The sequence below is a fragment of the Narcine bancroftii genome, chromosome 13 (assembly GCF_036971445.1).
Source record: "Narcine bancroftii isolate sNarBan1 chromosome 13, sNarBan1.hap1, whole genome shotgun sequence".
Lineage (NCBI taxonomy): Eukaryota > Metazoa > Chordata > Chondrichthyes > Torpediniformes > Narcinidae > Narcine > Narcine bancroftii.
Genome location: NC_091481.1, coordinates 45,601,843 through 45,890,200, shown reverse-complemented (window position 1 = coordinate 45,890,200; position 288,358 = coordinate 45,601,843). Strand labels below are relative to the sequence as shown.

General features: G+C 44.6%; 4 protein-coding genes and 1 long non-coding RNA gene across 9 annotated transcripts; 2 read left to right on the top strand and 3 right to left on the bottom strand.

Annotated features, from left to right (window-relative positions):
* Positions 1-40,822: 40,822 nt before the first annotated feature.
* Positions 40,823-45,497, bottom strand: LOC138748895 (uncharacterized). Of its 2 annotated transcripts, none has more exons than XM_069909778.1 (2): positions 45,260-45,497; positions 40,823-44,680 (listed from the first exon to the last, which is right to left on the bottom strand). In XM_069909778.1, exon 2 carries the CDS (start codon positions 42,126-42,128, stop codon positions 41,169-41,171), a length of 960 nt encoding a protein of 319 aa, XP_069765879.1. In that variant the 5' UTR covers positions 42,129-44,680; positions 45,260-45,497; the 3' UTR covers positions 40,823-41,168. The 2 variants fall into 2 exon arrangements, with proteins under 2 accessions (XP_069765879.1, XP_069765878.1); XM_069909777.1 differs by having other exon boundaries at positions 40,823-44,677.
* snrpf (small nuclear ribonucleoprotein polypeptide F) lies at positions 45,364-55,544 on the top strand. The gene is made up of 4 exons (XM_069909779.1): positions 45,364-45,473; positions 45,727-45,852; positions 48,060-48,124; positions 55,265-55,544. Exons 1-4 carry the CDS (start codon positions 45,471-45,473, stop codon positions 55,329-55,331), a joined length of 261 nt encoding a protein of 86 aa, XP_069765880.1. The 5' UTR covers positions 45,364-45,470; the 3' UTR covers positions 55,332-55,544.
* A 5,567-nt stretch (positions 55,545-61,111) lies between these two features.
* amdhd1 (amidohydrolase domain containing 1) lies at positions 61,112-94,272 on the top strand. The gene is made up of 9 exons (XM_069909460.1): positions 61,112-61,373; positions 61,597-61,703; positions 61,785-61,849; positions 71,904-72,181; positions 74,660-74,885; positions 75,528-75,652; positions 84,488-84,581; positions 92,136-92,296; positions 93,673-94,272. The coding sequence occupies exons 1-9, from the start codon at positions 61,189-61,191 to the stop codon at positions 93,758-93,760; spliced, it is 1,329 nt and encodes a 442-aa protein (XP_069765561.1). The 5' UTR covers positions 61,112-61,188; the 3' UTR covers positions 93,761-94,272.
* LOC138748765 (uncharacterized) lies at positions 62,375-72,575 on the bottom strand. Its single transcript, XR_011348241.1, has 3 exons — positions 69,589-72,575; positions 64,445-64,601; positions 62,375-62,839 (listed from the first exon to the last, which is right to left on the bottom strand). It is a non-coding gene; the product is annotated as an uncharacterized lncRNA (long non-coding RNA).
* Positions 94,273-99,949: 5,677 nt separating the features above from the next.
* Positions 99,950-271,279, bottom strand: hal (histidine ammonia-lyase). 4 transcript variants are annotated; one of them, XM_069909066.1, is made up of 20 exons: positions 271,260-271,279; positions 270,680-270,737; positions 269,755-269,782; positions 266,996-267,070; positions 266,843-266,915; positions 266,034-266,100; positions 263,048-263,085; positions 262,838-262,963; positions 259,329-259,468; positions 256,693-256,740; positions 241,228-241,375; positions 239,155-239,250; positions 238,006-238,064; positions 232,536-232,616; positions 146,966-147,031; positions 143,320-143,485; positions 122,323-122,457; positions 113,147-113,255; positions 111,604-111,673; positions 99,950-100,357 (listed from the first exon to the last, which is right to left on the bottom strand). In XM_069909066.1, the coding sequence occupies exons 8-20, from the start codon at positions 262,926-262,928 to the stop codon at positions 100,253-100,255; spliced, it is 1,314 nt and encodes a 437-aa protein (XP_069765167.1). In that variant the 5' UTR covers positions 262,929-262,963; positions 263,048-263,085; positions 266,034-266,100; positions 266,843-266,915; positions 266,996-267,070; positions 269,755-269,782; positions 270,680-270,737; positions 271,260-271,279; the 3' UTR covers positions 99,950-100,252. The 4 variants fall into 4 exon arrangements, with proteins under 4 accessions (XP_069765167.1, XP_069765165.1, XP_069765168.1 ...); XM_069909064.1 differs by lacking the exon at positions 271,260-271,279 and adding an exon at positions 270,817-271,124; XM_069909067.1 differs by lacking the exon at positions 271,260-271,279 and adding an exon at positions 271,040-271,058.
* Positions 271,280-288,358: the final 17,079 nt, after the last annotated feature.

The window sequence follows — 288,358 nt, the reverse complement described above, 5'->3', positions numbered from 1 at the left end:
AAAAAATTAGTTCTGTTTGCAACGATGGAAAGTCACCGGACTAAGTATGTCGGGGGTTTCAGGACATTAAAATGTTGTAACCAGGACCCCAGCACGGAAAACCAATCCCAAATTCTCTTTACCCAGAATAAAATGTGTAAGAAGATTTTAAAAAATGGATCAAACCTCATCAGTCAGTGGGAGATTAAATTTCTTCTCCCAGATGCCCAGTGAAGAATGTCAGGACAAGAAAGAAAAGCTCCAAAGGGCTGTTAATTCATCCTGTGACATAAAAAGAACAAGGGTCATATCAGTGGGAAGAATCCTGATTAGCGACCTGCAGGAGTGGTCTCCAGTACCGTGACTGTATGTTTTAACCAAACCAATATTCCAGCTGTTGGGATGAACTTTGAAATTGGGTTGAAAATAATGCACAAGGACCCACCAAAACAGAGGAGGAATGTGAAGTGCGAGCAGTCTCCGAGGTGTCAAAGTTCCCTGATGTGCCTACCCCGACCTTGGCCAAAAATATTATTTGCCGAAATCGATTGAAAATACTAAGAGTTCAACTAATTTATTGAAACAAATTCTGCTTCTTTCCAGATTGTTGTGCACCAACATTCACTTTCTTTTTTTTTGTTGATTTACCTTATCACGGAAGCTTATGGAACTCTAACTGCTGCTAAATAGCTCAAACCCTCCTCCGTAAAAGGACCAGTGACCAGAAGGAACTGTTGAAAATCAGATCACAATATATATGTGTATTCTCCAATTGTAATGAGGACCCTGATGTCTCTTTGTTGAAATGATGATAGTTGTGCCCCACACAGCCTGAGAACAGACAGCTGGATCCTCATACCGAAGAACCGTGCTGTGCTCCACTCAGACCGCTACATGGTAGCTACAATAGGCAGTGGGCCAGTATTAAGCATTGGACTCCCAACTACGTTAAGAAACACGATATCCCAGACCAATGTCTCTTTAATTCTCCTCCAAAATTGGCTGATACAAATTTGCATGTTTTTCTACCCTCACTAGGTAATCAGGGTCTTGAAGGTCTACTTCAAATCATCATGGCCAAGGTTGCAGGAATAGTTCTCAGTTCACCAGGGTAAGACGAGGACATGTGAGGAAATTAAGTGTTAATAGCACAGGGATATTAATGCACGTCTCACTCCTTGGTGGACAGAGAATGATGCATGTTGCTGCAAGTATGGGGCTATTCGGGAAGCGATACGAACTTTCCACAAGCCAAGCGAATAGATGCAATATATTCTGTGAAAGTGGAAAAGCAAATGGGACAAATATGCAGGTGTTCACTTGGCAGATGTGAAGTCATTGGATCTCCTGGATTTGAATTTCATGCTCCCCAATGATATTCAAACTTGTAAAAGAAGCATTTCATTATTTGAAAAAATAACATTTTGCTAAATAGTATAAAAGAAAAATAACATATATGAAATGAACCCCTATTCCCCCTAATCCCGACCCTCCGACCCCCTACCCCAGACCGCTTACTATCCCTCCCTCTCCACGGAGCTGAACATTGAAAAAGTATTGAAAAATATAAATACATTGGGTTGAATTTCAATGAAAACAAGAATGGTGTTTACATAACATTTAACTTCATACATTTCAAATATGGAGTCCACATATTTTCAAAAAAATTATACATATTTCTAAAATTATATGTAATTTTTTCTAAATACAAACATGATTGAATTTCATTATGCCAACTCTGCATACTTAATTCCACATCACTTTCCCAAGTTACCGCTACGCACTTCGTAGCAACTGAAAGACTGAAATGAATAGATGCAATCTGAAATTTTTCTAAACGTGTTTTTAATGCGTCATCCATCAGGTCCTCCATCAGCCAGCTCCCCACCATGACTACAGTCTCATAATCACATAAAATATTTTGGAGATTTATCCAATAATCTATCCAGGCAGCAATTAAAATTCCCACCTACCATTATATTCTCATTTGACTAACTCAAATTCAGAAATACACCCGTTACAAATTGTACATCATTTTCATTCGGAGCGTATAAATTCAATAAAGTCCATATTTCACAAAACAATTTAAAATCCACCTTCAGAACTCTTCCAGCACTTAAAAAATCCCGATTATAGCATATGTATCGAAATCGCCATTCCCATGGCTTTAGAATTAAAAGACGATGCCAAAACATGTCCAACCCATTCTCACTTCAATTTTAGATTATCTTTTACCTCAAATGCGTCCCTTGCAAGGAATCAATATCCACTTTCATCTTCGTGATGTAATCCAAAATTCGCTTTCACTTTATTGGATGATTCATCCCTTTAACATTAAAAGTTGCAAAATTCAATTTACACATATTATCTTAAAAATTAACTCTTAACAACCAACCACTAACAGACTCAAGCTCCGATAAAAAAAAGGAAAATAATGTCCTCTCCCCCTTAATTTCCTCTGAAAAACCCTTCCCTCTAAAAATCAAGGACAAAATGAATGAAAAATCACACAAGTGGTAACCCCCTTTTTGCTCAGGTATGGTCTAATCCACTAGTGGCAGGTGACTTTAGAAGTTTTAGTGGCATTCACCATCCCCAGCCGATACACATACCTGAACTTTTCACTTTAACAATCAATCTCAATTCAATTTACCGCCCCTACAGCTCCACCAGGTTACCCCTGAACATCAACCTAGCAACAGATGAATCCTCCTTTGCCTTTCGATTCAAACGTTGATTCCGACCTTTCTTGTTAACTATTCCCGATTCCAGCACCATTACGTTTCGGAGAATCCTTTAATTCTGATTTCTGTAACTCAGAACTACGAGAATTGATCGGCAAAGTATTAGCAAAATATTAACAAAATATTAGCTTCATCATCAAAAACTCAGTCTCATAATCACCGTAAAACACCTTCAACAGAGCTGGATATCTGAAAGCAAATGATAACCCTTCTTCAATAGCACAGCTTTTGCTAGATTGAATTCCTTCCTATGACGTATCATTGAGTCAAATCTGGATAAAAAAAATAACCATTTGTCCCTGAACTGTCATAGCTCTTGATTCTGTCGAGCTTTCTGGATTGCCAGTCACAAATTTAACTCACGATCTTGATATATTAAACAACGTATAAGAACTGCCCAGGGTATTGAGCAGAAAAATGCTTTCTTCGTAACGCTCTATGTGCTCTATCCAATTCCAATCCCGCAGGGAAAGCATCTTTTCCCAGCACTTTCAGTATCCAAATCTGAAAAATCTTCACCGGATCCATTCCTTCAATATCTTCTGGCAGACCCACTATTTTAGTATTGTTACATCTGCTTTGATTTTCTAACGAGTCAATATTCTGCATAAACTCACGCTTTTGAACCTCCCAATCTGTTAAACAATGTTCTAAACAATCAATTCATTCTGTTTATCAATCAACAGTATCAGTGCGATCACGAAATGCTCGTTTCATATCCCTAAACTCTCCCTGGACCACATCCACTCGTCTTAAACATTTAACCACATCTTGCTTTATCGACGCCACTTCACCTCGTAATCAGTAAATTGTAGCTTACCTTCTTGAAAACCTTGAATAACCCGAATAGTCATATTATCCATGAGCCGCATAAACTCTTCTGAGAGAGTGTCGTATCCTCTTTTTCCTGTACTGTTTTAAAAGTCTGTAAAGTTGGAGATTTACTTCGAGAATTTTCTTTCAAATTTTTGAAGCTTTTGAGGCTTACTTTTAATGAGTCCAGCAGCTTTCAATATTAAATAAAACTCTTCATCTGGATAGTCAGGGAAATCCTCCATCTCTTCCTTTTCTTCTTCTACCATGGATGAAACTGATGTCGATTTATATTGTGTTGCCGCTGCTGCCCGGGACCCTCAACCCCGGGTTAACATCCCCTGCCAAACTGACCCAACATGTTCGGGCCGTCGGGGGAGCGCCGATATCAGCGTTGGAGTTCGCTCCGATGCAGGGCTCCTGAATTTCATGCTGCCGAGTGATGTTCAGACATGTAAAAGGAGCATTTCTGATTGGGAAAGACGTAGCTGAAAGTCAGTTAAGTCTCTATGGGTTACTATGGGGAAAAATAATATTTATCCCGTAAATGAGAAAAAGACGATAAAGACAAGTCAGTTCTATCAAGGGAACAAATATGCAAAATGTGTCGATGAGGGGGACGAGAAATGGAGCGTTTAGTTTGAAATAGGTGCGGGCGAACCCGGGATCCGTCACCTGTTGACGGCGGCTGATGTGCTCAGAAAGGGCGTTATGTATTATAGGTGTTCCCAAACTGGTGTACATGTACCCCCAGAAGTATATTTGCACATTTCAGGGGGTTCATTGGGTCTAAGAGAATAACCAATACTGTACAATACATCGTGTTGAAATTTGCAGTCAGCTTCCACAAAGTCGTGCTTCTTTTATCCTTAATTTTTTCGGTGTACACGGGAGCATATAAAAATGCCCAAGGGGTACAGATGAACAAAAGGATTGGGAACCCCTGGTATAGAAGATTGACGGACAGATGAGAATCGCTCATCTCTGGCTACCTTATTATGTAAAACACGATTGCAGGCGTTGGAGACAGCAAAGACGCATTTCAAAGCTTAGAGAGGAATGGTGTTACAGTTTCGAAGAACAAATGGAGAAATGGCAGATTGGATAAATGGGAGTATATTGAGGAATGTGTAGAACAGAGTGATCTGGGATTTCCCTGAATGCATCGTAAACATTTGATGGGGTTATAAATAAAGCTTTTGCCATATTGGCCTTCAGGGATCAAAGTATTGAGTATAAGTTTTTGGACCTTATGGCAAAATTGTATAAGATATTGGTGAGTCACAATTTGGAGTATTGTGTGCAGGTTTGTTCAGCGAACGCTAGCAAAGATATCAATAAGAATTAAAGAGTCCAGAGAAGGTTTTATCTGATATTGCCCACATCGCGAACTGAGTTAAAGGCAAAGTTTAAACAAATTTTGGCTTGGTCCCGAGAACTCTGTGTGTGTGTGTGTGTGTGTGTGGGTGTGTGTGGGTGTGTGTGTGTGTGTGTGGGTGTGTGTGTGTGGGTGTGGGGTGGGGGGGTGGGGGGGTTCTTCACACAGAGAAGATGAAAGGCAAGAGAAGATGGAAGGTCTTCAGTCTGGGGCTCGGGGACCAGTAGGTTCCAGGGGAATCTGTTCCTGGACCTCAGGTCTTTGTGTTTATTTTAAATCAATATCTGGCACTAAAGAGTGGAGGTGTGCAATTTTCAGATGATGAAAATGTCGGGGTATGTAGTGGACGGAGTCTTCTTCAAACTCACGAAAATAGTGATCTTGGAGTCCACGTCCATGGATCTCACATGCGAGCTCCCTAAATTGATGGGATGTTTTAAGAAGGATGTGGCCTTCATTTAGGTTGGTGGATTTAAACTTCCACGTTGCCATGTTACAGCTCGGTTACACTGTGGGCAGAAAACACTCAAACCATCTGACAAACCCTCGGTGCCTGACTACTGAAAGGTTGTGGAAGGATTAAATATGGATAAGAGAAGAGTTACGTGGTCGGGTCCGGATTGGGCAACTTGTCTGATGAAGGTAGCGTTCTCTTGTGGCCGTTAAATACGAGAAATGATAATAGAGGTAAATTAGATTATATACCGTTTAATCAGACAGGACAGAGAACCTCTATCATGTGCGTTAAAGTTGATTCTCTTTCGAACTGCGTGGAGCAGAATTCAGGGAGACAAGTAGGATGCGTTTTGTTGCATAGAGAGAATTAAGTGAGAGTGGTAGTAGAGCATCGTGCAATAGGAACATTTAAAGGTCCCTTAAATGGGCACATACGTGTATGGAAATTGGAACAATGTATTTTATCAAAGTTGAAAGTGACAGATTGATTGTGGAATAGGTGTATTCATGACTGAAAAATATCATGTGCAGACAAGCCAGGATTGTACTGCACAATGGGAGTAGTGATCAACACAATGTCTTCAGAGCGGCAACGATAGAATTCCACGCTGTAAGTAATTTGTACGATCTTCATATGTCTGTTTGGGTTTTTCTCCGGCGGGCCTGGTTTCCTCCGACTTTCAAAATGTACCAGGATTGTAGGTTAAATTAGGCAGCAGGGACTCGTGGGCCAAAATGTCCTGTTATCTCCTGGTATGTCTAAATTTAAAATTGAATTTAATTCAGCCCGAAAAGCAGAAAAGATGCACAATCCTACTGTTTTAACTCTGGGCTTGACTTACACGGTGAGATTTGTGAAAAGGTCACTAACGTACTGGTGTGAAAAATGAAATAAATCATTATATTTTTTCCAGAATAGATTAATCTACAACAGTTGTTTACAAACTGCCCCATTGTATCAACATCCACTTTAAGCAATCGCTATGCCATACAGGTTCTATCATTAGTAAAGTATTGCTTAGGCGGAATGTTAAAGGAACATTTTCGGAAATCTCTATTTTAGTCGTCTCTCTTTGAAGCATAATGCACACGGTTTCATAACCCCAAAGGAAATGGGCCAATGACAATTTTTCAAAATTAGTAACAGTTGTGTATAGAGCAGGATTTCTCAACCTAGCATTCCCAATCACAAACCAATTTAATTGATCCCTTACCGATCACAGAGCACTTATGGCATCGAGATTGTTAAAGGTTCATTGTGAGTTTAGGGGCAGTGTGAAAACCAGTGATATGGAACTACAGACAGCAGACATCATCTGACAATGGAGAAAAAGTAAATGAATCCGGAAAACCAAGGAGATGATGTGGACTTCAGAAGGAATCTCGGGGAACACGAGGTCTCAGTAGTGGTCAGTGTGTCTGGAACTTCGGGGTCCTGATTGTTATCATCACCAAGGAACTGTCCTGGACCTTCCTCGTTGATACAGTCACAAAGAAGGCTTGCCAGCAGCTAAATCACCGATGTGTCTCAGAAGGTTCGATATGTCACTGACGACTTTCGTAAACTTCCACAGATATACCATTATGGCTGGTTGCATCATTGCCTGGTGCAGAGGTACCAACTCTGAGGACAAGAATATACTCCAAAGGGTCGTTAACTCTGTCTGCTACATCACATGAACCGGGTCTCCCTCATTTATATGTATGATGTCTTAAAAATCAACCTCAAATATCTACATCACCTTTTCACCCGCTACCATTAGGGGAAAAGGTACAGGAGCCTAAAGACAAGGATTCACCGGCACGAGGACTGTTTCATCCCCGTTGCTATCATATTCCTGAATAATCAATGAACCCATCACACTTTTCGAGCACTTGTATTGTTATTATTCTATAGTAATGTCGTAAGATGATTACACGATAATGCTACTGCAAAACACCGAATATCATTACTGGTTCATGACATTAAATTCTGATTCGGATTCCGAAAGTCTGCAGGCACCAGTGGTGAAATTAAAAAAAACATAACTCTGGAGAAACTCAGCAACTCACCGAGTGAACGTTATATTGCAAGGATTAAAATACATGTTCAACATTTCTTCATCAGGTCTGAAAGAAATGTGACCGTCAACCAAATAAAATGATGGGAAGAAGGATCTGGGGAACAGCATAGTCCCAAAGGCAGGCATTAATAGGCGGATAATGGTGGGAGAACATACCAAGCAGGTGCAGCGGGAGGAATGGCCCTGCAAAGAGAGAGCAAAGAGGGCTAAGAACTGGAGAAAAGTAGAGATGGGGAAAGAGAAGACAAGAGGAAATTGGAGAGGTTGATGTTAATGTCATCCTGTTGGAGAGTGACCATCAGAATGATTAAACCTTGCTCCTCCAATTTATGGGTAATCTTGGCAGGAAGATTCTTGACATGAAGCCAGGGACAGACATGGGAGTGGACACCGAATTGAAATGGTTGGCCACTGTTAAATCCTCGTCACTGATGTTGACAGTGTTCGGTGAACCGATTTTCCATTCTTCCTCCTGTGTCTCCTATAGATAGAAGTTCATAATGGAAGGACCAATGCTGTCGATAAATCCCGCGGATACACCAGTCAACTTTTGTCTCATTTGTAATGTCTGTTTCGCGACCTATTTGGTGGTGAGGGATGCCGTATGGGCTGCAGGTAAATGTGCCAAAGGGGTGATTGGTGGGAAGGGCGCAGTGGATAAAACCATTATAGTATGCAAGCGATTGTAACGTTCAAAAGACAGACATTGAAGTTCATGGAGTTTTGGAGGGACATTGGTTAAATGCATGAAATTGTAACTGGCTCGTCAGTATTTTCAACGTGCGCCAGAGCATCTTTCACCTCTATGGAGAGTTGTATGTCTATATAAGACGTTGTCAGTTTTGCCTGAATTGAAGACAATGTGGAATTGTACCGGTCAACATAATCAGTGTAAAACCAAGTGCGATGGTAAACGTTGAATGGAAAATACACATCTCATTAACAGAGAGATTCATATCCTGAAGAACATAGAAAAATGTTTCCATTCAGAAGGAAAGGATTGGATGTCTAGCTGATCAGGACATATAGAGAGTTTCCTGGCAACTGTCTCAATTACTAAACAGAACTATTCTTGTTTGTAGAAAGAGAAAAAAAACACTTTCCTACAACAATATAATATAAGCATATAACAATTATAGCAGAAAGGCAGACCAGTTCGACCCTTTCACTGCATGCCCAACACCTATTCCCACTGAAATACATCTGGCCCACAACCCTCCAAACCTCTCTTGTCCAGAATCTAATCATTATGCTTTTTCATTTTTATATATCCGAACTGTTATCAATGCGTGTAAATGAATCAGGTCCGTTTTTTTTCCACTGAAAAACGGCAACGCAACAGGCTGAGAAATTTTAAATTCAAGGAACACTCGGCTGATAATGTGCACATCAACATGTGTAGAATATGACGTGGCAATAAGCATACTATAAACACGGAGTCACACGACGGAAATTTCGGGCATCTCTTAACTTTAAATTTGTTTTCAATTAATGTCTTCTCAATATAATTTTGTAAACTTCAATACGGGATAACATGGTTTTCATTTTATTTACAGAACTGACCGTTTAATGTGATCCGATATTTCAATTCCCTCTTCAGTTGCTCCCTGTATTGCCGCTGTGTCAGGACATAGATACACGTGTTGGTGCAGGTACTGAGCATTCGTAACATGAATCTGAGTTAAATTTGCAATATTCAATGATGAAAATGTGAGAAAGTAGGATTCTCCTTTTACGTATTTAGAAATAAAGGATGTTATTCAACAAAACCCTAATGTGAAGTCACCAGGAGATGATGGGTTCACTCATCAATTTTATATATTTTTTAAAATGATGATCTGTCCTTTGTATTCATGGATTTCTTAATCAGGTAACTCGGGAACAAGCTTTACCACACTCGTGCTGGTAAATAATACTGCAATAATTACAGATATACCAAAAAGAGACAGAGACTCTTTGAAGCTTTCTTCTTATCGACCAATTTCTTTATTAAATGTGGATTATTAAAAATAGCGAAATTATTAGCAAATAGATTAACAAAGTATTTACCACAATTATTAGATTCTGTCCAGGCTGATTTTATTAAAGATAGGTATGCTTCAGATAATATTCTTAGAGAAGTTTCATTGATCAATACTTCACGTCGGCAACCCAACCTACCAATTGTAGTAACATTAGATGCAGAAAAAAAACTTCTGATAGGGTCGAATGGATGTTTTTATTTAAAGTTTTGGAGAAATACGAATTTGGATCCTTATTTCTTGTTTTATAATAATCCTGTTGTGAGTAATCCTGTTGTGAGTAATGGTCAAACTTCTTCCTTTTTTAAATTAACTCATTCAACTCATCAAAGTGGTTCTCTGTCACCAGCCCTATTTCCATTGGTCATTGAACCGTTAGCTCAGGCTATCATGCAGAATGAGAATATTACAGGTATAAGTATTGAACAGGATGAATATAAGATGAAATTATTTGCTGATGATGTTTTGATATATTTAACTAATTCGGATCAGTCTAATTTATTTGAAAAATTGTTTAGAATTATATGGTAAATTATCGGGTATACATTGAATTGGGATAAAAAGTGAAATACCACCAATTTCTGAAGGAAATTACGATCAACCTAGACAAATTAGTAAATTTCGATGGTCTGATAAAATTAAGTACTTAGGGATAATGATTGATGTAAATTTTCAAACATTGTATAATTTAAATTATGTACCATTAATGAGAAAGATTAAAGCACATTTGTTTAAATAGAAAGATAGGTCTTTAAATATGTCGAATAAACTGTATAAAGATGAATATTTTCCGTGAAATCAATATTTGTTTCAATCGAATCCTTGTTCTCTTCCGATATTCTTTTTTTCAAGATTTAAATAAAGTGGTTCAAGAATTTTTATTGAAAGGAAAATTAGCAAGAGTAGTGATGCATAAATTGACCTGGCAGTATTCTGTGGAAGGTTTGCAATTTCCTAATTTTAAAATTTATTAGAAATTTGGACTAAAAGGAATTTATTAATAGGATCAAAATATAGTTTATCAGTTCAATCCCTAATATATCAAAATAAATTGATTCATTTTTCATTGAATAATATTGTTTAAGAAGATTGGTGGATAAAAGGAATAAATAATATTGCATGATTGTTTTGAAGATGGGACATATATATCTTTAAATCAGCTTAAAGAGAAATTTGTGATTTTATAGAATTCTCTGTTTGATTATTATCAAAGGGCATTAGTGAATGATAATTTTGGAAGAGAAATGAAAATTTATAAGTGAACTAAATTTGAATTTATGGCTTTATATTTTCAGATAAATGTTTTATATCAGAAATTTATGCATTATTACAAGATACAATGGATAAAATAATTAAGATATATCAAGGATTAAATGGAAGCATAATTTAAGTTGTGAGATTATTCAGGTGGATTGGGAAAACATGTGTTATGATGTGTTGACTAAATTAATTAATGTAAGATATAGTATGGTTAATAATAATTTTTTGAATCAGTTATAAATAAAACCTGAATATTGAAAAAAAATATGGATTTAGTAATTCAGATCTGTGTTTTATGTGTGGATTATCTGTTGGAACATTTTTACATTCTGCTTGGTTTTGTGACAAACTTCATCCTTTCTGGTTTAAAATTAGGAATTTTCTTCAAACTTTGTTTAAAATTCAATTTCCGTCGATGCCCAAAAATTTTGTCAGGTTATTTACTCCTTTGTGGACTTTTGGTTGGATACATTTTATTCATCTAACATTGACAGTTACTCGTAAATGTATTGCTATGTCTTGGAAAGATGAAGCAGAGTTAAATGTATTTCGATGGCATAAGGAGTTGAAGTCGTGAATCTATATGGAGAAAATAACATAATGTACGTAATATTTATGATTTTTTGGTTAAGATGTGGACACTATATATGAAGTATATGAATTTAGTAATATGGTAAATTACTGAATGTTTTTGTTTATTTTTAATGCTTCCCTTTTGTGATCTATTGTGGGTGGGGGTGGTGATGGGTTTGGTTTACTGTTGTATTATGAGACGACTTATTCTGTAAAAGTCTGTTTATTCTTATTGAAAAAAAAATCTAAATAAAGTAAAATAAATAAAAAAAATAAAATGAAGAATTAAAACAGAATTTTGCTAAACTGGAGTTTGATATTTCAACAATATAATCAGCAAGTTATTCCTACCAGAGATTCAAATAATTTTAGAATAGATTATCAATACAGGGATCCCTCGTCACTTCCACAGCAAGAGGTGAACGGTCTCAAAGGAAAGGTGACGTGGTTCTTGACCAGAATAAGGGCGGGTGATGTTGGGAGATGTTATTTAGCAGTACAGGACTGGTTGAGCGGCAACCAAACACGACACTCCCAAAGCGGCGGCCAAACTCAGGTGCCGGTGGTCGAGACGGGCTTCACGCTCCCATGTCGACACTCTACTCAGCAGCACGTGGCTGCAGCACCCCGCTCCAATAGGCTGGACAGCAGCATCCAATCAGGTGGAGGTCGGGAGAGAGCCAAACCCGTGGATGAGAAAGACTCACTGATTGGCCGCTCCCATCATAGCACTGAATGACCAATGCCAGGAAGCGGATCGTAATGGCACCAGATGCAGCGCTCCAATGTTGACCACTGACTGGTCCAACCGGCATCGTGGACCTGAAGAATTATCAACCAGCCTAAAGTGAATGCAGTCTTGTTGAAGCTGTCCAGCTCCTGAACATAGCGGGTAAAGACACCATCCTCTAATATGTTGTCGGCGCCCTCGAGTTGGATAGGACAGCTCACATTACCGACTTCCTCTAGAAACCCTCGGAACAAAGGAAGTATTAAGGATTTTCGGGCGTTCAGCGCACAAGTGGTCTGCTCGTCTGCTCCACATTGAACATTTGGACAACAGAACCTCATCCCGCGTCATGACTGTCTTGATAATGAATATGTATGAGATGTACCGGAAGTCACGTGGTATGAGGGAGAGATAAGAACACAAGCAAGAGAACAACGGAAACGGGAGAATAAAGACACTCAGACGTTTACCTGATAAAACTAGTGTCTAATGTTTCATTAACTTCACATTTCGGGCCACAAATGTGACATTGGCGACGAGGATGAAAGACGCTTGAAGAAAATTAAAGACTAAACAAGATTACAGAGGATTACAGACAACTTCAAGGTGATAAGAATTTTCTCTGTGACTCAGTACTTTGGGGCTGGAATATTTCCTCATGGCTGGTGCAGACAGTGACTTTCTAACACATAGTGGAATTGCTCATTTTGACCCGACTGGTGATACAAGCACTGTAAGTGTAAAGTGGAAGGCATGGCTGGAAGAATTTGAATCCTACGCCGACAGTCGTGGCCTATTTCTAGATACCGGTACAGTTGAACAAAAAGCGCAGAGAAGGGCGTTACTTCTTTTCACTGCCGGACCCTCAGTTCGGGAAACATTTAAAACACTTTTGAATACTGGAAGAAAGGATGAGTACCAGAAAGCGGTAGATGCATTAAATGCACACTATGTAGTGACACTGAATGCTACATTTCAACGCCATTTGTTTTGGAGAACGAGACAAGAAGATGGCCAGACAATTGCTCAGTACGTGATGAGACTACGCCAGCTAGCTGTTGGATGCAATTACATGCCAGCTGATTTGGACAACCAATTATTGGATCAAGTTGTACAGCACTGCAAATCAGATAAACTCAGAAGACGTCTACTGGAAAGAGGGAGTGAGTTGGAACTCACCAATGCTTTAGCTATTGCTGCTGCATTAGAGGCTGTTGAAGGGCAATTTCATACCATGACCCTGAAAGACAACTCAAACCAGCAAATTAAGAGGCTGTCACATTGCCATAATCAGCCAAGATATATGTTGACACAGGACGTGGAGTGTTATCGATGTGGAAACCGAGGTCACTTTGGAAAAGACCCATATTGCCCGGCCAAAGGCAAAGTTTGCAGAAAGTGTGGAGGTAAGGACCACTTTGCAAAGAAGTGCAAAAGCAAGTCCAATGCAGACCAGAAGAGGAAGAGTACAACTTCCAAAGGCAAAGCCTGGGGGAAAGGAAAGTATCCTGGAAATAAAGATACCATTCGCCAGATAGACGGTGACGATGATGATACCCAGGAGGAACAGAGTTGTTACCAATTTACGTTGAATGAAGTACATCATGAGAAGGTCCCAGTGATCATTGGTGGAGTGACAGTTCAGGTCATTGTAGACTCAGGCAGTGACAGTAATGTGATTGATCGACATTTATGGGAGAAGTTGAAAAGGAAAAAGTTCATCTGTACCTCAAAGAAGTGTTCCAAGAAACTGTATCCATACACAGCAACCAAGCCATTGCAGACCATTGGATGTTTTACTGCAACTGTTGAAGCTGGAGATAAGTGCACCGAAGCAGAGTTTATGGTCATAGAAGAGAGGGGAGAACCATTGTTGAGTAGAAGTACAGCGCAAGACCTGGCAATACTTCATATTGGAGCTTGTGTCAATTCAATTCTGTCATACTAGGATATGAAGCAAGAATTCCCCACAGTCTTCCAAGGAGTAGGAAAGCTGAAAGGTCGACAATTGAAGCTAGCGGTAGATGAAACGGTCAAACCTAAGGCACAACCAATGCGCCGAACTCCGTTTGGACTTCGTGGGAAAGTCAAAGCCAAAATTAAAGAATTGATCGAACAAGACATTATTGAACCAGTGGAACATTCGACACAATGGGTCAGTCCCGTAGTGATTGTGCCCAAACCAAAGGGTGACATAAGACTATGTGTTGACATGAGAATGGCCAATGAAGCTATAATTAGAGAACGACACCCTATACCAACGGTGGAGGAAATACTTCAAGAACTAACTACCAGCAAGGTATTCTCAAAAATTGATCTGAAATGGGGCTATCATCAATTAGAGCTGGATCCAGGTTCCCGAGATGTGACAACATTTGTGACTCACTGTGGATTGTATCGTTACAAGAGACTATCATTTGGAATTAATGCAGCTTTGGAGATCTACCAGTATGAAATCCATCGAGTGATTCAAGGCATTCCTGGAGTTGCTAACATTTCTGACGACATCATAGTCCATGCACCAACGAAGGAAGAGCATGACAAACGGTTGAGGCGTGTACTATCTAGACTACAGGAGGCAGGCCTTACCGTGAATGGAAACAAGTGCCAGTTCGGTGTGTCAGAAATGGACTTCATGTGACACAGACTTACACGGAAAGGACTAAACCCTGCAGAGGCCAAGGTGAAAGCTATTGCAGAGGCACGTGCACCTCAGAACGCAACAGAGGTGAGGAGTTTCCTGGGATTGGTCAATGTTTGTGCAAAGTTCATCCCTAATTTCACTACAGTGGCAGAACCACTAAGGAAACTAACCAGGAAAGGTGTACCATTTCATTTTGGATCTGAGCAGAAGAAAGCATTCACAGCGCTGAAGCAAAGCCTGACAGATGCAAAAACTCTTGGATATTATGATCCGGCGGAATCAACCAAAGTCATAGCGGATGCCAGCCCAGTTGGTTTAGGAGCCGTGTTGGTCCAGATGCATGATGGAGGACCAAGAATCATTGCCTATGCCAGCAGATCGTTATCTGACGTGGAAAGAAGATACTCTCAGACAGAGAAAGAAGCACTCGGACTTGTATGGGCCTGTGAGAGGTTCCATGCATATTTATACGGCATTGAATTTGAACTCATCACAGATCATAAGCCATTAGAGGTGATCTATGCCCCTAGATCCAAACCATGTGCCAGAATAGAGAGGTGGGTACTCAGACTACAACCCTACAAATATAAAGTAATCCACATTGCAGGGAAAGCAAACATTGCAGATCCGCTGTCCAGATTGGTGAAGGATGGAGGTCCACAATCCAAGTCAGAATTGGGAACAGAAACAAAGAGCTTTGTACGCTTCGTAGCTATTCAGGTGACACCGAAAGCTGTGACTACGAAGGAAGTCGAGAGAGAATCCGAACGTGATCCAGAACACATGGAAGTAGGAGAATGCATACAGAGTGGACAATGGGACAAGTGTACTCACAAGGCTTACATTCCCATTAGAGACCAACTTTGTTGCATCGGACAGTGTGTATTGAGAGGTTGCAGATTGGTGATACCGCAAAGATTGAGACTTAACGCATGAAGGACACCTAGGTATTGTTGGTACCAAGCAAAACCTCAGGACCAAGGTATGGTGGCCAGGTTGTGATAAAGACGCAGAGAAATTTGTTAAAACTTGTCATGGATGTCAAATCACAAGTAGGAGTAATCCGCCAGAACCGATCCGGAGTACGCAACTTCCGACAGGACCATGGATCGACGTAGCTGTTGATTTTCTTGGACCTTTACCGACGGATGAATCAATTATGGTAGTGATAGATTACTACAGCAGATACTATGAGTACGTGGTGTTGAAGTCCACAACCACTGAAAAAACAATACAAGCGTTAGCAGAGATATTTGCAAGATATGGATTACCTGTTACATTATACTCTGACAATGGTCCACAATTCATTTCAGAGACATTTGCGGAATACATGAGGACCACAGGTATCCACCATCATAAAGTAACTCTGAAATGGCCGCAAGCCAATGGAGAAGTAGAGAGACAAAATCAGTCCATTGAAAAACGATTGAGGATTGCACACGCAGAAGGACAAAATTGGCGAGAAGCATTGCTATCTTATGTGGCTGTCTATCGAGCAACGCCTCATGGAACCACTGGAAAAAGTCCTGCAGAAGCATTTTTTGGGAGAAAATTCCGCACAAAAATGCCAGAAATAAAGGAAATCTGTGACGACCAGGAGATCAGGGACCACGATGCTGAAAAGAAAGGTGCAGCAAAGCTGTACACAGATTCGAAATGTGGAGCCAAGTACTCAGACATCATGCCAGGAGATAATGTTCTAGTGAGGCATGAAACTGGTGGTAAGCTAGATACACCTTATTACCATCCACCCTATACTGTCGTATCCAGAAGTGGCAGTATGTTGACAGTCAAGTCTCCGACTGGAGTCCTGTATAAGAGAAATGTCTCAGGTGTAAAAAGGTACCAGTCCAGAGATACATCGAGCGAAGAGGTTGAAAGGCCAATATGAGATGTTGAAACTGAAAGACCTGATGATGTTCCAGAGGCAGTTACCAGCACTCCTGATGAAGTGACTAGAGCGCCAGAAACACCTGAAGCTGTGGCGAGCAGTATGTCCGACGCCGAGAGTGAACAACTGAGAAGTGACGACAACATCGCAGGCAGGCCGAAACGAAACCGGAAAGCGCCCAAACGATACGAAGACTTTGTGCCATAGTTTTAATAAGAACTTTGGGACAGTATTTAATCTTATATCATAAAGTGCATGTATGAGTGCAGTAGGAAGTAAATTTTATGTAGTTGAGTTATAGTATTACCATTAGTTACGATGTTTGTAAGTTTCCGAGGGATATTGGTAAGTGAAGGTAAAGTTTATTTCTGATTAAAGGAGGGATGTCATGGTAATGAATATGTATGAGATGTACCGGAAATCACGTGGTATGAGGGAGAGATAAGAACACAAGCAGGAGAACAAAGGAAACGGGAGAATAAAGACACTCAGACGTTTACCTGATAAAACTAGTGTTTAATGTTTCATTAACTTCACATTTCGGGCCACAAATGTGACAATGATCACATGGTCATGACCCACAGATTGTTCGTTCATATTGTTGACGTTGAGAGCAAAATTGGCGTCTGGTAGATTCCAGCATGTTCCCCAATGCTATCGTTCATTCTAAATCTTCACACGTCATTTCCTGTATTTTGACCAAAATCGTTGCTTGTCAGCAGACTTTCGTAGGAAATGAACATGGCAAAGAAAAAAGTAGGACAGGACCCTCGCAGGGATCCTAAGAGAGAATGCAAGGTACTATTCAGTATTCCTCAACTCTAATTATCATCTGGGGAAATAATGGATACACAAAGAGTCAAACAGGGCTCTGAATTGTTGAGGTTCAGGAGTTGGATGGTGTATTTCATATGTTTGCCGTTTCTATATTTACTATCGAGAAGATTCTGGTCACTGGGCAATTTAAAGCAATGCCCTGACAAATAAACTCGGATCCAGAAACGTGGTGGCTGGAGGCACAATACTGTCCATAATTATTTCAGGGGCATCCAAGAACGACCAGTGGCCATCGGGAAGGAATCTCAAGAGGATACCTTGGCAATAACATTTAATACGAATGATGTACAATTAAATTCATACCATTGCACCCGGCTGCACACATATCAAATGTTGGTATTTATGTGATCCATGCACGAACTTCACCCCCAGTGTTCGCATGAGCTTCAATTTTCAGTCGTCAATCATTACATTTCTTTCCATATCTCCCTCACTGATATGTTTGAACAAACCCTAGTCAATGACGAAGTTCGGGATAAACATTAACCTGGGGAACAACGTTGCATTTTTCTCCACAAATTCCACGAACACAACGGCCTGAGAATCTATGTTTCTCATGTGTGGTAAAACACTAAAACCCAACCCTTAATGTTTACTCTGCTTCCATTTAAATTCCCTTTTTATGTTCTTACTTTCCTCTCACATCACACCCTAATTTCTTTTGTTGCATCCCCTCTCCGACCCTCTGTCAATGCTCTATCCCATTTCCCCTTCACCGGAGGACACATTTCGTATACTTCGCAAACGTACTGATTTTGACCTTGCTCAAAACATTGCCTGGCGATTTATGCCAATAAATGTGCCTGACGTTCTAAACTCCTACATTGGGCCTTAATTCCCTGAGCCGTGAAATGAGGCATTTCTGCTTACACGTGGCTTCTTGCGTTTGCATATGAACGACTTTGCTAATTTATTTGTTACTGGATAAACTCACATCTTGTGATTTATAGGACAGTGAAGATTACGATAAGATTATCTGGATTACGATAAGATCGATTAGTAATGGAAACGTGGAACAAATAATGGCACATGAAAGTGGCATATATTTCACTTCAGCAGGTTAAATGTAGACAGCAGCCACGGGGTCCATCGTGGAAACCTGCAAGTATCGTAGTTCAGTCAACATGATTATCCAACTGCACGAAAACCAACAAGGTCGGGTCAGATACAGCAATGAGCTCTCTGAACCCTTCTCCATTAACAATGGCGTGAAGCAAGGCTGTGTTCTCGCACCAACCCTCTTTTCAATCTTCTTCAGCATGATGCTGAACCAAGCCATGAAAGACCTCAACAATGAAGACACTGTTTACATCCGGTACCGCACGGATGGCAGTCTCTTCAATCTGAGGCGCCTGCAAGCTCACACCAAGACACAAGAGAAACTTGTCCGTGAACTACTCTTTGCAGATGATGTCGCTTTAGTTCCCCATTCAGAGCCAGCTCTTCAGCGCTTGACGTCCTGTTTTGTGGAAACTGCCAAAATGTTTGGCCTGGAAGTCAGCCTGAAGAAAACTGAGATCCTCCATCAGCCAGCTCCCCACCATGACTACCAGCCCCCACCCCCCACATCTCCATCGGGCACACAAAACTCAAAGGGGTCAACCAGTTTACCTATCTCGGCTGCACCATTTCATCAGATGCAAGGATCGACAATGAGAAAGACAACAGACTCGCCAAGGCAAATAGCGCCTTTGGAAGACTACACAAAAGAGTCTGGAAAAACAGCCAACTGAAAAACCTCACAAAGATAAGCATATACAGAGCCGTTGTCATACCCACACTCCTGTTCGGCTCCGAATCATGGGTCCTCTACCGGCATCACCTACGGCTCCTAGAATGCTTCCACCAGCGTTGTCTCCGCTCCATCCTCAACATTAATTGGAGCACTTTCATCCCTAATGTCGAAGTACTCGAGATGGCAGAGGTCGACAGCATCGAGTCCACGCTGGGTCACGTCTCCAGAAGGGAGGACCATTGCCTTCCCAAGATCGTGTTATATGGCGAGCTCTCCACTGGCCACCGTGACAGAGGTGCAACAAAGAAAAGGTACAAAGACTGCCTAAAGAAATCTCTTGGTGCCTGCCACATTGACCACCGCCAGTGGGCTGATATCGCCTCAAACCGTGCATCTTGGTGCCTCACAGTTTGGCGGGCAGCAACCTCCTTTGAAGAAGACCACAGAGCCCACCTCACTGACAAAAGTCAAAGGAGGAAAAACCCAACACCCAACCCCAACCAACCAATTATCCCCTGCAACCGCTGCAACAGTGTCTTCCTGTCCCGCGTCAGACTTCTCAGCCACAAACGAACCTGCAGCTGACGTGGACATTTACCCCCTCCATAAAACTTCGTCCGCGAAGCCAAGCCAAAGAAGAAAAAAAGAAGATAAACAGAGTGCTGAAGACAGTCCACAGTTTTCCTCCATCAGTCATTGCCTTGAGCACAGGAACAAAATGGTGATCATGCAAATGTAACGCGCAGTCTGCGGGCGAAATTTGGATCTTTGCGCACTGGTTTTACCCGACCATTACGGAAACACATCATGGATTTTGAAATGGTGCAGACATGTTCACCATCATATTGGCAGGACAATGGCATTGAAGAAAGGTGGAGAGGGGGGTAATGACGGGGCCATAATCAAAGTTTACCAAAGTAGCTAAATCTAAGAGAACAGTTCTCAGACATAAATGTAAAAGCGATAGATGGAAAGGATTAACGTTTTCCCACAGGGGGTAGTGGTTGTAGTCAACATACCGCCATAGGAAGGACAGGTACCGAGAAAAAAAAACTGGAATATTCACAAGGCTTGTATTTAAATAGATGGGAAGGAAAGTTCCAGACCAATCGGTCTGGATTGTCGGCGTGCTCAACATTGCAAAGGGGCTTGTCGATTTTCTATAGAAGTTGGTATCGTGTGATGTGTTCGAGGATTCGCTGTAGGCAACAGAGAATAACCGAGAAATGAAGTTTTACATGGTCAGTTATTAGTTAATGAGTTTGAAAAACGTCTAAAAGGGATTAAACTGCCATTAACGGGGGGATGAACGTCGTGGGGCTGAACCGTTATCAGCGATATGTGTGGCCAGAGGGACTGTTTACTTCAAAGTATAATTAGTGCGGGAACTCATGGAGGAAAATGGGTCTTTCGTCAGGTCAGTATTGACATGCTTGTGTTTTCAAAAGGCCCTACTTTTTCCTGAGAGCACTACAAAGTATTAGGAAGAGACATTGCAAAACAAAGTCACTCTCGTATCACATTAACCAAGGGAGATAGGTGGAAATTCAACGAGTGGTGAAATCACAAATAAAATTAAAATTTAAATGGAGTGAACCGCAAACAGCCCGGACACAGGACTTTTCTCCCCACGGAACGAGCGTCCAAATTACAGCCAATGTACATCCATCGACGGTATATTTAGAATGGTGGGTGGAAATGGGAGAAGCTGGAGATGACGGTATAACCTCCGGGTATCACCCGCTGGTATCTAACGACGGTCGCAGTCACTGGCGTTAGGACAGGGTGGCAACAACTGCTCAGTTATCCGTGTACTCCTGACCAAATGTAGTTGCTTTATTTTGAGGGAGATAATCGTTAATGTATTTTAATCATGAACATATATGACTGGGACTTCGCTGTAACATGAGATCTGAGGCTTCGATGTTGTGGAAGGTCCTTCTGGGAAACAGCAAAGAGAAACCTCGTTTAAATTATGAGAACGACCAAGGTGGGGATGAGATCGGGTCCTGTCAGCAATATCCAGGCGTATCATCTGCCCTTTTCATTGACCACCACTATATCATGGACGCAATTGTCTAGGACTGTAGCAGCCGAGAACTGAGAATCAGGCCACAACGTAAACTATGCGACTTCTCGGCCTCAGCTGGTCAACGCCACACTGCTGGGCTCCGGGATGGACAGGGCGGAATTTTTGGAAGGCATCCGACTGATTGTGTTCAGCGTATTTATCCATATATTATACTTGATGCATAATAAAAACATTGTATGTTCGTGTTCTGAAATGTATAACAAATTTAAAATGTAAAATTAGAAATGGGACATCTATTGCTGTTCACTGGCCATCTCTCTTATTCTCCACCAAATTAAACACAAATTGCAATCAACCCAAACCTCATCAATCCTTGAATTTAACTATCCACTGGTGAGTGTGTATATGTGTGTGTGTGTGTGTGTGTGTGTGTGTGTGTGTGTGTGTGTGTGTGTTTGTATGTATGCGTGTATGTAAACTAGATATAAGACATCTATCTTCAATAAGAAAACAATGTTGCACATTTTCATTGGGCGACTGCGCCTTTCACATGACTTTCCCCCTTTTTATATTGGGCCCCACCAGTCCATGCTGCCCATTTTCTTTCCCATTACTTCGCACCTCGGTCTGTGTTTGAACTCGAAGCAATGTGAGAACTTACTGCGATGTTTACGTACCCAGTTAGTTGCTAATTTCTACCGTTAGCAAAGGAGTAATTATTGGCCTTTTCCCTGTAAAACCGGTCCCCTGGAAAAGTGGGCCACTGGAAATCCGGGCCACTGAAACTCACATCCAGTGCAGAAGGAAAATCGGAATATGATGAGATCTTGTGCAGCGGCAAAAGTAGCGACGAATCTCTTCAGGCCAGCTAACATATATAGAAAGTAAAATGCAGTGAACCTTTTTGCCTGAGTCACTCTTCACAACTAATAATGGGGTCACATGTCGGCAGGTAATGTACAGTTAATGGTGCATAACTCGGTCCTCTCAGACCAGAACGGACAAGGATAACAATTTCATGGTGTCTGGAAAGTCGCATCACAGGGAGATGTCTAAATGTTTTGAATTCAATTACTGTAAAAGGATGGGATTTAGCAGGTCATATTGAAACTATACACGACATTGGCGAGGGTCATTCGGGACATTATGGTCAACCGTGGTCACCATGCTGCGGGAGCGATGTTTCCACTAGAGGACAGTGCCTAGAGTCGGGAAACTGAAATATTGAGAGGGTTGACCTGATAAAGACATCATTATTCATACTGAAGGCGGTCGAAGGGATGTGAATGAAAAGTCAAATGGTGAAGAAATTATTGATACTTTTTGTACTGCTCTGTGAAAAAAAGTTCGTGCTGACAGGTTTGACATTTACATAGTTGGCAAACGGCCATTGTTAAGGCCCTCGCACATCTTTCCATAAACTTATTGTTTGGAACCTAAGTTGAAGCTTTAGTTATCGTCAATGTCGTTGATAGTATAAGGGACAAGTTCTGCTTTTAATGAATGTGATTAAAAATTTAAATACACAAATCAAATAAAGGTCGGAATGAAAATTTCAATTTAACTATGTATTCACCTCTATCTTCAACATTCACTCCGACAGGGCGTAGTATGCACCTGTTTGACAACTTCGTTAATAATATCACTGAACAAGAAGTCTGGCAAGCTACAGTCCAATGGCGCTGACATCTAAGGCGAAAGGCGGATCTTGAAGCATATCAGCTTCCTATTGAAGGCGACAAGCATACGTTTCAGTGAGCCTACAGTGACAACAGGACTACGGAAGGTGGCGTAACACTGGCTCTACTATGTGCAATTCTGCACAAATGTCAGGATGATCTTTACCGACAACATTTTGCTTTCAACACCCTCATACCCTCCAACGTCACCACCAAACTCCAAAACCTAGGACTTCACACCACTGTGTAATTGGATGCTGCATTTACTCTCCTCCACAATACAATCCTTAAGGATGAGTAGGACCATCTCCTCCCAATATCTGTCACCATAGGGAAACAAAAGGACAGAGCTCTTCGCCCATTAATTTATTCTCTGTACACATAGGACTCAGTGACAACAACACCATCTACAAATTCGCCAACTATACTACAGCAGTGGATTAGATAAAATGGGCGAAGTGTCAGCATTCATGAGGGAGTTGGAAAACTTGGCTGAACCGTGAAGCTGCATCCTCTGAAATCTCAATATCACCTAAACCCAGGTGGTGACTGATGACATAATGGTGAGAAAACCAGAGGTTTTCATCCAGTGATTATTGGCGGATAAAAGGTGGAAAAATATGCGAAAATGTAACTTCATCAGAATAATTTTTTCAGAGAGGTTCCCGGACCCAGCACACTATTGGCATTGCCAAAAAAAGCATTTCATCACCTGAACGAGCTCAGGAGTTATCTAAGGTTTGGTATGACATCAGAAACCGTGCAAAATTCTCCAGCTACTTCAGTGTTTGGTGACAAACATCGTGACGCCTCAGAAATGTTCTTGTGGACAATCGAGAACATCACAGGCCTCTGCACAATCAACGACTGCGACATGATTTGCTGCTGATTGCGAGCGGTAGCAACCATGAAGGGCCCACATTATCTAGTACATGCGATGTTCTCGCTGCTCCGTTAGAAAAGAGGTATCACAATCCTCGCCCAACCGAGCCTTGGAACAGCGATGTCGAGTCCATCATCACACTCCTCAATAAAATTCTCAACCATTCATTCATTTCAGGACTCTGAACTTTGCACCTCTTTCTCTCTGCTTTGCACTGTCAGTTTGTTTACATGTGCACTTAGTGTACAGATTTTCTGCATTTGAAACCACTTGAAATTCTGTTACCCCAGCAATAATAAAGAATCTCAAGGTTTTATATGATGTCATGTATAATAAAGGGTCTGAAACAATTCTAGAGTTCTGCGATATTATAATATAATACACAGATTTGGATTTGATGGCGTCATGCTCATTGGAACAGGATAAAAATTAACAAACTCAAAAGTCTGAGATGACACCACAAATGTTAAATAAATTATTAGAAAATATATCTGGTTTTAAATTCCAACAGTGCCCAATGTTGTTTATATTGGACGATAATTAGAGGGGTTAAACCGAAATTAAATTTAAATATGGTTGAAGTGTAGGTTAATAAAATTATTTTGGCAAAAGTTTGAAAATTTATTTCAATCAACTTCGAAGTCAGATACAAATTTTCGTCGAGAACGATGACTGCATATTTTGTTCACAAAATATTCATAATTTTAGAGAAACCCCTCATATATTTTGTCAAGTCTGAAGCCCATATTTACGCAGTATTGCATAAATATTTAATCGAAACTCCAACCTTCTAATAGGTCTCCACATATTACAGGAAGTTTCTAGAATGGAGTAATTCTGTTGAGGGCCTCCTGTCTAAATATTTTTCTTCTTTTACTTTTTTTGTTGTGGATTGGAAGAGAAGATTTGCTAATAGAGGCAGTTGTTTTATTTTTTCTTGTTTTTCTTTCTTTTTATATACATATAGGACATACATATGTAATGGATTAATAATATATAATAAATGAAGGTTTGGAGGTTTTAAAATCTTCTAATAATGTTTTAAAATATGTTCCAGCAGTGCGAGCTGCCTTAGGGACTATTGCCCATTAGCACTAACCAACTATTATGGAATGATTTGAGAGGTTTGTGATGGCCAGAATGAACATATCCCTAAGCAGGGGTCTGTATCCACTGCAACTCGACGATCTTGAAAGTCTGCCAACAGCAGAACCAATATTACTAGCTCAATATTACTTTGATGCAATCACAAAGGGAGCACTCCAGCAGCTGTACTTGAATCGATTCCGTATGTTAATGAAAGCTCACGAAAACCTCGACATGTGTATTGCGTAGCGCCTTGTGGCTGACAGCAGCACTGCCTTGTATAGAGGTGCCAACGGTCAGGATATGAAGGAGAAGCTTCAGAGGGTTGTATAATATCATTTTTTATCAGCGATATCTGACACCACAGAAGTTAAATTAATTGAATTAAATAATTTTGGGTGTGGACAGGATGTCTCTAAACTGCTGCGTTCTTCTTGGCTGTGATTTGATTATATATTTTTTTAATTGGAAATTGCTAATTTATTAGAAAGTGTATCTGGTATTAAATTTGCTCAGAACCCAATGTTGTTTTAATTGTGTCATAATTAAAGGGACTAAATTAAACTAAATTAAATTTGAATGTTTCAAGTGAAAATTGTTAAAATTACTTTGACAATAGCTGGAATATTTATTGCAATAAATTTCGAAGTTAGATTTGGGTTACTAAGATGACTGCATATGTTCGAAGCTGTAAACCTCTTCACAAAATACTGTGAAGTTTAGGGAAACCTATCATATATTTTGTAAAGTCTGGAGCCCATATTTAACAGTTTGTATAAATATTAAGTTGAACTCCGACTTTCTTCTAATAGGTCTCCACATATTACAGGAAGTTTCTAGAATGGAGTAATTCTGTTGAGGGCCTCCTGTCTCTATATATGTTTTTCCTTTCACTTATTTCTTGTGTACATTAGGGAACATTTGATAATACAGAGGGATGTTTTATTTTTTCTTGATATTCTTTCTTTTTTTATACCAATACGATATAGATTTGTAATGGATTAGTAATATATAATAAATGAAAATATTGTGGTTTTAACATCTACCAGTACAATTTTAATATTATCTGCCAGCAGTGCGAGCTGCCACAGGTACTATTGCCCATTGGCACTAACATCTCGTATTTTGGAAAGATTTGAGAGGTTAGTGATGGCCAGAAGTAACATATCCCTAAGCAAGGGTCTGGATCTTCTGCAATTCGCCGACCATGACAGTCGGTCCACAGCAGACTCAATATTACTAGCACAAAATTAGGTGGATACAATCACAAAGAGCCCCCCCAACAGCTGTACCTTGTGAGGCTCTTGAGGCGATTCCGTATGTCTCTGAATACTCACTAAACCCTCGACATGTGTACGGTGTAGAACAGTGGTTCCCAACCATTTACGTTCCACGCACATACCACTTTTAGTATTCTGATGCCTTAAGTGTTCTGTGATTAATAAGGGATTTCTTAAGGTGGTATGTGGGTGGAAAGTAAAAGTTTGAAAACCACTGTTTTCATAACTCCAAATTGATTCGTTCAGTGCACAGTTTCATAACTTCAATGGAAATGGGCCAATGACAATTTTTCTCAAGCAAAATATTTCACTAATAATTGGGTCTAGAGCAGTGATTCTCAACATTCCCTTGCCACTCACATACCACCTTAAGCAATCACTTAATAATCACAGAACACTTATGACATAGGGAATACTTAAAGTGGTATGTGAGTGTAAAGTAAAAGGATGGGAACCACTCGTGTGTCAGTGGCTCGTTGCAGCACTGGCTGGAATGGAGATGCCTAGGCTCAGGACAAGAAAGAAAATCTCCAGAGGGTTGTTAATTCGGCCTGGGTCATAGAAAGCACCAGACTCCACTCCAGCGTGGACATCTACAAGAGGCTGTGTCTTCACAAAGCAGCCTTTATCCCTATGGAGCTCGCCACTCAGACTGAGCTCACTCCATACTGCTCCCATCGGGAAATGTGTATAAGAGGATGAAGGCAAGCACTCCGCGGCATGCAAAAGCTTCTGCGCTGCTGCATCAAATTCCTGAATAATGAAAGAAACTGACCGACATTTCGTCAATGATTTTCTTTAATTTATTGCTGTGAGATGGTTTATGTGAATATTTGCTCTGTGATGCTGCCAGAAAATAATGAATTTCGTGACTTGTTCATGAAAATAAATTATTATTTTATTGTAGTATATTGGATATTATATATTTCCATGTTGCACAGTATATAATATAAACATTATGTAAGAAATTAGGTCTGATTGCAACGATGGTAAATCACTGGACTAAGGAGTTTGGGGGATCCAAGACAGAACGATTTTTGAAATTATGTACCTAGGATGGAAAACCAATCCCAAATGCTGCTTCGCAGAAAAGGAAATGTGTCAGAAGATACAACGATGGATTAAACCTCGTGTGTCAGTGGGAGAGTAGATTTTTCCTGCCAGATGGCCATTGGAGAATGTCATTGGAGAAACACGTCATGATCAGTGGGAAAGTCCTGTAGGAGGGTTCTCCAGCATTGAGCGTTTAGTTTGAAATAGGTTGGGACGAATCCGGGATCCACCATAGGATGACGGCAGCTGATGTGCTCAGAAAGGGCATAGTGTGGAAGATTGTTGGCCTCAAGATTGGATGCGGTTGAACAGAAAGATTATGCCATATCGGCCTTCATGGTACAAATTGTTTAGTTTAAGTGTTTGGACCTTATGAAAAAATTGTATAAGACATTGGTGAGACCAAATTTGGTGTAGTTTGTGCAAGTTTTGTCTGCGAACTCTATAGACTATATAAATTAGAAATAAAGAGTCCAGAGAAGATTTCGTCTAATGTTGACTGGATCATGAACTGGGTCACAGAGAAAGTTGAAACAGTTTAGGACTTAATTCCCTAGTAGCGGGGAATTTCTTCTCACAGAGAATGATAGGAGCGTGGGATGTGCTTTACCGAAGAAGGTGGAGGACAGGAGAAAAAGAAAAGTCATGCGCTTGGAGCTCCAGGACTAATAGGGTTCGGTGGCATCTGTTCTTGGACATTTGGTCTTTGTGTTTTTAATCAATACCTTGCATGAAAGAATGGTGGGCTTCATTTTCAGAAGATGAGAATGTCAGGGAATGATAACAGATTAATAATTGATTATTCTCTCGGCGCCTGACTATTGGAAGTTAATGAAATGATTAAATAGGGATCAGAGAAGTCTTACAAGGACTTGTGGGGATTGCAACATTTTAATATAATTGACAGATTTGGGGTAGTCGGCGTCATTCTCATTCGAACAGGATTAGAATGAACTCACAGAAAACCCCATGCCGAGAAAAGGACAACTGATGAGAGACTTGATTAATTGTATACATTCTATATTATTCTCTGGTCAACTAGAATTCATGCAAAAGTTGATATCTATCTCTGAGAAGGACATCAGAATATCACTGAAGAGGGCGAACCCTCGCAAGGCGTCAGGTCCTGACGGCGGACCTGGAAGGGTACTGGAAATCTGCACCAACCATCTAGCCATAGTGTTCACGGAGATTTTCACCTCTCATTGCTGCAAACAATGGTTTCCACATGCTTAATAAGGGCAACAATTATTCAGCGGTGTGGCTCCAGGTCTGTTATTTCCAGTAGAAATAAGGATGAAGTTATTTTTCTGTGCTGGAAATTCAAATAAATTTGTTTAATTAATGTCTGAATTGTTATAAAGGCAAGATCGTTGAATAGGGGAACATAAATCAAGATAAAGCTGGAAAAAGGATTTGAATTACCAAATAAATTAAGGTGAGTGGACAGAATAATGTGGAGAAAATTCGCAAAGTAGAATAAATGCGAGGTATATGTTAGTACAATATAATTTTATTCACCAACGAGATTTGACACCACTAATATTAAATAAATTGAATTAAACGTTTTCGGATGTTGACAGGATGTTTGTACATTGTTCTGTTCTACATGGCTGTGTCCTAATAGTAAATAATTTTAATAGGAGATTGTTAAATTATTAGAAAATATATCTGGTTTTAAATTCCCACGGGATTCAATGCTGGCTTTTTATTCGGTGATAATTAAAGGGGTTAAACCTAAATTAAATTTGAATATGTTTCAAGGTAAATTTGTTAAAATTACTCTGGCAATAGCTCGAAATAGTATTGTGATAACTTCGAGGTCAGCAACAGATTTGTGTCTTGAAAGATGGATGCATATGTTCGAAGCTGTAAACCACATCACAAAATTCTCATGATTTTAGTGAAACCTATTATATATTTTGTCAAGTCTGGAGCCCATATTAACACAGTATTGTTATAAATATTTAATTGAAACTCGGACTTTCTTCTAATAGGTCTCCACTTATTACAAGAGTAATACAAAGGAGTACATCTGTTGAGGGCCTCCTGTCTATGTATTTTATTCTTTTACATATTTGTTGGTGATTGGAAGGGGAGAGGCGATAATGGAAGGTTTTCTTTTCTAGTTTTGCTTTCTTTTTATAAACAGATATGATATATTTTTGTAAAAGATCAGTAATATATAAAAAATGAAGATTTAATGGTTTTAAAATGTACAAATAATATAAAAAAATACCAAGCAGTTCGAACTGCCTCAAGGACTATTGCCCATTAGCACTAACATCTAGTATTTTGGAATGATATGAGAAGTTCGTGATGTCAAGAAGTAACATATCCCTAAGAAGGGGTCTGGATTCTCTGCAATATGTCGAATTTGACAGTCTTTCCACAGCAGACCCAATATTACTAGCTCCATATTAGGTCCATACTATCACAAAGAGGTCCTTCCACCTGCTGTACTTTTTAAGGCTCTTGAGGCGATTCGCAAGTCACTGGGAATTCACGAAAACCTCGACTTGTGTATCATGTAAAGCCGTTTGGCTGGTTGCACCAAAGCATGGTATGGAGGTGCCAACGCTCAGGAGAAGAAGGAAAAGCTCCAGAGGGTCTTTAATTCGGCCTGGGACATAAAAAGACCCAGACCCCACTCCATCCAGAACATTTAGAAGAGGCGGTGTTTACACATAACAGCATCTATCCCTCAGGACCTCGCCACTCAGACCGTGCCACCACCCTTAACACTGCTCCCATCGGGAGGAACCTAAAGACAAGCACTCTGCGGCACCGGGAAAGCTTCTACACTGCTGCCATAAAATACCTGAATAATCAAATAAACTGATCTATATTTAGTGAACGATTTTCTTTAATTAATTACAGTGAGCTGGTTTATATGAATATTTGCTCTGTGATGAGGCCAGGAAATAACGAATTTCATGACATGTACATGACAATAAACTATTATTCTATTGTAGTATATTGTATTTTATATATTTTCATGTTGCACAGTATGTATTATAAATGTAATGTAAATAATTAGGTCTGTTTGCAACAATGGGACGTCACCAGTCTAACGATATCCGGGTGTCAAAATTATGTAACCAGGACCCTAGGACGGAAAACAAATCCCAAATTCTCCTTCCACAGAAGGTAATAAGCCAGAAGATAAAACGATGGATCAAACCTCGTCATTCAGTGGGAAATTAGATTTGTTTTCCCACATGCCCAATGAAGGATGACAGGATAAGAATGTAAAGCTCCAGATGGTTGCTAATTCAACCTGGGTCATAAAAAGAACAATGGTCATATCAGTGGGAAGAATCCTGTCTAGCGACCTGCACAAGTGGTCTCCAGCACCGTGACCATATCTTCCAACCAAACCTAAATTCCAACTGTTGGGATGAACTTTGAAATTGGGTTGGAAATAACGAACAAGAACCCTCAAAACGGAGGAGGAATGTGAAGTGCCAGCAGACTCCCAGGTGTCCAGGTTACCTGATGCACCTACCCCGTCTTTGGCCAAAAATAACATTTTCCCACATCGATTGAAAATGCTAAGAGTTCAACCAATTTATTGAAAAAAATTCTGCTCCTTTCCAGATTGTTGTGCACCAACATTCATATTCTGCTTTTTTTTTTGTTTTACCTTATCGCGGAACCTTATGGAAATCTCTCTGCTGTTAAATAACCGAGACCCTCCTCCATAAAAAGGACCAGTGACCAGAAGGAACTGTTGAAAATCAGATCACAATATATATGTGAATTCTCTAATTCTGATCAGGACCCGATGCCTCTATGTTCAAAATGATAATAGTGTCGCCCACACAGCCGGAGAACAGACAGCTGGGTCTATCCGTCGTCTGCCACTATCAAAGTAGCGTGCTGTGCGCCCACCCGGCCCGCTACAAAGTCGCTACAAAAGGCAGTGGGCCAGGAGTAAACCTTGCACTTCAAACTAAGTTTAGAAACACGATATCCCAGACCAATGTCTCTTTAATTCTCCTCCAAAATTGGCTAAAACAAATTTATGTTTTCCTACTCTCTCTAGGAAACCAGGCTCTTGAAGTTCTCTTGCGGAGCATCATGTCCAATGTTGCAGGAATATTTCTCAGTTCACCAGGGTAAGACGAGGACAGGCAAGGAAATTAAGTGTTAATAGATCAGGGATATTAATAGATGTGTCACTCCATGGCGGACAGAGAACGATGCTAGTTCCTGCAAGGTTGTGGATACTTTGGAAGCGATAAGAACTTTCCACAAGCCAAGCGAATAGATGCTAGATATTCTGAGAATGTTGAGAAGCAAATGGGACGAATATGCGGGTGTTCACTTAGCGGATGTGAAGTCCTTCCCTCTCCCGGCGCTGCTGAATTTCATGCTCCCCAATGATGTTGATACTTGTAAAAGAAGCATTTCTTTTTGAAAAAAAATATTTACAATTTTGCCAAATAGTATAAAAAACATAACATATATGAAAAGAACCACTATTCCACCTAACCTCCATTCTCCAACCACATACCCCACACCCCTTACTATCACTCCCTCTCCACAGAGCTTATCATAGAAAACTTATTGAAAATATAAATACATCGGGTTGAACTACAATGAAAACAAGAAGGCTGTTTACATAACATTTAACGTCATACATTACAAATGTGGAGTGCACATATATTCAAAATAATTATACTTATTTCTCAAATTATATGTAATTTTCACTAAATGCAAACATGATTGAATTTCATTATGCCACCTCTGCATACTTAATTCCACATAATTTTCCAAGTTACTGTTATGCATTTCCTAGCACATGCCAGACTGAAACCAATAGAATCAATCCGAAAATTATCTAAACGTGTTATTAATGGGTTCATATATACTAAAATATATAAAGGTACAAGGACTGCCTAAAAAAATCTCTTGGTGCCTGCCACATTGACCACCGCCAGTGGGCTGATATCGCCTCAAACCGTGCATCTTGGCGCCTCACAGTTTGGCGGGCAGCAACCTCCTTTGGAGAAGACCGCAGAGCCCACCTCACTGACAAAAGGCAAAGGAGGAAAAACCCAACACCCAACCCCAACCAACCAATTTTCCCCTGCAGCCGCTGCAACCATGTCTGCCTGTCCCGCATCGGACTTGTCAGCCACAAACGAGCCTGCAGCTGACGTGGACTTTTACCCCCTCCATAAATCTTCATCCGCGAAGCCAAGCCAAAGAAAGAAGATATACTAAAAAGCACAGCCATGGATCCATAAGTAAATCTGTTCGAAATAAATCGTGCAAAAAATTAATAATCTTTTCCCAAAAAGGTTTAACCTTTGGACATTCCCATACAGAATGTATAAAAGTTCTTATCTGGACTCCACATCTAAAGCACAAATCTGAATCCGTAAACCATACCTCTTTAACATTTCTGGAGCGAATTAAAACTGATGCAGAAAATTATAAATGATAAAACTGTAACGTACATCAACTAATTTTGTAACACTCTGTAAACACAAATCAGACCATACTTCCACAGAAATTACCATAGCTAACACCTGTTCACATTTATCATTTACTCTCAACACTCCAAGCTTCTTCATTTTTGATTGTAATAACAAATACAACTCTGAAACAAACACTTTCTTTCCCTTATCCATAAGCAATATTTCAAACATCGATTGCCTTGGTGATATAAATTCTCGACCATAATTATGCATTAAAAATCACGTATTTGATAATAAGCAAACAACGTATTTCGTAAAATCCCAAACTTCTGCCTAAGTCTATCAAATGAAATAAACAAACCTGCCTCAAAACAATCTTCAATTAATACCTAACCCTTTGAGTTCCATTCCTTCAAATAAATGTTATTAATTGAAAAAGGAATCAAATGATTTTGTCATAACGGAGTTTTAAATGAATACATTAATTTCGAACTTGAACACTGATTCCACTTGATCCATATTTTAAATAAATAGACTAAAACAGGTAATGTATATGTTTTCAAAAGCATTTAATTCCAGTAACATACAAAATTATATATTGACCTTTCTTGATATATTGATCCATCTCCACAAATGCCCAAATTGGTGGGTGGTCAATATCAAACAATCTACTAACAAACTTCAATTGTGTGCCTGGTAATATTTTTGAAAATGTGACAACACGAGACCTACTAAGTCATATGACCACGTCAGCTTTGGCATCCATACTCTTGAAAATTTCCCTTTCCATAAAAAGAAGAGTAACACCTCATTCAATTATTTGAAATATTTTTCAGGTACCAAACATGTAATTGATTGGTACAAATACTGAATACGTGGATAAATATTCATTTTAACACAGATTATTCGGCCAATTAGTGTCAATGGTAAATCCTTCCATCGATTTAAATCAGATTTAATCTTATTGAATAAAGTTAAATAATTTAGACCATACATATTATTAAATTTATTATCAATAAATTTAATCTTCTCAGACCATTTAAATTTAGTAATTTGCTTACAATCCGAATAATCTTCTTCAGATATTGGTAAGATCTCACTTTTATCCCAATTTAATTTGTACCCTGCCACTGACCCATAATATTCCAATTGTTCTTGTGAAAGTTGTAATGAATTCTTTAACGTAGATTAATATATCAATATATCATTTGCAAAGAAGTTAAATTTATATTCACGCTGTCCAATCGTAATAAATTGAATAGCAATATTTTGTCTAATTACTTGAGCTAAAGGTTCTATCATTAATTCAAATAATGCTGGTGACAATGTAGAGCCCTGTCTGGTTGGTCTATACAGAGTAAATAATTGAGAGACATGACCATTTGCCATCACCAGTTCAGAAGGATTCTTATTTAACGCTTTTATAAAACATGACCCAAATTTAAATCTTTCCAGCACGACATTTTTTTTCATTCAACTAAATCAAAAGCTTTCTCAGTATCCAATTCTTCTATCATTGTTTGATAGACTTGCCATCTGGGTGTGCTAATTATTTTAAATAAATTAGTAATGTTATCAACTGAATGTATATATATATATTTATATATATATATATATAAATATATATATATTAATAGATCCTGATTGATCCTCATTTACTAATTTCGGTTAAAAAACCTGATAATCTATTAGCCAAGACTTTTGCTACAATCCTATAATCTTCATTAAGTAAAGATATAGGTCAATAAGAACCAACGTTCAATGGACATCTATCTTTATTTGTTATAACTGTTATCAATGCTCTGGAAAATGATAGGAAATAACCAAGTGGCCTGCCTCAAAACATCCATAAATACCAGAAACAACAAGTCATGCATTTTCTTAGAGAATTCGACCAGAAATCCATCTTCAACAGGCGATTTACCCGTCGGCATTACTTGTAATACTTTTAAAAATTCAAAATCCGTAAATGAATTGCTTAACAATTCCGCATCTTGCTCTTCCAACGAAGCCAAATTCAAACTAAATAAAATAGTATCAATCAGTTAGACATCCACCTTATCTTCAGACGTATATAAATCCTGATACAAAGTACGAAACTCCTCATTTATCTCCTGTGTTATGTAATACACGAATTTCCACGTATTGCATTGATTTTTCTAGAAGTTTATTCCGCTTTCAACTGCCATGCTTGAACCTTATGTTCTCTTTCTCCTAACTCATAATACCGTTGTTTTGATCTCAAAATCAATTTTTCATAATTATAAATTTGTTTTGTATTATACCAAAGTTTCAAATTATCTAGCTGTAATTCTGTTGAAATTTTTTCTCCAATTCTTCAACCATTTTCTCCAACTTAAGAAGTTCGACAGTGTATTGGATTTATTTCACTTTAGCCAGTTAACTAAAGATCTGACCTCTCAAATACGCTTTCACAGATTCCCCCAATGTAAGTGTACTCTGTCCTGATGTTTCGTTTAGCTCAAAAAAAACGTTTAATCTGGTCTTTTAAAACATAACAAACCCATGTCATCTATGTAATGTATTGTTAAACCTCCAATAGTAATTCCTCTCAACCTTGACAGCAATCTCACAAGACATCAACAATAATGAATGGACCGAAAATATTCTTCTTCTATATTCTGCCAGATTCACTCTTCCCTGTAAATGGGCAGACACTAAATATCAATCTATTCTAGAAAATGAATCATGTCAGGCATAATAATATGAATAATCTTTCTCAGTCAGGTGAATACATAGACAACTATCCACCAAATTCAATTCTCCCATTATTTCTCCCATTTTTTTTAACCATCTGAGGTTTCTTAAAATTCTTTGGAGATTTATCTAATAATGGATCCCGGCAGCAATTAAAATCCCCATCTACCATTATATTCTCATTTGACTGACTCAAATTCAAAATGGATCAGTTACAAATTGTACATAATCTTCATTCGAAGCGTATAAATTCAAAAAAGTCCATATTTCAGAAAACAAGTTGCAATTCACCTTCAAAAGTCTTCCAGCACTTTCAAAAATCCGATTCCAGCATAAAAGGTACCCTCTTATGTATCCAAATCGCCACTCCCCTGGCTTCAGAATTAAAGGATGATGCCAATACATGTACAACCGAGTCTATTTTCTATTTCAGTTCTTCTCTTTCCTCAAATATGTCTTTTGTAAGAAAACAATATTCACTTTCATCTTCCTGATGTAATGTAAAACTCGCTTCGTCTTCATTGGATGATTCATACCAATGAATTAAAAGTCGCAAAATTCAATTTACTGTTTTATCTTAAAAAATAACTCTTAAAAACCAACCCACTAAGAGACAAAAGCTCCAGTAAAAACAAAAAAAAATAAAAAAAGGGAAAAAATGTCCTCTCCCCCTTAATTCCGTCTAAAAACCCCTTCCCTCTAAAAAATGGAAAACAAAAGAATTAAAAACTGATTTGGAAAAATTGTTTGCAAGAATAACCAAAGTTAATTTAACTGTTAATCTAGTGAAGAGTAAATTTGGAAATGACACTGTGACATACTTGGGTCATGTAGCTGGTCATGGCAAAGTTACACATATTCAAGCTAAAGTGAATGCAATTTCTGAGTTTCCTATTCCCAATAGCAAGAAAGCAGTGAGAAGGAATTCTTTTTGGAATGGCAGGGTATTATAGGAGGTTTTGCAGAAATATTGCTGAAATTGCCTTTCATTACCCAACCATTTGAAGAAAGGTGACAAATTCGTTTGGACTAAAGACTGTCAGACAGCTTTCGAAAATTTAAAGGATATGCTATGTCATTATCCTGATTTTGATAAACCCTTTCTGTACAAGTGTATGCGAATGAGGCTGCAACAGGTTCCATTTTCTTGCAAAAGCATAAAGAAATTAACCACTCCAGTTGCCTACTTTTCTAACAAATTCATTGTTAATCAAAGTAACTATTCCACTATTGCAAAAGAACTGTTGTCCATTGTGTTTGCTCTGCAGATTTTTGATGTATATCTCAATGCCTCTCAAGAACCAATTGTGATATTGACTGACCACAATCCTTTGGTGTTTTTGAATACAATGAATAACAAAAACCAGTATATTGTTAAACTGGAGTTTGATATTACGAGAATATAATCTGCAAATTATTCATACAAGAGATTCAAATAATATTCTAGCAGATTGTCAAGATTTATCTTGTATAAAATGGTGTTAACGGATCTTATATGGAATATTGAACAATTCACTTTCATTACCTTATCAGAAATTATAGAGAATGCTATGCACATTTGACAAGTAGGTGCTAATTGAAATAATGTCATGAAATGAATAGACCATTGTCTTGGACTGGAGTCAGGTCAGCTGAGTTGAACATTTTAATCTGATTTCTGAACTTTCTGCAACGTACTCACTCAAAGTAAACACCTGCGATTTGTTTACCTAAAGACAACAGCTTGACCAAGAAGACTAACTGCTATTGTTTGCTGGGAAATGTCAGGGGTTTTGCAAGTGAGTGAGTCACATCGGTGTTCTGGCATTTGGAGAGTGATGGAGAGCTGAAACAAGCAGGAGAAGCTTGTTGGAACTGAAACAGACCCCAGAACTGTGAATGGCTGGAAGTCCTATCTGACTGATGATTCTCTTGGAACAGGTGGAAGAGAAAGGAACTCTGTGTTGCTTGAAAGGAAGAGGTTATCTTCTAGAGAACCCTGATGTGGCGTGTTTCATCAGCAAGAAATTGAGCTGACAAATGGTGGTACTTCAGTTTTGGAAATAAAAGAACAACTAATCTCTCCCTGCAAACCCTATGAAAACTTTCCTGAGCAGTAAACATTTAACTTTCGAGCACCAAAGCCTGGTGAACTTTATACATATTAAATTCTGTGCATAGTATAAGAATTGCCTTCACCCAGAAAACTTGGTAGAATGAGAAGTGAGATTGAATTGTGAACCAATGAACTTTTCTTACTTTTACACACACTTCACAAACACGTGCGCTTAGAATTAGAAGTGGGATTTGTTGGGTTTAGTTAAGTTAAATAAGTTGATGTTTGATTCTGTTTTAATGTTTAAAGAGAATTAAAAACAATTTTTTTAAAGAAACTACTTGTCTTGATGAATGCCTATTGCTGCTGGGTTTGGGGATCCATTGGTCTCGGAGCAGGGTTGCCTCCAGGGTAGAAGCAGAGCTGCCTGAATCGATATTGAATGTGGCCGCTGATCAATTCTATCCCATTCCCACAAACAGGGAACCCCTCGTTACTTAGACAGCAAGCGGTGGACGATCTCAAAGGAAAGAAGACGTTGTTCCTGACTAAAATAATGCAGTGTGATGTTGAGTGATGTTGTTCAGCAGACAATCGAGGGCTGATTGAACGCCCACCCAACGCGCCACACCTCAAGCAGCGGCACGCTGCAGGTGCTCGCGGTCGAGACGGTCTTCATTTCAGCGCGCCGCTCCGATAGGCAGGCAAGCAACAGCCAATCAGTTGGAGATCGGGAAACAGCCACACCCGGTGATGCGAAGGGCTCATTGATTGGACAATCGCCGTGTAGCACTGAACGACCCATCCCAGGAATCCGAACACAATGGCACCAGACCCTGCCGCTCCAATAGTGATCACTCACTGGTCCAACCGTCATCGTGGACCTGCAGAATGATTAACCAGCCTGTAGTGAATACAGTCTTGTTGAAACGGATAAAAGTCCCTGCTTGATCCCATGGAACACTACAATATATTTGGACGAGAAATTTCAAATCAAAGTCACCATCGGTCACGTTAACCAAAGGAGATGGGCGGAAATTTAATGATGGTGAAATCACAAATAAAATTTTAATTTAAATGGAGACCAACCGCACACAGCCCGGACACAGGCCCTTTCTCCCAATGGGACGGGCCGCCCAATTTCACCCACAGTACATCCGTCGAGGGTAGATATATCTTCAAAATTCAAACAATGCAGCAGATTTCCATTGCAGTTTTTCCTCACATAAAGCATTACAATGAAATTTGCTTGAAGGTATAATAAAGAAAAAAAAGACTTATGTCAACATAGGATCGAGCATAAAATAAATCGGTAACCACAACAATCCCATCATCGCGCGCCTTACCCGGAATGCCCGTCGCTGCCTGTACAGGAAAATAAATTCAGATAATTTCGTTAATCGCTGGTTATCCCATTTTCTACACGGAGCATCAACTAGTTTTACAAAACACCCCAGCGTGTACTGATTCACCAACATTTATACCCCAATGCAAACAACATTAAGGTAATGATGATTATTTTTAGTCGCATTAGCCACAAGCCGCTGAACAAATATGTTGGAACTATTTTTACCCATTATGTAACTGAATATATATTTAACGCTTCGACGGACAGGACGAGAAATTTAGTTTCCTGATTTTTCATTAACGTTTCGGGTACGACAAGGCAAGATCCATTTTGATTCGTGACGTTTGATCTGCTTGACTATTTTAACTATTTTTATTTGGTCACGTTGACCAAAACAAAGACAGATTATTGAGCGACTACGCCTGTCACATTACTTTCCACTATATTATATTCCGTCCTGCGAATCCGTGATGTCCATTTTACATCAAATTAAGCCACCCCCCGGTCCGTGTGTTGAACTTAATGACATTAACAATGGCGTGAAGCAAGGCTGTGTTCTCGCACCAACCCTCTTTTCAATCTTCTTCAGCATGATGCTGAACCAAGCCATGAAAGACCCCAACAATGAAGACGCTGTTTACATCCGGTACCGCACGGATGGCAGTCTCTTCAATCTGAGGCGCCTGCAAGCTCACACCAAGACACAAGAGAAACTAGTCCGTGAACTACTCTTTGCAGATGATGCCGCTTTAGTTGCCCATTCAGAGCCAGCTCTTCAGCGCTTGACGTCCTGCTTTGCGGAAACTGCCAAAATGTTTGGCCTGGAAGTCAGCCTGAAGAAAACTGAGGTCCTCCATCAGCCAGCTCCCCACCATGACTACCAGCCCCCCCACATCTCCATCGGGCACACAAAACTCAAAACGGTCAACCAGTTTACCTATCTCGGCTGCACCATTTCATCAGATGCAAGGATCGACAATGAGATAGACAACAGACTCGCCAAGGCAAATAGCGCCTTTGGAAGACTACACAAAAGAGTCTGGAAAAACAACCAACTGAAAAACCTCACAAAGATAAGCGTATACAGAGCCGTTGTCATACCCACACTCCTGTTCGGCTCCGAATCATGGGTCCTCTACCGGCACCACCTACGGCTCCTAGAACGCTTCCACCAGCGTTGTCTCCGCTCCATCCTCAACATCCATTGGAGCGCTCACACCCCTAACGTCGAGGTACTCGAGATGGCAGAGGTCGACAGCATCGAGTCCACGCTGCTGAAGATCCAGCTGCGCTGGATGGGTCACGTCTCCAGAATGGAGGACCATCGCCTTCCCAAGATCGTATTATATGGCGAGCTCTCCACTGGCCACCGTGACAGAGGTGCACCAAAGAAAAGGTACAAGGACTGCCTAAAGAAATCTCTTGGTGCCTGCCACATTGACCACCGCCAGTGGGCTGATATCGCCTCAAACCGTGCATCTTGGCGCCTCACAGTTTGGCGGGCAGCAACCTCCTTTGAAGAAGACCGCAGAGCCTACCTCACTGACAAAAGGCAAAGGAGGGAAAACCCAACACCCAACCCCAACCAACCAATTTTCCCTTGCATCCGCTGCAATCGTGTCTGCCTGTCCCGCATCGGACTGGTCAGCCACAAACGAGCCTGCAGCTGACGTGGACTTTTTACCCCCTCCATAAATCTTCGTCCGCGAAGCCAAGCCAAAGAAGAAGAAGGAAAAGACATTCATGCTAGGCATCGGAGTGCAGCGCTCCATTACTGACCCTTCCTCTGAGAGGGATTGCAGTCACCGCCTTGGAGCCGTCCAGGACACATTCATGGAGGCGTCTCCCAACGTAAGGCGTAGAATCTCTACCTTTACATTTGGGTTCGGGATTTTGACTGCATGAAAGGGCCAAGAGTCAAGACCTCCCCCCACCTCCCACTCTACAATCCACTCAAAAGGAGTATAAAACCCGAATTTCAAGCTCTGTGTAAAAGAAGCTAATCCACCGTGTAGATTGGGGGTGGGGGGGGAGGTTGGGGAGTGATGAATCCCCGGTCTGACTTCTGGGGGGGAATGAACCTGCTGGGCAGGGTCCGACCCCCTGGGGGGGGGAAATGAAGTGCCAGTTAATGAAATAGACAAAGACGATGTAGTCAAACAATAATCATGGCTTTTATTAGCAGAAACTAATGGTACAATAATGAAAGACAATGGGTGCATACACAGTTTTACCCAAGGGAGTGTTTTTAATGGTAGAGATAATACACGGCCAATGTCAGTAAGGCAAGGCAAGAGGGAGACTGAAAGCTCAGCAGATTTACTACAGTCTACCCCCAGCAGAAGAAGGGTTAAAATCAAAGGGACAGCTGCAAGGTAAAATTTAAGCAGGCAGGCAATTTAAAGCAAGCAATACATTGATACAATAAATGGCATTGAGAACTCACTAACAGCCAAAACAAGGCCAGTATCTCGCAGAGCAATTGGAATATAATGAGATGTTTATGAATACTGGAGCCTCTCGGGTTGTTTATGGATATGAGTAGACTTTCTAATTGGAACAGTTGCAGGTTTTGCAACCTTGGGAGCTGGCGGTGTTGATACAATTCTTGGGTCTGTAGTGTGAGAAGGTTGGACTTCTGGACCTGCTCCAGAATTGCCAACGTGAGGCAGTGGGGCCTCAGCGTGGCCATCTGAATGCTTACTGTTATAGGCTGGGGGAGGGGTGGGTGAGTCCAACCTCTCAGGATCACTCTGAGTAGGGGCGTGAGGAAGGGGCGAACCAGACAGGGCCAGATCTCTTAGGAGTACAATGTGCGTGCTCCCGTCTGGGAATTTAACATGAGCATAATTAGAGGGTTGGATTAGAGGGTCTGTTTCACAAGTCCGAGTGTGGCTCTTCAGCAGTACGGTTCCAGGCTCAGATAAACAGGCTGGCCACTCCATCACAGTTCCTGATTTCCTAGGAAAAGCAAACATACGTTCATGAGGTGTTTGATTTGTTGCAGTACACAATAAAGACCAAGTAGAATGTAGCGCCTCAGGCAGCACGTCCTGCCACCAAGTAACAGGGTAACCATGTGTCTTTAACGCAAGGTTAACAGTCTTCCAGACTGTCCCTTTCGACCTGCCCATTGCCCTGTGGGTGTAGCTCATGGTGCGGCTGGTGGCAATCCCCTTTCGTAGCATGGCTCGCCGCAGTTCAGCGCTCATGAATGCTGAGCCTCTGTCTGTATGAACGTAACTGGGAAAACCAAAAATACTGAAAATTCTGTCAAGTCCCTTAATAACAGGGCAAGGTATCGCGAAGGGAAACCTTGAATATTCATCGATTACGGTAAGGAAATATACATTTTTGTTGTTGGAAGGTAACGGCCCTTTAAAATCTAAGCTGATCGTCTCAAGAGTTCGGGTTGCCTTGTTGAGAGTGGCCTCCGGAGCTTTAAAGTATTGCGTTTGCATTCTGTGCAAACAGGACAGCTTTTAGTCAGTTTTCTGACTTCTTCCAGGGAGTAAGGAAGGTTGTTAGTCCTTGTGTAGTGGAAGAATTTTGTGACCCCTGGGTGACACAGTCTGCTGTAGATCTCCTTTAGTCCCTCAAGTTGAGCACCAGCAGCAGCTCGTGACAATGTGTCAGAGGGATCATTTAACCTGCCAGGTCTGTACAGGATCTCATAATTGTAAGTTGAGAGTTCTATTCGACAGCATGCCATCTTATTTTTTTATTTTATTTTTCTGTTTAGTACTAAATATGTAGGCTACAGATTTCTGATCAGTGATCAAAGTAAATTTTCTGCCAGCTAAAAAATGTCTCCAGTAGCGAACAGCTTCTTTTTCAATGGCAGGATCTTTAAGTTCAGGTCCATGTAACATGTGGGAGAAGAGTGCCACCGGCCTGCCTTTTGGATTAAGGGTTCCTGCCAAAGCATAATCTGAGGCATCAGTTTCAACTTGGAATGGGACATCCTTGTCAATGGACGAGAGTGCAGCTTTGGCAATATCAGCTTTAATTCTCTCAAAAGCTTCAAAGCTGTTGGAGAGGGAAAGATTTTGTGTCAGAGTAGCATAGTCACGTACCCATTTGCAGTAGTAGCAAAGAATCCCATACACCTTTTAAGGGCTTTTGCTGAGTGGTAACTTCTTAAGGAGAGCCATTCTTTCAGGATCAGGGTGGATTTCGCCCTTGCAAACAATGTAGCCTAGAATGGGTAGCTCTGTTGCATTGAAAGCACATTTGCCCTGTTGGTTGAGTTATTTAGCTGTTACTAGGAATTTTTAAGTTGCTGTCGTGTTCAGTCTGGGTCTTCCCACAGAGAGTGACATTATCCAGATAGGGAAACGTACCCTGTAGCTCATACGTTCTAACGATCTTATCCATTTCCCTCTGAAACACTCACACACCATTAGTGACTCTAAAAGGTACCCTTTTAAACTGGTATAAATCCCCATCAGCCTCAAAGGCCATATAGGGTCGTTCCCTTTTTTTAATGGGGATTTGGTAGTAAGCTGCTTTGAGGTCGATAGTCGAGTACACCTTGTATTGTGCTATCTGATTAATCACTTCATTGATGCGTGGCTGGGAGTAGTCATCCAAGTTAGTATAATGGTTGATTGTCTGGCTGTAGTCAATAGCCAGTCGTTTCTTAGTGTGATTTTTCACAACTACCACCTGAGCTCGCCATGGACTCTTACTGGGTTCAATCACTCCCTCTTTAAGCAATCTCCGGGTCTCAGCATTAATAAACTCATGATCCTCTTTGCTGTAAGAACGGCTCTTAGTGGTAATTGGCTGACCGTCGGGAGACAGATTTCTGAATAGGGAAGGAGCTTTGATCTTTAGTGTGGACAGACGCAGTAACTAGCACGGAGGATGGTGTGGGTAGTGGCCCATCGAAATTTAACACTACATATTTATCTGAGATTGAATATCCAATCCCAGTAACACAGGAGCGCAGAGATCAGGCATTACAAAAAGCCAAACATCAGCAAGACAATGTCCCTACAAGTTCAAAGTAATTTTACACTTATCCCATACTGTTTTTGTAAGTTCACTACAATCCATCGATATCTTTCGGTTTGCTGGATATCTCTGCAAATTTAAGGCTTTGGTGACCTTCTCGTGGATGTAGCTGTCAGTACTCTCTGAATCTATTAAGCAATCAAGAGTCTCACCATTCACCTCCCCCTTCATAGTTGACCATTCCAGTCCGTAATAACCCCCAAGCTTTACAGTCAATTGAGCTGACACAGGGGAACTTAGTGTTGATCTCACCTCGCCGTCACTTGAAGTTGATTCAGCCAGCTCATCTGAAAATTCCTCCTTTTCACAGTTGTCTTCCATTCCTGCAGCTCCAGGATGAATTTTCTTGGTGCTTCTCTTCTTCTTATCAGTGGGAGTATTTTTTGCCTATATGCTTTAGCGAAGTGGGCTAGTTTCCCACAATAGATGCAGGTAGCAAATCAAGCCAGGCACTTCTTATCACAGAAGTAGCATTTGCCAGGGGTTCGCCCTTTTCTTTCCTTTGGGGCTCCAGCACTCCCAGATGTTTCCCTTTTGGTTTCTAGCATTTCACTGGACCGGATGGCACTTCTCAGTGTTTTGGCTAGAATGACATAGGTTAGGGGCTTCATCTCCAGCAGTCTCTGACGGATGTAACTGGAGTTGATTCCGTTAACAAAAGCTTCAAGGCATTACGTGTTGTTGGACATTGACTGCCCTGACATTGCATTTGTTTGCCAGTGAGTCGAGGGCTAGTGCATAGGCATCATCACTTTCCTTGGGTTTCTGGTGTCTAGTCAGCAACTGGTGTCGAGCAAGCACCACGTTCTGTGACGCTGTATAGTAAGCAGACAGTGGTAGCTCCTTGCGTTACGGCAAAAGGGACCTCACCCAGCAGGGAATTCAGGTGACCCCACTGTTTTGAGCCATGTAGTAATTGAAACAAGCAATCCAGTGGTTGAAAATTTCCCTGGTCCTCAGGGCAGACTGGTCGATTATAGCTTGATAATTTCTGCTAATAAAATTGAAATGCCAGTTAATGAAGTAGACAAAGATGATAGGTCAAACAATAATCATGGCTTTTATTAGCAGACACTCATGGTACAATAATGAAAGACAATGTGTGCATGCACAGTTATACCCAAGGGGAGTATCTTTAATGGTAGAGGTAATACATGGCCAATGTCAGTGAAGCAAAGCTAGGCAAGAGGGAGACTGACAGCTCAGCACAGGGCCGGATCCGAACCTCTGGAGGGGGAATGAACCCACCAGGCCGGGTCTGACCCCCTGTGGAAGGGGAATGAACCCACCGGGTCGTGTCCGATTCCCCTTGGGGGGGGGGGGGGGGCGGGGAAATGAGCCCACCAGGCCGGGTCCGACCCCCGGTGGGAGGAAGTGAACCCACCGGGTCGTGTCCGATTCCCCTTGGGGGGGGGGGGGGGGCGGGGAAATGAACCCACCAGGCCGGGTCCGATTCCCCTGGGGGGGGGGGGAATGAACCCAGCAGGTCGGGTCCGATTCCCCTTGGGGGGGGGGCGGGGAAATGAACCCACCAAGCCGGGTCCGACTCCCGGTGGGAAGGAAATGTACCCACCGGGCCGGGACCGATCCCGGGAGGGAAATCAGGCCGCCTGGCTCCGTGTCTCCCTTGGCAACGCAGCAGTACCGTTCTGGCCAATCAGAGCGGCAAACGCGCTGAGGGGTGAAAGTTGACGGCGCTGCCCCTTCCCGGCAGCCCCTGCTCCCAGCCGTTGGCGCGTGTTTGTTCAGTGCACCGACCGGGCAGTGGCAGCGTCTTCACGGTCATGGTGAGTTGGCGCTCGGATTATCGTCTCCACCACCCCACGGACCAGCTGCCGTCGCCCGCGTCTTTCCGACCCAGGCCTAGTTTCCGGGGTTCCGGCGGCGCCGGCCCGAGTCCGCTCGCCGGCGAAGGCCCTGGCCTCCTGTCCCTGCCGCCGCACCTCTGGTCCCGGCCCCTCGCCCCTGTCTCCCACGCCCCCGGGACAGTGCCAGTGTGAGTGAGGGTGATTCAACATTGACTGATGTTTTCTCCTGCAGAGTTTACCGTTGAATCCGAAGCCTTTCCTCAATGGACTGACTGGCAAACCCGTCATGGTGAAGCTAAAGTGGGGCATGGAATACAAGGGCTACCTGGTGTCCGTTGATGGCTATATGAATATGCAGGTGTGTGATCCAGTCCCTGTCACACAGGCTAAAAGGGATGAAATAACTATGGTGATGCTGTTTTATCCCCATTTATCAATTTATGAATTATTTTGCCTTCCTGAGTTAGTCCTATCTGAAGGCCCTTTCAAACTGCTGTGTAATATGGGGTTAGTTAACTGGGCAATTTGCCTGGTTAGTGCCCCAATTACGTGGCATTTAGAAAGGGTCTGACCCGGTCAACCCTGTCGGAAACCAACTGGGTGCTTGATCTACCTCAGTGGTAGGGAATCTAAGCTGCTTTCAGGTCCTCGGACACAGATAATGCGCCAGCAGATGGGGCTGGGGGAGCGCAACTGGGACGTTTAGGTGGCCGGGGAGAAGATGCCTTTCTGTCACCTGACAACACGCTGGTTGAAGGACAGCCGAATGCCGGCTTCTGTGGACTGTGGCCGTAGTCCCACTGCTGGTTTCAGGTGCAATGAGGGATTCTCAGAGCTGGAGATTATACCTACAGGAGGAGGGCTAGGTAAGTGTTCCTCCTGGCCAGGTTCTCCACTTTCAGGTAGCCTCCCGACAGCCGCATAGGGGTGGAATATGCGGCTTTACATCAGGGTATTTTGGACACCTGAAAGTGTCTCTTGTTAAACTTACCTAGGTCACGTCTGGACAGGAAACTGGGCAACCCACTTACGCTCATGACATGCATCACTGGGCAGCCAGCAACCGTACATCCAGCAGTACTTCCAGTGTGTGCGTGATGTGTCATTGTGGGGACGGGATTCCCCAACAATTTTAAAGGTGTTTCCAGCACCTTTGCCTCAGTAATCACACTTGGGTCCCAGGAGGGCAACCCAGGTGCTGCAATTTAAAAGGGGCTTGTTTTTTTTATATCCCTCTTAACTTTCTTGATCAGTGTCTGCTAAATGTATCTTAAATGTACAACTTCCTCAGCATTTTTTTCCATTCCACCACCATCTAGATAAGCTTTTCCCTTTGATCTTCTTTAAAGATTCCCCCACAGATCCCCCTTCAAGCTTTCTCCTCTCCCCTTTTGTTTTTCTCATACTCTGGAGGAGAAAAGACAGACTATTTTATCTGCGGCCCTTATGATTTCTGTTAAATTTTAGAAGATCACACATCAGCCTTCCATGCTCCAGGGAGGAGGAATTGGTCCCAGCCTATCTTGTTTCTTTTTATCTCTTGCGTGTCCTCCAACTGTGAATCCTTGTAATTTTTTTATTACATTCTCTAGCAACCTTGCTATAGTTTAGTGACCAGAACTGCAAGCAGTGTTTTATGTTCGTGGTTCTCAACCTTTTTCTTTCCACACATACCACTTTAAGTAATCCCTATGCCATCGGTGCAATGTGGTTAGTAAGGGATTGCTTAAGGTGGGATGTGAGTGGGAAGGGAAGGTTGAGAATCACTGCCCTAGACCCAATTGTGACTGAAATATTTTGCTTGAGAAAAATTGTCATTGGCCCATTTCCTTTGGAGTTATGAAACTGTACAATTAGGTTATGATTAAAACTTGCCTAGGGCTTGTGGGAAGAGTGGTGGGGTGGGGAAGCTAAAGACAGAGCTTAGAAGCTTAGAGAACGATAATAATGAGGTTCAGGATCCCCTGGAAGGAAATAGATAAAAGAACAAGTGCTGCATCTCCTTAAACAGTTCCTTGAAGATGAAAGGGTGTTGATGAAGTTAGAAGAGCATTGGGAAAGGAATAGTCTCTTTGGGCTGCTGAAGGGGGAAGGAAAGAAGTCTGGTGGTGGCATTATGCTGAAGTTGGTGGATATTATCAACATGATTTGTTGATCTTGAAGACGAAGAGGGCAATTATATAGTTGGCAGAAATGCAGACAGTGGAACAGGCATAGTTGTTCCTGTTTTTTGATGTAGCAGTGTTATTGAGCTGAGTAGCACTGGATTATTTAGCATTATTGATGGAACAGGGTCTTAGCTCAAAATGCTGACCATTGTTTTGACTTCAGTACAACTGAATAAGCTTTTCAAATTTCTATTGGACTTGCCATTACCGAAATCTTGAATTCCAGTTTTATTTAAGTGAGCGATTTTCATTGCCCAATTGAAGTCCAAATAGCAAATTAGTGCAGGAAAAAAAAGACCTTTTTCATATCTAATACAGTTTACTTTGGGGTATTCCACTGAACGGGGTAGATTGAATGTAGTTTTTGGCAGAGAAGATTCATCATTTTTCTTTTCAGCTGGCAAACACAGAAGAATATATTGATGGGGCTCTAGCAGGTCATCTTGGAGAAGTCCTTATAAGGTAAGAATTAATTGAATATTATTTGAAATTGAAGACTTAGAACATTTCAACTAAATCTGCTCAATTTACTAACTTCATTGGGTGCTGGTCCTGCTAACATTGGATGTGTGAATTAAAGTACATGGTGTCAATGAGGCAGACTGCAGCTGCTGGAATTTGGAGCAAAAAAAATATAAACGACTGGAAGAATTTGGCAGGTAAAGCAGCATTTGTGGAGTCAAAAGGGATCGTATGCATTTCAGGTCAAGTCCCTGCTGCATCAGGACCAGCCAACCATCCATTTGCCTCCACAGAAGCTGCTGGATTTGCTGACTTGTTTGAGCATTTTATTAGTTTTGCATGAATGAATTTGCCAGTTGCAACATTTTGGAAATGCCAAAAGAGTGTTTCCACTTGATAAGTGATTTGTACTTCTGACTATTTCCATTCTAGACGATACCTGTTGTAGGAAATGGAATGTTGCTCACCTGATGAAGGAAATGCAGTACAAGAGAGCCCAAGCTTAATCAGGAGCATGAACTTTTAAATTATTGGTCTGTACTTCAACTCTTTGCTGCCTTTCGTCCATACATCTTGATTCCCTGACTTCAGTCTTTACATTGACAGATTTCCACACTTGATTGTATTAAAAATTACTGACCTGGATTTTGGTCAATTTCTGACCTCCTGCCCCCCCCCCCACCCCCAACACGCACACTATCATTTATCTTTTTATTAATATTTTATTTAATCAACATGTAAGATAATAATAACCATTAAAAAAAATCACAATGTTACAGTGTTAATGGATATATGCTGAAAATATACAAAAGAAGAAAAAAAACTAAAAATCCCTCCCCCAACCTAATCTAATCCCATAACTAAAATACATAATAACAATACTGCATTTCGATTTGGATTGCATCAGATGGCACTGAAGGATACCAAAAATATCATAAAGTTATTATTCATTCAGAGAAAACTTTACTGGTCAGGAGGATTTTAAAAAATTATAATTTTAATCTCATAATACAGACTCCAAATTTGTAGAAATAAGGAATATTTACCCTGTAGCAAGGTCACTACTGCTACAGCCAGGTAGCTCCTGGGCTGTAGTTCGAAACTTGCAGAGGAAAGAACGCGCTCATGCGAGGGTATTCGACAATGAGTTTATTCACGGGCAGCTCTGCCTTTTTTAGATGAGCTCGGATGCGTCACCACCGGGACATGGCTTGAGCGGGCCAGCCACCAATTGATCAGTTCCGATTGGCTCCTTGCAATCCGCCGGCGGTTGTTGACCAGTTTCACTGTTCCACTGGCAGCCAATGGAAACGGGCTTATCAGCCCGTTCGAGGTCTTGCCGGTTGCCGCGTTCAACGGCCATTTCTGGTATTGGCCCAAGGCGCAGGCTGCTACAATCTCTTGAGTAATTTTTAAGAGAGAAATTAGGATCTGATGTGGTTTTAAAAGATCTTTCAAATTTGGAGCAAATTATAGTTGATGGAATGACTAAAAAATTTATTTCAATAGCATATATTTTGTTACAAGAACAAACACCTAAAGTAGGTTTGATGGGAAAAGAAAGATGGAAATGTGGCAGCGCACATCCTCATGGCGAACTGGCCCCGCTTGTATCGCCACATGGTGGTGAAGCCATGGGGAAATGGCATCGTCAGAGGTTTCTCTCTGGCTCCAGCATCCCTTCCAGTGCGCACCTCGGGCAGCGATTATGATGTCACAATGCACAGGGTGACTGAACTCATGCTCCCCTTATAGGGTCGCGCTGAATTTGAATAAAAAAACTGTCATTAACGACCCTCAACGTGGTGGCTATGTTTCTCCCACTGCTCACACCCCCACAGTGGTGAGCCCAACGAGCCCAGATGTTTTTCTGGACTCAAAGCACCATGGATTCAGCAGAGGTTCATTCTGTCTCAAACAAGCTTTCCCCCCCCCCCCCCCCACCCCCTTTGGATCCAACTACTGAGAACATGGTTTGGGCAGGCAGAAGCACAATTTCAACTTCACAACATCTCAGACACCACGATGTTCTATCATGTCATGAGTGCTCTGGACCAAGACAATGACAGCAAGGTTGGACGACATAATTCACCACCCCCCCGACTACGGGCAAGTACACCGCCCTCAAAGACCTGCTGCTTGGAATTTTTGGGCTAACTCCCCAGCAACGCGCTTCCAGGCTCCTTCACCTAGATGGGCTTGGAGACCATAGTCCGTTGGCGCTGATGGACAAAATGCTGGCCCTGGTGGATATTTCTGGAACAGATGCCGGAGGACATCCAGCTGCTCCTCACAGATGAAGACTTCTCAAACCCGAGGAGAGCCTGTGCGGATGCCCTCTAGCGCACGAAGAGGGAGAACGAGGTAGCCCTCAGCCAAGTTGCACAACCAGGAGCCAGCTGCTCCCAAAACCAAGCCGGAGGAGGGCCAGTCGACCTGGTGTTTCTATCACTAGCACTGGGGAGTGCAAGCCCATAAGTGGCGCCAGCCCTGCGGGTTTCAGGGAAACGACCAGGCCAGCCGCTGTTGATGGCTGCAACGACTGGCCACACAAACAGCCTCCTTCAAGTGACAGACAGATCCACCGGCCGCCGATTCCTGGTGGAGCTGAGCTCCGAGTCCTTCCCCCCCCCCCCCCCCACAGCATTAGAGACCAGCACCTAATCTCGAGGTCCAACCCTGCGGGCAGCCAACGGCTCCACCATCAGGATCTACGGCACCCGCAGTGCACAGATCCAGATCAGGAAGAAGTTCCATTGGAGGTTTATCCTAGCCTCCTTGGGCACCGCGCTGTTAGGGGACGACTTCCTCAGAGCTCACGCCCGAACATTCCACTCCACCCGACTGGACACAGCAGAAGCCAGCAGGCCCGATGTCGCCTCGTAGCTGCTGCCAGGGACGAGTTCGATGTGATCCTCCGTGAATTCCCCGCCATCTTAAAGCCATAGTTCAATGCCGCCCTGCCCCAACATGGAGTCTTCCACCACATTGTCACACAGGGCCACCCACTGTACATTAGACCCAGACCGAGAAGCTCCAGCTAGCAAAGGAGGTAGTTCTCCAGGCTCTGGGAATCGGACAGTGCTCGGACAGCACCTGGACTTCGCCGCTCCATATGGTACTTAAATCATTTGGGGGATAGAGACCTTGCCTACAGTTGGTTGAACGATGCAACCACCCACAACAGGTACCCGGTGACCCACATACATGTCTTCTCCGCCAGACTCCACAGCGCACGGGTCTTCTCCAAAGTGGACCTCGTGTGGCGATAACATCACATCCCGGTGCATCCAGACGATGTGGGTAAGACAGCCATTATCACCCCTTTCAGCCTCATGGACGCAGTTGGAAAAGACTTGGACTTTGTGTCATTTACCTGGAAGATATTCTCATTGCCGGTCACAACCACAATGAACACAAAGCCCACCTCTGCACAATCTTTGCCCGGCTGGCAGACTTTGGTCTCACAGTCAACACGGCCAAATGCCAGTTTGGCAAGGAGTCCCTCCAGTTCCTGGGGCACACCATTTCAACGGCTGGAGTTGCACTGGCGCCAGAGAAGGTAGCAGCTGTTCGATTTCCCCAAACCTTCCACCCTGAAAGGCCTCCAAGAGTTCACGGGGATGGTGAACTTTTACCATCGTTTCATCCCCGGAGCCGTGAGCAACATGCGCCCATTATTCACGCTTATGGTCACCAAAGAAAAGACTATCGTGGTCAGAGGAGGTAGACAGGGCTTTCATCACGACAAAGAAGGCTCTAGCCAGCACCACGCTGCTGGTGCACCCGCAGACAGAGGCGCACATGGCGCTCTCCGTGGACGCCTCAGCTACAGCAGTGTTGGGGGTTCTGGAAAAGTAGCTCGATGTACAATGGCGCCTCCTGGCCTTTTTCAGCAAGCAGCTATGCCCTTTGGAGCTCAAATACAGCGCTTTCAGCCAGGAGCTTGCCGCTGTATTTGGCCATCCGCCATTTCCACAACTTCCTTAAGGGCAGGCTGTTCACAGCCTTCATGGATCACAAGCCCCTCACTCGTGCACTGGCGATGGCCAAGGATCCATGGTCCGCCAGACAGCAGCACCACCTCTCATACATGTCTTGAGTTCACGACTGACATCCGACACAGGGCTGGCAAGGACAATGTAGTGGCGGGTGCGCTCTCCTGTCCAGCCATCAACCCTCTCGTGCCCAGCCTGGATTACGAGCAACTGGCTCAGGCACAGAGGAACAATGCGGAGACGCAGGCCTTGCGGACCGCCATCTCAGGCCTCAAACTAAAGGATGTCCAGGGGCCCAGCATCCTGGACACATTGCTTTGCGACATCTCAACAGGTGGTTCCGCCACACTGGAGGGCGAAAGTCTTCGGTCTGATCCACAACCTTGCTCACCCAGCGGTAAGGACAACCATGCTCATGGTCACGGTGCTGTTTGTGTGGCATGGGCTGAAGAAGGAGGTGGCAGAACTGGCCAGGCACTGTACCAGGTGCCAGAGGTCCAGCGACATATGCGAGCCCCCATCCAGAACTTCAACCTGTTGGTGTGTAGATTGATACACATCCATGTTGATGTTATTGGGCCCCTGCTGGTGTCCAAGAAGGCTCGTTACCTCCTCACGGTGGTGTTTTAATTTAAAGCCGCAAGTTGGCCCGAGGCCGTCCAGATTAAGGACGCCTCTGTGGAGATGTGTGCCAGGACTCTGGTCAGCCAATGGATCGCCCGTTTCGGAGTCCTGGCGCACATCACTAGCAACAGAGGCACAGTTCACGTCTGCCCTGTGGACTCAGATGGCGAAGCTCCTGGGGGGGGGGCGTGACAAGCTCCACCACACCACCCGCAGTCCAACAGGTTGGTGGAGAGGTTCCACCGGCACCTGAAGGCATCGATTATGGCCAGACTCTCTGGACTAGACTGGGAAGATGATCTACCCTGGGTCCTCCTCTGGATTAGGACGGCACCCAAGAGCGGAGATGGTCTATTGCACGCTTCTTTCACTGCCGGGTGAGTTTTTCGGCCCAGACCCTGACTCCACGACCACCAACAAAAACCTGCTGGCAGCCCTAGCTACCCCACTCCTGGCACGACACGGCAACCGGCTGTTTAATTTCCCCAAAGAGGTCGACTCGGCCCAGTTAGTTTTCGGGTAGAGGTGCACAGCTACAGCGACCATACGAGGGCCATACAAAGCCTTGCACCAGTCCGGCAGAACCTTCACCCTAGACGTTGGGGGGGGAGAGAGTAACTTTTTATGGTGGACCACCTGAAGACGGCCCATCTGGACTTATCACAGCCAGTGCAGATGGCTGCACCCAAGCGCCATGACCGGCCGCCAAAGCAACAGGACGTGTAGCTAGTTATGGGGGGGGGGGGGGGGCGGTTGTGTGGCCGGGCACATCCTCATAGCAAACCAGCCCCGCTTGTATCTCTATGTAGCGGAGCAGCCATGGGGAAATGGAGTCTCTGACTCCAGGGTCCCTTCCAGCGCCCACCCTGGGCAGCGATTATGACGTCACAATGTACCAGGTGACTGAGCTCCTGCTGCCCTTATAGGGTCGCGCTGAATTTGAATTCAAACTGTCATTAACGACCCTCAAGGTGGTGGCTGTGTTTCTTCCACTGCTCACACCCCCACAAGAACAAGATTGAGATAAGATAATAGATCAAAAGGTAAATTTATGTCGTGTCTAATATTTTTAACAAAAGATAGATTACTTCTATCATACTATCATTTATGAAACTGAGTTTGTGCAACCTCTCGTAATAATTGAATTCCAATGAGAATACATTGCACTTTACCCCAAGGCCAGTGAATCCTTCCAAATGACTTCATATCTCTAGACGAGCTGTGCACAAGATTGACTGATTTGTTAAAATGCCATTTTTTGATTTGCCTTTTTTAATTGTTTTGTAACTGGTTAATTTTTTAATTTAAATGTACTTAAACACCTAAATCTCAAACCTCCACAGCTCCGAGTCTTTCCTCAAAACTATTGTGGAATGTACTTCTCTTGTCCAACCTCAATCTGCCATTTGTCTCTCATCAATTCTCTTTCCCAGTCAACACAGCTTGCTGCATCCCATCTCCACTTCTGAAAATGTGGATGCAGCTCTGATATTGTATGTAATGTCCTACCAGTGAGAGAACAAACCCTTCATCCTCGTTTTTTGTCCCCTCACATAAATGACTCCATCACCACAAAAAGGCCTGTCTGCACTATTGTCATGCCATTTTTTTCTTGCACTATGGTATCTGATTATCTTTTATATTTTTTGTTTTAATTTAAAGTATGCTATTGTAGCTTTTTTCCTTACAAAGTACCTATTTGTCTGCGGCAAGCAAGAATTTTGGTCTATATATAATAAACTCATTATCCTCCTTGACTAATGTAACATTCTCTTGTTCTTCTCCTTCTGTTAGTATTGGATCTGTCACTGGACTGTGTAAACAAATACACTGTTTAATAATTGTGTACACTCAGTGAAGAAATTTCTCTTATTGTCCTGAATGGCTGACTCCTCATTATGAAACCGATTCCTGGTTTGAGACATGCTAGGCAGACCTTTAGCCTTCATCTATACTGTACAGTCCTGTAAGAATTTATGTTTCATTGAAATTGCCGCATTCTAATTTCTGAAGAAAATTATCTTAGATTGTTTAAATCTCTCTTTGTAAGATCATTTCCTCTCATCCCAGGGGTTGATCTTCACTCCATTTCCTCACTCTCAAATTACAGTATGTCCTTCCTTAGGGAGACGAGACCTGTAAGAATTTTCTCTGTTTCAGTGAGATTGCTTCTCCTTCAAAATTTTCGGCAGGCCTAAGTGTGTAATTGTTTTTTTATAATGAAGCAGCCGTGCCTGGATTCAATTTAGTAAGCCTTTGTTGTATTCCTTCTGCAAGGATATTCCATGTGTAACTGCATCAGGTTCTTTCATCATGGAGCAAGGGGCCTCTATTCTTGTACTCAAATCCTTTTGCAACTTTTAAATTCTCTTAGTATAAAATTAGAAGATGAAATGAATCCATATAAGTGACTTGCATGTTTTGCTTTCAGTTTACTTGCATTTAATTTGAGGGAAGAGCATGGCTCTGCTGAGTGAATAGGTCTTTGGATACTGACAGTCTGCTTTCTTTTAAATAGGTGTAACAACGTACTGTACATCAGAGGAGTGGAAGAGGAAGAAGAAGATGGAGAAATGAGAGAGTAATTTAGCTTTTTTAAATAAACTTGTAAACAATTTTTGAATTCTTTTTATAATGAATGATTAAAAAAAATTCCACTTGAGTTTCAACTGTGTATTGTGCTACAAAATATTTTTCATTCAACTAATTTAATTGTAGATGAGGTCATTTTGGATACATGTTAAAATGTGAATTCTGCTGGGCGTTGAATCAATAAATAAAATTGTTGATATTTGTTATCAAGTGTGTGCAATCATATTCAACAGCTTTTGTGTACCTCGGCAAGAGCAAGTCCTTTCTTGGTCCTTAGCCAACTTGCTTGAAGGTATAGCATGTTTTCTCTTTTGTCATCGTCATTTTCTGGAGATCTGCTTAAACCCAGTGGTTTTTGTTGTAAGTTGGCAAGAAAATTATCATACCTGTCAATGTTTTCATTGAATTTTCTCATCAAACTCTTGTTGGCTTGCTGATGCTCTTGTGATGCTTAGCAAAGACCATGTTGTTCCACGTGTGAATGTGCTGAGCTGTTCAGCAAAATGAACAGTTGTCCTTGGTTATAAACTTCAGGGCCAGAATGTATATGCTTCAGGCTTAGTTGGAAAAGTTTGAATTTAGCTTTGGGACCAGAATTAATTGGTGTAATCTCTGGAGCATTGGTTTAAGGTAAAGGTCAGCATGGAATGCATGCTTGGAGACTGATTAGGTGAAATGAGTTTAAATTCACCAAGCTTTAATCTGCCTGGCTAGTGGGTAATGGATTTGGGCAAGGACACATTTCAAAAGGTCAGAGTGATGGAACACAAGTAGCAGAATAGCTAATGATAACCAGGCCTGAGAAACAAATGCTGGGGATACTCTGAAGAACAGGCAACAGCTATGGAGAGAAGCAGTATCAAAATTTCAGACAGTAACCATCAGAATAATGAACAGTTCTTCAGGAAGGCTCTGTCTATTCTTTCTCTTGAGAGTCAGAATGAGAAAAGTAATAAAAAGTTCTGTGAATATTTTTTATTTAGGGATTAATTAAAAGCATCAATAGAAATAAATGGATTTGATACATATAAATATGCTTCCAAAATGATCAAAGTTGAGAATGAAATTATTCCTAGATACTTATTATTTTGCATGCATCATGTTGGAAGAAACAGATAGAGAGGTGGGATCTTCGACATCCAGTGATTTTTTTTTTAATTGAGGAATTGGAAGAGGCAGAAAGCATTGGAGTTGTTTCCACACCTCAAATAGTAACAGGGCATTTTACAGATCAGATAAATAGAAATGCGTGGTACAGTTATCATGGTGGGGGGGGGGGGGGGGGGGGGAAGGAGGTGTTCAGCAATTATCATGTAGTGAATGTGTTTTTCTAGATCCGGTATTTGAGATGGTATGGTTATGAGAGAATAAGTTATTTTATCTAAAGGGCTATTTTTATGTTCTGCTTAAGGAGCCTTTAGAGGATAAAAAGTTAGCACAAGAAACAAGTCTTTTGACCCACAACCATCCAGTTGTACAAATTCCATTTTATTTACCCACCTTATAAAACTGTCCCCAGATTCTACCTACATACTCAGGGCAAATAACAGTGGCCAATTAACTCAGTGAATGTGTGAGTGGGTAGGTGTGAGTGGGTGGGTGAGAAAGCTAGCATTGGAGGAAACCCACGCAGTTACAGGGAGAACATGCAAACTCCACTCACAGATGTGAGATGCAGATTGGTTATGTTTGAGTGAGAAACTGCAATCAAATTAAAAGAAACCAGTGATAGTGACATTTACTTTGTAATTTTGGGATAATAACTCAGAAAAGGTGGAGGGGGGGGGGGGGTGGATGGAGTATGTGATCCAGATCAAGAAAAATATTGGATTGACGGGAAAGATGTTAAAAAAAAATCGATATCCTGAGATGTGGGAAAAATACCTGAATTCAGCAAAAGATCAGATATTAATCAATAAACATCAATCTGTTGTGCATTTTTGCATTCACTCTCAGTAACAACTCTTCTGGTTTGATTGCAGGAGTGGCTGGAGTTTTATAGTTTTATTCAGGGAGACATTCCAGAAATAAAAACTCCACTCTGAGAACCGAGATTACACTGCTCACTCTCATTCAAAATGTTAACCTGGTTTGGATTCCCATCAAGCCTTGTGTGACCAATGTACTGAAAAAAGTTTAAATGTTTTTGGTTTCCACACTCCTAAAAATAATCATAACATTTACATTTTAAAAAATTTAGATATATTGTACGACATCAGGCCAATTCGATCCATAAGTCCGTGCTGCCCAATTACACCCCATTAATTTGCACCCCAGGTAAGTTTTGAATGGTGGGTGGAAATTGGAGCCCCCGGGGAAAACCCACACAGACAACATACAAACTCATTACACACACTGCAGGATTCAAACCCCCATCCTGATCGCTGGTGCTGTAAATGCGTTGCACTAACCCTGTCCCGATTGCTGGCACTGTAAATGCGTTGCGCCGACCCCGTCCTGATCGCTGGTGCTTTAAGTGCGTTGCACTAACCCTGTCCCGATCACTGGCACTAAATGCGTTGCGCCGACCCAGTCCTGATCTCTGGTGCTGTAAGTGCATTGCACTGACCCCATCCCGGTCATTGGCGCTGTAAATGTGTTGCACTAACCCCGTCCCGATCGCTGGCACTGTAAATGCATTGCGCCGACCCCGTCCTGATCGCTGGTGCTGTAAGTGCGTTGCGCCAACCCCGTCCTGATCGCTGGTGCTGTAAGTGCATTGCACTGACCCCATCCCTGTCACTGGCGCTGTAAATGCATTGTGCTAACCCCGTCCCGAATGCTGGCGCTGTAAATGTGTTGTGCTAACCATGCTGCCCTATGTTTAATGGTGAGATGTGTTAGCGTCAGGAAATTTAAAAATGGTCAATGACCCTTGCCTTTAGATCCAACTGAAAGTGTATACAAGGGTCTGTTAACTCCGTTCATGGAAACGTCCTAGTTATGCCAGTGTTAGCAGCTTTGAACTAAAACATCCACAGGTCGAGGAAGTAGCCTGGCCTGCCCTGATCACAGTTACGTGAAGAGATATTTGTCATCCTTTCTTTGACTTTGCTGGTTTTCCACTTCTCCCATCTTTGTGAGGTTGGACACGGTACACCCAACTATTAAGAAATGTTCAAAAAGCCTTTTCAATAATGTTATAAATCTATAAAGAAGCTCAGACCAGGGAACAGTAATATACCCTTTGTATTAAAGGGTATAAAAATATAGATGTGGCCTGATGTCAGGCTTTAGAGCTGAGGTGCAGAGACATTTAATGAGACGGATGATGTTTTATGAGCATAAACCCAGGTACAGACAAATAACGGGAGTGCAGAAAAACGCAGCAGGCATTTCTATTTTATTGCATGAAACAAAACAGAACAGCCCATTCAGTCCTACTCCACATCAATCTAACCCCTCACTCACACCCATGAGCAACTTTCTTACATCCATGTACATAAGAATCTTTTAAAAATCCCTTCCTACACCATTTCCACCATTATTTTTAAAAAAGTGCTTTTGACATCTCCCTGAAACTTTCCTCCGATCTCCTTAACTTGCTTAATGTAAGAGCCACTTACTATAAACTTTAAAACAAAGAATTTTTGCAGAGTACGATTTTGCAAAAGGCAACAAAGTAGCAACAGGCAGCAGCTTGTCTGGAAGAGCAGAGGCAGAACAGCTTTGCTCTCAGAGAGGGAGGGAGGAAGAGAGAGACAGAAACTTCGGTTCCAGAGGGACAAGCTGGCAAACTTTGGAAGACGACTGAAGGGAATTCTACGGTGACCTGAAAGAAAGAAGATCATCTGGAGAACCCAGAAGGGGGCAGGGTCAAAAAAAGGAATCGGGTAATTAAAAATGAATCAGGTGCGGATATCCTGGAAAAGGAATTTCTGAAAACCAACAAGAACTCTCCTGTGGTAACCATTTGCCTGTTAAGTACCAAAGCCTGGTGAACAGTATTAATGTCGATTTCTGTGCACAGAACAAGAATTGCCTGCAACCAGTGACATTGGACTGTGAACTAAAGAATTTTTCTACACTCATATACACGTTAGTCAGATGTGCGCTTATAATTAGAGAGGGGAGTTAAGTAGGTTAAGTAAGTTGATAGTCATGTTAAAGTTTGATTCTTTTTCATGTTTAAAGATAATTAAAAGCAACTTTTGTTTAAGTAACCCTTTGTATTGGCGCATATCTATTGCTGCTGGGTTTGTAACAGTGGGTTTGTGTGTGTGTGTAGGGGGGTGTGAGTGGGTGTGAATGTGTGAGTGGGTAGGTGTGAGTCGATGGGTGAGTGTATGTGTGGGTGTGTGTGAGTGGGTAGGTGTGAGTGTGGGTGGATGTGTGAGTGTATGGGTAGGTGAGTGTATGGGTGGATGTGAGTATGTGTGGGTGGGTGAGTGTGTATGGGTGGGTGAGTGTATATAGGTGTGTGGGTGGGTGTGAGAATGTGTGGGCGAGTGTGAGAGTGGGTGGTGTGAGTGGGTGGGAATGTGTGGGAGGGTGGGTAGGTGTGAGTGTATGTGTGTGTGGGTAGGCGGGTGTGGGTGGGTGGGTGTGAGTGTGTGTTGGTAGGTGGGAGTGTGGGTGGTTGTGAGTGTGGATAGGAGGTTGTGTGGGAGGAGTGGGTGTGAGTGTGTGTGCATGTGGGTGGAGTGTGTAGATGGGTGTGAGTAAGTGAGTGTATGTGGTTTTGAGTGGATGTGAATGTATGAGTGGGTAGGTGTGAGTGTGTGTGTGGGTTGGTGTGTGTGTGGGTGTGAATGTGTGAGTGGGTATGTGTGTGTGGGTAGCTGTGAGTGTGGGTGGGTGTGTGGGTAGGTGTGTGTATGGGTGGAGTGGGTGTGTGTGTGAGCGTTGGTGTGATTGTGTGGGTGGGTGTGTGCGTGTGTGTGTGAAAGTGTGAGAGTGGGTGTAGTGTGTGGGTGGGTGTGAGTGGGTGTGTGAGTGTGGGTGTGAATGTGTAGGTGGGTGTGTGCATGTGTATGGGTGGGTGTGTGTGGGTGGAATATGTGTGTGGGTGTGGTTGTGAGTGGGTGAGTGTGAAAATGTGTGTGGGAAGGTGTGTGTGGGGGTGTGTGTGGGTGTGTGTGGGTGGTTGTGAGAATGTGTGTGGGTAGATGTGAGTGTGTGGGTGTGAATGGGTGAGTAGTGAGTGTGGGTGGGTGTGTGAGAGTGTGTGTATGGGTGGGTGTGAGTGTATGTGGATGGGTGTGTGAGTGTGTGGGTGGGTGTGAATGTGGTTGGGTGTGTGTGTATGGTTGGGTCAGTGTTTATGGGTGGGTGGGTGAGAGTATGGGTGTGAGTGTGTGTGTGTGGGTAGGTGTGTGTGTGGATGGGTGTGAGTGTGTGGGTGGGTAGGTGTGAGTGGGTGGAGTGTGGGTGGGTGGTAAAGTGTGAGTAGGTATGTGTGAGTGTGGGTGGGTGTGTGTGGGTGGGTGTGAATGTGTGTGAGGGTGGGTAGGCGGGTGTGTGTGGGTGGGTGAGTGTATGGCTGTGAATGTGTGACTGGGTAGGTGGATATGTGAGTGTGTATGGGTGGGTGAATGTGTGTGGGTGGAGTGGGTTTGAGTGTGTGCGGGTGGAGAGGGTGTGGGTGAGTGTAGTTGGGTGTGAGTATGCGTGGGTGTGAGTGTATGGGTGGGTGTGAATGCGTGGGTGGTGTGAGTGTGGAGTGGGTGTGAGTGTGTGGGTAGGTGTGAGTGTGTGTGTGTGGGTGGAGAGGGTGTGGGTGAGTGAGTGTGTGGGTGGGTGGAGTGGGTGTGAGTGTGTGGGTGGGTGGAGTGGGTGTGAGTGTGTGGTGTGAGTGTGGCTGAGAGTGTGTGGATAGGTGGGTGTGAGTGGGTAGGTGTGGGTGTGAGTATGTCTCGGGCAGGGGCTGCCAGAGCTGGCGTTGAGAGTCGCCTTCCCATGCAGGTTCGGAACGGGCTGCTGGTCCGGGACGCTGCCCAGCTCGTCCTGGTCTGTGAAAATGGAGCGCGGTTCCTGACCAAAGGGGCCATGCGGGACATCGCGGTAATCGCGGGCGGCAGCCTGGTGGTCGGAAGGTGAGCGGTGGAGGGGGGCAGCCTGGTGGTCGGGAGGTGAGCGGTGGGAGGGGGCAGTCTGGTGATCCCCGGCCGGTGATCCTTCTCGTCCCCGACTGGGGCTACAACCTACCGGGCTCCCCTTCCCGGCTGCTCCCGCCACTCCCTGCATCGAAGACGGAGTCAGGGGCGCTTGCTCCCCCTCCCCAATCTGACTGGGGGCCGGTGTCAAACTGCTTTGCAGGGACGGACGAATTGAGGCGGTGGGAACGGCGGCTCGGATCCAGGACCTGTACCGCGACGTGGAGTTCGACCGGGAGATCGACGCCACTGGAATGTGTGTCCTGCCAGGTGGGTAAGATTACCACCCGCCCCCCCTCCCCATCCCCAGCCAACTGCTCCCTGACCGGGGCTCTTCTTCCCTATTCGCAGGACTGGTGGACCCGCACACCCACCCAGTGTGGGCCGGCGACAGAGTGCACGAATTCGGCATGAAGGTAGATCCGATCCGCTGGGGAAAGACGATCGAGGGTCTGGGGGCGATGAGGAGGGGGTTACAGGCCATTCGGCCCACGGGTCTGTGCTGCCCAATCAGCCTACACCCCGTCAGAGCTGGGGTGGGGGGAGCAGAGTTGTTGGCTTAAATGGGTGTGGATGAACCCAAAGAACTCCTGTGTAACCAGAAAACAGCGTCTGGAGTACGTCCGAGATAATCATCCTCCCCGCCTCCGTCCACCGGGGTTTGGAGGAGAGTTTTCCAATTAGTAGCAAAATCACAGGCCTTCTCTCTATTCTAGATAGGTAGCCCTTGAACCATGGAACATTACAGCATAGGAACAGGCCCGTTCGGCCCTTCTAGTGGTTTTTTTTCTGCCCAGTCCCACTGACCTGCATTCAGTTCACAACCCTCAATAATATCCCCACCTTTTTTTTAAAACGACCTTAGTCCTGACTCCAAACTTGACTGACCATGTCTCACCCACTGAGTTCCCCCAGCTGCTCAATGTTCAAGATTCCAGCATCTCAGAATGGGAGGGGGTTGGGGTGGGTTTATTGTCATGAACAAGTCATGGCATTCAGTGTTTTGCACAACATCACAGTGCAAACATACATATTATAACCATGTTATGACATTACAATAAAAAATAAAAGTAACAGTGTACAAAAAGTAAGGCAGTGTCTTTGGTTCATTGATTATTGAGGAATCTGATGTCCTTGTGCCATTGAGTGCTTGTCTTTAGGCTCCTGTACCTTTTCCCTGATGGTAGCAGAGTGAGGAGGGCATGGACTGGGTGGTGGGGGACTTTGAGGATAGAGGCTGCTTTTTAAAGACACTGCCTCGTGTAGATGTCCTCAACAGAGTGAAGTCTGGTGCCTGTAATGTTGCATGTTGAGTTAGCAACCCTCTGGAGTTTATTCTTGTCCTGAGAGTTGGCCCCTCCATACCAGGCAGTGATGCAACCAGTCAGAATGTCTCCGCGGTACACCTGTAGAAGTTTACAAGAGTCTTTGGTGACATACTGTGAGAAACAGAAGTACCTTCACAGATTTCGCTCGAGACAAAAATTGAGAACAAAGAACATTGATTGTAGAACAGTGCAAAGTTGGGTGTTTCCCCTTACCATGGGAATACACACATATACTGGGACTCACCCAACTTTTATACAGTTAATTTCAGTGCAGAGATACCCCCCCCCCCCCTTAACATTCTTCTGCCTCCTGGATTGGTTTGGCATTTGGTAATTCTGTCTGCGTACTTGCAGTTTCTGTAAACTTGAAAGGCCATGGGGTATCCTGTCTGGATCCCAACATGTCATTGTCCTTATTCATGAATCTGCCTTTGTCCTTATTCACACATCTCAACCCCCCAGGACCTACTATACATGCAGAACTTGCTTAATTCTAATCACTATAAGACCTTTCTTCTATTGTACTTGCGTAACCCTTCCTCACACTCTTATCGGGAATTCATCCCTATTCAGCACTTAACTTCCTCTATCTAGTATTCTTTATTTTATTCATACTAACTTTACTTCCTATAATCTATTATCTCTCACAATCCCCACTTTTTCTTTAGCTACGCTTAGTAAATTCTCAACTGGAAACTTTTTCCCAGTGAGTCAGTAAACGAACTGTAATCTCAGCATCATCAGACGGAGTTTGGGAAACATACATCCTTTGGGTTGTAGCGATCTGACGAAGGATCTGTTGAATTAAACACTGCACACAAGTCATTAGGCAGGGAAGTTTCATGATGGCTAAAGTAATGAGTCCAACTGCTATAAGGGCTGTGAGTATCCACCTCCAGTCACCAGTAAAAAGTTTAACCGCCTGACCATTGTGACCGTTGTCATCAATCGATCTTCCACAAACGCTGCCCTCAGCAGCTAACAAGTAATCGAGAGCCAGGCGGTTTTGATAAGCTGTAGCTTGTATTTGTCGTTGTTCTTCAGCCAATAAATCCAAGGCCATCACTATCTGTTTGATGATAATCTTCAAAACTGCCTGGAGTCTGGTTAAACGGTTTAAATGCCAAACAGCTGTGGTAGTCTGGAGCAGCTTGAGCCATTTACAACTCGAATCGCCCTTATAGTGATTGCCTTTAGCCTTGCCTTTAGCTTTCCCTTTAGCCTTCCGAATGCATTCATGACCCAAAGGATGATTTACAAGATGCCAAGTTGGGGTGGGGGAGCATTTATTGTTACCTAACCTGTGAGTAGCAGCTTGTCTGCGAGTATTAGCATATATATCCCCTTCATCCCTACTCCAGGTATAGCCCTGAGCACTCATCTCTTTAATATCTGTAGAGGCAAGGATGCCAACCCAATCCACTCCCCTAGGGCAGGTTTGTTTCCCTGGTCCATGTTGGGATCCTAAATTAAACCATACGAAATAAGGTTCCCCACTATGATAGACTCTATACTTGTGCCCTGTCTGCATTCTAAAGGTAAACTTGTCCATTCCTCAAAGTAATTATCATCTCTGCTGCCCCTATTCCAGGAGGACTTAATACATTGTGTACAATTGGGTGGTTTCCCAAAAATTGGGAAACAGCAGAAAAACAATACAGCAAATAATAAAAATAACATTACAGCACTTTTTCCTGGTGTAGCGTAACTTTCAGACCAGAAGGATGCGAGACTGCACGCCAGGTGGAGGGTGTGTTATCAACGTCTTCAGTTCGAGGTTTAGCTTGTTTAATGCATTGTATGTGAGTCCACCCCTTTTCTTTTGATCACACTGCAGTGTCTGTAATCAGAAGTACACAATAAGGGCTGTCTCATATCGGTTTTAGTTTATGGTCTTGCCACGCTTTTACATATACCCAATCACCAGGTTTAACAGAATGAATAGGATAGTCCAGGGGTGGGTTTTGAGCTAATAAGTCCTTCTGTCAGAGAAGTAGAAAGTCCCTGTAAATATTTAGATATGTACTAGCCTCAGGGATAGGGGTATAAGTGTGGAATCCCATGTAAGGAAGACCAAACATCATTTCATATGGTGAGACAGCAAGGTCCTTATGAGGAGCTGTGCGAGTCCTAATTAAAGCTAAGGGTAAGCATTTAATCCAGGAGAGGCCAGTTTCCTCATGAAGTCGAGTGAGTTGATCTTTCAGGGTCTGATTCATCTGTTCAACATGGCCTGAACTCTGGGGGGTGTCATGGGGTATGTAACTACCAATCTATTCCCAGAATTTTACACACACCCTGGAGTACCTGAGAGGTAAAATGTGTACCTCGATCTGAGTCAATGGTTTGAATAATGCCATAACGCGGAATAACAGACTCTAGTAATATCCGGATAATAGTGCTAGCATGATCATTAGGGGTCGGGAAAGCCTCAACCCATCGAGTAAAATGATCCACCATCACTAGGAGGTATTTATAAACCGCTATCTTAGGTAATTCCGTGAAGTCAATCTGTAGTTGTTGAAACAGGCGTACGGCTATATCGCAACCTGGCGCATGACTTTCTTATTCACTCGCTGACAGATTGGGCACCCCCGAGTACTTTGCTTGGCTATGGTGTATATTCCCAAGCAATTAAAGGACCGTACAAAAGCATCAACAAGTGCCTGTGTTCCCCAATGTGTCTGCTGGTGGAGCTGATCAATAATTTGATGAGCTAAGGCTTTGTTCAGTACTTGGCATCCCTCTGCTGTCCACCATAACCCATCGGCAATTTGACGCATTCCCTGGTCTTTCATATAAACCTCCTCTTCCCGTGAAAAGATGGGAGTCTTTTGAACCTCATGTGGGGTGGGGAGTAACAGCTGCACGTCTATTTTTTCTGCCTATTTGGCAGCTTCATCTGCCCTTCTGTTCCCCTATGCTTCAGGACTGTCAATAAGTTGATGGCCCTGTACATGAACTACAGCTATCTCCTCAGGTAACATAAGAGCATCTAAGGATTGAACAATTAAGTTTTCATGGATCAACTTTTGTCCTTTCCCAGTTATCATTCCCCGCTCTTTCTAAATCTTTCCAAAGGTGTGCACTACACTAAAAGCATACTTTGAGTCGGTATAGATTGTGCCCACCTTTCCCTCTAAACCCTGGAGAGCTCTGCAGAGGGCATATAATTCACAGGATTGTGCCGACCAATGACCAGGAAGACAACCAGCTTCAATCACAACTCCTTCATTCCCATCCACTATACTATACCCGCTATAACGAATGCCATCAATGCAGCGGAAGATCCATCAATAAACTATCTTTCACCCTCCCGTAAAGGTTCATCACTTAAATCATCTCTAATTTTTGTCTGTAAATCTATCACTTCTAAATATACATGCTCTAAATCATTGGGGACAGTATCAGAATCTGGAGAAACCAAGAAGGCGGCTGGATTCTGTTCTTTGTTCATAATCAGTGTCAAATCATCCCTATCCATGAGAATCGCTTCATATTTTAAAATTCTAGAATCAGTAAGCCACCTTCCAGCACATTGTAAAAGAATGGTGTGGACTATGTGAGGGGTAGGAACTAACATCGGGGCACCAAACGTATTATTTCGTTCTTCTTCGACTAAAATAGCAGTGGCTGCAATTGCTTGCACACATTCTGGCCAACCATGACAAACGGGATCTAAAATTTTTGACAGAAAGGCAACTGGTTGTCTAAAGCCTGCCCTCTCTTGCATTAATACTCCCATGGCCACACCGTCTTTCGCATTGGTATATAGGTCAAATGTCTTATTTAGGTCGGGTAAAGCCAAAACTGGGGCACTAATAAGACGCTGTTTCAGCAAGGTAAAATCTTTAATCTCCTCCTCTGTCCAGACAACAGTTTCACCCCCTAGAGGCGCAAGTTTATTATAAAGAAATTTGACCAGGCTAGAATAGTTCTCAATCCAAATTCGACAGTATCCTACTAAACCAAGGACTTTTCTAAGTTCTCGAGGCGGGATCTGCAGAATACCGTGTGTTCTCTCTGGACTTATCTTCCTAATCCTTTGACTAACCAGATGACCTAAGTATTTAACTTCAGATTGAACAAATTGTAACTTTGCTTTGCTCACTCTAAGACCCTTATTCCCTAGGAAATTCAGAAATTCAACAGTGTATTGTTTAACCACATCATACATTTTTCCCGTGATTAATAAATCATCAACATATTGTATTAATTGACAATTCTCTCCCCGAGGGGCCTCATCTAGTACCTGTTCTAAAATTTGGCCAAACAAATTTGGGGATTCTGTAAAACCCTGGGGAAGGATCGTCCACCGGTATTGATTTTTCCGACCTGTAAAAGGATTCTCCCACTCAAATGCAAACATGTCCCTTCTGTCTATTGCCAATGGACAGGTCCAGAAGGCATCTTTGAGGTCAATTACACTAAACCACTTACTATGGGGATCAATTTTACCCATTATCGTATAGGGGTTAGGTACGACCGGATAACGGGTGAGAATGATTTTGTTTAACTCCCTTAAATCCTGCACTAATCGATAGGTACCGTCTGGTTTTTGGACAGGTAAAATTGGGGTATTAAAAGGTGACATACAAGGTTCGAGTATACTATCTTTCACCAACTGGTTAATTACTGGCTGCAGCCCCTTTCGGCCAGCCATAGGAATTGGGTACTGTTTTCATCTAATTACTTGGTCAGAGTCTTTTAAAGTAACTTGCAGGGGAGGATCATCTAACCCTCCTCTATTGCCTCTTTTTTCCCATACTCTAGGATTTATTAGTTCCTGATCCTCCTCTGTTAGTACATAAAATTGAACCCCGATACCTGATCCCTGTGATCTGGTACCGATAGCCAATTGGTCTTGTACATCTCATCCCAACAGGCAAACTCCAGCTTGGGGAACTAGTAAAATATCCTCTGTTATTATCTTTTCTCCCATTTGTATCCATACATTCTTTAGTATAGGGACCGTAAAATATCTTCCTCCCACTCCCGAAACCAGCACTGTCCCTTCTGTTTTAACACCCTCGGGCCATTGTAAAATACTAGACTGGGCTGCCCCAGAATCTACGAGAAAAGTCATCTCGTCACCGTGGGGTCTTATGCTTAAATTTACTAATGGTTGTCCGTGCAGCCCCACGGCGTGTATTGACTGAGAATCGTGACCCCCCCTATTCATAATCTGCCTCCATAAATGAATAAGATCGTGTCTCCCTGGCACGCATTGGGCATTCCCTCTTAAACTGTCCCTCCTTTTTACAATAATAGCAAATTAATGCTCCTGTTTCCCAATTTCTACCAGGGTCTCCACGGGGTCCCGGGGATGGTCGTCGTCCTCGGAATTCTCCTCTACCCCTGCCTCTGCTCTGGTCTCTACTTCCCCACTCCTGGCGCTCCTCCCAACGTCCAGGAGCTGGCACACAGCTCCTAACATTTCCCTGCTGTCCCTCCACGACTTCCTTGACTGCCTGCATCCAAATCTTAGCGTATCCTTTCTGTTTATCTTCAGACCTCTGGATGTATGCCCTTTGTGCAATCTGTAAAAGCTGTGTTATTCCCTGTTCATACCAATTCTCTGTCTTTTGTCATTTCTTCCTGATATCTGGGGCTGAATTAGTAACAAAGCCCGTCAATACCAACTGTTCACCTGCTGGGGATCCTATATCCAACACCCATATTGCTTTATGGCCGCACGTAATCTATTCAGAAATGTGGAGGGGGTCTCCTCGGGACCTTGGGGAACCTCAAATGCCTTCTTAAAGTTCTATCCTTTTGGAACAGACTCCTTTATTCCTTTAATTAGATTAACCCTGTACTCATCCATTCGCGTGCAACCATCATTAGTAGTCTTATCACAATTTGGGTTTGCTAGGGGAAATTTAGCTTCTCCAGGTATCGCCTCTGGTCCCCCTTGGTGTTCCCTATCCCAGACTCTAATCCCTGGCTGGTAAATCATTCCACACTCATCCAAAGTAAACAGAGTCTTAAAGATAGACATTAATTCATATTAGGTCCCAAAAAATGATCTAATTGTTCCGCACATCCCTTAGGGTCTTCTATCAGAGAGGTCATTTCCTTCTTAAAATTGCGCACCTCCATACTGGTCAGAGGCACATTTACGAATCCGAGACCCCACCACATCCCCTCACAAGGGAACCTCTCTTAATGGTCTCATCCAGTTCTGAATGACCCTCATAATCAAAGTCTCCTCCCTCTCGTGTCAAGTGAGGCGGTAATCTTGTACTCTGTGAGAGGGTCACCATACCACTCCTACTTTCTTTTTCTTTCTCTAACTGTGGAGGAAGAGAGAAAGGTGAAAAAGGGTAAAGCGTAACTGAGAGGGGGGAGATAGGAGCTGGCACAGGGGGAACATAAGGTGGAGGAAGGGAATGTAACACATCCCATCCTTGTGTTTCAGGGGCAGAAGGTACCTCATCCTTCTTGTTCTTGCATTCCTTTTCGCTCAAAATCATTTGATCAAACGATCCACTGAGCCAACAGGCTGCATATTCTCTGCTCTCGGTATTACCTCCTTGATTTTGGTCGAGCCAGATGTTCAATGCCAGACACATCCAGTCCTCGTCGGATCCGAACTTTGGCCAATATACCGAACTTCCTTTTATCGGATACTTAATAACCCATTCCTGATAGCAATACCTGACCATGGTCTGTTTATCCTTCCCACGGGTTTTCCCCGCACCCCAATCAGATAACATTAATCCTAACGGACTATGTTTAGGTATCTGATCTTCCCGTCCTTCTCCAGGACTGTTTCCCTTGCTACTTACTCCTCCCATACTTGCAGGTAAATAAATTCCTCTTACCGGGGTCCAGTAGCTATTCCTAGCACGCTTTCTTAACGTCCTCCTGTCTTTTGTTCTCAATGCCTCCTCTCGGATATCACTCGCTTCGTCCACTGACCATTCACCCTTCATCCGGGAGTCCAGCTGAATCAGCCGGGGTGCACCTACCCCCGTCGTCGGGCACTCTGTCAGTGGAGGGAGTGCGATCCCGGACGAGTCCCCATTTGTGAGAAACAGAAGTACCTTCACAGATTTCGCTCGAGACAAAAATTGAGAACAAAGAACATTTATTGTACAACAGTGCAAATTTGAGTGCTTCCCCTTACCATGGGAATACACACATATACTGGGGCTCACCCAACTTTTATACAGTTCATTTCAGTGAAGAGATAACACCCACCCCCCCCACCTTAACATTCTTCTGCCTCCTGGATTGGTTTGGCATTTGGTAATTCTGTCTGTGTGCAGTTTCTGTAAACTTGAAAGACCATGGTATCCTGTCTGGGTCCCATCATGTCATTGTCCTTATTCACACATCTCAACCCCCAGGACTTACTAATTCCCTATATGCAGAACTTGCTAATTTATCACTATAAGACCTTTCTTCTATTGTACTTGCGTAACCCTTCCTCACACTCTTATCGGAATTCATCCCTATTCAGCACTTACTTAACTTCCTCTAGTCTAGTCTATTATTATTTATTTTATTCATACTAACTTTACTTCCTATAATCTATTATCTCTCACAATACCAAATCTCCTCAGACACTCACAAAGTATAGAAACTGATGAGCCTTCTTCAGGATTACATCAACACACAGGGTCCAGGATCTCCACCATTGGTGTTTCTCCTGGTGAATACTGTTTCATCCGACATTGCCAGGGCCCAACTGATCCCTAACTTTTAAAGCATTCATTGGCTCACACAATTCCTACATCTCAACTTTAGTAGTTCTACAATGACTGTGAAGTGTTTTAGGAAGTGTAGAACAGAATGTGATAGGCACTATATAAATTCAAGTTTGTCTTTTGGAGCAGGGTAGCTCAGAGCAAAGTGAATGAGAGGCTGGAGTTGGTTAGGTGGGGAGAGAATGAGACTGGGTCCAGCTTTGGTGCAGGGAAATTGGGAGAGTCTGTGCTGCACATGTCGAAGAGGTGAAGTTTGAGGAAAAGAAATTGGCTACAAGAAGTTAAACAAGGAAGTCTGCATTTGCTGTGATTGTAGTTTCACGCATTCTTCACAGCAGAGATACACAACCAATGTTTCCAGCCTGAGCCCTTCGACAAGGTTACAAAGGTGATTTTAAATGTCCTCCCTCCTCTCCTTTTGCTTACTGAAGGATGACTCTCAATGAGATGAGCATCTAGGCCTGGACCAAGGTGACATGCTGGTTGGTTTGGCCCTTATTGCTGGGCCTCACCTCCATAAAGGTCACCGGCATCACCGGATTAATGTCTCTTCCTTTGCCAGTTGTCAGACCCTGAACAAACCTCTCACTAAGAAAAGAACAATATCTATGACCTCATCCTGCTCTCTGTTTTTAACTGCTGTACTATGTATGGATTGACAAGCTGTGCTTCTCAACCAAACACAACACTTCATATCAACCCATACACAGTAGAGCAGTTAAAAACACAGCACAGTCCACTTTATTACAATATACAGTTGGCACATGCACAGTGAGTTTGCATTTTGAGTTCGGTTAGTACGTGCCTGAGATGAAAGGGCTCGAATTCAAGATCATCAGGGTGCTTGTTTCTCGTGCATGTGCCAACCGAATTCCAATGCACAAACCCACCGTGCATGCACCAATTGAACTCCAACACACAAATCCACCGCGCAAACTCTCATTGAACTCCAATACATAAACCCACTGTGCATGCACCAACTGAACTCCAATACACAAACCCACTGCACGTGCACTAACCAAACTCCAATTCACAAACCCACCACGCATGCACCGACCGAACTCCAATACCCAAACCTACCATGTATGTGCCACTGAAGTCTCACGCATGTGCACAGGGATCAAGATGGCCACGACCAACCCCGAGACCCTGACTAACAAGGTAAGTATGCACATTTTGGCTGTTACACACCCTGTGTCCCTGTTGTAGTTTGTCACATACAGCATAAATCATGTAAATCTTATATCTTTTCTTTTGTATTTTTTAAAAATTTGGTCGTATGATGCAGATGGATATAGTCCTGTACCTGAATTACAGTGGAATATAATTCTAACTTAAGTGGATTTGGGAGCCACGGTTCCCTGGAGCAGAGAGGACGGAGGTAGGTTGGGGAGCCTGTGGCAAAGCTGAATTTATTCTTGCATTAGCTGGCAGGAGCGTCGTACATGGAGATCCACTATGCTGGAGGTGGGATTCACTTCACTGTGGAACATACCAGGAAGGCCTCAGAGGAGGAGCTGTTTGACAGCTTGAAGCAGCGACTGCTGTGTATGCTGAGAGCAGGGACCACTCTGGTTGAGTGCAAAAGTGGATATGGCCTGAATCTGGACACTGAGGCCAAAATGCTTCGGGTGATCGAACAAGCTCGAAGGGAGCTCTGCATCGGCATCTCCTCCACTTACTGTGGTGCTCATTCCATCCCCAGGTAACATCCCCATTTACTAGTTCACCTTATTCCCTGTGTGTGGTTAATCTGCAGGCACTTCAGAGCAGTCCCGAGTTCCCAGTGAGGAGCCTGGATGTGAGTGATAATGGGTGAATTTGCAGATGATCGTGAAGATTGATGGTGGTGAGGAGGATAATCTTTAGCTGCAGATTGATACCATTTGGCTGGTTTGATGAGTGCAGCTTTTCAGCTGTGAAGTGAGACAGGCAGGATTTCTTCGAGTTGGACGAGGCTGAGGAGGATTTATAGAGGTGTACAAAAATATGAGGATCAGGGTATTGTGGATAATGAAAACCATTTCCCATTAGTGCAGGTATTAAGCAAGGCAGGGAAGGAGACCAGAGGGTGTTTGGAAACCTACAATGTTGTGCCATCCAAGATATAACTACCCCCCCCCCCCACCCCAGAAAAGCTAGAATTCACTGCCTTAGAGAGTGCTGGAATATTTATGTCAATGAGCAGCTGAACGGCCAACACACCGGTCGGTATTGCAAGGTGGAAAGTGGGGTTGGAATTGGAGCTGATCATTCTTGATGGGTCAGCACTTCTGTGGCAGCCAACAAGCATGTCGATAACAATCTGGAGAATTCTTCCAAAGTTTCAATTAACATCACCGACAAGGATTCGCTAATCATTTATTTTGCTGGGGACATGTACGTTGACAGCTAGATCACATTTATTAAAAAAAAACAATTGCACTTCAAATTCAATTGATTGTTTTGCTTTGGTCCATCCCAACTTTGTCAAAGAGGCAATAAAGCACAACCCGTCCAAAAGAGGAACTCTTACCTCATGGTACCTCTGCTAGTGTTTTGGTTTGTCCCAATTTCTGCTGTTGCTAGAGTTTGGTAATATTTTCCCTTCAAATCCCTTTTTTGCAAGTTACTGTTAAATTTGCTTCTACTAACTCTGCTTGCCGTGTAAACAGGTTCCCTGCATCTGAAACTCGGTCTCCTCTTTCACACATAGTGAAAGCTTTCATGAATTTGAGAAAATCACCGAGCTTTCCACAAAACATCTCTTGTTTGACCTAGATATCCATTCTAAGGTGTAGTCTATCACCTGGAAGCAGCATCCCAGACCTTCTTTAAAGATAAGGATGTCCTCTTTGCTTTTGACACTCTAACTCTGTAATAACACCCTGACTTTTAGCAGCCTTCTTAACTTGGAGCCAACTTGGGGAAGCAAGCCCAACCTACCCACACCCACCAAAATGACCTACCCACATGAGTGCCACCTGCCCGCCTGCTTTTGCCTCATACCCAGCAAGCCCATCCTATCCAAGCATCTGTTCAAACGTTTCTTAAATATTGCAACAGAATTGGCCTCAACCACCTCCTCCTCCAGCAAACAGTTCTATTCACCCACCTGTGTCAACAAAAATTACCCCGCAGGTTCCTGTTAGATCTCTCCCTTCTCAACTTAAACCCATGTCTTTTGGTTACTAATTTCTGCATCATGTAATCTATTCCTCTCATTTTTAATGTCGAGGATGGAGCACAGTCGAAGGCCTTTTTGGCCCAGGAAATCCGTGCTGGCAATTACACCCAATTAACCTTCCAACCTTCCGCAGTACCCAGGGTCACAGGGAGAACATGCAAACTCCTTATAGACAATGCTAGATCCAAACTCGCAATCCGCCACAGTAACCGTGCCACCCTGATTTTGTCCTCCTATGCGAGATCATCCCTCATCCTCCTGCACTCCCAAGGAATAAAGCTCCAGCCTGCTCAGCCTCTCCCTGCAGCTCAGCCCCCCCCCCCCCCCACCCCCCGAGTCCTGGCAACATCCTCATTAATCTCATCTGCAGCCTCACCAGCTCAACAATCTTATCTGCAGCACAGTGACCAAATCTGAACACCGTTCGCCAAATGGGGCTTCACCAATGGCTTATAAAACCCCAAAATTTCCTCCCATCTTCATCTGACAGATGAAGGCCAATGGGCCAAAAGCCTTTTTGACCACCTGTGGTCTTTCACTTTCACTGCTCCAGGTGCCTGTACTCCTAGATCCCTCTGCTCTACAACACTCCCCAAATCCCTACCAGGCCTACCTGGACCTGCTACCTTCCTATAACCCCAAATAATTTGGTTCCTGACCAGCAAACATGATTGAAGCTGTCTTCCATTTTTCTTGCCCATTTTCCAATGACACTGCATCCTAATGTGCTTCTCATTTGACCAGTCTGTGTCTATCTGAAGCCAGTTTAATACTTAACACATTTCTGATTAATGTTGTCATCAGCAAGACAAATGGCATCATGAAACTTCTGCCCTTTATCCTTGATAGGCTATTAATATTTATCAAAGAGCAATTTGAGATTTTTTTGCAAATATTTATTCTTTGACAGAATTTTGAAACATCTCAAAGCTACACCTAATGGAATATTTCATAAGCAAAACCTTGAACTGCAGCATTCAGAATCAAGTTGTTTTAAAAGTTTCTTTCTTATGGCAGAGGGAAGACGATGGACGAGGCAGTGGATGGGATCATCAATGTTCAGCTACCCAAACTGAGGGCGATGATGGCAGCCGGTGAATTCCAAATTGATAATATCGATTGTTTCTGTGAAAAAGGAGTCTTTGACCTTGAGGCCACCAGAACTATTTTACAGGCCGGGAAGGAGCTAAATCTCCAGATTAATTTTCATGGTGATGAACTTTATCCCATGCATGCAGCAGAGGTAAGTTTGGGAGTCATTAATAAAGCAAATCAATACAGAGCAATGTTATTTACATTGCAAAGCCAATGACATTTTGTGAAAAAGCATTTCAATTGATTCGTTGCTGTAACAAATCAAAGCAAACCAAAAGAAGTCATGTAATGGTTCACATCAAGGGAGTGTCAAATGCCCCAGGCCATCCTGTAAGGTAAATAAAATGGAACTAAAACCCTCAAGGAAAGGCTCAGGCCTGAAACATCGGCAATATATCTTTGTATTTTTGAACGCTGACGTTCCTCCAGCATCTCTGTGCTTTTTGTCGACACTGAGCCCCTAAGGAGAAATCTGCCCCATTTGAATTCAGTCAGGGATATAAGATTTGGGGATCAACTTAATGAAGGAGAAAGTGGTGAGAAGCAGGTGTTGAGAGAAGGAGAGGGATAGGGTTTAAGGAACAATGTCATGGTGGCACTTGCAAAAATAAAAGACCGAAGGAAGATACAGATGAGCAAGTTGAAGGAGAATACTGTACATGCTGGTAGACTTTTGTTCAAATGTTGATGAGACCCTCTGATAACTTCATGGTTGGGTCATGGTGCTGTGGTTGTCAGTGTACAGCTTTATTTACATCACCTCTCACAACACATCTCTCTCATTAAATAGCTTGGGGCTGAACTTGGTGCTGTCGCTATAAGCCACCTGGAGGAAGTGAGTGATGCTGGAATTGCTGCCATGGCAACTGCAAAATCATGTGCTGTACTTCTCCCAACCACTGCGTACATTCTGAGGTATGGTATTGTATGTGGGACTGGTGTGGTACACGGGCATTTGTTGTTCATGGAACGTATGCTGTACATGGTGCTTGTACTGTACATGAAACTTGTGCTGTACATGGAGTGTGTACTGTACATGGAACCTGTGGTGTCCATGGGCTTGTACTGTACATGGAATGTGTGCTGTACATGGGGCTTGTACCTTGCATGGAACCTGTGGTGTACATGCTCGTAAAACTGCCCAGAATTTCCCTGCTGCATAACCTTCTATTTTACTCTGTTCCATGTACCAATCTAATGGTCTCTTAAAAGATCATTTTGTACATAGCTGCCTCCACCACTGTTGCCAGCAGCGCATTCCATTCACCTATCACTAGACACTTTCAAAATGCAGCACCTGGGTAGGACTCCTGGGACCTGGGTGAGATGATTGGGTCATGTGGGCCTCCTGCACCTTTCAAACAGCAGCCTAACCTACCTGTTAAATCACCAACCCAGCAATTTAAGGGAGATCTTGCCCTTATGATAACGTGGTGAGTGACATGTCATGCAGACCCAGGGAATCCCCTGTTCCTGGTGTTCTTCCTATTTAAAGTTCCAGAGTAACCGGGTGGGCCATTTCCCCTTTCAAATCAATGGAGGAGGACACCTGGGTAAGTTCCCTGGCCACCTCCTAGGTAGGTCTGGGACCTGAGTGGATTTTGACCTAGTTAACCCCATTTTACAAGGTTAAGTGAAAGGGTCTAATTCTCTCTGTGTGAAGAACCTATCTTTTGCCTCCCTCCATGCACCCTCTAGTTTTAGCCATTTCAGCCCTGCGAAATTAGGCTGAAAAAATCCAATAAGGAACCGTTTTTGTTCAATCCAAGGAGAGGATATTGAATGACTGCCAAACAGTGTAAATGCATGAAGGGAGGGTTAGATAAAGAAGTGATAGATGAAAGGCTGGTTGATTTTCAGGGTGAGTGGGCCTCATGATGAGTAGAAATGCAAGCATTCTCCTGTCTAAGGAAATAGACAAAGTCCAAGCATAACTTCTTTGCTTGTATATTCTATTAAAGAAACATTTTTTTTCTCAACTGCTGTCTCTTCCCCGCCGACTCTCTGTAAAAGGTTTTTGTGATAAGTATATGCAGGGGAAGGTGTTAAGAAAAGATTGTATCTTTTCGGGACAATGCACAGACTATACAAAGAGTTTATGAGAGAACTTTGTCCATTTGATGGATTAAGCGGCTCCCACAAACTCCTGAGCTGCTGAGATCCTGTGAGAGGAGTTGGACGTGCTCCATGGATCACTAAGATGGAGTTCACTTAACCATAACCTGGCACTATTTACACGAGACAATCATTCACTACAAGTGAATCAGTGTTGCTTTTATAAAGGCCGCATGAATTATAGGTGAACCATTTAGTCAATATTCATTCTAATGGTAAACATGTTTTGCTAACCCTGGCCATTATCAAGCTGTTGTTATTTGAATTGCTCACAGCATTTATGAGGTTAGGTTACAAAGTGCAGTCTTCTGGTCTGGGTGAAGCTCATTGACCTTCCTTCATGTATGGAAATATGTTCTAAGGCCAGTGGTAAACATTCATGGTACGTGGGGCTGTTGGGAACCTGACCCCCGGTAGATACAGGTGCCTTAAGCATGTGACCTGCTGTAGTTCAAGCTCCGGCGATGACCTGGAACCTCCCCGCTGTCGGACTCTGGCTTTACCCTACCCTCAATTTAGTCTATATGTCGTCTGAGTCCAGCGTGCTCGTTGAATGAAGTGATAGGAGAAGGTATTCAGTTCAACAATCAGTTTATCACACAGCACAAGAATAAAGCTTAACAGAGCTCAGGTTCAGTCGTTAGTTCATAGGTCACCTGCTCAGTGAGCTATTCCCCAAGATTGACTCCTACTGTCCAGTCTCTTCTGTTTATATAGATCAACATTATTACACTGAACAAAAGTTGGCTTTCTTTCCTAGATTCCTTGCATAAGATTTATCTCAAGCAATTTCCTGCTCTGCACTTATCTAGGGTGTAGACCTCCCATCTTAATCCTCAAGGCCAGAACATCCTGTTGGCTTGATCAGAAATCAATTCATACCCCATATATTTCTAATTATTTCTTTGTTCTCATCTGGCCATAGTCTTCTGTTCTACTCAACACCTCCTTATGCCTTCGCCTTGCTACTGAATTGGTTTATACATTTTATTTATCTCTGACATTCTCAGTCATGGTACTCTTTGTTCTCGTCTGGCCATAGTCTTCTGTTCTACTCAACACCTCCTTATGCCTTCGCCTTGCTACTGAATTGGTTTATACATTTTATTTATCTCTGACATTCTCAGTCATGGTACTCTGTTCTCGTCTGGCCATAGTCTTCTGTTCTACTCAACACCTCCTCATGTCTTAGCATTTCTCCTAGATTGGTTCATACATTTTCTCTCTTTTGTGTTTGGAGACAGCAAATTCTGCATGTACTATACTCAGCCAACTTTGCTACATACTGTGGCTGTTACTTAATTGCATTCCTATTTCCCTTAAACAGTATAATTGAAGTAAATAGTAAATTGTTACATAGTACTGGATTAATGAATACATAATGAATAGTACATAGTACATAGGCATATTTTCTATGATTACTTAACCCCTTGGTTCCAACACCGCCACGCCTCAGCACCGCCTGCTCCCCACTCCCAACCCAACTTCACCGGTCTACAGCAGCTCTCATGTTTTGTGCCTTGCCTTTCTCAATTACACTGGCAATTAAGTCCTATGTCAAGCAGCAGGAAGAAGGAACCCACCGCCACATTGCTCCACAGCTCTTCCCAGCCTCCCTCAATGCCCCCCTCCCCACCCCCGATCATTTAAAGTGAGAGGAGAGGCAGCACAATTGGCCTGCTAGGCTCTGAAAAATGGCTGACGTGAGTTCTTCTGCAGAGAGCACTGGAACAATGCTTGGTTATTAGCTCTGCCTGTTTATCATGAAGCTCATCTGCTTCCCCGAAGAGGGCCCTGTTACTGACTCAGTTCCTGGAATCCATTCCTTACAGATGAGCCTGCGTGGCTGGGCTTGTGCAGAGTTCATTTTCTAATCCCCATATCATGCAAAAGGCAAGATACCTCTTTCCATGATCTCTTGTTTTCAATACCATTGTTATTCTGTATAAAATACCCTTTTTTTTCTCTGTCCACAGCCCAACCATAATGTCCCACCCACAAGTCCCATCTGCCTGTAATTGGTCCATATCCCTCAAACCCCATCCATGTCTATTTTTTCTTAAACATGCCCCAATCACCTCCCCCGGCAGCTCGTTCCATACGCTCACCACCCCATTGTAATGGGCGTTCCAAACGCCCATTACAATGTAGCGAGCGGGATATGAGGGAGTGAACAGACTGGAGACTCAGACTGTCGGCTTTGAGGTCGCAGCAGGAATGTTTATTTAAACGTTGCGCATTGGCTTTTCAGCTGATGCAGCTGGACCCGTACGCTCTGCTGCAAGCACACATGCCAACTTCCATCGTGGAGCAGAAGAGATGGGAACGCATCATCATCTCTGCCGCGACTGCCCTGCTGACAGCACGTAACAAATGCCACTAGATCCTGATAAACTTCTCCCTCTCATCTTGAACTGATTTCCTTTGGTTACTGATTCCCCTACTCTGGGCAAAGGAATCTCTGCGCTCATCCGATGTGCTCCCCTTGTCACAGGCATGGGGTTCAGACACGAATCGTTTCCATAATGGCAGCCGACCACACGTTCCGGGGGGGGTTCATGCTAAGTTGGCCCTGGACCTTCCTCCACCTCAGGCACGAAGTCCATGAACCAAGTAACGTGTCGGGGGTGGGGGCATCATGACGTCATGTCCTGCTTCAGGACAGCAGGTCCGGAAGTGACACAAAATTTGGCCGGAGCAAGATTTGAACAGATTTTCCGGCTCATCTCAAGCTGAGCCAGGCGTTTCCTTCCGAAGCTCTGCCGTCAGCAGAATTGCACCTCTCCTGATTATGTCTATTTCTTCCACAATTCCCTCCTTGTGGATCCGGAGATCAACACCTTATTGAATCATAGTTTCCTTTTCCTCCTCTTTCCGTTGAGCACTTTCTGACACCTTCAGCAACCTGTACTGAACCTTTCTTGCAGTCTTCTCTACCTGCCGAATCAATCGTTTTACTCTTATCCACACGAATATGATCAGGAATAATAGTAGTAAAAAGGCGGCAAACATAAGAACAACAGGGTCCCAAACCAAATTGATCATCCGACTGGCTTTGGGGGACCAGCCCTTAAAAATATCCCACCAGCAATGGATCTGATCTGGTTGATCTGATCTGCGACCCGGATCAACTGTCCCTCCTTATAGGTTAAGTCGACTCGGGTTTGACTTATGGTTTGTCCTAATTTTCCCATCAGGTGGGTGATTTGCTCATTTTCTTTAATCAGTCTATAACGGTATCGTTAAAAAGGGGAGTGAGGAATTGCTGGCAGTGGGCAATGCGATAATCTTCTACCTGCCTCCAGGTTCCCAATACAATCCACCCCTCGGAAGTCACACCACTCGCCAATCATGAGACAGTAACTACAAGTCAAAGCATGTAAAAAAAATACTGATCAAGTGGGTCAATATATTCTCTAGTGGCGTCCAAATGCTGGATAAGGCACATAGTCAAATTCAATGACACCTCACCAGCCCCCGCATCCCTGACCAAACAGGGTTGTTGTGTTACCAATGGGGAGGGTGCTGTGGGAGCTGCTCCCCAGTGTCAGAGGGGGGGATAGAAAAAGGAATTTGTTTGGCCACCAACTCCTACGCCTGGGTTCTCTGACTTAGCTGGCAAATGCGAGCACCCTTACCACTAATGTCTGTGAGCAGGCAGTGCAAGGTCATCCATCAGGTGCCAGAACCCTCTCTTTGCTTGCTCATCTCACACCTTGGCCTCAATGCTTGGGCACTCCTCAGGCACAGAGCCCAGATGCTTGTCACCATGCTACCCCATGGTGAGGCTAGCAGGTATACATCTGGGATGTACCTGGGGCGCTTGCTGTTCTGGGCTGACGTTTGAGACCAGGATGCCGTTCCTTCTCACTTTCTCCTTCAACGGGTGCCCCAAGTGCCTGTGTTGGATCCCTGTAACGATAGTCAGGATGAGTTAGGACAGAAAATTAGCCAATTTAGTGTTTTTAAATAAAGGTTCCATAGCCCCCACCCCATGAGGTGTTTTTTCTGTTAATGGGAGTTTCTGGGTGATGCTGTCATTGCAAAACAAAATATCAAATTCAACGTTTCCTACCATGGTCTGATCATTGACTGGTCAGCTCATAAACTGTAACTTTACATCCACATTGCGATTATGTATCAAAAATTTCAGTTTCTCTGAGGGTGCTTAGAGACATTATGCATTGTAAAATCCACAGCTAAACATGCAATTTTTTAAAAGTTAAAGGCAGGGGTGTCAAACTCAAATTCACGGAGGGCCAAAATTAAAAACTTGGACTAAGTCGAGGGCCGAACTAAATATTTATTGAAAATTTTCAACAACATCTGCATGTTTTCTCTTCTTTCAACATATGTAATGTTAAACTTTTTCTTATTAAAATAAATGTTTAATAATAGTTTTGGATAAACTCTTTCCAGAAGCATTATCAAATGAGAAATAAAATATTCAATAAATAATATTTCTCTATAGAGGATTTGTCAAATGTTGCTAGTGTGCTGTCGAATTGTAAAATCTGAGGGCTATTGAGAATGAGGGAGAATAACATGATTCCTGAAACAATCAAATGGGTGACTGATTGTGGGCATGAACTCTAGCAGGGTTATTTGCCATGCCCTTTTTCCATTGGTACAGATATCCTTTGATTGACACACTTTTCAAGTTTTATGCCTAATGAGCTTGTATCCAGGTGCAGGACCATTTTTAACCAGGAATATATTTATCACTGTGACATGAAACTATTGGAAGATCGTTTTATCCTGAGATTAAAGTTCATAATCCTTACTCAGGACTGTGTGAGGGAGGGCGGGGTTTGCGGGCGATCGGGTTGGACAATGACAGTGCGGGGGCATCGGCTCTTGCTGCAGGGCGGCATCTCGGCGGATCAGCGGCCCCGTCACCGTGAGTCGCGGATTGGCCTGCGGCAGGGATGGGGAGTGGGCAACGGTCCTGGCGAGGTCAGGCCCGAGGCCTCCAGTTCCAGGTGCTGGGAAGCAGCCTTGGCTTCCCCTGACACCGGCCAGGCCGCGCTGCGGTTGGGGGGTGGGCGGGAGGACACGACAGTGCGGGGGCATCGGCTCTCGCTGCAGGGCGGCATCTCGGCGGATCAGTGGCCCCGTCAGCGTGAGTCGCGGGTCGGCCTGCGGCAGGGAGGGGGAGTGGGCAACGGTCCTGGCAAGGTCAGGCCCGAGGCCTCCGGTTCCGGGCGCTGGGAAGCGGCCTTGGCTTCCCCTGACACCGGCCAGGCCCCAAAACCAGAGTCCACGGTGAGACCCTGCAACGTAAACAGAGGAGGTGGGGGCGATTAGCGGGCTGACACCAATGCATTCTGGGATTTATAGTATTAGCTGTGCATGCTCTATACTGGCGCAGCGGCCAGCGGGCCACCTCTGATACATTTTTGAAATGATCTTGCGGGCCAAATATAATTACATCGTGGGCCAAATTTGGCCCATGGACAAGAGTTTGACATGTGTGGTTAAAGGCTTGAAAAGATAGAATGTCCAGTGATAGTTTCCAGAGCAACAGCTGTTCTCTTGCTGTTTTTTTCGTAATACACGATGAACTGTCTTGTTGGTCAGTGGTCAGTTCGTTGTCAGTACAGTTCGGTGTCAGTCATCAGTTCGGTGTCAGTACAGTTCGTAGTCAGTACAGGTGCTCACAAAATCATAAACAACCCTGAGGAAAGTGTTGGCCGATGTCCCGCTATCAAATGGGTTGTAGCGAGCAGCGGCACCAGGTGGAGATTTTCTCTGCAGAACTCTGCACCCTTAGATCTTCTGCTGGAGATTCCATTCAGCACCTGCCTTATTGGCCGAGATCTGTAATTTAAAAGGAACACCTGTCTGGTAGGGGACAAGGGGCAGTGCTTGTTCAACAGCTTGCTTTGGTGTGTCAAAAGCAGCCTGTTGTTCTGGTCCCCATAGGAATGTGGCTTTCCTATGGGAGACCCTTTAGGGTGGTTCAAAGAACACGGTAAGGTAACTTAGGAGGGTTTGGAAGTCTGTTTTATTTGAGGAGATGGCAAAATTCAAGTTTCATTCTTGGCAGTCTCAGAAATCTCTCTGGCCTGAGCACCATTGGATCCCCAGAAACAGGGTATTCTGGTTGGAGTACTAGAAACACAATTTCACTGAGGGAGATTAGCATGTCAAGGACCTCTGAAACAATGGTGTAATGGACAATTTACACCTCTGGGAGAGACTAGGTTGTACATAGTGTCTGATAAAGAGTCTGACTGTGGAATGTATCATCTCTAGGAAGAGTTCATTAGAGCGAGATATCTCAGAGAGCAGTCCCTGTAACAGCCAGGGCTCAGCTCTGAATTACACAGTTGCACAACTCGAATTTATACAGTGAAGTAAACAAGTTAGTTTGTAAAGTCAGCAGAATGAGTTACTAGAGGAAAGGGGAGGAAATTACAAGAACATAATGCAATCAGAGTGTCTCAGACATAATGCAATCAGAGTGTCTCAGAAGATAAAGAATGTTATCTGGAGCTATTCCTTTGCAAACAGCATCTGGGACCAGAGATCCTGTCTCATTCCATTCTTTTATAACATGCCATTAACCCCTGAAGAGTTACTCTGCCATCTACAGTATCCTTCCATTTTGCAAATTTCTTCCACACCTTGCTTCAGCCCTCATACTCTCCACCTTGTTGTTTTAGTGTTGGACTGAGTGACATTTGGCATCCAAGTAAGGGTCCAAAATATACAACTAGCAGAGAGTGGACAAGGTGTCAGAGGCCACGGGTCTAGAATGGGAATTAGTCAGCTGTCATTTTGCAAGTTCTCCAGATAAAACCTGCAGCTCACAAATGCACTTCAGGTACGGGAACTAGCTGCCATGCAGTGATTCCTCCAGATCTGGCTGACTCATGCCCAGTGAAGAAAGCACCATTCCAAAGGCAAGCGCTGATGAGATCCATCTCTGACACTTCGAGCCCAGGCAGAATTGGCAGCAATGGCCCCTGTCTATGAACACCTTCATTTGAAGAAAGCACGTAGCTTAACCATAATTGGCTCTTTGTTTATACAATTCCATAGGGTAAGGTATAGGTTGAAGGGTAAGTATGATTTAAACAGCCACAGATGCAGACCATAGGATCAGAAATACTTAGAGCAGGACAAAGGGGCAGAAATATTTTCTCTCTGTTGACAAAGAGACATGGTAAAGTTGAGAAAGGCTCCATGTGGATTTTAAAGTGGACTCATTAAAGGGTCACACCCTTTTGCATCAATAGATCGCATTTGTGTAGCGCCATTGGCAGATAAAGGTCATCAGACACCAAGCCCAAGGAACCCAAAGAAAGACACAGAAAGAGATGTCGGGAAACCAGAGGTGATCAATAAAATCTTCAGATGCTGAGTTCCGTTACGCAGAACTGCCGGAAGAACTTAGCAGGCCACGCAGCGCCCACAGGAAGTAACCTGCTGAGCTTCTCCCACACTTGGGGGTGCTGCTAGTGACAGCAGAGGAAGCAGGAGATAACCCCACAGCCCACAGCCTGTTGGGTGAAATGCAAGGAAGAGCAGGAGGGTGGATCAAGGTCACAGGAGCCTTGGCTGATAAATGGTTTGAAATGATTTTTGAAAATGCAATCGTGCCAACAACTATTTTAAAAACATTTTCAGGCTTAAAACACCAAGAGCTCGAGATATGCTCGATGCTGGAGTGATTGTTGCCCTCGGCAGTGACTTTAACCCTAATGCATACTGCTTCTCCATGGTAAGTGGATATTTTGATCAGTGATTGATCCATTTAGTGGATATGATTAAATTGTTCTTGTTTTATAGACCTTTGGGGGAGAGAAATAAAGAGCTTGTGGCGGTGCACTCAACTCAGGGCCAACCGCCCCCCCTTGTAACACCACGTGGTGGGGAAGCCCTGGGAAGATGGCACCGTCGAGGGTTTCTTCCCCAGTTGAATCTCCCAAGTGGTGTGTTCTCCAGGCAGCTTCTGTGACATCATCATGCACAGGGTGACTGAACCTTAAAGGGACATGTGCCAAATTCAAATAAAACAGTCGTTAAGAACCCTCAACGTGGTGGTTGTGCTCTTTTTCACTGCTCACACTGCCACAGTGGTGACCCCAATGAGCCCAGACATCTTTCTGGATTAAAAAAAAACATGGATTCAGCAGAGTTTAACACTGTCTCCATCAAGCTTCCCCCTTTTTGACCCACTGACCGAGAACGTGGTTCGGGCAGGCGGAAGCGCGATTTCAACTCCGCAACATCTCCATAGATGCCACGATGTTTTACCACGTCATGAGGGCTCTGGACCAAGATACGGCAGTGAGGGTGGACGACATCATCCACCACCCCCCAGCTACGGGCAAGTACACCATCCTTAAAGATCTGCTGCTGGGAACTTTTGGTCTCACCCCCCAGCAACGGGCTTCCAGGCTCCTACACCTGGATGGGCTTGGAGACCATAGTCCGTTGGCGCTGATGGATGAGATGCTGGCCCTGGCGGAAGATCACAAGTCTTGTTTTCTCTTCTGCCAAATATTCCTGGAGCAGAGGCCAGAGGACATTCGGCTGCACCTTATGGTTGAGGACTTATCTGACCCGAGAAAGGTAGCAGCCCGTGCGGATAACGAGGCAGCCCTCAACATGGTGGCACATCCAGGAACTAGCAAACTGCTGCCCACCCCCATGACCAAGCCAGAGGAGGGCCAGTCATCCTGGTGCTTCTACCACCAGCGCTGGGGAGCACAAGCCCATAAGTATTGTGAATCCTTCGGGTTTCACAGAAATTACCAGGCCAGTCGCCGTTAATGGCTGGGACGCCTGGCTGCATGAACAGCCTCCTTTATGTGACGGACAGATCCACCAGCCACCGATTCCTGGTGGACACGGGCTGAACTGAGCATCCTCTCCCATATTGTATTAGAGTCTCGCACCCGATCTCGAGGTCCAACCCTGCAAGCGGCCAATGGCTCCACCATCAGGACCTACGGCACCCACAGGGCACAGATCGAGATAGGGAGTGAGAAGTTCTACTGGAGATTCATCCTACCCTCTGTGGGCACCGCGCTGTTGGGGACCGACTTCCTGAGGGCTCATGGTCTCCTGGTTGACATGAAGGGCAAGAGGCTGGTCAACACCTGAACATTCTACTCCACACGACTGGACATAGCAGATGCCTGCAGGCCTGAAATAGCCGTCGCCAGAGATGAGTTCACCGACATTCTCCGCAAGTTCACTGCCATCCTAGAGCCACGGTTCAATGCCACCATGCCCCAGCATGGGGTTTACCACCACATCGCCACGCAAGGCCCCCAGCTGCATGCTAGGCCCAGACAGCTGCCACCCAAGAAGCTCTAGCAAGCAAAGGAGGAGTTCTTCAGACTCCAAGAACTCGGAATCATCTGGTGCTCGAAAAGTGCCTGGGCATCACTGCTCCATATGGTCCCAAAATTGACTGGGGGCTGGAGACCATGCGGGAACTACCGTCAGTTGAACGATGCAACCACCCCCGACAGGTACCCAGTGCCCCACATACTGGACTTCTACGGCAACCTCCACGGTGCACGGGACTTCTCCAAGGTAGACCTCATGTGGGGATACCATCAGATCCAGGTGCATCCAGACGATGTAGGTAAGATGGCCATTATCACCCCTTCTGGCCTCTTTGAGTTCATGTGTATGACCTTTAGCCTAAAGAATGCAGCCCAAACGTTCCAGCACCTCATGGACGTGGTTGGGAAGGACCTGGACTTTGTGTTCATTTACCTGGACAATATTCTAATTGCCAGTCGCAACCGTGATGAACACAAAGCCCACCTCCGCACCCTCTTTGCTTGGCTGGCAGATTTCGGCCTCATGGTCAACACGGCCAAATGCCAGTTTGGCAAGGAGACCCTCCAGTTCCTGGGGCACACCATTTCAGCGGCCGGGGCCACTCCAGCGCCGGAGAAGGTGGTGGCTGTCCAATGTTTCCCCAAACCCCCCGACCCTAATAGGCCTTCAGGAGTTCGTGGGGATGGTAAACCTTTACCATCATTTCATCCCCGGATCTGCTTCTGCTCATGGCCAGCAAAGACTTTATTGTGGTCAGAGGAGGTGAATAAGGCTTTTGTTGCGACGAAAGAGGCACTACTAGTACACCTACAGTCGGTGGACGCTTTAGCTATGGCAGTGGGGGGGGTTCTGGAACAGTGGCTTGATGGACATTGGCGCCCACTGGCCTTTTTCAGCAAGTAGTTGCAACCGCTGGAGCTCAAATACAGCACCTTCGACCGGGAGCTCCTGGCACTTTATTTGGCCATCCGCCATTTTCGCTTCTTCCTCGAGGGCAGGCCGTTCACAATCTTCATGGACCACAAGCCCCTCACCAGGCACTGGCGATGGCCAAGGATCCGTGGTCCACCAGACAACAGCGTCACCTCTCGTTCGTGTCTGAGTTCACGACCAACATCCGACACAGGGCAGGCAAGGACAATGTAGTGGCAGATGCGCTCTCCTGTCCAGCCATCAACACTCGCGCCCGGCAAATGGCCCAGGCCCAGAGAAACGATGCAGAGATGCAGGCCTTGTGGACCACCATCTCAGGCCTTGAACTCGAAGATGTCCAGTTGCCCAACAGCCTGATGTCTCAACAGGCATGCCACGTCTGGTAGTCCTGCGGCACTAGAGAGCCTAATCCACGACCTCCCTCACCCAGTGATGAAAATGATCGTGCGGATGGTCTCAGAGCAGTTCGTGTGGCATGGGCTTAAGAAGTGGTGGAGCTTACAAGGAACTGCACCAGGTGCCAGACCTCCAAGGTCCACAGACACATGCAGGCTCCGGTACAGAACTTTGACTCGGTGGCTCGCAGTTTCCAACACATCTATGTCGATATTGTTGGACCCCTGCCGGTGTCAAGGGAGGCTCGCTACCTCCTCATGACCATGCCACAAGGTGGCCTGAGGCTATCCTGATCAAGGAAGCCTCTGCAGAGACGTGCGCCAGGACTTTGGTAAACCACTGGATTGCCTGATTCAGGGGCATGCAGTTTACGTCTGCCCTGTGGACCCAGATGGCAAAACTCCTGGGGGTGAAGTGCCACCACACCACAGCATACTACCCGCAGTCCAATGGGTGGGTGGAGAGGTTCCAAAGGCACCTGAAGGTATCACTCCTGGCCAGGCTCTCCGGACCAGATTGGGTGTCAGAGAGTAGTGGTAGAAAATTGTTTGTCCAATTGGAGGCCGGTGACTAGTGGTCCTGGGTCCACTATTGTTTGATATATATATTAACGATCTGGAAGTAGGGGTGGAGAATTAGATAAGCAAGTTTGCGGATGATACAAAGATTGGTGGTGTTGTGGACAGTGAGGAAGATTACCGTAGATTAAAAGGTGAATTAGGAAGGCTGGAGGTGTGGGCTGAGAAATGGAATTTAATACAGATAAGTGTGAGGTGTTACATTTTGGAAAGGCAAATCTAAATAGGTCATATGCATTAAATGGTAGGCTATTGAGATGTGCAGAGCAACAAAGGGATTTAGGAGTGATGGTAAATAGTACCCTCAATGCTGATACTCAGGTAGATGGTGTGGTGAAGAAGTCATTTGGAATGTTGGCCTTCATAAATCGGAGTATTGAATTCAAGAGTAGGGAGGTTATGATGAAATTGTACAAGGCATTGGTGAGGCCAAATTTGGAGTACTGTGTACAGTTTTGGTCACCAAATTATAGGAAAAATATAAACAAAATAGAGAGAGTGCAGAGAAGGTTCACGAGAATGTTGACAGGATTTCAAGGTTTGAGTTACAGGGAAAGGTTGTGCAGACTAGGGCTTTTTTATCTGGTGCGTAAAAGATTGAGGGAGGACTTGATAGAGGTGTTTAAGATTTTAAAAGGGACAGACAGAGTAAATGTGGATAGGCTTTTTCAATTAACAGTGGGGGAGATTCAAACTAGAGGGCATGGTTTAAGATTGAAGGGGGAAAATTATAAGGGAAACATGAGGGGAAATTTCTTTACGCAAAGGGTGGTAGGGATATGGAATGAGCTTCTGGCAGCTGTGGTTGAGGCAGGATCATTGTTTACATTTAGGGAAAGACTGGATAGTTACATGGAGAGGAGAGGACTGGATGGGTATGGACCGGGTGCTGGTCAGTGCGATGAGGAGGGTGGGGATTTGTTACGGCATATTAGGGCCGAACTGGCCTGTTCTGTGCTGTGGTTATATGGATATAGTTATATGGGTGGAGGAGCTACCCTGGGTCATCCTCGGGATTAAGACGGTAACCAAGGAGACCTACAAGCCTCAGCGGCGGAGATGGTGTACGGCACACCACTTTCCCTACCGGGTGAGTTTTTCAGCTCAGACCCCGACTCCACGGCCACCAACACAAACCTGCTGACCGACCTCTGCAGGAAACTGGGCTCCCTGGCTCCCCCACCCCCAGCATATTACAGCATCCAGTCAATCCACCTCTCTAAAGAACTCGATTTGGCTCAGTTCGTTTTCGTGCGAAGGGGGCCGTACAAAGTCTTGCACCGCGGAACCTTCACCCTAGACATTGGGGGGATGGAGGAGAAGGCGGCCCATCTGGACTTATTTCAGCCAGTGCCGACAGCCAAGCCCAAGCGGCGGGGCCACCTTCCCAAGCGGCAGGACGCATAGCCGGTTCTGGGGAGGGGATGTGGCGGCGCACTCGCTTAGGGCGAACCAGTCCCGCTTGTAACGCCATGTGGTGGGGCAGCCCTGGAAGAGGGCGCCATCGGGGGTTTCTTCCCCAGTCAAACCTCCCACATGGCGCGCGGCCCAGCCAGCATCTGCACAGGGTGACTGAGCCAGCGCTGCCCTTAAAGGGGCATGAGCCAAATTCAAATAAAACAGTCGTTAACGACCCTCAAAGTGGTGGCTGTGTTTCTTTCACTGCTCACAGAGCCATAAGCTGACATTTTCAGTAACAAAAGTACAAAATGCCAGAAATATATATAATGTAATATCAGCTACATGGCATGGTAGGGGCCTTCCTTGCCCGTGAACCTCATGCTGCCTAATTAATGTACCAATTCCATATGCCTTGGATTGTGGGAAGAAACAGGAGGAAACCCACACACGTCCTGGGGAGAAAGTACAAACTCCTTACAGACACCAGGAGAATGGAACCTGGGTCACTGGCGCTGACCCCAAGGATAACTGTATCACCCTATTCAGCAGATGAAGCAGAATCTGTGGGAAGAGAAGGGGGTTAATGTTGAAGGTCAGGATCCCTGCAACTGAGCGAGTGGGGCAAGTGCAAAGTATCTCAGAGTAACTGTAATCACTGTTATAGTTAAAGTTCTCTGATGTCTGCACAGTTCTAATGACTAGATCCAGATGAACTGCTTTACTAACTAAATTGAGAGGGAATAATCTCCAAGATGCCATGGGATTTTACACCTCAATCTCAGGTCAACTGGGCCACAATTTTGGCTTACAGTGCCATCTACAGTGCCGCAGGGCCACGGTTTAGACCTTCAGTGTTATCCGCAGTGCCTCAGGGCCACAATTTCAACCTACAGTGCAATCTGCAGTGCCGCAGGGCCACGGTTCAGGCCTTCAGTGTCATCCGCAGTGCTGCAGGGCCACGGATTTGGCTTACAGTGCCATCTCCAATGCTGCAGGGCGACGGTTTAGCCCTTCAGTGGCATCCGTAGCACCACAGGGCCATGGTTTCGGCCTACAGTGCCATCTGCAGTGCCACAGGGCCTTTGCATTGTACAATAACTAACTGCAGGGCAGGCCCTTCACAGATGGTGCTCGACTTGCTGTGTTCATCCAGCTCTCTGTTCCAGACTCCAGTATCTGCAGTTACTTGCATCTCAGTTGTATTGAACACAGAATATTACAGTACAGCACAGGCCCTTCGGCCAACAATGTTGAACCAATTAAATTGTTACTCCTTCCCTCCCTCACACCCATCACACTCTTTTGATTATATCCATGTGCCTAAGTGTCTTGAACTTCTCTTTTGCTCCAGCCTGCATCACCAGCCCCGACTTGCAGATGGAGAAGAATTCAGGACAGAGTTGTTGCCAGATGCCAGCTGGTGTAATGTAGCATGCAGAGTCTGTGTTTAAGGTGTGAGAGGGGGTGCTTTAAAGGAGAAGAGCAAGGTTTTATTTACAGAGGTAGTGGTGGAAGGAGAGAAAATGGCAGCATTTAGAGGCAAGTGTGTCTAGATTATTTGCAGGACATTCAAGAACAGTACTTAAACGCACAAATACATTTTAGGGCAGTACACTTGGCATAGTGGTGAGTCCAATGCTGTTGCAGCACCAGCGATCGGAACCGGGGTTCGAATCCCATGTTGTCTGAAAGGAGCTTGTGTGTTCACCCCATGTGATGTGCCATCCATTACTCAAACAACTTGTTGAGAAACCAGTAAGTTTTTATCCACTGAAGAACAAAAGCATACTGCTCAACTGACCTGCACTGAGGCTGTGCAACGGTCACCTTTATCCAGCAGCCTGACGGGGGGGTGCCACAGGTACATCCGGCCAATGGGTGTGCCTGACAAGAATAATATGCAAACAGTGGTTTACCACACTGCGTCTGCGTGCATTCTCCCTGGGGGCTCTGGTTCCCCCCCACCGTTCGAAACATACTGGGGGAGGGGGGTGTAGGTCAATCAGATGTAATTGGGCGGCATGGGCTCATGGGCTGACAGGGCTGTAGGTCTAAAAAAGGGTAAGGAATGCTCCCTGAGTAACAGCAAATTCTTCATCAGAAAGTCCACGATGGAAACACTTCTGGCATGTGGAGTCCTTTTTTAGGCCTACAGGACATTATGGCCCACAAGTCTCTGCCACCCAATTTACTCCCCAATAAGCTACACCCCTGGTACATTTTGAACGATGGGAGGAAACCCACAGACAGCGCAGGATTCAAACCCCGATCCCGATCGCTGGCGCTGCAAAGGTGCGGCTGTAAAGGTTTTTTTCTAGATGCTCCAGTTTTATTCCACATTCCAAAAACCAATGGGATTAGTAGGTTGATTGGCCACACGGGTGTATTAATCATGTTATCTAGACAGAGTGGTCAAAAGGCTTTTGGAACAGTTAATGTTGAGTAGGGAAGTTGGGAGGTCAGGTTGCAGGTGCACGAGATGTTAGTGAGAATGTTAGTGTTCAGTTTTGGTCACCATGCTGCAGGATGTGGTCGAGCTGGAAAGTGTGCAGAGCAGATTTACGAGGATCTTGCCAGGACACGGAAGCCTGTATCAGCTGTGAGTGAGGGCTGACCCTGTGTTCTTGATCTCACTAAGCCGCTGGTAACCTGTTGTCTCTCTGTAGCCACTGGTGATGCACATGGCGTGTGTCACCATGAAGCTGACACTGGCCGAGGCGCTGGCTGCTGCCACCATCAATGCAGCCTATGCTCTGGGTAAATCCAAATCACACGGCTCCCTGGAGGTGGGCAAGGAGGCGAACATCCTCATCTTGAATGTGCCCAGGTAGGTCTTGTGCTGACAGTCTACCTACCGACTCTTCACGTTCAATTAGTGCTACACCTGCACTAGCACCAGCTGTCTCACCACTGTTCGGGGCCCTAAACAGCACCAACTCACCTGTGAATCTGTTGGGGTGCTTTACTGCATCTGGCTCTCCCGTTGTGGTCTCCTCTACATCAGAAAGAGTGGGCACAGAGTGGGATATCGCTTCATTTTGCACCTACCAGTGGCAGCCCATTTCAATTCCATACACTGTTCCACACCGATCTGCCTGTTCGTGGTCTTGGGCGCTGCCGAATCTCATATTCCAACCAGACACCGTCAACATGAATGTCTCCGATTTCTGTTAGCCTCCCCTGGTCTCTCTCTCTATCTCTCTCTCTCCCCATCCCTCTGTCTCCTTTCCTCCAACTCCCCACCCATTTCCCTCATACCCAAGAGCCTGTCTCAGCTCTCTCTCCTGACCCCATCACAGTCCCTTTCTCTTTTTACCCCTCCCACCTATCACCTGCCAGCCTGTGCTCGTCCCCCTTCCCCTCACTTTATTTGAATGTCTGCCTGACGTTTGTCACACCTGAAGAAGGGTTCAGGCCCGAAACATCGACTGCCTATCACTTTCGAAGGATGCTGCCTGACCTGGTGTCTAGCCTTCGCACACAGTGGCATTATAATGACTCTTCCTCCTCTCCCCACCATGTCCCACCCCCCACCACTCTCCTCATCATCAACACCCTGGGGTCACCATGGACACTTGACTGGATGAGGCAGGTCGGAGACCGGGGACCCCGCGACTCACCCATGCTTTCCCCAAAGCCTTGTCACCTGTGAGGAGGTTGACAGATTCCTCTACGTTTGGTTGGATGGGTTTCACATCCAGGATGAAACAGACCAACAGCCATTCACCATTGGAAACGTCCCTTCCCTCCATCGCCAGCAGACAGTGACTGCAACGTGTACAAAACATGTAGGTCAATTCCCAGAGAAGATCAACTGTACCAGAGTTAAAAAAGAAAGTCCGTGTGATCGCATATGCAAGATCACAGATGGCTAAATCTAGGGCATCTTTTCTGGTTTGTTTCAGAAAATATGCCAAATATTTTTTGGAGAAATGGCCTCTTTTATAAGCCCTTCTTTGACTTGTGTTGAAAGATTTAAACATTATTTGTTTCTTGAAATATTGACACAATAGATCGGTGAACTGGTAATCACTATTTTTCCTTGAATGGACGAGTGATTCATTTCGCATTTCTCAAGTTTTACTTTACTCTTTTTTTTGTAAAGTCTTCAAGATCACATAACATTCTGAAAGTGATCATATGGACACAATTACTTCATAAAATAATATGGTGATTCACACAAATGTTTTATTCTTTCTAAAGATGGGAGCATTTGATTTATCAGTTTGGGGGCCACCAGGAGCTGATCAAGTACGTCATCACCAAGGGAAAGGTTGCATATGAAAATTAAAGTTGTGTGCGCCTTGAATGGTTCAGGAGTTCAGATCTACACCTGATCACGGAACTGCTTTGAAGGACTTTGATGATGAAGTTGAACACCCATGTTTTTGGCTGCCTTGTTTCAAGTTTAAAATCGTCCATGTATGCCAGACACAGATGCCAGAAGAAGATGGTTAAATGATAACTTTTAGTATAGGAACATAGGAACATAGGAAGTAGGAACAGGAGTAGGCCAAAAATGGCCCATCGAGCCTGCTCCGCCATTCAATACGATCATGGCTGATCTAATTTATGACCTAACTCCACCTACCTGCCTTCTCCCCATATCCCCTAATTCCTCTATCATGTAAAAATGTATCTAATCAAATTTTAAATATGTTTAATGATTACCAGTTTATATATATATATATATATATATATAATCAGTTTATCTTGATGATAGTTTATTGATTCAAATTTTGCTGCATTTTTCCGAGTGTGGTTCATATAAAAATGATCTCTAAATAAATTAACTGGAATGATGGTGGTGTTTGTCTCATATTTTCCTCTTATCTGCCTCTATTTATCCCTCCATGATTGCATGCAAGTGTGGAAGATTCTGGAACACAATTGAATCTGGCTTCACCAACCCAGATTCTAGATCAATTCTAGATGATTTATGTGAGTTTATGAACGTGACACCTGGCTAATACACATGTTTACACACGTGTCCAATATGTTGACTGATGTTATGAGCCCAGAGGACCCCAAACCCAGCAGCAATAGATATTTATCAAGACAAACGGTTACTTAAACAAAAGTTGCTTTTAATTATGTTTAAACATGATCAAACTTTAACTTATCACTATTGACTTACTTAACCTAACTTAACCCCCTTCTAATTCTAAGCGCACATATACATAATGTGGGAGTAAGTTCAGAAAAGTTCTTTGGTCCACAGTTCAATCTCACTTCTCACTCTTCCAAGTTCACTGGTGGCAGTCAATTCTTATACTCTGCACAGAATTTAACATTTATAAAGTTCATCAGGCTTTGTTGCTTGAAAGGTATTACCACTCAGGAAGGTTCTTGCTGGTTTTCAGAGAGAGATCTGTTGTTCCTGGACACAAACTGATCCCTTTTAATCAACCATATCAGTGTCTTGCCAAAAAAACTTGCCACATCAGGGTTTTCCAGATGTTAACCTCTTTCTTTCATGTCAGCAGATAGTTCGTCTTTGATTCACTTATTTCAAGTAAAACATTATGCAGCAGTCCTCTCCTTTTGCATGAACCACAAGCCCTTTGACCAAGCACTCATAACCCATCTTCAAAATGGGGTTTCCTCAAGTTTGCCAGCTTGTCCTGTTCCAGTCCCAGCTGCTGCTGTTGAACGGTAGAACTGAACTCTCTCTCTCACTCAGAGAAAAGCCTGTTTGACTCCCTTTCTGCTTACAAAATCACATGACCCTCTTAGAACAGCAACCTCCACTCAAACAGACTGCGGCTCTGAACCTAATCCTCCAAGTTCTTTCACCTGTTGCTTTTCAAAACAACAATCCATTAGTGAAGTCCCTTGGGGACTCTTCAAAGATTGTGCAAAAGCTCTTGGAGCCACCCTGTCTGGCTTGAACAGAGCTCCAGTATTTTAAGTGAGATCGGTTTTGAAGTGTTTGTATGTGACCTGCACTAGAAAACCTGCACATAGAAAACCTGCGTAATCGGTCACACTGGTCGGGTCAACAGGCTGCATTTCCTGAAATGAAGACATGCAAATGATGGGAGCTGAAGCCAAATGCAAGATGTTGGAGGAATCAGCAGGTCATGCAGCATCAGTGGGAGAAACCTGTCTTAACCATATCTCCTATGGATGCTACTCGACCTGCTGATTCCTCCAACACTTTGTGTTTAGTTTTTTGAAACAAAAGTTTGACCAGTCCTGTTTATAGAGTCGGACAGCATGGAACAGACCTGACAAACTTGCTCAGGAAACCACCTCACTGAGTCCATTGGGTCGTCCTCTCTCGTTGTCTGCAGGATATTCCGAGCTGATGGCCTTGTGGTCTGGAAAAAGTTTTCCACAAAGATAAGGTGGTGTGACCAAGTCCAGCTGACTGGGACATTGTGTGACAACGGGGCCAGGTCCATCCTTCGCAGCACCTGGGACAGGTAGAACCTCAGCACTTGGTGCCCTCGTACTTTGGTTCCAAGCATAGCCACACACGAAGGTGGTCATTAGGATAGGCCCATGATGGGTATGTCCCTGCCCTCATTGACTGGTGACTTGTACATTGTGACCCTTGGGAGCCTTTCCCCTCTTGGATACTCATGTGAACCAGTAGATTGGTCTGAAGCAGGGCAGAGGTGCGGGGTATGGGCCACACCTGTACCCCATATAGCAGAACCAAAAGCACCTTGCTGCTGATGACTAGGTTAGCGAGAGGGAGCACAAATCCGATTTCTGGTGGTCCTTTGCAATCCAGCCAATTTTTGTTGCACACCCCAGCACCTTCAAGTAGTCAGATCTGACTGTGAAGGGGATGGTGGACCAGTCAGGCCAGTCACTGAAGACCATCTGCTTTACCCTGGCGTCTGATGCAGACGCAAAATGGTTGCAGATACTAATCAGTCTGCAAACCGATCACGTGTCAGAGTGGAAGACAGCAATGTTGTATATGTATGGGGGGGCTTTGACCTGAGTGTCTCTGCTACCTGGCAATGTCACTCCTCTTATATCCTCATCCTGTACCACCCAAATACCCCAATTAATACGGCCCTGTATATTTCTGAAGCACACACAAACAAGACTGGAGGCAGAGGGCAGCCTTGCCTGACTCCAGACTTGATGGGGAAGCTATCTGTCTCCCATCCATCGATCTGGACTGAACTACAGATGTCTGTGTAGAGCAGTTTAATCCAGTTCCGATTCCCTCCCCAAAGCCCATCCATCATGTGTGTGTATGATGTCCAGTCGAAAGCCTTCTGATCAAAGCTGACCAGGCAGGTGTCTGCCCCCATGTCCTACACATTGGTATCTCTGAGCAGTGTGAGGCTGTCAGGACACAGCAGCTGAAAGACCCACACAGGCTGTGGGTGTCTTGCCATCAGAGCTGCTGGAGACCACGTGTCGGAGGCAGGATTTAAGAGGATGCTGGTGGAAAAAAGGGCTCCTGAAAGGCCTTGGGCGCTAAAAGCTTCCTGATAGAGGTTTGGATCTGGATCTCGGGGAGGGGGAGCGGGGGAGCAGAAGGCAACTTCGTGTACTATTATATGTTCTGTACAATTACATGACAACAAAGGAATCCTGAATCTTACCTGTTAAACAGCAAAAGTGATCTGGCCAAGGTGAACAATCAATGAGGTTAAAGATTTGTAGTCTGGACACATTCATGATAATAGCAGCAGGAGGAGAATGTCCCAGGGACACACCCATCTCCAACGAGGATACGTTGGAGCACATGAGCAAAAGCAGACAAGGCTGAAGCATCTAAGGCCATCCTCAGACAGAAGCAATAAGCTGAAGTGCCATATCTCCTGCTGAGGTCCTCAGCACCATGGGCATCAGTCTTCATCCACGTCAACTTCTGACACATCAAACCATAGCTCAGTCAACCAGTTACAGGTCCCGGTCACAAACACATGAACTGGGCTTCACGCTGAGGGATTTTGATGCAATTACATGACTGGCATCCACTGACAACCAGGATGCCCTGTTCACGAAAAGCAAGGCCAGGGCCACCCTCAATCATCAGCTAAATAATGAATAAAACTCTCAACCATCCAACAGGACCTCCCAGTTTCTTGTCACCCTTCCCCTCATTATCTCGCTTCCCCTCTGCCTACTTCCTTCCAGCTCCCCACCCCCATCCTGTCTCCTATCACCAGTGCATCTTTCTCAGCCCTCTGCCCCCTCTCTTCCTCCTCCTACCTGTACATACCTATCACTCACAGCCCATGCTTCTCCCCCCTCCCCCTCCTTCCTCCTGATCTCCAGCCCTCGTGAAGAAGGGCTCAGGCCTGAAATATCAGCTGCCCATTCCCTTCCATGGATCCCTTCAGCTCTTTGGTTTCCTGAATTGGACCCCAGCATCGGCACACTTCTTGTTTATTAACAGAACACGCTCACCACTTATTTAATGCATTGTTCAGTTTCTATTTTCTTTACAGTTTAAAGGGGAGGTCATCACGTGATGCCGTGAGAGGTGACATGCAGTCACATGACTCCTACAGGCTTACAATATAAATGGTTTCAAAGGTTGGCAAAATTCTGAATCTACAGCACTTATCAAAGATTGTGAAGCTGATTCCATAATCTCACTCAGTTATGTCGGTAAATGGGAGGGTGTTGTAGTACAGAGGGATCTGGGAATAGATACATTCTTCCCTGAAAGTGGTGTCACAGGAAGATAGGGTCACAAAGAGAGCTTTTGGCATCTTGGCCTTCATAAATCAAAGTATTGAGTTGGAATGTTGCGGTAAAGTTGTACGAGACATTGGCGAGGCCAAATTTGGAGCATTGTGTGCCATTTTGGTCACCGAACTACAATAATATGGAAAGAGTGCAGAGAAGATTTACTAGGATGTTCCCAGGACTTCAGGAACTGAGTTACAGGGAAAGGCTAAACTGGTTGGGACTTTATTCCCTGGAGCGTTGGAGATGAGGGGACATTGGAAAGAAGTGTTGGAGCTGTGAGGGATATCAATTGAGTAAATGCTAGCAAGCTTTTTCGACCAAGCAAAGCAATTAGAGATCATGGGTTAAAGGTGAAAGGTGAGATGTTTAAAAGGAACGTCAGAGGGAACTTCATGCGGAGGGTGGTGAGTGTGTGCAATGAGCTGCCAATGGAAGTGGGGTAAGTTTCACGTTGGACACTTTAAAAACTTTGGATAGGAACATGGATGGGAAGGGTACGGAGTGAGACTGGTTGGAATAATAGTTCAGCACAGACTAGATGAGCTGAAGGGCCTGTTTCTGTGCTGTGGTGATGTATGCCACAACCCCCAAGAATCAGGTCATAGCCTGAAACAGAAACAAACATTACAAATACTGGGAGAATTAGTAAAAATAATCGAGAGGTTCAAAAGTTTGTTTTATTGTCAAGTATAGTATATAAAAATCAATATTCATGATATATTTCAACATTTTTCCGATGTAAGGTGAATGGTCGCCATGAGCATATCCTGGTGTCCTCAGTGATAAGAGAAAGAGAAGTAAAGGAGGTTCTCTTCTGAGGCAATGAGGGTCTGTGGCAGTCCACGGGCTGCCGCACGGACTCCACCTCAAACCCTCGGCAGCCCGAGCTCCATGTGCAAACCTCCCGTGCCCGAGGCCCTTCCCTCTTGGATCCTAGTTCTGATCCTGGTTCCCGTGAGCCAGTCTCCCAGCACCCCGTGGACTGTGTGAATCCTTCAGCCACTGAGCCTCTCGCTGGTCCACTGCTGTGGTGAAACACCCCCTGTAGGATGGTCTCCCACACTTCTCCTCCTCAACACAGGGTGTTTTCCCTATTTCTGGTCTCTGCTCCCTGGAGCCTGCAACCCTTTGTGGTTCGCTGCCCAGCCATCTTGGCCGCAGTTTTCTGTGTTTATAAAAACACAGTTGTCTCTTTTAATCAGCTGATAAAGCCTGTCTAATTAATAAAGGGAAGATTCTTGGCCAGTGTTGTCTTTTATCCTGTGAGCCTGTCATTCTACTTTATCACAATATCAATGTCGGGTTTTGGCCCGAAAGGTTGACCATCCGTAGAAGCAGCCAAGCATATAATGAGATGGGCAGTGGTGGCTGGGCTGAAAACCCAAAGGGAACAATCACTTTGTAATGCTGAACAGGGAGGCGGGGGAGATCTTGAGTTTTACATTTTTCTCTTCACTGCCCTCATTAATCCATCAACGTCATCAACTGCTTTAACAATCAAGATCTCACTTTGACAGAGATATTTCACTTGTCCTATCCACCACCCCTCACGCACCCCCCCCCCAACAATTTAAACCTAACTTAAATTGCATTTTCTCCCTTTCCCATTTCTGAAGCAGGATAACTGAAGTCAACCGAAACATTATCTCAGTTTCTCTTTCCTCAGATGCTGCCTGACCTGCTGAGTTTTACCAGCATTTTTGGTTCCTGTTTCAGATCTCATCACTTTTTGATTTTCGGATAAGTAACATGGAATATAATAAGTCCAAGGAGAACGGAGTACAGTAAAATAAAAGGCTGACAGGAGTATCATTTCAAGTATTTATTATGAAAGTAATGAATTATGTAGTGGTCTATTATATTCCCATTACTGTGACAAATCCTTGTGGCGCAGTTAAGCCAGGGATCTCCTGGCCACAATGCTGATCATTTCAATCATTTCAAGAGAATGATAACGCAATTCTGACAGTTTAATCATATATAAAATTAAAATGTTTGCACCCACATTAATGTCCTCTTCGAACACTGACCTGAAGCCTTGTGAAAATATATTACAGAAGGTTTCAGGCAATTCATTGGCAGGTCAGAGAGAGCTTGGGGAGGCTACTCTTTACACGCGTTCGCAGGAAGTGAAGGCCGTGGGTGATCGGGGTCTGGTCTCGGGGAGGTTAGCCAACTGGTACTTCTTGATGTAGGGGAAGGCCACGTCCCAAACCTGTGGGGAGAAGGAGCACAGTCACCGGGAGTAGGAATTGACAGCCGCAATACGAGCCGAGAGTGGCGTCCACACACTTATTTTACAAAGTGGTCTGCGCTTGGGGTCAGGGGGCAAGAGGTCAGTGCTTGATCACCCAGCTCTGATCACAGTTAACCTACGAATCATATCCAGGACCACTGCGATTTGTTTGCTTCAAAAGTCTCATCAATCACTTCAGAGGCTCACAAACGGCACCCGATTGCAATGCTTCTTGGGAAAGAGGGTTCCATACCTCCACTACCATCTGTGCAAAAAGTCTTGCCCCATGTCCTCTTGCCTGTATAGCCCCACACCGTGCCCATTTCCTTTAGCCTGCTTCCTTGTGCACATCTCTCAGCTTGAAGGGAAAGTTTCTATCCACCCCATCATCTCCTCACATCTTTACTTGTAGGGACCTGAATAAAAGTGGCAGGAAGTCCCACCTGCCCTTGAACCAGATTCTCCAAGATGAGGGTAAAATGTCCTTTTTCATGGTTGGGTCCAATGTTCCTGGAAATTGTTTTAAATGAATGATACACTCCTCACCAAGGTAACTTTTGTAAATGCAATCTGTGTAAGCAAAGTGACGATTAAAGTTTCCTGGAGGCCTTATTCTAAGCTTTAGTTGCTGGAGACCCCATTCAGCTGGTGTTGAATGCTGTGGTGGTGGTGGGGGTGGGGGACCAATCTCTTTTCCCTTCTGCCATGTGCGGGGAAGGTACTACTACAAACCATTAGAAGATTCCACTGCCTTCTATAGGACAGAATAAAGTCTGGTCAGCACAGTTTTAAATGACTGCTGCTTAATCTAGCCACTGAAGCTCCATGGTCTTCAAGTAGAAACCTCTTAGCACAGAGGCAGGTGGGGAGGATCAGTTACATTGGGATCATGGTCAGAGCACACATGGTTCTTGAACTGTTCCATGTTCTCTGCTCACATTCCCTTACGATTGGTTTCAATAAGATGAGATCATTCCTTGAAACTTGACAAATATAATTCGTTATGGCTCTCCTGGAGGACAACACTGTCATCATGGAATGAGTGCCCTGAGCCTTTGTATGGACTGTCTCCAATACTAATATATCCTTTCTTAAAGAAGGTATGAAGGACAGAGCAGATGCTCCAGTGCAACATCACCTGTTCTCTGAACAACTGGAACAATAAAATTTAATGTGCACAAGTGTGAGGTATTGCCCTTAGGAAGGACAAACCAAGGTAAGTAAATGGTTGGGCACTGAGAGTGCAGTAGAACAGAGGAATTTAGGACTACAGATACATAATTCCCTGAAAGTGGCATCATAGATAGGCAGGGTAGTAACAAGAGTTTTTGGCACATTCTGACTTTCATAAATGAAAGTATCGAGTACAGGAGTTGGGATGTTATCATGAAGTTGTATGAGACATTGATGAGGACAACATCTGGAGTACTGTGTACAGTTTTGGTCACCTAACTACTGGAATAAAATTGGAAGAGCACAGAGAAGATTTACTAGGTCTTGAGGTGAGTTACAAGGAAAAGGTTAGGACTTTATTCCTTGGAACATCAGAGAACAAGGAGATTTGATCGAGGTTATATACAATTATGAGGCAAAAGGCAGAATAAATGCAAGCAGGTGCCTTTCACTAAGGTTGGGTAAGACAAGTACATGGGGTAAGGGTGAAAGGGAACATTTGGGGAACAGAGAGTGGTGGGAGTGAGGAACAAGCTGCCACCTGAGGTGGTGAATGCGGGCTCAATTTCAACATTTAAGAAAAATTTGGATAGGTACATGGATGGGAGGGGGTGGAGCGCTGTAGTCCAGGTGTAGGTTAATGGAACTAGACAGAATAATAGTTTGGCACAGACTAGATGGGCCAAAGAGCCCGTTTCTGTGCTGTAGTATTCCATAGTTCCCTATCTCAAAATTCCAACCTTCAAACAATGAAGTCCAACACGCCATTTCCTTTTCTAACCATTCATGCCCAAGGTAACCTTGCTCGACATGATCTGGATTTATCTCCCTCTGGGACTGTGATAGTATGGATTCTATCACCGATATATATATATATATATATATATATATATATATATATTTATATATGTGTGGTATATGATGGTTGTGATTGGCTGAGACCTACTGGCAGGTCTTAAAGGGTTGCTCCTAGCCAGACCCAAATCATCTGGACTGGTCGACCTACATGTGATTCGCTCCAGTCTTTTGTTAATAAAATCAACAAGTTCGGATCAACAAGTCTTTGATTCTTTCAACATGCACGACAATTTCATTAACAAAACCTTTTCTACGGTTGGAGCGTATGCTGTGACCAGAACGCCTGAACATCGACCCACATTCAGCTACTGCCTCGAATGACTTCAAGCACTGGGTGAGGTGTTTCTGCCCCTGCCGTGGTGGAGGACGGCCACTGACTGCTAATATTGATGTCCCCGAGGGTCTACGAGAGCATCCAGGATACAGCAACTTACGCCACAGCCAAGAAGGTGCTGAAAGGACTCTACGAGAGACCGGTAAACAAGGTCTACGCCTGGTACAAGCTAGCGACTAGGAGGCAACTGCCCAATGAGTCCTGTAGAGCTTACCTCCAAGCACTAAGGTTACTGGGCAGAGCCTGTGCCTACACAGACAGAATTGCAGCTGAGACCACCGACAATTTCATTTAGGATGCTTAAGTGGCCAGAGTCCAATCGAATGAGGTGAGGTAGAGCCCGCTAGAGCACGGGGGAGAAAACCTAGAGGACACGACGCAGATCGCAGAGACGATGGAGGCTGCAGTCTTAAGTATGGACGCTTACTCCCAGGGCTGGACCCCACGCTATGAAGTGAGTAGGATGCCTGCTTTTAACCCTACTACCCCATGGCCCTCTGACGGCCTGGCTGTTGCCGCTACCCTACCTGATGCAACCTCGAAGTGCTACTTCTACAGGAAGCACAGCAGGTCCCAGTGTCCAACAGGGAAAGCCAGGTGCCAGAAGTGCATTAAAAATGGCCACTCTGCTGCAGTCTGTTGCTCTAAAATGGCAGCCGCCAAACACCGTGCCTCGTGTGAGGCCCAACCACCATCCTCTCATTCAAACTTCTCATCATCAGAGCTCTCATCCAATGAGAGCGAGGTCTCGATCACATAGCAGCGCCTGACGTCACAGTGCAGGCACTGCATGTGGAAGGGACACTCCACCATTGCTTCGATGATGTTGGCCCGCTTGGACGACTCACCTGAAGCAATGGCCGCCCAGGTCCCAGCCCCAACCCTGATAATGATCACCCCACCTCCAACTCAAGTGACGGGCACCCCAGCTCCAGCTCCACCCTCATTAACGGTCACATCAGCTTCGACTCTGGTGATGACCGCCCACACCATGGAGATAGCTGCTTCAGCCCCGCCCCCGCTTTCAGTGACTGCTGCTGCCAACCAGGTACCTGCTGCCACCACCGACCAGGTACCCGCCACCGCTACCAATGCTATCGCCGACAACTGCCCGACCGACCGTCCCACAGCAGACTACAAGCAGCGGCTCCCAGCACTTACCGTTGGCAGCCTGATGGCCCCAGCCAGCTGAAAGCAGCAGCCACAGCCATTCACCACTGACAGCTCCAGCTTGACTGCTCCAGTGATGTCACCACGCACACGTAATGCACTTAAGGCCCATCACTGCGTGACATCAACACGCAACTCCACAGTCCCCAGCATAGGTTGCTACATCAGTGACCCTGGACCAGGACTGCCTCTATCCCCTCACAAAAGCAATGGAACTGATTAAAGTGCATGGACACTGTACTAATTGCTTATTTGACTCGGGGTCTACTGAGAGTTTTATCCATCCAGACCTGGCCCAACATTGCAGACTGGTCATTCTCCCAACTAACCAGAAGATTTCATTGGCGACGAGATCACACTCGACTGGGGTAAAGGGGTATTGCGTGGTGACCCTGAAAGTCCAGGGCATCATATTTATTGATTTTAAGCTGTTAGTTCTCCCCCAACTGTGCTCTCCCGTATTGCTGGGACTAGATTTTCAGTGCCAGTTCCGAACTGTTTGCCTGCACGATGGGGATCCCCCACACCCCACTCTCTGTCTGTAACCACTCCACCCCGGAGGCCTCCTGCAGTGACAGCCCAAGCCACCCACCCCCGTGCTCTGGCACTCCACTTGTAGCCTCTTTACCCTCCAGGTTACTCCTCCAGCACTCTTTGCAAACCTCATCCCTGGCTGGAAACCAGTGGCCACCAAAAGCCGGCAGTATAGTTTTGGGAACAGGAAGTTCATCACAACGAGGTGCGCAGACTGCTGGATGAGGGCATTATCGAACCCAGCTCAAGTCCCTGGAGGGCACAGGTGGTGGTTTTTAAAAACGGAGAGAAGCTGCGGATGGTGGTTGACTACAGCCAGACAGTCAACCGCTTCACGCTTCTGGATGCATACCCCCTCCCACGGATCACAGATGTGGTGAATCAGATCACCCAATACTGTGTGTTCTCCACCATTGATTTACATTCGGCCTATCACCAGCTTCCGATCCACCAAGAAGACTGAACTTTCATGGCCTTCGAAGCGAACAGGCAGCTGTACCAATTCTTCAGCCTGTGCCTACACAGACAGAATTGCAGCTGAGACCACCGACAATTTCATTTAGGATGCTTAAGTGGCCAGAGTCCAATTGAATGAGGTGAGATTTGGGGTCACTAATGGCATCGCGGCAGGGCCCTGAGAGCCGACACTCCTCTGTCAAGAAGGAGGTCCAGGCCATAGTCGAAGAGGTACGTCGTTGGAGGCACTACCTCGCTGGCAGGCGCTTTACACTGCTAATTGACCAACACGTGGTCTTGTTCATGTTTAGCAGCACCTAACGAGGTAAGATCAACAAGATCGCTAGGTGGAGAATCGAACTCTCCACCTTCAATTACAACATACTATACTGGCCTGATAGGCTCAACGACCTGCCAGATGTGCTCTCCAGGGGAATTTAAGCCAACATACAACTGGACAGGCTGCAGAGACTCCATGAGGAGCTCTGTCATCCGGGGGTCACTAGGTTCACGCACTTCAATTAAGGCCCACAACCTCCTCTACGTAGTCGAGGAGATTCACTCCATGACCCAAGCCTGACCGATGTGCGCTGAGAGCAAACCCCACTTCTTCCGTCCGGAGAACACCCATGTCATCAAAGCCACCCGGCCATTTGAATGTCTAAGTGTGGACTTCAAGGGGCCTCTACTGTCGACCAACCATAACACTTACATTCTTATGGTGATTAATGAGTACTCTCGCTTCCTGTTCGCTGTGCCCTGCTCAGACATGACTGCCTCCTCAGTCATAGAGGCCTTGCACAGCATCTTTGCCATCTTCAGGTACCCCAGTTACATCCACAGTTACCGAGGGTCCTCGTTTATGATTGGTAAGCTGCGGCAGTACCTCCTGGAGCATAGTATTGCTTCGAGCAGGACCACCAGCTATAATCCACGTGGTAATAGGCAGGTTGAAAGAGAGCATTCCACCATCTCCAGTCCAAAGGCCTCCCCACTGCTCGCTGGGAGGACGTTCTCACAAGCACTCCCTCCTATGCACCTCAACGTATGCTACTCCCCATGTAAGGATGTTCTCTTTTCCGAGGAAATCGGAATCAGGAACATCCACACCGGCATAGCTTACCATTCCTGGACCAGTCCTCCTGCAACGCCACATCCAGTACTCAAAGAACAACCCTCTGATTGACCGGGTAATGCTACTCCATGCAAACCCGGATTATGCATACACTGAGTACCCGGGCGGGCGGGAGGACACGGTCTCAGTAAGGGACCTAGCCAAAGCCAGATCGGATTGGCACTGCTCCCAACCCAATCTCCTTCAAATCCTTCTCCCCTAGGTCACATGCCGGAACAGAGAGATCAGCACCACCCCACCAGCGGCAGTGGCAACAACTCAGGCCAGCCTGCCAACAACGCCATTGGGGAATTTAGCAAGGCGGTGTACGCACCCAATGATCCCGCCAGCGACATGACTCCAGCGGCCCCAATCCCAGCACCACGGGGGTTGCGCCAGATGATCTGGCCCCCCCGAACGCTACAGCCCCTAACCTCCCACCAGTCTTTTTCTCTCCCCCCTTTTTTTTTAACTGACCCTCCATTCACCCCGGTCACTTCTCAAAGGAGGGTTGAATGTGATAGGAGAGATTTTATCACTGATGTGTATATTGTAGTATAGAATGGCTGTGATTGGCTGAGAGTGTAGCCACACCTACTGGCAGGTCTTAAAGAGTTGCTCCTAGCCAGACCCAGATCATTCTGGACTGGTCGACCTACATGTGATTCGCTCCAGTCTTTTGTTAATAAAAGCCTTGGTTCTGATCAACAAGTCTTTGATTCTTTCAACGTGCACTACAGGGACATTACAGGAACATAGGAAGTAAGAACAGGAGTCGGCCAAAAATGGCCCATCGAGCCTGCTCCGCCATTCAATACGATCATGCTGATCTAATTTATGACCTAACTCTACCTACCTGCCTTCTCCCCATATCCCCTAATTCCTCTATCATGTAAAAATTTATCTAACCAAATTTTAAATATGTTTAATGAGGCAGCCTCAACCACTTCCCTGGTTAGAGAATTCCAAACATTCACTACTCTCTGGGAAAAACTATTTTTCCTCATCTCTGTCCTAAATCTACTCTCCCGAATCTTGAGACTGTGTCCTCTCATTTTAGTTTCCCCGGCCAGCTCAAAAAACCTTCCTACATTTATCCTATCCATACCCTTCATAATCCTATATGTTTCTATAAGATCTCCTCTCATTCTTCTGAACTCGAGCGAATAAAATCCTAGACGATTTAATCTTTCATCATAAGTCAACCCCTTCATCCCAGGGATCAACCTAGGAAACCTCCTCTGGACCGTCTCCAAAGCCAGTATATCCTTCCTCAAATATGGAGACCAGAATTGAACACAGTACTCCAGGTGTGGTCTCACCAGTACCTTATACAGTTGCAACATTACCTCCCTACTCCTGAATTCAATTCCTCTAGCGATGAAGACCAACATTCCATTTGGAATAACCGCATGCTTTCCACATCAAACTCCATTCCCCTGGTTTTCATTCATGCACGCATCCTACCTGTATTCTGCTGCACCTTCCAAGTGCCCTCATGACAACATGTCCTCCCACCTATTTATGTGCCATCGGCAAACATGTAAACCTTGTTCTCTGTCCCTCCTGCAGGTCACTCTTATAAATCACAAACTCTGATCCTCAGGGCACACCCTTACAGTTGAAAAAAGGATGCATTTATTCAGCTTATCTATTTTCCTAACAAGGGTCTCAGGCCCTAAATTGAAGAAGGCTTTTTATTTCCTCGATGCGGTGTTTCCTTCTGACTTTCTGCAGCGTGTTTGTGTATCGCACTTAACCCCACCATCTGCAGATGTCCTGTTTAACACATTTACTCTGTTTCTCTCTTGAATAACTAATCTTCAGTCTATGCTCACACACCTCCCTGAATACCATGGGCTGCTCTTTTGTGCACCAGTCTTTTACATGGCAGCTTCAGACACTCCAAATATCTTGCATGAACAGGCTCCCTGAACTTGAGCAGGTTTGTTGAACAGGATCTTTCATAGAACCATGCTGACCTGACTTGATTACAGTCTCCAGCATCTTGCTGCCACCCTTCACTTCGTTCTCTTCCCTTCCCAAACAGTTGCAATTTTCTATTGCGATGGTGCCTCCTAGAACCCCAGGAAGAACTATCTCTGCTGCGGTGCCAACTTGTCTGCCCCAAGTCTCATTGGTTTCAAGCCCTTCATTGTTGGCCTCCAATGCTCCGGCCACTCGCCAGTTTATATGTTCCAGTTATTGGGCCTGACAAAGCCCATTCATGCAATTACAAGCCTGCACTTTCCCAGCTTGGCCCCGCTGCCTTTCTTGAGTCAAGATACTGCACACGCTATTCTCCAGCTGTCTGCTCCTCACCTGTGCCCAGTGAAGATTAGGTTTAAATTTAATCATTGTCTGACAGCCTCATGTGCTGCCAAACCAAGGGCACTCTCCATCCTGACATCATCAACATCAATTTCCACAGCTTCCCAACCCCTGCCCAGCCTTCTCTCTTTCCCTACCCCTCGGTCTCCTTTCCTTCAGCTCCCCACACCCTTCCCTTCCCTCTCCAATCAAAGAATTGACTGAGGCACATCCTCCCACCCGTATTTACCTATGGCCTCATCCCCCCACCTTCCTCCCTCCTTTCCTCTCCTCCTCCCACCTTTCTATTCAGACTCCTGCCTCTTTCTTTTCTTCCAGCTGACCAAGGGCCCAGGCTCAAAATATTGGTTACAATTGACCTCGTGGATGCTGGGCGACCTACTGAGTTGCTCCAGGATGTCTGTGTATTGCACTTGACCCCAGCATCTGCAGACTTGCCTGCTTAACTGCATCTCTGCCAGCCGTCCCTTGCCTCCCACAGTATCCTGGGATGCCTCTTCAAACCCTGCTTTACACACTTTAAAACACCCAGTAGCTCCAGGTTAATCCAGGATTTTACTCTCTAAATGGAAATTTCCAGTTCGATCTTTGTCTTCACTGAATACAAGATGAGGTAGGTAAATACTTTATTGTTGTTGTAAAAGAAAACAACAAAATTAAAAACACAACCCGCGGCATTCACAAATACAACATACACGAGAGAAGAGCAGCTTTAAAAGAATACAAAATATACTAATTGGCTGAATTTACTTCTCAAATGGATCTGGGATAGAAACTGTTCTTGGTTCTGTTCATCCGTGATTTAATGGACATATCAAACAAATGATGTTCGGGTGAGTAGAGTCCTTAATGATATTGGCTGCTTTCCCGACACAGCGAGATCGAAATAAATCTTCCAAAGGGGACAAGGAAAATCCCATGATCTTCTGGGCCGTGTTAGTAACCTGCCAAAGATCCCTCTATCTGCTGCTGTATGGCTGGCAAACCACGCGGAAATGCAGTAAGACAGCACGGTTTCAACAGAGGACAGGACAGGACATCAATAGACTGTAGACTGATTTTCCAAAGTTTTCTCAGGAAATGGAGACGCTGATAAGCCTTCTTGACTGCAGCAGTGGTATTAATAGTCCAAGAAATATCCTCAGCCAAATACGTTCGCAGGAACTTTAAAAAGTCGTGACCCTTTCCACACAGTGGCCATTCACATACAGTGGAGCTGGGACCATAGTGAAATCTACCAGGCTCTTTCATCTTCAAGGAATTCTCTGACAGTCTGTGGACGTCGTCCCTTTCGGCTGACTCGTTGCCTCTTGATATGAGCCTGACCACTTATTCACTGTTCATTTAAAAACTCACCTTCATACTCTGGCTCAACTCCTTTACACCTAATCTGCCCCACTCATCCCTGGTGACCCTTTATGCCGCTAATAGACATAAAATGCCTTGGTTTCTTGTACACCTGTAATATTCTGTGGCCTCTATTTGTGCTCCTAATTTCTCCTTTGTTTTCAGATCACTATTTAAAAAATTTTAACAATGCAGAATGGCCTTCTGACTTATGAATCCATGCCCCTAAATTTCACTAATTAACCTACCAACCCCTTATATTTTGGAGGGTGGGAAGAAATGGGAGCATTCGGAGGAACCTCCGTAGTCACATGGAGATATCATTGCTTCATACCTGCAGTGGCCCGCATTATGTGTCCGCTATTTCCCCTCATGGCAGGTCCCAGTAAAGACATTCAATGGACACAGGACACGACCGAGGTTTTCCAAGCAACCAAAGATGCCCTGGCCAAAGCCATCCTCCTTGTGCATCCCAGAACAGACGCCCCAACCGCCCTCATGAAACATCTTAGGCCCCCAGAGCTCAAGTACAGTGCCTTTTTATAGGGAGCTGTTAGCATTATACCTGGCAATTCAGTATTTCCGTTACTTTCTGGAAGGAAGGAAGTTCAAAATATACACAGACCACAAACCCCTTACCTTTGCTTTCACCAGGGTGTCAGACCCGTGCCAGGCAACAGTGGCACCTGTCCTACATATCTAAATTTTCAACGGACCTTGATCATATCACTGGCAAGTCCAATGTGATAGCCAATGCCCCATTCTGTCTGGCCATCCTAGCAGTGCACAACCCCGCCCCGGGTATTGACGATGTAGCCCTGGCAGCTGCGCAGCAAGCAGACCCTGACATACGGCGTACCGGATAGCACTTATCAGCCTGCAACTGGAGGACATCCAGATTGCCCCAGTTTACCGCAAGCTGCTCTGCGAAACCCCGTCATTCTGGTTGAATGGAGGAAGCGAGTTTTCCATCACTGGTTTTGGGGGAGGGGGGGATGTGTAGCGCCCCATGGCCAACTCCATGGGCCAACACAGCAAACGGCCATTGAACACGACGATCAGGCAGACAACTCACAGGATGAGAAGCCCACTTCCACAGGCCATAGGAATAGCGGTCGAACCGGCCAACTGCAGCCAGCAGATCGCAGGGGTTCCAATCCAGGCCTGTGCATCTGGAACAGCCAAGCCCCAGTGGTAACACGGTGGCTGCCTATAAAAGGCAGAGCTGCAGCCCAATAAAGCTAGTGTCGAATATACTCCCTCGGTGTGTCATCTTTCCACCTCAAACTATAATGGCAACGACCCCTCTACAACATCACATACAATCCCGAGATTCCTTTTCTGTGGGAGAGTAGAATGACCACTAATTGCTAGTGCAAATAATAAAATGTACACAGCATGAACCTGTAAAAGATGATTGTTTTATATTTAAGCCATGTCTTTCCCCTTGAAGCAGCATCTTTGATCCCAGTAACTCTTACAATGTTAACAGGATGGTGAAAGATATTCAGTTCCCTTCTGTGTTTTCTGTCATTCATTTTTCTCTCTTGTTTTCTTGACTAAGGTAAGAGAGGTGGGCTCAGAGGGGATGACATTACATGCAACCCTGAGATTTCTTTTTCCTGTGGGCTTCAGAAGAAAACTGGGCAATGGGGGGGTGGGATTGCAACTAACTGGATTGAGGGTCGGCATGAACAAGATGGGCCCAATGGTAGGGATAATTGTGACATGGGATTCATATAAGATTTGCATGATTTCATAAGAGAAAACAAATTAAAAATACTTCTCATTCCCATTGCTTAAAACAATTTTTAGTTTAATAAATGAGAATAGTCTATATAAATGATCAAAGACACACAGTCGTTAAAAATTCTTACCCCAGGTAAACCCTGGGGAAAAGCAACTTGCCTTCTGGTCCAACAGTAACTGGTGGACAACTTCAATGTCCGGTGCCATGAAGCGGTCTTTGATCCATGGCCTGGAGGTCAGACAGTAAGAAACCATAAACACAACAGTAGTAGAACAGTCAGTGACAGTCAGTACTCGAAAGCAGGCTGAGGTCACTGAACACATCCTTGAACAAAAAATATTTGTACAAGCCTGAAATGGCAGCTACCTATCTCGACCTTTGCTGCATAAAGGACTGTCTGACCTGCTGAGCCCCTCCAAGACTGTGTGTTTTTACATCGTACACAACATGATGAGGGGTAGAGCCAATGGAAAAAATGAAAGTTATTTGTGGCATAAAGGGTCACCAGGGATGAGCGGGGCAGATTAGGTGTAAAGGAGTTGTGCCAGAGTACGAGGGTGAGTTTTTAAATGAACAGTGAATAAATGGTCAGGCTCATATCAAGAGGCAATTAGTCAGCCAAAAGGGACGACGTCCATAGACTGTCAGTGAATTTCTTGAAGATGAAAGAGCCTGGTAGATTTCACTATGGTCCCAGCTCCACTGTATGTGAATGGCCACTGTGTGGAAAGGATCATGACTTTTTAAAGTTCCTGGGAACTTATTTGGCTGAGGATCTTTCTTGGACTATTAATACCACTGCTGCAGTCAAGAAAGCTCATCAGCATCTCCATTTCCAGAGAAAACTTTGGAAAAATCAGTCTTCAGGAGAAGTTATCGATGTCCTTCTCTCGCTGCTCTGTGAAACCGTGCTGACTTACTGAGGTTATGTAAGGCAGGGCCTAGAGGACATGGGTTAAGGGTGCAAGGTGAAATATTTAAAGGTAGCATTGGCGGGAACTTATCGCAGAGCATTGCAAGACCACGGAATGATCTGCCAGCTGAAGTGGTGAAGGTGGGCGCAATTCCAGCAGTCAAGAAAAATTTCGATAGGTACATCAATCAGGGAGTGGGAGGCTGGGTGCTGTGGAAAAGGAGGGCTATTGCCTGGGTACAGACCAGTGGGATTAGCCATAAAGATAGTTCACCCTGGGTCGAAGGACTTTTTCTGTGCTCTAGTGTTCTCTGGTCACCTCATTACAGGAAGGATATGGAAGTTTTGAAGAGGGTATTTACCAGGATGTGCCTGGATTGGAAAATATATCTCATGGAGCAAGGTTAGCAGAGCTGGGACTTTTCTCTTTGGAGTACAGAAGGATGAGAGGAGACTTAGTAAGATGGTGGTCAGCCAGCACCTTTGTCCCAGGGTGACAATAGCAAATAAAAAGAAACTCTGTTTAAGGTGAGTGGAGGAAAGTTTAAGGAAAATGTTAGAGGTTAGTTTTTCTTTTACACCAAGAGTGGTGGAATGCATTGTTGGTGGAGGCTGGTACAATGGAGTCTTTCAAGTCTCTTAGACAGTCACATGATGTAAGAAAAAAACCTGAAGGTTATGGATGTGAGGGAGGGAAGGTTAGATTGTTGAGGAGCAGGTTCACTGAGGTCAGCAGAGTATTGTGGGCTGCAGGGCCTGTACCTGTGTTGGAATGTTCTGTAACATACCTCACCACTGAGCGCACCAGATCGTAGACCTTCTCCAGAGGTGTGGTTGTTCTCAGGGGCCGCAAAAACTCAATGCCTTGGCAAGCAGCAAGGAGCTCGATGCTGAGGACTAAATGAAGCAGAAATACTCAGTGTTAAATTAGCCAAACAAGCACAGACACTAGTAGCCCCTTTAACACTGACAACCCACTAAATGACCCGTGTTGTAATACTGCGTGAGCCGTTCAGACTGGATTATGAATTCCCAGGTTCCAGCACCCTTTACCTGATATCATGGATCTAAGAGGGCCCCAACCTCCAGCAGTGACATCCCGAGTGATGTATTACATATTCACAGGGCGGTGAAATCATAGTGGGAATAAACCACAAACGTGCACAATGTATAAAAGAGCATGGAAAAATCTACTGCAGTGGGCTTCAGACAGTTCAAATTGAGGACAAACCCACAGACCAGCTCCCCCACATTCTGGCAGACCTCAGGTCAAATCTAGGTCCCTGAGCGTACAGGGCTAGTTGAGTCCAATATCTCAGAGTGTCCACCTGGAAGGTTCTCACTTTCTCTTTCCACAGGACATCTAACGAGCTGTCCTTCATGGTCGTAGACTAACACTACATGAGTCATGTCATGTCAATACTACACTAATACTTACACTAAAATCCTTTCAAATATAACCACGCTGATACTAATGCAGGATCCCGTTCCATGAAAAGCTCCCAAGGAATTTACAGCTACCAGTCATTTAATCCAGCATTGTGGTCCAGCACAGGCGATCCTTCAGAATCGGGGATCCAGCATAGACCTCTACCTTCCCTGTCCCAGCCCAGCCATTGCATTTATTTTTAAGCATACAGCACAGTCGGTGGGGGGGGCATGGCAAGATGGCGTAGAGTCTAGACATGTAATCTCGACCTCTCCGGCCAGACTTTTAAGTGCCCGTTTTTTAACCCTTTGTTTTCAAGTTTAAACTTTTTAAATTTTAGTTTAAGGTATTAAGGAATTATTAATGGTAAAAAGATTAAACCTCAAGAGCAGAAGAAGTTACATTTTTGAAGTGCTGAAGATTTGGGGCCTAAACGACTTGATACAGCTTCAGGTTTAATTTCTTCAGTATCTAAACCACAAAGACTGCCTGTGGGAGCTGAAAAAAAATGTATACTACTCATCAAGTGAAGGATGGCGGTGGAATTACCCGTTCTCTGGAAGAAGAAGTGTGTTCCCAAGAAGTGGATCCCGATTCTGGAAGCCTTTTGATTTTAACGGAGGGAGCACACAGGAAGATGACTCCATTGTTTGAAGATATTGCTTTCCACCGTGATTTTGCGAAAAAACAACGAGCTGCGGGGGGGAGACCAGCGGCGACCCCCTGAGGAAGTTGGGGTGCCATCACTGGGAGTCCAGACCCACAGTAAAACTTTTAAAATGCCTTTTGTTGAGTTGCAGCAGGAGCTCCAGTTACCTGGTTCTGCCACTACATCAGAGAAAGCAGGGCTGAGCTTTTCTGAGTTACAGTGTAAGCAACTAAATGCAGTCATTCAGCCTTTAATGAATGAGATGGCTCAAATGATAAGTTCAGAATTGAATAGAGTTAAAGCACGTGTGGAGGCATCTTATGAAGAATTTTTAAAAATTCAGACTGCTTTTTTGGACTGTAAGCAGCAAGTGGTTTCTAACACAGAAAAAGTGTTGAAGATTGAAAAATCAGTCATAGAATTGGGAGAATGTGAGAAGGAATTAGAGAGGAAAATAGACTACTTGGAGAATCAAAGTAGAAGGAATAATGTGAAAATTGTTGGTTTGCCAGAAGGTATAGAAGGACAAGATCCTCTTCGCTTTTTCAAAGACTGGATCCCACAAGTATTAGGGCAAGATTTTTTTTCTGGAGGCTTGGTATTGGAAAGAGCTCATAGAGCTTTAAGAAGAACACCTTTACCTGGTCAACCACCGAGACCAATAATAATTCAATGTTTGAATAATCTGGATAAAGAAGCAATACTTCAACTAGCAGTGCAAAATACGAGACAACGACAAGCTCTACTATTGATTCAGAATTGCAGAGTTTTTTTTTATCCTGACTTGAATCAAGAGGTCATTGAACGTCAATGTCGATTTAATCCAGTTAAAGAAGCTTTGTGGCGTAAAGGTTATAAGTCTACTTTTCGCTACCCGGCAGTGTTGAAGGTGTTTTATGGAGACCATCAATTTCGGTTTTTTGAGAATGACCGTGAAGCAATGATTTTTGCTGATTCATTGCCAGATATAAGAGGACAAAGACGTAGTCCACCATTGTCTCCTAAAGAAAAATCTGCTTGTTCTGGAAACGGAAGAAATGGCAGAAATGGGAAAAACGGGAATGGAAAAGTCCAACTTTTTTTGAAATGGGATCTCCAAGATTGGAATCTCTTGGATGAATAGAAGAATTTTCTTATTCTTATTCTACTTTTTTTTTGTTATTATGATATTTTGATGTATTCATTGTTTGGCTGGGGAGGGAGAGATTTGCTCTGTTCTTTACTAGTCATCAGCCACTGGTGGGTGACCCACACCCAATTTTTGTTTAGGGATTACTACCTTTTGGTAGTTTTTTTTGGGGGCGAGTTTATTATTTTTTTAATTTTAATTTTAGTTAGCTTTTAATTTGTGATTTTTATTCTCCTACTGGAGGGCCTATATATGTTGATTTGAGTTTTCATATGAAGATATTATTAGTATTCAGTAACAAGAGTAGATATGTCAAAGTTGAGGTTTGCTACTTTTAATGTTCGAGGTTTAAACAGTCCGATCAAACGTAAGCGAGTCTTGGTGTATATTAAGAAAATGAAAATTGATGTTGCTTTTTTACAAGAAACACATTTGAATCTGAAGGAAAATATGAAATTAAAGAGGGACTGGGTTGGGCATGTATATTTTTCTTCATTTAATTCTAGGGCTATTTAAGGTGTAGCAATTTTGATATATAAAAATTTATCTTTTGAATTACAATCAATGGAGGAAAAGGCATGATGTATTCTTAAATTGAATTGTAAGATTTTTAGTGAATTTTGGACTTTACTTAATATTTATGCCCCAAATGTAGATGATGAAATATTTATTTCAGATGCATTTTTATATTTGGGTCAGGCTTATAATAATATTTTAGTTGGTGGTGATTTTAATTGTGTTTTAGAACCTTTATTAGATAAATCTCTGAAGAAAGTTAAGAAATCTAAGATGGCAGTTCAGGTTCAAGCGTTGATATATTTGGAGACATCTTAATCCGACAGAGAAAGATTTCTCATTTTATTCATTTAGACATAAATCATTTTCAAGGTTTGATTTTTTTTAGTATCGGCACATTTGCAAGGGAAGATTCAACAAGTGGAATATAAAAGTGGGTGATTTCAGATAATTCTTTGTTATATTTTACATATGCAACTTTTGAGAAAATTCAAGTGGCCTATCGTTGGAGGTTTAATACTATGTTTTTAAAAATACGGTATTTATTGATTTTTTTAAAAAATAAATTAATTTTTTTAAAAGAAAATTCTAATTCTGTTCAAAGTAAGTTTATATTATGGGATGCTATGAAAGCTTATTTGCGAGGACAAATAATTAGTTATACTAAAATAAAAAAGAATCGATTAAATCAGAGTCTGATTTGAGAAACAGAATGCTGAGTTAGAAAAGGAATTTCAGAAAGATGCTACAGAAAATAGAATTATCTAGGTTGAAATTGGAATATAATACTTTGCAATCTTATCAATTTGAATGTGTGATTAACAGGACTAAACAACGGTATTATGAATGGGGAGTGAAAGCACATAAGAAAGCATGGCAATAATAGAAAGAACAGGTTTCGAGGACTATTAATGCTGTTAGATGGAATTCTCTTATTACTTATAAACCTCATGAGATTAATGGTGAATTTTGTTCATTTTATAAAAAGTTATATACATCTGAAGAAAAAAAAGAAATTGGATCGATTGATCTTTTTCTATCACAGTTGAATTTACGGATATTAGAGGATGCAGATATACAGGAGTTAGAGGAACCATTTACTGATTTGGAAATTAAAATGGCTATGATGGAAATGCCGAACGGTAAATCGCCTGGTGATGATAGATTTTCGGTTGAATTTTATAAAATTTTTAATGATGATTTCTCTATAGTGTTTGGGGATGTATTACGTCAAGTTGGAGAACATTATGAATTACCTGAGTCTTGTTCTAGTGCTTTAATTACAGTAATCCCAAAGAAAGATAGAGATCCTTTAAAAATATCTTCATATAAACCAATTTCATTGTTAAATGTAATTATAAAATAATAGCTAAAATATTAGCAAATAGATTGGCTAAATTTTTACCAAAGTTGATTCATATGGATCAAACAGATTTTATAAAGAATAGATATGCTTCAGATAATATTCTGCATGTGATTAGTTTGATTAATAGATTTCGACAATCTTCAAATCACCCGATGGTGATATCTTTAGATGCAGAAAAAGCATTTGATAGAGTTGAGTGGAATTTTTTGTTTAAAGTTCTGGAGAAATTTAAGTTTGGTCCTTTTTTTATTGGTTGGATTAAGGCTTTTTAGAGTAAACTGGTAGCTAGAGTATTGATGAATGGCTTGATTTCAGAACCTTTTAAATTGACTCGATCAACTCATCAAGGTTGTCCTTTATCATCAGCTTTGTTTGCGTTAGTGATTGAACCTTTAGCACAGCTGATAAGGCAAAACACTCAGATACAAGGTATGAAAGTTTTAGATAAAGAGTATAAAATTAATTTATTTGTATTTAACAAATCCAGCTCGGTCACTTTTGCATTTAAAGGAGTGTTTAATACAATATGGATGTCTTTCTGGATATAAAGTTAATTGGGAAAAAAGTGAAATATTACCAGTAAGTGAAGGAGATTATTCAGTTTATAAGAATATTATTAATTTGAAATGGACTGATCGAATTAAATATTTGGGTATAATTCTGAATGTTGATTATCAATCTTTATATAAATTAAATTATGTTCCGTTAATAAAAAAAATTAAAACTGATTTTATTAAATGGAAAGATTTACCTATTAATTTATTGGGTAGGAATAATACAATTAAGATGAATACTTTTCCACATTTGCAATATTTGTTTCAATTTATTCCGTATTTATTTGATAATATTTTTTTTTCGAGATTTTAATAAAATGGTTAGGGAATTTTTATGGAGAGGTAAATTTTCGAGAGTAGCTTTGAATAAATTAACTTGGAAATATGAGTTAGGGGGATTACGTTTACCACACTTTCAAAATTATTATGAAGCAGCCCAACTTAAATTTATTAGTTCATTAATAGATTTGGAATGGCCTCCTAGTTGGGCCTAAATTGAGATGGCAAATATTTCTGAATTTGAAATACAACAATTTTTGTTTAGATGGAATATAAATTTGTTACAGCAATATAATGTGCCTATACTAAAACATTTAATGAAGCTATGGATTAAGAAACATAAAATGATAGGCTCTAGGGGTGAATTATCGGCTTTGACTCCATTGTATAATAATCAACTTTTTTTTTCAATACATAATCGGTTTATTGCATTGGAGATTTAAAGGTGTGAAAAATTTGGGAGATTGTTTTAAAGAGGGTAAATTTTTATCTTTTAATCAGATGAGGGACAGTTTTGGTATTGATAAGAATTCTTTGTTTCTCTATTACCAAATTCGATCTTTGGTAAAATGTACGTTTGGTTGAGATATGATTTTACCTGAAATTACTAAATTTGAGATGAAGTTACCGGAGAAGGGTTATATTTCATCTATGTATCAAATATTACAGGATGGTATGGATAAAAAGGGTTGGGATAGGTCTAAAAGTAAATGGGAAGTGGATACTGGTTTTATTTTTTCTGAGGATGATTAGTTAGATATTTGTTATGATAGTGTAACTAGATTGATAAATAAACGTTATGCAATGATTAACTATAATATTTTACATCAATTATACTTAACACCTGAAAAATTAAAAAGTCTGGTTTTCATGAATCAGATTTGTGTTTTAGATGTGGTAATTCTATTGGAACTTTTTTTCATGCTGTTTGGTCATGTATACATATACAATCTTTTTGGAAGAAAATTCAACTGTTTTTAGAATACCTGTATAAGATTAAAATACTTTTAGATCCAACAGTGTTTTTATTGGGTAGTTTGCTACCTTTAAAAGGTTTGGGATTAGATAAGTTTCAACTTGCTTTTGTATATTTAGCTTTATCTGTAGCGAAAAAATGTATTGCTAGTACGTGGAAAGATACAAATATATTTGATATTAATAGATGGCATAATGAGATGAAATATTGTTTAATAATGGAAAAAAATTGCATATGTTTTGCGTGATAATTAGTTTTTTTATTAATAAGTGGTTATATTCAGAATAGTTACATTTCAATTTAAATTGATTAGATCTTAATATGTATGCTTAATTTTTTTTAAATATTTTTTTCTTTCTTTATGGCTCTCCTTAGGAGAGTTGGCTGAAGGGGGGTGGGTTCATTTTTTTTTCTATATATAAAAAATAATGTTCATGTTTAGGGTTAATTGTTGTATATGTTATGTACTATTTGTTTTTTGAACGAATAAATAAAGTTTTAAAAAAAACATACAGCACATACCAAGAGCCCGTGCTGCCCAATTATACCCAATTGTCTTACAGCCCCCAGTATGGTTTGAACCCTGGGAGGAAATCAGAGCCGCCAGGGAAAACTCATGCAGACACAGGGAGAACATACAACCTCCTTACAGTCAGTGAGGGATTCAAAACCCGGTCCCATTTGCTGGAGCTGTAATTGCATTGTGCTATACTACAGTAACCATGCCACCTCAATGAGGTTTATCAATGAGTCCCATATCGCAGAGTGTCCACCTAGAAGGTTCTCACTTTCTCTTTCCACAGATGCTGCCAAACCTGCTGAGTATTCCTTGCTTTTTATTTTGAATTCACAACATCCCCATTCTTTAGAATTTCCATTTCTCCAAGATGGAGTTTCACTTCCCTTCATGTGGTTCCCAGCTGTGCAACAACTTCAGCTTTGAGCCCCATGCCACTGTCAGCCCTTAGCAATCTCCAGTTCTCCACTGGGGTCCAAACTACTGCTCTTCCAGTCAGCAATGGAAACAGGCTTTTTGGCCCATTGTGTCCATGCTAACCTTCAACCACCCATTCCCATCAACTTGGATCTGACACCTACTCACTCTCAGAGCAACTTAACCAGCTTACCCGCATGATCTTTATGACATTGGCGGTAACCAGAGCAACTGCGAGAAAGCTGAGAGGTCGGGAGACAACATGCAAACTCCGCACAGACAGCACTAGAGGTCAGGACCAAATTCGGGTGACTGGAGCTGTGAGGCAGTGACTCTCCCCATTCCAGCTATCATTCCCCACCACCTCGATCAATACTTCATGATCCTTCGTATGCATTTACAAGTCTCCTCACAGCCCCACGATAATGAGGCGAGATTTTATTGTCATACACATAAGCACATTGTTTAGATGCACTGGAATTCTGACTCGCCACAACCAGACAGATTCATAAAACACGAACAAACAATAAGTGTAACTTAAATTTGATTACATTATCACACGAGAGAGAAAAATATATATAAATATTCACAGTTGCAATTAGTGCAAAAAATGTGATGTAAACAGATCTTTGGTCTGGGACTAGTTAATGGTTCAGGCTAAGATAGGGTGGGGAGGTTCAAGAGCCTGATAGTGTTTGTTATAAACTGTTCTTGAACCTAGAGGAGCTGGACCGCAGGCTTCTGTACCTTTTGCCCAAAGTAGCAGTGAGAAGGATGATTGGGGTTATTTATGTGTTGGCTACTTTTTTGAAGTAGCACCTCACACTGATCTTCTCAATCCCAGTGAGTATAAACCTAGTTCATCCAGTCTCTCTTCATCCGTCAGTTTTCCCAGCAGTCAAAACAGACCAAAATGCTGGAGGAATTCAACTGGTCTTTTCAGTGTCCATAAAAAGAAAAGATACTTTGCTGACGTTTTGGGCCTGAGCCCTTCTTCAAGGAATAAGCAGAATGGGCCAAGTGCAGGAAATCTCAGAATCCAGTCAGTGCTGGCTGGGGGAGGAATCTGGACCAACAAAAGGTGTTAATTGGATATGATCAGGGGAGAGGTGAGAATTTATCATGTTTGTCCAAAAGGAATCAGGAGAGACAGACCTGGGGGAAGGCATTGGGGGAAGATGTGGGGTGGGGGGGAGGGTGGTGTTAACAAAAGCCAGAGAAGTCAATATGAATGTTATCCAGTTGGTGGCACCCTGTCAGAATTTGAGGTGTTGTTCATTCAAATCTGAAACCAAATTTGAAGAACACCACCACATTTTCCAACTGGATGCCCGCCAACCGAATAGCATTAATATTGACTTATCTGCCTTTTGTAAACTCCCCTCTTCTTCCCACGTTTCCTTCCCACAGCTCTGTTTCTCCCTTTTGCACAGACATGATAAATTTTCAGCTCTCCCCTTATTGAATCGAATTAACACCCTTTGTTGGTCCGGATTCCTCCCCAAGTCTAGATTCTGAGACTTTCTGCGATTTCCTGCTTCTGGCCCATTCTGCTTTTTCCCCAAAGAAGGGCTCAGGCCCAAAATGTCGGCAACATAACTTTGCTTTCTATGAACACTTTGAAAAGTCCGGCTGAGTTCCTCCAGCATTTTGGTCTGTTTTTACTATAATTACACTTTCTGCAGACTTCCATATTTCAGTCTTCCCAGCAGTGAAAGACTCAACCTTCACTGTAACCCATCAATAGCAAGAATGGCCTTCTGCTAGATTAGACCAAAACTGTCCACAATCCTCATTGCATGGCTTCACCAAGGTCCAATACACTGCAGTAAGGCCTCCCTGCTTTTCCATTCAAAATCTATCACAATCATGGCTTTTTTCACCACCAACTGGACCTGACTGATGCACCATGATACCCAGGTCTTGTTTTCTGTCTCAGTGAAATCTCCTCTCATTCGTCTAAATCCCAGTGAGTGAAATCCTTCTCTATCCAGTCTTCCTTCACCTGTGAGAACTGCCACCTCAGCAATCACAATGCAACCTCTGATCATCCACTCTGTACTCACGACCACTGCTACAATCAGGTTCCGTTGTGCTCCCAACAGCAGTTGACCACCCCCACCCACCCATACCTTGCTCAACATGCTCGATGACCCTCAATGCTTTCCTGGCAGCCCATCCGCCCATGGAGACGTGGTCCTCAGTGGCAGCGCTGGTGGACAATGAGTCAACGGATGAGGGGTGGCACAGGACTTTGTTCTCAGAGACTGCAGAGTAAACAGATCATTTCCAACATGGTCAGGAATCCAAACAGGCAACGTACAAGCCCATAATTTTTCATGGAAGACAAAAAGCAACATTCCTTTCTTCGCTGTAGAATCAGAAATCAAATCCTTGGTCAGAGCATCAAGCGTACATTTAATATCGGACACTTCTTTGCAGTAACAAGTTGCTGCTTTTGGCCACTTGTTTATGGGGGGGGGGGGGCATGAAGTGTAATGGTGTACACACCTCACACCAAAGACAGACCTGTACAGCCCACTCTGAGCTCCCAGCACTTCACAAGGCAATATGAAAAACTCATCTCTCACATACTCGAAGCTGATACCTTCACTCACAAAGGGGTTCAAATAGTTCATAAAAGAGACAATTTATTCTGATGTAATTTCTTCATCCAGAGGGTGGTGAATCTGTGGAATCCAAGTCATTGGGAATATTTAAAGCAGAGGTTGATTGGTTCCTGATGTATAAAGGTAAGGAGAGAAGGCAGGAGAATGGGGTTGAGAGGAAAATTACATCAGCAATGATTCGAAAGACAGATCAGACACAATGGGCCAAATGGCCTAAATCTTCCACTGCCTCATGGTCCATTAAATATTGTGTGTTCTTCCTCTTCACAAAACATACCTTTGCTTTCCCATCCCTCAGCATTTGCCTGTGCAGACTGGGGCTTTATTCTCTGGAGCGTAGAAAATTGAGAGGGGACTTGATAGAGGTGTTTAAGATTTTAAAAGGGACAGACCGAGTAAACGTGGATAGGTTTTTTCAATTAAGAGTGGGGGAGATTCAAACTAGAGGGCATGGTTTAAGATTGAAGGGGGAAAATTATAAGGGGAACATGAGGGGAAATTTCTTTACGCAAAGGGTAGTGGGGATGTGGAATGAGCTTCCGACAGATGTGGTCGAGGCGGCATCATTGGTTACATTTAAGGAAAGACTAGATAGTTACATGGATAGGAGAGGACTAGAGGTGCTGGTCAGTGGGACTAGGAGGGTGGGGATTTGTTACGGCATGGACTAGTAGGGCAAAACTGGCCTGTTCTGTGCTGTAAGTGGTTATATGGTTATATGGTTAATTGCTCAGTCGGATACTGTGGGGCAGCACGGTTGGTGTAGCGGTTAGTCCAACTTCTTTACAGAGCCAGGAACTGGGACAGGGGTTCGAACCCTGCGCTGTCTGTGAGGAGCTCGTATGCTCTCCCTGTGTCTAATGGGTTTTCAACAGAGGCTACGATTTCTTCCCACCATTTGAATCGTGCCATTGGGTGAAAATTTTGTGGTACAGACTCATGGGCAAAAATGGCCTGTTACTGTGCTGTATGACTAAATTTTTAAAAAAATAGATATCCCCTACTGATGGGTGATGGTGTCCATCATCATTACACACTGATGGATGATGGTGTCCATCATCATTACCCACTGATGGATGATGGTGTACATCATCATCACCCACTGACAGATGATGGTGTCCATTATCATTACCCACTGATGGATGATGATGTCCAGCATCATTACCCACTGATGGATGATGGTGTTTACCATCATTACCTATTGATGGATGATGGTGTCCATTATCATCACCCACTGATGGATGGGAATTGAGCAACTCAGGACAAGTTTACAAGCAGGTTCCCCGACCCAGTCACAGGCTTTCACCACAACAGCACATTCGAAACAACAGTGATCCACCCACATCTCACCACAGTATTGCTACAGCTCCTTCACCCAGGAGCAATGAACAGACAGACAGTGGTGTGGGTTATGGGTCAGCAGAGTCTAGGGCTCCCAGCTCCACACAGTAAATTCAGAAAATATCCTTCATAATACTGGCAGAGAATGATCACTGAACATCTCCCACCTGGTCACGAGAGATGGGCCAAAACATTTCAATACCATGGAAAACTCAGTGTTTCAGCAGATATATCAGGAAAATCCCAGCCCAGTTCAGCTTGGATGATGTCTGCCATTGTTTTTGAGTTGGCTGGCAGGGGAGAAATTTCTGTTGTGTTTGCCATAATCCAGGGTCCACATGAACATGGTGCTCTCTGTACTGGAAATGTTCAGTGCAGGCATACAGCAGTATCCATTAATGAGTAATTATTATGGACACCACTAAAAAAGAGGAAATAATTAAATGGAAAAATGTCACAACTGTGGTTGATGAGAAGTCAAAGCCAAAGTAAAAGCAAAATAGAGGGCATACAGGGAAGCAAAAATTAGTGGGCAATAGAGAACTTGGATTTTTTTTTATCTTGCAGAAGGTAACAAAAAAAAAACTCCTTAGGAATGAAAGGATGGTATGAAAGTCAGCAAGTAAATAATATCGAATTCAAAAAGCTTCTTCAAGAATGTAAAGCGTGAAGGAGGTGGGAGTAGATTTAGGACCACTAAAAAATGATTCTGGAGAAATAATAATGGGAACAAGGATATGGCAGAGGAACTAAATGAGTATTTTCCTTCCATCTTCACTGGGAAGACATTAGCTGTAAGCCAGATGTCCAAGGGTATCTGGGAAGAGAAGTGAGTGAAGTTACCGGTTCAAGGGAGAAGGTGCTGAGAAAGCTGAATAGTCCAAGGGTGGACAAGTCTTCTAGACCAGATGGATTGCACCCTCAGGTCACAAGATAAAGGAACAGATGCAGGCCACTGAGCCCATCAAGTCTGTTCCGTGACTCTACACTAAGCTGAACTATGCTCACACCTAATTCCAAATTCCAGCCTTTTCCTTATATCCCTTGATACCCTTGCTACTTAGATCCTTTCCTGTTTAAATGTTTCCAGTGATCTGGCCTCCACTGCTGTATGCAGCAGTGAGTTCCACAGATCCACGACCCTCTGACTGAAAAAGTTCTTCCTCGTCTCTGGATAACTAATTTTAAGACTGTGGCCTCTTGTCCATGATTCATCCACCAAGGGAAACATCTTATCTACATCCACTCAGTCAAAACCTTTCAGCATTCAAAGTGTCTCTATGAGATCCCCTCTCAATCTCCTATACTCCAATGAATACAATTCAAGAGCTGCCAAACACTCCTCATACATTATTCTTTGCATTCTGAGAATCATCCTAGTAAATCTCTCCAACAACGTCACATCCATTCTAAGATAGGGGGCCCAAAACTGTGCTTAGTTCTTCAAATTAGGTCTGATCAGTGCCCCATAGAGCCTCATCAACACCTCTCTACTCTTATACACTATTCTTCTTGAAATAATGCCAACATAGCATTTACTTTCTTCACTACAATTCCACCTGGTCATTAACTGTTAGATTTCCCTGCATGAGGACGCCCAGGTCCCTCTGCACTTCTGAGGTTTGAATTTTCTCCCCATCCAAAGAGTCCACTCCCTGTTTATTTCCACTGCCAAAATGTAGAGCCGAACATTTCTCAATGTTATATCTCATCTGCCAGATTTTTGGCCAGTCTCCTAATCTGTCTACAACCTTCTGCAACTTTACTTCCTGCTCCACCTCCTATCTTCGTGTCTTCTGCAAATTTGGCCACAAAACCATTCATTCCACAATCCAAATCGTTAATATAAATTGTAAACAGTAGCAGCCCCAAGTCCAACCCCTGCGGAACACCACTTGTTACAGGCAGCCATTCTGAACGGCATCCCTAAATTTCAATCCTTTGCTTCCAGTCTATCAGCCAATTTTCTATCTAGTTTAATAACTTCCCTGTAATTCTATGGGCCATCATCTTATTTAGCAGCCTAACATGCCTAACAGCCTTATAGAAAGGCTTCTGAAATCTAAATATAAAACATCCAGCGCCTCCCATTTGTCTGAAAGATGCAACGGTAGAAATTATGGAGGCTTTGGTAATGATCTTTCAGGAGTCTCTAGATTCTGGAATGGTCCGAGAGGACTGGAAAATTGCATTGTTGCCCTTTTATTTAAGAAAGAAGGGAGGCAGCAGAAAAGAAATTCTAGGGCAGGTAGCCTGATGTGAGTGCCTGGGAAGACGTTGGAGTCGATTGTCAAGGATGAACTTACAAAGTACTTGGAGGCACTTGACAAGGTAGGCCTAAACCAGCATGGTTTCCTTCAGGGAAAAGCTTGCTTGATAACATTTTGAACATTAAAAGGCATGGACAGAGTACATTTAGAAAGGTTATTTTCCATGGTGGGAGAACCTAGATCAAGGGGGCACAACATCAGGACTGAAGTGCATCCACTTAAATCAGAGCTATGGAATTTCTTTAGCCAGAGGGTGGTAAATCTGTGGAATTGGATGCCACAGGCTGTTGTGCAGGCCAAGTCATTGCATGTATTTAAGGGAGAGGTTGATAGGTTCTTGATTAGCCAAGACAACAAAGGTGATGGGGAGAGGGAACGATATGGGGTTGAGTGCGAAAATGGATCAGTTCTTGCTTAAATGGTGGGGCAGCCTCAATGGGCTGCATAGACTATTTCTGCTCATATGTCTTATCAGCCATCAGGGTAGGTAATGATGATGGACACCATCAACCATCTGTGGGTAATGACGATGGACAACATTAACCATCAGTGAGTAATGATGATGGACTCAATCAACATCAGTGTGGGGAATGATGATGGACTCCATCAACCATCTGTGGGTAATGATGATGGACTCCATCAACCATCAGTGGGTAATGATGAAGGACTCCATCAACCATCAGTGTGGGTAATGATGATCGAATCCATCAATAATCAGTGGGTAATGATGATGGACTCCATTAACCATCAGTGGGTAATGATCATGGACACAATCAACCATCTGTGGGTAATGATGAAGGGCACCATCAACCACCTGTTGATAATGATGATCGACACCATCAACCATCGGTGGGTAATGATGATGGACTCCATCAACCATCAGTGGGTAATGAAGATGGACTCCATCAACCATCTGTAGATAATGATGATGGTCTCCATCAACCATTTGTGGGTAATGATGAGGGGCACCATCAATCATCTGTGGGTAATGATGAGGGACACAATGAACCATCTGTGTGGGTAATGATGATGGAAACCATCAACCATCAGTGTGGGTAATGATGATGGACTCCATTAACCATCAGTGAGTAATGGTGATGGAGTCCATGAATCATCAGTGTGGGTAATGATGATGGACTCTATCAACCATCCAATGGGTAATGATGATGGACACCATCAACTATCTGTGTGTAATGATGATGGACTCCATCAACCATCAGTGGGCAATGATGATGGACTCCATCAACCATCTGTGTTGGTAAATATGAGGGACAACAACAACCATCTGTGTCTGTAATGATGAGGGACAACACCAACCAGCAGTGTGGGTAATGATAATGGATACCAACAACAATCTGTGGGTAATGATGATGGACTCCATCAGCCATCAGTGTGGGAAATGATGATGGACTCCATCTGCCATCAGTAGGAAATGATGATGGATTCCAGCAACCATCTGTGTGGGAAACAATGATGAACTCCATCAACCATCAGTGTGGGTAATGATGATGGACTCCATCAATCATCAATGGGTAATGATGATGGAGTGCATCAACCATGAGTGGGTAATGATGATGGACTCCATCAACCATCAGTGTGGGTAATGATGATGGACTCCATCAACCACCTGTGGGTAAGGATGAGGAACACCATCAACCATCAGTGTGGGTAATGTTGAGGAACTCTATCAACCATCCCTGGGTAATAATGATGGACTCAATCAACCATCAGGGTTGGTAATGATGATGGACTCCATCAACCATCACTGGGTAATGATGTGTATTCCATCAACAATCATTGCGGGTAATTATAATGGAGTACCTCATCAATATGTGTGGGTAATGATGATGGACTCCATCAACCATCATTGTGGGTAATGACGATGGACTCCATCAACCATCAAAGGGTAATGATGATGGATTCCATCAAGCATCAGAGGGTAATGATGATGGACTCCAACAATTCTCAGTGGGTAATGATAATGGACTCCATCAACCATCTATGGGCAATGATGATGGATTCCATCAACAATCAGAGCGTAATGATGATGGACTCCATCAACCAACAGTGGGTAATGATGATGGACTCCATCAACAATCTGTGGGTAATGATGATGGACACCAACAACCATCAGTGGGTAAGGAGGATGGACCCCATCAACTATCAGTGAGGGTAATGTTGAGAATCACCATCAACCATTTGTGGGTAATGATGAGGGATTCCATCAACCATCTGTGGCTAATGATGAGGACTCCAGCAACTATCTGTGGCTAATGATGACGGAGTATATCAACCATCTGTGGATAATGATGAGGGACCAATTCAACCATCAGTGTGGGTAATGATGAGGGACAACTTCAACCATCAGTGTGGGTAATGATGAGGGAAAACATCAAACATCAGTGTGGGAAATGATGAGGGACTCCATCAAACATCTCTGGATAATGATGATAGACTCCATCTGCCATCAGTAGATAATGATGATGGATTACAGCAATCATCTGTTTGGGAAACAATGATGAACTCCATCAACCATCAGTGTGGGTAATGATGAGGGACTCCATCAAACATCTCTGGATAATGCTGATGGACTCCATCTGCCATCAGTAGGTAATGATGATGGATTCCAGCAATCATCTGTGTGGGAAACAATGATGAACTCCATCAACCATCAGTGTGGGTAATGATGATGGACTCCATCATCATTACCTACTGATGGCAGATGGAGTCCATCAGCATTATCCAGAGCCTACCTCACTGACAAAAGGCAAAGGAGGAAAAACCCAACACCCAACCCCAACCAACCAATTTTCCCCTGCAACCGCTGCAATCGTGTCTGCCTGTCCCGCATCGGACTTGTCAGCCACAAACGAGCCTGCAGCTGACGTGGACTTTTTACCCCCTCCATAAATCTTCGTCCGCGAAGCCAAGCCAAAGAATGATGATGGACTCCATCAACCATCATTGTGGGTAATGATGATGGACTCCATCAACCACCTGTGGGTAATGATGATGGACTCCATCAACCACCTGTGGGTAAGGATGAGGAACACCATCGACCATCAGTTTGGGGAGGAGTCACGTGATGGAGTAGTGGCCGGACGGTGAACTCCAGCCCCCTCCAGAAAAGTCGGAAAAAACAAAGGAAAACACAAAGGCACAGAAATAAAAGTTAAAGAAAAGTGAGTATAAAGGTGGAAAGAAGATGGCGACAAAAAAAGAAAAATTGAAATCAACGGTAAGAAGAGAGGAAGAGAAGACAACGGAGGAAGAAGGAGAAGGCCTTACCTGTTCGAAGAGGCCCGCGGTGGAGAGAGAAACCCGCTCCCTCAGGTCGGTAGAAATTGGACTACAAAAATGGCTCGCTGAGCCGAGTAAAAGTGCGCAACCGCGCATGAAAAAAACACACCGACAGGAGGGGTGACCAGCTGGGGATTCGATCTCCACAGCCGGCAACGACAGCTGCAGAACACCTGCAGCAAGAAGAGAACACAGAAGACAATGGAAACAAGAAAGAAGAGAAGAAAAGGGCAACAAAGAAACAACAGATGGCCAACCCAGAGGAAGAAGAAGAGGAAGAGGAAGAGTACAGTGAAATAGAAGAAGAAGGGAAAGGCAAGATAAAGGATTTACTTTCTCTTATTAAAGAATACATGGAGTCATTTAAAGAATGGCAAACACAGGAATTTAATGATTTAAGAAGAAGAATAAACAACACAGAAGAGAAAATGAATAAAATAGATATGACCTTAATAGAAATGGGAAAGAAAATGGACAAGATGGAAGAGTGGGCAATAGCAGCAGAAATTGAGGTAGAGGACTTAAAAAAGAAATTAGAGGAATCTAATAAAAAAGTTATAGAGACACAAGAACTGTTAGCTCAGAAAATAGATATAATGGAAAATTATAACAGAAGAAATAACATAAAGATAGTGGGCCTTAAGGAAGATGAAGAAGGCAAGAATATGAGAGAGTTTATAAAAGATTGGATCCCTAGGATCCTAGGATGTCCAGAACTACAGCAAGAAATGGAAATAGAAAGGGCACATAGAGCATTGGCCTTTAAACCACAACCACAACAAAAACCAAGATCTATTTTAGTAAAATACCTAAGATATACTACAAGAGAAAAGGTACTGGAAGACAATGGAAAAAGTAAGAGAGGGCAACAAGCCACTGGAGTATAAAGGGCAAAAAATCTTCATTTATCCAGATATAAGTTTTGAACTCCTGAAGAAGAGAAAAGAGTTCAATACAGCAAAGGCGATTTTATGATAGAAAGGGTATAAATTTATACTAAAGCATCCAGCGGTATTGAAAATATTTATTCCAGGACAACAAAACAGACTATTCTCGGATCCAGAAGAAGCACGAAAATTTGCAGAACAATTACAAAATAGACTGAGGGATGAAGACGTGTAATGAGAGTAAAAATGATCACGATTGATATGTATGTGGGTAAAGAGGTATAAGAATGTATAGGTATAATGTGCATACGTGAATGTATCTGTATTTAGAGGAAAATATAGATAGTATTGACAAGAATTAATAAGGGAAGGTAATGGAATAGAGAGAATAAGGAGGGAATTAAAAGAGTAACCTTTGTTACATATGAAAAGTGAAATCTTTTCTGGGGGGGGGGGAGTTGCGGTCACTGCAAAATCAGTTGACGCTTGCGAATGAATTCGCAAACCCAAATGGAGAGGGGAGATGTGGTTGTCCGACAAGGGATAAAGGACAACTCAGGAGGGGAAGGGGAGATTGGGGCTAAAGAAGTTATAAATAGGAGAATAAGGAAAATGTTTGATGTTTTAGGAATGTTGTCTTATAAAGGGTTTAAAATAAAAAACAGAAATGGAAAAGGAGGAAAGGTAATGATGGAAAAACGGAAAGGGAAGATAAACAAAGTATAAAATGGCTACGTTGAACTATATGACTTTAAATATTAATGGAATACATAACCAAATTAAAAGGAATAAACTGCTAAATTTACTGAAAAAAGAAAAAATTGATATAGCATTTGTCCAAGAAACACACTTAACTGAATTGGAGCACAAGAAATTAAAGAGAGATTGGGTAGGACATGTAACAGCAGCATCGTATAATTCAAAAGCAAGAGGAGTGGCTATATTAATTAGTAAAAATGTGCCATTTAAAATAGAAGAGGAAATAATAGATCCAGCAGGGAGATATGTAATGATAAAATGTCAGATATATTCGGAGTTTTGGAATCTACTCAATGTATATTCACCTAACGAAGAAGATCAAAAGTTTATGCAAGATATCTTTTTGAAGGTAGCTAATACGCAAGGGAACATACTAATAGGAGGGGATTTCAACCTGAATTTGGATTCAAATATGGATAAAACTGGGAAAAAAATTAACAGAAAGAACAAAGTAACCAAATTTAAAATTAAATCAATGCAAGAAATGCAACTTTTGGATATATGGAGGAAACAAAACCCAAAAGAAAAGGAATATTCATATTACTCGGCTAGACATAAAACATACTCAAGAATAGACCTATTTTTGTTATCAGCTAGTATGCAAGATAGAGTAGGAAAAACAGAATATAAAGCTAGAATACTATCGGACCATTCACCCTTAATATTGACAGTAAAGCTAGAGGACATCCCTCCAAGAATGTATAGATGGAGATTAAACCCCATGCTACTTAAAAGGCAGGATTTTAGAGAATTTATTGAAAAACAATTAAAAATGTATTTTGAAATAAATATGGAATCAGTGGAAGATAAGTTTATACTATGGGATGCAATGAAAGCATTCATTAGAGGGCAAATAATAAGTTATGTAACCAAGATGAAGAAGGACTATAATCAGGAAACAGAGCAGTTGGAAAGGGAAATAGTAAATATAAAAAAAAATTAACAATGAAGGAAGATACAACTAAAAGAAGAGAATTGGCGGATAAAAAAATAAAATATGAAACATTACAAACATATAAGGTAGAGAAGAATATAATGAAGACAAATCAGAAATATTATGAACTGGGTGAAAAAACGCACAAAATCCTAGCATGGCAGCTTAAGACAGAACAAGCTAAGAAAATGGTATTGGCATCAAGGAAAAAAGACAAACAAATTACATATAATCCAAAAGAAATTAAGGAAAACTTTCTATTTCCAATAGAATTCTACAAAACATTTAAAGACTTATTAATTCCGCCCCTCCTGGATGTAATCAACCAGATTGATGAAACACAAAGCTTACCAGATTCTTGTAAAACAGCAATAATTACAGTAATACTAAAACAAGGGAAAGATCCACTCTCACCAGCGTCATATAGACCAATATCTTTACTAAACACAGATTATAAGATAATAGCTAAACTATTAGCAAACAGATTAGCAGAGCAGGTACCGAAAATGGTAAATTTAGACCAAACTGGATTTATCAAAAAAAGACGCACAACAGACAATATTTGTAAATTTATTAACTTAATTCATGCAGTAGAAGGAAATAAAGCACCTGCAGTAGCAGTTGCTTTAGACGCAGAGAAGGCCTTTGACAGTAGAATGGAATTATTTGTTCAAAGTATTGCAAAAATTCAGTTTACCGGAGAAGTATATTAATTGGATTAAAGCATTATATAAGGGACCGTTAGCGAAAGTGACAGTAAATGGACATGTATCAAAGTAATTTAACTTAAGCAGGTCAACGCGGCAGGGATGCCCACTATCACCTTTATTGTTTGCGTTAGCTATAGAACCACTAGCAGAATTGATAAGAATAGATAATAATATAAAAGGAATAAAAATAAAAGACAAGGAATATAAAATCAGTCTATTTGCGGATGATGTTATAGTGTACTTAACAGAACCAGAACTATCAATAAAAGAATTATATAAGAAATTGAAGGAATATGGAGAAGTGTCGGGTTACAAGATAAACATAAATAAAAGTGAAGCAATGCCTATGAATAATGCGGATTTCTCAAAATTTAAGAAGGAATCTCCATTTAGATGTCAAATGCAGGCAATAAGATACCTAGGTGTACAAATAAAAAAAATCTCGGCCAATTATATAAACTCAATTATTATCCACTAATGAAAAAATTACAGGACGATTTAGAGCATTGGAAAGATTTACCACTAACACTAATAGGAAGGATAAACTGTATTAAAATGAACATTTTTCCAAGGATATTATACTTATTTCAGGCATTGCCAATACAACTGACAGAAAAATTCTTCAAAGAGTTAAAGAAAATAATAAGGAAATTTTTATGGAGAGGGGGGAAACCGAGGATAGCACTAGATAAATTAACAAAATGGTATAAACAAGGAGGCTTACAATTGCCAAACTTTAAAAATTATTATAGAGCCGCACAATTAAGATACCTATCAGATTTTTATCAAACAAGGGAAAAACCAGACTGGACGAGATTAGAATTAGATAAAATAGGGGAAAAGATACCTGAACACATATTATATAAATGGGATGAAAAATTGGTACAACATAGAACTTCTCCAGTATTACATCATCTCCTCAATATTTGGAATAAGATTCATGTAGAAAGAAATAAAACAAATTATCAATTACCAAAACTAATATTGACGCAAAATAAGTTACTCCCTTTTACAATAGATAACCTTTCCTTTAGAGAATGGGAAAAAAAAGGGATTAAAAGAATAGAAAATTGTTTTTCAGAAGTAGATTCTTATCCTTTGAACAAATGAGAGATAAGTACAATATAACTGGAGATACAGCGCTGGCATATTACCAATTGAGATCCTACTTGAAGGATAAATTAGGAAGCAGTTTGAGTTTGCCAGAGGGAAGTAACCTTGAATATGTGATTACAGATACAATGTTAATCAAAAGATTTATAACAAATATGTATATTAAACTGCAAGAAAAGGAGAATGAGGAAACAAATGGTAAAACTAAACAAAAATGGGAACAAGATTTAAATATAAAGATAAAAAAGGAAACATGGGAGAAATTATGTTCTGGAACGATGAGAAATACAATAAATACGAGGCTACGTATGATACAATATAACTGGTTACACAGACTATACATTACACCTCAAAAGTTAAATAAATGGGACCCAACAGTATCTGATAAATGTTTTTGATGTAAAAAAGAAATGGGAACAACAATTCATGCAATCTGGACATGTGAGAAAGTAGAAAAATTTTGGGAAGATCTCAATCAGATATTAAATAAAATAACAGAAAACAATATACCAAAGAATCCAGAGATCTTTCTCCTAAGTAACATAAAAAACAAAGAATTTGGAATTGATTTGGAGGATGCACAAAAAAGATTTGTTAAGATAGCTCTAGCCGTAGCAAAAAAATGTATTATGTCAACCTGGAAATTTGAAGATAATCTGAAAATACAACAATGGTATATAGAAATGAATAAATGTATTCCATTAGAAAAAATTACATATAGTTTAAGAAATAATATTGAAATATTCGAACAAATATGGGAGCCTTACATTAAATACAATAGCGAAAACCTACCGGGGACAATCATTACCTAAGTTGATGGAAGGAGAAGGAAAGAAAAGAATGGACTCAGTAGAATTTCTGGTGTATTTTTGTTGAATGACAACATTATCTGACTGGTTTAATGTAACCTAGGTTGTATACCTAAAATGGATGGGAGGGGGGGTGGCTTGGGAGGAGGGAGGGGGGGGAGAAAATGTTACTGTATATGTGTGAAAAAGAAAAAAGTGTGTATCATGGCTAATGTGATTTATGGTGTGAAAAATAAAAAAATTTAAAAAAAAACCATCAGTTTGGGTAATGTTGAGGAACTCCATCAACCATCTCTGGGTAATGATGTGTACTTCATCAACAATCATTGTGGGTAATGATAATGGAGTACCTCATCAATATGTGTGGGTAATGATGATGGACTCCATCAACCATCATTGTGGGTAATGACGATGGACTCCATCAACCATCAAAGGGTAATGATGATGGATTCCATCAAGCATCAAAGGGTAATGATGATGGACTCCATCAATTATCAGTGGGTAATGATAATGGACTCCAACAACCAACTATGGGCAATGATGATGGATTCCATCAACAATCAGAGTGTAATGATGATGGACTCCATCAACCAACAGTGGGTAATGATGATAGACTCCATCAACTATCAGAGTGGGTAATGATGAGAATCACCATTAACCATTTGTGGGTAATGATGAGGGATTCCATCAACCATCTGTGGCTAATGATGAGAACTCCAGCAACCATCTGTGGATAATGATGAGGGAGTACATCAACCATCTGTGGATAATGATGAGGGAGCAATTCAACCATCAGTGTGGGTAATGATGAGGGACAACTTCAACCATCAGTGTGGGTAATGATGAGGGACTCCATCAAACATCTCTGGATAATGATGATGGACTCCATCTGCCATCAGTAGGTAATGATGATAGATTCCAGCAATCATCTGTGTGGGAAACAATGATGAACTCCATCAACCATCAGTGTAGGTAATGATGAGGGACTCCATCAAACATCTCTGGATAATGATGATGGACTCCATCTGCCATCAGTAGGTAATGATGATGGATTCCAGCAATCATCTGTGTGGGAAACAATGATGAACATCAACCATCAGTGTGGGTAATGATGATGGACTCCATCAATCATCAGTGGGTAATGATGATGGACTCCATAAATCATCAGTGGGTAATGATGATGGACTCCATCAACCATCAGTGTGGGTAATAATGAGGGAAACCATCAAACATCAGTGTGGGAAATGATGAGGGACTCCATCAAACATCTCTGGATAATGATGATGGACTCCATCTGCCATCAGTAGGTAATGATGATGGATTCCAGCAATCATCTGTGTGGGAAACAATGATGGACTCCATCAACCATCAGTGTGGGTAATGATGATGGACTCCATCAATCATCAGTGGGTAATGATTATGGACTCCATCAACCATCAGTGTGGGTAGTGATGATGGACTCCATCAAGCATCAGTGGATAATGATGAGGGTCACCATCAACCACCAGTTCGTAAAGATGAGAGACAACTTCAACCAACAGTTTGGGTAATGATGATGGACACAATCAACCATTAGTGTGGGTAATGATGTTGGACACCATCAGCCATCAGTGTGGGTAATGCTGAGGGACACAATCAACCATCAGTGTGGGTAATGATAATGGACTCCAACAAGCAACAGGGGGTAATGATGAGGGTCACGATCATCAATCTGTGGGTAATATTGATGGATTCCATCAACCATCAGTAGGTAATGATGAGGGACACCATCACCATCTGTGGATAATAATGAGGGACTCCATCCACCATCTCTGGGTAATGATGAGCGACTCCATCCTCAATCTGTGGGCAATGATGAAGGACACCATCAACCATCTGTGTAGGTAATGATGATGGACATCATCAACCATCAGTGGGTAATGATGAGGGATACCATCAACCAGTGTGGGTAATATTGGGGGACACCATAATCCAGTCTGGGTGAAGATGAGGGGCACCATCAACCATCAGTGTGCTTAATAATGAAGGACACAATCAACCATCAATGTGGGTAATGATGAAGGACACCAGCAACAATCTGTGTGGATAATGATGATGGACTCCATCATCCATCTGTGGCTAATGATGAGGGACTCCATCATCCATCTGTGGATAATGATGATGGACACAATCAACCCTCAGTGGGAAATGATGATGGACTCCATCAACTCCACTTACCACTGTATGTGTAGAGTTGATGGACCACATCAACCATCTCTTTGTAATGATGAGGGACTCCAACCACAATCAATTGGTAAAGATGATGGACACAATCAACCATCAGTGTGGGTAATGGTGATGGACACCATCAACCATCTGTGTGGGTTATGATGATGGACTCATTCAACCATCTGTGTGTCATGATGATGGACTCCATCAACCATCTGTGGCTAATGATGAGGGACGCCATCAACCATCTGTGGCTAATGATGAGGGACTACATCAACCATCTGTTGGTAATGAGGAGGGACACAATCAACCCTCAGTGGGTAATATTGAGGGGCAACACAATCCAGTCTGGTTGAAGATAAGGGGCACCATCAACCATCTGTGTGCTTAATAATGAAGGACAACATCAACCATCAATGTGGGTAATGATGGGACACCATCAACCATCTGTGGCTAATGATGAGGGACTCCATCAACCATCTGTGGCTAATGATGAGGGACTACATCAACCATCAGTTGGTAATGAGGAGGGACACCATCAACCATCTGTGGGTAATGATGATGGACTCCATCAATCATCTATTGCTAATGACGAGGGACTCCATGAACCATTTGTGGGTATTGATGAGGTAATCCATCAACTATCTATGGGTAATGATGATGGACTCCATCAATCATCAGTGGGAAATGATGATTGACTCCAACAACCATCAGTATGTGTAGAGATGATGGACATCATCAACCATCAGTGGGTAATGATGAGGGATACCATCAACCAGTGTGGGTAATATTGTGGGACACCACAATCTAGTCTGGGTGAACACGAGGGGCACCATTAACCATCCGTGTTTTAATAATGAAGGACACCATCAACCATGAATGTGGGTAATGATGAAGCACCTTATCAACCATCAGTGTGGGTAATGAGGATGCATGCCATCAACCATCTGTGGGTAATGATGATGGTCTCCATCAACCATCAGTGGATAATGATGATGGACTCTATCAACCATCAGTGGGTAATGATGATGGACTCCATCAACCATCAGTGGGTAATGATGATGGACTCCATCAACCATCAGTGTGGGTAATGAGGATGCATGCCATCAACCATCTGTGGGTAATGATGATAGACTCCATCATCCATTTGTGGGTAATGATGATGGACTCCATCAACCATCAGTGGGTAATGATGATGGACTCCATCAACCATCAGTGTGGATAATGATGATGGACTCCATTATCCATCAGTGGGTAGTGATGATGGACTCCATCAACCATCAGTGTGGGTAATGATCAGGGACACCATCAACCATCTGTGTGGGTAATGATGAAGCACCTTATCAACCATCAGTGTGAGTAATGATGATAGACTCCATTAAGCATCAGTTGGTAGTGATGAGGGATTCCATCAACCATCTGTGGATAATGATGAGGGACTCCATCCACAATCTGTGGTTAATGAAGATTGACTCCTTTAACCATCAATGTGGGTAATGATGATGTACCCCATTAAGCATCAGTGGGTAATGATGAGGGTCACCATGAACAATCTGTGGGTAATGATGAGTGATTCCATCAACCATCTGTGGATAATAATGAGGGACTCCATCCATCATCTGTGGTTAATGATGATTGACTCCTTCAAACATCAGTGTGGGTAATGATAATGGACACAATCAACTAAAAGTGTGGGTAATGATGATGGTCTCCATCAATCATCAGTGTGGGCAATGATGAGGGACACCATCAACCATCTATTTGAGTAATGATGAGGGACACCATCAACCATCTGTGGGAAATATTGATGGACTTCATCAAACATCTGTGTGGGCAATGATGAGGGACACCATCAACCATCTATTTGAGTAATGATGAGGGACTCCATCAACCATCTGTGGGAAATGATGATGGACTCCATCAACCGTCTGTGGGAAATGATGATGGACTCCATCAAACATCTGTGGGTAATGATGATGGACACCATCAACAATCAGTGTGGGTAATGATTTTGAACACCATCAACCATCTGTGTGGGTTATGATGAGGGAAACCATCAACAATCTGTGTGGGTAATGATCATGCAATCCATCAACCATCAGTCTGGGTAATGATGAGAAACATCATCAACCATCAGTGGGTAATGATGAGGGACTCCATCATTCATTTACTTCCTTTGGATTCTGGGTGACCTATTAGTTTATTGCACTGCACAATTATCAGCTGTCGCCTCCCCAGTGATAATTAAACATTCTACACCTTGGCTGATGAGGTCGGGCCTCCTAACTTCACCACCCTCTCCACTTGCTCTGCCTCCTTCAGAAGTATGGACGTACAGTGTCTATGTTCATTAACACTCCCACTGATTAGGTACACATTAGCTCATATCAGTCAGATCTGAACTTGGTCTTTCCCTCTTCCGGCCTGCTGATGGCTAAGTGATTGCACAGCATTGTGCCTTTCCACATCCCACTGATGAGTTGCAATTGGATGAACTGAGGATCATAAGGGAAGCAGAAGCAGTGATAGAGAGGAGTTACAGGGAGACAGTCACCCCTAGAAGGCATGAGTCAGGGAATTGGGTGACTGTGTGGAAAGGAGAGAGAGTGCCAGTGCAGAGTACCCCAGTGGAAGTGCCCCTCAGCTACATGTATTCGGCATTGAATACTGCTGAGGGGGAACAGCCTATCTGAGCTCCTGAGGCTCAGAAGGGAAAGAGGGGTAAGAACAGGGTAATTGTGGTTGGGGACTCACTTGTCAGAGGGACGGATAGGAGGTTTGTTGGACGAGATTGGGGATTCAGGTTGGTCTGTTGCCTCCCTGGTGCTAGGGTCTGGATGTCTCTGATTGAGTTCACAGAATTCTGCAAGGGGAAGGTGAGCAGCCAGAAGTCGTGGTCCATGTGGGGACCAATGACTTAGTTAGAAGTGGGGATGAGGTCCTGAAACAGGAATACATAGAATTAGGCAGGGTTAAAAAACAGGACCTCTAAGATAGTAACCTCTGGATTGCTGCCGGTGCCACGCGCTAGAGAGGGTAGTAATAGGAGGATGTGGAGTATGAATGCATGGCTAAAGAGGTGGTGCAGGGGGCAGGGGATAAGATTTTTGGATCATTGGGATCTCTTCTGGAGATAGTCGGATCTGTACAAAAGGGACGGACTTCACTTGAACTGGAGGGAGATCAATATCCTGGCAAGCAGATTTGCTAGAGCTGTGGAGGAGGGTTTAAACTAGTTTGGCAGGGGGGTGGTAAGCAGAGTTTGCGTGCATGGCTACCTAGTTAACAAAGATAACAAAGGAAGGATGGAGGTTAAGGTAAAAGATAGAAAAGGGAATATATGTTAGGGTCATTCTCTGAAATGCATGTACTTTAATGCAAGAAGCATAATCAACAAGGTAGATGAGCTTAGAGCATGGATTGGCACTTGGAATCATGATGTTGTGGCAATTAGTGAGACCTGGTTACAGGAGGAACAGGACTGGCAACTAAATATTCCAGAATACAAATGTTTTAGATGTGATAGGACAGGGGGTAAAAAAAGGGGGAGGAGTTGCTCTGCTTGTTAAAGAGGAAGTTACTGCCGTGAGGTGGCAGGATGGTTTGGAGGGATTGTCCAGTGAGGCTGTTTGGTGGAATTCAGGGGTGGAGGAGGCATGAGGGTAATAGGTATTATAGACCACCAATGGGCCAAGAAAATTCGAAGAACAAATTTGTAAGGAGATAGCATATATGTGTAATAAACATAAGGTAGAGATCAATGGAGATTTTAACTTCCCTCACATTGATTGGGATACCCATACAGTAAGAGGGCTGGATGGGCTAGAGTTTGTCAAATGTGTACAAGATAGTTTTCTTAATCAATACGTAGAGGAACCGACTCGGGATGGTGTAATACTAGATCTGCTGTTGGGGAACGAGATAGGTCAGGTGTCTGAGGTTAATGTTGGAGAACAAGTTGGGTCTAGTGATCACAACTCTATTAGTTTTAGGGAAGAACAAAGAAGAGCCTAAAGTTGAGGTTATGGATTGGAGAAAAGAAAATTTCGAAGGAATGAGAATGACTTTGGGGATTATTGAGTGGGACATGATTTTTTCAGGAAAGGATGTAAATGAAAAATGGAGAATATTCAAAGAAGAAATTTTGAGAGTACAGAGCAGATATGTCCCAGTGAGGATCAAAGGAAAGGCTGGGAAGTCATAGGGAGCCTTGGTTTTCGAGCAATATTAGAAATTTGGTTAGGAGAAAGAGGGAGGTATACAAGAGGTATAAACAGCAGGGTGCTGAGAAATTGAAAGAGAACTACAAGGAGTGTAGAAAAAATCTTAAGAAAGAAATTAGAAAGGCCAAAAAGAGGCACGAAGAGGCTTTGTCAGGCAGAGTAAGAATAACTCCAAAGGGTGTCTATAGGTACATTAAAACTAAAAGATTATTGAGGGATAGAATTGGACCCCTTGTAGATAGGCTATGTGAGAAGTCAGAGGAGATGGGGGAAATTTTAAATGATTTCTTTTTCCTCAGGGAAAAAAATATTGTACCAGTTGAAGTAAAGAAAAATAGTGGGGAGGTCATGAATCATTTAAGGATAACCAAGGAGGTAGTGATGGCAGTGCTAACAAAGATAACGGTGGTCAAATCTCCAGGTCCAGACAATGTATTCCCAAGACACTCAGCGAGTGTGAGATATTTAGGATGTCACTGGTCACGGGGGTTGTGCTAGAGGTTTGGAGGGTGGCTCATGTTGTTCTGCTGTTTAAGAAAGGGTCCAAATGTAAGCCTGGAAATTATAGACCTGTGAGTCTGACGTCTGTGGTGAGTAAGTTGATGGAAAGTGTTCTGAGGGATGGCATTTACAAATATTTGGAAGAACAGGGGTAGATCATGCTTAACAAACCTTATAGAGTTTTTCAAGGGGGTAACAAAAGATTGATGAAGGCTGTGGATGTTGTCTATTTAGACTTTAGAAAAGATTTTGACAAAGTTCTCCACAGGAGGTTAGGAAAAAAGGTGGAGGCATTAGGTATAAATAAGGAGGTAGTGAAATGGATTCAGCAATGGTTGGATGGGAGGTGTCAGAGAGTAGTGGTAGAAAATTGTTTGTCAAATTGGAGGCCGGTGACTAGTGGAGTTCCTCAAGGATCAGTCCTGGGTCCACTATCGTTTGTTACATATATATTAACGTAAGGGGTGGTGAATTGGATAAGTAAGTCTGCAGATGATACAAAGATTGGTGGTATTGTGGACAGTGAGGAAGATTACTGTACCTTAAAAAGAGACATAGGAAAGCTAGAGGAGTGGGCTGAGAAATGGCTGATGGAATTTAATACGGATAAGTGTGAAGTGTTGTATTTTGGAAATGCAAATCTAAATAGGTCATATACATTGAATGGTAGGCAATTGAGGAGTGAAGAGCAACAAAGGGATTTAGGAGTTAGGGTAAATAGTACCCTCAAAGTTGATACTCAGGTAGATAGAGTGGTGAAAAAGGCATTTGGAATGTTGGTGGAGTATTGAATTCAAGATTTGGGATGTTATGATGAAATTGTGCAAAGCATTGGTGAGGCCAAATTTGGAATACTGTGTGCAGTTTTGGTCATCAAATTATAGGAAGGATATAAACAAAATAGAGAGAGTGCAGAGAAGGTTCACGAGAATGTTGACACGATGTCAGGGTTTGAGTTACAGAGAAAGGTTGAGCAGCCTGGGGCTTTTTTCTTTGGAGCGTAGAAGATTGAGGGGGGATTTGATGGAGGTGTTCAAGATTTTAAAAGGGACAGAGAGAGTCAACGTGGATAGGCTTTTTCAATTAAGAGTGGGGGATATTGAAACCAGAGGCCATGGTTTGAGATTGCAGGGGGAAAATTATAAGGGGAACATGAGGAGAAATGTCTTCATGCAAAGGGTGGTTGGGATGTGGAATAAGCTTCCGGAGGAGGTGGTTGAAGCAGGGATGTTATTTACATTTAAGGAAAGACTGGATAATTACATGGAGGGGAGAGGATTGGAGGGGTATGGACCAGGTGCTGGTCAGTGGGACGAGGTGGGTGGGGATTTGTTCCGGCATGGACTAGTAGGGCCAAAATGGCCTGTTCTGTGCTGTATATGGTTATATGGATGCAGCAGCAGGCAGCTGGCAACCTCCCAGGAGCTTTCAGAGCAGGACTCACCCAAGGCAGCCGCTGAGCAATGAGCGATCATGAAGCCGGAATTCAGTCCCCCGTCGTTAACCAGGAAGGCAGGCAGCTCACTCAGGGATGGGTTACATAGCCTCTCAATGCGCCTCTCGCTGATCGCAGCCAGCTCATGCACAGCGATCGCCAGGTAGTCCAATGCCTGTGTAGACACAACCCATCCCAGTTATCACTGTGCTGCTGATGCCCATATGATATCTTCACCAGACACTGCCTTTAAATAATTTTCTTGCTGTTAAAAAAAATGGGTCCTTATCTTTTTGATAAGCAATTTCATCCACCTTAACTTTCACTTTATAAACATCTGTAGCAGTTAAAGGACAATGGGATCATAGAATACCACAGCACAGAAAAAGGCCCATCCAGTCTGTTCAGAATTATTATTTTGTTTCTGCCTAGTTCTATCAATCCACACCTGGACCCAAGCCCTCCATACCCCTCCCATCTGTGTACCTATCCAAATTTTTCTTAAATGTGAAAATGGAGCCCACATTCATCTCTTCATCAGTGTGGAGATGTTCCCCTTTTCCCCTAACCTATTTAACCTTTCCCTGGAACTAAGGGATTCCCAGCAACATCCTAGTAAATCTTCTCTACACTCTCTCAATTTTATTGATATCCTTCCTGTAGTTAGATGATCAAATCTGCACACTATCCTCCAAATTTGGCCTCACCAATGTCTTATGCAACTTCACCACAGCATTCCAACTCCTATACAAAATACTTTGATTAATGAAGGCCAACAATGGGCCAAGAACTCTCATTACAACTATAGACAAGGCTTGAGGTACCACCAAGAGGTGTCCATGATTGCTCCGGTCATAATTTATTTTTCTTTGACTAGTCAGCTTCCCCTCATATTTTCAGTCAGGATTGCCCATGATCCTGAACACCATTTGTAAACTTCTATCCTCCAGACGGGTGGCCTGGAGTTTGACACCTACTCCAACCCCAGCTCCAACACCTTCCAGTAATCCATGGTGATTATGCTGGGAAATCTGCCTGCATGCCTGGTGCCAGAATGAGATGGGTTCCAAGACTCCAACCTGTCTGGTTGCATCATTTTGTGGTAAGGTAGCACTGGACTGGAAGTCAATACAGAGGATCATCAAAACAGCTGAGAAGATCTCTGTGGTCTCCCTTTCCTCCACTGACAACATTCGCTGGGAATGTGGCTTAAATGGGGCTCAGATCATTAATGTGGACCCTTTCCACCCAGCACACAATATCTTTGACCCACTACCATCAGGTAGGATTAAAAGGTGCATCTGCCAGGTTGGAAAATAGCTTCTTCCCACAGACTTAGAGATTGATGAATTCATGAAACTGAAAAATATTTCTATATATTTATTTGAGTTTATATCTTCATGTATCGATGTGATTATGATGCACTGTGTATTGTGTGTGAATGTGTGTGTACTGTGGTCCAGAGAATCGCTGTTTTGTCAAGTTGAACATGTAGTCAGATGATAATGAACTTGAACTTAATCAGCATTAAACTGAGGAGAATGGTTGTAAGGGGGAGATGTATTTATGGTCATTTATTGATCCCCAAGAAGATCAGAGGAACTAATGAGATGGGGAAGAACTTGAACAGTTATTTACACAGGAAACTGGCATCGTGTATAAGGAAGGAAGGGAAGCAAGCAATAGTTTTCATGGAACATATAGAAATTAGAGGAGGAGTTGTTTGCTGCCTAACAGCAAATACAGGTGGATAAATCCCCCAGGTCTGACATATTATTCTCTTGGACCTTGAGGGAGATGAGTGTAGAAATTGCAGGGGCCCTGGAAGAAACATTTAAAATGTCGTCAACCACAGCTGAGGATTGGAGGGGAGCTCATGTTGTTTAAAAAAGGCTCCAAAAGTAAACCAGGAAATTGCCAGTGAGCCTGACATCAGTAGTGGGTAATTATTGGAGGGTGTTCTGAGAGATTGGAAATTCAAGGGCTGTTTAAGGATAGGCAGCATGGCTTTGTGTGTGGTAGGTCATGTTTAACGAATTTTATGTTTTTTGAGGAGTTTACCAAGAAAGTGTCTGCATGGACTTTAGTAAAGCCTTTGACAAGGCCCCACATGGGAGCTTAGTTCAGAAGGTTCAGACACTAGGTATCCATGGAGAGGTTGTAAACTGGAATCATAATTGACTGAATGGGAGAAGACAGAAAGTAGTGGTGGATGATGCTTCTCAGACTGGAGGCCTGTAACTAGTGGTGTGCCTCAGGGATCAGTGCTGGGACCATTGTTGTTTGTTGTCTATATCAATGATCTGGATGATAATGTGGTGAATTGGATTAGCAAGTTTGCTGATGACACTAAGTTTGGAGGCATGGTGGACAGTAAGGAAAGCTTTCAACGTTTGAAGAGGGATCTGGGTCAACTGGAAAATGAACCATAAAATGGCAGATGGAATTTAATGCAGACAAGTGTGAGGAGTTGCATTTTGGAGACAAACCAAGGTAGGACATGTATAGTAAATGGTTGGGCACTGAGGTGTGTGGAGGAACAAAGGGATCTAGGAATATAGATAAATAATTCCCTGAAAGTGGCAGCACAGGTAGACAGGGATGTAAAGAAAGCTTTTGGCATCTTGGCCTTCACAAATCAAAGTATTGAGTACAAGAGTTGGGATGTTATGGTGAGGTTGTATGAGACATTAGTTAGGCCAAATTTGAAATATTGTGTGCAGTTCTGGGCACCAAACTACAGGAAGGATATCCTGAAGATTGAAAGAGTGCAGAGAAGATTTATTAGGATGTTGGCGAGTCTTCAGGAGTTGAGTTACAGGGAAAGATTAAAGAGTTTGGGACTTTATCCCTTGAAGTTCAGAAGAATGAGGGGTGATTTGATAGAGTTTTACAAAATAGACAGAATAAAAGCGAGTAGGCTCATTCCACAGACTGGAGGAGATAAATATGAAAGGACATGGCTTTAGGGTGAAAGGTTTAGGAGGAACTTCTTCACTCAGAGTGGTGGGAGGTTGGAACGAGCTGCCAGCTGACATGATAAATGCAGACTCACTCTTACATTTTAAGAATAAATTGGATAGATACATGGATGGGAGAGGTCTGGAGGGTTATAGAATGGGTGCAGGTAAGTGCGACTAGCAGAATGATGGCTGGCACAGACTAGAAGGGCCAAATAGTCTGTTTTCTGTGCTGTAGTTTTTATGTTTCTATAGATGTGAGTGAGGAGTGAGGTAGAGAAGATTCAGATTTAAATACGGAGGAGGTGGTCGAGGAAGGTACCATTGAAATGTTTAAGAAGAAAAGGGACTGATTGGATGGGTTTAGATGGATATGGGCCAAATGCAGGCTGGTGGGTAGGACATTTTGGTCAGCATGAGCAGGTTGGGCCAGAGGTCCTGTTTCCATGTTGAATGGGGTTATTTGCTTGATTGCTTCTCACCAGCATTCTGTCATACCAGGAATAAATCAACACGACACTGCTACCAGGTTCCATGGGTGTGGGCCACACCAACCTTGTTTCTGTGGCCTAACGTTTTAAAAAGGACCGACCTGCCTTTGGGATTGCTTCACTTCCCAATTACTTCACCGGAGTAATCCAAATATCAACAGCTTTTAGTGACACCTTGAAACTCTTCAATAAAGAGACACTTACTTTTGCAGGATATTCTCCATGGAAATTTCCACCAGAAATAGTTTCTCCTCTCTCTGCAAACACCATCTTCACAAAATAAATCAAGGTTTCCAACCAGAGACTGTAAAGCCATCGTTGAAAATGCCTGGAACCTTTCAACAGAATTACCTTGCACCAGAGGTTTTAAGATTACTTTTCCTAATATCTGAATAAAAATTGTTCCAAAGGTTTCAGTGATTGCCCCACACCCCCCCCCCCCCACCACCCCAACCCACTTCCATGTTCATCATCACCAAGATCTCTAAACACCACAGAACCATAGAACATTACAGCACAGACTATCCTCCTCTCAGGCCATCCCTACAAACCATAAACATTCATTTTTTTTCTGAAATGTCAAAATTCAGCTTGCATTTACGAATTCAGCAGGCAGCTCATTCCAAAAACACACTCTGTGTGAAGGTTCCCTTTAAACTTTTCCCCATCACCTATTCTATAACAACCTCTATGCCTGTACGTTAAAGCCCCTATAACCTGTTCAGTAACATCCCTATTGCCTGTTCAGTAATATCCCCATCACCTGTTCAGTAACTTGCCGCATCACCTGTTCAGTAAGATACCCATGGCTTGTTCGGATATGTCCTTATCCCATCCAGTAATGTCCCAATATGCCTGCACAGTAACGTCGCCGTTTGCCTGCACAGTAACACCCCCATTGCCTATTCAATAAAGACACTCATCACCTGTTCAGTAACATTCCCATCACCTGTTCAATAACATCGCCCATCTCATGTTCAATAAAATCCCCTATTGCCAGATCAATAAAATTCCCCATCACCTGTTCAATAACGTTCCCATTGCCTACTCAGTTACTTCCCCCATCTACTGCTCAGTAACGACCCCCATCACTAGTTCAGTAACGTCCCCCATCACTAGTTCAGTAACTTACCCCATCATCTGTTCAGTAACATCCCCATCGCCTGATCCAAACGTCCCCAGCGCCTGTTCAGTAATGTCCCCATCACCTATTCAAAAACATCCCCATCACCTATTCAAAAACATCCCCATCATCGATACAGTAACATTGCCACCACTTGATCAGTTATGGACCTATGGCTTGTTCAGTTATGTCCCAATCCCATTCAGTAACGTCCCCCCTTGCCTGTACAGTAATGTCCCTCTTGACTTTACAATAATGTCCCCCATAGCCTGTTCAGTAATATCTCCATCGCATGCTCAGTGACATCTCCATCGCATGCTCAGTAAATTCCCCCATCGCCTGTTCACTAAAATCTCCATCGCCTGTTCAATAACATCACCTATCATCTGATAAATAATGTCCCTATTGCGTGTTCAGTAACGTCTCCATCACCTCTTCAGTAATGTCCCCCCTCGCCTGTTCAGTAACTTCCCCCAACGCCTGCACAGTAACACCACCATCGCCTATCCAGGAATATCCCATCACTTGTTCAGTAACGTTCCCATCACCAGTTCAGTAACATACCATTCACCAGTTCAGTAATGTCCCCACCACCTGTGCAGTAACGTTCTCATCACCTGTTCAGTAATGGACCCATGGCTTGTTCAGTTGTCCCTATCCCATTCAGTAACATCCCACTTTGCCTGTACAGTGACACTGCCATTGCCTATTCAGTAATGTCCCCCATCGCCTGTTCAATAAGATGACCCCCATCACCTATTCAATAAAATCCCCTAATGACTGTTCCATAAAATCCCCTATTGCCTGTTCAATAAAATTCCCCTTCACCAGTTTAGTAACGTCCCCATCACCTGCTCAGTAACATCCCCATCTACTGTTCAGTAACTTCCCCATAGCCTGTACAGTAATGTCCCCATCTCCTGCTCAGTAACATGCCCAGCGCCTGGTCAATAACGTCCCCATCACCTGCTCAGTGACGTCCTCCATTGCCTGTTCAGTAAAGTCCCCATCACCTGTTCAATTACATCCCACTCGCCTGTTCAGAAACATCCCCATCACCTCTTCAATAATGTCCCCCATCACCTGTTCATTAACATCCCCCATCGCCTGCACAGCAACACCATCATCACCTATTCAGTAATACCCCATCACTTGTTCAGTAAAATCCCGATCACCAGTTCAGTAACATACCCATCACCAGTTCAGTAACGTCCCCATCACCTGTTCAGTAACGGTCTCATCAGCTGTTCAATTATGACTTCCATCACTTGTTCAGTAATGGACCCATGGCTTGTTCAGTTATGTCCCTATCCCATTCAGTAACATTCCCCTTTGCCTGTAGAGTGATGCCCCCATTGCCCATTCAATAATGACACAATTGCCTGTTCAGAAATAACCCCCATTTCCTTTCATTAACATTGCCTGTTCAGTAATGTCCCTCATAGTCTGTCCAGCAACGTCCCCCATAGCCTGTTCAGTAACATGTCCATCGCCTGCTCAGTAACATCCCCCATCACCTGCTAAGTAAACTCCCCCAGGTCCTGTTCAATAATGTCCCACATCGCCTGTTCAATAAAAGCCCCATCACCTGTTCAATAACGTCCTCTATCACCTGAGCAATAACGTCCCATATCCCCTGATAAATAATGTCCCCATTGCATCTTCAGTAACGTCCCCATCACCGGTTCAGTAACATCCCCATCGCCTGCTGTGTAACTTCCCCATCACATGCTCAGAAACTTCCCCCATCGCCTGCACAGTAACTTTCCCCATCTCCTATACAGTAACGTCCCCCATCGCCTGTTCAGTAATGTCCCTATCACCTGCTCAGTAATGTCCCGATCTCCTACTCAGTAACTTCCCTATAGCCTGTACAGTAACGTCCCAAATCACCTGCTCAGTAACGTCCCCATCTCCTGCTCAGTAACATCCCCATCGCCTGATCAATAACGTCCCCCATCGCCTGCACAGTGACGTCGCCCATTGCCTATTCAGTAAAATCCCCATCACCTGTTCAATTACATCCCACTCGCCTGTTCAGAAACATCCCATCACCTGTTCAGTAATGCCCCCCATCGCCTGTTCATTAACTTCCATCATCGCCTTCACAGTAATACCACCATCACCTATTCAGTAATACCACATCACTTGTTCAGTAACGTCCCCATCACCTGTTCTGTAACGTCTCAATCACCTGCTGAGTAACTTTCCCCATCACCTGCTCAGTAAATTCCCCCATCTCCTGCTCAGTAATGTCCCCCATCACTGGTTCAGGAACATCCACCATCACTTGTTCAGTAATGTCCCCATTACCAGTTCAGTAACGTACCCATCACGAGTTCAGTAGCATCCCCATCACCTGTTCAGTAACGTCTCAATCACCTGCTGAGCAACTTTCCCCATCACCTGCTCAGTAAATTCCCCCATCTCCTGCTCAGTAATGTCCCCCATCACTGGTTCAGGAACATCCACCATCACTTGTTCAGTAATGTCCCCATTACCAGTTCAGTAACGTACCCATCACCAGTTCAGTAGCATCCCCATCACCTGTTCAGTAACGTTCTCATCACCTGTTCAGTAATGACTTCATTCACCTGTTCAGTTATGTCCCTATCCCATTCAGTAACTTCCCCCTTTGCCTGTACAGTAATGCCCATATTGCCTATTCAATAATGTCAGCAATAAACTGTTCAGTAACATCCCCATCACATTTCAGTAACATTGCCTGTTCAGTAATGTCCCCTATCACATGTTCAGTAACGTCCCCATCACCTACTCAGTAACGTCCCCATCTCCTGCTCAGTAACCTCCCCCATAGCCGGTACAGTAATGTCCCCCATCACCTGCTCAGTGACGTCCACCATTGCCTGTTCAGTAAAGTCCCCATCACCTGTTGAATTACATCCCACTCGCCTGTTCAGAAACATCCCCATCACCTCTTCAGTAATGTCCCCCCTCGCCTGTTCAGTAACTTCCCCCAATGCCTGCACAGTAACACCACTATCGCCTATTCAAGAATACCCCATCACTTGTTCTGTAACATCCCCATCACCAGCTCAGTAACGTACCAATCACCAGTTCAGTAACAGTTCAGTAGCTGTGGAAATTGAGATAAACAAATATGATTTGATTGGGATTACAGAAAATTGCTGCAGGGTGGGCAAGCCTGGGAACTTAACATCCCGGGGTATACGATATTTAGGAGGGATTGGCAAGAAAGAAAAGGGGGTGGGGTAGTATTGATGGTGAGAGAAGTGACCGACACGATTGACAGAAAGGATATCAACTCGGAAGATGTGGAATCTATATGGGTAGAACTGAGGAATAGCAAGGGGCGGAAAACGTTAGTGGGGGTGGTATATAGGCCTCTAAATAGTAGTGTAGAGGTGAGGGAAGGCATTAAAAGAGAAATTAGAAAAGCGTGCAATAAGGAAACAGCTGTCATCATGGGAGACTTTAATTTGCATATAGATTGGACTAGCCAAATTAGTAAAAATACTGAGGAGGAGGAATTCCTTGAATGTTTACGGGACAGTTATCTAGACCAATATGTCGAGGAACCAACTCGGGAGCAGGCCATTTTAGATTGGGTATTAAGCAATGATAAGTGGCTAATCAACAATATTGTTGTACGAGGCCTTTTGGGTAGGAGTGATCACAATATGATCGAATTCTCACTCGACATGGAGAATGATGAAATTAAAACCAAGACCAAGATCCTGAATTTAAATAAAGGGAATTATGATGGTATGAGACGAGAGTTGAGCAAAATTGATTGGGTGGTGTTTATGGGGGAGTTGACTGTGGATAGACAATGGAAAGCATTCACAGATCTAATGGAGAAATTGCAAAAATCGTTTATAACGGTTTGGCATAAAAATAAACCAAAAAAGGTGACTCAACCGTGGATAACAAGGGAAATTAGAGACAGCATTAGATCCAAAGAGAGAGCATATCAATTGGACAAAAAAAGTACCACAACCGAAGACTGGGAGCAGTTCAAGATGCATCAAAGGAGCAAAAATAAATTACGAAAGTAAGCTTGCGGCAAATATAAAAACTGACTGCAAAAGCTTTTATAAATATGTCAAGAGGAAAAGATTGGTGAAATCCAGAGTTGGTCCTTTGCAGTCGGAATCAGGGTAATATAAAATGGGGAATAAGGAAATGGCAGACCAATTAAATTCTTACTTTAGTTCTGTTTTTACAAGAGAGTATACAAATAACCTCCCAAGGATGTTGGGAATCATAGAGACTAATGCAAGGGAAAAACTGAAAGAAATCAGTATCTCTAAGGACATGGTCTTGGGGAAATTGATGGGATTGAAGGCAGATAAATCCCAAGGGCCTGATAACCTACATCCTAGGGTACTTAAGGAAGTGGCCATTCAGATAGCAGATGCTTTAAGAATTATTTTCCAGAATTCAATAGACTCAGGATCAGTACCCATGGATTGGAGGGTAGCTAATCTTACCCCACTATTTAAAAAGGGGGGTAGAGAAAAAGCGGGGAATTATAGGCCGGTGAGCCTTACATCAGTAGTGGGCAAAATGATGGAATCCATTATTAAGGATGTAATAGCAGAGCATATGACTAGCAGAGAAGGGATCGGACAGAGTCAACATTGATTTACAAAAGGTAAATCGTGCTTGACAAATCTATTGGAATTCTTTGAGATGGTGACAGGTAAAATAGATGGGGGAGAGCCAGTGGATGTGGTGTACCTGGATTTCCAAAAGTCCTTCGATAAGGTCCCACATAAACGACTGGCTTCCAAAATCAAGGCTCATGGGATTGGGGGCAAAGTATTGATGTGAATTGAGAACTGGCTAGCAGGTAGAAGACAGAAAGTTGGGATAAATGGCTCGTTTCTGAGTGGCAGGCGGTGACCAGTGGTGTTCCACAGGGATCTGTACTGGTACCCCAGCTGTTCACAATTTACATTAATGATCTGGATGAGGGGATTGGATGTAATATCTCCAAATATGCAGATGACACTAAGCTAGGAGGGTTGTGTGCATGGAAGAGGGGGTCAGGAAGCTCCAATGTGATTTGGATAAATTGAGGGACTGGGCAGATACATGGCAAATGCACTACAATGTGGATAAATGTGAGGTTATCCACTTTGGTAATACAAACCGGAGGGCAGATTACTATTTGAATGGCAATAGATTAAGAGATGGGGAAGTGCAGAGAGACCTAGGGGTACTTGTACACCAGTCTCTGAAGGCGAGCATGCAGGTACAGCAGGCGGTTAAAAAGGCAAATGGTATGTTGGCCTTCATATCAAGAGGGTTTGAGTATAGGAACAAGGATACCTTACTGCGCTGTACAGGGCCTTGGTGAGACCACACCTGGAGTATTGTGTGCAGTTTTGGTCACCTTATCTAAGGAAGGATGCTCAGTAACTTCCCCCATCCCCTGCACAGTAACTTCCCTCATCGCCTGTACAGTAACGTCCCCATCACCTGCTCGGTAACATTCTGATCATCTGCTCAGTAACATCCCCATCGCCTGATCAATAATGTCCCCCATCGCCTGATCAATAATGTCCCCCATCACCTGCTCAGTGATGTTCACCATTGCCTATTCAGTAAAGTCCCTATCACCTGTTCAATTACATCCCACTCACCTGTTCAGAAACATCCCCATCACCTCTTCAGTAATGTCCCCCATCACCTGTTCAGTGATTCCCCCATCGCCTGCACAGTAACACCAACATCACCTATTCAGTAATACCCCATCACTTGTTCCGTAAAGTCCCCATCGCCTGTGCAGTAACATTCTCATCACCTGTTCAATAATGACTTCCATCACCTGTTCAGTAATGGACCCATGGCTTGTTAAGTTATGTCCCTATCCCATTCAGTAACGTTCACATTTGCCTGTAGAGTAACACCCCTATTGCCTATTCAATAATGTCACCCATTACCTGTTCAGGAATATTCCCCATTTCCTTTCAGTAACATTGCATGTTCAGTAATGTCCCCCATAGTCTGTCCAGCAATGTTCCCCATAGCCTGTTTAGTAACGTGTCCATCGCCTGCTCAGTAACATCCCCCATCACCTGCTAAGTAAACTCCCCCAGGTCCTGTTCAATAATGCCCCATGTAGCCTGTTCAATAAAAGCCCCATCACCTATTCAATAACGTCCTCTATGACCTGAGCAATATCGTCCCATATCACATGATAAATAATGTCCTCATTGCATCTTCAGTAACATCCCCATCACCGGTTCAGTAACATCCCCATCGCCTGCTGAGTAACTTCCCCATCACATGCTCAGTAACTTGCCCCATTGCCTGCACAGTAACTTTCCCCATCTCCTATGCGGTAATGTCCCCCATCGCCTGTTCAGTAATGTGCCTATCACCTGCTCAGTAACATCCTGATCTCCTGCTCAGTAACTTCCCTATAGCCTGTACAGTAACGTTCCCCCATCACTTGCTCAGTAATGTCCCCATCACCTGCTCAGTAACATCCCCATCGCCTGATCAATGACGTCCCCCATCGCCTACTCAGTGACATCGCCCATTGCCTGTTCAGTAAAATCCCCATCACCTCCTCAATTACATCCCACTCGCCTGTTCAGAAACATCCCCATCTCCTGTTCAGTAATGCCCCCCATCGCCTGTTCATTAACTTCCATCATCGCCTGCACAGTAACACCACCATCACCTATTCAGTAAAACCCCATCACTTGTTCAGTAACGTCCTCATCACCAGTTCAGTAACGTACCCATCACCAGTTCAGTCACGTCCCCATCACCTGTTCAGTAACGTCCTCATCACCAGTTCAGTAATGTACCCATCACCAGTTCAGTAACGTCTCCATCGCCTGCTCAGTAACATCCCCCATCACCTACTATGTAAAGTCCCCCAGAGCCTGTTCAATAATTCCCCACATCGCCTGATCAATAAAATCCCCATCACCTGTTCAATAACTTCCACTATCACCTTAGCAATAACGTCCCATATCCCCTGATAAATAATGTTCCCATTCTATCTTCAGTAACGTCCCCATCAACAGTTCAGTAAAGTCCCCATCACGTGTTGAGTAACGGTCTCATCAGCTGTTCAATAATGACTTCCATCACTTGTTCAGTAATGCACCCATGGCTTGTTCAGTTATGTCCCTATCCCATTCAGTAATGTTCCCCTTTGCCTGTAGAGTGACGCCCCAATTGCCTATTCAATAATGTCACCAATTACCTGTTCAGGAATATCCCACATTGCATTTCAGTATCATTGCTTGTTCAGTCATGTCCTCCATATTCTGTTCAGCAACGTCCCCCAAAGCCTATTCAGTAACGTCTCCATCGTCTGCTCAGTAACATCCCCCATTACCTGCTAAGTAACATCCGCCAGGGCCTGTTCAATAATGCCCCACATCGACTGTTCAATAAAATCCCATCACCTGTTCAATAACGTCCTCTATTAACTAATCAATAAGGTCCCCTATCACCTGATCAATGACGTCGCCGTTGCATCTTCAGTAATGTCCCCATCCCCTGTTCAGTTGTGTCCCCATCGCGTGCTGAATAACTTCGCCATCACATGCTCAGTAAATTCCCTCATCACCTGCACAGTAACTTCCCCCATCACCTGTACAGTAATGTCCCCCATCACCTGTTCAGTAACGTCCCCATCACCTGCTCAATAATGACCCGATCTCCTGCTCAGTAACTTCCCCATAGCATGTACAGTAATGTCCTCCATCACCTGCTCAGTAACGTCCCATCTCCTGCTCAGTAGCATCCCCATCACCTGATCAATAACTTCCCCATCACCTGATCAATAACTTCCCCATCACCTGCTCAGTAACTTCCCCATAGCATGTACAGTAATGTCCCCCATCACCTGCTCAGTAACGTCCCATCTCCTGCACAGTAGCATCCCCATCGCCTGATCGATAGCTTCCCCATCACCTGTTCAGTAAAGTCCCAATCACCTGTTCAATTACATCCCACGCCTGCTCAGAAACAACCCCATCACCTCTTCAGTAATGTCCCCCATCGCCTGTTCAGTAATTCCCTCATCGCCTGCACAGTAACACTACCATCACCTATTCAGTAATACCCCATCACTTGTTCAGTAATGTCCCCATCACCAGTTCAGTAACGTACCCATCACCAGTTCAGTAACGTACCCATCACCAGTTCTGTAAAGTCCCCATCACCTATGCAGTGACGTTCTCGTCACCTGTTCAATAATGACTTCCATCAACTGTTAAGTAATGGACCCTGGCTTGTTCAGTTATGTCCCTATCCCATTCAGTAACATACCCCTTTGCCTGTAGAGTGATGCCCCAATTTCCTATTCAATATTGTCACCAATTACCTGTTCAGTAATGTCCCCCATAGTCTTTTCAGCAACGTCCCCCATAGCCTGTTCAGTAACATCTCCATTGCCTGCTCAGTAACATCCCCCATCACCTGCTAAGTAAAGTCTCCCAGGGCCTGTTCAATAATGCCCCACATCGCCTGATCAATAAAATCCCCATCACCTGTTCAATAACGTCCACTATCACCTTAACAATAACGTCGCATATCACCTGATAAATAATGTTCCGATTGCATTTTCAGTAACGTCCCCATGAACATTTCAGTAACATCCCCATCACCTGTTGAGTAACGGTCTCATCAGCTGTTCAATAATGACTTCCATCACTTGTTCAGTTATGGACTCATGGCTTGTTCAGTAATGTCCCTATTCCATTCGGTAACATTCCCCTTTGCCTGTAGAGTGATGCCTCCATTTCCTATTCAATAATGTCACTAATTACCTGTTCAGAAATATCCCACATTGCATTTCAGTATCATTGCTTGTTCAGCAACGTCCCCCATAGCCTGTTCAGTAACGTTCTCGCATAGCCTGTTCAGTATCTTCTCCATCGCCTGCTCAGTAACATCCCCCATCACCTGCCAAGTAACGTCCGCCAGGGCATGTTCAATAATGCCTCACATCGCCTGTTTAATAAAATCCCATCACCTGTTCAATAACGTCCTTTATCACCTAATCAATAAGGTCCCCGATCACCTGATAAATAACATCCCCATTGCATCTTCAGTAATGTCCCCATCACCTGTTCAGTTATGTCCCCATCGCGTGCTGAGTAACTTCCCCATTGCATGCTCAATAACTTCCCTCATCGCCAACACAGTAACTTCCACCATCGCCTGTACAGTAATGTCCCCCATCGCCTATTCAGTAACTTCCCCATCCCCTGCTCAGTAACGACCCGATCTCCTGCTCAGTAACTTCCCCATAGCATGTACAGTAATGTCCCCCATCATCTGCTCAGTGACGTCCCCATCTCCTGCTCAGTAACACCCACATCGCCTGATCAGTAACTTCCCCATCACCTGCTCAGTGATGTCCCCCATTGCCTGTTCAGTAAAGTCCCCATCACCTGTTCAATTACATCCCATTCGCCTCTTCAGAAACATCCCCATCACCTCTTCAGTAATGTCCCCCATCGCCTGTTCAGTAAATCCCCCATCACCTGCACATTAACACCACCATCACCTTTTCAGTAATACCCCATCGCCTGTTCGGTAATGTCCCCCATAGTCTGTTCAGCAACGTCCCCCATAGCCTGTTCAGTAACATCTCCATCGCCTGCTCAGTAACATCCCCAATCACCTGCTAAGTAAACTCCCCCAGGGCCTGTTCAATAATGCCCCACATCGCCTGATCAATAAAATCCCCATCACCTGTTCAATAACGTCCACTATCACCTTAGCAATAACGTCCCATATCACCTGATAAATAATGTTCCCATTGCACCTTCAGTAATGTCCCCATCATCTGTTGAATAACGGTCTCATCAGCTGTTCAATAATGACTTCCATCACTTGTTCAGTAATGCACCTATGGCTTGTTCAGTTATGTCCCTATCCCATTCAGTAACGTTCCCCTTTGCCTGTAGAGTGACGCCCCCATTGCCTATTCAATAATGTCACCAATTACCTGTTCAGGAATATCCCCCATTGCATTTCAGTATCATTGCTTGTTCAGTAATGTCCCCCATATTCTGTTCAGCAATGTCCCCCATACCCTATTCAGTAACGTCTCCATCGCCTGCTCTGTAACATCCCCCATCACCTATTCAGTAATATCCCATCATTTGTTCAGTAACATCCCCATCACCTGTTCAGTAACGCACCCATCACCAGTTCAGTAAAGTCCTCATCACCTGTGCAGTAACGTTCTCATCACCTGTTCAATAATGACTTCCAACACCTGTTCAGTAAGTGACCCGTGGCTTGTTCAGTTATGTCCCTATCCCATTCAGTAACATTCCCCTTTGCCTGTAGAGTGACGCTCCCATTGCCCATTCAATAATGTCATCCATTACCTGTTCAGGAATATCCCCCATTTCCTTTCAGTAACATTGCCTGTTCAGTAATATCCCCCATAGTCTGTTCAATAAAGTCTCCATCGCCTGCTCAGTAACATCCCCCATCACCTTCTAATTAAAGTCCCCCAGGGACTGTTCAATGATGCCCCACATTGCCTGTTGAATAAAATTCCCATTACCTGTTCAATAATGTCCTCTATCACCTGAGCAATAATGTCCAATATCCCCTGATAAATAATGTTCCCATTGCATCTTCAGTAACATCACCATCACTGGTTTACTAACATCCCCATCAGCTACTGAGTAAGTTCCCCATCAGCTGCTGAGTAAGTTCCCCATCACATGCTCAGTAACTTCCCCCATCGCTTGCACAGTAACGTCCCCATCACCTGCTCAGTAACGTCCCAATCTCCAGCTCAGTAATGTCCCAATCTCCTGCTCAGTAACTTCCCTACAGCCTGTACAGCAACGTTCCCCCATAACCTGCTCAGTAACATCCCCATCGCCTGATCAATAACTTCCCCCATCACCTGTTCAGTAACGTGTCCATCACCTGTTCAGTAACGTCCCCATTTCTGATTCAGTAATGTCCCTTTTGCCTGTTCAGTTATATCCCCATCATCTGTTCAGTAATGTCCTCCATCACCTCTTCAGTAATGTCGCCATCGCCTGTTCATTAACTTCCCCCAATGCCTGTACAGTAACACCACCATCACCTATTCAGTAATACCCCATCATTTGTTCAGTAACGTCCCCATCACCAGTTCAGTAACGGTCTCATCAGCTGTTCAATAATGACTTCCATCTCTTGTTCAGCAATGGACCTATGGCTTGTTCAGTTATGTCCCTATCCCATTCAGTAACGTTCCCCTTTGCCTGCAGAGTGATGCCCACATTGCCTATTCAATAATGTCACCAATTACCTTTTCAGGAATATCCCCCATTGCCTTTCAGTATCATTGCCTGTTCAGCAACGTCCCCCATAGCCTGTTCAGTAACGTCTCCATCGCCTGCTAAGTAACATCCCCCATCACCTGCTAAGTAATGACCCCCAGGGCCTGTTCAATAATGCCTCACATCGTCTGTTCAATAAAATCCCCATCACCTCTTCATAACATCCTCTATCACCTGATAAATAACATCCCTATTGCATCTTGAGTAACGTCCCCATCACCTGTTCAGTAACGTCCCCATTGCCTGCTGAGTAAATTCCCCATATCCTGCTCAGTAACGTCCCCATCGCCTGATCAATAACGTCCCCCATCACCTGCTCAATAATATCCCACTCGCCTGTTCAGAAACATCCCCATCACCTCTTCAGTAATGTCCCCCATCTCCTGTTCAGTAACTTCCCCCATCGTCTGTTCAGTAACGTCCCCATCACCTGTTCAGTAACATGTCCATCACCTGTTCAGTAACGTCCCCATTTCCAGTTCAGTAACGTCCCTATTGCCTGTTGAGTAACATTCCCATCACCTGTTCAGTAATGTCCACCATTGCCTGTTCAGCAATGTCCCCATTACCTGTTCTCAAATGCTCCCACCACTTGTTCAGTTACAGAGCAAAGGCATGTTCAGTTTTGTCCCTATCACATTCAGTAACGTCCCCATCACCTGTTCAGTAATATCCCTAACGCCTGTTAAGTAAAGTCGCCATCGACTGCTGAGTAACTTCCCCCATCGCCTGCTCAGTAACTTCCCCATCTCCGGCTGAGTTACGTCCCGATCACCTCCTCATGAATGTTCCCATCTCCTACTCAGTAATGTCACCCACTGCCTGTTCAGAAACATCCCCATCACCTGTTCAGTAATATCCCCATCGCCTGTTCAGTAACTTACACCAACGCCTGCACAGTCACATCTCCACCACCTATTCAGACATATCCTATCACTAGTTCAGTCACATCCCCATCACCAGTTCATTAACGTACCCATTACCAATTCAGTAACGTCCGCATCACCTGTTCAGTAACGTTCTCATCATCTGTTCAATAATGACTTCCATCACCTGTTCAGTAATTGACCCGTGGCATGTTCAGTTATGTCCCTATCCCATTCAGTAATGCTCCCCTTTGCCTGTAGAGCAAAGCCCCCATTGCCTATTCAATAATGTAACCCATTACCTGTTCAGGAATATCCCCCATTGCCTTTCAGTAACATTGCCTGTTCAGTAATGTCCCCATAGTCTGTTCAGCAATGTCCCCCAAAGCCTATTCAGTAACGTCTCCATCACCTGGTCAGTAACGTCCCCATCGCCTGCTGAGTAACTTCCCCATCACATCCTCAGTAACTTCCCCCATCACCTAAAGAGTAACGTCCCTCATCGCCTGTTCAGAAACATCCCCATCACCTCTTCAGTAATGTCCCCCATCCCCTGATGAGTAACTTCCCCCATTGCCTGTTCACTAACGTCCCCATCACCTGTTCAGTAACATGTCCATCACCTGTTCAGTAACGTCCCTCATCGCCTGTTCAACGCCTGCACAATAACACCACCATCACCTATTCAGTAATACCCCATCACTTGTTCAATAACGTCCCTATCACCAGTTCAGTAATGTACTCATCACGAGTTCAGTGACATCCCCATCACCTGTGCAGTAACAGTCTCATCAGCTATTCAATAATGACTACCATCACCTGTTCAGTAATGGACCCATGGCTTGTTCAGTTATGTCCCTATACCATTCAGTAACATTCCCATTTACCTGTAAAGTAATGCCTGCATTTCCTATTCAATATTGTCACCCATTACCTGTTCAGTAATATCCCCCATTGCCTCTCAGTAACATTGCCTGTTCTGCAATATCCCCCATAGCCTGTTCAGCAACATCCCCCATAGCGTGTTCAGTAACGTCTCAATCGCCTGCTCATTAACACCCCCATCATCTGCAAAGTAATGTCCGCTAGGGCCTGTACAATAATGCCCCACATCGCCTGTTCAATAAAATTCCATCAACTGTTCAATAACGTCCACTATCACCTAATCTATAAGGTCCCCTATGATCTGATCAATAACGTCCCCACTGCATCTTCAGTAGCGTCCCCATCACCTGTTCAGTTAAGTCCCCATCGCCTGCTGAGTAACTTCACCATCACATGCTCAGGAACTTCCACCATCGCCTGCACAGTAACTTCCCTCATCACCTGTACAGTAATGTCCCTCATCCCCTGTTCAGTAACGTCCCCATCACTTGCTCAGTAATGACCCGATCTCCTGCTCAGTAACTTCCCCATAGCTAGCAGTGTAATGTCCCACATCACCTGCTCAGTAACGTCCCCATCTCCTGCTCAGTAGCATCCCCATCGCCTGATCAATAACTTCCCCATCACCTGCTCAGTGACGTCCCCCATTGCCTGTTCAGTAAAGTCCCCATCACCTGCTCAATTACATCCTACTCACCTGTTCAGAAACATCCCCATCACCTCTTCAGTAATGTTCCCCATTGCCTGTTCAGTAATTCCCCCATCGCCTGCACAGTAACACCACCTTCACCTATTCAGTAATACCCCCTCACTTGTTCAGAAATGTCTCCATCACTTGTTCAGTAAAGTCCCCATCATTTGTGCAGTAACGTTCTCATCACCTGTTCAATAATGACTTCCATCACCTGTTCAGTAATGGACCCGTGGCTTGTTCAGTTATGTCCCTATCCCAATCAGTAACGTTCACATCTGCCTGTAGAGTAACGCCCCCATTACCTATTCAATAATGACACCTATCACCTGTTCAGGAATATCCCCCATTTCCTTTCAGTAACATTCCCTGTTCAGTAATGTCCCCCATAGCCTGTTAAGTAACGTCTCCATCACCTGCTCAGTAACATCCCCCAGATCCTGTTCAATCATACCCCACATCGCCTGTTCAATAAAATCCCCATCACCTGTTCAATAATGTCCTCTATCACCTGAGCAATAACATCCCATATAACCTGATAAATAATGTCCCCATTGCATCTTCAGTTAAGTCCCCATAACCTGTTCAATTACATCCCACTCACCTCTTCAGAAACATCCTCATCTCCTCTTCAGTAATGTCCCCCATCACCTGTTCATTAACTTCCATCATTGCCTGCACAGTAACACCACCATCACCTATTCAGTAATACCGCATCACTTATTCAGTAACGTCCCCATCACCAGTTCAGTAACGTACCCATCACCAATTCAGTAACGTCCCCATCACCTGTTCAGTAACGTCCCCATCACCTGTTCAGTAACGGTCTCATCAGCTGTTCAATAATGACTTCCATCACCTGTTCAGTAATGCACCCATGGCTTGTTTAGTTAAGTCCCAAGCCCATTCAGTAACGTTCCCCTTTGCCTATAGAGTGACGCCCCCATTGCCTATTCAATAATGTCACCAATTACCTGTTCAGGAATATACCCCATTGCCTTTCAGTATCATTGCCTGTTCAGTAATGTCCCCCATAGTCTGTTAAGTAACTTCCACCATCGCCTGTTCAGTAACATCCCCATCCCCTGTTCAGTAGCGTCCCACATCATCTGTTCAGTAAAATCACTCATCACCTGTTCTGTAACATTCTGATCACCAGTTAAATATCGTTCTCATCACCTGTTTAGTAATGACACCCATCACTTGTTCAGTAATGGACCCATGGCTTGTTCAGTTATTTCCCTATCCCATTCAATATCATCACCTCTTGCCTGTACTATAACATCCCCAATAGCCTGTACAGTAATGTCAGTATCATCTCCATCTGCTGCTCAGTATAGTCCCCCAACAGTGGTTCAGTAATTTCCACCATCACTGGTTCAATAACATCCCCCATTATCTGTTCAGTCACATCCCCATCGTCTCTCAGTAACGTCCCACATCGTCTGTTCAGTAACTTCAGTAACATTCCCATCACCTGTTCAGTAACATCCCCATCATTAGTTCAGTAACGTTATGTCCCTAACGCATTTGGTAAAGTCACCCATCGCATGTTCAATAACATCTCCATCATCTGCTCAGTAAAATCTCCATCACCTGCTCAGTAAATTCCCCCATTGCCTGTTCAATATCATTCCCCATCGCTTGTTCAATAAAATCCCCAAACACATGTTCAATAAAATTTCCCATCGACTGTTCAGTAACGTCCCTATCACCTGTTTAATAACGTCCCCATCTCATGTTCAATAATGTCTACCGTTGCATGTTGAATAACGTCTCCATCACTTGATCAATAACGTCCCACATCGTCTGTTCAGTAACGTCTCACATCGTCTGTTCAGTAACGTCTCAATCGCCTGTTCAGTAACGTCAGTAACATCCCCATCGCCAGTTCAGTAGCGTCTCACATCATCTATTCAGTAACATCCCCATCACCTGCTCAGTAACGTTCTCATCACCTGTTCAGTAAAGTTACCCATCACCTGTTCAGTAACATCCATTATCATGTTAAATAATATCCCAATCAACTGTTCAGTAACATCTCCATCGCCTCTTCAGTGACATCCCCATCACTTGTTCAGATATGTCTTATCCCATTCAGTAAAGTCACCCATCACCTGTTCAATAACGTCCCCCATCGCCTGTTCAGTAACATCCAACATCACCCCTTCAGTAATGTCCACCATCAGCTGTTAAATAAAATCCCCATCAACCTTTCAGTAACAACCCCATCACCTGTTTCAAAACGTCCCATCTTCTGTTAAATAACGTCTACCATTGCATGTTGAATAACATTTCCATCACTTGTTCAATAATGTGCCCCATCACCTGCTCAGTAACTTCCCCCATCACCTATTAAGTAACGTCCATCATCAGCTGTTAAATAAAATCCCCATGAACATTTCAGTAATGTCCCCATCGCCTGTTCAGTAATGTCTCCATCTGTTGCTCAGTATAGTCAATCATCACTGGTTCAGTAATGTCCCCATCACTGGTTCAATAACGTCCCCCATCGTCTGTTCAGTTACGTCCCACATTGTCTGTTCAGTAACATCCCCTACGGCATGTTCAGTAACGTGCTCATCACCTGTTCAGTAAATTTACCCATCACCTGTTCTGTACCATCCATTATCATCCTTTAAATAACATCCCCATCAACTGTTCAGTTACGTCCCCATCGCCTTTTCAGTAACATCCCCATCACTTGTTCAGGTATGTCTTACACCATTCAGTAAAGTCACCCATGACCTGTTCAATAACGTCCCCCATCGCCTGTTCAGTAACGTCCCCCATCGCCTGCTCAGTAACATCCCCCATCGCCTGTTCAGTAATGTCTCCATCTGCTGCTCAGTATAGTCCCCCTTCACTGGTTCAGTAAAATCCCCCCTCGCCTGTTCAATACCATTCCCCATTGCTTCTTTAATAAAATCCCCTAACACATGTTCCATAAAATTTCCCATTGCCTGTTCAGTAAAGACCCCATCACCTGTTTCATAATGCCCCCATCTCCTGTTCAATAACGTCTACCATTGCATGTTAAATAACGTCTCCATCAATTGTTCAATAATGTGCCCCATCGCCTGCTCAGTAAGTTGCCCCATCACCTATTAAGTAACGTCCATCATCAGCTGTTAAATAAAATCCCATCAACATTTCGGTAATGTTAAATCGCCTGTTCAGTAACGTCTCCATCTGCTGCTCAGTATCATCCCCCATCACTGGTTCAATAACATGCCCCATCGTCTGTTCAGTAATGTCCCACATCGTCTGTTCAGTAACAACCCCATCGCCTGTTCAATACCTTTCTCATCACCTGTTCAGTAAAGTTACCCATCACGTGTTCGGTAACATCCATCATCATCTGTTAAATAACATCCCAATCAACTGTTCAGTAACATTCCCATCGGCTTTTCATTAACATCCCCATCACTTGTTCAGATATGTCTTATCCCATTCAGTAAAGTCATCCATGACCTGTTCAATAACGACCCCATCGCCTGTTCAGTAACTTCCCCATCCCCTATTCAGTAGCGTCCCACATCATCTGTTCAGTAAAATCCCCCATCACCTGTTCTGTAACGTTCTGATCACCAGTTAAATATCGTTCTCATCACCTGTTTAGTAATGACACCCATCACTTGTTCAGTAATGGACCCATGGCTTGTTCAGTTATTTCCCTATCCCATTTAATATCATCACCTCTTGCCTGTACTGTAACATCCCCAATAGCCTGTCCTGTAATGTCAGTATCATCTCCATCTGCTGCTCAGTATAGTCGCCCAACAGTGGTTCAGTAATTTCCACCATCACTGGTTCAATAACATCCCCCATTATCTGTTCAGTCACATCCCCATCGTCTCTCAGTAACGTCCCACATCGTCTGTTCAGTAACTTCAGTAACATTCCCATCACCTGTTCAGTAACATCCCCATCATTAGTTCAGTAACGTTATGTCCCTAACGCATTTGGTAAAGTCACCCATCGCATGTTCAATAACATCTCCATCATCTGCTCAGTAAAATCTCCATCACCTGCTCAGTAAATTCCCCCATTGCCTGTTCAATATCATTCCCCATCGCTTGTTCAATAAAATCCCAAACACATGTTCAATAAAGTTTCCCATCGACTGTTCAGTAACGTCCCTATAATCTGTTTAATAACGTCCCCATCTCATGTTCAATAATGTCTACCGTTGCATGTTGAATAACGTCTCCATCACTTGATCAATAACGTCCCCATCGCCTGCTCAGTAACTTCCCCCATCACCTGTTCAGTAACGTCCACTATCAGCTGTTAAATAAAATCCCAATCTACTGTTCAGTAACGTCCCACATCGTCTGTTCAGTAACATCCCCATCGCCAGTTCAGTAACGTTTTCATCACTTGTTCAGTAAAGTTACCCATCACCTGTTCAGTAAAGTTACCCATCACCTGTTCAGTAACATCCATTATCATGTTAAATAATATCCCAATCAACTGTTCAGTAACATCTCCATCGCCTCTTCAGTGACATCCCCATCACTTGTTCAGATATGTCTTATCCCATTCAGTAAAGTCACCCATCACCTGTTCAATATCGTCCCCCATCGCCTGTTCAGTAACGTCCCACATCACCTCTTCAGTAATGTCCACCATCAGCTGTTAAATAAAATCCCCATCAACTTTTCAGTAACGACCCCATCACCTGTTTCAAAACGTCCCATCTTCTGTTAAATAACGTCTACCATTGCATGTTGAATAACATTTCTATCACTTGTTCAATAATGTGCCCCATCACCTGCTCAGTAACTTCCCCCATCACCTATTAAGTAATGTCCATCATCAGCTGTTAAATAAAATCCCCATCAACATTTCAGTAATGTCCCCATCGCCTGTTCAGTAACGTCTCCATCTGTTGCTCAGTATAGTCACCCATCACTGGTTCAATAACGTCCCCCATCGTCTGTTTAGTTACCTCCCACATCGTCTGTTCAGTAACATCCTCTACGGCATGTTCAGTAACGTGCTCATCACCTGTTCAGTAAATTTACCCATCAACTGTTCTGTAACATCCATTATCATCCTTTAAATAACATCCCCATCAACTGTTCAGTTACGTCCCCATCGCCTTTTCAGTAACATCCCCAACACTTGTTCAGGTATGTCTTACCCCATTCAGTAAAGTCACCCATGACCTGTTAAATAACATCCCCCATCGCCTGTTCAGTAACGTCCCCCATCGCCTGCTCAGTAACGTTCCCCCGTCGCCTGTTCAGTATTGTCTCCATCTGCTGGTCAGTATAGTCCCCCATCACTTGTTCAATAACATCCTCCATTGTCTGTTCACTAGCATCCCCATCGTCTGTTCAGTAACGTCCCACATCGTCTGTTCAGTAACGTCCCACATCGTCTGTTCAGTAACGTCCCACATCGTCTGTTCAGTAACGTCCCACATCGTCTGTTCATTAACATCCCCATCGTCTGTTCAGTAACGTCCCACATCGTCTGTTCAGTAACGTCCCACATCGTCTGTTCAGTAACTTCCACATCGTCTGTTCAGTAACGTCCCACATCGTCTGTTCAGTAACGTCCCACATCGTCTGTTGTTTAACATCCCTCATCGCCTGTTAAGTAACTTCAGTAACATCCCCATCCTCTGTTCAGTAGCGTCCCACATCGTCTGTTCAGTAACATCCCCATCGCCTGTTCTGTAACGTTCTGATAACCAGTTAAATAATGTTCTCATCACCTGTTCAGTAATGACACCCATCACCTGTTCAGTAACGGACCCATGGCTTGTTCAGTTATATTCCTATCCCATTCAATAGCATCATCTCTTGCCTGTGCTGTAACATCTCCAATAGCCTGTCCAGTAATGTTCCCCAAGGACTGTGCAGTAACGTCCACCAAGGACTGTACAGTAACATCCCCACAGCCTATTTAGTAATGGCTCCATCGCGTGTTCAGTAACGTCACCATCACCTGCTCAGTAACGTCCCCCATCGCCTATTCAATAACGTCCACCATCGTCTGTTAAATAATATCCCCATCAACTGTTCAATCCCGTTCCGTATCACCCGCTCAGTAACAGCCCAATCGCTCGTCAGAAACGTCCCTATTGCCTGTTTAATAAAGCCTCCCCCATCGCCTGTTCAGTAATATCGCCTTCACATGTTCAGTAATGGACCCATGGGTTGTTCAGTTATGTCCCTAACCCATTCAGTAAAGTCACCCATCGCATGTTCGTTCAGTGACATCTCCATCACCTGCTCAGTAAAATCCCCCATCGCCTGTTCAATATCGTTCCCCATCGCTTGTTCAATAAAATCCCCTAACACCTGTTCAATAAAATTTCCCATCGCCTGTTCAGTAACGTCCCCATCACTTGCTTAATAATGTCCCCATCTGCTGTTCAATAACATCTACCATTGCACGTTGAATAATGTCTCTATCACTTGCTCAATACCACCCCAATCGCCTGCTCAGTAACCTCCCCATCGCTGTTCAGAAATGTCTCCATAAACTGTTCAGTAACATCCCCATCACCTGTTCTGTAACATCCCCATTGCCTGTTCAGTAACTTCCCTATCACCTTTTCAGTAACATCTCCATCCCTGTTCAATAACATCCCCACCACCAGTTCAGTTACATCCACCATCACCTTTTCAGTCATATCCCCCATTGCCTGTACAGTAACATTTTCATCACCTATTCAGTAATGTTCTCATCACTAGTTCAGTAATGACTCCCATCACCTGTTCAGTAACGGATCCATGGCTTGTTCTGTTATGTCCATATCCCATTCAATAACGTCACCCCTTGCCTGCAGAGTAACATCCCCAATAGCCTGACCAGTAACGTGCACCATCATCTGTTTAATAAAACCTCTATCAACTGTTAAGTAACGTTGCTTATCACACGTTCAGAAACGTCCCTATCACCTGTTTAATAATGTCGACTATCACCTCTTCATGAACTTCCCCATCACCTGTTCAGTAATGTCCCCATCACCTGTTCAGTATGACTCCCATCATCTGTTCAGTAATGTCCCCCTTTGCCTGTAAATAACGCCCCAATTGCCTATTCAATTAAGTCACCCATCAACTGTTCAGTAACATCCCCTATAGTCTGTTCAATAAAATCACCTATCGCCTGTTCAGTAATGTCCCCAATCGCCTGTTCAGTAACATCCCCTGTCGCATGTTCACTAACATCCCCATCTGCTGCTCAGTAAAGTCCCCCATCACGGGTTCAGTAATGTCCCTATCACTGGTTCGATAACGTCCCCCATTGTTTGTTCAGTAACATCCCCATCGCTTGTTCAGTAAAGTCCCACATCGTCTGTTCAGTAACTTCAGTAACATCCCCATTGCCTGTTCAGTAATATCTCACATCGTCTGTTCAGTAACATCCCCATTGCCTGTTCAGTAACATTTTCATCACCTGTTCCGTAAAGTTACCCATCACCTGTTTAGTAACGTCCCCATCGCCTTTTCAGTAACATCCCCATCATTCGTTCTTATATGTCTTATCCCATTCAGTAAAGTCACCCATCACTTGTTCAATAACGTCCCCATCGCCTACTCAGTAACTCCCCCATACCCACTTCAGTAACATCCACCATCAGGTGTTAAATAAAATTCCCATCAACTGTTCAGTAACGTCCATATCGCCTGTTTAGTAACATCCCCATCACTTGTTCAGAAACATCCCACATCATCTGTTCAATAACGTCCCACATCGTCTGTTCAGTAACATCTCCATCGCCAGTTCAGTAACGTCTCACATCGTCTGTTCAGTAACATCCCCATCGCTTGTTCAGTAATGTTCTCATCACCTGTTCAGTAAAGTTACCCATCACCTGTTCAGTTACATCCACCATCATGTATTAAATAACATCCCAATCAACTGTCAGTAACATCCCCATCGCTTCTTCAGTGACATCCCCATCACTTGTTCAGATATGTCTTATCCCATTCAGTAAAGTCACCCATCACCTATTCAATAACGTCCCCCATTGCCTGTTCAGTAATGTTCCCCATTGCCTGCTCAGTAACATCCCACATCGCCTGTTCAGTAATGTCTCCATCTGCTGCTCAGTATAGTCCCCCATCACTGGTTCAGTAATGTCCCCCATCACTGGTTCAATAACATCCCCATCGTCTGTTCAGTAACATCTCCATCACCAGTTCAGTAACGTCTCACATCATCTGTTCAGTAACATCCCCATTGCCTGTTCAGTAACGTTCTCATCACCTGTTCAGTAAAATCCCCCATCGCCTGTTCAATATCATTCCCCATCACTAGTTCAATAAAATCCCCTAACACATATTCAATAAAATTTCCCATCGCCAGTTCAGTAGCATCCCCATCACCTGTTCTGTAACGAAGCCCAACGCCTGTTCAACAACGTCCCCTATCATCTGATCAATAATGTCTCCAACTCTTGTTCAATAATATCCACCATCACGTGTTCAGTAACATCCCGATCACCAGTTCTATAATGTCCTGCTCAGTAAAATCCCCCATCGCCTGTTCAGTAAGGTCTCCATCACCTGTTTAGTAAAATCACCATCACCTGTTCAGTAACATCCCCATCGCTGTTCAGAAACGTCTCCATCGAATGTTCAGTAACATCTCCGTCGTCTGTTCAATAATGTCCCCTATCATCTGTTCAATAAAATGTCCCCATCGCCTGTTCAATAATATCACCTATCACCTGTTCAGTAACATCCCCCGTCGCCTGTTCACTAACATCCCCATCTGCTGCTCAGTAAAGTCCCCCATCATGGGTTCAGTAATGGGTTCACTGGTTCAATATCGTCCCCCATTGTCTGTTCAGTAACATCCCCCTCGCCTGTTCAGTAAAGTCCCACATCGTCTGTTCAGTAATGTCCCCCATCGCCTGTTCAGTAACTTCAGTAACATCCCCATTGCCTGTTCAGTAATATCTCACATCATCTGTTCAGTAACATCCCCATTGCCTGTTCAGTAACATTCTCATCACCTGTTCAGTAACGTCCCCATCGTCTTTTCAGTAACATCCCCATCACTTGTTCTGATATGTCTTATCCCATTCAGTAAAGTCACCTATCACCTGTTCAATAACATCCCCTATCGCCTTTTCAGTAATGTCCCCCATCGCCTGCTCAGTAACATCCCCCATCGCCTGATCAGTAATGTCCCCAATCAATGGTTCAATAACATCCCCCATTATCTGTTCAGTCACATCCCCATCTCTGTTCAGTAACATCCCACGTCATCTGTTCAGTAACATCCCCATCTTCTTTTCAGTAACATTCCCATCACTTGTTCAGTTATGTTATGTCCCTAACCCATTCGGTAAAGTCACCCATCACCTGTTCACTAACGTCTCCATCACCTGATCAGTAAAATCTCCATCAATTGTTCAGTAACCTTCCCCATCACCTGCTCAGTAAAATCCCCCATCGCATGTTCAATATCGTCCCCCATCGCTTGTTCAAAAAAATCCCCAAACTCATGTTCAATAAACTTTCATACCGCCTGTTCAGTAACGTCCCTATCACCTGTTTCATAACGTCCCCATCTCCTGTACAATAATGTCTAGCATTGCATGTTGAATAACATCTCCATCATTTGTTCAATAATTTCCCCCATTGCCTGCTCAGTAACTTCCCTCATCACCTATTCAGTAACGTCCACCATCAGCTGTTAAATAAAATCCCCATCAACATTTCAGTAATGTCCCCATCGCCTGTTCAGTAATGTCCCCTATTGCCTGTTCAGCAATGTCCCCATCGCCTGTTCACAAACGCTCCCACCACTTGTTCAGTTACAGCACCAAGGCATGTTCAGTTTTGTCCCTATCCCATTCAGTAACGTCACCATCGCCTGTTCAGTAACACCCCAATGACTGTTAAGTAAAGTTCCCATCGACTACTGAGTAACTTCCCCCATCGCCTGCTCAGTAATGTCCCCATCTCCAGCTGAGTTACATCCCCATCACCTGATCAGTAATGTCCCCCATTGCCTGCTCAGTAACTTCCACCAACACCTGCACAGTAACATCCCCATTGTCTATTCAGTCATACCCTATCACTAGTTCAGTAACGTCCCAATCACCAGTTCAGTAACGTAACAATGACCAGTTCAGTAACGTCCCCATCACCTGTTCAGTAATGTAATAATTACCTGTTCAATAATGACTTCCAACACCTGTTCAGTAATGCACCCATGGTTTGTTCAGTTATGCCCCTATCCCATTCAGTAATGTTCTCCTTTGCATATTCAATAATGTCACCCATTACCTGTTCAGGAATATCCCCCATTGCCTTTCAGAATCATTGCCTGTCCAGTAACTTCCCCCATAGCCTGATCAGCAATGTCCCCCATAGCCTGTTCAATAACGTCTCCATCGCCTGCTCAGTAATGTCCCCATCACCTGATCAATAACATCCCCTATCACGTGATCAATAACGTCCCCATTGCATTTTCAGTAACGTCCCCATCACCTCTTCAGTAATGTACCCCATCGCCTGCTGAGTAACTTCTCCATCACATGCTCAGTCACTTCCACCATCTCCAGCACTGTAACTTCCCCCATTGCTTGTAAAGTAACGTGCCCCATCGTCAGTTCAGTAACGTCCCCATCACCACCTCAGTAACATCCCGATATCCTGCTCAGTTACATTTCCATCGCCTGTTCAATAAAATTCCCTATCACCTGTTCAATAATGTCCCCCATCGCCTACTCAGTAACTCCCCCATACCCACTTCAGGAATGTCCACCATCAGCTGTTAAATAAAATCCCCATCAACTGTTCAGTAACGTCCCCATCGCCTTTTCAGTAACATCCCCATCACTTGTTCTGATATGTCTTATCCCATTTAGTAAAGTCACCCATCACTTGTTCAATAACATCCCCTATCGCCTGTTCAGTAACGTCCCCCATAGCCTGCTCAGTAACTCCCCCATATCCACTTCAGTAACGTCCACCATCAGCTGTTAAATAAAATCCCCATCAAATGTTCAGTAACGTCCATATCGCCTGTTCATTAACGTCCCACATATTCTGTTCAGTAACATCTCCATCGCCATTTCAGTAACGTCTCACATCGTCTGTTCAGTAACATCCCCATCGCTTGTTCAGTAATGTTCTCATCACCTGTTCAGTAAAGTTACCCATCACCTGTTCAGTTAGACAACAGACTCGCCAAGGCAAATAGCGCCTTTGGAAGACTACACAAAAGAGTCTGGAAAAACAACCAACTGAAAAACCTCACAAAGATAAGCGTATACAGAGCCGTTGTCATACCCACACTCCTGTTCGGCTCCGAATCATGGGTCCTCTACCGGCACCACCTACGGCTCCTAGAACGCTTCCACCAGCGTTGTCTCCGCTCCATCCTCAACATCCATTGGAGCGCTTACATCCCTAACGTCGAAGTACTCGAGATGGCAAAGGTCGACAGCATCGAGTCCACGCTGCTGAAGATCCAGCTGCGCTGGATGGGTCACGTCTCCAGAATGGAGGACCATCGCCTTCCCAAGATCCTGTTATATGGCGAGCTCTCCACTGGCCACCGTGACAGAGGTGCACCAAAGAAAAGGTACAAGGACTGCCTAAAGAAATCTCTTGGTGCCTGCCACATTGACCACCGCCAGTGGGCTGATAACGCCTCAAACCGTGCATCTTGGCGCCTCACAGTTTGGCGGACAGCAACCTCCTTTGAAGAAGACCGCAGAGCCCACCTCACTGACAAAAGGCAAAGGAGGAAAAACCCAACACCCAACCCCAACCAACCAATTTTCCCCTGCAACCACTGCAATCGTGTCTGCCTGTCCCGCATCGGACTTGTCAGCCACAAACGAGCCTGCAGCTGACGTGGACTTTTTACCCCCTCCATAAATCTTCGTCCGCGAAGCCAAGCCAAAGAAGAACATCCACCATCATCTATTAAATAATATCCCAATCAATTGTTCAGTAACATTCCCATCGCCTCTTCAGTGACATCCCCATCACTTGTTCAGATATGTCTTATCCCATTCAGTAAAGTAACCCATCACCTGTTCAATAACATACCCCATCGCCTGTTCTGTAACGTTCCCCATTGCCTGCTCAGTAACATCCCCCGTCGCCTGTTCAGTAACGTCTCCATCTGCTGCTCAGTACAGTCTCCATTCACTGGTTCAGTAATGTCCCCCATCACTGGTTCAATAACATCCCCATCGCCTGTTCAGTAACATCCCCATCGCCTGTTCAGTAATGTCCCACATCATCTGTTTAGTAACATCCCCATTGCCTGTTCAGTAACATTCTCATCACCTGTTCAGTAAAATCCCCCATCGTCTATTCAGTCTTACCCTATCACTAGTTCAGTAACGCCCCCATCACTAGTTCAGTAATGCCCCCATCACCAGTTCAGTAACGTCCCCATCAACAGTTCAGTAATGTCCCCATCAACAGTTCAGTAACGTCCCCATCACCTGTTCAGTAACGTTCTCATCATCTGTTCAATAATGACTTCCATCACCTGTTCAGTAATGGACCCATTGTTTGTTCAGTTATGCCCCTATCCCATTCAGTAATGTTCTCCTTTGCATATTCAATAATGTCACCCATTACCTGTTCAGCAATATCCCCCATTGCTTTTCAGAATCATTGCCTGTCCAGTAATGTCCCCCATAGTCTGTTCAGCAACGACCCCCATAGCCTGTTCAGTAATGTCTCCATCGCCTGCTCAGTAACATCCCCATCACCTGATCAATAACATCCCCTATCACCCGATCAATAACGTCCCCATCGCATCTTCAGTAATATCCCCATCACCTCTTCAGTAACGTCCCCATCGCCTTTTCAGTGACATCCCCATCACTTGTTCATTTACGTCTTATCCCATTCAGTAAAGTCACCCATCACCTGTTCAATAACGTCCCCCATCGCCTGCTCAGTAATATCCCCCGTCATCTGTTCAGTAACATCCCCATCGCCTGTACAGTAACGTTCTCATCACCTGTTCAGTAAAATCACCCATTGCCTGTTTAATATCATTCCCGGTCGCTTGTTCAATAAAATCCCCTAACACATGTTCAACAAAATTTCCCATCGCCTGTTCAGTAACGTCCCCATCACCTGTTCTGTAATGATCCCCATCACCTGTTCAGTAATAACCCCATCACTTGTTCAGTAACGTCCCCACAGCCTGTTTAGTAATGTCTCCCATAGCCTGTTCAGTAACGTCTCCATCACCTGTCCAGTAACATCTCCATCACCTGTTCTGTAGTGCCCCAATCGCCTGTTCAACAACGTCCCCTATCATCTGATCAATAACGTCTCCAGCTCCTGTTCAATAACATCATCCATCGTGTGTTCAGTAACATCCCAATCACTTGTTCAATAATGTCCCCATCGCCTGGTCAGTAAGGTCTCCATCACCTGTTTAGTAAAATCGCCATCACCTGTTCAGTAACCTCCCCATCGCTGTTCAGAAACGTCTCCATCCAATGTTCAGTAACATCTCCATTGCCTGTTCAGTAACTTCCACCCTCACCTGTTCAGTAATGTCCTCATCGCCTGCTCAGTAACTTACCCTATCACCTGTTCAGTAACGTCCACCATCAGCTGTTAAATAAAATCCCCATCAACTGTTCAGTAATGTCCCCATCCCCTGTTCAGTAACTTCTCCATCTGCTGCTCAGTATAGTCCCGCATCACTGGTTCAGTAATGTCCCCCATCACTGGTTCAATAAAGTCCCCCATTGTCTGTTCAGTAACATCCCCATCTCCTGTTCAGTAATGTCCCACATCGTCTGTTCAGTAACATCCCCCATCGCCTGTTCAGCGACGTTCTCATCACCTGTTCAGTAACGTTACCCATCACCTGTATAGTAACATCCACTATCATCTGTTAAATAACATCCCCATCAACTGTTCAGTAACGTCCTGTGTTGCCTGTTCAGTAACCTCCCCATCTGATGCTCAGTAACATCCCCATCACCTGTTCAGTAACTTCAGTAACATCCCCACCGCCTGTTCAGTAATGTCTCACATCGTCTGTTCAGTAACATCCCCACCGCCTGTTCAGTAATTTCTCACATCGTCTGTTCAGTAACATCCCCACCGCCTGTTCAGTAACGATCTCATCACCTGTTGAATAATGACTTCCATCACCTGTTCAGCAATGGACCCATGGCTTGTTCAGTTACGTCCCTAGCCCATTCAGTAATGTTCCCCTTTGCCTGTAGAGTAACACCAACATTGCCTATTCAATAATGACACCCATTACCTGTTTAGGAATATCCCCATTGCCTTTCAGTAACATTGCCTGTCCAGTAATGTCCCCCATAGTCTGTTCAGCAACGACCCCCATAGCCTGTTCAGTAACGTTTCCATTGCCTGCTCAGTAACAACCCCATCACCTGATCAATAACGTCCCCTATCACCTGATCAATATCATCCCCATTGCATCTTCAGTAATATCCCCATCACCTCTTCAGTAACGTCCCCATCGCCTTTTCAGTGACATCCCCATCACTTGTTCAGATACGTCTTATCCCATTCAGTAAAGTCACCCATCACCTGTTCAATAACGTCCCCATCGACTGCCAGGTAATGTCCCCCATCGCCTGCTCAGTAATATTCCCCGTCATCTGTTCAGTAACATCCCCATCGCCTGTACAGTAACGTTCTCATCACCTGTTCAGTAAAATCCCCCATCGCCTGTTCAATATTGTTCCCAGTCGCTTGTTCAATAAAATCCCCTAACACATGTTCAACAAAATTTCCCATCGCCTGTTAAGTAACGTCCCCATCACCTGTTCTGTAACGACCCCATCACCTGTTCAGTAATAACCCCATCACTTGTTCAGTAACGTCCCCACAGCCTGTTTAGTAATGTCTCCCATAGCCTGTTCAGTAACGTCTCCATCGCCTGTCCAGTAACATCTCCATCACCTGTTCTGTAACGTCCCAATCGCCTGTTCAACAATGTCCATTATCATCTGATCAATAACGTCTCCAGCTCCTGTTCAATAACATCATCCATCGTGTGTTCAGTAACATCCCAATCACTTGTTCAATAATGTCCCCATCGCCTGGTCAGTAAGGTCTCCATCACCTGTTTAGTAAAATCGCCATCACCTGTTCAGTAATACCCCATCACCTGTTAAGTAACATCCATCATCATCTGTTAAATAACATCCCCATCAACTGTTCAGTAACGTTCCTTATCACACATTCAGTAACATCCCCATCGCTGTTCAGAATCCTCCCCATCACCTGTTTAGTAATGTCCCCATCGCCTGTTCAGTAACCTCCACATCACCTGTTCAGTAACGTCTCCATCACCTATTGAGTAATAACTCCCATCACCTGTTCAGTAATGGACCCATGGCTTGTTCAGTTATGTACCTATCCCATTCAGTAATGTCCCCCTTTGCCTGGACATAACACCCCAACTGCCCATTCAATTAATCACCCATCAACTGTTCAGTAACGTCCCCTATCGTCTGTTCAATAAAATGTCCCCCATCGCATGTTCAATAAAATCATCTATCTCCTGCTCAGTAACTTCCCCCAAAGTCTGCTCAGTAATGTTCCCCCATCGCATGTTCAATACCATCCCCTTCGCCTACTCAGTAACTTTCCCCATTGCCTGTTCAGTAATATCCCCTATCAACTGTTCAATAAAATCACCTATCGCCTGTTCAGTAACGTCCCCATCTCCTGCTCAGTAAAGTCCCCCATCACTGGTTAAGTAATGTCCCTATCACTGGTTCAATAAAGTCCCCATTTGTCTGTTCAGTAACATCCCCATCTCCTGTTCAGTAATGTCCCACATCGTCTGTTCAGTAACAACCCCCATCGCCTGTTCAGCGACGTTCTCATCACCTGTTCAGTAACGTTACCCATCACCTGTATAGTAACATCCACTATCATCTGTCAAATAACATCCCCTTCAACTGTTCAGTAACGTCCCCTGTTGCCTGTTCAGTAACCTCCCCATCTGCTGCTCAGTAAAGTGACCCATCAATGGTTCAGTAATGTCCCCCATCACTGGATCAATAACATCCCCCATGGTCTGTTCAGTAACATCCCCATCCCCTGCTCAGTCACATCTCCATCGCCTGTTAAGTAATATCCCCTATCGTCACTTCAATAAAATGACCCCCATCACTTGTTCAATAACGTCCCACATAGCCTGTTCAGTAACGTACCCCGTCGCCTGCTCAGTAACTTCCCCCATAGCCTGTTCAGTAATGTTCCCCGTCGCATGTTCAGTAATGTCCCAATCTGCTTCTCAGTAAAGTCCCCCATCACCTTTTCAGTAATGTCTCCCATCTCTGGTTCAATAACGTCCACCACTGTCTGTTCAGTAATAACCCCATCGCCTGTTCAGTAACGTCCCACATCACCTGTTCAATAACATCCCCATCGCCTGTTCAGTAACATTCTCATCACCTGTTCAGTAACATCCCACATCGTCTGTTCAGTACATCCCCCATCGCCTGTTCAGTAACTTCAGTAACAACCCCATCCTCCGTTCAGTAACGTCCCACATCGTCTGATCAGTAACGTCCCCATCTCCTGTTCTGTAATGTTCTGATCACCAGTTAAATAATGTTCTCATCACCTGTTCAGTAATGACACCCATCACCTGTTCAGCAACGGACCCATGGCTTGTTCAGGTATGTCCCTATCACATTCAATAACATCACCTCTTGCCTGTACTGTAACATCCCAAATAGCCTGTCCACTAATGTTCCCCAAGGACTATGCAGTAACGTTCACCAAGGACTGTTTAGTAACGCATCCATCACTTGTTCAGTAACGGCACCAAATCCTGCTCAGTAACGTCCCCCATCGCCTGTTCAATAACGTCCACCATAATCTGTTAAATAATATCCCCATCAACTGTTCAATAACATTCCTTATCACCCGCTCAGTAACATCCCCATCGCTGGTCTGAAACGTCCCTATTGCCTGTTTAATAAAGCCCCCCATCGCCCGTTCATTAATGACTCCCATCACCTGTTCAATAACGGACCCATGCCTTGTTCAGTTATGTCCCTATCCCATTCAGTAATGTCCCCCTTTGCCTGTACATAACGCCCCAATTGCCTGTTCAATAAAGTCACCCATCACCTGTTTAATATCGTCCTCTATCGTCTGTTCAATAAAATGTCCCCCATTGCCTGTTCAATAAAATCCCCTATCGCCTGATCAATAAAATTCCCCATCACCTGTTCAATAATGTCCCCCATTGCCTGTTCAGTAACGCCCCCCATAGCCTGCTCAGTAACATCCCCATCGCCTGCTCAGTAACTTCCCCCATTGCCTGTTCAGTAACATCCCACATGGCCTGTTCAGTAACGTCTCCATCTGCTGCTCAGTAAAGTCCCCTAGCAATGGTTCAGTAATGTCCCTCACCACTGGTTCAATAATGTCCCCCATTGTCTGTTCAGTAACATCCCCATCGCCTGTTCAGTAATGTCCCACATCGTCTGTTCAGTAACATCCCCAATCGCATGTCCAGCAAATTCAATAACATCCCCATCGCCTGTTCAGTAACATCCCCATCGCCTGTTCAGTAACGTTCTCATCACCTGTTCAGTAACGTTACCCCTCACCTGTTCAGTAACATCCACCATCATCTATTAAATAACATCACCATCGCCTGTTCAGTAATATCCCCATCACCTGTTCAGTAACATCCATCATGATCAGTTAAATAACATCCCCATCAACTGTTCAGTAACGTTCCTTATCACACATTCAGTAACATCCCCATCGCTGTTCAGAAACGACCCCATCACCTGTTTAGTAATGTCCCCACCGCCTGTTCAGTAACCTCCCCATCACCTGTTCAGTAATGTCTCCATCACCTATTGAGTAATGACTCCCATCACCTGTTCAGTAATGGACCCATGGCTTGCTCAGTTATGTACCTATCCCATTCAGTAATGTCCCCCTTTGCCTGGACATAACACCCCAATTGCCAATTCAATTAAGTCACCCATCAACTGTTTAATATCGTCCTCTATCGTCTGTTCAATAAAATGTCCCCCATTGCCTGTTCAATAAAATCCCCTATCGCCTGATCAATAAAATTCCCCATCACCTGTTCAATAATGTCCCCCATTGCCTGTTCAGTAACGCCCCCCATAGCCTGCTCAGTAACATCCCCATCGCCTGCTCAGTAACTTCCCCCATTGCCTGTTCAGTAACATCCCACATGGCCTGTTCAGTAACATCCCACATGGCCTGTTCAGTAACGTCTCCATCTGCTGCTCAGTAAAGTCCCCTAGCAATGGTTCAGTAATGTCCCTCACCACTGGTTCAATAATGTCCCCCATTGTCTGTTCAGTAACATCCCCATCGCCTGTTCAGTAACATCCCCATCGCCTGTTCAGTAATGTCCCACATCGTCTGTTCAGTAACATCCCCAATCGCATGTCCAGCAAATTCAATAACATCCCCATCGCCTGTTCAGTAACATCCCCATCGCCTGTTCAGTAACGTTCTCATCACCTGTTCAGTAACGTTACCCCTCACCTGTTCAGTAACATCCACCATCATCTATTAAATAACATCACCATCGCCTGTTCAGTAATATCCCCATCACCTGTTCAGTAACATCCATCATGATCAGTTAAATAACATCCCCATCAACTGTTCAGTAACGTTCCTTATCACACATTCAGTAACATCCCCATCGCTGTTCAGAAACGACCCCATCACCTGTTTAGTAATGTCCCCACCGCCTGTTCAGTAACCTCCCCATCACCTGTTCAGTAATGTCTCCATCACCTATTGAGTAATGACTCCCATCACCTGTTCAGTAATGGACCCATGGCTTGCTCAGTTATGTACCTATCCCATTCAGTAATGTCCCCCTTTGCCTGGACATAACACCCCAATTGCCAATTCAATTAAGTCACCCATCAACTGTTCAGTAACGTCCCCTATCATCTGTTCAATAAAATGTCCCCCATCGCATGTTCAATAAAATCATCTATCGCCTGCTCAGTAACTTCCTCCAAAGCCTGCTCAGTAATGTTTCCCCATCGCATGTTCAATACTATCCCCATTCACCTACTCAGTAACTTTCCCCATTGCCTGTTCAGTAATGTCCCCTATCTACTGTTCAATAAAATCACCTATCGCCTGTTCAGTAACGTCCCCATCTACTGCTCAGTAAAGTCCCCCATCACTGGTTAAGTAATGTCCCCCATCACTGGTTCAATAAAGTCCCCCATTGTCTGTTCAGTAACATCCCCATCTCCTGTTCAGTAATGTCCCACATCGGTTATTCAGTATCAACCCCCATCGCCTGTTCAGTGACGTTCTCATCACCTGTTCAGTAACGCAACCCATCACTTGTATAGTAACATCCACTATCATCTGTCAAATAACATCCCCTTCAACTGTTCAGTAACGTCCCCTGTTGCCTGTTCAGTAACCTCCCCATCTGCTGCTCAGTAAAGTGACCCATCACTGGTTCAGTAGTGTCCCCCATCACTGGATCAATTACGTCCCCCATGGTCTGTTCAGTAACATCCCCATCGCCTGTTCAGTAACTTCAGTAACATACCCATCGCCTGTTCAGTAATGTCTCACATCGTCTGTTCAGTAACATCCCCATCGCCTGTTCAGCAACGATCTCATCACCTGTTCAATAATGACTTCCATCACCTGTTCAGTAATGGACCCATGGCTTGTTCAGTTATGTCCCTAGCCTATTCAGTAATGTTCCCCTTTGCCTGTAGAGTAACGCCCACATTGCCTATTCAATAATGACACCCATTTCCTGTTTAGGAATATCCCCCATTGCCTTTCAGTAACATTGCCTGCCCAGTAATTTTCCCGATAGTCTGTTCAGCAACGACCCACATAGCCTGTTCAGTAACGTCCCCCATAGCATGTTCAGTAACATCCCAATCACCTGCTCAGTAACTTCCCCCATTGCCTGTTCAGTAACATCCCACATGGCCTGTTCAGTAATGTCTCCATCTGCTCCTCAGTAAAGTCCCCTAGCAATGGTTCAGTAATGTCCCTCACCACTGGTTCAATAACGTCCCCTATTGTCTGTTCAGTAACATCCCCATTGCCTGTTCAGTAACGTTCTCATCACCTGTTCAGTAATGTTACCCCTCACCTGTTCAGTAACATCCATCATCATCTATTAAATAACATCACCATCACTTGTTCAGTAACGTTCCTTATCACACATTCAGTAACATCCCCATCGCTGTTCAGAAACCTCCCCATCACCTGTTTAGTAATGTCCCCATCACCTGTTCAGTAACCTCCACATCACCTGTTCAGTAACGTCTCCATCACCTATTGAGTAATGACTCCCATCACCTGTTCAGTAATAGACCCATGGCTTGTTCAGTTATGTACCTATCCCATTCAGTAATGTCCCCCTTTGCCTGGACATAACACCCCAACTGCCTATTCAATTAAGTCACCCATCAACTGTTCAGTAACATCCCCTATCATCTGATCAATAAAATGTCCCCCATCGCATGTTCAATAAAATCATCTATCTCCTGCTCAGTAACTTCCCCCAAAGCCTGCTCAGTAATGATCCCCCATCGCATGTTCAATACCATCCCCCTTCGCCTACTCAGTAACTTTCACCATTGCCTGTTCAGTAATGTCCCCTATCAACTGTTCAATAAAATCACCTATCGCCTGTTCAGTAACGTCCCCATCTGCTGCTCAGTAAAGTGACCCATCACTGGTTCAGTAATGTCCCCCATCACTGGATCAATAACATCCCCCATGTCCCCCATCACTGGTTAAGTAATGTCCATATCACTGGTTCAATAAAGTCCCCATTTGTCTGTTCAGTAACATCCCCATCTCCTGTTCAGTAATGTCCCACATCGTCTGTTCAGTAACAACCCCCATCGCCTGTTCAGCGACGTTCTCATCACCTGTTCAGTAACGTTACCCATCACCTGTATAGTAACATCCACTATCATCTGTCAAATAACATCCCCATCAACTGTTCAGTAACGTCCCCTGTTGCCTGTTGCCTGTTCAGTAACCTCCCCATCTGCTGCTCAGTAAAGTGACCCATCACTGGTTCAGTAATGTCCCCCATCACTGGATCAATAACATCCCCCATGGTCTGTTCAGTAACATCCTCATCCCCTGCTCAGTCACATCTCCATCGCCTGTTCAGTAATATCCCCTATCGTCACTTCAATAAAATGACCCCCATCACCTGTTCAATAACGTCCCTCACATGTCCTCTAGTTTGAATCTCCCCCTTTCTTAATTGAAAAAGCCTATCCACATTTACTCTGTCTGTCCCTTTTAAAATCTTAAACACCTCTATCAAGTCCCCTCTCAATCTTCTACGCTCCAGAGAAAAAAGCCCCAGTCTGCACAACCTTTCCCTGTAACTCAGACCCTGAAATGCTGTCAACAATCTCGTGAACCTTCTCTGCACTCTCACTATTTTGTTTATATCTTTCCTATAATTTGGTGACCAAAACTGTACACAGTACTCCAAATTTGGCCTCACCAATGCCTTGTACAATTTCATCATAATCTCCCTACTCTTGAATTCAATACTCCGATTTATGAAGGCCAACATTCCAAATGCCTTCTTCACCACACCATCTACCTGAGTGTCAGCCTTGAGGGTACTATTTACCATAACTCCTAAATCCCTTTGTTGCTCTGCACTCCTCAATTGTCTACCATTCAATGTATATGACCTATTTAAATTTGCCTTTCCAAAATGCAGCACCTCACATTTCTCTGTATTAAATTCTATCAGCCATTTCTCAGCCCACACCTCCAGCCTTCCTAAATCAGCTTTTAATCTACATCACTGTCCACAACACCACCAATCTTTGTGTTATCTGCAAACTTGCTCATCCAATTCTCTACCCCTACATCCAGATCGTTAATATATATAACAAATAATAGTGGACCCAGGACCGAACCCCGAGGAACTCCACTAGTCACCGGCCTCCAATTGGACAAACAATTTTCTACCACTACTCTCTGACACCTTCCATCCAACCACTGCTGAATCTATTTCACTACCTCCTTATTTATACCTAATGCCTCCACCTTTTTTCCTAACCTCCTGTGGGAAACTTTGTCAAAAGCTTTACTAAAGTCCAAATAGGCTTTCCCTTCATCAACCTTTTTTGTAACCCCCTCGAAGAACTCAATCAGGCTTGTCAAGCATGATCTACTCCTGACAAAACCATGCTGATTACTCCCTATCAATCCTTGTACCTCCAAAAATTTGTAAATAGCATCCCTCAGAACACTTTCCATCAACTTGTCCACCACAGACGTCAGACCTACAGGCCTATAATTCCCAGGTTTGCATTTGGACCCTTTCTTAAACAGAGGAACCACATGCGCCACCCTCCAATCCTTTGGTACCACCCCTGTGGCCAGTGACATCCTAAATATCTCTGTTAATGGCCCCACTAACTGTCCACTAGCCTCCCTGAGTGTCCTAGGGAATATTTTGTCCGATCCGGGAGATTTATCCACCTTTATCTTTTTTAACACAGCCATCAATACCTCCTCGGTTATCCTTATATGCTTAATGACCTCCCCACTATTTTTCTTTACTTCAACTGGTTCAACATTTTTTTCCCTAGGGAATACCGAGGCAAAGAAATCATTTAAAATTTCCCCCATTTCCTCAGACTTCTCACTCAGCCTACCCTCACTATCTACAAGGGGTCCAATTTTATCTCTCACTAATCTTTTACTTTTAATGTACTTATAGAAACCCTTTGGATTTATATCTACTCTGTCAGCCAAAGCCTCTTCATGCCTTTTTTTGGCCTTTCTAATTTCTTTCTCAAGATTCCTTCTACACTCCTTGTAGTCCTCCTTCAACTTCTCAGCTCCCTGCTCTTTATACCTCTTGTACACCTCCCTTTTTCTCCTAACCAAATTTCCAATATTCCTCGAAAACCAAGCCTCCCTATGACTTCCAGCCTTTCCTTTGATCCAGATTGGGATTCCACTAGTCACCGGCCTCAAAATTTATTTTTTGAATATCCTCCATTTTTCATTAACATCCTTACCTGAAAATATCCTGTCCCACTCAATACTCCCCAAATCCCTTCTTATTCCTACGAAATTTGCTCTTTTACAATCCAGAACCTCAACTTTAGGCCTCTCCTTGCTCTTCCTTAAAACTACCCTAAAACTAACAGAATTATGGTCACTAGACCCAATTGGTTCTCCAACATTAATGTCCGCTACCTGACCTAGCTCGTTCCCTAACAGGAGATCCAGTATTACACCATCCCAAGTCGGTTCTTCTACTAACTGATTTAGAAAACAATCCTGAACACATTTAATGAACTCCAGCCCATCCAGCCCTCTAACCGTATGGGTATCCCAATCAATGTGTGGGAAGTTAAAATCTCCCATGATCACTACCCTATGATTTTCACACATATACGTTATCTCCCTACAAATTTGTTCCTCTAATTCCCTTGGCCCATTTGGTGGTCTGTAATACACCCCTATTAGCACCCTCTTGCCTCCTCCACCCCTCAATTCCACCCAAACAGCCTCACTGGTTGATCCCTCCATACCATCCTGCCACCTCACGGCAGTAATGTCCTCCCTAACAAGCAGAGCAACTCCTCCTCCTTTTTTACCCCCTGATCTATCACATCTAAAACAAATGTATCCCAGAACATTAAGTTGCTAGTCCTGCCCCTTCTGTAGCCAGGTCTCACTAATTGCCACAATATCGTGACCCCAAGTATCTATCCATGCTCTCAGCTCATCTACCTTGTTCACTATGCCTCTTGCATTAAAATATATGCATCTCAGAGAATGACCCTCACATATATTCTCTTTTTTACCTTCTACCCTAATCTCCATCCTACCTTTCTTATCTTTTTTATTCCTAGCTAGGTGGCCATACTCCCTGGACACTGCTCTCACCCTCTGTTCCCCACTCCCCTGCCAAACTAGTTTAAACCTACCCCCACAGCTCTTGCGAATCTACTTGCCAGCACATTGGTCCCCCTCCAGTTCAAGTGGAGTCCGTCCCTCTTGTACACGTCCGACCTTCCCCAGAAGAGATCCCAATGATCCAGAAATCTTATCCCTTGCCCCCTGCACCATCTCTTTAGCCACGCATTCATCCTCCACATCCTCCTATTTCTACCCTCATTAGCTCGTGGCACGGGCAGCAATCCAGAGATTACTACCTTGGAAGTCCTGTTTTTTTTTACTTCCTGCCTAATTCGACATAATCCTGTTTCAGGACCTCATCCCCACTTCTAACTAAGTCATTGGTCCCCACATGGACCACGACTTCTGGCTGTTCTCCTTCCCCTTGCAGAATGCTATGTACTCGATCAGAGATATCCCTGACCCTGGCACCAGGGAGGCAACATACCAACCTGGATCCCCTATCTCTTCCCACAAACTTCCTATCTGTCGCTCTGACTAATGAGTCCCCAACTACAAGAATTCTATTCTTATCCTTCTTTCCCTTCTGAACCTCAGGGGCAACCCCTGTGCCAGGTACCTGACCCCCACGACTTGTCCCTGATAGGCTGTTCCCCCCAACAGTATCCAAAGCCGAATACATGTTGCTGAGGGGCACTTCCACAGGGGTACTCTGCACTGGCGCTCTCCCTCCTTTCCTCACAGTCACCCAATTCCCTGACTCCTGCCTACTAGGGGTGACTGTCTCCCTGTAACTCCTCTCTATCACTGCCTCTGCTTCCCTTATGATCCTCAGTTCATCCAATTGCAGCTTAAGCTCCCTAACACGGTCACTCATTATTTGCCATCGTCTGTTCAGTAACGTCTTCATCACCTGCTCAGTAACATCTGAATCGCCTGTCCAGTAACATCCCCCATCTCCTGCTCAGTAAAATCCCCATCGCCTGTTCACAAACGTCTCCATCGACTATTCAGTAACATCTCCATCGCCTGTTCAGTAACTTCCCCCATCACCTGCTCAGTAACGTCCTCATCACTAGTTCAGTAATGTCCCAACATCCTGTTCAGTAACGTTACCCATTCATTAACATCCACCATCATGCATTAAATAACATCCCCATTGCCTGCTCAGTAACATCCCCGTGACCTGTTCAGTAAAATCCCCCTTCGGCTGTTCAATATCGTTCCCCGTCGCTTGTTCAATAAAATTCCCTAACACGTGTTCAACAAAATTTCCCATCATCTGTTCAGTAATGTCCACATCACGTTCTGTAACGTCCCCCATCACCTGTTCAGTAACAACCCAATTACTTGTTCAGTAACGTCCACACAGCCTGTTTAGTCATGTCTCGCATAGTCTGTTCAATAACGTCTCCATCGCCTGATCAGTAACGTCGCCAGCACCTATTCAGCAACTTCACTATCACCTTTTTAGTAATGTCTACATCCCTGTTCAGTAACGTCCCCACCACCAGTTCAGTAAAATACACAAACACCTGTTCAGTCATGTCACCCATCGCCTGTACAGTAACGTTCTTATCACCTGTTCAGTAACGTTCTCATCACCAGTTCAGTAATGACTCCCATCACCTGTTCAGTAATGGACCCATGGCTTGTTCAGTTACGTCCCCATCCCATTCAGTAGCGTCACCTCTTGCCTGCACAGTAACATCCCCAATAGACAGTCCAGTAACGTCCACCATCATCTGTTACATTCAGTAACATCCCCATCGCTGTTCAGAAATGTCCCTATCGCCTGTTTAGTAACATCCCCAATCACCTGTTCAGTAATGACTCCCATCACCTGTTCAGTAATGTACCCTATCGTCTGTTCAATAAAATCACCAATCGTCTGTTCAGTAATGTCCCCATCTGCTGCTCAGTAAAGTCCCCCATCACTGGTTACGTAATGTCCCCCATCACTGGTTCAATAAAGTCCCCCATTGTCTGTTCAGTAACATCCTCCATCGCCTGTTCAGTGACCTTCTCATCACCTGTTCAGTAAAGTTACCCATCACCTGTAGAGTAACATCCACCATCATCTGTTAAATAACATCCCCATTAACTGTTCAGTAATGTCCCCCGTCGCCTGTTCAGTAACATCCCCATCACTTGTTCAGTTATGCACCCATGGCTTGTACAGTTAAGTCCCTATCCCATTCAGTAAAGTCACCAATCGCCTGTTCAGTAATGTCCCCCGTCGTCTGTTCAGTAACGTCCCCATCTGCTGCTCAGTAAAGTCCCCCATCACTGGTTCAGTAATGTCCCCCATCACTGGTCCAATAACATCCCCCATCACTTGTTCAGTAACGTCCCACATCTTCTGTTCAGAAACGTCTCCATAAACTGTTCAGTAACATCCCCATCGCCTGATCAGTAATGTCCCCCATCGCCTGTACACTAACGTTCTTATCACCTGTTCAGTAACGTTCTCATCACCAGTTTAGTAATGACTCCCATCACCTGTTCAGTAACGTTCCCATCACCTGTTCTGTAACATCCCCATCACCTGATCAGTAATGTCCCCCCTCGCCTGTACACTAACGTTCTTATCACCTGTTCAGTAACGTTCTCATCACCAGTTCAGTAATGACTCCCATCACCTGTTCAGTAACGTTCCCATCACCTGTTCTGTAACATCCCCATCACCTGTTCAATAACAACCCCATCACTTGTTCAGTAATGTCCCCACAGCCTGTTTAGTAATGTTTCCCATAGCCTGTTCAGTAAAATCCCCATCACCTGTTCAATATCGTTCCCCGTCACTTGTTCAATAAAAACCCCTAACACATGTTCAAAAAAATTTCCCATCGCCTGTTCAGTAATGTCCCCATCACGTTCTGTAACTTATCCCATCACCTGTACAGTAACGTCCTTATCATCTGTTCAGTAACGTTCTCATCACCAGTTCAGTAATGACTCCCATCACCTGTTCAGTAACGTCCCACATCGTCAGTTCAGTAAATTCCCACATCACCTGCTCAGTAACTTACCCCATAGCCTGTTCAGAAATGTTCCCTGTCGCATGTTCAGTAATGTCCCAATCTGCTTCTCAATATAGTCCCGCATCACTGGTTCAGTAATGTCCCCCATCACTGATTCAATAACGTCCCCCATTGTCTGTTCAGTTACATCCCCACCGTCTGTTCAGTAACATCCCCATCACCTGTTCACTAACATCCCCATCGCCTGTTCAGTAATTTTCTCATCACGTGTTCAGTAAAGTTACCGATTACCTGTTCAGTAACATCCATCATCATCAGTTAAATAACATCCCAATCAACTGTTCAGTAACGTCCCCATCGCCTTTTCAGTGATATCCCCATCACTTGTTCAAATATGTCTTATCCCATTCAGGAAAGTGAACTGTCACCTGTTCAATAACGTCCCCCATCGCCTGTTCAGTAACGTTCCCCATCGCCTGCTCAGTAACATCCCCGTCACCTGTTCAGTAAAATCCCCCATCGGCTGTTCAATATCATTCCCCGTCGCTTGTTCAATAAAATCCCTTAACACGTGTTCAACAAAATTTCCCATCATCTGTTCAGTAATGTCCACATCACGTTCTGTAACGTCCCCCATCACCTGTTCAGTAACAACCCAATTACTTGTTCAGTAACGTCCACACAGCCTGTTTAGTAATGTCTCCTGTTCAATAACGTCTCCATCGCCTGATCAGTAACGTCGCCAACGCCTATTCAGCAACTTCACTATCACCTTTTTAGTAATGTCTACATCCCTGTTCAGTAATGTCCCCACCACCAGTTCAGTAAAATACACCAACACCTGTTCAGTCATGTCACCCATCGCCTGTACAGTAACGTTCTTATCACCTGTTCAGTAACGTTCTCATCACCAGTTCAGTAATGGACCCATGGCTTGTTCAGTTATGTCCCCATCCCATTCAGTAGCGGCTCCTCTTGCCTGCACAGTAACATCCCCAATAGACAGTCCAGTAAAGTCCACCATCATCTGTTAAATAAAATCCTCATCAACTGTTCAGTAACGTTCCTTATCACACATTCAGTAACATCCCCATCACTGTTCAGAAATGTCCCTATCGCCTGTTTAGTAACGTCCCCAATCGCCTGTTCAGTAATGACTCCCATCACCTGTTCAGTAATGTACCCTATCAACTGTTCAATAAAATCACCTATCGCCTGTTCAGTAACGTCCCCATCTGCTGCTCAGTAAAGTCCCCCATCACTGGTTCAGTAATGTCTCCCAACACTGGTTCAATAACGTCCCCTATGGTCTGTTCAGCAACATCCCCATCACTTGTTCAGTTATGTCCATATTCCATTCAGTGAAGTCAACCATCGGCTGTTCAGTAACATCCCCCATCTCCTGCACAGTAAAATTCCCCATCGCCTATTAAATATCGTTCCTCATCGCTTGTTCAGTAAAATCCCCTAACACCTGTTCAATAAAATTTCCCATTGCTTGTTCAGTAACGTCCCATTAACCTGTTTAATAACGTCCCCATCTTCTGTTCAATAACGTCAACCACTGCACGTTGAATAATGTCTCCATCACATGTTCAATACTGCCCACATCGCCTGCTCAGTGACCTCCCCATCAACTGTTCAGTAACGTCCCCATCACCCATTCAGTAACATTCCCATCACTTGTTCAGTAACGTTCCCTATCACTTCAATAACATTCCTTATCACACATTCAGTAACATGCCCATTGCTGTTCAGAAACGTCCCTATCACCTGTTTAGTAATGTCCCCCATCGCCTGTTCAGTAATGTCCCCATCACCTGTTCAGTAATGACTCCCATCACCTGTTCAGTAATGGACCCATGGCTTGTTCAGTTGTCACTCTCCCATTCAGTAATGTCCCCCTTTGCCTGTACATATCACCCCAATTGTCTAATCAATAAAATCACCCATCAACTATTCAGTAACGTCCCCTATCGCCTGTTCAGTAAAATCACCTATCGCCTGCTCAGTAATTTGCCCCATAGCCTGCTCAGTAATGTTCCCCATCGCATATTCAATAGAATCCCCCATCGCCTACTCAGTAATTTCCCCAATTGCCTGTTCAGTAACGTCCCCTATCGTCTGTTCAATAAAATCACCTATCGCCTCTTCAGTAACGTCCCCATCTACTGATCAGTAATGACCCCATCACTGGTTTAATAATGTCCCCAGTTGTCTGTTCAGTATCATCCCCATCACTTGTTCAGTTACGGACCTATGGCTTGTTCTGTTATGTCCCTATCCCATTCAGTAAAGTCACCTATCGCCTGTTCAGTAACGTCCCCCGTCGCCTGTTCAGTAATGTCCCCATCTACTGCTCAGTAATGACCCCATCACTGGTTCAATAATGTCCCCCATTGTCTGTTCTGTAACATCCCCTTTACCTGTTCTGTAACATCCCCCATCGCCTGTTCAGGAACATCCCACATAGCCTGTTTAACGACGTTCTCATCACCTGTTCATTAACGTTACGCATCACCAGTATTGTAACACCCACCATCACCTGTTAAATAACATCCCCATCAAATGTTCAATAATGTCTCCATCATATGATCAGTAACATCCCAATCACTTGTTCAGTTACCGACCCATGGCTTGTTCAGTTATGTCCCTATCCCATTCAGTAAAGTCACCCATTGCCTGTTCAGTAACGTCTCCATCACCTGCTTAGTAACATTTCCATCGCCTGTTCAGTAACGTCCCCATCACAGGTTTAATAACGTCCCCATCTCCTGCTCAATAACGTCTACCATTGCACATTGAATAATGTCTCCATCACTTGTTCAATACCGCCCACATCACCTGCTCAGTAAACGCACCATCACTGTTCAGAAACGTCTCCAAAAACTGCTCAGTTACGTCCCCATCGCCTGTTCAGTGACATCCCCATTTCCTGTTCAGTAACTTCCCTATCGCCTGTTCAGTAATGTCCCCATCACCTGTTCAGTAATGGACCCATGGCTTGTTCAGTTATGTCACTATTCCATTCAGTAATGTCCCCCTTTGCCTGTACATAACACCCCAATTGTCTAATCAATAAAGTCACCCATCAACTATTCAGTAACGTCCCCTATCGCCTGTTCAGTAAAATCACCTATCGCCTGCTCATAATTTCCCCATAGCCTGCTCAGTAATGATCCCCATCCATATTCAACAGAATCCCCCATTGCCTACTCAGTAACTTCCCCAATTGCCTGTTCAGTAACCTCCCCTATCATCTGTTCAATAAAGTCACCTATCGCCTGTTCAGTAACGTCCCCATCTACTGCTCAGTAATGACCCCATCACTGGTTTAATAATGTCCCCCATTGTCTGTTCACTATCATCCACATCAATTGTTCAGTTACAGACCTATGGCTTGTTCTGTTATGTCCCTATCCCATTCAGTAAAGTCACCCATTGCCTGTTCAGTAACGTGCCCCGTCGCCTGTTCAGTAATGTCCGAATCTACTGCTCAGTAATGACCCCATCACTGGTTCAATAATGTCCCCCATTGTCTTTTCTGTAACATCCCCTTTGCCTGTTCTGTAACGCCCACATCGCCTGTACAATAATATACCACATCGCCTGTTTAGCGACGTTCTCATCACCTGTTCAGTAACGTTACGCATCACCTGTATTGTAACACGCACCATCACCTGTTAAATAACATTCCCATCAAATGTTCAATAACGTCCCCATCATCTGATCAGTAACATCCCAATCACTTGTTTAGTTACGGACCCATGGCTTGTTCAGTTATGTCCCTATCCCATTCAGTAAAGTCACCCATCACCTGTTCAGTAACGTCTCCATCACCTGCTTAGTAACATTTCCATCGCCTGTTCAGTAACGTCCCCATCACAGGTTTAATAACGTCCCCATCTCCTGTTCAATAACGTCTACCATTGCACATTGAATAATGTCTCCATCACTTGTTCAATACCGCCCACATCACCTGCTCAGTAACCGCACCATCAGTGTTCAGACACGTCCCTATCGCCTTTTCAGTAATGTCTCCATCCCTGTTCAATAACGTGCCCATCACCAGTTCAGTAACATTCCCATCACCAGTTCAGTAACATTCCACCATCACCTATTCAGTCATGTCACCCAATCGCCTGTTCAGTAACGTTCTCGTCACTTGTTCAGCAAGTTCGCATCACCAGTTCAGTATTAACTCCCATCATCTGTTTAGTAACGGACCCATGGCTTGTTCAGTTATGTCCCTATCGCATTCAGTAACGTCACCTCTTGCCTGCACAGTAACATCCCCAACAGCCTGTCTAGTAACATCCCTCATCATCTCTTAAATAAAATGCCCATCAACTGTAAAGTAACGTTCCTTATCACATGTTCTGTAACATCCACATCGCTGTTCAGAAACGTCCGTATCGCCTGTTTAATAACGACACCCATCACCTGTTCAGTAACTTCCCCCATTGTCTCTTCAGTAACATCCCCTGTCACCTGTTCAGTAACGTACCCATCTGCTGCTCAGTAAAGTCCCCCATCACTGGTTACGTAATGTCCCCATCACTGGTTCAATAAAGTCCCACATTGTCTGTTCACAAACATTCCCATCGCCTGTCAGTAAAGTGCCACATCGTCTCTTCAGTAACATCCCCTTAACATTCTCATCACCTGTTCAGTAACGTTACCCATCACCTGTTTAGTAACATCCTTCTTCATCTGTTAAATATCATCCCCATCAACTATTCAGTAATGTCCCCATCACTTGTTCAGTAACATCCCCATCACTTGTTCAGTTACAGACCCATGGCTTGTTCAGTTATGTCCCTATCCCATTCAGTAAAGTTACCCATCACCTGTTCAGTAACGTCTTCGTCACCTGTTCAGTAAAATCACCCATCGCCTGTTCAATATCGTTCCCCATCGCTTGTTCAATAAAATCCCCTAACACCCAATCAATAAAATTTCCCATCGCCTGTTCAGTAACTTCCCCATCTCCTGTTCAATAATGCCTACCATTGCACATTGAATAATGTCTCCATCACTTGTTCAATACCGCCCACATCACCTGCTCAGTAACCGCACCATCAGTGTTCAGACACGTCCCTATCGCCTTTTCAGTAATGTCTCCATCCCTGTTCAATAACGTGCCCATCACCAGTTCAGTAACATTCCCATCACCAGTTCAGTAACATTCCACCATCACCTATTCAGTCATGTCACCCAATCGCCTGTTCAGTAACGTTCTCGTCACTTGTTCAGCAAGTTCGCATCACCAGTTCAGTATTAACTCCCATCATCTGTTTAGTAACGGACCCATGGCTTGTTCAGTTATGTCCCTATCGCATTCAGTAACGTCACCTCTTGCCTGCACAGTAACATCCCCAATAGCCTGTCCAGTAACATCCTTCATCATCTCTTAAATAAAATCCCCATCAACTGTAAAGTAACGTTCCTTATGACACATTCAGTAACACCCTCATTGCTCTTCAGAAACATCCCTATCACCTGTTTAGTAACGTCCCCCATCGCCTGTTCAGTAACGTCCCCATCACCTGTTCAGTAACGTCCCCATCACCTGTTCAGTAATGACTCCCATCTCCTGTTCAGTAATAGACCCATGGCTTGTTCAATTATGTCCATATCCCCTTCAGTAATGTCCCCCTTTGCCTGTACATAACACCCCAATTGCCTATTCAATAAAGTTACCCATCAACTGTTCCGTAACGTCCCCTATCGTCTGTTCAATAAAATGTCCCCCATCGCCTGTTCAATAAAATCAACTATCGACTGCTTAGTTACTTCCCCATAGCCTAATCAGTAATGTTCCCCCATCGCATGTTCAATAACATCCCCCATCGCCTACTCAGTAACTTCACCCATTGCCTGTTCAGTAACGTACCCTATCGTCTGTTCAATAAAATCACCTATCGCCTGTTCAGTAACGACCCCATCTGCTGCTCAGTAAAGTCCCCCATCACTGGTTAAGTAATGTCCCCCATCACTGGTTCAATAAAGTCCCCCATTGTCTGTTCAGTAACATCCTCCATCGCCTGTTCAGCGACTTCTCATCACCTGTTCAGTAAAGTTACCCATCACCTGTAGAGTAACATCCACTATCATCTGTTAAATACCATCCCCATCAACCATTCAGTAACGTCCCCATCGCCTGTTCAGTAACATCCCCATCACTTGTTCAGTTATGCACCCATGGCTTGTACAGTGATGTCCCTATCCCATTCAGTAAAGTCACCCATCGCCTGTTCAGTAACGTTCCCCGTCACCTGTTCAGTAATGTCCCCATCTTCTGCTCAGTAAAGTCCTCCATCACTGGTTCAGTAATGTCCCCCATCACTGGTTCAATAACGTCCCCCATGGTCTGTTCAGTAACATCCCCATCACCTATTCAGTAACATCCCACATTGTCTGTTCAGTAACATCCCCATCACCTGTTCAGCGACTTTCTCATCACCTGTTCAGTAACGTTATACATCACCTGTATAGTAACATCCACCATAATCTGTTAAATAACATCCCCATCAACTGTTCAATAATGTCCACCATCATCTGTGAAATAAAATCCACATAAACTGTTCGGTAACGTTCCTTATCACCCATTCAGTAACATCCCCATCGCTGTTCACAAATGTCCCTATCGCCTGTTTAATAACATCCCCCATCTCCTGTACAATAACTTCCCCATCACCTGTAGGTAATGACTCCCATCACGTGTTCAGTAATGGATCCATTGCTTGTTCAGTTATGTCCCTATCCCATTCAGTAATGTCCCCCTCTGCCTGTACTTAACGCCCCAATTGCCTATTCAATAAAGTCACCCATCATCTTTTCAACAACGTCCCCTATCGTCTCTTCAATAAAATGTCCCCATCACCTGCTCAGTAAATTCCCCCATCGCCTGTTCAGTAACGTTCCCTGTCGCATGTTCAGTAATGTGCCCATCTGCTGCTCAGTAAAGTCCACCATCACTGGTTCAGTAATCACCCCCATCACTGGTTCAATAACATCCCCTATTGTCTGTTCAGTAACTTCCCCATCACCTGTTCAGTAATGTCCCACATCGTCTATTCAGTAAAATCCCTATCTCTTGTTCAGTAACGTTACCCATCAACTGTTCAGTAACATCCACCATCATCTGTTAAATAACATCCCCATCACTGTTCAGTAACATCCCCCATCACCTGCTCAGTAAAAATCCCCCATCGCCTGTTCAATATCGTTCCCCATCGCTTGTTCGGTAAAATCCAATAACACCTGTTCAATAAAATTTCCCATCGCCTGGTCAGTAACGTCCCTTTAACCAGTTTATTAACGTTCCCATCTCTTGTTCAATAAAGTCCACCATTGAACATTGAATAATGTCTCAATCACTTATCCAATACCGCCCGAATCGCCTGCTCAGTAACCTCCCCATCGCTGTTCAGAAACATTTCCATAATCTGTTCAGTAACATCCCCATCACCTGTTCAGTAACGTCCCCATTGCCTGTTCAGTAACTTCCCAATTGCCTTCTCAGTAACATCTCCATCCCTGTTCAGTAACGTCCCCATCACCAGTTCAGTCACATTCCCATCAACAGTTCAGTCATGTCACCCAATCGCCTGTTCAGTAACATTCTCATCACCTGTTCAGCAATGTTCTCATCACCTGTTCAGTATTGACACCCATCACCTATTTAGTAACAGACCCAGGGCTTGTTCAGTTATGTGCTTATCCCATTCAGAAACGTCACCTCATGCCTGAACAGTAACATCCCCAATAGCCTGTCCAGTAACATCCCTCATCATCTCTTAAATAAAATCCCCATCAACTATAAAGTAACGTTCCTTATGACATATTCAGTAACATCTCCATCGCTGTTCAGAAACGTCCCTATCGCCTGTTTAATAACGTCCCCATTGCCTGTTCAGTGATGTCCCCATTTCCTGTTCAGTAATTTCCCTATCGCCTTTTCAGTAACGTCTCCATCCCTGTTCAGTAACGTCCCCATCACCAGTTCAGTAACGTTCCCATCACCAGTTCAGTAACATCTCCATCACTTGTTCAGTCATGTCACGCAATCGCCTGTTCAGTAACGTTCTCATCACCTGTTCAGCAATGTTCGCATCACCAGTTCAGTATTAACTCCCATCACCTGTTTAGTAACGGACCTATGGCTTGTTCAGTTATGTCCCTATCCCATTCAGTAACGTCACCTCATGCCTGAATAGTAACATCCCCAACAGCCTGTCTAGTAACATCCCTCATCATCTCTTAAATAAAATGCCCATCAACTGTAAAGTAACGTTCCTTATCACATGTTCTGTAACATCCACATCGCTGTTCAGAAACGTCCGTATCGCCTGTTTAATAACGACACCCATCACCTGTTCAGTAACTTCCCCCATTGTCTCTTCAGTAACATCCCCTGTCACCTGTTCAGTAACGTACCCATCTGCTGCTCAGTAAAGTCCCCCATCACTGGTTACGTAATGTCCCCATCACTGGTTCAATAAAGTCCCACATTGTCTGTTCACAAACATTCCCATCGCCTGTCAGTAAAGTGCCACATCGTCTCTTCAGTAACATCCCCTTAACATTCTCATCACCTGTTCAGTAACGTTACCCATCACCTGTTTAGTAACATCCTTCTTCATCTGTTAAATATCATCCCCATCAACTATTCAGTAATGTCCCCATCACTTGTTCAGTAACATCCCCATCACTTGTTCAGTTACAGACCCATGGCTTGTTCAGTTATGTCCCTATCCCATTCAGTAAAGTTACCCATCACCTGTTCAGTAACGTCTTCGTCACCTGTTCAGTAAAATCACCCATCGCCTGTTCAATATCGTTCCCCATCGCTTATTCAATAAAATCCCCTAACACCCAATCAATAAAATTTCCCATCGCCTGTTCAGTAACTTCCCCATCTCCTGTTCAATAATGCCTACCATTGCACATTGAATAATGTCTCCATCACTTGTTCAATACCGCCCACATCGTCTGCTCAGTAACCACACCATCACTGTTCAGACACGTTCCTATCACCTGTTTAATAACGTCCCCCATTGCCTGTTCAGTGACATCCCCATTTCCTGTTCAGTAATTTCCCTATCGCCTTTTCAGTAACGTCTCCATCCCTGTTCAATAACATCCCCATCACCAGTTCAGTAACGTTCCCATCACCAGTTCAGTAACATCCCCCGTCACCTATTCAGTCATGTCACCCAATCGCCTGTTCAGTAACGTTCTCATCACTTGTTCAGCAAGTTCGCATCACCAGTTCAGTATTAACTCCCATCACCTGTTTAGTAATGAACCCATGGCTTGTTCAGTTATGTCCCTATCGCATTCAGTAACGTCACCTCTTGCCTGCACAGTAACATCCCCAATAGCCTGTCCAGTAACATCCCTCATCATCTCTTAAATAAAATCCCCATCAACTGTAAAGTAACGTTCCTTATGACATATTCAGTAACATCTCCATCGCTGTTCAGAAACGTGCCTATCGCCTGTTTAATAACGTCCCCATTGCCTGTTCAGTGATGTCCCCATTTCCTGTTCAGTAATTTCCATATCGCCTTTTCAGTAACGTCTCCAACCCTGTTCAATAACATCCCCATCACCAGTTCAGTAACGTTCCCATCACCAGTTCAGTAACATCCTCCATCACTTGTTCAGTCATGTCACGCAATTGCCTGTTCAGTAATGTCCCTGTCGCCTGTTTAATAACATCCCCAATCGCCTGCTCAGTAACTTCCCCCATTGCCTCTTCAGTAACATCCCCTGTCGCCTGTTCAGTAACGTCCCCATCTGCTGCTCAGTAAAGTCCCCCATCACTGGTTCCGTAATGTCCCCATCACTGGTTCAATAAAGTCCCCCATTGTCTGTTCAGTAACATTCCCATCGCCTGTTCAGTAAAGTGCCACATTGTCTCATCAGTAACAACCCCATCACCTGTTTAGTAACATCCTTCATCATCTGTTAAATATCATCCCCATCAACTATTCAGTAATGTCCCCATCACCTGTTCAGTAACGTCTTCGTCACCTGTTCAGTAAAATCACCCATCGCCTGTTCAATATCGTTCCCCATCGCTTGTTCAATAAAATCCCCCAACACCTAATCAATAAAATTTCCCATCGCCTGTTCAGTAACGTCCCCATCTCCTGTTCAATAATGTTTACCATTGCACGTTGAATAATGTCTCCATCCCTTGTTCAATTCCGCCCCCATCACCTACTCAGAGTCCTCCTCATCGCTGTTCAGAAATGTTTCCATAAGCTGTTCAGTAATGTCCCCATCGCCTGTTCAATAACATCCCACATCATCTGCTCAGTAACTTCCCCCATTGCCTCTTCAGTAACATACCCTGCCGCCTGTTCAGTAACATCCCCATCTGCTGCTCAGTAAAGTCCACCATCACTGGTTCAGTAATGTCTCTATCACTGGTTCAATAACATCCCACATCGTCTGTTCTGTAACATCCCCATCTCCTGTTCTGTAATGTTCTTATCACCTGTTCTGTAACCTTCCCCATCACCTGTTCAGTAACATCCATCATCATCTGTTAAATAACATCCCCATCAACTGTTCCGTAACGTCCCGGTCGCCTTTTCAGTAACATCCCCATCACTTGTTCACTTATGTCCCTATCCCATTCAGTAAAGTTACTCATCACTTGTTCAATAACGTACCCCATCGCCTGTTCAGTAACATCCCGCATCGCCTGCTCAGTAAATTCCCCCATAGCCTGTTCAGTAACATTCCCCCATCGCGCGTTCAATAACATCTCCATTCGCCTGCTCAGTAACGTCCCACATTGCCTGTTCAGTAACAACCCCCATCGCCTGTTCAGCAACGGTCTCATCACCTGTTCAATAACGTTACCCATCACCTGTATAATAACATTCACGATCATCTGTTAAATAACATCCCCATCAACTGTTCCGTAACGTCTTGGTCACCTGTTCAGTGACATCCCCATTTCCTGTTCAGTAATTTCCCTATCGCCTTTTCAGTAACGTCTCCATCCCTGTTCAATAACATCCCCATCATCAGTTCAGTAACGTTCCCATCACCAGTTCAGTAACATTCCACCATCACCTATTCAGTCATGTCACCCAATCACCTGTTCAGTAACGTTCTCATCACTTGTTCAGCAAGTTCGCATCACCAGGGCAGAGGTTTAGAGGTAACATGAGGGGGAACTTCTTTACTCAGAGAGTGGTAGCTGTGTGGAATCATCTTCCGGGAGAAATAGTGGCGGCGGAGTCAATTGTATTATTTAAGAAAAGGTTGGACAGGTATATGGATGAAAAGAAGATGGAGGGTTATGGACATTGTGCAGGGAGGTGGGACTAGAAAGGGGTGTTTGGTTCGGTGCGGACTAGAAGGGCCTAATGGCCTGTTTCCGTGCTGTAATTGTTATGTTATGTTATGTTATTAACTCCCATCATCTGTTTAGTAAAGGACCCATGGCTTGTTCAGTTATGTCCCTATCGCATTCAGTAACGTCACCTCTTGCCTGCACAGTAACATCCCCAATAGCCTGCCCAGTAACATCCTTCATCATCTCTTAAATAAAATCCCCATCAACTGTAAAGTAACGTTCCTTATGACACATTCAGTAACACCCTCATTGCTCTTCAGAAACATCCCTATCACCTGTTTAATAACGTCCCCCATTGCCTGCTCAGTGACATCCCCATTTCCTGTTCAGTAATTTCCCTATCGCCTTTTCAGTAACGTCTCCATCCCTGTTCAATAACATCCCCATCACCAGTTCAGTAATGTTCCCATCACCAGTTCAGTAACATCCCCCATCACCTATTCAGTCATGTCACCCAATCGCCTGTTCAGTAACGTTCTCATCACTTGTTCAGCAAGTTCGCATCACCAGTTCAGTATTAACTCCCATCACCTGTTTAGTAATGGACCCATGGCTTGTTCAGTTATGTCCCTATCGCATTCAGTAACGTCACCTCTTGCCTGCACAGTAACATCCCCAATAGCCTGTCCAGTAACATCCCTCATCATCTCTTAAATAAAATCCCCATCAAATGTAAAGTAACGTTCCTTATGACACATTCAGTAACACCCTCATTGCTCTTCAGAAACATCCCTATCACCTGTTTAGTAACGTCCCGCATCGCCTGTTCAGTAACGTACCCATCACAGGTTTAATAACGTCCTCATCTCCTGTTCAATAAGGTCTACCATTGCACATTGAATAATGTCTCCATCACTTGTTGAATACTGCCCACATCGCCTGCTCAGTAACCGCACCATCACTGTTCAGAAACGTTTCCATAAACTGTTCAGTTACGTCCCCAATTCCTGTTCAGTAACTTCTCTATCGCTTTTTCAGTAATGTCTCCATCCCTGTTCAGTAACGTCCCCATCACCAGTTCAGTCACATTCCCATCAACAGTTCAGTCATGTCACCCAATCGCCTGTTCAGTAACGTTCTCATCACCTGTTCAGCAATGTTCTCATCACCAGTTCAGTATTGACACCCATCACCTGTTTAGTAACAGACCCAGGGCTTGTTCAGTTATGTCCCTATCCCATTCAGTAACGTCACCTCATGCCTGCACAGTAACATCCCCAATAGCCTGTCCAGTAACATCCCTCATCATCTCTTAAATAAAATCCCCATCAACTGTAAAGTAACGTTCCTTATGACATATTCAGTAACATCTCCATCGCTGTTCAGAAACGTGCCTATCGCCTGTTTAATAACGTCCCCATTGCCTGTTCAGTGATGTCCCCATTTCCTGTTCAGTAATTTCCATATCGCCTTTTCAGTAACGTCTCCATCCCTGTTCAATAACATCCCCATCACCAGTTCAGTAACGTTCCCATCACCAGTTCAGTAACATCCTCCATCACTTGTTCAGTCATGTCACGCAATTGCCTGTTCAGTAATGTCCCTGTCGCCTGTTTAATAACATCCCCCATCGCCTGCTCAGTAACTTCCCCCATTGCCTCTTCAGTAACATCCCCTGTCGCCTGTTCAGTAACGTCCCCATCTGCTGCTCAGTAAAGTCCCCCATCACTGGTTCCATAATGTCCCCATCACTGGTTCAATAAAGTCCCCCATTGTCTGTTCAGTAACATTCCCATCGCCTGTTCAGTAAAGTGCCACATTGTCTCATCAGTAACATCCCCATCACCTGTTCAGTAACATTCTCATCACCTGTTCAGTAACGTTACCCATCACCTGTTTAGTAACATCCTTCATCATCTGTTAAATATCATCCCCATCAACTATTCAGTAATGTCCCCATCACTTGTTCAGTAACATCCACATCACTTATTTAGTTACAGACCCATGGCTTGTTTAGTTATGTCCCTATCCCATTCAGTAAAGTTACCCATCACCTGTTCAGTAACGTCTTCGTCACCTGTTCAGTAAAATCACCCATCGCCTGTTCAATATCATTCCCCATCGCTTGTTCAATAAAATCCCCCATCACCTAATCAATAAAATTTCCCATCGCCTGTTCAGTAACGTCCTAATCTCCTGTTCAATGATGTCTACCATTGCACGTTGAATAATGTCTCCATCCCTTGTTCAATTCCGCCCCCATCACCTGCTCAGAGTCCTCCTCATCGCTGTTCAGAAATGTTTCCATAAGCTGTTCAGTAATGTCCCCATCGCCTGTTCAATAACATCCCACATCATCTGCTCAGTAACTTCCCCCATTGCCTCTTCAGTAACATACCCTGTCGCCTGTTCAGTAACATCCCCATCTGCTGCTCAGTAAAGTCCACCATCACTGGTTCAGTAATGTCTCTATCACTGGTTCAATGACATCCCACATCGTCTGTTCTGTAACATCCCCATCTCCTGTTCTGTAACGTTCTTATCATCTGTTCTGTAACCTTCAGTAACATCCATCATCATCTGTTAAATAACATCCCCATCAACTGTTCCGTAACGTCCCGGTCGCCTTTTCAGTAACATCCCCATCACTTGTTCACTTATGTCCCTATCCCATTCAGTAAAGTTACTCATCACTTGTTCAATAACGTACCCCATCGCCTGTTCAGTAACGTCCCGCATCGCCTGCTCAGTAAATTCCCCCATAGCCTGTTCAGTAACATTCCCCCATCGCGCGTTCAATAACATCTCCATTCGCCTGCTCAGTAACGTCCCACATTGCCTGTTCAGTAACAACCCCAATCGCCTGTTCAGCAACGGTCTCATCACCTGTTCAATAACGTTACCCATCACCTGTATAATAACATTCACGATCATCTGTTAAATAACATCCCCATCAACTGTTCAGTAATATCCCTATCACCTGTTCAATAACGTCGCCCATTGCCTGTTCAATAACATCCCCCATCGCCTGCTCAGTAACTTACACCATTTCCTGTTCAGTAACGTCCCCCATTGCATGTTCAGTAAAGTCCCCATCTGCTGCTCAATAAAGTCCACCATCGCTGATTCAATAACGTATCCCATTGTCTGTTCACGAACTTCCCCATCGCCAGTACAGTAACTTCCCACATCGTCTGTTCAGTAACATCCCTATCTCCTGTTCAGTAACGTTCTCATCACCTGTTCAGTAACATTACCCTACACCTGTTCAGTAACATCCACCATCATCTGTTAAATAACATCCACATCAACTGTTCAGTAACGTCACCCATTGCCTGTTCAGTAACGTCTCCATCACCTGCTCAGTAACATCTCCATCGCCTGTTCAGTAACATCCCTCAATACCTGCTCTGTAAAATCACCCATCGCCTGTTCAATATCATTCCCTATCGCTTGTTCAATAAAATCCCCTAACACCAATTCAATAAAATTTCCCATCGCCTGTTAAGTAACGTGTCATTAACCTGTTTAATAATGTCCCCATTACCTATTCAATAAAGTCTACCATTGCATGTTGAATAATGTCTCCATCACTTGTTCAATACCGGCCCCATCACCTGCTCAGTAACCTCCCCATCGCCATTCAGAAATGTCTCCATAAATTGTTCAGTAACGTGCCCATCGCCTGTTCAGTAACATCCCCATCGCCTGTTCAGTAACATCCACTATCACCTGTTCAGTCATGTCCCCCATCGCCTGTACAGCAGCATTCTCATCACCTGTTCAGTAACGTTCTCATCACCAGTTCAGTAATGACTCGCATCACCTGTTCAGTAATGGACCCATGGCTTGTTCAGTTATGTCCCTATCCCATTCAGTAAAAAAACCTCTTGTCTGCAGAGTAACATTCCCAATAGCTTGTCCAGTAACGTCCACCATCATGTTAAATAAAATCCCCATCAACTCTTCAGTAACATTCCTGATCACGCATTCAATAACATCCCCACCACTGTTCAAAAACGTCCCAATCGCCTGTTTAGTAACGTCCCCCATCGCCTGTTCAGTAATGACTCCCATCACCTGTTTAGTAATGGACCTAAGGCTTGTTCAGTTATGTGCCTATTCCATTCAGCAATGACCCCCTTTGCCTGTACATAACACCCCAATTGTCTATTCAATAAAGTCAGTATCATCCCCTCTCGTCTGTTCAATAAAATGACCCCCATCGCCTGTTCAATAACATCAGTAATGTCCCCCATCTCCTGCTCAGTAACTTCCCCATAGCCTACTCAGTAATGTTCCCCCATTGCATGTTCAATAACATCCCCCATCGCCTACTCAGTAACTTCCCCCATTGCCTGTTCAGTAACGTACCCTATCGTCTGTTCAATAAAATCACCTATCGCCTGTTCAGTAACGTCCCCATCTGCTGCTCAGTAAAGTGCCCCATCAATGGTTCAGTAACGTCCCCCATTGTCTGTTCAGTAACATCCCCCATCGCCTCTTCAGCGACATTCTCATCACCTGTTCAGTAACGTTACCCATCACCTGTATAGTAACATCCACCATCATCTGTTAAATAAGATCTCAATCAACTGTTCAGTAACATCCCCATCACCTGTTCAGTAACATCGCCCACTGCCTGTTCAATAAAATCCCCCATTGCCTGCTCAGTAACTTCCCATATTTCCTGTTCAGTAACGTCACCAATCGCATGTTCAGTAACGTCTCCCGTCGCCTGTTCAGTAACGTCCCCATCTATTGCTCATTAAAGTCCCCCATCACAGGTTCAGTAATGTCCCCCATCACTGGTTCAATAACATCCCCAATTGTCTGTTCAGTAACATCTGCATAGCCTGTTCATTAACATCCGCCATCGCCTGTTCAGCGACGTTCTCATCACCTGTTCAGTAATGTTACCCATCACCTCTGTAGTAACAGCCACCATCACCGGTAAAATAACATCCCCATCAACTGGTCAATAATGTCCCCATGGCCTGTTCTGTAATCTGCCCATCACGTGTTCAGTTACGGACCCATGGCTTGTTCAGTTATGTCCCTATCCAATTCAGTAAAGTCACCCATCGCCTGTTCAGTAACGTCCCCATAACCTATTTAATAATGTCCCCATCTCCTGTTCAATAACGTCTACCATTGCACGTTGAATAATGTCTCCATCACTTGTTCAATACCACCCCCATCGCCTGCTCAGTCACCTCCCCATCTCTGTTCAGAAACTTCTCCATAAACTGTTCAGTAACGTCCCCATCGACTGTTCAGTAATGTCCCAGATCACTTGTTGAGTAATGTGCCCCATTACTGGTTCAATAACGTCCCCCATTGTCTGTTCAGTAACATCCCCATCGCCTGTTCAGTAATGTCCCACATCTTCTGTTCAGTAATATCCCCATCACTTGTTCAGTTACAGACCCATGGCTTGTTCAGTTATGTCCCTATACCATTCAGTAAAGTCACCAATCGCCTGTTAAGTAACATCCCCATCACCTGCTCAGTAAATCTCCCATAGCCTGTTGAATATCGTTCCCCATCGCTTGTTCAATAAAATCCCAGAACACCCGTTCAATAAAATTTCCCATAGCCTTTTCAGTAACGTCCCCATCACCTGTTTAATAACGTCCCCATTTCCTGTTCAATAACTTCTACCATTGCACGTTGAATAATGTCTCCATCACTTGTTCAATACCACCCCCATCGCCTTTTCAGTGGCGTCCCCATTGCCTGTTCAGTAACTTCCCTATCGCTTTTTCAGTAATGTCTCCATCACTGTTCACTAACGTCTCCATCACCAGTTCAGTAAAGTCCCCATCACCAATTCAGTAACGTCCCCATCACCTGTTCAATCATGTCCCCAATCGCCTGTTTCAGTAACATTCTCATCACTACTTCAGTATTGAATCCCATCACCTGTTTTGTAATGTATCCAAGGATTCTTCAGTTATGTGCTTATCCCATTCAGTAACGTCACCTCATGCCTGAACAGTATATCCCCAATTGCCTATCCAGTAACATCCACCATCATCTGTTAAATAAAATCCCCATCAACTGTTCAGTAATGTTCCATATCAAACGTTCAGTGACATCTCCATCGCTGTTCAGAAACAACCCTATCGCCTGTTTAATAACGTTCCCCAACGCCCGTTCAGTGACGTCCCAATTTCCTGTTCAGTTACTTCCCTAAGGCCTTTTCAGTAACGTCTCCATCCCTGTTCAGTAACATCCCCATCACCAGGTCAATAATGTCCCCCATTGACTGTTCAGTAATGTCCCCCATCGCTGCTCAGTAACTTCCCCCATAGCCTGTACAATAACGTTCCCCGTCACATGTTCACTAATGTCCCCATCTGCTTCTCAGTAAAGTCCCCCATCACTGGTTCAGTAATGTCCCCCAATATCGTCAATATCGTCCCCCAATGTCTGTTCAGCAACATCCACATCGCCTGTTCAGTAACGTCCAACATCGCCCGTTCAATAACATCCCCTATCACATGTTCAGTAACATCCCCCATCGCCTGCTCAGCGACGTTCTCATCACCTGTTCAGTAACGTTACCCGTCACATCTGTAGTAACATCCACCATCACCTGTTAAATAACATCCCCATCAACTGTTCAATAATATCCCCATCGCCTGTTCAGTAACATCCCCATCACTTGTTCAGTTACAGGCACATGGCTTGTTCAGTTATGTCCCTATCCCATTCAGTAATGTCAACCTTTGCCCGTACATAACGCTCAAATTGCCTTTTCAATTAAGTAACCATCACCTGTTCAGTAATGGACCCATGTCTTGTTCAGTTATGTCCCTATCCCATTCTGTAATGTCCCCCGTTGCCTGTACATAACGCACAAATTGCCTTTTCAATAAAGTCACCATCACCTGTTCAGTAACATCCCCAACAGCTGCTCAGTAACGTCACCCATCACTGGTTCAGTAATGTCCCCCATCACTGGTTCAATAACATCCCCCATTGTCTGTTCAGTAACATCCCCATCGCCTGTTCAGTAAAGTCCCACATCGTCTGTTCAGTAACATCCCCCATTGCATGTTCAACGACGTTCTCATCACCTGTTCAGTAGCGTTACCCATCATCTGTATAGTAACATCCACCATAATCTGTTAAATAACATCCCCATCAACTGTTCAGTAATGTCCCCAGCACCTGTTCAGTAACATCCCCATCACTTGTTCAGTTACGGACCCATGGCTTGTTCAGTTATGGACCCATGGCTTGTTCAGTTATGTCCCTATCCCATTCAGTAAAGTCACCAATCGCCTGTTCAGTAACGTCTCCATCACCTGCTCAGTAACATCTCCATCGCCTGTTCAGTAACATCCCCCATCATCTGCTCAGTAAAATCCCCCATTGCCTGTTCAATAAAATCCCCTAACACCTGTTCAATAAAATTTCCCATCGCCTGTTCAGTAACGTCCCCATCACCTGTTAAATAACATCCCCATCAACTGTTCAATACCGCCCCCATCGCCTGCTCAGTAACCTCCCCATCATTGTTCCGAAACGTCTCCATAAACTGTTCAGTAACGTCCCCATCTGCTGCTCAGTAACGTCCCCCATCACTGGTTCAGTAATGTCCCCCATTACTGGTTCAATAATGTCCCCCATTGTCTGTTCAGTAAAATCCCCATCAACTGTTCAGTAACATCCCCCATCACCTGCTCAGTAAAATCCCCCATCACCTGCTCAGTAAAATCCCCCATCACCTTTTCAATAAATACCCCTAACACCTATTCAATAAAACTTCCCGTCGCCTGTTCAGTAATGTCCCCATCACCTGTTTAATAACGTCCCCATCTCCTGTTCAATAACGTCTACTATTGCACGTTGAATAATGTCTCCATCACTTGTTCAATACCGCCCCCATCGCCTGCTCAGTAACCTCCCCATCGCTGTTCAGAAACATCTCCATAAACTGTTCAGTAACATCCCCATCGCCTGTTCATTAACGTCCCCATCGCCTGTTCAGTAATGTCCCCATCGTCTGTTCTGTAACTACCCTATCTCCTTTTCAGTAACGTCTCCATCCCTGTTCAGTAACGTCCACATCACCAGTTCAGTAACGCCACCATCAACAGTTCAGTTACGTCCGCCATCACCTGTTCAGTTACGTCCCCCATCACCTGTTCAGTCATGGCACCCAATTGCCTGTTCAATGATGTTCTCATCACCTGTTCAGCAACGTTCTCATCACCAGTTCAGTATTGACTCCCATCACCTGTTTATTTACGGACCCATAGCTTGTTCAGTTATGTCCCTATCCCATTCAGTAACGTCACCTCATGACTGAACAGTACCATCCCCAATAGCCTGTCCACTATCATCCTCCATCATCACTTAAATAAAATCCCCATCAACTGTTCAGTAACGTTCCTTATCACACGTTCAGTAACATCCCCATCGCTGTTCAGAAACCTCCCTATTCCCTGTACAGTAACATCCCAATCACCTGTTCAGTAATGACGCCCATCACCTGTTCAGTTATGGACCCACGGCTTGTTCAGTTATGTCCCTATCCCATTCAGTAATATCCCCCTTTGCCAGAACATAACGCGCCAAATGCCTGTTCAATAAAGTCACGCATCAACTGTTCAGTAACGTCCCCTATCGTCTGTTCAATCAAATCACCTATCGCCTGCTCAGTAACGTCCCCAACTGCTGCTCAGTAACGTCCCCCATCACTGGTACAGTAATGTCCCCATCACTGGTTCAATAACGTCCCACATCGTCTGTTCAGTAACATCACCCATTGCATGTTCAGTGACATTCTCAGCAACTGTTCAGTAGTGTTACCCATCATCTGTATAGTAAAACCCACCATCAACTGTTCAATATCACCCCCATCGCCTGCTCAGTAACCTCCCCATCACTGTTCCAAAACGTCTCCATAAACTGTTCAATAATGTCCCCATCTCCTGTTCAGTACTTCTACCATTGCACGTTGAATAATGTCTCCATCACTTGTTCAATACCGTCCCCATCGCCTGCTCAGTAACCTCCCGATCACTGTTCCGAAACGTCCCACATCGTCTGTTCAGTAACATCCCCCATTGCATGTTCAGCGACGTTCTCATCACCTGTTCAATAGCGTTACCCATCACCTGCATAGTAACATCCACCATCATCTGTTAAATAACATCCCCATCAAATGTTCAGTAATGTCCCCATCGACTGTTCAGTAACATCCCCATCACTTGTTCAGTTATGTCCCTATCTCATTCAGTAAAGTCACCAATCGCCTGTTCAGTAACGTCTCCATCACCTGCTCAGTAACATTTCCATCGCTTGTTCAGTAACATCCCCCATCACCTGCTCAGTAAAATCCCCCATCGCTTGTTCAATAAAATCCCCTAACACCTGTTCAATAAAATTTCCCATCGCCTGCTCAGTAACCTCCCCATCACTGTTCTGAAACGTCTCCATAAACTGTTCAGTAACGTCACCTTCGCACCTTTAGTGATGTCCCCATTTCTTGTTCAGTAATTTCCCTATCGCCTTTTCAGTAACGTCTCCATCCCTGTTCAGTAACATCCCCATCACCAGTTCAGTAATGTTCCCATCACCAGTTCAGTAACATCCCCCATCACCTATTCAGTCATGTCACCCAATCGCCTGTTCAGTAACGTTCTCATCACTTGTTCAGCAAGTTCGCATCACCAGTTCAGTATTAACTCCCATCACCTGTTTAGTAATGGACCCATGGCTTGTTCAGTTATGTCCCTATCGCATTCAGTAACGTCACCTCTTGCCTGCACAGTAACATCCCCAATAGCCTGCCCAGTAACATCCTTCATCATCTCTTAAATAAAATCCCCATCAACTGTAAAGTAACGTTCCTTATGACACATTCAGTAACACCCTCATTGCTCTTCAGAAACATCCCTATCACCTGTTTAATAACGTCCCCCATTGCCTGCTCAGTGACATCCCCATTTCCTGTTCAGTAATTTCCCTATCGCCTTTTCAGTAACGTCTCCATCCCTGTTCAATAACATCCCCATCACCAGTTCAGTAATGTTCCCATCACCAGTTCAGTAACATCCCCCATCACCTATTCAGTCATGTCACCCAATCGCCTGTTCAGTAACGTTCTCATCACTTGTTCAGCAAGTTCGCATCACCAGTTCAGTATTAACTCCCATCACCTGTTTAGTAATGGACCCATGGCTTGTTCAGTTATGTCCCTATCGCATTCAGTAACGTCACCTCTTGCCTGCACAGTAACATCCCCAATAGCCTGTCCAGTAACATCCCTCATCATCTCTTAAATAAAATCCCCATCAAATGTAAAGTAACGTTCCTTATGACACATTCAGTAACACCCTCATTGCTCTTCAGAAACATCCCTATCACCTGTTTAGTAACGTCCCGCATCGCCTGTTCAGTAACGTACCCATCACAGGTTTAATAACGTCCTCATCTCCTGTTCAATAAGGTCTACCATTGCACATTGAATAATGTCTCCATCACTTGTTGAATACTGCCCACATCGCCTGCTCAGTAACCGCACCATCACTGTTCAGAAACGTTTCCATAAACTGTTCAGTTACGTCCCCAATTCCTGTTCAGTAACTTCTCTATCGCTTTTTCAGTAATGTCTCCATCCCTGTTCAGTAACGTCCCCATCACCAGTTCAGTCACATTCCCATCAACAGTTCAGTCATGTCACCCAATCGCCTGTTCAGTAACGTTCTCATCACCTGTTCAGCAATGTTCTCATCACCAGTTCAGTATTGACACCCATCACCTGTTTAGTAACAGACCCAGGGCTTGTTCAGTTATGTCCCTATCCCATTCAGTAACGTCACCTCATGCCTGCACAGTAACATCCCCAATAGCCTGTCCAGTAACATCCCTCATCATCTCTTAAATAAAATCCCCATCAACTGTAAAGTAACGTTCCTTATGACATATTCAGTAACATCTCCATCGCTGTTCAGAAACGTGCCTATCGCCTGTTTAATAACGTCCCCATTGCCTGTTCAGTGATGTCCCCATTTCCTGTTCAGTAATTTCCATATCGCCTTTTCAGTAACGTCTCCATCCCTGTTCAATAACATCCCCATCACCAGTTCAGTAACGTTCCCATCACCAGTTCAGTAACATCCTCCATCACTTGTTCAGTCATGTCACGCAATTGCCTGTTCAGTAATGTCCCTGTCGCCTGTTTAATAACATCCCCCATCGCCTGCTCAGTAACTTCCCCCATTGCCTCTTCAGTAACATCCCCTGTCGCCTGTTCAGTAACGTCCCCATCTGCTGCTCAGTAAAGTCCCCCATCACTGGTTCCATAATGTCCCCATCACTGGTTCAATAAAGTCCCCCATTGTCTGTTCAGTAACATTCCCATCGCCTGTTCAGTAAAGTGCCACATTGTCTCATCAGTAACATCCCCATCACCTGTTCAGTAACATTCTCATCACCTGTTCAGTAACGTTACCCATCACCTGTTTAGTAACATCCTTCATCATCTGTTAAATATCATCCCCATCAACTATTCAGTAATGTCCCCATCACTTGTTCAGTAACATCCACATCACTTATTTAGTTACAGACCCATGGCTTGTTTAGTTATGTCCCTATCCCATTCAGTAAAGTTACCCATCACCTGTTCAGTAACGTCTTCGTCACCTGTTCAGTAAAATCACCCATCGCCTGTTCAATATCATTCCCCATCGCTTGTTCAATAAAATCCCCCATCACCTAATCAATAAAATTTCCCATCGCCTGTTCAGTAACGTCCTAATCTCCTGTTCAATGATGTCTACCATTGCACGTTGAATAATGTCTCCATCCCTTGTTCAATTCCGCCCCCATCACCTGCTCAGAGTCCTCCTCATCGCTGTTCAGAAATGTTTCCATAAGCTGTTCAGTAATGTCCCCATCGTCTGTTCAATAACATCCCACATCATCTGCTCAGTAACTTCCCCCATTGCCTCTTCAGTAACATACCCTGTCGCCTGTTCAGTAACATCCCCATCTGCTGCTCAGTAAAGTCCACCATCACTGGTTCAGTAATGTCTCTATCACTGGTTCAATGACATCCCACATCGTCTGTTCTGTAACATCCCCATCTCCTGTTCTGTAACGTTCTTATCATCTGTTCTGTAACCTTCAGTAACATCCATCATCATCTGTTAAATAACATCCCCATCAACTGTTCCGTAACGTCCCGGTCGCCTTTTCAGTAACATCCCCATCACTTGTTCACTTATGTCCCTATCCCATTCAGTAAAGTTACTCATCACTTGTTCAATAACGTACCCCATCGCCTGTTCAGTAACGTCCCGCATCGCCTGCTCAGTAAATTCCCCCATAGCCTGTTCAGTAACATTCCCCCATCGCGCGTTCAATAACATCTCCATTCGCCTGCTCAGTAACGTCCCACATTGCCTGTTCAGTAACAACCCCAATCGCCTGTTCAGCAACGGTCTCATCACCTGTTCAATAACGTTACCCATCACCTGTATAATAACATTCACGATCATCTGTTAAATAACATCCCCATCAACTGTTCAGTAATATCCCTATCACCTGTTCAATAACGTCGCCCATTGCCTGTTCAATAACATCCCCCATCGCCTGCTCAGTAACTTACACCATTTCCTGTTCAGTAACGTCCCCCATTGCATGTTCAGTAAAGTCCCCATCTGCTGCTCAATAAAGTCCACCATCGCTGATTCAATAACGTATCCCATTGTCTGTTCACGAACTTCCCCATCGCCAGTACAGTAACTTCCCACATCGTCTGTTCAGTAACATCCCTATCTCCTGTTCAGTAACGTTCTCATCACCTGTTCAGTAACATTACCCTACACCTGTTCAGTAACATCCACCATCATCTGTTAAATAACATCCACATCAACTGTTCAGTAACGTCACCCATTGCCTGTTCAGTAACGTCTCCATCACCTGCTCAGTAACATCTCCATCGCCTGTTCAGTAACATCCCTCAATACCTGCTCTGTAAAATCACCCATCGCCTGTTCAATATCATTCCCTATCGCTTGTTCAATAAAATCCCCTAACACCAATTCAATAAAATTTCCCATCGCCTGTTAAGTAACGTGTCATTAACCTGTTTAATAATGTCCCCATTACCTATTCAATAAAGTCTACCATTGCATGTTGAATAATGTCTCCATCACTTGTTCAATACCGGCCCCATCACCTGCTCAGTAACCTCCCCATCGCCATTCAGAAATGTCTCCATAAATTGTTCAGTAACGTGCCCATCGCCTGTTCAGTAACATCCCCATCGCCTGTTCAGTAACATCCACTATCACCTGTTCAGTCATGTCCCCCATCGCCTGTACAGCAGCATTCTCATCACCTGTTCAGTAACGTTCTCATCACCAGTTCAGTAATGACTCGCATCACCTGTTCAGTAATGGACCCATGGCTTGTTCAGTTATGTCCCTATCCCATTCAGTAAAAAAACCTCTTGTCTGCAGAGTAACATTCCCAATAGCTTGTCCAGTAACGTCCACCATCATGTTAAATAAAATCCCCATCAACTCTTCAGTAACATTCCTGATCACGCATTCAATAACATCCCCACCACTGTTCAAAAACGTCCCAATCGCCTGTTTAGTAACGTCCCCCATCGCCTGTTCAGTAATGACTCCCATCACCTGTTTAGTAATGGACCTAAGGCTTGTTCAGTTATGTGCCTATTCCATTCAGCAATGACCCCCTTTGCCTGTACATAACACCCCAATTGTCTATTCAATAAAGTCAGTATCATCCCCTCTCGTCTGTTCAATAAAATGACCCCCATCGCCTGTTCAATAACATCAGTAATGTCCCCCATCTCCTGCTCAGTAACTTCCCCATAGCCTACTCAGTAATGTTCCCCCATTGCATGTTCAATAACATCCCCCATCGCCTACTCAGTAACTTCCCCCATTGCCTGTTCAGTAACGTACCCTATCGTCTGTTCAATAAAATCACCTATCGCCTGTTCAGTAACGTCCCCATCTGCTGCTCAGTAAAGTGCCCCATCAATGGTTCAGTAACGTCCCCCATTGTCTGTTCAGTAACATCCCCCATCGCCTCTTCAGCGACATTCTCATCACCTGTTCAGTAACGTTACCCATCACCTGTATAGTAACATCCACCATCATCTGTTAAATAAGATCTCAATCAACTGTTCAGTAACATCCCCATCACCTGTTCAGTAACATCGCCCACTGCCTGTTCAATAAAATCCCCCATTGCCTGCTCAGTAACTTCCCATATTTCCTGTTCAGTAACGTCACCAATCGCATGTTCAGTAACGTCTCCCGTCGCCTGTTCAGTAACGTCCCCATCTATTGCTCATTAAAGTCCCCCATCACAGGTTCAGTAATGTCCCCCATCACTGGTTCAATAACATCCCCAATTGTCTGTTCAGTAACATCTGCATAGCCTGTTCATTAACATCCGCCATCGCCTGTTCAGCGACGTTCTCATCACCTGTTCAGTAATGTTACCCATCACCTCTGTAGTAACAGCCACCATCACCGGTAAAATAACATCCCCATCAACTGGTCAATAATGTCCCCATGGCCTGTTCTGTAATCTGCCCATCACGTGTTCAGTTACGGACCCATGGCTTGTTCAGTTATGTCCCTATCCAATTCAGTAAAGTCACCCATCGCCTGTTCAGTAACGTCCCCATAACCTATTTAATAATGTCCCCATCTCCTGTTCAATAACGTCTACCATTGCACGTTGAATAATGTCTCCATCACTTGTTCAATACCACCCCCATCGCCTGCTCAGTCACCTCCCCATCTCTGTTCAGAAACTTCTCCATAAACTGTTCAGTAACGTCCCCATCGACTGTTCAGTAATGTCCCAGATCACTTGTTGAGTAATGTGCCCCATTACTGGTTCAATAACGTCCCCCATTGTCTGTTCAGTAACATCCCCATCGCCTGTTCAGTAATGTCCCACATCTTCTGTTCAGTAATATCCCCATCACTTGTTCAGTTACAGACCCATGGCTTGTTCAGTTATGTCCCTATACCATTCAGTAAAGTCACCAATCGCCTGTTAAGTAACATCCCCATCACCTGCTCAGTAAATCTCCCATAGCCTGTTGAATATCGTTCCCCATCGCTTGTTCAATAAAATCCCAGAACACCCGTTCAATAAAATTTCCCATAGCCTTTTCAGTAACGTCCCCATCACCTGTTTAATAACGTCCCCATTTCCTGTTCAATAACTTCTACCATTGCACGTTGAATAATGTCTCCATCACTTGTTCAATACCACCCCCATCGCCTTTTCAGTGGCGTCCCCATTGCCTGTTCAGTAACTTCCCTATCGCTTTTTCAGTAATGTCTCCATCACTGTTCACTAACGTCTCCATCACCAGTTCAGTAAAGTCCCCATCACCAATTCAGTAACGTCCCCATCACCTGTTCAATCATGTCCCCAATCGCCTGTTTCAGTAACATTCTCATCACTACTTCAGTATTGAATCCCATCACCTGTTTAGTAATGTATCCAAGGATTCTTCAGTTATGTGCTTATCCCATTCAGTAACGTCACCTCATGCCTGAACAGTATATCCCCAATTGCCTATCCAGTAACATCCACCATCATCTGTTAAATAAAATCCCCATCAACTGTTCAGTAATGTTCCATATCAAACGTTCAGTGACATCTCCATCGCTGTTCAGAAACAACCCTATCGCCTGTTTAATAACGTTCCCCAACGCCCGTTCAGTGACGTCCCAATTTCCTGTTCAGTTACTTCCCTAAGGCCTTTTCAGTAACGTCTCCATCCCTGTTCAGTAACATCCCCATCACCAGGTCAATAATGTCCCCCATTGACTGTTCAGTAATGTCCCCCATCGCTGCTCAGTAACTTCCCCCATAGCCTGTACAATAACGTTCCCCGTCACATGTTCACTAATGTCCCCATCTGCTTCTCAGTAAAGTCCCCCATCACTGGTTCAGTAATGTCCCCCAATATCGTCAATATCGTCCCCCAATGTCTGTTCAGCAACATCCACATCGCCTGTTCAGTAACGTCCAACATCGCCCGTTCAATAACATCCCCTATCACATGTTCAGTAACATCCCCCATCGCCTGCTCAGCGACGTTCTCATCACCTGTTCAGTAACGTTACCTGTCACATCTGTAGTAACATCCACCATCACCTGTTAAATAACATCCCCATCAACTGTTCAATAATATCCCCATCGCCTGTTCAGTAACATCCCCATCACTTGTTCAGTTACAGGCACATGGCTTGTTCAGTTATGTCCCTATCCCATTCAGTAATGTCAACCTTTGCCCGTACATAACGCTCAAATTGCCTTTTCAATTAAGTAACCATCACCTGTTCAGTAATGGACCCATGTCTTGTTCAGTTATGTCCCTATCCCATTCTGTAATGTCCCCCGTTGCCTGTACATAACGCACAAATTGCCTTTTCAATAAAGTCACCATCACCTGTTCAGTAACATCCCCAACAGCTGCTCAGTAACGTCACCCATCACTGGTTCAGTAATGTCCCCCATCACTGGTTCAATAACATCCCCCATTGTCTGTTCAGTAACATCCCCATCGCCTGTTCAGTAAAGTCCCACATCGTCTGTTCAGTAACATCCCCCATTGCATGTTCAACGACGTTCTCATCACCTGTTCAGTAGCGTTACCCATCATCTGTATAGTAACATCCACCATAATCTGTTAAATAACATCCCCATCAACTGTTCAGTAATGTCCCCAGCACCTGTTCAGTAACATCCCCATCACTTGTTCAGTTACGGACCCATGGCTTGTTCAGTTATGGACCCATGGCTTGTTCAGTTATGTCCCTATCCCATTCAGTAAAGTCACCAATCGCCTGTTCAGTAACGTCTCCATCACCTGCTCAGTAACATCTCCATCGCCTGTTCAGTAACATCCCCCATCATCTGCTCAGTAAAATCCCCCATTGCCTGTTCAATAAAATCCCCTAACACCTGTTCAATAAAATTTCCCATCGCCTGTTCAGTAACGTCCCCATCACCTGTTAAATAACATCCCCATCAACTGTTCAATACCGCCCCCATCGCCTGCTCAGTAACCTCCCCATCATTGTTCCGAAACGTCTCCATAAACTGTTCAGTAACGTCCCCATCTGCTGCTCAGTAACGTCCCCCATCACTGGTTCAGTAATGTCCCCCATTACTGGTTCAATAATGTCCCCCATTGTCTGTTCAGTAAAATCCCCATCAACTGTTCAGTAACATCCCCCATCACCTGCTCAGTAAAATCCCCCATCACCTGCTCAGTAAAATCCCCCATCACCTTTTCAATAAATACCCCTAACACCTATTCAATAAAACTTCCCGTCGCCTGTTCAGTAATGTCCCCATCACCTGTTTAATAACGTCCCCATCTCCTGTTCAATAACGTCTACTATTGCACGTTGAATAATGTCTCCATCACTTGTTCAATACCGCCCCCATCGCCTGCTCAGTAACCTCCCCATCGCTGTTCAGAAACATCTCCATAAACTGTTCAGTAACATCCCCATCGCCTGTTCATTAACGTCCCCATCGCCTGTTCAGTAATGTCCCCATCGTCTGTTCTGTAACTACCCTATCTCCTTTTCAGTAACGTCTCCATCCCTGTTCAGTAACGTCCACATCACCAGTTCAGTAACGCCACCATCAACAGTTCAGTTACGTCCGCCATCACCTGTTCAGTTACGTCCCCCATCACCTGTTCAGTCATGGCACCCAATTGCCTGTTCAATGATGTTCTCATCACCTGTTCAGCAACGTTCTCATCACCAGTTCAGTATTGACTCCCATCACCTGTTTATTTACGGACCCATAGCTTGTTCAGTTATGTCCCTATCCCATTCAGTAACGTCACCTCATGACTGAACAGTACCATCCCCAATAGCCTGTCCACTATCATCCTCCATCATCACTTAAATAAAATCCCCATCAACTGTTCAGTAACGTTCCTTATCACACGTTCAGTAACATCCCCATCGCTGTTCAGAAACCTCCCTATTCCCTGTACAGTAACATCCCAATCACCTGTTCAGTAATGACGCCCATCACCTGTTCAGTTATGGACCCACGGCTTGTTCAGTTATGTCCCTATCCCATTCAGTAATATCCCCCTTTGCCAGAACATAACGCGCCAAATGCCTGTTCAATAAAGTCACGCATCAACTGTTCAGTAACGTCCCCTATCGTCTGTTCAATCAAATCACCTATCGCCTGCTCAGTAACGTCCCCAACTGCTGCTCAGTAACGTCCCCCATCACTGGTACAGTAATGTCCCCATCACTGGTTCAATAACGTCCCACATCGTCTGTTCAGTAACATCACCCATTGCATGTTCAGTGACATTCTCAGCAACTGTTCAGTAGTGTTACCCATCATCTGTATAGTAAAACCCACCATCAACTGTTCAATATCACCCCCATCGCCTGCTCAGTAACCTCCCCATCACTGTTCCGAAACGTCTCCATAAACTGTTCAATAATGTCCCCATCTCCTGTTCAGTACTTCTACCATTGCACGTTGAATAATGTCTCCATCACTTGTTCAATACCGTCCCCATCGCCTGCTCAGTAACCTCCCCATCACTGTTCTGAAACGTCTCCATAAACTGTTCAGTAACGTCACCTTCGCACCTTTAGTGATGTCCCCATTTCTTGTTCAGTAATTTCCCTATCGCCTTTTCAGTAACGTCTCCATCCCTGTTCAGTAACATCCCCATCACCAGTTCAGTAATGTTCCCATCACCAGTTCAGTAACATCCCCCATCACCTATTCAGTCATGTCACCCAATCGCCTGTTCAGTAACGTTCTCATCACTTGTTCAGCAAGTTCGCATCACCAGTTCAGTATTAACTCCCATCACCTGTTTAGTAATGGACCCATGGCTTGTTCAGTTATGTCCCTATCGCATTCAGTAACGTCACCTCTTGCCTGCACAGTAACATCCCCAATAGCCTGCCCAGTAACATCCTTCATCATCTCTTAAATAAAATCCCCATCAACTGTAAAGTAACGTTCCTTATGACACATTCAGTAACACCCTCATTGCTCTTCAGAAACATCCCTATCACCTGTTTAATAACGTCCCCCATTGCCTGCTCAGTGACATCCCCATTTCCTGTTCAGTAATTTCCCTATCGCCTTTTCAGTAACGTCTCCATCCCTGTTCAATAACATCTCCATCACCAGTTCAGTAATGTTCCCATCACCAGTTCAGTAACATCCCCCATCACCTATTCAGTCATGTCACCCAATCGCCTGTTCAGTAACGTTCTCATCACTTGTTCAGCAAGTTCGCATCACCAGTTCAGTATTAACTCCCATCACCTGTTTAGTAATGGACCCATGGCTTGTTCAGTTATGTCCCTATCGCATTCAGTAACGTCACCTCTTGCCTGCACAGTAACATCCCCAATAGCCTGTCCAGTAACATCCCTCATCATCTCTTAAATAAAATCCCCATCAAATGTAAAGTAACGTTCCTTATGACACATTCAGTAACACCCTCATTGCTCTTCAGAAACATCCCTATCACCTGTTTAGTAACGTCCCGCATCGCCTGTTCAGTAACGTACCCATCACAGGTTTAATAACGTCCTCATCTCCTGTTCAATAAGGTCTACCATTGCACATTGAATAATGTCTCCATCACTTGTTGAATACTGCCCACATCACCTGCTCAGTAACCGCACCATCACTGTTCAGAAACGTTTCCATAAACTGTTCAGTTACGTCCCCAATTCCTGTTCAGTAACTTCTCTATCGCTTTTTCAGTAATGTCTCCATCCCTGTTCAGTAACGTCCCCATCACCAGTTCAGTCACATTCCCATCAACAGTTCAGTCATGTCACCCAATCGCCTGTTCAGTAACGTTCTCATCACCTGTTCAGCAATGTTCTCATCACCAGTTCAGTATTGACACCCATCACCTGTTTAGTAACAGACCCAGGGCTTGTTCAGTTATGTCCCTATCCCATTCAGTAACGTCACCTCATGCCTGCACAGTAACATCCCCAATAGCCTGTCCAGTAACATCCCTCATCATCTCTTAAATAAAATCCCCATCAACTGTAAAGTAACGTTCCTTATGACATATTCAGTAACATCTCCATCGCTGTTCAGAAACGTGCCTATCGCCTGTTTAATAACGTCCCCATTGCCTGTTCAGTGATGTCCCCATTTCCTGTTCAGTAATTTCCATATCGCCTTTTCAGTAACGTCTCCATCCCTGTTCAATAACATCCCCATCACCAGTTCAGTAACGTTCCCATCACCAGTTCAGTAACATCCTCCATCACTTGTTCAGTCATGTCACGCAATTGCCTGTTCAGTAATGTCCCTGTCGCCTGTTTAATAACATCCCCCATCGCCTGCTCAGTAACTTCCCCCATTGCCTCTTCAGTAACATCCCCTGTCGCCTGTTCAGTAACGTCCCCATCTGCTGCTCAGTAAAGTCCCCCATCACTGGTTCCATAATGTCCCCATCACTGGTTCAATAAAGTCCCCCATTGTCTGTTCAGTAACATTCCCATCGCCTGTTCAGTAAAGTGCCACATTGTCTCATCAGTAACATCCCCATCACCTGTTCAGTAACATTCTCATCACCTGTTCAGTAACGTTACCCATCACCTGTTTAGTAACATCCTTCATCATCTGTTAAATATCATCCCCATCAACTATTCAGTAATGTCCCCATCACTTGTTCAGTAACATCCACATCACTTATTTAGTTACAGACCCATGGCTTGTTTAGTTATGTCCCTATCCCATTCAGTAAAGTTACCCATCACCTGTTCAGTAACGTCTTCGTCACCTGTTCAGTAAAATCACCCATCGCCTGTTCAATATCATTCCCCATCGCTTGTTCAATAAAATCCCCCATCACCTAATCAATAAAATTTCCCATCGCCTGTTCAGTAACGTCCTAATCTCCTGTTCAATGATGTCTACCATTGCACGTTGAATAATGTCTCCATCCCTTGTTCAATTCCGCCCCCATCACCTGCTCAGAGTCCTCCTCATCGCTGTTCAGAAATGTTTCCATAAGCTGTTCAGTAATGTCCCCATCGCCTGTTCAATAACATCCCACATCATCTGCTCAGTAACTTCCCCCATTGCCTCTTCAGTAACATACCCTGTCGCCTGTTCAGTAACATCCCCATCTGCTGCTCAGTAAAGTCCACCATCACTGGTTCAGTAATGTCTCTATCACTGGTTCAATGACATCCCACATCGTCTGTTCTGTAACATCCCCATCTCCTGTTCTGTAACGTTCTTATCATCTGTTCTGTAACCTTCAGTAACATCCATCATCATCTGTTAAATAACATCCCCATCAACTGTTCCGTAACGTCCCGGTCGCCTTTTCAGTAACATCCCCATCACTTGTTCACTTATGTCCCTATCCCATTCAGTAAAGTTACTCATCACTTGTTCAATAACGTACCCCATCGCCTGTTCAGTAACGTCCCGCATCGCCTGCTCAGTAAATTCCCCCATAGCCTGTTCAGTAACATTCCCCCATCGCGCGTTCAATAACATCTCCATTCGCCTGCTCAGTAACGTCCCACATTGCCTGTTCAGTAACAACCCCAATCGCCTGTTCAGCAACGGTCTCATCACCTGTTCAATAACGTTACCCATCACCTGTATAATAACATTCACGATCATCTGTTAAATAACATCCCCATCAACTGTTCAGTAATATCCCTATCACCTGTTCAATAACGTCGCCCATTGCCTGTTCAATAACATCCCCCATCGCCTGCTCAGTAACTTACACCATTTCCTGTTCAGTAACGTCCCCCATTGCATGTTCAGTAAAGTCCCCATCTGCTGCTCAATAAAGTCCACCATCGCTGATTCAATAACGTATCCCATTGTCTGTTCACGAACTTCCCCATCGCCAGTACAGTAACTTCCCACATCGTCTGTTCAGTAACATCCCTATCTCCTGTTCAGTAACGTTCTCATCACCTGTTCAGTAACATTACCCTACACCTGTTCAGTAACATCCACCATCATCTGTTAAATAACATCCACATCAACTGTTCAGTAACGTCACCCATTGCCTGTTCAGTAACGTCTCCATCACCTGCTCAGTAACATCTCCATCGCCTGTTCAGTAACATCCCTCAATACCTGCTCTGTAAAATCACCCATCGCCTGTTCAATATCATTCCCTATCGCTTGTTCAATAAAATCCCCTAACACCAATTCAATAAAATTTCCCATCGCCTGTTAAGTAACGTGTCATTAACCTGTTTAATAATGTCCCCATTACCTATTCAATAAAGTCTACCATTGCATGTTGAATAATGTCTCCATCACTTGTTCAATACCGGCCCCATCACCTGCTCAGTAACCTCCCCATCGCCATTCAGAAATGTCTCCATAAATTGTTCAGTAACGTGCCCATCGCCTGTTCAGTAACATCCCCATCGCCTGTTCAGTAACATCCACTATCACCTGTTCAGTCATGTCCCCCATCGCCTGTACAGCAGCATTCTCATCACCTGTTCAGTAACGTTCTCATCACCAGTTCAGTAATGACTCGCATCACCTGTTCAGTAATGGACCCATGGCTTGTTCAGTTATGTCCCTATCCCATTCAGTAAAAAAACCTCTTGTCTGCAGAGTAACATTCCCAATAGCTTGTCCAGTAACGTCCACCATCATGTTAAATAAAATCCCCATCAACTCTTCAGTAACATTCCTGATCACGCATTCAATAACATCCCCACCACTGTTCAAAAACGTCCCAATCGCCTGTTTAGTAACGTCCCCCATCGCCTGTTCAGTAATGACTCCCATCACCTGTTTAGTAATGGACCTAAGGCTTGTTCAGTTATGTGCCTATTCCATTCAGCAATGACCCCCTTTGCCTGTACATAACACCCCAATTGTCTATTCAATAAAGTCAGTATCATCCCCTCTCGTCTGTTCAATAAAATGACCCCCATCGCCTGTTCAATAACATCAGTAATGTCCCCCATCTCCTGCTCAGTAACTTCCCCATAGCCTACTCAGTAATGTTCCCCCATTGCATGTTCAATAACATCCCCCATCGCCTACTCAGTAACTTCCCCCATTGCCTGTTCAGTAACGTACCCTATCGTCTGTTCAATAAAATCACCTATCGCCTGTTCAGTAACGTCCCCATCTGCTGCTCAGTAAAGTGCCCCATCAATGGTTCAGTAACGTCCCCCATTGTCTGTTCAGTAACATCCCCCATCGCCTCTTCAGCGACATTCTCATCACCTGTTCAGTAACGTTACCCATCACCTGTATAGTAACATCCACCATCATCTGTTAAATAAGATCTCAATCAACTGTTCAGTAACATCCCCATCACCTGTTCAGTAACATCGCCCACTGCCTGTTCAATAAAATCCCCCATTGCCTGCTCAGTAACTTCCCATATTTCCTGTTCAGTAACGTCACCAATCGCATGTTCAGTAACGTCTCCCGTCGCCTGTTCAGTAACGTCCCCATCTATTGCTCATTAAAGTCCCCCATCACAGGTTCAGTAATGTCCCCCATCACTGGTTCAATAACATCCCCAATTGTCTGTTCAGTAACATCTGCATAGCCTGTTCATTAACATCCGCCATCGCCTGTTCAGCGACGTTCTCATCACCTGTTCAGTAATGTTACCCATCACCTCTGTAGTAACAGCCACCATCACCGGTAAAATAACATCCCCATCAACTGGTCAATAATGTCCCCATGGCCTGTTCTGTAATCTGCCCATCACGTGTTCAGTTACGGACCCATGGCTTGTTCAGTTATGTCCCTATCCAATTCAGTAAAGTCACCCATCGCCTGTTCAGTAACGTCCCCATAACCTATTTAATAATGTCCCCATCTCCTGTTCAATAACGTCTACCATTGCACGTTGAATAATGTCTCCATCACTTGTTCAATACCACCCCCATCGCCTGCTCAGTCACCTCCCCATCTCTGTTCAGAAACTTCTCCATAAACTGTTCAGTAACGTCCCCATCGACTGTTCAGTAATGTCCCAGATCACTTGTTGAGTAATGTGCCCCATTACTGGTTCAATAACGTCCCCCATTGTCTGTTCAGTAACATCCCCATCGCCTGTTCAGTAATGTCCCACATCTTCTGTTCAGTAATATCCCCATCACTTGTTCAGTTACAGACCCATGGCTTGTTCAGTTATGTCCCTATACCATTCAGTAAAGTCACCAATCGCCTGTTAAGTAACATCCCCATCACCTGCTCAGTAAATCTCCCATAGCCTGTTGAATATCGTTCCCCATCGCTTGTTCAATAAAATCCCAGAACACCCGTTCAATAAAATTTCCCATAGCCTTTTCAGTAACGTCCCCATCACCTGTTTAATAACGTCCCCATTTCCTGTTCAATAACTTCTACCATTGCACGTTGAATAATGTCTCCATCACTTGTTCAATACCACCCCCATCGCCTTTTCAGTGGCGTCCCCATTGCCTGTTCAGTAACTTCCCTATCGCTTTTTCAGTAATGTCTCCATCACTGTTCACTAACGTCTCCATCACCAGTTCAGTAAAGTCCCCATCACCAATTCAGTAACGTCCCCATCACCTGTTCAATCATGTCCCCAATCGCCTGTTTCAGTAACATTCTCATCACTACTTCAGTATTGAATCCCATCACCTGTTTTGTAATGTATCCAAGGATTCTTCAGTTATGTGCTTATCCCATTCAGTAACGTCACCTCATGCCTGAACAGTATATCCCCAATTGCCTATCCAGTAACATCCACCATCATCTGTTAAATAAAATCCCCATCAACTGTTCAGTAATGTTCCATATCAAACGTTCAGTGACATCTCCATCGCTGTTCAGAAACAACCCTATCGCCTGTTTAATAACGTTCCCCAACGCCCGTTCAGTGACGTCCCAATTTCCTGTTCAGTTACTTCCCTAAGGCCTTTTCAGTAACGTCTCCATCCCTGTTCAGTAACATCCCCATCACCAGGTCAATAATGTCCCCCATTGACTGTTCAGTAATGTCCCCCATCGCTGCTCAGTAACTTCCCCCATAGCCTGTACAATAACGTTCCCCGTCACATGTTCACTAATGTCCCCATCTGCTTCTCAGTAAAGTCCCCCATCACTGGTTCAGTAATGTCCCCCAATATCGTCAATATCGTCCCCCAATGTCTGTTCAGCAACATCCACATCGCCTGTTCAGTAACGTCCAACATCGCCCGTTCAATAACATCCCCTATCACATGTTCAGTAACATCCCCCATCGCCTGCTCAGCGACGTTCTCATCACCTGTTCAGTAACGTTACCCGTCACATCTGTAGTAACATCCACCATCACCTGTTAAATAACATCCCCATCAACTGTTCAATAATATCCCCATCGCCTGTTCAGTAACATCCCCATCACTTGTTCAGTTACAGGCACATGGCTTGTTCAGTTATGTCCCTATCCCATTCAGTAATGTCAACCTTTGCCCGTACATAACGCTCAAATTGCCTTTTCAATTAAGTAACCATCACCTGTTCAGTAATGGACCCATGTCTTGTTCAGTTATGTCCCTATCCCATTCTGTAATGTCCCCCGTTGCCTGTACATAACGCACAAATTGCCTTTTCAATAAAGTCACCATCACCTGTTCAGTAACATCCCCAACAGCTGCTCAGTAACGTCACCCATCACTGGTTCAGTAATGTCCCCCATCACTGGTTCAATAACATCCCCCATTGTCTGTTCAGTAACATCCCCATCGCCTGTTCAGTAAAGTCCCACATCGTCTGTTCAGTAACATCCCCCATTGCATGTTCAACGACGTTCTCATCACCTGTTCAGTAGCGTTACCCATCATCTGTATAGTAACATCCACCATAATCTGTTAAATAACATCCCCATCAACTGTTCAGTAATGTCCCCAGCACCTGTTCAGTAACATCCCCATCACTTGTTCAGTTACAGGCACATGGCTTGTTCAGTTATGTCCCTATCCCATTCAGTAATGTCACCAATCGCCTGTTCAGTAACGTCTCCATCACCTGCTCAGTAACATCTCCATCGCCTGTTCAGTAACATCCCCCATCATCTGCTCAGTAAAATCCCCCATTGCCTGTTCAATAAAATCCCCTAACACCTGTTCAATAAAATTTCCCATCGCCTGTTCAGTAACGTCCCCATCACCTGTTAAATAACATCCCCATCAACTGTTCAATACCGCCCCCATCGCCTGCTCAGTAACCTCCCCATCATTGTTCCGAAACGTCTCCATAAACTGTTCAGTAACGTCCCCATCTGCTGCTCAGTAACGTCCCCCATCACTGGTTCAGTAATGTCCCCCATTACTGGTTCAATAATGTCCCCCATTGTCTGTTCAGTAAAATCCCCATCAACTGTTCAGTAACATCCCCCATCACCTGCTCAGTAAAATCCCCCATCACCTGCTCAGTAAAATCCCCCATCACCTTTTCAATAAATACCCCTAACACCTATTCAATAAAACTTCCCGTCGCCTGTTCAGTAATGTCCCCATCACCTGTTTAATAACGTCCCCATCTCCTGTTCAATAACGTCTACTATTGCACGTTGAATAATGTCTCCATCACTTGTTCAATACCGCCCCCATCGCCTGCTCAGTAACCTCCCCATCGCTGTTCAGAAACATCTCCATAAACTGTTCAGTAACATCCCCATCGCCTGTTCATTAACGTCCCCATCGCCTGTTCAGTAATGTCCCCATCGTCTGTTCTGTAACTACCCTATCTCCTTTTCAGTAACGTCTCCATCCCTGTTCAGTAACGTCCACATCACCAGTTCAGTAACGCCACCATCAACAGTTCAGTTACGTCCGCCATCACCTGTTCAGTTACGTCCCCCATCACCTGTTCAGTCATGGCACCCAATTGCCTGTTCAATGATGTTCTCATCACCTGTTCAGCAACGTTCTCATCACCAGTTCAGTATTGACTCCCATCACCTGTTTATTTACGGACCCATAGCTTGTTCAGTTATGTCCCTATCCCATTCAGTAACGTCACCTCATGACTGAACAGTACCATCCCCAATAGCCTGTCCACTATCATCCTCCATCATCACTTAAATAAAATCCCCATCAACTGTTCAGTAACGTTCCTTATCACACGTTCAGTAACATCCCCATCGCTGTTCAGAAACCTCCCTATTCCCTGTACAGTAACATCCCAATCACCTGTTCAGTAATGACGCCCATCACCTGTTCAGTTATGGACCCACGGCTTGTTCAGTTATGTCCCTATCCCATTCAGTAATATCCCCCTTTGCCAGAACATAACGCGCCAAATGCCTGTTCAATAAAGTCACGCATCAACTGTTCAGTAACGTCCCCTATCGTCTGTTCAATCAAATCACCTATCGCCTGCTCAGTAACGTCCCCAACTGCTGCTCAGTAACGTCCCCCATCACTGGTACAGTAATGTCCCCATCACTGGTTCAATAACGTCCCACATCGTCTGTTCAGTAACATCACCCATTGCATGTTCAGTGACATTCTCAGCAACTGTTCAGTAGTGTTACCCATCATCTGTATAGTAAAACCCACCATCAACTGTTCAATATCACCCCCATCGCCTGCTCAGTAACCTCCCCATCACTGTTCCGAAACGTCTCCATAAACTGTTCAATAATGTCCCCATCTCCTGTTCAGTACTTCTACCATTGCACGTTGAATAATGTCTCCATCACTTGTTCAATACCGTCCCCATCGCCTGCTCAGTAACCTCCCGATCACTGTTCCGAAACGTCCCACATCGTCTGTTCAGTAACATCCCCCATTGCATGTTCAGCGACGTTCTCATCACCTGTTCAATAGCGTTACCCATCACCTGCATAGTAACATCCACCATCATCTGTTAAATAACATCCCCATCAAATGTTCAGTAATGTCCCCATCGACTGTTCAGTAACATCCCCATCACTTGTTCAGTTATGTCCCTATCTCATTCAGTAAAGTCACCAATCGCCTGTTCAGTAACGTCTCCATCACCTGCTCAGTAACATTTCCATCGCCTGTTCAGTAACATCCCCCATCACCTGCTCAGTAAAATCCCCCATCGCTTGTTCAATAAAATCCCCTAACACCTGTTCAATAAAATTTCCCATCGCCTGCTCAGTAACCTCCCCATCACTGTTCTGAAACGTCTCCATAAACTGTTCAGTAACGTCACCTTCGCACCTTTAGTGATGTCCCCATTTCTTGTTCAGTAACTTCCCTATCGCCTTTTCAGTAACGCCTCCATACCTGTTCAGTAACGTTCCCAACACCAGTTCAGTAACGTCCCCATCACCAGTTCAGTAACGTCCTCCATCACCTGTTCACTTATGTCACCCATTCGCCTGTTCAGTAACGTTCTCATCACCTGTTCAACAATGTTCTCATCACTAGTTCAGTATTGACTGCCATCACCTGTTTAGTAACAGACGCATGGCTTGTTCAGTTATTTCCCTATGCCATTCAGTAATGTCACCTTTGCCTGTACATAACGCCCAATTGCCTGTTCAATAAAGTCACCCATCAACTCTTCTGTAACGTCCCTATCGTCTGTTCAATAAAATCATCTAACGCCTGTTCAGTAATGTCCCCATCTGCTGCTCAGTAACATGCCCCATCACTGGTTCAGTAATGTCCCCCATTACTGGTTCAATAACGTCCCACATTGTCTGTTCAGTAAAATCCCCATCGTCTGTTAAGTAACGTCCCACATCGTCTGTTCAGTAAAGTTCCACATCGTCTGTTCAGTAACATCCCCGCATTACATGTTATGCGACGTTCGCATCACCTGTTCAATAGCGTTACCCATCACCTGTTCAATAGTGTTACCCATCACCTGCATAGTAACATCCACCATCATCTGTTAAATAACATCCCCATCAATTGTTCAGTAACGTCCCCATCGCCTGTTCATTAACATCCCCAACGCCTGCTCAGTAACATCCCTCATCACCTGTTCAGCGACGTTCTCATCACCTGTTCAATAGCGTTACCCATCACCATCATCTGTTAAATAACATCCCCATCAACTGTCCAGTAATGTCCCCATCACCTGTTCAGTAACATCCCCATCACTTGTTCAGTTACGGACCCATGGCTTGTTCCGTTATGTCCCTATCCCATTCAGTAAAGTCACAAATCGCCTGTTCAGTAACGTCTCCATCACCTGCTCAGTAACATCTCCATCGCCTGTTCAGTAACATCCCCCATCATCAGCTCAGTAAAATCCCACATCGCCTGTTCAATATCATTGCCCATCGCTTGTTCAATAAAATCCCCTAACACCTGTTCAATAAAATTTCCCATCGCCTGCTCAGTAACCTCCCCATCACTGTTCCGAAATGTCTCCATAAACTGTTCAGTAACGTCCCCTTCGCCTGTTCAGTGATGTCCCCATTTCCTGTTCAGTAACTTCCCTATCGCCTTTTCAGCATTGTCTCCAACCCTGTTCAGTAACGTCCCCAACACCAGTCCAGTAACGTCCCCATCACCAGTTCAGTAACGTCCTCCATCACCTGTTCACTTATGTCGCCCAATCGCCTGTTCAGTAATGTTCTCATCACCTGTTCAGTATTAACTCACATCACCTGTTTAGTAACAGACCCATGGCTTGTTCAATTATGTCCCTATCCCATTCAGTAATGTCATCTCATAGCTAAATAGTACCATCCCCAATAGCCTGTCCAATAACATCCACCATCATCCCTAAAATAAAATCCCCATCAACTGTTCAGTAACGTTCCTCATCACACATCCAGTAACATCTCCATCGCTGTTCAGAAAACACCCCATCACCTATTCAATAAAGTCCCCCATCGCCTGTTCAGTAACGTGCCCATCACCTGTTCAGTGGACCCATGGCTTGCTCAGTTATGTCCCTATCCCGTTCAGTAATGTCACCTTTGCCTGTACATAACACCCCAATTGCCTGTTCAATAAAGTCACCCATCAACTGTTGTGTAACGTCCCCTATCGTCTGTTCAATAAAATCATCTAATGCCTGTTCAGTAACGTCCCCATCTGCAGCTCAGTAATGTCCCCCATCACTGGTTCAGTAATGTCCCCCATTACTGGTTCAATAACATCCCCCATTGTCTGTTCAGTAACATCCCCATCGCCTGTTCAGTCACGTCGCACATCATCTGTTCAGTAGCATCCCCCATTGCATGTTCAGCGACGTTCTCCTCACCTGTTCAATAGCGTTACCCATCACCTGCATAGTAACATCCACAATCATCTGTTAAATAACATCCCCATCAACTGTTCACTAACATCCCCATCGCCCGTATATTAACATCCCCAACGCCTGTTCAGTAACATCCCCCATCACCTGTTCAGCGACGTTCACATCAACTGTTCAGTAACGTTACCCATCACCTCTACAGTAACATCCACCATCACCTGTTATATAACATCCCCATCAACTGTTCAATAACGTCCCCATCACCTGTTCAGTAACATCCCAATCACTTGTTCAGTTACGGACTCATGGCTTGTTCAGTTACAGACACATGGCTTTTTCAGTTATGTCCCTATCCCCTTCAGTAAAGTCAACCATCGCCTGTTCAGTAACGTCTCCATCACCTGCTCAGTAAAATCCCCCATCGCCTTTTCAATAAAATCCCCTAACACCTGTTCAATAACATTTCCCGTCGCCTGTTCAATAACGTCCCCATCCCCTGTTCAATAACGTCTACCATTGCACATTGAATAATGTCTCCATCAGTTTTTCAATACCGCCCCCATCACCTGCTCAGTAACCTCCCCATCGCTGTTCAGAAATGTCTCCAAAAACTGTTCAGTAACATCCCCATCGCCTGTTCAGTAACATCCCCCATCACCTGCTCAGTAAAATCCCCCATCGCATGTTCAATAAAATTCCCCATCACCTGTTCAATAACATCCCCATCGCCTGTTCAGTAACGTCCCACATCACCTGTTCAATATCGTTCCCCATCGCTTGTTCAATAAAATCCCCTAACACCTGTTCAATAAATTTTACCATCGCCTGTTCAGTAACGCCCCCATCACCTGCTTAATAACGTCCCCATCTCCTGTTCAAAAACATCTACCATTGCATGTTGAATAACGTCTTCATCACTTGTTCAATAACGTCCCCATCGCCTGCTCAGAAACTTCCCCCATCACCTGTTCAGTAACTTCCTCCATCAGCTGTTAAATAAAATCCCCATCAACTGTTCAGTAACGTTACCCATCACCTGTTCAGTAACGTCCATCGTCATCTGTTAAATAACAACCCCATCAACTGTTCAGTAACATCCCCATCGCCTTTTCAGTAACATTCCCATCACTTGTTCAGTTACGGACCCATGGCTTTATGTCTTTATCCCATTCGGTAAAGTCATCCATCGCGTGTTCAATAACATCCCCCATCGCCTGCTCAGTAACTTCCCCCATTGCCTGTTCAGTAACATTCCCCATCTGCTGCTCAGTAACGTCCCCCATCTGCTGCTCAGTAAAGTCCCCCATCACTGGTTCAGTAATGTCCCCATCCTTGGTTCAGTAATGTCCCCATCCTTGGTTCAATGACGTCCCCCATTGTCTGTTCAGTAACATCCCCATCGCCTGTTCAGTAACGTCCCCATCACCTGTTTAATAACGTCCCCATCTCCTGTTCAATAACATCTACCATTGCATGTTGAATAACGTCTCCATCACTTGTTCAATAACATCCCCATCGCCTGCTCAGTAACTTCCCCCATCACCTGTTCAGTAACTTCCACCATCAGCTGTTAAACAAAATCCCCATCAACTGTTCAGTAATGTTACCCATCACCTGTTCAGTAACATCCCCATCACTTGTTCAGTTACTGACCCATGGCTTGTTCAGTTACGGACCCATGGCTTGTTCAGTTACGGACCCATGGCTTGTTCAGTTACAGACCCATGGCTTGTTCAGTTACAGACCCATGGCTTGTACAGTTATGGACCTATGGCTTGTTCAGTTATGTCCCTATCCCATTCAGTAAAGTCACCCATTGCCTGTTCAATAACGTCTCCCATCGCCTGATCAGTAACGTCCCCTATCGCCTGCTCATTAACTTCCCCCATAGCCTGTTCAGTAACGTTCCCCAATAGCCTGTTCAGTAACATTCCCCCATCGCGTGTTCAATAACATCCCCCATCGCCTGCTCAGTAACTTCCCCCATTGCCTGTTCAGTAACAATCCCCGTCACCTATTCAATAATGTCCCCATCTGCTGCTCAGTAATGTCCCCATCACTGGTTCAATAACGTCCCCCATTGTCTGTTCAGTAGCATCCCCATCACCTGTTTAATAACGTCCCCATCTCCTGCTCAATAACGTCTACCATTGCATGTTGAATAACTTCTCCATCACTTGTTCAATAACATCCCCATCACCTGCTCAGTAACTTCCCTCATCACCTGTTCAGTAACATCCACCATCAGCTGTTAAATAAAATCCCCATCAACTGTTCAGTAACGTCCCCATTGCCTGGTTCAGTAACATCCCCATCACTTGTTCAGTAACTTCCCCATCAGCTGTACAATAACATCACTGTTGCAGTAATATCTGTGGTTCCTGTCCCATTCTCTTAACTCCCAGTGAGCAGTGAGAGCTGATGTCGTTGAGGAGGAATCTGACAAAGGATACTGGATTATCAGTAGCGCTGTTAATTTCCGTCTCGATTATATTTTTGACAAAGGCAATTGTGTCATTCACTACCCCGTGTACCTGTGGGAAATAACAGAAGTGCATGTACATTATCCTTGAAAATAATAAATGCATATGTTTAATATAAATATCAGTTTTATGCAACAAAATGTCATTTTTTCTTGTATTACTGTCACTGTGATTATTTAATACCAATCTTTAATACGTATTATATTTTTCTGTCTGGTAATTGAACCTACACCATTGGAGTTGTTTTATTGTTTACAAAGTATCAGTTCAGCTGCAGTAAGTAGGAATTCGGATGCACATGTATGTCTCTAATTAACTCAATGTCATTATTAACTCAATGCTTCCTACAACATGATGGGAGTTCAGCTTTGCTTCATTTGAATAGCACCAGGGATGTTGCAGGAGTACATACACAATAAAAGGAAAAGGTAAAGGTAACAGTAATACATTTATAATGTAACAAACATGAAATTCTTTAAAGCTGACAGAGAGTCGCCAGTTTGTCCAGCACCCATGACAGGAACCTACACAAAGTCCCTGGGCGGTCTCCCCTCCAAGTACTGACCAGACCTGAGCCTTCTTAGCTTCTGAGATCAGTCACTCTCTGGCATATTCAGGCTATTAGGTGCAGGAACCATCTGACCCCATCACGCCTGCTCCACTATTCACTAAGGACATGGCTGATCTGGTTATGGGCTCAGGTCCACCTACCTGCCTGTTCCCCATAACCTTCAATTTCCCCTACTTTTCAAAAATCTACCCAACACTGTCATTCATATATTTAATGAGGTAGCCTCCCTTAGAGAAGCATTTCTTCCTCATCTCCATCCTAAATCTACTCACCCAATTCTTGAGGTTATGTCTCTTCTACCTGTGGAAATTACTTTCCTGCTTATATCTTGTCAATTCCTTTTTAATTTTCTGTTTCCATAAGATCCCCTTTCATTCTTCTGAATTCCAGTGAGTACAGTCCCAGGAGACTCAATCTCTCCTCATCAGCTAAACCCCTCACCTCTAGAATGAACTTGTTGAACCTCCTCTGCATCTCTTGTTTAGGATTGTATTCACTCGAGTCCAGAAGAATGAGAGGAGATCTTATAGAAAAATGTAGGATTATGAAGGTTATGGATAAGATAGGTGTAGGAAGGTTTTTTGAGCTGGCCAGGGAAACGAGAGGACACAGTCTCAAGATTCAGGGGAGTAGATTTAGGACAGAGATGAGGAAAAATAGTTTTTCCCAGAGAATAGTGAATGTTTGGAATTCTCTAACCAGGGAAGTGGTTGAGGCTGCCTCATTAAACATATTTAAAATTTGGTTATATAAATTTGTACATGATAGAGGAATTAGGGGATATGGGGAGAAGGTAGGTAGGTGGTTAGGTCATAAATTAGATCAGCCATGATCGTATTGAATGGCGGAGCAGGCTCGATGGGCCATTTTTGGCCTACTCCTGTTCCTACTTCCTATGTTCCTATGTTCTTGCAAAGCCAGTGCATCCTTCAAGTAAGGAGACCACAACAGCATGCAATACTCCAGATGCAGCCTCACCACTTCTCTGGACAGTTGCAACAGATTCTTCCTGCTCCTAAATTCAATCCCTCTGGAAAGGTCAATGTCCTATTTGCCTTCCTGATAGCCTGTTCCACCTGCAAACCAACCTTTTGTGATTCATGCCCAAGTTCGTCTTGCACAACAGCACGCTGCAATCTTTCACAATTTAAATAATCTGAACTCATGTTTTTCCCACCAAAATGGATGATTCCACATTTAACAACATTGTACTCCATCTGCCACTCCTTAAAATTTTGATAGATGGCACTTGGTCCCCTCTTCCAAAATGTCAGTGTAAATCTCGTGAACAATTGTGGGCCTAGCACTTGTGGCACCTCTGATCGCCAATGAGAGAAATGTCCATTTACTCTGACTCTCTGCTTCCTATTGGTTAACCAATCCTTTATCCGTGCTAATGCATTACCCCCAATTTCATGCACCATCTCAAACACATTTCTGGAAATCCAAGTACATAACAACCACCCTTCTCTCCACTACACTCGTGATATCCTCAAAGAACCCCAGCAAATTTGTCAAACATGAGCTGCCCTTCCCGAATCCATGTTGCATCTGCCTGACAGAACAACATCTATCCATATGTTTCTCCCTTAATCACAGCTGCACGCATATTCCTGACTTAAGTGGCCTTCCGCATCTCGAGTGGATGGGCAGGGAGAAGATTGTGACGGGATCTTCTTTTTCAAACTTTTTATGGATTTAACATATGTAAAATACATAGATAATAATAATAATAAAGTGAATTAATAACATTACAAATATCAAATAACAGTGAAAAGGTATATATCAGTGTGGCCAAACTTGCTTAATGTCAGAGCCACAAACGATAAAGCTCAGATACTTGAGAGTCGCAGGAGAAGAACAAAATTCCCACAGATGTTTTTATTGTTACATCCACATTTTGTAACAAAAACATTATATCAATGTTCAGAAATGCATGTTAAATGCAATCATATTTATTCATGTCTGGAAAAACAACCAACTGAAAAACCTCACAAACATTAGCGTATACAGAGCCGTTGTCATACCCACACTCCAGTTCGGCTCCAAATCATGGGTCCTCTACCAGCATCACCTACGGCTCCTAGAATGCTTCCACCAGCGTTGTCTCTGCTCCATCCTCAACATTCATTGGAGCGACTTCATCTCCAACATCGAAGTACTCGAGATGGCAGAGGCTGACAGCATCGAATCCATGCTGATGAAGATCAAACTGCGCTGGGTAGGTCACGTCTCCAGAATGGAGAACCATCGCCTTCCCAAGATCGTGTTATATGGCGAGCTCTCCACTGGCCACCGAGACAGAGGTGCACCAAAGAAGAGGTACAAGGACTGCCTAAAGAAATCTCTTGGTGCCAGCCACATTGACCACCACCAGTGAGCTGATATCGCCTCAAACCGTGCATCTTGGCGCCTCATAGTTCGGCGGGTAGCAACCTCCTTTGAAGAAGACCGCAGAGCCCACCTCAGTGACAAAAGACAAAGGAGGAAAAACCCAACACCCAACCCCAACCAACCAATTTTCCCTTGCAACCGCTGCAACCATGTCTGCCTGTCCCACATCGGACTTGTCAGCCACAAACGAGCCTGCAGCTGACGTGGACATTACCCCTCCATAAATCTTCATCTGCGAAGCCAAGCCAAAGAAATGTATTCATGCCTGCAGTTTTTAAACTGTTAATTTGTATTAGTTTCAGTTATCACACAGACACAAACATGTAAAAGGAGAGATATTTTAATCAGATTTCCACCTTCCAAATTAGTCTTATTATAATCAGATCTTTTTATGTCTAAAATACAATGCTACAAATATCAGGCTATTAAAGACGCGAGTCGGGCAGGCGAGGGGGGGTCCAGCAACGCAAGTCTGGCAGGCGATGGGGGGAGACCGGCAGCATGAGTCGGGCGGGCGAGGGAGGGAGGGAGACTGGTAGCGTGAGTCAGGTGGGCGAGAGGGGAAACTGGCAGTGCGAGTCAAGCAGACAAGAGACCAGCACTGCAAGTCAGGTAGGCGAGGGGGTGGAGACCAGCAGCGAGCCGCATATTAAAGGTCAAAGAGCCACATGTGGCTCGCAAGCCGCAGTTTGGCCACCCCTGTATATATGAACCATGTTATTAATTGGGGAAAAAAGAAAAGAGAACAAAGGGCCTATTTCTAAACCAAGAATCAAACCCCACACTATAAGAGCTGCTGGCCACGTTGAGGAGTCCACTACTAATAACAACAACAATGGGGTAAAAAAAGACTAATAATCTACAAGTTTTGATAGTAATTGAGAAAAGGACGCCAAAGAGAAAGAAAGTTAAAATCCATTGCAGTAGTAGAACACCTAATTTTTTTCTAGAGAAAGACATGCCATCACATTGATTATGAGTAGGAGGGACAGCATCTTCCCATCTTAGCAAAGTGGCTCTTCTAGCATCGAGGGAAGCAAAAGCCACTATATTGGTTTGTGAAGAAGTTAAATCCATTGGTCCACTCACTTCAAATATTACAAAAAAAGGCAAGTTAATATCAAAAACTAACGATAAAGTGCAAGATACCCCTTGCCAGAAATTAGAGAGAAGGTCATAACCAAAACATATGATACAAAGTACCTTCCTCAGTTATGAATTTATCAGATTTAAAAGAGAAGTTCAGATAAAATTTAGCTAACTGAACCTTAGAAAAGTAGGCCCAATAGACTATTTTAAATTGTATTAATGAACGCCTAACATAAAGAAAAGATGAGTGAACAAGTTTCAAAATAGAATCCCATGTAGTCTTGGCAAATGGTTGTTGAAAGTCTTGTTCCCCATATTTTCTTATTACCATCCAGGGAACTATCCCTAGATCTTATAAGCAATTCATAAAGGGCTGAAAGCAATCTTTTATGATTAGGCTTTAAAATATATACTTCCCAAATAAAGTTAGGATCCAAGTCCTGAGGAAGAACTCCTTGACAGAGGGACCAGTTGGATCCGTAATGCACCATTGGGCAGTGGCAGATGTTATTACAGAGATAAATGTTTCAGGTTCAATGATCTTTGCTACGAATAATCCATCAATGAGCCTGGAAAATTAGTTTTGTTTCTCTTTCCATGGATACTGCCTGACCCATGAGTGCTGTGTTTTACTAAAATTACTAAAATTTCATTCTCACATTGCCCTTTCATTTGACAGCTGTGTTGGAACTATAGAACACTACAAGAAAGATACAGGCCCTTTGGTCTATCTAGTCTGTGCCAAACTATTATTCTGCCTAGACCCACTGTCCTACATCTCACCACACCCCTCCATACCCCTCCCACCCATGTTCCTGCCCAAACTTTACTTAAATGTCAAAACTACTTCACCTGGCAGCTCGTTCCACACTCCCACCCCTCTCTGTGTGAAGTTCCCCCACATGTTCCCTTTAAGCATTTCACACTTAACCCTTGTCCTTTAGTTCTTGTCTCATACAATCTCAGTGGAAAATGCCTGTTTGCATTTACTCTGTCTATATCCCATTTAATTTTAAATACCACTATCAAATCTCCCCTCATTCTTCTATGCTCCAGGGAATAAAGTCCTAACTTGTTCATCCTTTCCCTGTAACTCAGCTCAAGTTCCAGCAACGTCCTAGTAAATATTCTTTGCATTCTTTCAATCTTATTGATATCCTTCCTGCAGTTGGTTCCTTGCTGTTGCACCACTTCCTGCTGTGACTATCCGTTGAAAGTATTCCATTGATGGAAAAGTGAATTGGGATGCTCAAAGCTGGTTTTGGAAGTTCAAAAATTGGAGGTGGGAAAGGAAGGAGTTTAATGGGTCAGTGATTGGCTTCCGGTAGTTGTAAACCTGGTCTAATGAGCCCTACCCCATGTTTACAGGGGTATGGCATTGCCTACCTGTGGGCAGCATCGCAAGGTGTAAGCATCTTGCACACGGTTACAGAACCGGTGACTTTCTGTGAAGAGAGCACAACATTACAAGGCAGCAGAGAGAAGATGGACCCAACACCCTCAAAGCTCCCATGGCACTAAAATCAAAGTTAAAAGTTCCGATTTATTGTCAGAGTACATACATGGTATCACATACAAACCTGAGATTCCTTTTCCTGCAGGTCAGGCAGAATTTCTACTTGTCGGTCGCGCAAAATAACTGTACTCAAGAAAATAGATATATACAACAGAGAGAAATATAAACAATGAAAGAAATGTAAACAAATTGATTGTGCAATACAGAAAATAAATATTCAATAATAAATCATGTGCAAATGACTGATGGTGGAAGGGTAGCAATTATTTCCAAACCTTGTGGCATCTAGACCTCTTTCCTGATGGTAGCAGTGAGAACAGAGCATGGTATGGATCCTTGTTGATTGATGCTGCTCTCCTAGAGCAATGTTCCATGTAGTTTTCTTTTGATGATGGGGGAGATTTTGCCTGGAATGTGCTGGTTTGCATCCACTACCTTTTAAAGGGCATTTTACACAGTGGGAGTTGTTCCATACCAGATTGTGATACAGCCAATCAGCACACTTCCTAATGCACAGCTGTAGAAGCTTGCCAAGTTTTTCAATATCATGCTAAACCTCCACAAACTCCTGAGGAAGTCGAGATGCTGATGTGCTTCTTTCACAATGAGATTAGTGTGTTGGGTCCAGGAAAGATCCTGCGGGATACTGACCTCCAGGAATTTAAATGTGCTCACCCTCTCCACCTCTGGTCCCCCAATGATCACTGGATCATATACCTCTGGCTTTCCCCTTCCAGAAGTCAACAATCAGCTCCTTTGTTTTGATGACACGAGTGCAAGGTTGTTGGTGCACCATTCAGCCAAGTTTTCAATCTCCCTTCTGTATGCTGTCTCATCACCTTCCTTTATACAGCCCACTACCTTGGTATCATCGACAAATTTGTAGATGGTGTTACTCTCATTCCAAGCAATACAGTCATGGGTGTAAAGTGAATAGAGTGGGGGTATAACAATGCAGGACTGTGGTGCTCCAGTTCCGATGGAGATTATGAAGTAGATGTTCTCCAGCCAGGGCTTACCTGCAATCTCAGATGGATGATGATCGGAACCCAACAGGGACCTGAATCGGAAGGCCACCTCAACTTGGCCACGGTGAGGCCGCAGATCATGGATGTCTGTGCACAGGGATAAGGGAGAATTGAAACACCAGCACCAATCAAAACTTCAGCCCAGAACACTGACTACCTGTTGAAATCATGGATGCTGTCTGACCCACTGAGTTCCTCCACCACTCCGTGTGTAGGCAGACTTCACCTTAGGTGAGCACAGTACCCCACACTTTTATGAGAATTGTGTTTCATTTCTCGTCATGCAGAAAGTATGTCAAAGGTTTAGGGAGGGAGTAGAGACGTTGCCTGGATTGGAGAACATGTTATATGAAGCAATGTTGACAGAGCTGGGGATTTTCTCTGTGGAGTTATGAAGGATGAGAGGTGAATTAATCAAGGTATATATGAATGGCCCAGAACAGGTCAAGTCAAGACACTTTTATTTATCAATGATACTATGCTCGCACGGTAAAGATGAGATAACATTTCTCCAGGACCACTTATATTTACATAAATATAAGTTAGAATAGAAGTTAAACACATTAAAATATTAAGATGTATACAGTAACAGCCCATGGTACCCTGTCCACAAATCTTCTGGGAATTCAGGAGTATGATGGCTTGGGGAAAGCTGTTGCCCAATCTGGATGTGAGGACCCAAGAGCTGCAGCACCTCCTACCACATGGCAGAAGATAAAAAAGTTTACTTGAGGGGTGTGTGGGCTCCTTCACAATGTTTATTGTCTTCTGCCTGCATCAAGTGTTGCTGATGTCCTTTGGTGGTAGGAAGAGAGTCCCCAATGATCTTTTCCACTGACTCCACTAACCTCTGCAGGGTCTTGCGGCCCAAGGAGGTTCAGCTTCCAAACCAGGCAGTGATACAGTTTCACTGGATGCTCTCGATACGTCCTCTGTAGAATGTAGTGAGGATGGGGGGGGTGGGAGATGGACTTTCCTCAGCCTTCGTTGGAAGTAGAGGTGCTGCTGGGCTTTCTTGGTTATGGAGCTCGTGTTAAGGGACCATGTGAGGTTCTCCGCCAAGTGAACTCCAAGGAAGTCAATAGTCAGCAGATCGTGGTCTCCCCGGGCACTCCTAAAGTCAACAACCATCTCTTTTGTTTTATTAACATTCAGATACAGGTTGTTGGCTGTGCACCAGTTCATTAGTGACTGCACCTCATCTCTATACACTGACTCATCATTCTTACTGATTTGCCCCACTACGGTCATGTCGTCAGCAGACTTGATGATGTGGTTCAAGCCGTGTTTAGCTGCACAGTCGTGGGTCAGCAAAGTGAACGGCAGTGGACTCAGTCCACAGCCGTGGAAGTAGGGTGGGGGGGGGGGGATGCGGTCCCTGTGCTCAGAGGGCATCTGTATAAGGTGAGTGGAGAAAAGATGGCAGTTTCTTTTTTATACAGAGAATGGGGTTGCATTGGTGGGGGTGATGGTAGAGACTGGTACAATGGGACATTCAAAAGACTCTTCATATGGATGTAAGAAAAATAGAGAGTCATGGGAATGAGGTGGGAAGGAATAGATTGTTGTGAAGTAGATTTACGTGGGTCAGTTCACTGTAGGCTGAAGGGCCTGTAATGTGCCTTTAAGAAAGGTGGTGATATCCCATCATTCCAAGCACCGACACAGCTGATCCCATCCTTCATAAACCCGAGGGTCTCAATGCATTGACCTGGCTCACGGATTTCCTGAGTTTCCTCAGTTTGGGCCACTTCCTTGCTCATCTCAGCAACAAAGTTGTCCAGGGCAAAAGGTACACAAATACATTCCCCTCCCAATGGTATAAGTGGTGTTCGCTTCATCAGCTGAGTGAACCATAGGTTCACTGAACACATGGTGAGCAACCGGTCCCTTTAACCGGGTCTTACTCCCCAGGAATAGGCACGCATTGTCGATTTGAACCAGGATCCACGTTGCAGTTCAATGCACATCCCTTATTAAGCACAGGTTTACCACTGATCACCACTAATGAACTTTGGGCAATTCTAGGCCTTGGGAAAACACAGCTTAACAGCAAGCACTCACCACTGTCGAAGGCTCTGGTGGTGCCCTTCAGAACCTCCAATGAGAGGGCTGCTACAATGTCAGCCTGTCGGGCAATCGCCATCGCTCTCTGCACTGCCTCGGCACCCAGTGATGTGATCATCTGTGTCCCGTTGATCAGAGACAACCCCTAGGGGGGAGGACAAAGCATGACACACCATTAAATTTGCCCTTATCCTGAAAAGGGTCCAGGGTTATGAAGGGAGAGCAGGGTTAGGGGACTGAAGTCACATGATCATGTTGATGGTGGTGCAGACTCGTTTTCATGCTCCCCTTTTCTATAAGGATAGGAATGGAGGACATTTACCAAATGCATCTATGCTAGCTCCTTATGGAACAACCCACAGTCATAATGGAAGGAGGGTGATATCAGCAGCAGCCCCTGAAGCAGGATAATGAGTGGTCCAGCAGATAACCCCCTCCCCATTCCCCTTTCTCCACCCCATTGTCAGAACCCATTCCCCATACCACACCAGTGTCAATACCCAATCCCCAACCCTCCCAGTGTCAGTAACTCCCTCCTCCACCCCCTCCCCAGTATCAGAACACTTTCCCCAACTCTCCCAGTGTCAGTAACCCCTTCCCCATCCCCCTCTCAGTTATCAGTAACACCTCACTGTACAGCCCCTGTGTCAGTACCCATCTCCCACTCCTCCCCAGTGTCAGAGACCCCTCTCCCCTTTACCCAGTGGCAGTAACCTCTCCCCCATTCCTCCTTAGTGTCAGTCCCCATCCCCCATCTCCATCCGCCTCCAGAGACAGTGATCCCTCACTCCTCTCCCAGTGTCCATGACCTATCAATCTCTGCCTTAAATACACCCAATGACTTGGCCTCCACAGCTGCCCTTGGTAGCAGATTCTAGATGTTTGCCTCTCTCTAGCATCTGTTTTAAATAGGTGTCCTTCAATCCTAGACTCCCCTACCATGGGAAACAACTTTACCACATCTACTCTGTCCAGGCCCTTTCAACATTGAAAATGCTTCTATGAAATCCCCTCTCATTCTTCTTAACTCCTAGGAGTCTAGTCCAAGAGCTAGTCCCCTTCATTCCAGGAATCATTCTTGTGAGTCTTTTCTGAACTCTCTCCAATGCCACCATATCCCTTCTTAAATAAGGAGCCCCAAACTGTACCCTGTACTCCCAGTGAGGCCTCACCAGAGCTTTATAGAGCCTCAACATCCCATCTCTGCTCTTATTCCTCTAGCTATGAATCCCAACATTGCATTTGCCTTCTTCACCACCGACTCAACCTGGAGGTTAACCTGCATGAGAACTCCCTTTGCACCTCTGAATTTTGAATTTTCTCCCCATCCCTATCCTTTTATTCCATCTGCCAAAGGGCATGATCATACACTTCCCAACACTGACCTTCATTTGCCACTTCTCTGCCCATTCTCTGAATCTGTCTCTCTGTTGCCTCCCCATTTCATCCTCACTACCTGCCCCTCCACCTGACTTTGAATCATCTGCAAACTTAGCCAATTCATTAAGATACAATGTAAATAGCACTGGCCCCCAACACTAACACCACCCTAAGAACACCACAGGTAACCAGTAACCAACCAGCATCAGATCCCTTTATTCCCACTCTCTGTTTCCTGCTGATATTCTATCCCTGCTGGTTTCCTTCCTGTAATTCCATGAGCTCTCATCTTGTTAAACAGCAGCACCTAGTCAAAGGTCTTTTGAAAATGAAAAATATACAACATCCACGGAATCTCCATTGTCTAACCCGCTGTGATTTCCACCAGAAAACGAAATGTCAGGCAAGGTTTTCCCTTAAGAAAGCCATGCTGAGTTTGTCTCATTTTGTCATGAAGCTCCAGAAACTCTATAACTTCATACTTGACAATCAGCTCCAACATCTTCCCTACCACCAATGTTAGGTTAACATTTTCTTTCCACTGCCTCTGCCCCTTTGCAATTTTCCAGGCCTCCGGCACCATGTCAGAATCTATTGATTCTTGGAAGTTCATTACTAGTGCCTCCACAATGTTAATAGCTACTTCTTTCAGACCCGGAGGGTGCATTCAGTCTAGTCCCACAGTTAACAGACACTCAAGCACCTTCTCTCTCATGATTGTGACTTCACTCACCTCTCTTCCCTGAGTCCCTTGAAAGTCTGAATACTGCTAATGTCTTCCATAGTGGAAGGTTGAGAGGGGATTTGATTGAGATAATTAAAATTATTAGGGGTAAGATAGGGTTGATGTGCAGAGGCTTTTTCCTTTAAGGGGGAGATACAAAGAAGAGGACACGAGATTTAGGGGGAAAATGTTTAGAGGTAATATGAGGGAGGATTTATTTTACTCAGAGAGTGGTTGGTGTGTGGAACGAGCTTCCGATCGAAGTGGTGGAGGCACGTTCCATATTAGCATTGAAGGAGAAGTGGGATATGTATATGGATTGGAAAGGTTATGGGTCGAGTGTAGGTCAGGGGGTTGGGTGAGAGAAAGTGTTCGGCATGGACTAAAAGGGCCAAGTTGGCCTGTTTCTGTGTTGTTATATGGTAATAGTGAAGACAGATGCAAAACATTCATTCAGTTCAGCTGCCAGCTCCTTGTCTCCCATTGTAATTTCTCCAGTGTCATTTTCTGACTTGTACATCTACTTTCACCTCTTTTCTTTTATTTTTAATATACAAAAAAAGCTTTTAGCATCCTTTTTGACATTCTTTGTTAGATTCCATTCAAAGTTTATTTTTTCCTTCCTAGTTGCCTTCTGTAATCTTTTAAACATTTCCCAGTTCCTGTCTTTTCCCACTAATTTTTGTTTCCTTGTATGGCCTTTCTTTTGCTTTTTTACCTTGCTTTTGAACTCATCCGCCATCGTTGTGTCATTTAAATATTTCTTTTTTAGTGGGGTCCATAATCATTAGCCCCACTGATGGATGATGTTGTCCACCATCAATCACTGTTACTATCCATCATTAGTACCCACTGATACTGATGAAATTGTTGTCCCTCCTCATGACCCACTAAAGAATGATGGTGTCCATATTTTTTGGAATATACCTGTCCTTTCTTGTAGAAATTCCAGCCATTGCTGCTCAGCTGTTCTTCCTGCTCGTGTGCCTTTCATAGAACATTGCAGTGCAGAAACATGCCCTTTCAGCCATTCTAGTCTGTGCTGAACCTAATTTATTGCTGTTTCTCTGACCAGCAACCAGTTCATAGCCCTCCATACCTCTCCCATCTATGTGCCTGCCCACATCCTTAGCAAATGTTAAAATTGAGTCTGCATTCTCCACCTCAGCTAGCAGCTCATTCCACACTCCCACCACTGAGTGTGAAGATGCTCCCCCCTCATGTTCCCCCTAAATTTTTCCGCTTTCAGCCTTAACCCATGGTTCTCACCTACCCTCAGTGGAAAAAAGCCTATTTACATTTACTTTACCCCCCTCATAACTTTAAACACCTCTAACAAATCTCCCCTCATTCTTTTATGCTCAGGGAATAAAGTCCTAACCTGTTTAACTTTTCCCTGTAACTCAGTTCCTGAAATCCAGGCAACATCCTAGTAAATCTTTTCTGCACTCTTTCTATCTATTGATATCTTTCCTGTAATTAGGTAACCACAATTGCACACAATGCTCCAAATTTGGCCTGACAACTTTACCAAAACATCCCAACTCCTATACTCAATACTTTTATTTATGAAGCCCAACATGCTAAAAGCTCTCTTTCCAATGCTTTCATGCCATTTTCAGGGAATTATATATTTCCAGTTCCCTCTGCTCCTCCAGACTTCTTAGTGCCCTTCCATTTACCATGTATATCCTTTCTTGGTTGGTCCTTCCAAGATGCAACACCTCACACTTGTCGGCATTACATTTCATCTGCCACTTTTAAGTCCATTTTTCCAGCTGGTCCAGATCCCTCTGCAAAGTCTGAAAACCTTCTGCGCAGTCCACAAAGCCTCCATTCTTAGTGTCATCTGCAAACTTGCTAATCCAATATATCACATTAACATCCAGATCATTGATATAAATGACAACAGTGTCCCAGCATCAATTCCTTAGGCACACTATTAGTCACAGGTCTCCAGTCTGAGAAGCAATCATCCACTACTACTCTCCAGCTTCTCCCGTCCACCCAGTTTACTACTTCACCATGAATACCAAGCATTTGAATCTTCCTGACTATCGTCCTATGTGGGACCTTGTCAAAGGCCTTACTGAAGTCCATGTAGACAACATCACAGCTTTCCATCAACTTTCCTGGTAACCTCTATAAAAACAATAAGATTGGTTAGACACAACCTACTACACACAAAGCCATGTTGACTATCCCTAATCAATCCCTGGCTATCCAAATCAAATACTTGTATATCCGATCTCTTAGAACAACTTCCAATAATTTACCCACTACTGACGTCAGGCTGACTGGCCTATAATTTCCTGGGTTACTCTTTACAATGAACTTTGGCCAGTTCCTCTCACATACCTTTGTAACTCCTTTTATTCCATCTCTGATTTCAGTTTATCTCTCTCAAACTGCAGGGTGAAATCTATCATATCACTGCCTCCTCAGGGATACATGTACAAAAGAGGAAAATGTAAACAAACTGATTATGCAATACAGAAAAAAATATTCAGTAATAAATAACGTGCAAGGCAAGACTCCTTAAATGAGTCCCTGATTGAGTTTGTTGTTGGGGAGTCTGGTGGTGGAGGGGTAGCAGCTGTTCCTGAACTTGGTGGGGTGAGTCGCGTGGCACCAATACCTCGTTCCTGATGACATCAGTTAGGACGGAGTGTATGTTGGGTGGTGTGGGTCCTTGACGATTGCTGCTGCTGTCCAATGACAGTGTTCCCTGTAGATGTCCTTGATGGTGGGGACGGTTTTACCCATGATGTCCACTATCTTTTAGAGGGATTTCCACTCAGAGGTATTAGTGCCCCCATACCAGACCGTGATGCAGCCGGTCAGCACACTTTCCATCAAACACCTATAGAAGTTTGCCAAGCTTTTCAATGTCATACCAAACTTCCAAAACCTCTGAGCCAAACTAGTTCAGATCTCCCCAGCAGCTCTACCAAACCTGCCTGCCAGGATATTGGTCCCTCTCCAGACAAGGTATATGGTAGAACATCTGTATGAATGTACCGTATAGGATGGCCCATCCCCGTGACTCCACCCCTCAGAATACCTATAAAGGCTGTTACGCCAAAACTTCTCCCTCAGTGCTTGCCTTGGAATCGGGCCAGCAACATGTGAGATGTGCTGATATCTTGTGGTGATTAAAGCCTATTAATCACGACTCAGTCTAATGTGGTTAATCGATAGCGCTACACAGTGCAACCCCTCCTTTTTGTGTGTCATACTTTCCCCAGAAGAGATCTGAACCCCGGCCCCAACTCCAGCCACGCATTCATCTGCCACAACTTCCTCTTCCTACCCTCTATGGTGTGTGGCACAGGCAGCAGCCCAGAGATGACTGCCTTTGAGGTCCTGCTCTTTAGCTTCTTCCTCACGACCTCATCCCTTTTCCTGCCTATGACATCGGTACCAACATGGACCATGACACCTGGCAGCTCACCCTCCTGCTAGAGGATGCAGTGGACTCGATCAGAGATGTCCCTGACTCTGGCATCTGGAGGCAACATACTATCCGGGGGCCTCGATCTCATTCACAGAACCTCCTATCTGTTCACTTAATTAGCAAATCCCCAATCACTATAGGTCTCCTCTTCTCCCCCTTCCCTTCTTAGATGAAGGGCCAGACTCTGGGTCAGAGACCTGTCCACTATGACGTCCCTGCTGGATAGTTTCACCCTGCCCCACACCCCAAACAGGATCCAAAATGATGTACTTATTGTTGACGGGATGGCAACAGGGGTTCTGCCTTCCTTCTCCTAACAGTCAACCAGTTACCTGCCTCTTGCTGCTTGGGGATGACTGCCTCCTTCTACCTCTATCTATCGGCCCCATCTGCTTCATCCTGCTCCAGTTCTCTAACATGGTCTGTAAGGAGCTGCAGCTGGGTGCAAGTGTAGTCATCAGGGACCCCAGTGCTGTCCCAGATTCCCCACATTCTGCCTGTGCTGCTATCTCCACAAACCACTCTGGGTAATTATGTTTACCAGGAAGGACATTCTGACTTCACTGGGAGAGAGTGCTGGGTTTGTGGGGGGGCAGAGGGGAAGACTTCAACATTTGACAGAGTGGACTAATAGGCAAAGACGAGCCCCAATGCTACGTGTTCCTTGACAAACCCTGAACCAACCCACAGAGCACCAGTGGAGGGGGGGGGAGAGGGGGAGGTGGGTTGGGTTAGTCAGATGTAGCCGCTTCCCAGATCACTAACAGGTTCTACATTTTATTTTAGTGGGGAAATGTTTTGCCATTATATTTAAAACCTAGCTTTGCACATTGTTCTATCAGTGACATGCATCTTGGTTGTGTTGCTGAGGACCATCTATAACCAGCAGAGGGCCACAGGATGAGAGGTACGAACTAAGTCACCAAGGGGTGCCCTTGACGCAACACATCAGCCGCACAGCAGGTTGCTGCTGCTACACCCAAGCCATTCTAATTCTGAAAAAGCAGAAGGTTACCGTCACTGGAATCTGGAGCAGGTCGAGCAATGCCAGTGGGAGGAAAACAGTCAATATTTTGGGTCAAGACCTTTCAGTAAAGCTCTGGCCCAAAACAGTGACCGTCCCTTTTCTCCCACTGATGAGTTCCTCCAGCGGAGTGTGTTTGTCTTAGCCCATTTTAATACTTCCTTACCAAGGCCTGCAACTTGCTGTTGTCGGGGATGTGTAATTGAGTGACAGAACAGGATAGAGGGGAATGGGGAAAAAGGTGAGGGAAAGATGTACTGGTGACACCAATTCACCATCATCCATTATATGACACCATTTTTAGACATACAGCATGGTAACAGGCCAATTTTGGCCCACGATCCCATGCCGCCCAATTTACACCCAATTAACCTACAACCCCGAACATGTTTCGAAAAGAAACTGGAGCCCATAGGGAAATCTCATGCAGACAGGGGGAGAATGTACAAATTCCTAAGGAGGAAACCTCTGGAGCAGAGGATTCGGCGCTGTGAACAGAGTTACACTAACCGCTACACCAACCCTGCCACTATTTGTGAAAACTATTCCCACTGGCAGACTTCACCAACTGTGGGGCCTCCCGCTTGGAGAGTGACCTTGTGTGTGGTTGGAGATGTTCTGGCCTTTGTTCAATGGTTTACAGCAATGACCTTCAACTGCAGGCAATGTTTGAGCAGCAAACGGGACAACATGACAGAGCTGGAGATAGGAGCTCGTCACTGCTGAGACTGATGTTTGACCAGGTAGCAGGCAGGGAGCTTGCTCCAGCTCCACAGGTAGAGTGCAGACCAAGCAGGTTCCACTGCCCCAGGTTCAAGCCTGCATTTTCCCTTGGGCACCACTGCTGATTGGTGCAGAAACAAACCAGGGAGCCACTAATCTGTCCAAAGCTATGTGGCCTCCACCAACCAGGATGGCATTGAACCTCCCCTGCCTGGCTCCTGCTCCTCAAAATGGTCCAAGCCCAAATGAACTACACTGCCCTTTCACTAAATCTCAATGCCCTTACCTCTCAGTCAGTGACAGAGGAGGCCTCACCTACGACCACTGGCTAGACGCACAGATTTTGCCTCTCAATATACTTTGGGCTTTTCCTTTATTTGCCTGGATTATTTTATGCTCTCCTATTTTTCCCACGGCCCCTCTCCTCCCATCTCTCACTAATTCAGGGTCTCCCCTGTTTTCAATCTCTGCCACATCCAACCCTCCACATCCCTCGACATCCAGGGTTTCTTTGACGATGGTTTTACCCTTTTCCCTGCCTAGAGCACAGTGGCCCTGGGTTCTGCTTCAGCCTTCAATGGCTCCCACTGGTCACCTGGAGCTGCTCCCAGTTCCCTTTTCCCAGCCCCTGTCTTATTACATTGAGATCAGTTGTCCCCCAATTTATTTCCAACCCACAGTTGAGGGTCACTGTCCCTCATGTGCTCTCCCACTCACATGCCCATCACTATGTCCCCTCAGCTATTGCCCAGCACTGCCTGGCTGAAGGCCTGCTGAGCACTTGAAAGATCTGATCTCTCTGACCCTTTTGAAACTATACAAATCTGAGTTAAAATATAACTTTATCATTATTTTAAGCTCTCTGTGATTTGCCAACACATCCACTCCTCTGTGGCTGCTGGGACACCCAGCCGCAAGCTCACTCTTGTTTATGTCAAAGCTTCATCCACAAGCTTCCATATCCCTCCTATTTTGCATCCCCTTCCCTCACACCTAAGGATTCTATCGCTGCTACAGTGAGCTGCCCGTCTTGACTTGCTGACCGTATTATCCATCCCTGTGGGTCCATCAATGCCCCAGTTCCTTGACATGCTCCTTGTGTGGAATCAGTGCACACAGTGCAAAATGCCTCATGTTTTCTTTCTATATTTGTCTGTCCCTCACCCCCATCGGCCCACAGAACATGAGAGTACAGAAACAGGCCTTTTGGCCCATCAAGACCATGCTGAACTATTATTCTGCCAAGGTGCAATGATCTGCACCCAAATCATAGCCTTCCATACCCCTCCCAACCATGTACCTGTCCAAATTTTGTTTTCATGTCAAGATCAAGCCTGCATTCAGATGGCAGCTCATTCAACACTCCCACCATGCTCTGCATGAAGAAATTCCCCCTAATAATCCCCTTTAAATGTTTCCCCTTTCACCCTTAATCCTTGTCCTCCAGTTCGTATCTCGGTGGGAAAGGCCAGGGTGAGGTAAAAAGGTAAGGATACATGCACCAGGAGGCAGAGGAGGTAGGGGAGGTCCTAAATGAATATTTTACCTATGTGTTGTTCATCTTGGTGTGTGTGAGGTCAGTGTAGAACAGGATTGTGTGCTGGAGCATCCAGAGGATAGGGAGGTGCTGCATTTTCTTCAAAGAATATGGATTAATATGTCCCCAAGATCTACCCCAGGTTATAACGGGAAGCGAGCAAAGAGATTGATGGGGCATTGGCAATGATCTTTGTGACCCCCCCCCCCCCCCCCCCCCCCCCCCACCGGGGAGGTACCAGAGAATTGGAAAATGGCAAATATACTCCCATTGGTATTCAGAACGTCATAAATCACACACGGGACCTGTGGAATCTTGCATGTTTAGATTCATAATTCACTTGCCTGTAAAGAGCAGAAGGCAGTAGTAAATGGAACATAATTCTGCCTGGAGATAGGTAACTAGTGGAATTCCACAGGGATCTGCTCTGGGACTCCTGCCCTTTATGATTTTTAGAAATGACTTGGATGAAGAAGTAGTGGGATGGGTCAGTATGTTTGGAGATGACATAAAGGTTGGAGGTGGTGTGGATGGTGTTGAAGGTTGCAGTAGGTTACAACAAAATATGGACTGGAAGCAGAGTTGGGTGGTGAAGTGGCAGATAGATGAACCAGATAAGTGTGAGGTGACGCACTGACCCCAGACACACCTGACCTCGGCCCCAAACACACCAGACATCGACCCCAGTCACACCCAAACTAGACCCCAGTCACACCCAAAGTCAACTCGTCAGACCCGACCTAAAGCCAAGTCATACCTGACCTCAAGCCAAGTCAGGCCTGACCTCAACACCACTCACACCTGACCCCGACTCCAGACACACACGACCTCGATCCTAGTCACATCTGACTCCGACTCCAGTCACACCCAACCCCAACTCCAGACATCCCGTCCCCGACCCCAGACATACCCGACCCCGACCCCAGACACATCCGACCTCGACCATAATCACATCCGACCTCAACCCGAGACACACCCGACCTCGACCCGAGACACACCCGACCTCGACCCGAGACACACACGACCTCGACCAGAGTTATACCCTACCTCGACCCAGACACACCCGAACTCGGCCCCAGAGACACACCCAACCTTGACCCAGTCACACACGACCTCGACCCGAGACACACCCGACCTCGGCCCCAGAGACACACCCGACCTCGGCCCCAGACACACCCGACCTCGACCACAGATACACACCCAACCTCGACCAAAGTCATACCCTACTTCGACCCAGACACACCTGAACTCGACCCCAGAGACGCACTGATCTCAACCCGAGACACACCCAACCTCGACCAGAGTTACACCCTATCTCGACCCAGATACACCCGAACTCGACCCCAGAGACACACCCGACCTCGACCTCACTCTCACTCGACCTCGACCACACTCACACCCAACCTCGACCACACTCACACCCGACTTCGACCACACTCACACCCGACCTCGACCACACTCACACCCGACCTCGACCACATTCACACCCGACCTCGACCCTAGTCACACCCAACCTCGACCTGAGACACACCCGACCTCGACCCCAGAGACACACCTAACCTCGATCACACTCACACCTGACCTTGACCACACTCACACCCAACCTCAACCCTAGTCACACCCAACCTTGACCCCAGTCACACCCGACCTCAACCCCACTCAAACCCAACCCTCGACCCTAATCACATCCGACACTAACCCTAGTCACACCCGACCTTGACCCCAGTCACTCCAGGCCTCGACCCCAGACACACCCAACCTCAATTCCAGACACACATGACCTCGAGCCCACTCTCACCTGCCCTCGACCCCACTCACACCTGACCTCGACCCCACTCACACCTGACCTCGACCCCACTCACACCTGACCTCAACCCCACTCACACCCGACCTTGACTCCAGACACACCTGACCTTGACTCCAGACCACCCGATCCCACACAGACCCGCCCCCAGACACACCCAAACCCTCACAACCCTGAGATATGCCACTCGTGAACCGGACCTCAGACACTCCCACACCGACACTGGTCACTCCCCACCCCAGTCACTCCCCACCATGGTCATGTCCCACCTTGACAACAGTCATTTCCACCCGACCCTGGTCACTCCCACTCTGAATTTCATCACACCCATCCCCTTCACTCCACAACCACATACCAACGCCCTCTTCCTTCATCCCCCCACCCCCACACCATCCATCCCTCCCCCTCCACCTTGATCCCCTCACCTCAACCCCCTCCACCCACACACAGCCTCAAAACAATGACACCTCGCACTCTCCCCCACTCATGGCCCACTACAGCATGTACACCAATACCCTCTCCTCCATCCTCCCACCCCCACAATATCCATCCCACCCCCTCCACCTTGAGCCCCTCACCTCAACCCCCTCCACCCACACACAGCCTCAAAACAATGACACCTCACTCTCCCCCACTCATGGCCCACTACAGCATGTACACCTACACCCTCTCCATCCTCCCACCCCCACACCATCCATCCCTCCCCCTCCATCTTGAGCCCCTCACCTCAACCCCCTCCACCCACACACAGCCTCAAAATAATGACACCTCACACTCTCCCCCACTCTTGGCCCACTACAGCATGTACACCAACACCCTCTCCCTCCATCCTCCCACCCCCACACCATCCATCCCTCCCCCTCCACCTTGAGCCCCTCACCTCATCCCCCTCCACCCACACACAGCCTCAAAACAATGACACCCCACACTCTCCCCCACTCTTGGCTCACAATGGCATATATATTGGGAAAAATACACTGGCTTTCCATTCCCGCAGTGATCGGTGGGACGTTTCCATTCCCACAGTGATCACTGGGATATTTCCATTCCCGCAGCGATCAGTGGGACGTTTCTGTTTCCGCAGTGATCAGTGGGACGTTTCTGTTCCCGCAGTGATCAGTGGGACGTTTCTGTTCCTGCAGTGATCACTGGTATGTTTCCGTTCCCACAGCGATCAGTAGGACGTTTCTATTCCCACAGTGATCAGTGGGATGTTTCTATTCCTGCAGTGATCAGTGGGACAAAGGTTACAGAAGTCACTAGATATTTAAAAGACAAAGAGCATAAGGGCACTTTATCTGAATGCCCGCAGTATTATAAATAAGGTTAGTGAACTTGAGGCGCAAATCGGTACCCATGCCTATGATTTGGTAGCCATCATGGAAACATGGCTACAAGGTGACCCTAAATGGGAATTAAACTTTCAAGGGTATCAGGTGGTGCAAACAGATAGACAGCATGGTAAGGGAGGTGGAGTTGCACTCTTAACCAACGAGGAGCTCCAGGCAATAGTGAGGGATGATATAAGATCTAATGAGCATAATGTTGAGTCCATTTGGGTAGAGATAAAGAATAACAAAGGGAAAAAATTATTTGTGGGTGTTATCTATCACCCACCAAATAACAATAGAGATAAGTGAGGCATGTAATAATGATACGGCAGTAGTCATGGGGGATTTTAACCTACACATAGATTGGGAAAATCAAGTTGGTCATGGGAGTCTAGAAGAGGACTTCATAGAATGCATCCGCGATAGCTTTCTTGAGCAGCGTGTTAAGGAACCCACAAGAGAAAATGCTCTCCTGGATCTAGTGTTATGCAATGAGATAGGTAGAGTAAATGATGTAATAGTCAGAGACTATCTGGGAAATAGCGATCATAGTATGATTGAATTTCTCATTCAGATGGAAGGGGAAATAGTTAGATCTAAAACTAATATATTATGCTTAAACAGGGGTGACTACCATAGGATGAGGGAAGAATTGGGCAGAGTGGATTGGGAGCACAGGCTAATTGATGAAACAGTTGAGGAACAGTGGAAGATTTTCAAATAAATATTTTGTAATGCTCAACAAAAATATATTCCGGTCAGGAAAAAGGGCAGCAAGGGAGGGAAAAATCAACCGTGGTTAACAAAGGAAATAAAGGAGAGTATAAAATTGAAGGCGCAGGTGTACAAAGCTGCAAAGAGCAGTGGGATCTTTAAGAGACAACAAGGGGTTACAAAGCAGGTAATAAGAAATGGGGAAAAGGATTATGAAAGTAAATTGGCACAAAATATAAAAACAGAAAGCAAAAAATTTTATAAATATATAAAACAGAAGAGAGTGGCCAGAGTTAACATAGGACCCTTGGAGGATGAGAAAGGAAAACTGGTAGCAAAAAATGAGGAAATAGCCGAGGCATTGAACAAATATTTTGCGTCAGTGGAAGACATGTCCAGCATGCCCAAGTGCGGAGTTAAGGATGCGAATGTTGGGGAAGGCCTTGATAAAATAGTTGTTACAAAGGAAGTAGTGATGGAGAAACTAATGGGACGAAAGCCAGACAAATCACCTGGTCCTGATGATATGCATCCAAGGGTTCTGAAGGAAATGGCAGAAGTTATAGTTGATGCATTGGTGGTCATATACCAAAATTCCTTGGATTCTGGGCAGGTCTCGGCAGACTGGAAGACAGCAAATGTCACGCCACTTTTTAAGAAGGGATGTAGGCAGAAGACTGGAAATTATCGGCCAATTAGCTTGATGTCTGTATTTGGAAAAATGCTTGAAGCCGTCATTAAAGATGAAATAGTGAAACTTTTGGAATGTAAGGGTTCAATCAGGCAGATGCAGCAAGGTTTTAGAAAGGGAAGATCTTGTTTGACAAACTTGTTAGGATTCTTTGAGGATATAATGGGTGCGGTGGATAGAGGTGAACAGGTTGTTGTATATTTGGATTTTCAGAAAGCGTTTGATAAGGTGCCGCACAAGAGACTTATCAGTAAGTTACAGGAAAGTGGAGTCCGGGGAAGTATATTGGCATGGATCGAAAATTGGTTGTCTGACAGGAGGCAGAGAGTCGGGATAAGTGGGAATTTTTCAGGTTGGCAGAGAGTGGTAAGTGGGGTGCCGCAGGGGTCGGTGCTAGGCCCACAACTGTTCATCATTTACATTGATGACTTGGAGGAGGGGACAAAATGTGGTGTAGCCAAGTTTGCGGATGACACCAAATTGAGTGGAAGAGCAAATTGTAATGAGGATGTGGAGAGTCTGCAGAGGGATATAGTTAAGCTGGATGAGTGGGCAAAGGTCTGGCAGATGGAGTACAATGTTAGTAAGTGTGAGGTTATCCACTTTGGCAAGAAAAATAAAAGAGCTGAATATTATTTAAAGGGTGAAAAACTACAGCATGCTGTAGTGCAGAGGGACTTGAGAGTGCTTGTGCATGAATCGCAAAAAGTTAGGTTGCAGGTGCAGCAGATTATTAAGAAGGCAAATGGAATGTTGGCCTTCATCGCTAGAGGAATTGAATTCAGGAGTAGGGAGGTAATGTTGCAACTGTATGAGACCGCACCTGGAGTACTGTGTCCAGTTCTGGTCTCCATATTTGAGGAAGGATATACTGGCTTTGGAGATGGTCCAGAGGAGGTTTATTAGGTTGATCCCTGGGATGAAGGGGTTGACTTATGATGAAAGATTAAATCATCTAGGATTGTATTCGCTCGAGTTCAGAAGAATGAGAGGAGATCTTATAGAAACATATAGGATTATGAAGGGTATGGATAGGATAGATGTAGGAATGTTTTTTGAGCTGGCCGGGGAAACTAAAATAAGAGGACACAGTCTCAAGATTCGGGGGAGTAGATTTAGGACAGAGATGAGGAAACATAGTTTTTCCCCAGAGAGTAGTGAATGTTTGGAATTCTCTATCCAGGGAAGTGGTTGAGGCTGCTTCATTAAACATATTTAAAATTCGGTCAGATAATTTTTTACATGATAGAGGAATTAAGGGATATGGGGAGAATGCAGGTACGTGGAGTTAGGTCATAAATTAGATCAGCCATGATTTTATTGAATGGCGGAGCAGGCTCGATGGGCTATTTTTGGCCTACTCCTGTTCCTACTTCCTATGTTCCTATGACACTTCCCGCAGTGATCACTAGGATGTTTCCATTCCCGCAGTGATCACTGGGACATTTCCGTTCCTTCAGTGATCGGTGGGACGTTGCATTTCCCGCAGCATTCAGTGGGACGTTTACCATTGACAAATACCACAAAACTGTGAAATGTGCTGCCAATTTATTTCCTGACTGACTCCCCATGACGAGCTCTGGGCAGAACTCACCAGGCACTTGTGCCTCTGCTCACTCCTGTGATGTGGCCCATGATACACATGCCTCCCACAGCAGTCACTCAGACACTCCAGAACAGTGGGGTTACCGATCTAAAAGTTTCCATGACCATACTCTATGACCAACGTTATTGGCTGTTAAACCAGCGGGAATTGGTGCCAGGAATTCATGGCTCTTGGTAATACTGGATCAGAAGTTCACAACAGAGACTTGGGTATGGAATCCTGGGGGAGAATATCACTGCCACCTTCTGAATGTGACCTTAAACCAAGGCCCCATCCTCCTCCACACTGCAGCTGAGCTGCCCTGGACAACACTTACCTTTCTGAAAGCATTAAATTATCCAGTTACTATTGCAGTCTTTTGTTGGAGCTTGCTGTGTCAAAATGGGTTGTTTTGTTTATGTATCGTGGAGGTTAATGAAAATGACACAAACTGTTGCAGAATGCAACGAGAAAAGCAAAGTCTGCAGTTACCTCCTTCGGCTTTAAAGAAACCGGTTTTAGTCCATGTGCTTCCAACACCTAGGCAGAAGATCAGGTGTTAATGCAACAGGCTCCAAGCACAGAATCAACAATCATGACACAAATTTGTTGCAAGACAGAAAATGTTCGAAACACTCAGCAGGTCAGGCATCATCCCGAGGGAGAGAAATGGAGTTTCCCTTTTTCGTTCATAGGCCAGTAACTGTTTCAAGAAACTATTGTACACCACTTTTTTCTTGCATTATGGCTACTGTGAATATTTATTATCCATCTTTTGTATTATATATTTCAAATTTAATGTATGTTATTGTCCTAATTTTTAATGAATTAGTCGTGTGCTGTAATTTAGTCACTGTGCTACAGGAAAGACGTTGTCGAGCTGGAGAGGAGATTTACGAGGACTTTGCCAGGACTTGGGAGGGCTGAGCGGTAGGGAGAGGTGGAGCAGGCTGGGGCTTTATTCCTTGGAGTGCAGGAGGATGAGGAGGGATCTCACAGAGGTGAACAAAATCATGAGGGGAACAGATTGGGTGAACGCAGAGAGTGATTTAGCCAGAGAAATCAGTAACCAGAAGGCATGTGTTTAAGGTGAGGGGGGAGAGATTCAACAGGAACCTGAGGGGTAACTTTTTTCCACGGAGGATGGTGGGTGTATGGAACAAGGTCCCTTTATTTTCATGTACTAGTACTGAACAAGTAATATGACACAAAATTGCTTAAACCTGTCCTAAGGCAAAGAGTCGCCATCAGTGTTGCCTGGCGCCCCTTACCATACGAGAGAAAGAGAAGCAAAAGAGAGTCCACCCCAGAGTCATTGAGTGTCTGTGGATTCGCCTCCAGTGCTCCTGCAGCCACTTCAGTCACACAAGCTCTTGGTCGATCCATCGCAGCCTGAGCTCCAGATCCAATTCTTTCACACAATCAGGAAGCCTTCAATGCCCTAGGCCTTTTGGGAGCCCATCTTGCCCTTGGCACCATCTCAAATCCCAGTGAAGATCATGGATAGTATGGTTTTAGAGGGGTGTGTGGCCAAGCACAGGCAGGTGGGACTAGTGGGTAAAACATTTGGTGCATCCATGGATAGGATGGGTGTAGAGGGGTGTGGGGCCAAGCACAGGCAGGAGGAGACCAGTGGGTGGAATATTTGGATTAATCAATGGATAGGATGGGTTTAGAGGGGTGTGGAGCCAAGCATAGGCAGGTGGAACCAGTGAGTGGAACATTTGGATGGATCCATGGACAGGATGGTTTTAGAGGGGTGTGGGGCCAAGCACTGGCAGGAGGGACCAGTGGTTAAAACATATGGTGGATCCATGGATAGGATGGGTGTAGAGGGGTGTGGAGCCAAGCAGAGGCAGGTGGGACCAGTGAGTGGAACATTTGGACCGATCCATGGATAGGCTGGGTTTGTTGGGATGTGGGGCCAAGTACAGGCAGGTGGGACCACACTTCCACACTTGGATATGCTGCAGCAAGTAAGAATTTTGAGCATCCATACATTGTGTACGGCAATAAACTCATCATCATCTGTTCTGACGAGGATTAAGCAGGTGAAGAGCATTCGCCCTGAAGTGTTAACTGTTGATTTTCCCACAGATACTGACTGACCGACTGAGGGTTTCCAGGATTCTGGTTTTTATGCTGATAATTATTTTATTGTTTACACCTAAAAAGCCTTAGAGGAGTAAAACACAAACTCCTGAAGGTAGCGGGGTGGTCAAGGTTTAGGGTCAGGACACAAGAGCCGAGTCTCCATGCCTCGGAGGAATGGAGGGTGAAACTCTTGTGTAGTATGGTGGTCTTAATCATGGACACTGAGAGGCTTCACTGTTAAAGCCAAACTCTGGGGCAGACAGTTTGTAGGGGAACACAGGTGGAATGTCAGTGACCAGGCTGAAGGACGACTCAGGTTAGAATCATAGGACATTACAGCATAGAAACAAGATCCTTCAGGCCTTTTAGTCTGTGCCAAACTATTATTCTGTCCCTCTGACCTGCACCCAGTCAATAGCCCTCCTGTCCATGTACCTGTCCAAATTCTTCTTAAATGTAAAAATTGAGCACACTTTCACCACCTCAGCTGGCAGCTCGTTCCACTGACCCCACTCTCTATGTGTGAAGAAGTTCCTGGTTGTCTGGTGTCCATCAGGTTGATGTGGGACTGAGCTGCAGATGAAAGTGTTCCTGCCTCAGCCACTCAGCAGGTGGACTTCACATCCCACAGAGTCTAGTGATGGGGCACTCGCTCCCTCAGTGACCAACGTCACAGTACCAGAGAATAATGATGCAGGGCTGAGGACCAATACCACACGGGCAAACTTCCTGCCACCACTCCCCCCCCACCGAGAAATAGATAGAAGTTGGTGGCACTACAGGAGGTTGGGGGGGGGCACACATCAATGGGCAAAAGAAAGAAAATGAGGAGGGGTCGAGGTCAAAGAATCCTCCTTCAAATTGGCAGCTGATGTTCCAGGATGGAGGTGCAGGGTAAAGTCCAACCGGGGCTGGAAAACAGCCAGAGGTTCAAGAGCCAAGCACATCTAGTCACTAGAAACACAAGTATATCCTGATGCTGCATCCCCAAACCTTGCAACCAGGAGGTGTCACAGAAAACCTGGAGAACTCACGTATTTAGCGTCAGCCCAGCCGCTTTTTGGTGACCACATTTTCCCTTCACCCATCAATCCAAGGGCAAGATGAGCCAGGGGAGCGAGATCCCCGCTGGCCCCAACTGTTCCCTTCTCCGGGACGTAGGAGAGGCAAGAGGCTGCAGATGGTAGAGAATCTCTAGTTACTGCCAGGATCAGTTCACACCAGACACATTCACCATATGGATCAGTTCATACCAGACACATTCACCATATGGATCAGTTCACACTGGACACATACACTGGATTGATCGGTTCACCTGGATGAATCAGCTCCCACTGAACACATTCATCTACTGTAACAGCTCACACTGGACATATTCATTGGATTGATCAGCTTCCACTGGTCACATTCACTGGATGGATTGATTCACACTGAACACATTTCCTGGATGGATTAGCTTCCACCAAACACATTCACCAGATCAATCAGCTCCCACCAAACACATTCAATCTCTTTCGGTATGAGGTGATACCGGAGACATTTGATCAATTGAGTTTACAGACTGTGTCAATTTTAACACACACTTTTTTAAAGTTGCTATCATAAACAATGCTGAAGTAATAGAGCTGGTACTTCAGTGACAGAGAACCAGTCCGGTCCTGTCCTTGGGCGCAGTATGTGTGGAGTTTGCAAGGTCTCCCTGTGACCCTTTGCTCCAGTTTCCCCACCCCCACACCAAAGAGATGCTGCTTGAGAGGCTGACTGTCCACTGAAAATTGCCTGCAGTGTCAGGAGTGGTGGAATACGAGATAAATTAACGATAATGTGGAGAAAAGTTGGATCAATCACAGATTCATGTAGATGGGTGTTTGGCGGCTCATTCGGACTAGTAGGCAAAGGGTCTGCTCTGTACTGAATGACTCAAAGTTTAACGACACTCAAACTCCACCAATGGAAATGAACACTTCAAAATCCAGCAATCACTTACTCATAGCAACTAACAGAAATGTCATCAACTTTACCACCTACCCACACTAATCAAAGCTGATCACACATACCCCCAAAATCAGCAACAGTCCAGAATTAGAGGGGGCTCTGTTTCAAAATTAAGTATTAATTCAGTCCCAGAAGTTAGTCCTTCAATGTTAACCTGACATTGGAGTCGATGATTAAAGTATCCATCATGAAGAATGGGCGTTAATGCAGCACTAAGATCTACACAAACTTTACTTAATATCCACTGACAACTCATGCTGATGGGGAATTTGTAGCCCAATAAGACTGTCCTAGCCCTCCACCTTAGCCCAAGTGATGGAGATTAGCACTCCAGTTATGAGCAGAGCTACAACTGGGAGTTATGGCTTTGCACCCGTGTCTCTCTCTCTCCATCAATACTTCTGAGGCCATTTACTTCACAGAATCACAGAGTGCTGTACTTCACATGGATTCAGCTCCATCTGCCACCATTCCACCTGCCTTCCCAGCTGACCAGTGCCCCATTGCATTGGCTGACAACCTTCCTTTCTGTCTGCAAGCCCCCAGAGCTGCATGGCATCTGACACCCTCCTAATTGCACCTCCTACATTCTCATCCTGTTACAGTGCCATGGACTTGAGTTCGAATCCCGCGCTGTCTGGAAGGAGTTTGCATGTCCTCCCCATATCTGTATGGGTCTCCTCCAGGTGCTCCAACCCTTCAAAACATACCGGGGTTGTAGGACAATTGGGTGTAATTAGGCGGCACAGGCTCATAGCCTGGAAGGGCCTGTTACCATCTAAATTTAACATTTATATGTACATTCAAGAAGGCAAACACAATGTTAGCATTCAATTCAAGAATATAAAGGCAAGGATGTGTTGCTGAGGCTTTACCCGTCGTAGGTCCAACCACATTTGGAGTATTGTGAGCAGTTTTGGGCCCTGTATCTGAGGAAGGATGTACTGGTTTTGGAGAGGGTCCCAGAGGAAGTTTACGAGAATAATCTTGGAGATGAGAGGGTTAATGAGGAGCGTTTGAGGGCTCTGGGCCTACTCACTGGAGCTCAGAAGGGTGAGGGGAGAAGCTCATTGAAATGTGCTGGATATTGAAAGGGCTAGGTAGAGCACATGTGGAGAAGATGTTTCCAGTACTGGGGAGTCTTGGACCAGAGGGCATGGCCTCAAAATAAAAGGATGTCCCTTCAGAACAGAGATGAGGAGGAATTTCTTCAGCCAGAGGGGGGTGAATTTGAATTTCAAGTTATTGGGTAGATTTAAAGTGAAGGCTGACAGGCTCTTAATTAGTAAGGGAGTCAAAGGTTATGAGTTCAGAAGGAAAAATACATTTGAATGGTGGAGCAGACGGGATAGGCTAAATGCCCCATTCAGCTCCACTGCAAATTTTCTAATCATGTTCTCTGCATTGTCATCCAAATCACTACTCTAGATAAGGGTGCCAGGGAAACAGTAAAAATTTTCAAAAGACAGACAGATGGCTAGGAGGGGCTCAGAGGGATACGGACCAAGTCCAGTCAAATGGGATTACCGAGAATGCCAACATGGACTGTTCTATCCTGCGGCACACCACTGGTCACAGGTCTCCTACCTGAATATCACCCCTCCACGACTACCCTCTGCCTCTTTGAATTCAATGGGCCAGCTCACCTTGGATCCCTAATGATCTGACCTTTCAGACTCACCTGCCCAGTGGGACATTGTCAAAAGCCTTGCTGAAGTTCATAATACAATGTCCACTGTCCACTGCCCTGCCCTCAACAACCGTCTTCAAGAACCCATCAAAGCTGACCATCACTAATCAGTCCCTGTTGATCCTATCCCTCAGAATCCCCTCCAGCCACTGACGTCAGGCTCAGTGGCCTGTGGTCCACTAGTTTCTCCTGCCTGTCCTCCTTAATGAACAACACATCGCCCGCTCCCCCCCACCTGTGGTCCTGCAGGCACATGTCCCAGTTAACGGAGCAGCAATTGCCAACAGATGTTGAAGAAGAGACCAGTGCCTACTGCTGTGTGCGGAGAGCAAGTCTTGGGACAGTGGATAAACCCTGGTGGGTTAGTGCTGCGGATTCAGTCTCTGGGTTGATGCAAGTCCTGGAGTATTAACCCATCCCAGGGTTACAGCAGGGACAGTCACCACTGTGTGCTTGGACCTGCTAACAAAACCCTTCCACTGCCAGTTGATGGAGACTGCTCCACCCAGCCCGTGCACTGAGAGTGATGGAGCCACCAGTCCTGCTCCTACATGTTGAAGCTTATTGCACCTTTCTAGAATCTAGCTCCCTATCTGCTCCTCTATATCTCTGTTACAATTGGGAGTGTCTGTAATACAATAGGATCAGCATAAATGGGAATTCTGGAGTCAGTGTCATAAGCAAAGGCAATATTTCCATGCTGTAGAAGCTAGACCATCATTCAAGCTCACTGAAGAACGCCCAGTTAATACGACATCTTACATCGACCAACGGTAACATGTTTAGCATTCCTTCAAACAGCAGATACAATCATTACAGTTTATTCCTTCTGCCTGAGCGAGTGAAACCACCCATTACCATTAAAGGCCTGGATCATCTGACTGAGGGTCTCCAAGGAGATTCCACTGTAACCCTTAGCGAGAACGTTAATCCTGAGGGCGAGCAGCATCCGGCACCTCTCTGGAGTCAGGGGTTTGCCCACACCTGGGAGACACAGAACAACAGTTAGACGACAGGACCAAGAAATGCTGAAAGAATCTGCAGAAGAGTGAGATGAATGAGCCGTACCAGCCGAATGTGAGCGAACAAGGTTTTCTTGAAGTTCTCTGCATGGAGAAGAGAAAGATTACAGTTTGGAGGATGCTCTCTGAACTAAGTGCATTTAATTTATAACCAAAGAGTGGAAAATAATTGTTCCACCAAAAACAGACTTTATTCACAATAAATTATTCACAGAAGGAAAAAACATTCCTCATCTCTGCCCTCCCTTAGTTCCATAACCACACATTTGCATCACTGCCTCGTTAAATTCAGCGGCATTACCACCACCCACCTTGTCGCTTCTCCCCCCTCCTTCTGATCTTTGAAGGGCTTCCCCTCAGTCTCAGCGTCTCAGAGCCCGGGTTATGGGAGGACTCTAGTGGGTGGTCCTCGCGTTGGCTGCACCAAGCCTCAGGCGTTCCTCAGCACGTACTGATTAAGAACAGATTTTTTTTAAACCAAAAATAGACGCGATTGCTCATGAACCTTATCGGAGGGATTTTTTTTGTGTTTTATCAATAATGTTTTAATCTTGGACCTAATCCTTTAACAAGCTTTTTTTGGGGTGTCAGATGATATTAACGGGCTATTTTCTTCATCTGATCATTAAGTCATACCCTTATGGCACAAAGAGTGATCCTATGTAGATGGAAAGACCCTGTTCCACCCACTGGTACTCAGTGGTCATGTCATGTCTTGCCTTAGATCAGGTATTCCACGTTGTACACTAACATTAATTTTTATAAAATTTGGAGGTCTTTCATGGACTATTTTAATGCTCATTAAATCCATTTGCCTTCATCACTGAATGTATCTATTTATGTGCATGGATTTTCCTTCAGTCAGTAATGTTTTATAAATTCAGCAGATCTGTACTACCTTTAATTTTATGCCAAAACATCCCAAGATTTTTTTGGTAGGGGATTAAAGCTCTTCTCTTTGGTTTCTTTTTGTCATTCTGACAACTTTGTATGGGGAAGGGGCATATCGCTATTGTTTTATTTTTGGAAATGTACTTAAATTCTTCATATCTGGTAACCTTGTGTTCTCTACACAATGTGAGCTTGTTCCATAAAATTCAATAAAAAGATTGAAAAAGGAAAATAGACGTGATTTACCATATTTACAAAAGGAAACCTGTTCCAAGACTCTTCCCACCCCTAGTTTTGTATCCAAACGTTTCCATCACTGTATATTGTTACATTCATTTCTATTTACACCATTATCACCACTGTCGCTGTTGTTTGGTGAGCTTCCCCTGAGTGCTTGATAATTTGAGGACTCTAGACTGTGGTCCTTCCCCACAGTGCCCTCACGTTGGCTTCCCTCAACCTGGAATGTGCCAGTGTACTGCATTCCCACACTGACATTTCCCTGTGCTGAAAGACCAACTGGTTTTGGGCAGATCAAAGTGTATCTTTCACCATGTCTTCCAGCAGGTCTGGATCTCTGCATCATCGAGAACACCCTATAAATCAGAGTCCACAGTCACACTGCTGCTGGGTTTGAACCATGACAAGGATTCTTGCTTCTTTCCCCATGGACTCTGAGTGAAATTGCACTCTGCATATCTGTCTCTTCTCCACCGCAATCATCTTGAGGACGTGCATGGTGGATGATGCTCCAGTTGTACAGGAAAGATCCAACTGGGAGGGCTCCTCTCACTACCAACCAGGCCAAGTCCTGTTTGTTAGTGATCCCTGGTGATGAGGCGTTCCACCAGATGACCTGGAGGGTCTGCTCAGGGACCATCCCACGATGTCCATTGAGTCCTCATCTCTCAGTGTCTGCAGGATGCTGCATGCTGAACAATGGCTGATGGCCTTAAAAGGTGTTGGTCTCGAAAATCTTGTCCACGAAGGACAGGTGGTGCTGCAAAGTCCAGCAGACTGGGACATTGCACACCCAATGAAAAATAGACTACAAGATATTCCCAAAACTTGCAGGAAAGTTTGAAGTCTTTGCATGGCATGGTTAGCACAACACTATTTCAGTGCCAGTGACTAGGTTCAAATCCACCACTGTCTATAAGGAGCTTGTACACTTTCCCTGTGTCCACATTGGGTTTCTCCTGGTGTTTCGGTTTCCGCCCATGTCCTAAAGATGCATGTGGTCAGAAGGGTAATTGATCACATAGGTGTATTGGGCCATTGCAGTCTTATGGGCCAGAAGGGCCTGTTACCATGCTGTATCACTGAATTAAAAACAAAAATTCTTGATCCACACATGGGAACTGGGCCACTGGGGTGTGGGACACAGGGCAACTGCTCCAAGGGTTCCTAGTCTAGGGCAGGACTGGAGCATAGAAGCATAGATCCTGTTCCTCCACTCAATGAGGGAACACGGTCCTTATTTTATTATTAACTCCAACTGTCCTCTGCAGATCAGGGTCAATGAGGAGAGGTGTCCAGGGTAGGGAGGATATAAACCCATCAAGCAGCAAATGCCCAAAGCCGATCATCAACTGCTCTTCTCCTCCCAGCTTGACATTTATAAGAATCCCTCCACTTATTGGTTGCCCTGTGAGCTCGTACACAGGAAGCAAGGGATGATGTTCAATGCTCACCCACTGTCAGTGGAGACAGGTAGTGGGGAGGGCGACCCTGGGCTATGATGGTGATGAATGGGTCAGGAGAAGGTAGGAAGCCATGGGCAGGGGTCCAGTCGGGCCAGGAATTCTGAAGACAGGGCCCACAGTTTGAGGGGAAGCCAATGGTGGAGAGGCAAGGGGAAGAAATCCTGGGCAAAGAACTCGGAACAGAGACAGGGGTTGCATCAGTCACGCCGGAATTCAAGGCTGAGAAGGGCCACTTTTCTCCAAGCTCAGTGTATGCCTTGCCACCCTGCTGCCAGAGATTTTGGGGAGGGGGCATCATGTTGCAAGCAACATTGAGACTGTCAACAGATGTACCAGGCTAAAGTTGCTGTGGGTTACTGAAACATGAGGAAGTAGGTCTTGATAGACTACAGGGAGTTGACACCGTCAGTCCCTGAACTAGAAAGAATAACTTACTTGAGCTTATTATGTGGGATCACAGTCTGAGCAAATTTCCCAAACCCAGTTGTTATTCCATACACAACTGAAAGAGAAAGAAAAAGTGTAAAGATATTTTCACCTCGTGGCCTTGACTGCCAAGAACTATAAACGTAGATTTTGGGGATATGAGAGGGTTGAGAGAAAAATTATCACAAACATTGGTTAGGAATAAAATGAGGGACTTACTGAAGAACTGTGAAGAAGACGCACCAGCGTCTCAACTTCTTAGGAGCCTGAGGAGATTTGACATGTCATCGGGTATCTATCAAATATCCCCAGATGCACTACTGACTGCTTGTATCACAGATTGGTTTGGGAATTCGAGTGCCCAGGAGTGTGGAAGGCTGCAGCAGGTAGCAAACAGAGCCAGGTCCACCACATGCTCCCACCTCCCATCGATGTGATGAAGACAATCCCCATTGTAAAGGGCCCCCAACTGCACTGAGTCACAACCTCTTCTCGCTGGCACCTTCAGGGACTGAAGCCTGAAAACCATGTTCTGTCTGTCCAACAGCTATTAGGATCTTGAACGCAAATCAGGGACTGCCCCAACACCACAGAAGGACTGCCTGCATCCTTGCTGTCACTTTATTTCGCACAGGGATAACAGAATATTCTCTATTTTTTCCATTGTCTCTTTTTAATTCATTTTTAAGTATACTCTTGCAGTATTTTTACATTCAGCTGCTGTGAGTAAGGATTTCTGTGCATATGTACATGCCCCTATTTTAATGATTCACATTGTACACTTTCTGTGACCTGCCTTTCTTCTTCTTTCCACCCACCTTTATTTTCTTTCACAATGTTTTCCAGAAGTAATCTCGACTGTTTGATTTTCTCTTCAGCTTCTGCAGTGAGCTAGGGTGGAGGAAACTCTTGTCAGTAACTACGCGGTTATTTAAAACCAGTTCTCTGTGAGATATCATGAACACACTCACCTTGATCTTGTAAAGTCCTCTCCCAAGATGAACTAGTTCTTCAATTGTTAGATGATTTCCATCTAAATAAATATACTGAAAGATTGCATTTTCCTTTAGAATGTTTGTTTCGTGCTGAGCAAACCACAATTACTCCAGTGGCTCTCTTTCCTCATGGTTAATGCACAATCTCCAGTCAATTTTCAATGACATTTCTGCTCTGCTCAATACCTAGGCTTTCAAGCATTCATTAAAACGTGAAAAGGATGTCTTGTATGAGAATAGATTTGATAGCGGCATACAAAATTACGAGGGGCACAGAGAGAGTAAAAGCAAGCAGATTTTTTTTCCACTGAGGTCAGGTGCAGCAAGAACGAGAAGTCAAGGGTAAAAGATGAAATGTTTAAAGGGAACCTTCAGAGGGACATCTTCATGCAGAGAGTGGTGAGGGTGTGGAGGAAGCTGTCAGTTGAAGTGGTCAATGCAGGCTCGATTTTGACATTTAAGAAAAATTTGGATCAGTATATGGATGGGAGGGGTGTGGAGAGTTATGGTCCAGGTGCAGGTCAATGGAACAAGGCAGACTAGATGGGCTGAAGGGTCTGCTTCTGTGTTGTAGAGTATGGTTATTAAATTTTCTGATCATTTGCCAGGTTATCAAAAAGGTTCATTGAAGCATTAGGCCACAATTATGCAAAACCAGGGATGATTTCACATCTCAGGAGCCTACAATTCTGGAAAAATTATCTTCTGAAAATTTACTGGTGAAGAATCCAATGCAGGTAAGAGTGAGGAATGCTCTCCACTCCACCCCATTGTCTTCTTTCTGTTACCTCCTCCATATCTTTATCTTCCAAGTAGACAGGGAATTCGACCAGCTTACATCTGAACTGCCCAGTTCCAGTGGGAGATCAACCTGCAACATCTTCTCCTCCACAGACTGAGTGTTTCCAGTATTTTTGATTTTTAATTCATCTGCCAAGCTTCCTCCCCCGGGAAACTTGGATTATCCCTCCTCCCATTCATCCTTCTGCATTTGCAAGTGACGAGCCTTCACCACCCTCTCATTCTCATACCTCGCTGGCATAACCCCCTTGAAAATATCTACTCTCATGGCCACCACCCTGCTGGAAATTCCTTTCGTACTCTCCTTCCTTCATTCCTGCAACTTAATTTTAAAATTTAGAAGTACGGCATGGTACCAGGCCCTTTTGGCTCATGAGCCCGTTGCTGCCCAATTACACCCAATTGACCTACAATCCCCGGTACGCTTTTGAATAGTGAGAGGAAACTAGAGCACCCGGAGGAAACCCACACAGACATGGGGAGAACGTACACCCTCCTTACAAACAGCACTGGATTCAAACGCCGGTCATTGGTGCTGTAACAGCGTTGCACTAACCACTGCACCAACCATGCAACCAATTTAAAATGTCTTTAATTTCTGTTTTTGGTCAGTTTAAAAGGACATCAACCTGAAAGGTTAACTTCTCTCTCTCCACACTTTCTCCAGACTATTCCCAACAGTTACTGATTTTATTTCAGATTGAAGGGAGGGAGGGAAAACATTGATATTACAGAGCACATCTGGATCAAGTTGGCACACATTATGACAGACAAATCCTCAGGTCCAGAAGGATTCTATAGCACGGAGGAGGTTGTTGGAGCTCTGAATTCTTCAGCTGAAATACCAGAGGATAGCTTTGTTCAAAATGGGCAGCAGGAAGGTGCCTGAAGACTGCAGGGCAGGGAGCTGGGAATTGTTGGAGAAGATCCTGAAGGACAAGATTTCAGCTCATGTGGAAAGGTGGGAACTGGTGAGTCCACATTATTTAGAGCCAGGACATCATGTTCCACAAATACAATCGACTATTTTTGAGGTACCAAAGAAAACTGACAAAGGCAGGGGGGGTAGATGTGGTTGATATGGACTTGAGTAAGGCTTTTGACAGGGTCAGGGTTGGCATGGTAGGGAGCAAGGCGTATTGGTGAACTGAATCAAAAGTGGATTTGGAATAGGAGGTTGACGTCACTGTGGATGGGTGTTTCGGACTGGAAGTTAGGAGTCTCTTCTCCAAGCATCCAACTGCCTTTAGGAACCTCAATCAGACCATAAGACATAGGACTGGAATCGGGCCATTCTGCCCATCTAGACTGCATTCCATATTTACTATTCTCATTAACTCCATTCTCCTGCCTTCTCCAGGTATTCTTTCATTTTCTTCCTAATAAAGATCTTTATAAGACTATAAGACACGGATGGTGTAGTAGTTAGCACAACGCTGTTACACTGCCAGCAATCAGGACCAGGGTTCGAATCCCGCACTATCTGTGAGGAGTTTGAATGTTCTCCCTGTGTCTGCGTGGGTTTTCTCTAGGGGCTCCAGTTTCATCCCATTGTTCGAAACATACCAGGGGTTGTAGGTCAATTCAGTGTAATTAGGCTTTACTGTACTGAAAGTTAAAAAAAACATAAAAGCAGAATCTTGTCAAGATCCAATGCTTTGACCAACTTGGCTCTCTCCTAAAATCCCACCAAGTGTTTCCATCATATTTTATTCCTAAATTCTTATGCCCCCTCACATTCTTTCAAGGATGTCCACACTAGAGCTCTCCTTGGCTGCACCTTGACTGGGTGCTAAAAGTCCGATTGTCTAGGTACTTGCTATTTACCAAACCAGTGTCTCACACGTCCAAAAAGCCACTAGACTTCGAACGTAAAGTTCTTGTAAATGCTGTTCAATTTTGAAAAAGACAAAAGCAATAAAGTCCAGATTTACCTGGTCTGGTTCCCGGTAGATGGAGGGGCTGGGTGAGCAGCTGGTTAAGGGATTTCATTCTGTTTAAGATTTGTGTTTGCAGTCCAAAGATCTGCAAATATTTACTCCACTGTGAACTGAGCAAGATCAGAGCAACCTCTTCTCAGATGAAGTGTGCCTGCTGCGATTCAAAGGTGAATGGCTCTGATCAATAGAGCTACCTCAGCCAAAGTCCCTCTGGCTTTGTGAGGGTCCTGATAGGACTGTTACCACAAAGTCTACTTGTGCCCAGGTGACTCCAGAAAAAGTCATTTAAAAAATTACTCGACTTTCGGACAGATTGACCCAAACTCAAGGTCACCTGACCTCAAGCCCACAAGTGAATGACCAGAGTGCAACCCATCTGCCCCAAATCCAGACTATCCCTGCCTGCTTCCAGACTCAGTCTGCCCCAAACTCATCCGCCTACTCCCAGACCCAGTCTGTCTCCAAACCCACCCTGCCCCCTGTGGGGCTCCTAGTCCCAGTATGCCCCTGCCTGCCCCAGACCCAGTCTACTCCCAGACCCAGTCTGCCCCCAAATCCAACCTGTCCCCACCCACTCCCAGACCTAGTCTGGCCCCAAACCCACCTGCCCAAAGACTCAGACCTCCCAGATGCACACCCCCAAATCCAGACCCCATCTGCCCAAAGATCCTGAACCCCCAGAACCTTCATCTGTCCCCAAACCCAGACCCCCGCCTCTCAGATGCAGACCCCCAGAACACAGGCCCCATCTGCCCCGACTCAGGTCCCCTAGACTGACATTTCCCAGATCCAGACCACCCAAACGCAGATCCCCACTTCCCAAACGCAGATCCCCACCCATACACAACCATCCAGACCCCGGCCGCCGCCAGTCGCAACCCTCTGGCAGCAGGCTCCTGGCCTCTTGAATGAAGGATACCGCTGCCCCACGGCCGGTGACCACTGGCTGAAGTCCGAGGGCACATCACCGGCCAGCACTGTGAAAGAGATACAGGGACAGTGAGCGGCGGCGCGACCACGAGCCGACCCATCCGACCACGCGGCCCGATGCCTTACCCACTTCCACGAACTCGTCGTTCTCCAACACGTCGCGCAAGGCGTCGTCGGGATCCAGAAGAGCGAGCCCCTGGCACCGCCGCACCGCGAACTCGGCATCGCGTAGCCGCCCGCAGCCGGGCGTGGTACTGCTGTACCGGCAAAGCGCCTCCCGGCCCAACCAGCCCACCGTGGCGTCTCCGACCCGGCTCGGCACCACCAGCCACTCGCCGCGCACTCGCACCGTGTAGCGGGGCATGGCTGCGTCCTGCGCGGAACCCAGCTCGGCTGCTCCCGGTACCACGGCTCTACTACCACACCCACAACCACACATCCACCCCCTCCTACACACGTCCTCCCACCCACACACCCCACTACAACACACCCCATACAAACACCCCTCCTACAAAACCCTCCTACACACATCCCCCGTACTCACACCTACACACCTCACTCCAACTCACCCTGTACACACACCCACCAACCGACACACACCCCTCCTCCGCACCTCACTCCAACACACCCTCTTCTACACACCTCACTCCAACACACCCCCTCACACACAACCCCCTACACACACCCATCTACACACCCACCTCCTCCTACACCCACTTCCTACACACATCCCCTCCTACACACACCCACCTCCTACACACACCCTCCTACACACCTCACCCCAACACCCCACAAACCCCTCCTACACCAACCTCCTCCAACACACACCACCTGGTAAACACCTCCTACACAACCCTCCTACATACACACTGACCTACACACCACCCTACACATCTCACCCCCGAGCAAAACCCTACACACACCCCCTCCGACACACACCCCCTCCGACACACACCCCCTCCGACACACACCCCCTCCGACACACACCCCCTCCGACACACACCCCCTCCGACACTCACCCCCTCCGACACACACCCCCTCTGACACACCCCCTCCGACTCACACCCCCTCCTATACACACACCCCCTCCTACACACACCCCCTCCTACACACACCCCCTCCTACACACACCCTCTTACACATCCCATACACACCCTACACACTTCACTCCACACAACCTCTACACACAGTCATACTCACTTCCCTCATACACACTCTCCTATACACAATTTCCTACACAACTCACTCCAACACACCCCTTACACAACTTACACCAACACAACCCCTGACACGCACCGCTCCTACTCACAGTCCCTCCTTCACACACCTCTCCTAAACACACCCCCTGTACACCCATCTCCTACACATTTCACTACAACTCACCAACTGACACACACCCCTCCTACGCACAACCCCATAAGCACACCCCCTCCCGCACACGTCACTCCAACTCATCCCCTACACACACCCGAATACACATCCCCCTCCTGAACAACTCACTCCAACACACCCCCTACACACACCCCTCCTACGCACACCCCCTCCAACACAAACCCCCTACATCTCAGGCACCCTCCTACACACACCCTCCTACACACCCACTACTACACAGCCCCTCCTACACACCTCACTCCCACACACCCCACTCCAACACACCCCTACACACACCCCACCTATGCACGCCCCTCCTACACACACTCATACACACACTCTCTGACACACACATACTCCTTCACACACATACTCCAACACACCAATACACACCTTAATCCAACACACCCCAAACACACTCCTCCTACAAAACCCCTCCTACACCCACCTCCACCTACACCCATCACATCCTACACACATCCCCTCCTACACACAAACCCCTCCTACACACCTCACTCCAACACACCCCCTGGGAACACCCTATCCACCCTCTCCTACCCACCCATACTCCAACCCACCCATACTCCAATCCACCCATACTCCAACCCACCCATACTCCAACCCACCCATACTCCAACCCACCCATACTCCAACACACTTCAAACCAAAACACCCCCTACACATGTCAACACACACAACTACAAACACCCATTACACACACCTTCCAACACAACTCACTAACAGACCCCGTATACACATCCCTCCTACACACCTCACTCCAACACACCCCGACCCACACTCCTCCTACACACCTCACTCCAACACAACACCTAAACACACACCCCACCTGCCTACACTGCTCCTGGACACCCCCTCCTACACACACCCTTCCTAACCCTCCCCCTACACACACACACCCCTACACATCCCTGACACATCCCTTCCTAACACATACCCCTCCTACACACACCCGACACAACCCTCCTACACATACCCCAGCCACACACCCCTCCTAACCCACCTCCTAATGCACACACACATTATGGTGGGGGAGTCCAGAACCCGGGACCATGGTTCGAGAATAATAGGCAAACCATTTAGAACAGAGATGAGGAGGAATTTTTTAACCCAGAGGTTGGTGAATCTATGGAATTCATTGCCACAGAGAGCAGTAGAGGCAGGTTCATTGAATATATTTAAGAGGGAATTAGATATATTTCTTCAGTATAAGGGAATTAGGGTTTACGGAGAGAAGGCGGGGACGGGGTACTGAACTTTAAGATCAGCCATGATCTCACTGAATGGCGGAGCATTTCAAAGGGCCGAATGACCTACTCCTGCTCCTATCTTCTATGTTTCTATGTTACACACCCGTCTTACACACCCCCTACATACAACCCCTACACAACCCTCCAAACCACCACTACACACCCTACACACACTCTCTTTCACACATACTCCTACACACTTCATTCCAGCACACCCCCTCACACAACCTACACACCTTAATCCAACACACCCCAAACACACACCACTCCTACAAGCCCCTCCTACACCCACCTCCGCCTACACACATCCCATCTACACACAAACCCTTCCTACACAGCCCCCTACACAACTCACTCAAACACACCCACTACATACATGGCACCTATGCATATCGCACCAACACACACCCGCACCTACACACACATACTCCAACACACTTCAAACCTACACATGCCAACACACACCACTACAAACACCCAAAACACACCCACTACACACACCTTCTAACACAATTCACTCTAACAGACCCCCTTCACACACTCTGTCCTACTCTCCTCACTCCAACACACCCCCTACACACACCCTTCCTAACCCACCCCTACCCACCCCCTCTTACACACCTTCCTAACGCATTCCGTACACACACCTTCTAACACACTCCCAACACCCCTCCTACACACACCTCGACTAACACACCCCCTATACACAACCTACATACACCCCTCCTGCACACACCCACCACACAACCCTTCCTAACACACCCCCTCCTACACACACACCTACACACCCCTCCAATTCATACCCCAGCCACACACCCCTCCTAAAACATACATCCCTACACAGCCCTCTTACCTCCGACATACACCCTCCTATACAGCGATATCAGCCCACTGGCGGTAGTCAATGTGGCAGGCACCAAAAGATTTCTTTAGGCAGTCCTTGTACCTCTTCTTTGGTGCACGTCTGTCACGGTGGCCAGTGGAGAGCTCGCCATATAACACGATCTTGGGAAGGCGATGGTCCTCCATTCTGGAGACGTGACCCACCCAGCGCAGCTGGATCTTCAGCAGCATGGACTCGATGCTGTCGGCCTCTGCCATCTCGAGTACTTCGATGTTAGGGATGAAGTCGCTCCAATGAATTTTGAGGATGGAGCGGAGACAACGCTGGTGGAAGCGTTCTAGGAGCCGTAGGTGATGCCAGTAGAGGACCCATGATTCGGAGCTGAACAGGAGTGTGGGTATGACAACGGCTCTGTATACGCTAATCTTTGTGAGGTATTTCAGTTAGTTGTTTTTCCAGACTCTTTTGTGTAGTCTTCCAAAGGCGCTATTTGCCTTGTAGAGTCTGTTGTCTATCTCATTGTCGATCCTTGCATCTGATAAACCCACCCCTACACACCCCTCCTAAAACACACCCCTGACACACACCTATACACCCCCTTCTAACACACCTTCCCTACACACCCCCTACACATCCCTCATAACACACCCCCTCCTACACACACCGCAACACCCCTCATAACAAACCTTATACACACCCCTCCTATACACACCCCTTCCAACACTCCCCTCAACACACACCCCCTCCTACATGCACTCCAACACACACCTCTTCCTACATATACCAATCCTATACACACCCCTCCTACACACACCCCAGCACACACTCACCCTCCTAGATTCACCCCAACACACACCCCCTCCAACACACCGCCTCCTATATTTACCAATCTTACACACATCCCTCCTACACACACCAACACACTTTCCCTCCTACATACACCCCAACACACTCCCTCCAACACACCCCCTCCTATATATATACCAATCCTACACACTCCTCTCCTACACACACCCCAGCACACACTCCTCCTACACACACACCAATCCTACACACCCCAACACAGCCTCTATACAAACCAATGCTACACACTCCCTCCTACACATGCACCCTCCCACGCATCCCACTTACACACACCTTCTCCAATACACACCCCCTTCTACAAACACACCCCTACACATCCCTCCTAACACCCCTTGTAAACACAACCCCTACATACACCCTCCTAACACACACACACCCTCCTACACACACCCCCAACACCCCTGCTAACACACCCCTCCTATATACTCCCCCTCCTATGCACACCCCAACACATCCACCTCCTACACACACACACACCAATGCTACACATCACAACACACCCCCAAACACAAACCAATGCAACACACACCCTCCAAACACCCTCTGCTACACACCCCCTCCAAACACTCTCTCCTACACACCCCCTCCTATACATGCACCCTCCTTCACACACCACCTACACACACCTCCTCCAACACAATCCCTTGCACACTCATGTTCCTACACACTGCACTTACACATACCCTCTCCTACACAAATAAACACACGCCCCTCCTGCACACGCCCCTCCTGCACACGCCCCTCCTGCACACGCCCCTCCTGCACACGCCCCTCCTGCACACGCCCCTCCTGCACACGCCCCTGCTGCACACGCCCCTCCTGCACACGCCCCTCCTGCACCCCCTACACACACCAATGCTACACACCCCCTCCTACACATGCACCCTCCCACACACTCCCATCTACACACTCACGTTCTGACACACCCACCTAAACATACACCTCCTACACACATCGATCCTACACACCTCAACACACCCCTTAAACACACCAATGTGACACACCTCCTCTGACACACCCCACCTACACACACCTCCTCCAACACACACCTCCTCCTACACATCCCTCATACACACAAATCAACACACACCCCTCCTACACACACACCAGTCCTACACCCCCAACACACCCCCTACACACACCAATGCTACACAGCCCCACCTACACATGCACACTCTCCTACACACACCCCCACATACACACTCAGGTTCCTACACACCCACCTAAACATACCCCCACACTCACCCCCTCCTACATACATCCCTTCTACACACACCTCTCTACACATCCTCCTATGCCTATCCTTCCTACACATCCTTCCTCCCCTACCCCATCACTCAGCCCCACTCCCACCGGCCCTACTCCGCATCCTACTTATTACACATCTCTCCTCCCCTACCCCTCCTCCCACCACCCCACCTCCCACAACTTGCCACTCCTACACATGCCACCTCCCACTATGCCTCTTCTCCCCATCCTAATCTCTCTCTCCCGTGCCCACTTCTTCTCCACTCTCTTCCCATCTCATAGTTCCTACCCACTCCTTTCCCCTCCCTCCACTCTTCCCCTCTTCATCATCTTCCCCTCCCCATGTCTCTCCTGCCATCCTCATCTGTCCACCCTTCCCAATCTCTGTGACAGCGGTATATACTCCATCTGTGCCCACACCTCCTCCCTCACTTGTGAATCTGCAGGAGTCATCTACTGGATCCAGCGTGGCTGTTGTCGGAGAGACTGAACGCAGACTGGGAGATTGTTCTTTTGACCACCTTGGCTCTGTCTGCTGCAATAGTGTGGATCTCCCAATGGCCACTCATTTCCATTCCCTATCCCATTCCCTTGCTCACATGTTTGTCCATGGTCTCATGCACTACCAGATTGAGATCACCCAGAATGAGAGGAACAACACCTTGTGTTCCGACTGGGAACCCTCCAAGCGGATGGCATTAATGTCAAATTCTCTTGCTTTCATTAAACTCCCTCCACTCTGTGGCCTTCCCTGGTTTCCATTAGAATCGTCCCACAGCCCTCCAATCTTTCCCCCATCTCCTGTCCTCTAGATCGGTCTCACTGTCTCTCTCTTCCCTTTTCTGTCTTTCTCCTTTCACAGAGCTACAATCATTTCTCACCTTTCCTAACATCATATCCAATTTACACTTTGTCTGTGGATCTTGATTCCCCTTCCCATTCTCCCCTCCCCACCAATTCCCCCCCCCACCCCCAAACCCTTGAATACAAACACTTGTCTCTCTTTTGTGTATATGCCCTCAGGCAGGGCTCAGGCCCAATACATCAGTGATAGATCTTTACCGGCTATGGATGCTGCCAGACTGTCATAGATTTTACAACTCACAGAGTCTACAGACTTTTGTGTTTCACTCCACCATCCCCGCTTCCTTCTCCCTCTCCCACTTCCCCTCTCCCTTCCCTCTCCCCATCCCTCTCCCCTTCCCTTCCCCCTTCCCCCTTCTCCTCCCCTCTCCCTCCACCTCTCCCTCTCTCAACCCCACCCCCTCCTCCTCTCCCCTTCCCCCTCCCTCTCCCAAACACCCCCTCCACCCTCCCTTCCTCCAACCTCTCCTCCTCCCCACTCCCCCACCCTTCCACTCCCCCTACACTGTCCCCACCCCTCCCTCCCTTTCCTCCATTTTCCTTTTCCCCTTCATCCTCTTCCACTCCCTCCTCCTCCACCTCCCCTCATCCCCTCACACCCCTATCTTTCTTGCCCTCCTCTCATCCCTCCTCCTCCCCTCTCTCACCTCTCCCTCCTCCTCACCTCTCCCTCCTCCTCACCTTACCCTCCTCCTCACCTTACCCTCCTCCTCACCTTACCCTCCTCCTCCCCACTGCCCTTCCCTCTATACTTTACCTCCTCCCCTCTCCTTCCCTCTCCTCAGACTCCTCCTTCTCCTCCTCACACCCCCATTCTCCTTGCCCATCCCCTCCCCTCTCTTCCTACTTCCCCTCCTTTCTCTCTCTGCCTCTTCCCCTCTCATTGCCTCTTCCCCTCTCATTGCCTCTTCCCCTCTCCTCCATTTCCACTCTACCATGATCACATTCACCTGCCCCCCCCCCCCACACGAACCCCTTCTCTACACACGGACCCCTCACTCCCAGAAGGTCCTCTCCCCATGTCAGATTTTAGGAAATAAAAAGGAAAGAATCCATTTGTACAATTTGTACACTCTCAGCTAGCCATACCCTCCCTTCCCCATCCTTCCACCTTCCGCCATCAGTTTTTCACCCCTCTAAATGCCAATACCTCCCACCCTGCCTCCTCTTGCCTTCCCCCACACTCCAAAGTGGTATTGATTCAGACCATCATTCCAGAAAAAAGTTTTGTGATAACCTTGTCTTTGATCACCAAATGCAGACATCGATGTGTCTCTCTCTGTCCATGCATGGCAGTTGATGCGAGTCCCTGGGACAAGCTTTCTGACCTCACATGCCCAAGTCTAGCCCTTGGACCTTGCAGGAGCACCTGATCATGTTGCTCCTTAATCAGCATGACTGCTCTCTCAATAATTCAAACCAATTAATTTATAGAAAACATTGCAATTTTAGTGATGATTCATTAATTTTCAATTACCTTAAAATGATCCAAAAGTTTTGATTTGTTGACTCCACAGTTAATTCCCCCAATACATGGACCAAAATAGACAAATTTTCTGACCGTATAAATTATTTCATACAGACAACATCAATGCAAAAGTAAACAGGCTAGTTCTCCGCACTGCTCTTGCAGGGCGACACAGTTAGCAAAGCAGTTAATGTAACAGCGCCAGCAATCGGAGCACAGGATTTGATCCCCGGCCATCTGTAAGGAATTGCTACGTTCTCCTCTTGTTTGCGTGGATTTTCCCCGCAGTCCTGATTTCCATCCACCATTCGAAATGTACCGCAGGTTGTAGGTTAATTGGATGTAATTGGGTGACACAGACTTGTGGTCTGAAAGGGCTGGTACCATTCAGTATGTCCACAATTAAATTAAAAATCTATTAAAAATCTATTAAATCTATTAAAAATAGATCCTCTACCTGCTGTATTTCAGGTGACTTGACTGGATGCCATGTCAAACAAGACTTTTCACTGACTCTTGGTATGTTACAATAAACAATTTCATTATCATCTCTTAGAGAATAAAATAAAAAAAATATTCCAAATCTAAGAATCCAAAATGAAACAGGTTGAGCAGTTTCAGGGAATCATCCACTGCACCAGGTCTAAAAATTCCATCCATAGAAGTGTAGGAATCACCATGCCTGGACTTCCAGAAACCCCTGGAGAAAGATCCACATGAAAGGATATATCTGCCAATTGAGTTGCAGAAGGTACTAGCTGGAAGTAGGAGTGATTCATTCTGTTGGACTGCGACTAGTTAGAGTTTTTACAACTCACAAAGTCTACAGACTTTTGTGTTTCACTCCACCATCTCTGCTTCCCTCTGCAGGCACTTGTGTATTACATTTCCCACTGGATAAACTGCCTGGATTGCAAAAAGGAGATACACATTGCACACAATGCTAAACCTGGTAGAGGAGGCCTTTGGATTTGATGAAGGGCTGGACAAAACTTTAGGGCCATGAAAGCAGAAAACATTTAATTCAGTGCAAGGTGAAAGTATCGGGACACATGCAATGAATGGCAAAGAGAACTGCCTCTTTGGGGCAACTGGGGTGAGTAAGGGTCACATCCCAAGACCAAGCCTTTCCACAGATGGATCTAGATTATGATTGGGAATCATTTCGGAGAAAGAGGCATGTTGCTAGTTCAATAACTTCTGCGTGAAGAAGAAGTGAGAAAAGGATAAACAAGAAAATCTGCAGGTTCTGAGGTCTAGTACTGTACACAAAAGTGCAGGAGAAACTCAGCAGGTCACTCAGCATCCATAGAAAGCACATAGAAAGCTGAAGATCAGGTAGACATAGCATAAGGTGAGGATAGTGGGGGGGAGGGAATCGATGAGGAGCACAGGCTAGCAGGTGGTGTATGCAGGTTGGAGGAGAAGAAGGAAGATGGGGGAGAGGGCAAAGGGCTGAGAAAGCTGGCTCTCTGATAGGACAAGGAAGGGGATGGAGAGCTGGAGGAAAGGAGACAGAGGGGTAGAGAAAGAAAGACTGGGGGATGGGCATTAATGGCAACTGGAGAAGTCAATGTTGATTCCATCTGGCTGGGGACAGAATACAAGGTGGGACTCCAATTTTACAATGCCTCTGTTTAGCAGTGTATGAGGCCAAGGATAGACATGTTGGTGTGGCAAAAGTGTACAGAATTAAAGTGGTCAGCCACTGGAAGTCATTGCTATTGCTGTGGAGAGAGTGAAGGTGCTCCATGAAATGGTCTATGTGCAGTCTCCCAGTTGTAGTGGAGGCCACAACAGGAGCACCAGATGAAGTGAATGACCCCTGCATTTTTACAAATGGTGTTGCTTCACTTGCAAGGACTTTTTGGGGCCCTAAATAGTGGTGAGAGATGAGGTGTAAGTGCAACTTCTTGTGATTATAGGGAAGCAATTAGTGGGAAGGGATGAGTGGACAAGGGAGTGTTGAAGGGAGTGGTCCCTGTGGAGAGGGAAGGGGAAGGAGGTGGGATCCATTGTCGGTGGTGGAAATTGTTGAAGAATTGTTGGAGATGGAGGCTGGTGGGGAGGTAGGGAAGTACAAAGGGAATCCTGTTCTTGTTCTGTCTATGGTGCAACGGTGCAAGGGCAGATGTGCAGGAAATAGAAGAAATTCAGGCGAGGGCTGAAGGGGAAGCCACGTCTTTTGAAAAAGGAAGTAATCTCCAATGTCTTGGATTGGAAGACCTCGTCCAGAGTGTAGTTGCAATGGAGACAGAGGAATTGAGAGAAACAAATAGAATCATTACAGGGGGCAGGGTGTGAAGAGGTGTCACTGAAGTAACTGTGGGAGACAGTAGATTTATAGAAAATCTCTCACCATACTTTGTTTCCTGAAATGGAGACAGAGATCAAGAAAGGGGAGAGTGTGACCAGAGATGGACCAAGTGAATTTGAGGTCAGGATGGAAGTTGGGAGTAAAGTGGATAAAGCTGATGAGCTCATCTTGGGAACAGGAGGGAGCAACAAGTAGTCATCGATGTAGTGGAGGAAGAGTTGGAGTCTTGCCCATGTAGATTTGTAGATTTCTTTTACCCAGTGCTGGGGTTGTGGACCTGATCATATTCAATGTCTACTCTGGAGTATGAGCTTGCCTGTAGTGATCCATGTTCGGCTGCACAACACGCCAAACCTGTGAACAGAAATCACAATGACTCTCACTTCACATAATTGAGAAAACCACTGTGTGAAGTATCTGACTCTCGGACATAGATGCTGGAGCAATACGTTGGCATGACTTACAATCAGAACACCTTCCCACCAACCCACCTCCCTTCATAAAAAACACATTGCAGAATGTTTACTAACTCTCAACCCAAAGTCATCCAATGAGAGCTGTTATAAGCACCTGAAGGAACTCCTGATACAATATTACCTGTCTCATTCAAGTTTATTATCATTTGATCATATATATAGATGAACCACAGTTCGTTTCTCTGGACCATATATGGCCACAATACACAGCACATAATATCAGTGACTTCCCAGCCTGACAGTCCTGATCTTGATGCTCCTGAAGCTCCTTCCTGATGGCAGCAGGTCAAAGATCCTATGCTGATGGACAATAGAATTCCTCATATTTCGAGCCCTATTTAAGCATTGGTCCTGGTGAATATCGTTAATAGTGGAATGGGAGACCCCAGTGATTTTTTTAAAATTTACATATACAGCACGATAAAAGGCCCTTTCAGCCCCCAAGTCCTTGCCGCCCAATTACACCCAATTAACCTATAACCCATGGTATGTTTTGAACAGTGGGAGGAAACCAGAACCCCTGGGGAAAACCAAAGCAGACCTGGGATGAACGTGCCAACTCCTTACAGACAGCGCAGGAATCAAACACAAGTCTCGCTCACTGGCACTGTAACAGTGTTGTGCTAACCGCTACGCCAACCGTACTGCCCACCTCTATGCACAATCTTCCCAGCTGTGTTATTAATCCTTTATTTTGATCTGGTTTGATGATGCACCAAGAAAGGACACTCTTAATTGTGTGCAACACACACATGCATGCACACACGGACTCTTGTAAATGTTGAGAAAACATCCCTGTTTATCAGCCAAAGGTATCTCACTGTTGTATCTGGGAAATGAAGAACACCACAGGGGCACACAGACAGAACTAAGGGAATGAGTTCTTAAGGGAAGTTAAATGTTAGACATTTGAAATCAAGACAGATAATGCTGGTAACACTCAACAGGTCAGGTAGCATCCATAAAGAAAAAAAAATCAACATTTCAGGTCAACATCCCTTCATTTTCATTGTCTTCTGCTTTATTAATTTCCAGATTAATCCATTTTTCTGACATTGACTGTGGGACAATCATCAACCTTGAGACAACTCCACTGTTCAATAGGGATATCTATGTCCACCAGGACTACAGCTGGAGTCATCAGAATATCTCATGCTCAATGCACCATCTCCAGCAGAACACTATTCCCGCAGAGTCCTCATCGAACATCTCAAGGTTGATTGGAGAGGGAGGTGAACCAGAACTTTCTGCCTCAGAGGATAAATGTATGCACGCTGACCAATCAAATAGACAGCAGACCTTTCATTCAGATTTCCAACTTACTCGGACAGCATGAGGTTCAAATCCTGCGCTGTCTATAATGAGTTTGTACATTCTTCCGTGTCTGCGCAGGTTTTCCCCGGGGGCTCCAGTTTTCTCCCACTGTTCAAAATGTTCCAGGGGTTGTATGTCAGTCGGGTGTAATTGGGCAGGATGAGGCTTGTGGGCCAAAATGACCTGTTACTGTGCTGTATGTCTAAATTTAAATTTCATTTAAGAGTTTTAGAGCATGGCAACGTGTCCATGCTGACAAAGTGCAATTTATTCTCCTGCATTTGGCCAGAATCTCTCAAAACATTTCCTATCCATATACCTGTCCAAACCTGCAGGAATTTGTCCTGCCTCTACCATTCCAAGTGCCCACCACCTTCTTTGTCGAAATGTCAGTTTAAATCTATGCCATCTAGTTTTACTTGCCCGTACCTTGGGAAAAAGCCTATAACTATCCTCATGATTTTATAAACCTCTGCGACACCCCCCCACCCCCCCCCCACACACACACACACACACACACACACACACACACACACACACACACACACACACACACACACACACACACACACACACACACACACACACACACACTCTGATGCTCAAGGGAAAAAAATCCTAGCTTTTCCAGCTCTCTCGATAATTCATGCCTGTATGACCAGAACTTTACGCAACACTCCCATTGTGGTCCCACTAACCTAACATGGCATCCCTGTACCCAATGTCCTGAACAATGATGGCAAGACTGAGAGATCTACCCTGAATGGTGTGGAGCTGTGATAACTTGCCTGTTCTTCAGTCAGCAGTCTCTGGACAATCTCAATGTCTTGAGCCATATATCGATCTTTATCCAAGGGCCTGCAAAAAGGAAAGAAGACAATCAAGGGGGATTGATACATCAATGGAAATACAGACATTCCTCATAACAGAGTTTTATATTGAGATCTACCCAGATTACAGTGGCATCAAGTACCAGGGGGCCCACAAACCTGAGGATCCCTGCCCAACATCTATATTAATGATCAAACAATCAATCCTTCATTTAGGTTAGTTATGGTCGCATAGCACAAACATAGGCCCTTCAGCGCACCAAATGCATGTTATAGTGAACACGACCCAGGCTGTTTGTCACAAGGGTTGGGCCAAAGTTTTAAATGCACCTGTGTAGGCAAAGGTAGCGGGTGAAGACACAACTTGGACCCCATTGGTGGAAGATCATCAAAACTATTAAGATGACTTCTATGCCTTTGGGGTGGTTTCTTTTATGGGAATAGAAGTTATAAAGGGGATTATATTCATCACCTTAATATTATAAAAGGCATAATCAACAGTCACTATCTGGTGTGATAGTCTCAAAGAGAACAAGGCTGGAGGTGCACCTCGGACAGATAGAAGAGAACAGAGAACAATGTCCCAAGAAGAAGGTTTGAGAAATGGGATTGAGAATGGAAGCTGTGCTCCTTGATGAGGTATGATCAGACTGAAATCTGGATGTTCCAGAATGAAAACGAGAGTTGTATCAACCTGGTCACCCACAGGCATCTAGGAGGAACTTTTCAAAGACAAGTGAACTATCTGTGGCAGGAGTGGAGAGGATAGGTAATTCGAACTATGATGTGGTGACATTACAAGAAGGATAGATGGGGCTGATTTTATCAGTTGTCTTCAAGAAGAATTCTGGACACAGTATGTTTACCAGCTGACAAGAGGAGAGGCCATACTGAAACTAAAACTGGGTAATGAACCATAACTATATCACCATACAACAATTACAGCACAGAAACAGGCCAGATCAGCCCTTCTAGTCCATGCTGAACACTTTCTCCCACCTAGTCCCATTGATCCACACCCAGCTCATAACCTTCCATCCATATACCTATATCCATCTCTCATCTATGTACCTATTCAACTTTTCCTTAAATATTAAAATCCAGCCTGCATCTACCACTTTAGCCAGAAGCTCATTCCACACTCCCACCACCCGCTGAGCAAAGAAATTTCCTCTCATGCTTCCCCTATACCATTTCCCCCTTCAATCTCAATCCATGTCCTCTTGTTTGAATCTGCCCCAAGTTCAATGGAAAAAGCCTATCCACATGTACTCTTTCTGTCACTCTCATAAGTTTAAATACCTCTATCAAATCACCCCTCATTCTTCTCTATTCCAGGGAATAAAGTCCGAGCCTGTTCAACCTTTCCCGTAACTCAAACCTTGAAACCCTGGCAACACTTTTGTAAACGTCTTGTAAACCTGGTCAGGTGGCAGACCTCTCAGTGGGAAGCCATCTTGGTGAGAGTGACACAACTCCCTGAACTTTAGCATAGCTATAGATAAGGATAAAAGCAGACAAAATGGGAATGAGATCAATTGGGGAAGGGTTAATTATGATGGGATGAGGCAATAAATAGATGAGGAATAAAATGGAAACAGACGTTCAAGAGTGATAGGTCAGAACTAATGTGGAGAAAGTTTTGAGACAACTTGTACTGGGTCCACTGGGACAGGGTAAAGATGGTAGGAAAAGGGAACTGTGGTTGATGAAACAGGTGATGCAGCTGGTCATGAGGAAGAAGAAAGCATACATTATATGTAGGAAGCAGGTAACAGGAAGCACTCATATGAAATATATGGTAGCCAGGAGGGAGCTTAAGGAAGGACTTAGTAGAACTGGAAGGGGGCATATGAAGTCCTTGGCATGTAGGATTAAGGAGAAACCTAAGGTGAAAAACAGAAGGGGCCGCAAAAGGATAAAGGGGGTGAAATGTGCCTGGAGGTGGAGAAGGTTGGGAAGGTCCTAAATGAATACTTTGCTTCAGTATTCACAAGAGACAAGGACTTGGATCAGGGTGAGGTTGGAATAGAACAGGCTTATGTGCTGGACAATGTTATGTATTAAGGAAAAGGAAATGTTGGATCTTCTTAAAAACATTAAGATTGTAAAGTCCCCGAGGCTGAAGGTGATATACTCCAGATTGCTGGGAAGTGAGAAAAGAAATAGTTTGAGCAGTAGCTATGATCTTTGAATCCTCTTTGGCCGCGGGGGAGGTGCCGGAGAATTGGAGAATAACAAATGTGATCCCCTTGTTTAAAAAAGGTAATAGCAAGAATCCTAGAATTTATAGACAGTGGTGTGTAGATGAGTGGAGAGGATTCTCAAGAATAGGATCTATAAACATGTGGAGAAGTACAGTCTACTCCAGGGTAGTCAGCATGGCTTTGTGAAGGGAAGGTCATGCGGACAAGACTAATTGAGTTTTTTGAGGAGGTAACAATGGAAAATGATGAGGGTAGGGCAGTAGATGTGGTTTACAAGGCATTTGACAAGGTTCCCCATGAGAGACTTGTTCAGAAAGACATGAGGCATGGGATCAGTAGAACTTTGCTGTGCAGATAAAAAATTGGCTTGTCGGAAGAAAGCAGAGAGTAGTAGTGGAAGGAAAATATTCTGCCTGGATACTAGTAGAGTAGGAATCTGATCTGGGACCCCTGTTCTTTGTGATCTTTATAAACAATCTGGATGAAGAGGTGAAAGAATGGGTCAGTAGGTTTGCGGGTGACACAAAGTTTGGAGGAGTTGTGAATGATGAAGGTTGTCATTGGTTACAAAAGGGATATAGACAGGATGCAGAGTTGGATGGAAAAGTGGTAGATGGAGTTCAATCCGGATAAGCGTTTAGGAAGGACAAACCAGAAAGGTGAATACCAGGTTAATGGTCGGTTACTTAAGAGTGTGGATGAACAGAGGAAGTCCAAATCTATACGTCCCTCAAGTTCACCACACAGATTGATAGGATAGATAAGAAGGCCTATGTGATATTGTGCTTCATTTAATAGGGGGATTGTGTTCAGGAGTCAAGAGGACATGTTGCATCTATTCACATCTCTGGTGAGTCCACACTTGGAGTACTGTTTCAGCTCTGGTCACCTCATTATAGAAAGGATGTCAAAACTATGGAGATGGTGCAGAGGAGATTTTCCAGGATGCTGCCTGGATTGGAATAGCAAACACCAGAGTTTGTGTGCAAAATGAAGAGAGGGAATTTTAGGGGAGACATCAGGGGAAAGTTTCTGTTTTACACAGAATTGTGGGTGCCTGAAATGCCTTGCCAGGGATGGTGGTGAAGGCTGAAACATTGGGGGCTTCGAGACTCAGACAAACACATGGATTGAAGAAAAATAGAGGGTTGCGGGGTGGAGAAGGTTTAGTGTTTTTAAAAGAATATATGGGTTGGCACAACATCGAGGGCCAAAGGGTCTGTACTGTGCTGAAGTGTTCTCATTCTGTGAGAATTAAATTGACTAAGGTGTGTCTGAAGCTGGGCACTAGTTCTTCATCAAGCTGTCACCAGAGAGAATGCAGCAGCCAATGGCTCTGGCCATAAACTAATGGACTGATTCATAGTCGTACAGTGTGGAAACAGGCCCTTTGGCTCAATTTTCCCATGCCAACCAAATGTCCCACCCATACTATTCTCACCTGCCTGTATTTGCCCCATTGGCCATTTCCCTCTAAACCCATCCAATCTATCCATCCAAATATACAGAACAGCATCTGTTAGATTTCAGCTCTCCTTGGCCAATCAAACAACGAGGGGTGGTATGAGACCTGGTGTATCAGTCAAAGAAGATTAGAATGTGGGTATAACAAGCTGTGAAGAAAGCAAACAGCATGTTGCAAGAGGTTTTGAATAGTGAAGCAGAGAGGCCTTACCGCAGTTGTATGGGGCCTTTGTGAGGCCACACCTTGAGAATTTTGGGTTTACTGATCCAAGGAAAGACATTCAGGCTATTGAAGGAGTGCAGCTAAAGTTCACTGCACTGCTTCTTGGGTTGGCAGGATTGACGTACGAAGAATTGGACTGAGCAGGGTTTTATCATGAGAATTTGGAGGAATGAGAGGTGATCTCTTTGAGGCATATAATGCAGGACTAGATGCGTCAGATGCAGGTATAATGTTCCTGATGTTGGGGCCAATTCATTACTTGGATATGGCCTCTTGGCTCAAGGGGTAGAGAGAAAGTGGATTGAAGCTCTATGATGAGCCATCGAGGGGGAAAGTGGCCTTCTCCTGCATCTATTTTTAAATTTTAAATTTGGACGAACAGCACAGTAACAGACCCTTCTGGCCCCAATTAACCTACAACTCTCCATACGTTTTGGAGGGTGGGAGGAAACCAGAGCCCTCAGAGGAAACCCACAGAGACACGGGGAGAACGTACAAACTCCTTATAGTCAGTACCAGATTTGAATCCATATCACTGGTCTATAATAGCATTGCACTAACTGCTACACTGACCATGCCACCCAAATCTATGAAAAAAAAACTATTACTATGTTCCTGCATCAACACTCAAAGTAAAACCGTGGTCGTTGGTTACTGTAGCATAGTAGTCTTTGGGTCTCATCTCTGGCTGTTTCAGTCATGCTCCTGATGGAAAGAATTTCAGCTTTAGGCCTCAATTCAAAACCCTTCAAAGCCATAAACAAAGAATATAGAATTGTTCTCTTATTAAGTGAATAAGTATTCACTAAATTCAAAATGCTTCTCGTATGTAAATCTGCCACCACAAAGTATATTCACACAACCCTGGTCATTAACCTGGAGAGAGCGATGAGCAGTCCACTTTCTATTT

Coding starts and splice junctions, on each gene's coding strand:
- hal (XM_069909064.1), bottom strand. CDS start 271,054: ATGCCCCGCTACACGGTGCGAGTGCGCGGCGAGTGGCTGGTGGTGCCG. Junction 241,376..256,692: donor TTTCTTTAAAGCCGAAGGAG/GTAACTGCAGAC, acceptor CCTCCCCCCTAG/GGGTTGTCTCTGATCAACGG. Junction 111,674..113,146: donor CTGGTGCGCTCAGTGGTGAG/GTATGTTACAGA, acceptor TCTGACCTCCAG/GCCATGGATCAAAGACCGCT.
- amdhd1 (XM_069909460.1), top strand. CDS start 61,189: ATGTCTCGGGCAGGGGCTGCCAGAGCTGGCGTTGAGAGTCGCCTTCCC. Junction 61,850..71,903: donor TGCACGAATTCGGCATGAAG/GTAGATCCGATC, acceptor TTCTTGCATTAG/CTGGCAGGAGCGTCGTACAT. Junction 92,297..93,672: donor CTCATCTTGAATGTGCCCAG/GTAGGTCTTGTG, acceptor TTCTTTCTAAAG/ATGGGAGCATTTGATTTATC.
- snrpf (XM_069909779.1), top strand. Junction 45,853..48,059: donor ATGGCTATATGAATATGCAG/GTGTGTGATCCA, acceptor TTTTCTTTTCAG/CTGGCAAACACAGAAGAATA. Junction 48,125..55,264: donor CTTGGAGAAGTCCTTATAAG/GTAAGAATTAAT, acceptor TCTTTTAAATAG/GTGTAACAACGTACTGTACA.
- LOC138748895 (XM_069909778.1), bottom strand. CDS start 42,128: ATGCAAACGCAATACTTTAAAGCTCCGGAGGCCACTCTCAACAAGGCA.